The sequence below is a fragment of the Halichoerus grypus genome, chromosome 2 (assembly GCF_964656455.1).
Source record: "Halichoerus grypus chromosome 2, mHalGry1.hap1.1, whole genome shotgun sequence".
NCBI lineage: Eukaryota > Metazoa > Chordata > Mammalia > Carnivora > Phocidae > Halichoerus > Halichoerus grypus.
In genome coordinates, this window is record NC_135713.1 from 100064011 (window position 1) to 100352368 (window position 288358).

Consider the following 288358-nt stretch of genomic DNA (forward strand, 5'->3'; position numbering starts at 1 on the left):
ACAATGTAACATACTGGAAGGATGTACACAGATCAGTGGAACAGAATGAGATCAGTGGAACAGAATGAGAGAGTCGAGAAAGAAACCCATGCCAATATAGGCAATTTTTGATGGAGGTACAAAAGGCAAATCAATGGGGAAAATAATTTTTTAACAAATGATGGACATGCATATCAAAAAGTGAACCTCAGAGCAATGGCTGGCTCAGTCAGTGGAGCATGAGACTCTTGATCTTGAAGTTGTGAGTTGCAGCGCCACACTGGATGTAGAGATTACTTAAAAATAAACTTTAAGGGGCACTTGGGCAGCTCAGTTGGTTAAGCGTCTGCCTTTGGCTCAGGTTATGATCTTGGGGTCCTGGGATAGACACCTGCATCGAGCCCCAAACCAGGCTACCAGCTCAGTGGGGAGTCTGCTTCTTCCTCTCCCTCTGCCCCTTCCCCCCACTCGTGATCTCCCTCCCTCTCTCTCTCTCAAATAAATAAAGTCTTTTTTTTTTTTTTTTTTAAAGATTTTATTTATTTATTTGAGAGAGAGAATGAGATAGAGCATGAGAGGGTCAGAGGGAGAAGCAGACTCCCTGCCGAGCAGGGAGCCCGATGTGGGACTCGATCCCGGGACTCCAGGATCATGACCTGAGCCGAAGGCAGTCGCTTAACCAACTGAGCCACCCAGGCGCCCTCAAATAAATAAAGTCTTAAAAAAATTTTTTTTTAAAAAAGTGAACCTCAAACTTAACTACATACCATATTAATGCAAAATGTTTCAGAGACCCAAATGTAAAACCTAAAATATATAAAAATTCTAGTTGAAAACTAAGTAAAAAATTTTAGTGTTCTTTGATTAGGCAAAGATTTCTCTGATAGAACATAAAAAACACAAGCCAAAGAAAAAAGAATCGATAAATTTGACTTCATCAAAATTTAAAGCTCTTCCTCTCTTCAAAAGACACTATTAAGGGACACCAGGCTGGCTCAGTTGGTAGGGCATGCGACTCTTGATCTCAGGGTCATGAGTTCGAGCCCCACATTGGGTGTGGAGCCTACTTAAAAAAAAAAAAAAATAGATACTGTTAAGCAGAAGCCACTGATTGGGAGAAATGTAAAACAAATATATGAAACAGATTTGTCTTGAAAATATACAACGTACTCTCAAAACAATAAGAAAATGAAAAACTTGATATAAAATATCAACAAAATTAGCAAACCTTTATCTAGATTGACCAAGAAAAAAGAGAAGACTGAAATTACTACAATCAAGAATGAAAGAGGCAATATTACTACTGATTTAACAAATCAGATTATAAAGGAATACTATGAACAACTATATGCCTAAAAAGTAATTCCGATGAAATGGGCAAATTCCTAGAACTTCACAAGTATTGAAACTTACTCAAGAAGAAATACAAAATATGAATAGACCTATAACAAGTAAAGAGAATGAATTAGTAGTTTTTTAACTATTTAAGAGAAATGACAGGGGTGCCTGGATGGCTCAGTTGGTTAAGCATCTGCCTTTGGCTCAGGTATCGATCCCAGGATCTTGGGATCGAGCCCCACATCGGGCTCCCTGCTCAGTGGAGAGCCTGCTTCTCCCTCTCCCTCTGACCCCACCCTCGCTTGTGCTCTTTCTCTCACTTGCTCTATCTCAAATAAATAAAATCTTGAAAAAAAACTTTTTTTTAATGTATTAATCTTGAATCGATTTGTTTAGTAGTATAATAAGTTTTTAAAAAGTATATTTCAGGGGCACCTGGGTGGCACAGTCAGTTAAGCATCCAATTCTTGGTTTCAGCTCAGGTCATGATCCCAGAGTCCCGGGATGGAGCCCCACATTGGGCTCTCTGCTCAGCAGGGAGCCTCCTTCACCCTCTCCCTCTGCCTGTCGCTCCCCCTGCTTGTGCTCTCTGTCAAATAAATAAATAAAATCTTTAAAAATAAACAAATAAATAAAATCTTAAAAAACAAAAATAAAGACATTAAGAAGACATAAGTAAATGGAAAGACATCCCATGTTCATGGATCATAAGACTTACTGTTAAGATAGTAATACTTGCCCACTGATCTACAGATTTAACCCAATCTATATCACAATCCTTGCTGGTTTCTTTGCAGAAATTGATAAGCTGATCCTAAAAATCATATAGAAATTCAAGGGACTCAGAATGTCAATACAAAGTTGGAGAAGTCACATTTGCTGATTTACAAACTTACTACAAAGTGACATTAATCAAGACAGTGTAATCAAGATCTGCAACATATATATATGCCACACAGTGTAGCCTAAGAATAGATCTGAAGGATCAATAGAGTAGAACTGAAAGACCAGAAATAAATCTTCACATTTATGGACAGTTCATTTTCTTCTACATGGTTGCTAAGAAAACTGAAGGTGGAAAGAACAATCCTTTTCACAAATGGTGCTGGCACACCTGGAAAACTACACACAAAAGAATGAAGATGGATCCCTTTCTTACACATATGTGAAAATTAACTCTTAAGAATCATAGACCTAAATGTAAGCGCTAAAACAATATAAAAGAAAACAGGAGTAAACCTTTGACCTTGGGCTATGCAAAGCCTTCTTAGGTAAAATAATAAAAGAAGTAACAAAAGAAAAAATAAATTGGACTTCATCAAAAGTTTTTAAATTGTGTACTTCAAAAGACACCCTCAAATCTCAGTGTAGCTTCATCAATCATAACAAATATGTAACTTTTGTGAGATGCTGATAATGGGGGAGGCTGTCCATGTGTGCGTGCAGGAAGCATATAGGGAATCTTTGTACCTTTCCTCTACTGTACTGTGAACCAAAAACTGCTCTAAAAAATAAAGTCTTTAAAAAAAAGATACCATCAGGGGCACCTGGCTGGCTCAGTCTGTAGAGCCTGTGACTCCTGATCTCAGAGTTGTGAGGTCAAGCCCCATGTCGGGCATAGAGTTTATGTTCAAAAAAAAAAAAAAATACACCATCAAGAAAGTGAAAAGATAGGGCGCCTGGGTGGCTCAGTCATTAAGCGTCTGCCTTCGGCTCAGGTCATGGTCCCAGGGTCCTGGGATCGAGCCCCACATTGGGCTCCCTGCTCAGCGGGAAGCCTGCTTCTCCCTCTCCCACTCCCCCTGCTTGTGTTCCCTCTCTTGCTGTGTCTCTCTCTGTCAAATAAATAAAATCTTAAAAAAAAAAAAAAAAAAAAAAAGAAAGTGAAAAGATAATCCACAGAATGGTAGAAAATACTTGCAAATCATAAATCTGATAACGGTCAAGTATCCAAAATATATAAATAATTCTCACAATTCAATCTTTTTTTTTTTTTTAAGATTTTATTTATTTATTTGACAGAGACAGAGAAAGCGAGAGCAGGAACACAAGTAGTGGGAGTGGGAGAGGGAGAGCAGGCTTCCCGCCGAGCAGGGAGCCTGATGTGGGGCTCGATCCCAGGACCCCGGGATCATGACCTGAGCCCAAGGCAGATGCTTAACGACTGAGCCACTCAGGCACCCTCACAATTCAAACTTAAAAAGATATATAACCCAACTGAAAAATGGGACAGTAGATTTGAAGATATTTCTTCAAAGAAAATATATAAATGGCCAGTAAACACATGAAAAGAAGCACATCATTAGTCATTAGAGAAATGCAAATTAAAACCACCATGAGATACCACTTCACACCCATTAAGATAGCTATTATTAAAAACAAACAAAACCCCAGAAAGTAACAAGTGTTGGTGAGGATGTGAAGCTGGAACTAGCTAGTGTTAATGTGAAATGGTGCAACTGCCTTCAAAAACCTTCTGGCAGTTCCTCCAAGTGTTAATCATACAGTATTATATGGCCCAGCAACTCCATTCCTAGGAATATACCCGAGAGGAATAAAAACACACATCTGTCCACACAAAAACTTACTGATGAATGTTCACAGCAGCATGATTCATAATAGCCCCAAACTGGAAAAAAACCCAATCCAATGTCCATCAACAGATGAATGGGTAAATAAAAGTGATACACCCATAAAATTGAATATGATTTGGCCATAAAAACAATGAAGTACTGATACATGCTACAGTTTCACGGTGTATCTTGAAAACATAATGCTAAGTGAAAGAAGCCAGTCACGAAAGACTATATATTGTACGATTCCATTTATAAGAAATGTCCAGAACAAGCAAATATTTAAAGACAGTAGAGTAGTGGTTTTCCCAGGGCTGGGGCAGTTGAAGGAAAATGACAAGTGATTACTAATGGATAAGGGGTTTCTTTTTGGAGTGATGAAAATATTCTAAAATTGGTTGTGCTGGGGCACCTGGGTGGCTGTCAGTTAAGCATCTGACTTCAGCTCGGGTCATGATCTCTGGGTTATGAGACTGAGCCCCCAGATGGGCTTCCTGCTCAGTGGGGAGTCTGCTTGTCCCTCCCTACTCTCCCCTTCCCCTGCTGGAGCTCTCTCAAATAAATAAAATCTTAAATAAATAAAATTGGGACACCTGGGTGGCTCAGTCAGTTAAGTGTCTGCCTTTGGCTCAGGTCATGGTCTCAGGGTCCTGGGATCGAGTCCCACCTCAGGCTCCCTGCTCAGTGGGAAGCCTGATTCTCCCTCTGCCTGCTGCTCCTCCTGCTTGTGCTTTCTCTCTCTGACAAATAAATAAAATCTTTAAAAAAATAAAAATAAAAATAACTGGTTGTGCTGATTACATAACTCTGTGAATTACTAAAAAATCACTGAGTTGTATACTTTAAATTGTATGCTATGTGGATAAGAGCTAAATAAAGCTGTTAAATAATACACATCAGATTTGAAATGTACTCAAACTGGTAGATACGTTTTTAAAGACATTCAGCACACATTTGTTATGCAATAGTTTACCAGCATAGCACATAGTGATGAAAACCAACTTTAGACTCATGTCTTATTTTAAAGATTTTATTTATTTATTTGACAGAAGAGAGAGTGAGCACAAGCAAGCGGAGCAGGAGAAGCAGGCTCCCCACTGAGCAGGGAGCCCAACGTGGGGCTCGATGCCAGGACCCTGGTACCACGACCTGAACTGAAGGCAAACACTTAACCGACTGAGTCACCCAGGCGCCGGGACTCGTCTTTTTTAAATAAAAATTTTATATGCATGCATTTAAAGTTCTGCTTTCTGGAAAAGTCTGACAAAGAAAATAGAGTTAAAGTTTTTCTGGGGGTAAAGTTTTGAAATATTTTTAGGGTAAAGAAGGCTATTTTAAATAGTTCAAAGTTTAAAAAAAAAACTATTTTTGGTTTCCAAAGCTACTGAATATGCTAGATAGTAGGCAAACTGACTTTAAAGCTATAAATATATTAATCTCTTATGATAATCTTAAATCCCCCGAGGATCTAACATGCACACAGCATTGATCTTGTTCTATAATTGATCTTGTTCTAAGTCTGGTTTTCCATTTGTGTAGGTTATGCTTCCTTGGGGAAGTGGGCGGTTAAGGGAAATGTGGGCTGGATCTGGAGAAAAGGAAGAATAAAGGAAGTCTGTTACTGTGAAGAAAGGGTTCATTAGCTTGTTTCTAATCCAGAGTAATCTTTAAATCCTGCCAAGTTTCTGGACCACCACGAAGTCCCTTCAGTTACTTCACGGACGTCGGATATTAGAAAATACTATCAAAATCATTTCACCCAGGTAAGGAAGCTATTGACTTGGCACGTTCTGGTGGGGCTGGAGGGAGCTAGGGTCCGTCTCCGGAAATCCACGGGGCTCGTTCCCAGCAGCAGCTCTCCAGGCCCCCTCCTGTTCCTTCCCACTGCCACGCCTTTGCCCGAGCAGTTCGTCTCGCCCGCAAAGCCCTCCTCATTTCTTGCACGGAAAGCCTGCTTTCCCGGTCCACCTACACCGCAGACCTTCAGCTCGCATCCAGCTTCCTCTTACGGGACCCCTGGACACTTCATGCTTCAGCCATCTCATTTTTACCTTTACTGACGCATACACGGGCTTGTCCTAAATCTCGCGCTACCATTTCTAATTCGGTCACTCGTAGTGGGCAAATCTTGGGACCTGCAGCTGGACGGAGCCTGCGGCGGGCGCGGGGGGGCCGCGGAGGCGTCCCAGACGACACCGGGGGCCACGGCGGCCTCGCCCCTTCTTCCGGTCCGGGCGGCGCGCGCGGTCACGTGGCTGGAGGGCGGCGGCGCGCGCGGCGTAGACGCTCGGCGCCAGGTGAGCGCGCTTGGTGGGGTGCGGGGGCGGCGGGGGTTCTACGCGCCGGGTCGGAGTCTGGGATCCCGTCCCCGCGATCGACGCTGCGGAGGTGCGGGGCCAGGCCCGGCAGGTGGGGACGGCCGGGGGGGCGGGGGGGCGGGGAGGACCACGGGCCCGGGCTGCGCGGATTCGTGGAAACTCGGCAGGTTGTGGACAAGCTGGCACACCGGCTACTTTTCCCCTAAATGCTAGTTTAATGGCCTTTTCTCACGTTGAAAAAATAAGGAATAGATTTGAAAGATTCTGTTTCTGCTTTCCGCCCCCCTCCTCCTTTATTTTATTTTATTTTATTTTATTTTTCCTATTAGTGTTGAGCCTTAAAATTACAGCGCATTAAATGCAGTGTAGTGTCCTGCAACAGAAAAAGGACATCAGTAGAAAAACTGGGGAAATCCTAATAAAGTTTGTGGTTTGGTTAATAGCATGTATCAATATTAACTTATTAATTATGATAAATGTACCCTAATAACAGAGGAGTCTCAGCAAAGGATATACAGGAACTCTCTGCACTGTCTTTGCAACGTAATGTAAATCTAAAATTATTTTCACAGAAAGTTGAAAAATAAAATGCCAGAGAGTGGTGTAACAAGCCATTGTTCACCAGGGAGGGCCCACATTAGTTCCTCTTTGTGGAACCTGCCAGGAATTAGGTATCTGTTTGACCAACCTGTTTGCTAGGGCAAGAGTTGTCAGGCTAGTGGGTGTGGATGCTTCTACTCCAAGTTTTCTGGGCAGGAGTCTTTTTTCTTTCAGTTCCGTCTATCACATTTCTGTGGATACTCCTTGCAGAAGGGGCATGTGCGATAAAAATGTCAGGAAGGACTATTAAAAAGGTACAGAGAAGCCTGGCTGGCTCAGTCAGAAGAGCATGTGACATTGCATCTTGGGGTCGTGAGTTCGAGCCCCAGGTTGGGTGTAGAGATTACTTAAATAAAAACTTAAAAAAATGGGGCGCCTGGGTGGCTCAGTCATTAAGCGTCTGCCTTCAGCTCAGGTCATGTTCCTGGGGTCCTGGGATCAAGTCCCACGTCGCGCTCCCTGCTCAGCGGGGAGCCTGCTTCTCCCTCTCCCACTCCCCCTGCTTGTGTTCCCTCTCTCGCTGTGTCTCTCTCTGTCAAAATAAATAAAATCTTTAAAAAAAAAAATTTTTTTTTTTAAATGGGAGGCATGCGTGGCTCAGTCAGCTAAGCATCTTACTCTTGGTTTCTGTTCAGGTCATGATCTCATGGATCATGAGATCGAGCCCTGTGTTGGGCTCCACACTCAGCGGGAGTCTGCTTGAAGATTCTCTCCCTCTGCCCCTCCTCCCACTTGCTCTCTGTCTCTCAATAAATCTTTTTTTTAATTTAAGATTTTATTTATTTATTTGACAAGGAGACACAGCGAGAGAGGGAACACAAGCAGGGGGATGGGAGAGGGAGAAACAGGCTTCCCGCGGAGCAGGGAGCCCGATGCGGGGCTCGATCCCAGGACCCAGGGATCATGACCTGAGCCGAAGGCAGACGCTTAACGACTGAGCCACCCAGGTGCCCCAACTCTCAATAAATCTTAAAAAAATAAAAAGGTACAATACAGAGCTGGGAAGCTCAGAGGTAGGAGAAATCACGTCTGGCTCAGGGGCGTCAGGAGGGCTGCTGGAGGGAGTGGCTGTCATGAGCTGATGGGGACTTAGAGGAGAGAGCATTCATGGGGTGGAGAAGAGCGCCGGCAGCGGCTTGAAGGTGACTGCACGGAGAAGGCCCGGGTGCAGGTGCAGTCCTTCTTAATGGAAGCACAGAGCCTGTCCAGGGAGCAGTGACAGCTGAAATGGGAAGTAAAAACTGGAGTCTCATTGTAGATAACAGGGTGACACTTGAATTATATATGCCATGGGAGCCATGGAATGTCTTAGGGTAAGAGAGGGTTATCACTAGATCTGGGCTTGGAGCAGCAGTGTATAGGATGGCTTGGAGTAGAACAACTAGGGAACTATTGGTTTGGCCCAGGAGAGGTAATAAATTCAGCCAGGGCTGCAAAGTTAATATCCAAAGAAAGATATGGTTTGGGGAGATTTTGTGGGCCTAGAGGACTTGGTAACTGAAGGGATCAAGGAAAAGAGAACTTCCAAAGTTTTGGATCCGGGTGTTTTGGAGCATGAATGATACATATGCAGAAACAGAGGACTCAGGATGAGATCTAGGGTGGGGCGGGAGGACATTGATTTCTTTTTTGAACAGCTGTGTTTGAATTGCTGGCAGGACATCCAGCTGGAAATGTGTTGTAATTGTGTTTAACAGTTGAAGCCAAATGTACACAGCAGGGACGGAAAGAGGAAAAGGAGCCTGAGCAGGCCGACAGGAGGCAGTCAGTCATTCCTGTGGGGCTGAAGGGCTAAGGTCACTGGGGGCCTGCTCGTAGCAAATCGGTAGTGTCACAGCACAGTCCCACAGCACAGGTGGGAGAGGCTGCGGAGCAAGCCTAGATCTCGGATTTAGCAATTAGGAAGTCAGTGGCCACTTTTCAGAGAGTTGTTTTAGTGCAGATGTAAGAAGACTGCTCATTGCCATCTGTTCATCCTATGGCCTTTCCCAAGTGACCAGAACACTGGGCCAGGAGCCAGAGATATGGCTTCTAGATATGGCCACTACCTGTGTAATTTTGGGAAAGTCATGTATAGCTTGTACTAGCAAAGAAAAATAAAACTGGAAGAACCCTTTTATTCCTAGCAACAACAGTCCATTGAACTAGTGTTCCACAGGGCACACTGGGAAATGCTGATACAGAACCAGAATCTTAGAGCCTTAAAGAAACAAAAAACCATCTTATCCAATCCTCCCATTTCACAAAAAAACTGATATGCAAATTCTAAATCAATAAACATTGATTTCAAATACATCGATGGTACCCAAAACAACCCTATAAAGTAGTAATGCTTTTTGGCCCATTTTGGAGATTGGAAAACATGCTCCGAGAAGTTAAAGGACTTGCCCAAGATGATAGAGCAGCAAGTGGTGGAGTGAAATTTGAACTCAGACCTCCTGAGTCAGGGCCTTCTCTGTCACATATCCTGCTGCCTGCCTGGTTTTCAACTGGCTACTGGAACATTAGTAACTTAGAACATTTTCCCTTTTTTAGAAGGCATGTGTTATAAAAGTCGTTTAGTTTGACTTCATTACATATGAATATTAGTATATAAAACATGAGAGAGTACACAGCTGGCCGTTCCCAAGTTATATTTTTAAAAACGGTAGAGTACTGGATCATGGGAAAGCTCATTATGTTCAGCTGTGAACAGTGGAAAGACAGAACGATGATACCTGATTTTATGTGGCACATTAAAAAATATTCTTAGCTAATCCTGCGGTTGCTCTTTCCTCATGCTACTTTTTTCCTTTGTGTTGACCAATTCCATTTTCTCCACTGCTGGCTGCCCAGTCCTGATCACACCCACCTTAACAGAGGTGTGAGATTGCATTTATAAGCAGGAATTTGCGATAGAGGTAAAACACAGCTTCTTAGGGAGTAATTTCCTGTCTATCTTGACAAGTAAAAATAGATAAACTTACTTATTTCAGAAAGGAGCCAAGATGATTTTATAAAAATTTGGGGGGAAAAATGACTTTTACTTTCAGTTCTGTTTGATGTCATAAATAATAGAAATGTGGTTTATTCTGATGTTAATTTCATTCACGTTCCCAGAAAGCAGTGGCTAAGAGTGTCACAGTGTCTCTGACATGAGGGATCAGGATTCAGAATCTGGTTCTATCTCTTGTTAGCTATGTTACTTAACCTCTCTGTGCTTAAGTTTAATTATCTAGACTTAAACAATAACAGGAGTGTCTTGCAAAGTAAAGATTAAATAGAATAAGTAAAACACTTAAATAGTGCCTAGCACATAGAAATAAGCAACAAGTACTATTATTACATCACTGAAAAAGAACTAGAGCTGATTTAAAGCATCTAGTTTAATAATTTGCTTATCTAGGAGGGTTACAACTGATGAACACATTTCTCATCTTGTTCCCTAATCCAGTTAAAGATCCCTTATTCTTTTTTGTTTAAAAATTTTTTCACATTCTTAAGGTATAATTTACATACAATAAAATGCACCATTGTAAGGATGATGAGTTTTGACAAACCATCACTCTGGTCAAGATAGAAGACTTTTCGGGGCGCCTGGGTGGCTCAGTCGGTTAAGCGGCTGCCTTCAGCTCGGGTCATGATCCCAGGGTCCTGGGATCGAGTCCCGCATCGGGCTCCCTGCTCTGCGGGGAGCCTGCTTCTCCCTCTCCCTCTGCCTGCTTCTCTGCCTACTTGTGTTCTCTCTCTATCTCTCTGTCAAATAAATAAATGAAAAATCTTTAAAAAAAAAAAAAGATAGAAGACTTTTCTATCACCCCCAAAAAGTTTGTTCATGCTCTCTGAAGGCAGCCTTTCACCCTAGGCAACCACTGATCTGTGTCTGTTATGTATATTAATTTGGCCAGGATTTCACACAGCATGTCTTCCTCTGTTTGCATAATGTCTCTAAGATACATCCACGTTGTCACATACATTAGAAATTCATTATTTATTGCTGAATATATTCTGTTGTATGGACTTAACCACAGTTTGTTTTTCTGTTGATGGACATTTGGGTTGTTTCCAGTTTGGGGCCAATTTGAGTAATGCTATGACCATTCATGCACACACCTTTGTCTGAGCATATGTTTTCATTTCCCTTGGGTAAATATCAAAAATGCAATTGCTGGATCACCTGTTTAAAAGAAACCGTCAAACTTTTCCATAGGGGTTGTACCATTTTATACCTCCGCCAACTGTGTATGTCCCCATCCACAGCAACACAGAATTGACAGTGGTATGTAACAGAATCTCATTAGAGTTTAAATCTACAATTCCCTGACAACTAATGATGAGCGTCTTTCTGTCCGTGTACCTTCTTTTATGATGTTATCTTTTCAAATCTGTAAGGGATTTTGCTTTCAAATATTGAAAATATATGGTACTGGGGCGCCTGGGTGGCTCAGTTCATTAGGCGTCTGCCTTCGGCTCAGGTCATGATCACCGGTCCCGGGTCCGGCTCCCTCTTCTGCAGGGAGTCTGCTTCTCCCTCTGCCTGCTGCTCCCCCTGCTTGTGCACTCACTCTCTGTCTCTCAAATAAATAAAATCTTAAAAAAAAAAAAAAAAGTATAAAACAACAGAAACCCCTTCAAACATGGTCAGATTTATCTGGCATCTATGTGTGGTTTTCTTTCTTACTTTTTTTTTTTTTTCTTCAAGATTTTATTTATTTGAGAGAGAGAACACAGAGGGAGAGTGAGAGGAAGAAGCAGACTCCCCGCTGAGCAGGGAGCCCGATGTGGGACTCAATCCCGGGAGCCTGGGACCATGACCTGAGCTGAAAGCAGACGCTTAACCGACTGAGCCACCCAGGCGCCCTATGTGTGGTTTTAATAGTGGAAGAATAAGAGAAACATCTCACTAAAAAAATGCAACACTTAGATTTAATTATTTTTTAAAGTCCTGGTAAGCAATTATGTAAACAGCAGGATATTTAGAAAAGATGTCAGATGTATTTTTTTTTTTTTAATGAGTCTTGAGAAAAGGATGAGATGTTTCTAAACAACTGCATCAAAACAGCGCTTTTGAAATGCCTGGTGGCCAGAGTCCTTCTCAACCGTCCTCTGTGCAGGAGGAACAAGGCTGAGCAGTTAAGGTGCTCTCCAGCCACCAGGTAGGTGCTACAGTGGTCAGTGGTCTCCCCACAGGGAGGGCTCAGTGGTGGGCCCTGTACGGCATTTTATCTGGAGTGTTTTCTTCTGGGAAGAAGGGCAGGCACTTAGCTCCACAGTATGCAGGGTGGAGCCTTGCGGAGGTGACTGTTTTTCTGCCGGACAGGCGAGTATTTCAGTTTGTTTGTTTATTCCTTCCTTCATTCACTTATTTAAGAAGTATTTCTTGAGTACCAGTTATGTCCCAGATACTGTCTTAGGCATTGGGAACGCAGTGATGATCCAAACAGACAAAATTTTCTATTCCGCTTAGGGCCATCTGGAGCAGGTCTGGACTCCGGCAGAGGAAAAGTTTCAGGTTGCCCTACTTTTGAGAGGCATCACAGGCCGGTCAGAACCAACTCCTACTTTCCTAGGCTCCCACTTTTGTACTCCCTTCCCCCTTTCGGTGGCACGATTAGAAAAATGAGTAAAATAGGGAGGGGTATGTTAGAAGGTCCTAAGTACTAAGGGGCAAAATAAAGCAGAGAAGTGGGAGGAGGAGTTGGCAATTTCAGACCCGGTGTCAGTCACGGGAGCTGCCACTGAAGGAAAGACCCAAAGGAGGTGAAGAACCAGTTGAGCAACTGTTTGGGGAATAGCATCCCAGGAGAACTGTGTCTTCACAGAAACAGAAGATGAACCAAGTAGAGCTAGAGGAGAGGCTCTAAGAGCACCGAGCCCCTGAAGTGCATGAAGGGCCATGAAGGGACAGAGGCGGGGTGGTCTCCGTAGTCACTGCAAGTCCCCGTTTTCAGAGACTTCTTGAATTCTATATGGTTCTTCCGCTTGTGAAAGCCATACCCTTTCTTCTCTTTCCTTGGCAAAAGCTGATCTGCTTTCTCCTGATCAGGAGATGATTAGATTCAGTTAAAAGGTTTTCCTGCTTCCTTACAATTCACTGCAATCTTTGAAATAAGAGGTTGGATCTTCTCCTACCTAAAAGGCCCTTAAATGTTCAAGAACTTGGACTGGATTGTAAGGGCCATGTGTGTGCCGATGCGTCGCTGGGATAGCCATGCCTGTATAATAGAGAAAGAAACTTTTCTCCCCACCAAAACCCAACTTTATTATACTGATGGTTTTTAAACTATTTCTCTTAATCACAGATAACAACCTGGTTTTCCTTATGTTAAATACGGCATCTGGCTGATGAGCAGGGTGGTGAGGCCGCCGAGTGAGGCAGAGGTGTGGACCTGGGAAACGGAGGACGATGACATGGCAGAAGGCGACTTAGGGTATGGCCTCGGAAGAAGGCCCGGCGGTATTTACGAAGTGCAAGTTTCACACCTATCGACATCAAGAAAAAGATCTGATGGCAAGAACTTCAGCCCGCCCCCACTTCCAGGAAAGGGGGAAGAAAGAAGTGGCGCCATTTTTCAGTATTCCAGGCATAAGAGCTTGCAAGATACATACCCTGCAGAGCCCAGAACTGCCCACTACGCACGACAGAGTAGCAGTGGTAAGAATGCTTAGTGCCCTCCCCTTTCTCCTCCTCTCCTGTGAATTTCATCAATGCTTTCACCCTTCCAACACCAGACAATAGGTCACTGTCGTGTGTGGAAATTCATCTTTATTCACCTGGTGGGATTGGTGATAGTATAAAAGTAACCCATGTTTCTATTTCCAACTATTGTATGGAGGAGTGTAGCAGTTAGTCTGCATTAATACACATATGTTAGTGATATCGGTGATTACCTACCTTGCTTTTGTGTGTGTGTGATTTAGTGGTATGCGTCATCCATGTTTTTTTTTTAATTCAACTATTTATTGGGTACCTATTAGGTGCCAGGGGCTGTTCTAGGCTCTGGGAACATTAGTGAACAAAATAGTCTCCATGTCATGCAGTTCACATTCTAGTAGAGGAGAGAAAAAATTAATCTACCAGTCAACAGCTATGTAACATCAGGCAGTAGTAAGTGCAGGAACAGTGAGTATTTGGAGGGGTTGGCGCATGCTTTTTCAGGCAAGGGTCGGGGTACCTATCTAAGGAGGTGGCTTTTGAGCACCAGAATGAAATGATGTCCAGGCCTGGTACTTATCTGGGGAAGGTGTGTTCCAGGCAAAACATGTATGCTTCCAGTTATTTTACAAATGTCATGAAATCCTCCCCCTAAAAATTAATCTTTTTTAAAAAAGTAATCTCTACACTCAGTGTGGGTAGTGCAACCCAGAGATCAAGAGTCGCACGTTCCACCGACTGAGGCAGCCAGGTGCCCCTCAAAAAATTCATCTTAATTTATCAGAAAAAAAAAAAAAATTATGCCATATATTAAAAAAAGAATAAAATTCAGAATCACGTTGTGATAGAATGTTACAACTCCAAAATGGTTGGGAACCCAGGGGTGACTCCATGCCTACCTGGTGGCACAGCTCTTGTCTGGCTGAATCTTCTATAATCCATGTGGTAAAACTTCCCCCACGCAAGTGGAACAAACACAAATTAGAACAACATGAGAATAATTTAAGAAACATGGTTTTTAGATTTACAAAAAACATGCTGCAGATGCGGATCTTATCCCCCATCTTTCAAAATCCTTCTTGAAATTAGGACAGGATTATTTATATATTTTTCTTTCAGTTCCTATCATGCATAGAGGTTGGGTTCTGTTTTGCAAGCAAGATGTTGAAAACCGCACATATTGCTAAAATGCCTTTGTAAGAACATGAGGAAACCACTGGGATATAAACAAAATGTAACAGTAAAAGTATGAGCTCCTGTCTTGTTGGGTTATGGACTTTTAAGTTAGCTTGATCCTACCTAAGGATATTGTATTGGTTTCTTGTCGCTAATAGGTAATTTCCAAATTACCACAAATTTAATGCCTTAAGATAACACAAATTTATTATCTTACAGTTCTGCAGGTCAGAAATCCAAAACAGGTTTTACTGGGCTAAAATCCAGATGTCGGCAGGGCCGCGTTCCTTCTGGAGACTCTATTCCTGAGAATAGTATCCATTCCTGAGCCTTTTTCAGCTTCTAGAGCCCACCTACATTCCTTGGCTCGTGGCCACCTTCCTCCATCTTCAAAGCCAGCAATGGCTGGTCAAGTCTTTCTCATGCTGTTTTACCCTGACACTGACTTTCCTGCCTCCCTCTTTCATTCATAAGGACCCTTTGTGAGTACAGTGGGGTCACCTAGATAATCCAGGATAATCTCCTAGTCCTTAACTTAATCAAACTGACAAAGTCCCTTTTGCCGTGTATTCACAGGTTCTGGGGATTAAGATGTGGTCATCTTTAGGACCATTATTCTGCCTAGCACAAGTATTACTACAACAGAACTTTTCATTGCCAACCCAGTGTCACTTGTCTCTCCTTGGAGCCTTGTGCCATCAGAATAAAAACAAGATTTAGTTTTTGCCTCGGATACTGTCATACTGAAAGTTCAGAACAGCAAAGAAGAAATTGTTTTGAGAAGTTTTTAATGTCCCTCAAAATACTCTTTCTAAAAAATCTTTTCTTCCTTTTACTTCTTCTTAGTCTTCTTGCTTGTAATTTACCACTTTCATGTTTTTCTATTGCCAGTGAGACCACAATGAAAAGGAAGCTCCTGGGAAGCTCAGTTTAATGTCTCAATTGATCACAGTAAGGAGAGAATAATTGAAGTTACAGGAGACTTCTAGTCATTCTCCTTGGAAAGAAATTAAATTCAGGTTATTTCTTAGATATTTCGTATCACTATATTGATCAAACTTAAGCCAAACCACCAAAGTTTATTTCACTGACCAACATTCATGTTTTTAAATACTGTTTTGTATGTAGTAAATAACCAGTTCATTAACAACAGTTTTATTAGAGAGTCCCTTTTTAAGGAGTATTTTTATTCAAAAGTATGTATCTTTTCATTTGTGCAATGTTTTAAGCTACCTATTTTTATCATTATGTGGTTTATTACAATTCTTTCCTCTTGACAAAAAATTGTATTTGATATTTTGTAAACAGATGTCCTGTATTCAACTGGTTAAAAAAAAGTATTTGTTTTGTTTTGTTTTTTTCCTAATAGATTCTAATTCAGAATTGTCAAATGTAGAATTAAAGCGACGTCTTCAGGATACTTTAGAGGTAAGTACTCCGGCTAATATAAAAATTCTCCTGTGAACAAAGCCCACTGATATTTTAAATAATGCTGGCTTTCCAGATATGCTCAGTGAGCCACAGTGTAAAGCTCCTAACTTTCAACTGTGCTCCTCTGTCTCTTATCTTCTTCATCTCTCAAGAAAGCTATTTACGTAAACAGGCCCTCCAGCTCACCTTTCGCCCGGAACCTTTCACAAGAGAGTTACAAACTTCCCTCTATCTGTCTTCCCTGTGTGTGTGGCTTGAAATAAACTGACTTAATTTAACCTCTTTGAAGTCAGAGGACAGCAGGCTTCCCAGGTGCTCTGAGTCCAGTCTGCTGCTGGGAGTAGGAGTAGGTGTGCAGGGTCCCTATCTTTCCGGGAACCAGAAGACCGAATGTGAATTTGTAACTCTTCTGGTGAAAGCTACCGAGCTACCGTTTTGTTTTCTAGGGCTGCTGTAGCAAAGCACCACCAACAGGTGGTTTGAAACTACAGAGATTTATTCTCTCGCAGTTCTGGAGGCTAGAAATCTGAAATCAAGATGTCAGTTGGCCATGTTCCCTCTGGAAGGTCGAGGAGAATCCTTCTTTGCCTTGTCCTAGCTTCTGGTGGTTGCCCCTGACATTCTTGGCATTCCTTGGCTTATAGCCACATCACTGCAGTCTCTGCCTCTCTTGTCACATGGCCTTCTCCCCTTTGTGTCTGTGTCCAAACTTCCCTTGTCTTAGGACATAAGTCATTGCATGAGGCCTACCCTAATCCAGTATGACCTCATCTTAATCTGATTATATCTGCAAAGACCCTGTCTCCAAATAAGGTCACATTCTTAGTACCAGGAGTTAGGATTTGGACAAAACTTTCCTTGGTGGGAAGGACATAATTCAACTGATGATAGCCACTAGCTCTGTGGGTGAGCACGTGCTTATTGTTGGTGCTGTAAAGATTATTTTCAGATTATTAGCTGTGTGGTCTGGAAGGGTAAAAGCAGAAGGTCTGGGCTTTTAGTTACAATGGGTACCTGATGGTGAGAGTTTCAGTCTAAAGCCTGCCTGGGCCACTTAGGAAGCCTGGAGGAATTCCCAGCCTCTTTTGTAAGGTCAGAGCGCTTAGGTTCAGAGCGCTTGCTGAGTGTCAGAATGTTGAGCTTACATGTAAACTATCCAAACTGATCATTTTGGGGGTTGCATATCTTACAGATATGTAGACTAATTTTACTTCTCCCCTCAGGAGGTAGAAATTTTAAAAACTGAACTTGAGGCATCTCAAAGACAACTAGAAGGTAAAGAGGAAGCACTAAAAATTCTTCAAAGCATGGTAAGAAGTTATTTTTAAATTTTGGTCACTTACACATTCCAATCATAGTTAGTATGGTTTTATCTTTTAAAACAAAAGCGTCAGTGCTTAATATAAGGTGGTTTTTTTTTTGAGGTGCAGATTTTTAAAACAGTTTTATTGAGGTAAAATTTATATGCCATGGATTTCACTCGTTTTCAATGTACAATTTATTTTTGCTAACCTTAGAGTTGCATAACCATCACCATAATCTAATTTTAGAATATTTTCAATATTCCCCAAAAGGAAGCGCTAACCCATTAGCAGTCATTCCCCATTCACATCCCCAACCCCAGACAACCACTAATCTCCTTACTGTCTTTTGGATTTGTCTTTTCTATTTCATGTAAATGGAATGATATAGTATGTGTCTGGATTCCTTTAATTAACATGTTTTTGAGCCTCATGCATGGTGTGGCATGTGTCAGTACTTTCTTCCTTTTTATTGCCTAATATTCTATTGTATGGCTATGCCGTATTTTGTTTATCCATTCACCATTTGATGGGCACTTACACTGTTTCCTCTTTGGGGCTCTTATGAATAACACTGCTTTATTTGTTCATGTGCCAGTCTTTGTGTGGAAAGTTCATTCATTCATTCTCATATTCATCAGGAGAGTCAAACCAAGATCTTTTGACGTGTGAACTATCAAATTCTCTATAAAAGGTGGTCTCTATGGAAATTCTCTGGTTTTCTATCGTCTTAAAATAAAAATGTGAACCTTACTGTGCATATAGGAGTAATGAGAAATTTAATTTATACTGATAGGCTTCTTATTCTTCTTAGGCAATTTTTGGCAAAGCCACAAGTCACACCCAAATGATGCTGCAAAAAACTGTGGAACAAAAGAGATCCTTGGAGAAGGTATTTGCCACTTTTAGTGTAGACTTGTTCAGTCCACTAAGCTTTCAAATAGAATTTCCTTTAAAAATCACCATACTAGATGGGTATGTCATTTGTGCATACCCTCTTTTAGTTGGGCTTCTATTTTATACAGTCCCTTCCCTTTTGGAGCTTACAATCCAAAACATACTATTACACGGGCAAAGAATTAAGATTTCTTTTATTGCCTCATTTTAAGGTAGTAGGAGGCTTGCCAAGTTGACACTTTCTATTTTTCTTCTTTTTCCTTTTTTCTTTCTCCTCTTGCCTGGCAGAGCCTGCCTCTTTCTGACCATCTCATCGTCACTAAACGGTAGTTAGGAATCACCTTGGAAGGTCTTGTTCCTGTGCCTGTTGTAGCCTCTCTTTTTTTTTTTTTAAAGATTTTATTTATTTATTTGACAGAGAGAGAGACAGCGAGAGAGGGAACACAAGCAGGGGGAGTGGGAGAGGGAGAAGCAGGCTTCCCGTGGAGCAGGGAGCCCGATGCGGGGCTCGATCCCAGGACGCTGGGACCATGACCTGAGCCGAAGGCAGATGCTTAACGACTGAGCCACCCAGGTGCCCCTGTTGTATAGCCTCTCTTGATGGCAGTGTCCTGGGCTCAAACTCCCGGGCACGTGTTTTGCTTGTGGTCTGTATGGGTTGGGGGTGGGGCAATGAGAAATCTGGGTTCCGAGCAGCAAAATTTGAAGCTGTTTCTTATAATAAGCAAGCTTTGGCAAAGCTTTTCTTGAGTACTAAAAAGGCATGTTACATGTGTTTACAAATGTCACAGACTCTTTTTGAACAATAATTAGTTTCTCTTTAACCTATCCTTTTAAGTGATTGATGATTTATTTCAGCTATTCACAATGTCCTGAAGTGATCCGTAGTAATTTTCCATGAAAAGTGCTATTTTCTTTCTACAGGAAATAAATGCCTTGCAGTGGGAAATAGAGTTTGATCAGAATAGATTTAAAAATATAGAGGAATCATGGACCCAAAAATATGACAGGTTTGTATATTCTTATTCTGTAGTTTTTCTTTGGAAATCTTTTTTTTTTTATTAAAGATTATTTATTTATTTATTTGAGAGAGAGAGAGAGAGAGAGAGAGCACATGAGAGGGGGGAGGGTCAGAGGGAGAAGCAGACTCCCTGCTGAGCAGGGAGCCCGATGTGGGATTCGATCCTGGGACTCCAGGATCATGACCTGAGCCAAAGGCAGTCGCTTAGCCAACTGAGCCACCCAGGTGCCCCTCTTTGGAAATCTTTAAAGTGTGTATAAGTTATCTATATTTTTATTATTTTTAATATTTATTTATTTGAGTAATCTCTACTCCGAACATGAGGCTTGAACTCATGACCACGAGATCAGGAGTCACAGGCTCTTCCAACTGAGCCAGCCAGGCGCCCCATAAAGTGTATATAATTCAAATATAGCTTAGGTGTTCTTCTGTGGGCTGTGAATATTATGAAATTCTTACTGCTTATCCACTTACACCAGTTTCATATTTTATTTATTTATTTTTTAAGTAGGCTTTATGTCCACAATGGGGTTTGAACTCACAACCCCAAGATCAGGAGTCACATGCATTACTAACTGAGCCAGCCAGGCGCCCCTATAAACTGTATTTTAAAAAGCAGTGTGGGCGCCTGGGTGGCTCAGTCAGTTAACATCTGCCTTCGGATCAGGACATGATCCCAGGGTCCTGGGATCGAGCCCCACATCGGGCTCCCTCCCCGCTCAGTGGGGAGCCTGCTCCCTCTCCCACTCCCCCTGCTTGTGTTCCCTCTCTCGCTCTGTCTCTCTGTCAAATAAATAAATAAATAAAATCTTTTAAAAAATAATAAATAAAAAGCAGTGTAAGCGCCATGTTTTCCAAGTTATTTTAGCACTGGCATTTGTTTTTCAAACAAAATCTTTTGGGCAATTTTTACTAGTGAATTTATTCAGTAACTTTAAATTATAACATACATATTATAAAGTCAATTGAGAAATTGATTTGATATCTGGGGTTATAGATGGTTTTAGTACCTAATTTTTAATTTATTACTAACTTTTAATATAACAACATGTACAGAAAAGTTGCAAGAATAATACAAAGCATTCCTGTATATCTTTCTCCAAGATTCTCCAAAGTAGAACTCTTTACCACACTTGCTTTATCATTCTGTTTCTTTCTTTGTAGTTAAATACATATAGATATCTGAGCCATTTAAGAGTAAGTTGCTTATATGGGCGCCTGGGTGGCTCAGTTGGTTAAGCGACTGCCTTCGGCTCAGGTCATGATCCTGGAGTCCCGGGATCGAGTTCCGCATCAGGCTCCCTGCTCGGCAGGGAGTCTGCTTCTCCCTCTGACCCTCCCCCTCTCATGCTCTCTCTCTCTCTCTCATTCTCTCTCTCAAATAAATAAATAAAACCTTAAAAAAAAAAAAAAGTTGCTTATATATAGGGCCTCATTACTCTAAATGTTTCACTCTGTGTTTATAAAAAGGGACTTTCATAACCACAGTAATATTATCAAAATTAAGACATTAATCTAATACTCTTTTATTTAGTTTTGCTAATTATTCTAGTAATAACACCCCTTTAGCAAAAGAGAAGAAAAAAATTCCTGTGTTCTGGGAGCCAGTCCAGAATCATGCATTGCGTTTGCTTGTCCCTTCTAAACCTTAGAACCCTTTAATCGGAAACACTTAGGAGGGAGGGAGGCCGAAGTGAGGGGCAGGGGAAAAAAACATCTGAAACAGTTATTCAGTGTTTGTTCTTGACATTTTTTGAGGACAGGCCGGTTATGTAATGTCCCACATTGGAGACGTCTGATGCGTCTGAACTTAATTTGGGCTATGCATTTGGGCATATTACCACTGAAGCAGTGTTGTGTTCTTAGCGGATTACATCCGGAGGCCTGTGAAGTTGATTTGTCCCATTCCTAGCCTGTGAATCTTGACTACTAGGGTTAAGGTGGGTTGTGTGCCCTCACTCTCCACTATAAAGGCACTATTTTTTCCCCTTGTGATTAATAAGCATCTTGTGGGGGAGATGCTTTGAGATTATGTGATTTTATCAGATTTTCACCCACTAGTTTTTACATCCACAGATTATTCTGCCTGAAGCAATCATTACTGTGATGGTTGCCAAATGGTAATTTGCTAATTCTGTTACTTCTTCTGCATTTATTTGCTGGCATTTTACTGTAGTAAAGAGCTTTTTTTCTCCATTTGTTTATACCAAAATGGATTCATGAATTCTTGCATTATTCAACTGGTTAAAAGCCATTACTATCGTAATTTCTTTTGTTGCTTAAAATTTTCCAATTTTGGGAGCGCCTGGTGGTGCAGTGGGTTAAACATCTGACTCTTTTTAGTTTCAGCTCAAGTCATAATCTCAGGGTTGTGAGACTGAGTCCTGCATCAGGCTCTGCACTCAGTGGGGAGTCTGCTTCAGATTCTTTCTCTCCCTCTCCTCCTGCCCTTCCCTCCTCCCCTGGGTGTGCGTGTGCTTTTGCTCTCTCTCTAAAAAAAAATATATAAATCTTAAAAAAAATTTCCAACTTTGGTCAGTGGGAGCCCCTTCAAGCTGGCTCCTGTGGCTTTCTGACACCTCCCTATTATTGTTTGAGCACTTTGCTTTCTGGTATAAGATATTCTAGGCCGTTATGCATAAAATATTAAGCATTTCTTCAGGGATCCCTGGTTCCTTTTAGTGGGGAATGGTGTTTAGAAATCAGGATCTTGGGACGCCTGGGTGGCTCAGTCGTTAAGCGTCTGCCTTTGGCTCAGGTCATGATCCCAGGATCCTGGGATCGAGCCCCGCATCGGGGTCCCTGCTCGGTGGGAAGCCTGCTTCTCCCTCTCCCGCTACCCCTGCTCGTGCTCCCTCTCTCGCTGTGTCTCTCTCTGTCAAATAAATAAATAAAAATAAAATCTTAAAAAAAAAAAATCAAGGTCTTAGTGCTAAGTGGGCTCATTGCTACTGGAAGTCATTGCTAAAAGGTCTCAGAGGACAGAGCTGGAAATACACACCCACACTGACACAAACCTAAACCTCTCTCTCTCTCTCTCTTCAAAACCCTGAGTTCAGACCCCTATCTCCAATTGCAGACCACCACCACAGGGTTAATTTTAGCCTTGCTCCTTTCCACATTTGTAACTTCCACAGTGAGAAACGTGGCTCTTTTTACCCAATGTTTACTTATTCGTTCTGTCATACAATATGCAGAAAGTAGCTTTAGAATTGCTAATATACACCACTGCAGAATCAAACCTAGAGTTCAGTATTTGTTTATAGTTTTTTTTCTAGCCTGAGGGGATCCAGTCAATACACCGTGTTCAAAACTTGTTTAGTTTCTTGGGGCACCTGGATGGCTAAGTTGGTTGAGTGTCTGACTCCTGATTTCAGCTCAGGTCATGATCTCAGGGTCGTGAGATTAAGCCCTGTGCCGGGCTCCATGCTCAGCGAGGAGTCTGCTTGAGTTTCTGTCCCTCTCCCTCTGCCCGGCCCCACCCCCTGTGCTTACTTGCGCTCTTTCAAATAAATAAATCTTTAAAAAAAATAAAACTTGTTTACTTTTTTCTCTTCAGTATGGTTATACTGTTCACTTAAGTTCATTTGTTTCTATCTGTATTCTATCTTAGGTTTTTTTCACCATCCTTGTTGATTTAGTTATTCGTCTTTATTTTTGACTTTGTAAAACATTCCCATGCTTCCAAAAGTCAGAACTATTCTGAGAGGTATACTCAGAAATGTCATTTTCCCCCCATTCCCAACCTCCTGTCATCCTTCCTTTTCCTCACCATCTGTAGATAACCAGTCTATTTTCTGATTTATCCTTCGTTTCCTTTTGCACAAATGGGCATATATGTCTGTTCTCTTAATTCTCCTTCTTTCTTACACCAAAGAACAGTTGACTGTAGATAGTCTTTTAAACTGTTTTTTCTGTTTAACAATATATCCTGGAAAACATTGTGTGGATGTGCCATAGTGTACTCAACCATTCTCCTTGATAGGCACTTAGATTGTTTCCAGTATTTTGCAGTATAAACTATGTATCTTTTTATGCAAGTTCTTGGAGGTGGCCTAAGTTTATAGGTGGTGGTTAAGATGATTAAAACTTTAGTAAAGAAAATGAATATTCAAAAGGATGCCTCAGAGATACTTCTGATTCTCTTTTATTATTTTTATTTTTTTAAATCTTATAGCATGATGAGCAGGGGCAAGAGGAGAGGGAGAAGCAGGCTCCCCACTGAGCAGGGAGCCCAATGCAGGGCTTGATCCCAGAACTGAGAGATCATGACCTGAGCCGAAGGCAGATGCTCAACTGAGCCACCCAGGCGCCCCATTTTTTTTTTTTTTTAAGATTTTACTTGTTTGAGAGAGTGTGTGTGTGTACGTAAGCAGGGAGAGGGGGAGGGATAGAGGGAAAAGCAGACTCCCCACTAAGTGCCGAGCCCGACTCCGGTCTTGGTCCCAGGACCCTGAGATCATGACCTGAAGTCAAGATGCTTAACTGACTGAGCCACCCAGGTGCCCCTGATTCTCTTTTTTTTTTTAATTTTAATTAATTAAAGGGAGAGGGAGAAAGAGAATCTTAAGCAGGCTCCATGCCCAGCGTGGAGCCTGACATGGGGTTTGATCTAACAACACTGAGGCTCATGACCTGAGCTGAAATCAAGGGTCGGACAGATGCTTAACCACTGAGCTGCCCAGGCACCCCTATTAATTTTTATTTTAAGTAGGCTCCACACCCAGTATGGGGCTTGAACTCATGACCCTGAGATCAAGAGTCACATGCTCTACCCACTGAACCAGCCAGGCCCCCCCACACTTTTTATTATTTTATTATTTTTTAATTTGAGATACTTCTGATTCTTTCTCAGCTAAATACACAGACGAATTAAGAGTATGTTCAAAATCTTACCACACTTTTTTTTTAAAGATATTTATTTATTTGACAGAAGGAGAGACAGCAAAAGCAGGAACACAAGCAGGGGGAGTGGGAGAGGGAGAAGCAGGCTTCCCGCCGAACAGGGAGCCCGATGTGGGGCTCGATCCAAGGACCCCGGGATCATGACCTGAGCCAAAGGCAGACGCTTAACCATCTGAGCCACCCAGGCGCCCCATTACCACACTCTTTTAAATTGCTTTTGTTTTGTGACACATATATGTTCTAGACTGTTTTGAAGTAGGAAAAATTTTATTTGGGTTTTTGTGTTCTAATTATGGGATAAAAATATTCTCATTCAACCATGAAGTGTTAATGTTTTAGTTATTTGGAGGGTACTTTTTTCCAGGCTAAACTGTGAAAATGCAGTCCTCCAAGAAACTTTAAATGTAAAAACAGAAGAAATTAAAATGCTCAAGTCGGAAAATGCACGTAAGTGAAGAGTGGTATTTTGATGATTCTTTAAAAATACTGTTACAAGATCGTTTTTAAATAGAGTATCCTACGTTAAGAACATACATATTGATAGACAAAGTACTATTATTTCAAAGTAATATGCTTTAAGGATAATAGAAGATATCCATCTTTTAGGGTTTTTGCAATTTAAAAACATTTTTAGGTGAAATTCAATTAACAAAATTAACCAACCATTCAAAAGTAAATAATTCATAACACCCACAATGTTTGCAACCATCTCATTCCAAAAGATTTTCATCACTCCAAAATAAAACCCTATATCCATTAAGTATTTCTCCCCATTCTCCCTTTATCCTTTAGTTTTTATACTCATTGTAAAACAAGATTGTAGAGCACCTGATGTTGAGGAACCTTAGTAGGTATATGTTTTATTGGAATACTAGTAGGAAAAGTATGTAACTGTGTAATTATTCAACATTACTTTCTCTCAAAAATATCTTCTGTGACTTTATTGCTAAGATTAATATTCTTAATTTTTCAAGATGACTCATTAAAAACTTGAAATTTTTTACATATATGTGTATACATATATACCCTTTATGTAATGAGCCATCTTATGACAAAAGTTAGTAAAAGAATAGTAAGGTGTTTTAAGAATATTAAGATGGCATCAACTTTTTATAAAATTTTAAGAGATGTTGGTTCTTCCTTCTTAGCAGAAACTGTTTTAAAGTAGTGGTTTGAAGGGGACAAAGTTCTAAATCAGGTCATGGACCTGAGAGGGGCACTTTCTGTAGTTTAGTAAGTGTACTGTGGCAGAGTCCCTGGGTGAGAACTGCACACAGAAAGTGGTGCTTCTCAACAACAGTGATTCGAGCAGATGGGAGATCTCTCCTGTGTTAGGTTAGTTCAGGACAGAAGTTGCCCATAGCCACATCCCCTCCCCCTCTACCACCTCACCCTGCAACAAGAGAGGGAAAGTTACTATTTTCTGCTCAGTAGATCGCAGGACCCTTCTTGTTCTAAATGTTTGGTTGAGAGCCTCTTGTGAAAACTCTTAACAAAAGTCCGATAAAGTTTGTATAGCTGGTAACATTTGACGTTAAGGTAGGAGATCTCATCATCTGGTTGTCTTACTATCCAGCAAGTGCAAATAATTTGCATTTGTATGTTCTCTTTGAAAATCCTGCAAATTTTCTGAGCAAATGAAGACCAGACTTTGTTTGCAAAATTAAAATACTTCAACGTTAAAAATAGTCCTATTTAATCTAGTGTTATATATGTATTATCTCACTTGATACCTTTTTTCGGGATGGGGCCAGATGTAGTAGGTAATGTCTGTGTATATGCATTGCTTATAAGAAATGAGTGTATGATGTTGGTATAACTCAATTAGGTGAGGCTGGAGTTAAATTTCATAACTAACACTCTGTTCTTTGGCCCTTCCTAGTTTTAAATCAACAGTATTTAGAGGCCCTCGCAATGCTTGATGTCAAACAGCAGATGGTGGCTCCGGAAAACGTGTGCCACGATAAAAGTGGTTTTACAGAGGTTTCAGGTCTTGAGGTAGGTAAGCAGGTAAGAAAATTGAACAAGAGGGAAATTTTCTACTTTCCTTTTCCCCATCACCTGCTCCATGTTCTAGAATAGCATTATACTTAGCAGTTTGAGAGTGAGGGTAAGGAGAGGCCCATTGGTTTCCCCAGGGCAGTTCTTCAGCCTTACTGGCACCATGCCCGTCCATGCACTATATTCTTGGACACTAGAAGATGTGCGGGCCACCTCCTGCCCCTTTTATTTCTTATTTTTATAGTTTTAGCAGAAGCTGTGTTAGCTGTGTCTCACATTACATGATGACAGGTATTTTTTAGAAGTGGAAGGATGATGATTCTCCTGATGTATTAGAAGTCATTCTTCATTTCTGAGCATGCACCTCTCCCTGGTGGGAACTGGAAGGAGTAAATGCTGGGCAGCAGGACCAAGCTCAGTCACAAGAAGTAACAGTGGGTGTTAATATTTACTTCATTAGGTCAAGTTGCTGCCAGGGATACAGAACTATACAAAACTAGTGTCCACTTAAAAGGTTTTGGAGAAGGAAAAGCAAGGTAGAATTCCTTTAAGGTTTTGTTCCAAGTAGTAACATTGTTTCCTCATTTGTAATTTCCACTTGGATCTTGAAATCCTCCTTGCAGCTTTCTTTTAGTTTTTTCTTCTTTCTTTCCAGGCTCTTTGAATGATGCTTGAATAGAAATGTGTATGTGTGTGCGCGCCCTTATGTTTGTGTGCAGCTAGGCAATACGGCACTTAGTAATGGGAGTAATTTTGGATTTGAAGCTTGCTGTCCTCGGAGCCTGCCTTTGCCATGGCCCTAGAGGGAGGCCCTGTGATTGTGCCAAAATGGCAGCGTCTGCTCGCAGAATGCTTCTTAAGCTCAAACAGGAGGTATTGTATTATCAAAACACTGAAGCTTTGGTTTTGTTTCTCTAGTAATAGAATAAAGGAAAATATCTGCAATAATTAGCTTCATTTTAGTAGTCATTGGCTATGGAACTTATTCGTAGTTTTATGTGATAGAATTAACTTATAAATTTAATTTTATTTTTATTTACATGGTTCCAAAATACAAATAGTACCTGGCACAATATGGTGGCAACATGAAGTTGTTTGCCTCAGCTTGTACTTAACATTGCCTAAATTTTTCTTTTCTCTATAAATGGCCCTCAAAATTACTATATTGCACACTCATGCTTAAAATCACTAGGATCCATAACTCTGATAAATGGGGAGATAAACACGAAGCTTATTAGAAAAGCAGCAAGGTACAGTGGAAAGAACCTTTGTACCAGCCAGACCTAAGTTTAAGTCTTAGCTCTAGTATTTTCTAGCTGTGTGGGTTTGGATACACATTAGAGAGTAATAACTAGTTATTGGGCTGTTGCGATGATACAGAGGAAGCAGACATTTAATGTTTAGCACAGCGCCATGCAGATGCCTGGCATTTAATCAAATAGCGTTTGCCATTATCGTTAGTTTTAATAACAGATATGGAACATGGACCATAATTTTAAAAATATTTTACCTTTATTGAAGAATGGAATTCTAAGTCTTCAGATATAGGAAAAATAACATAAACATTGGCAATTCATTAAGAAAAGCCTAAGATTACACAGATCAGAGTCAGGGTCAGCCATGGCGGACATGTAAAAAGTGATACTCGTAATTATTTTCAGTGATATTGCCTGGAATGGCCCAAGGCGGAACTGAAATGCAGCCTTTGGCGTCCTCCTTTCTTACTCTCTGGGCAGGACACACACAGGGCCTGCCTAGGGTAATGTGGTGAGGTCCAAGAAATGGATTAACAAGGAATGGTCAGGCATCACGAAGGAAACGTCTGGTAATTTAGCTCAGAGTGGGCAGCTACTATAGAGGGTAATTAGCAAGTACTAATTAGTTTAAGCAGATGGACTAGATCAGACACTAGAACCATGCTTAGGCAGGGAGACTACATTTGCTAATCTGATTCAGTATTCAGGCAAGAATTGTTATGTTTTGCCTCTGACACCTCTCAAACTTTCTTTCAAAACTAGTTGGGACTTTTGCAGAAGAGTAAAGAAGAAGCTTACATAATGGCAGATGCATTCAGAATTGCATTTGAGCAACAATTAATGAGGAAAAATGACCAGGCACTGAGATTGACACAAATGGATAAAATGTATACAAAAGCAACAAAATGGATAAATTGGAAGCACCTTAAGGAGGATGGTAAATATGAATTATAATGGCAATAATCAGGTGTAATTTTAGTTGTTTTTGGTAATAATCAAAGTTGATTAAGCATAGTTAATGTAATGGAGAGTATAACTGAAATATCAAAGATGGTTGTGATTTATTACAGAATTTAGTAACTATGGTTAAAAATGGGGTCACTGGATGTTACATATGCAGATGAGGTAATAGGATCACCAAAACCTTAAAATAACAATCTCTTTTTTACTATTCATCTGTCTCATTTAAACAAGACTACGTTTCGTGGGAAAACTTTGTAAAAATGCCAGATGAGTAAAGGGAAATTGCCTAGGAAGTAATAATGAAAATAGTGAAACCCAACATTAAATGTATCTAATTAAACTTTGTTGAAATATGTAAAGAGATATTGAGGGGTAGAGGAAAAATTTTAAGTTGGAAATATATTAATATTCATGGGGTGCCTGGGTGGCTCAGTTGGTTAAGTGACTGCTTTCGGCTCAGGTCATGATCCTGGAGTCCCAGGGTCGAGTCCCGCATCAGGCTCCCCTCTGACCCTACCCCCTCTCATGCACTTTCTCTCTCAAATAAATAAAATCTTAAAAAAAAAAAAAAAAAAGAAATATTAATACTCATAAAAATTTAACAGAAGTTAAGGTTTAGGTTTTGGTTCACAAACCTATCAAAGTTCATGGCCATGGCCATTTTTTTAGTACTGTTGTACTAGTGGAAAACAAAATATATAAAAATGTCATCAAAGAATAAAATTACAGTTAAGTATATCATCCAATATAATCAAAGTACCTGTTATTTTTTAGAAATGTTAGTTTCTCTAAATGGTCAGTATCAGTTTTTATTTATTAGTATTATTCAGTGCAACTCCTAGTGCTTCAATTTAAAATTCCAATTTGAAACCTTTTCTTAGTCAAGAAAGATTACAGTGAAGTTTATAAATGTTTTAATATTAAAATTCTCAGATGACTATATTTCTAAATATTTTTTAGTATGTCAAAATCCATAATCCTAATTCCAGTATCTCTCATTCTCAGATGGATTTGGGTTAATAAGAATCTTCTTATATTAAAAATTAAACTTTTAATAATAGATACCTATTTTGCTTTAAATATTTTTTTTTCAATAGTACATACTCCTAATAGCATACATGTTACGTGTTGTGAAATTTTAGCTTCATTAACTAAACTTTACCTGTCTCTTTGCTGAAATGGTAAAAAGTGCTAAGCTTACAGGGATAATAAAAATAGAAGCAGTAAACAAGAAGTATGAAACTAGACAGAAGCAGATCATAAGAGTTACATATTTAGACTTTTCATCTGGGAGAAGTCAGGGAAACACAGGAAAACGTATTTCTCAACATTCATTCTTAAAGAGGCATTCCACACTGTCCTGAAATTAACTTTTAATAAGTTTTCGGACATGAGACTTATAAAAGAAATCACTGAGCTGGCTAATATAATGTCTAAGTCCTTAACTATCATTTATGATAAATACAAAATGAGTATTTATACGACTGTTACTTATAATAATCCCTTGGTAAAAGCTGAAGGTATAACCTTAATGTCCAGCTCAAGGTAGGTGATTCTGCCAGGGAAATAAGCACAGTCCATATGCTTAGGCTTTTAGGAATCGATGGAAAATCTTTAGAGTATCTATCAAGGACAACAAATGTGTAGGTGATCTTCAGGCACCTCTTCTAAATTAGTCCCCTGATAGGAGTTGGGACTGCTCAATTTTCAAAGGTACTGTCTTTGAGGATAGGCTTGGTGTTCTGTGACATAAACTAAAGGCAAATCCCTTTGGAAATCTGATCTTAACTGCTTGTTTTTACAGAAGGTAAGGAGAAAAGTTAGGGGAGAAAGAAAAGGGAAAGGCCTGGTTAATCCTAGGAAAGCAGCCACGTTCTTTCACCTGGCATAGTAGACCCAAGTGTGTGCATGGAAGTAGGCCACAAGGGTAGTGGTAGGTAGAAAAGGCTGGGTTTTTCCTAAGAGGTAGATTTGTATACATTCAGCACTTGAGTATGTATTCATTTCATATACCAGAACTCCTGCCTTTCTTAGCTAATAAGGAACCTCAAGAACTTCTCCATAAAAAATATGATTTGATATGTATAGCTCCTGATCTGTTTTCCATTAAGACCCTGAAGAGACTGGAAGCAGTAAAATAACTGATTCATCTCGGAAAGGCCTTTAAAGTCCATACAAGTGTCAGTAGCTCTTTGTCAGTTTTTCAGTGACGAGACTGATTTTATTCATGTATTTCAATAATCTAAAGGTACAGGATGACTGTCACAGGTCATTTTCTTATATGTGGTTAACACGTTAAGAAGACATCAACTTTTGTCATTAATACGCAGCTTAGACGAGTTCTGAAAGATAGGTTATAAGCATATTTCTTTTTTTTAGACTGCCAAATAGACATTCATCCACTTGTCTGGCCTTTCTCCTTTTGTCACAGTTGCTGGAGGAAGAGGTCATGAGTGAGCTCATCACTGCAGTTTATCAGGATTGGGTGTAAAAGGAAATGTCTCTTATCTGTTCTCAGTTTTCCATTAGACCATTTACAGAGCATTCCGAAGGCATTCTTGATGTTTTCTTTGTATAAATCCGCAATTTTTGTACCGTCTGCTATAGAACTGCATTCTTTCTATGAAGAACATCATCAGTGTACACATTTCAGGATGTGGCCTCTTAAACATTATGTCCATACCTGGGCTAGTTTTCACAACTGTGCTATGTTATTTTTTAATTGTGATAAAATATATACATAAAATTTACCATTTTAACCATTTTTAAATATTCATTGTTTTGTAACCATCACGACCATTCATCTCTACAACTTTTTCTTTTCATCTTCCCAAACAGAAACTTTACCCATTAAACACTAACTGCCCACTCACTTCTCCCAGCATCCCCCCTGCTCTATTATTTAATGGCACCGCAATCCTGAGGCATAGGTACTATTATTCTTATTCTAGGGGTGAGGAAACAAAGCTCAGAGACCTTGTCCAAGGTCATTTAGTAAGTGGTTAAATGAGGATTCAAGTCCAGGTCTTTCTGCTCTAAAACAGAATTTGCATGGTTCAGAGCCAGGTTTTGTTGGGTGTGCACAGTGTTCTCAAATAACAGGGGTGCGTAAGTGGCTGACATTCAACATTGGGAGATTTCACATACAAAACTGGATTGCTGCCTCCTCTGGAAAGCTGCTGATAATGTGGGCTGCATGCTGTCCCCAGGAGCAGCTGTACGATGCGACAGAGCGGCAGGCAGGGCATTGCACTGGGTCTTATACTGTGGCCCTCTCAACCTCCGTTTGCCATCCTGGCTCTAAAGTCTGTGTTCTCCCAGTACACACTGTGATGCCTGACTCACTAGAGGTCTCCTGAAGAGAACCACCTCCTGGCTGATTTACAAATGAATTATCCCTGGTTCATACTTACCTCTATTCCTGGAACTACATTAGTGAGTGTGTTTTTATGTCTCAGTTGGATTTGCATGTTCAATTTTAGGGTTACCATCACAAGGAAGTAAGAAGACCTTAGGGCAGAAACTGCTGGGGATGCTCCCTTCAGAAAACAGTTCTAAGAAGACCGATGACCAGAATAACCCTCAGGAGGTCTTTAAGATGCTAACAGAGTTGGTTAGTATCTTTGCTTTCCTTTTGTTAGAGGTTGTGGTTAAGTTAATCTTTCTGCTTCCTATTAATTCAACTCTTTTTTTTTTTTTAATTCTTTAGCACTCTATACTTGCCTTTTATGCCCTTTTCCCAGCTGAGGTACCATCCTCCAGTTTTGATCTTCATCTCTTTAAATTCCCTGCATGCTCTTCCCACTTCTCCCATCCATGTTCTTCCTGTACAAGTTTAAAGCTTCACTTCTGAAAAGAGGGGGCTCCCCTGTAATTAACTGCAGGTACCTCTGTCATCTGCATGTATGCATACAATCCATGCCACTCAGGAATTTTTAAGGTGTACAAGGCAACTTTCTCACACATTATATCCTTTAATCATCACTACAACCCTGAAAATCAGTCCTATTATCCCCATTTCATATATTACTAAACTAAAAGACCCATGCTATATGAACATACTTATCTATAGAAGTGTTCAAGTTATTCTCATATAAATATATAAAAACAATTTCACATATAAATAACTTCGACATTCTCTTGCAGAGGTAAGTACATGCTAATATTATATACACATATACACACACACACACCATGTATATGTTTTTCCCCTTTCTTCAGATGATCTACAAAAATTTCAGCAGAAGGAATGCTGCTTCCTGTTCTTCCTTTAAAAAAAAAGCCTCAGTAATGTGTACCGTATTATTTGGGAATCAGTAAACAATTATTTACATTGACTGACTTGACAGACTGAAGACAGAACATTTATTGACTAACTGGCATATTTTTATTTAATCTTTTTTTAAAAAAGATTTATATATTTATTTTAGAGAGAGCACGTACAGGTTGGGGGAGGGGTAGAGGGCGAGAGAATCTCCAGCAGACTCTCCAGTGAGCGTGATGAGCACTGAACGTGGGGCTCGGCCTGATCTCATGACCCAAGCTGAAACCAAGACTCAGATGCTTAAATGACTGAGCCACCCAGGTACCCATAACTGCTATAATTTTAAATTTTTGTATATGCAGTTGAATGATAAAGAAGAAGCTCTGGCTCATCAAAGAAAAGTTAGTTACATGCTTGCTCGGGCACTGGAAGAGAGAGACACCACCTCAAATGAGAATAAAGAAAAAAGTCCCATGAAAGACAATTTTCCATTAAAAAACCTCTGGGGGAAATCTTCAGAATTCCCTGAACTGCATGATCCTGTATATTCAAGTGTTCAAATTTTAAATTCTGCGGGGTGCATTTGTTCAATCCAACACCTTCACAGAGATCAAAACTGCACAAGAACTCTCAAAAGATCCTGTTCTTTGCCATCAAATATCATGTTTTGAAAATAAACCAGTTGAAATCAGAACCAAGAGCTGTTTCTATCAAGAGACTTTAAAAAAGGACTTAACAAATGTTGCTACATCATTAGAAGTTGTGCAGCTTAAATACTCAAACATTTTCTACAAGAAATTTATTAGTATTATGTTGACATATTTTATAAATTACATTACCATACCTTATTATATTTTCAGTACTTGCCAACATCTTAAAAACAACAAAATGATTTTTGAGAAAAATAGTTACTTACTTAGATTGACTAAAGGGATCTTTGACTGGCTTAAGTAACAATATAAATTAATGCTCTAAGAAGTAACAATGCCTAGGAGTGACTGAATGTTAATTTTTAGATTACATATATTTTGTTTTATTGTATTTTTCAGGATTTTTCATTTGCCACAGAAAGTTTAATAATTTCCTTAACTTCAATTAAAAAGTTATTATGGTGGGACTTTGGCAGAAGTATATTCAAAACATTGTTAGTTACCTTTATAGCTTCTTTTTTTGTTGGTGTGGTGACACTTTGTAGCCAGACCTACACATAATTCTAGCACTCACACCATTCTGATTTACCTTCTTGGTTTTGATGCTGAATTTTAAGCCATTTAATTTTTTCTTTCTTTCTATAAATGTTACATAGTAAAGATCTTTAATAACTTCTGGGAATGTTGCTATATTAATAACATCACAGTTATGTCAAAGGAACTGTATTACATTATCAGAAATTTTAATAAAACTTTTATCTAGTTATGATCTCTAGTAAAAAAGATACATACATGGCTTGGCTACATTACTACTTAAATAGATGAGGTAACAACAGGGTAAAATAGGGTAACAACAAAGTATAAACTATTGTGTTAAAGCAACACCATTTAGTTGGAATTAATAAATATTAATAAAAGATGAAAACTTGGCAAATAAATTTTGCAAAAAGGAGTAATGATGAGGAACTACTGTTACTAGATATTAAAAAATGCATTGTCCTGATAGTAATATAAAGCTACATTATTTAAAACAATGTGGTACCAGTAGGTCAATGGAACAGGATAAAGACCACACACAGATTTAATACATGTAATGATTTAATATGTGTAATGATTTAATATGAAATAAAAGGTAAGAAAAGGAAAGATTTGGTAATGCTCAACAATAACAAACCTGGAAGTGTAAAAAAAAAAAAAAATCAAATAAAAAAGGTTCTTTTTTAATGTGTGTGTGTATAATATGTGTATATATATAAAATGCAAATTCATATAAATTGATAAAATTTGGAACACTCTAACTGAAAAAGAATCTAAATCAACAGTTCACAAGAGGGATTATATATGGTTAGCAAATGTGAGGAGCTATTCAACCACAGTAGAAATTTTAAAAATGTAAATTAGAATGAGATACCAAATTAGCAAAGATCACAAAGATCATGTGAGTACTAGAAATGATGAGGTGAAACAGATCCTTTCATACAGTGTTGATGGGACTGTGTATATTTGAGACCCTGCATTCAATCTTGGGGGGTATACACTCAGAAGTGAAACTGCTAGATCATATGAAAATGCTCTTTAAAAATTTTTAAGGAAAGGCCAAAGTTTTCCACAGCAGTGACACCATTTTACATTCCAACCGATAATGCACAAGGGTCCCAACTTCTCCACATCCTCATCAACACTTGTTATTTTCTGGGATTTTTTTTTTTTTTTTTTTTTTTGATAGTAAAGATCCTAACTGGTATGAAGTGATATCTCATTGTGGTTTTGACTTGCATTTCCCTAATGATTAGTGATGTTGAGCATCTTTTCATGTGCTTATTGGCCATTTCTATATCATCTTTGGTGAAATGTCTATTCAAGTCCTTTGCCCATTTTTTAATATTTTTTTATTGTTGAGCTATCTTATCAGATATATGATTTGCATCTTTTCACTCTGTGCTTATCACTCCTTTGATACATACAAGTTTTAAATCTTGATGTAGTCTATTTTGTCTTTTTAAAGAAAGCAGAGTTTTCTCTCTTGGTAGCAAAGAAACCAGATTCTAAGCACACCTGTTGGCTTATAGATGGAGAATACCATGTGACAAGGCATGTGGACTGCCTTAAGAAGCTGGGAAAGGCCTCTGGCTGACAGCTACCAGGACAGGAAGCAGGTGCATTAAAATTGCATGAAATGAATGAGTTTGGAAGCCAATTCTTCCCTAGAAACTCAGATCAACTGACATCTTGATTTTGACCTATGCAAAAAACACAGCTGGGCCAGGTCAGACATCTGGCTTACAGAACTGTGAGCTAGTAAAGTTGTGTTACTTTAAGCTGCTATATTTATGGTAATTTTTATACAGCACAAGAAAAATAACAGTCCATAAAGCATGAGTATGTAGTGTTATATACATAATATATATTTTTATATATTAAATGGATATTAAATAAACTAGATTTATATGTATTAACATGGAAGGAATTAAAGTTTTGAGTAAAAAAAATTATGAGATGTACAGCCTATCACTCATAAAATTTTGAGACCCAAAACAATACGGTGTATTATTACACGTATTTTTATAAAATAGCAGTATAAAATCATGGAAGGACACACTCATTTCCTGAGAGTCACTCTCCTTTCGGGAAGGTGAAAAGGAAAAGAATGGAATGACATATTAAAGGGACCTCAATTTCACTTGTAATTTTTTCTTTTTTTCCTATTTAGTATATTAACATTTGTTCACTCTAGGTAGGAGGTATATGCTACATTTCTATTACTGCTTCAATTTTTGAATACTACCCCTGCTACTACAAATCTGTGATGCTATGTGGGCCAGATCACCAAAGTAACTGATGATTATTTTTATTAAGGTTTCCTTAATGCATTTTCAATTCTACATTTCAGAGAATTGAACTTAATCTTACTTTTGTACTCTCATCAAAAAAATCAGAATTAAGTTTGTTTTAAAATACATTTAATAAAAATAATCCAGTTTTACATATTTTACATGTGTGGAATATTTACAAATTCCTTCTACAGCATTTACTAAACGTTTACTATTTCTCCATTATTTGCCTTGACTATTTCCTTCAGTAGTAAAATACTGTCCAGTGATCTCTGTAACTAAAAAATTAGCTTCTTGGGTAATCCTCCTAGGTGAAAAAAAAATGAGGTTGTTCACATTTAATCTTACAGCAATTCTAACCAGTCACTGCATTCCAACTACATTCATTTTACTTGCTTTGATTTGCTAATAAGACTTATTTAACATTAAGCATACAGTATACCAGTAAAAATTTATGAAGAAAATAAGGTACATATTGATAAGTTCTCGCAACTCTGAGGTATACTCAGAAGTGTCCATATCCTTTTAAAAAGCTTGATTTAATTATTTTCAATGGAAACAAATAACACTAAAATACCACATTCTGTACCACACTTCCGAAACAGCTCACAATCTACATTTCTTAGCTGCCCCTCGGTCACTAGCTATATATTACCTACTCGGAGTTTTCTGAATTCATTTCTTATGAAAATGAAAGTTTTACCTTGTTCCAAGGCCTGTGTTCTCTTCCGTTTTGTTGCTACAGCTGGATTTGACTGCTCCTTTAGAGTTTCCAATGGACAGTTTGGTCTTGGCAGCTGACATCCAGGTGTTGGCCCTGGCCGATTACTGAAATATTTAGTTTTCAATGCCTTGAAAAAGGAAACATACCAAGGAAAGTAGCATTTTAAGTGAGTATCTGAACTGTGTTTAAGGAAATCTAACCTCCAGGGGCGCCTGGGTGGCTCAGTCGTTAAGAGTCTGCCTTCCGCTCGGGTCATGATATCGAGCCCCGCATCGGGCTCCCTGCTTGGCTGGAAGCCTGCTTCTCCCTCTCCCACTCCCCCTGCTTGTGTTCCCTCTCTCACTAGGTCTCCCTCTGTTCAAAAAAAATCTTAAAAGAAAATCTAACCCCCAGAATTGTTGGGAATATTAAAAACACTACGTGAATACCCCACTTCCAAAACGAAATTAATTTCAAGAATTTAGATGAGCACATTACTACAAATAGACATATAAGAGCTTAAGATCAGCTGATAATTCCATTACCATAAGAAAAAGACACTACTTTAAAGATTTTATTTGACAAAGCCAGAACACATTTTAAAAAATGTACTCTATCAAAATACAACCCACATAAATTGTCACAACTAGTATTTTTCTATAAATTTCGAGTTTTACTATTAATGAAAACAACTTTCTAGATAATCTGACCTAGTCTCAAGTTTCTTATGATGGAGGTAATAAATATATGTGTATGGATGGAAAGGTAACGAGGTATTCTAATGGTAAAATATCTAGCATGTATGTATTAATGTAGCATCATGTACTGCCAAAAAGAGATGGCCTATAGAAATAAATGTAGTAAACAATGATTTGGTAGTCTGTAATAAACTTAAGTGAAAAAAAATCTACTTTGTATTCTTGGTATATTGTACATTAACATCATTTGTTAGATATGAAAACTTGTGACATTTCATTTTAATCAGAGTCTTACTTTATGAAGCCAAATCATTGTACTGTGATGCATTCCTTCATTTCCCTGCTCCAATTTTAAGTGTTTGTGACATTATCCTTTTTTGTTTTGTGCTTGTTTTTAAAACAAAGAAATTGGATTTTGCCCCCCAATCCACAGGGCTTTTATTTTTTTGTTTGGTAACATTCTCCCTTCTTTTATAAGAGCAGATATTCTTGGTCTTCCTAATGTTTTTTGAGTTTGATTCTTATTTCCCTTAAACAAGGGTATCAATGTTTGTTCTATTTACAGTATCTTTCAATCTCTTGTAAGCATAAGTTGTATTAAGAACTATACGGGGTGCCTGGGTTGCTCAGTCGGTTGAGTGTCTGCCTTCAGCTCAGGTCATGATCCCGGGGTCCTGGGATCAGGCTGCATGTTGGGCTCTCTGCTCAGCAGGGAGCCTACTTCTCCCTCTCCCTCTGTCTACCGCTCTGCCTGCTTGTGCTCTGTCAAATAAATAAATAAAACCTTAAAACAAAAAACAAAACGAAAAGAACTATATGATTTTTGGGGTGCCTGGCTCGTTCAGTCACAAGAGCACACAGCTCTTGATCTCGGGGATTTGAGTTCGAGCCCCACGTAGGGTGTAGAGATTACTTAAAAATAAAATCTTTAGGGCACCTGGGTGGCTCAGTCGTTAAGGGTCTGCCTTCGGCTCAGGTCATGATCCCAGAGTCCTGGGATCGCGTCCCGCATCGGGCTCCCTGCTGTGGGGAGCCTGCTTCTCCCTCTCCTCCCCACTTGTCCTCTCTATCTCACTATCTCTGTCTCTCTCTCTCAAATAAATAAAATCTAAAAAAAAAAATAAAATAAAAAAAAATAAAATCTTTAAAAAAAGAAAAGAACTGTATTATTTTCTTCCCCATTATCACTTTCTGACTATGACAATGATCAGGATGCATACTGGGACTGTATTTCATGGGGAAAAAAACCAAAACACTTTTGGCATTAGGCTAGCACAAACCTAATTGAAATAACCATTATCTTAACAAGTACAGAACCCTTATTTTTTCTTCTCTAGGTAAACTACTTGAAAGCCAATTAATTATGAAATAAATATATATTTATATGTTCCTTAACAAAAGTAAATTCTCCTGTTGTTATGTGTGCTTGATGTAATTTAGTATCAGACTGAACAGCTTGTAGCCTGGGGACAAGATAAAATTTGTTATTCCTTAAAACAAAAACACATCTTTACAGTACTTAAAGAATGTTAGAAAATCTTAAGAAATTCTACTTTTATCTATGCCAGAATTAAGATTATCCTCGTATTTCCTAATATAAGAAAGATATGCTAAAATACCTGTGTTGCTGTAATTCGAGTACATGGGTTAAATAAGAATAAGCCTTGTATGAGATCTAGCAAGTCGTCTCCTGCTGCAATGAAGATGTGTTGTAACGGGATTCCAGGAAAACTCTTAAATGTCACGAAATCTGGAAGACTACACATGTCCTGTAAAAATATTTATAATTCAAACTTAAGGATTGAAAGGCATATAGTTCTGAAATGAAGAACTAAAACTGTCAAATGGAGAATGTAATGATTTCCACTGAATTGCTCTGCACCACTGTCAGGAATCATTTGGTCAGATTCAGTGGCCATCCGGGCGCTGGACTTTCCATCCTGGAACCATGGCCCAGTTTGTTCATAATCTTGTGGAGAAGACCTGGTGCTGTGAACGCTGCTATGACTTACTTCAAAACCTTGATTGACCACATTTTGGCACTATGGCAAGGTTGAACTGGTTCCTCTAACACCTGCTGAGATTCCTATAGCTATTCAGAGCTTGAAAAAAATTTTACCGCAGTTTCAATCAGAAGGTAGAGTCTGATTAAAATTTCTCTTTTCTAGTATTTATTCTCAGGAGATGGGCTGTAATAGGGTTAGGAAAATCTAAAGGTTTACAATTTTAATTTAAGAATAAACAAGTGAGGGGTGCCTGAGTGGCTCAGTCAGTTAGGTGTCTGCCCTTGGCTCAGGTCATGATCTCAGGGTCCTGGGATGGAGTCCTGCATCAGGCTCCCTGCTCAGTGGGGAGTCTGCTTCTCCCTCTCTCTCTGTCCCTACCCCCGACCCCCGACCCCCTTCCTCGTGCTCTTTTTCTCAAATAAATAAATAAAAATTTTAAGAATAAACAAGTGAGATTATCTTACTGAACTGTAATATATAAAATTTAGCAACTTAAATTGGTGTAAATTTTACCCAAAATTTTTCTTTTTTGTAGACAAGGTAATGGGTTAAAAATATTCATGGTACTGAGACATCTTAACTGTTGGTGAAAATTCAATAAATATACCCTAAATCCACCGAGATGTTGATAAACATGAAATACCCATCAAATGAATTATCATGCAGCTGTTAAAAAGAAAAAGGTCAGTAATAAATATTAAGTAAAAAGAGCAAGTTGGTTGCAAAACAATTATATGGTATGATCCCATTTTTATTAAGAAAAGACAGAAAATGCAACTCTATGTTTATGTGCTTGTATATGTATCCTCATAGCGAGACTTTCCACCAAATTGACAGTGATTAACCCTGGAATGGGAACTACTGGGATGGAGAAAGGGCAACATGTACAAAGAAGGCTGGACAGTATACCACAATTTTAACTTTCTATTTGATATAAATTTTTCAGAGTATATATTACTAGTAAATTAAGACAATGAATACACTTAAGTAATATCTACATGACATCAACATGAAGAATCCTAACTAAATTTCAAAGAACATGTAGGAAGGCTTACAGGCCACTGTTCCTCAGTTGGTGTGCCCAAAGTTTCAAATATTCTTGTTAGTTGATCAAGGTCTGAATCTCCTGGCAAAAAAGGAACCTGAAAGAGTGAGATGCAGGTATTTCAAGGTGGTTTATAATAGTTATACAAATACTACTATAAATTTAATAAAAAACCTAAACTATGGGGCGCCTGGGTGGCTCAGTCGGTTAAGCGTCTGCCTTCGGCTTAGGTCATGATCCCAGGGTCCTGGGATTGAGCCCTGCATCGGGCTCCCTGCTCAGCAGGAAGCCTGCTTCTCCCTCTCCCACTCCCCCTACTTGTGTTCCCTCTCTCGCTATGTCTCACTCTGGCAATTAAATAAATAAAATCTTTAAAAAAATACAAAACTAAACTTTAACAAAAATCAAAATGTAGTCTGAGGTATACTAGATGTGGCACTGGATCCTACCACTGCTAACCAAATAAAGAGCATCATGTTTCCCATTTTATTCACTCCAGAGATCTTTAATAAACACCATGTAATAGGTACTGTGCTAACTAATTAAACCCTAGGCATTTAAAGAGGGAACAAGACAAGGACACTTGGGCGGCTCAGTCAGGTGAGTGTCCAACTTTTGATCTCAGCGCAGGTCTTGATCTCAGGGTTGCAAGTTCAAGCCCCACACTGGGCTCCACATTGGGCATGGAGCATACTTAAAAAAAAGTGAACAAGACAGTCCTTGCTCTCCCATAGGGTGCATGTAGGGAATGCTGGTAATACAACTAAAGGGGCATCTGCCAGATGATGTTTTCAGTGAGAGCAGGATACTAGCATACACAGAACAGCACCTAGCCCACTCTAATAGGTCAAGGAAGGCTTCCTAGAGGAAGGAGCAGAGAAAGCTGAAAGATAAGAGTTAGCCAGAGGAAAAGTGTTAAGACGGAGGAAAACTATTCTAGCTAAAGTACAGGAGCAATGGTTGCCAGGCAGAAGAACATCTATATTACAATCTTATTTAAATAATATCTTGGCATACTATTTCTCTGAAGAGGTATAATGCAAACTTTAAAAGGAAAAGTGATTACAAGTTAAAAATTAGAAACTAATAAATAATTAAAATCCTTGCTATACACAGACATTATTTTCCAATTCATTCTCAAACATCTATGTAAATACATAGGAGAGTAAAAAAGAGTTTGCTCTGTGAATAACAAGAGGCCTTCCATACTGTTAGAGGCCTTGAGAAAGTTTATCAACTCAATGAGAAGATGAGATCAAGTACCAGCTTTCCAACATTTCTATTACTGTGGACCACTACCACCACCTCCACCAACCCCTGTCAAAAAAGCATTTAACTCTACCAGTTATCAATTTATTCCAAGCTCACCCTTTTTGCCTTTTCTGAGAAAATAGATGTGGACCTTTAAATGTGTTTCTTCTGGCAGCTGAAGCTCTGTCAGTAGAGGCTGCTGGAGAAACATTGTAGGAAGACTTCTGCTTCCTGGTTCTAGCTTATATGCCCAGCCGACTCCTGGGGCACTCTCAGCTTCTCTAGCAACAGGTTCCCATAACGGTGGGCACCTTCTTCAGTGCCCAGTGCACAGAACCGCTTCCCTCTACAGAGGGTTGTGTAGCAGAGTGCCTCCAGAAAACCATCTCTCCCAGAATAGCTTTCCTCTGCATGTAAGAGGACAGATTTTCAACAAGTTCTGCCAACACAGCTCTACAGCAACTTCTCTATCATCCAGTGTGCCACACTGTGCCCTTTCCAAGGTCTCAGTCCCAGCGTCCTCTTCCTTGGGTGCTCTGTCTCAGTCCTAGGGTGGCTGCTCCTGTTGACTATTCGTATATTCTTTAAAATATTCTCTTTGCTTGCTTGCTTTTTTTTTTTAAGATTTATTTATTTTAGCAAGACAGAACTTGCACTCGTGGGGGCGGGCGGGTAGGCAGAGGGAGAGAGAGTCTTAAGCAAACTCAGTGCTGAGCACAGAGCCCAATACCTGAGATTGCAACCTGGCAGAAACCAGGAGTCAGACACTTAACCAAACGCACCACCCAAGAACCCCTCTCTTTACTTTTTATTAGTCAATCTGTCATTATTCCAACAGCTAATCATAGTTAACTCTTAATATTAAACTTCCCTCTTTAATATGTGGTTTCTATTTTCTGACTGGATCCAGATTTAATACAATCCCTATGTATAACACTGGACTATTATGTATATATGAAATGTGCACCCAAAAAAAGAAACCTGAAATTATATTAACACTGCATGACTATTTTTAGGCATGCTAATATTTTCTTCTCATACTTCAAAAGATAATCTCCTACTTTGCAGACTACTAAAGTAAATTGTACTATAAGATCTGAAGAGGGGGGCCTGGGTGGCTCAATCGGTTAAGCATCTGCCTTCAGCTCAGGTCACGATTCCAGGGTCCTGGGATCGAGCCCCATGTTGAGCTCCCTTTCCTTTTGCTCCCCTCTCCACTTGTGCTCTCTCAAATAAATAAATAAAATCTTAAAAAAAAAAAAGATCTGAATAAAGGGACACTCATCATCATAGCCTTATAATTTTGTGGGCAAGCTGGCAATTTAATCAGATTTTAAGGATGGGTGTTTTGGTATGATGTAAAAAAAAATTTTTTTAGTATTTATTTACGTAATCTCTATACCCAATGTGGGGCTCAAACTCATGATCCTGAGATCAAGAGTCACACGCTCCAAGGTGCCTGTGTGGCAGTCAGTTAAGTGTCCGACTCTTGGTTTCAGCTCAGGTTGTGATCTCAGGTTTGTGAGATCAAGCCCTGCATCGGGCTCTGCACTCAGCATGGAGTCTGCATGAGATTCTCTCTTTTCCTCTGCCCCTCCTGCTCACGCTGTCTGTCTCTCTAGATAAATCTTAAAAAAAAAAAAAAAAGTCACACACTCCTCCAACTGAGCCAGTGAGGCGTCCCATGATGTAAAATTTTTAAGTTATAATGAGCTGCCTAATGTGTGGACTTTGGATCTCAACTTGAATAAACCAACTATAAAAGACATTTATGAGAAAAAGTGGGAAATCTGAACACGGACTGGTATTGATTTATCCTTCCTTTTCTTGAGATGATAATGGTATTGTAGTCATAATAAAAAAAATTCTAATCTTTTAGAGACATAGTAGTATGAAGAAAATAGCATGATATCTGGGATTTGTGGCAAAAAAAAAAAAATGTGGTGTGAGAGAATTATAAAATAAAGCTGGTCATGTGTTAAAAACTGTTGAAGCTTGTTGGTGGGCACACTGAGGCTCATTTTTCTCCCCAGAGACTCCCCTGCTGAAACTCTCATCCCTTCTGCTTCAATCTGGACTAGTTGCTTTCTGGGCCTGATGTACACCTGCTTCCTCAGAACTTCCTTTCACTATTAAATGAGGAATTCTATTCACCCCTTTTCTGTACTCAATCTCATGTTCTCCGGATCCTACATCTTTTTTTTTTTTTTTAAAGATTTTATTTATTGGAGAGAGAGGGACAGTGACAGAGAGCACACAGGTGGGGAGGAGAGGGAGAAGCAGGTTCCGCACCGAGCAGGGAGCCCAACGTGGGGCTCAATCCCAGGACTCTGGGATCGTGACCTGAGCCGAAGGCAGACGGTTAACCTACTGAGCCACTCAGGCACCCCTCGGGATCCCACATCTTTCTCTTGATTTACTCTCATGTAATAGCACAGCTTCCAATAAATTCCTAAGAAAGGAAGCAGATGTAAAATTTTTAGTGTTATAAATTGTATTTATTCTCAAAGCTAACTGAAAATACAAAAGGGCACAAAATTCTAGGTTGAAAATTATTTTCCTCCACAATGTGTTCTATTGTCTTCCAGATTTCATTGCTACTATTGAGAAGTCAGACGCCATTCTTTTCCCTAATCCTTCATTATGGTTTCTATGTAAGCTCTCCGTTTTTCCTCTCTGTGGAAATAAAGTATTTTTCTTATACTCTGGTACTCTGAAATTTCACAATATGCCTTGGCATGGGTATTTTTTCATTCACCGTGCAGAGTCTTTTTGGCACTTTAAGTCAATTCATATCCACCAATGCTGGGCTATTGTCTTGTGAATTTCCTATCTTATATTTTCTTTGTTCTTTTTTGTTATATTCTAGGATCAATCCTGGATCAATCTGCTAGTTTTATTTTTTGGTCCTACTTGATGAAAGAATTCTTTAGCTAACTTTTCCAATCTTTCCACTGTTTCTATTTGCTTTTAGTTACCCTATGTGGAAATTTTCAAGTATCCCTTATTCTTTGACTGTTCCTTTAGTAATAGAGCATCATGTTCTTGTTTTACAGATGCAGTATATTCTCTTAGTTCTCTGAAGGTGTGGTAGGGGTGGAGGGTTAATTTTCTTCTGCTACCTATTTTCCCAAGTTTCTTTTTTATTTATTTTTTAAAAGATTTTATTTATTTGAAAGAGAGTGAGAGAGAGAGCATGAGCAGGGAGAGGGGCAGAGGGAGAGGGAAAAGCAGACTCCCTGCTGACCAGGGAGCCGGAGCGGGACCCTGGGATCATGACCTGCGCTGAAGGCAGACACTTAACCGACTGAGCCACCCAGGCATCCCATATCTAATGATCCTTGCCAATTACCTTATAATTCCTACATGCTGGAAGCCTTCATTAAATATCTGGAAATCCTTGATAACTATGTGGTAATCACTGACTAACCATTCAAGGGTAAGGTATTAAAAACATTGATTAGAACTCAAAGGCTTTCTCTAGAAAGACTGGGTGGGGAGTTTAATGCCAGTTATCTGTGGATCTATTCTATGGGGCCACTCAGTTCTTCCAGTAAAAGATCCTCTAATCTTTTGCCTGGGTTAAAGAGTTACTACAGCTTATTACAAAGGCTACCAGCGTTCTGGGAGCTGAGCAGGGACCTACATTGAAGGTTTTACTGTTCAGTGTACAGACTTTTATGTAATTTGCATGTTTTCACCCACATCCTCCACTGTGTCTAAGAATGGCTATGTCTGGAGATTTGTGTTTCAATTTCTTTAGAAAATAAACCTGTCTCTAGTGGAGATATAAATAAGGTGGAAGTACAGTTGAACAAAGGGACATGACCTAGCTGTGTAGAGGGACCCTGGTATTAACTGCCCATATACAATTTTTTTTGACCAACCCAGTTTTTAGTCTTATACCTCATTATTGTCATCAATGATCACAGGTGCTTCTCAATAACTAAGCAACTTTAGCATTCTGTGTGCCAAGCCAAAACTGCCTCTAGTTGGCCTCTTTTTCTGTAAAATTTAAGCCGCCTTCATTTCTGGTTTTACATCTTCTGGCATAGTATTATGGGCATCTCCTAGTTTCAAACATGGCCTTTATATACCTTTTTCGAGATAATTTATTAAGGGTGGGGGGGGAGTTTTTGCCCTGCCATATTGAAAATCTTTAAGATATAATTATCACTTGGGCGCCTGGGTGGCTCAGTCGGTTAAGCAGCTGCCTTCAGCTCATGATCCCGGGGTCCTGGCATCGAGTCCCACATTAGGCTCCCTGCTCAGCAGGGAATCTGTTTTTCCTCTCCCTCTGCCCCTCACCCCTGCTAGTACTCTCTCTCTCAAATAAATAAAATCTTAAAAAAAAAAAAAGAATGAAAGAGAGTGTGAACAGTGGGACAAGGGTGGGGAGGGGTAGAGAGAGAAAGAGAATCCCAAGCAGGCTCCACACGACCCTAAGATAATGAACTGAACTGAAATCAAGAGTCGGACACTTAACTGAGACACTAAGGCGCCCCTCCAACCTGTTTTTTTTTTTTTAAAGATTTTATTTATTTATTTATTTGACAGAGAGGGAGGGAGGGAGAGAGAGAGGGAGAGAGACAGCAAGAGAGGGAACAAGCAGGAGGAGTGGGAGAGGGAGAAGCAGACTCCCTGCCGAGCAAGGAGCCCGATGTGGGGCTCGATCCCAGGACCCTGGGATCATGACCTGAGCCGAAGGCAAACGCTTAATGACTGAGCCACCCAGGCGCCCCTGTTCATTTTTAACTTGTCTCTCTCCACTTATTTTCTCAATGGAATGATAATTCATAACATTAGGGGCTATTTTTTTTTTTTAAAGATTTTATTTATTTGACAGAGAGAGACACAGCAAGAGAGGGAACACAATCAAGGGCAGACGGAGAGGGAGAAGCAGGCTTCCCGCCGAGCAGGGACCCTGATGTGGGGCTCGATCCCAGGACCCTGGGATCATGACCTGAGCCGAAGGCAGACACCCAACGACTGAGCCATCCAGGCGCCCCAGGGGCTATGGTTATATCTTGGTAATGAATGAACTGTGTTTGGGGGAGCTGACAGATTCTCAAATGTAAACTCTGTGTTTTCGTGAGTAGCAGAGCTGTCACACAGCTCATCCACAGGACCCATCACTAGCACAGGGATTACTATTCATCTTCAAATCTAAATGTGTGTTTCTTCTGCAAGCACCCAGAGGAGCGAGCTTCTCCAAATGATGCAGAGAACTCACACCAAACTAAAAAAGATGTTTGAGAAGGTAACTTTTCTTTGTGGCATATAGAAGCTATTTTCTGTGTTCAAGGAACTAAAAACCTGTATTTTTATGTCTCTGATTCACATTTCTTTAAATACATATCACTTGAGGAGAAGAGTAGGGGTTGGAAACTGGAAGGCAGGGAGGAAAACACTCTCAGCTTCAGAAGGATTCCCCAATATTCCTTTGCCTTCATCATTCAGAAAGGCTAAACTAAACTTTATAGCTCAAGAAAAGTCTCTAAGGCACCATCTTTCTCTCCAGTGCGGGTAGTGAGACGATGTTTTATTTTAAGATGGTTCTAGTCCAGAGAAATGCTACGGGACCACCACATCTACTTAGTTTGAACAGAACTAAAATAATCTTACCCACACTCTGCTGAGAATGCAGCTGTGGTGGCTGGTGTTACAAATCTCCTAAAGTGTAATTTTTAACAGCCCCAAACAAAAAAAGTCCCAGGACTACAAAAGTGCATCCTAACACTTTTAGTTACAGCAGAGATGTTACAATATTACAGCCTGATGAGTTTTATTATAATTTTATTTTAGATTATAGAAATGAGCTATAATAAAATCTTTACTGTCCTCAATGAGAGGTCTTCTCATCTCACATTAACATTAACAAAAAGGTTTGCTTTGGAGGAGGTGGCTTTTTTTTAAAATGGTCTGTTTTTTGGCCATTTTTGGAAGAATGGTGCTCCTCTCTGAGAATTATCTATGGGAAGATAATTCTTACACAAGTTATACAAATAGGTATTACAATATTGTAGTGTATACATCAATCCTAGACTTACCCTTAGAAGCAGCTCTGCTAATATACAGCCAACAGCCCACATGTCCACACCTACACCATACATTCTAGCTCCAAAGAGTAACTCAGGGGCCCGATACCACCTGAAGAACAAAAAGAAATAATGTAATCTTAAAATGGAATTATTAAAGTATTTCTTGGAGAAAACTCCTCAGCAAAACATCATCCCACTGATGAAATTCACTTTTATGGATATATTAACTCAAGAAAAACTGGCTATAAAACCAAGCAGTTCCAGGGCTCCTGGGTGGTTCAGTTAGTTAAGCGTCTGCCTTTGGCTCGGGTCATGATCCCAGGTCCTGGGCTCAAGTCCTGCATCGGGCGCCCTGCTCAATGGGGAGCCTGCTTTTCCCTCTGCCTCTGCCTCTCTTCTCTGATGAATAAATAAATAAAAAATCTTAAAAAAAACAAAAACAAGCAGTTCTATACTGAAAATTATACACGTCCTTGGTCCATTTACTCTCCCAATCATAGATGATTAACACCTTCTCTCTCCTGAAACTCTCAACACCATCCTTCCTTTCTAAGCCAATGACCTTACTTCTGACTTCACTGAAAAAAATCCAAGTAATGGGGGGAAAAAAAAAGGGAAAAAGAAAAAAAATTCCCATGGACTCACCTATGGTCATTTATAATTCACACAATCTGCCTTTCCCAACTACAGATGAACTGTCCTGAACTGTTTTAATGCTAATATGTCAACTTGGGGAACCAGGTAGCATGGTACCATTTTCAAAGATACTGAAATTCTGTGTCTCCTACATCAATGTTTTCTTCTTCACTAGACTTTTCCCACTAACATTCGAACATACCATAATTTCTTCAGCCTTAAAAAATAAACTAAAAAACAAAGTAACAAACAAGAAAAACTTCTTTAGGCCCAACTTCCTCTAACAGCTACCTCCACATTCTCTGGTTATTCTGAAAAGCTGTCTGTTCTTACTGTCTCCAATTCCTATTTTCTTATCCTTTTAAACCCTTTCAGGGGGTGCCTGGCTGGCTCAGTTGGTACAGCATGTGACTCTTGATCTCAGGGTCCTGAGTTCAAACTCCACGTTAGGCCTACATAGAGCTTACTTAAAACAAAAAAAAACAAAACAGGGATGGCTGGGTGGCTCAGTCGGGTTAAACGTCTGTCTTCAGCTCAGGTCATGATCTCAGGGTCCTGGGATCAAGCCCACATCAGGCTCCCTGCTCAGCAGGGAGTCTGCATCTCCCTCTCCCTCTGCCTCTTCCCCCCTGCTCATGCTCTGTCTCTCAAATAAATAAATAAAATCTTTAAAAAATTAAAAAACAAATTAATCCTGCACAATATAAACTTTCAGTTTTTTAAGTGATTCTTACCTGGTTACAACCTGATGTGTATAAGCTCTATTGGGGCTCCCAAATGATTTGGCCAGGCCAAAATCTGCCAGTTTTAGAACTCCATTTTCATCTAGCAACAAGTTGTTTGGTTTTAGATCCTGTATCATTGAGGTTTTAAATAAACAAGTAAGCAGGTGGGAGAGAATACCATAATGATATATTTAGTTGGCTTCACTTTAAACTTTGCAAAAAATAGGGTAAAACCCTAAATTTAAACAATAATCAGTACTTTTTTCATTGACGTTAAAATCTTACCAAAGCAAAATAAGATTGGTTATATTACTTAGTGAGACCTTGGATCAAGATCTTGGGTCACTGAGCTTCAATTTACCTACTTCATAGGTTTGCTGTGAGAATTAAATTTAACATTTTTCTATAAAGAGCCTACTGTAGTGACTAAGAACTCAATAAACAGTTGCTGCTATTTATTAAGAGTAATACATATTAACTTCAGTAAATAAAAATATTATGCACTTAGAGAGAATGAGGAATATATTCCTCAAAATCTATACTAAAAAGATACTAACAATAACCTAAAAGGGATTCCAAGTTTAAGGTCTGAGAATTATGGACTATAAATTATATATTCTTAGCGATTTATCTAAATAGAGTGCCTAAGAACATCTACCTATTGAGATTTTCAGCCTTGTTTCAATAGCTGAATGTTTCTAACATTGACTCAACCATTTCAGAAACTTTCATTACTTCATAAAATTTTAGAGTTACTAGAAATATTTTTTTTCTAAAAATATTTTAGCATTGTATAATTTAATCCAGACTCTCACTATATTTTTTTTCTGTCACAACAGTATAAGTATAGCACAAGAGCACCAGACTTAAAGCCAAAAATGTAGATTCCAATACTCTGTCAGTTACCAGCTACTGACCTTGAAAAAATATATGTAACCTTGGTCAGGTGATGTAGCAACTTAGCTCTTCACCTATGAAAAAAATGAAGAACTGGGTCTCTTCCATTTCTAAATTTTACATAGTATTTTAGAGTCTTCATGTCACCACCTGGTGGAACAACTGAAGGGAACACCCAGAGGAAGGTGGGAAAAAATGGCCTGGCTCTATTTTTATTTTAACAATATACATATTTAGACCATTTATGTAATAATTGACTATATAAAACTTGACTAAAACATAAAGAATCAATCATACTTGGTTAAAAACCTTACCCTATGTAGAATCCAATGTTGATGTAAATATTCTAACCCTTGAAGAGTCATCAGCATGTAGGCTTTGATGTGTGATGGTGTCAGCACAAGACTATTATCCTTTATTATAACCTGTAAATCCAGTACATAATATACAACTATTCCAAATAAATCACACCATATAAAATCACATACAGACATAAAATGAATTTATCCACCATACAGGAGAATCTCAAGAAACACTGCCTAACTCTCCCCTTAGGAGGCACTGTCAGAATTTCCAGTTATATGGTTAGGGAAAGTATCTCTGCTGGTGCTTTCTCTCTTACTTCTTTGTAAAAGGCACTAACATAGTGAACATCTGTTGTTTTGCTTGCCCGACGATGTACAGCCCCTTCTGATAATAGCATTCAGCATTCCTCTGGGAAACCACCTGGTTAAAATAGGACTGACCATGACCTGTGGCCTCTAGAGGCAGATACATGACTCCCGCATAGCCAACCACCACACTGAAGCCTACTGTCCAGAAGACTGGTTTAGGGATGGACATGTGATCCAAGCCGAGCTAATCAAACAGGCCAAATACTTCTGCTAGAATCAAAGCGAACAAATCGCCTTCTTTCCTTACAGATCATTAAACTCTTAAGGATATAAGCCTGAGGTGCCTGAGCCACTATACTGAGAAATTATGCCCATGAAGGAAGGGGAAACAAAGAAGAAAACAGAGCTCAGTTAAAGTGCAAGACTGAGTTCTCATGGCATTATCTGAGAACTGTGCTTAAAGCCAGTTTATTCCTAAACTTACAAGTTATATTAGCTAAAAGCTCCCATTTTCTTTTAGAAATCAGATTTAGATAAAAGGTATCCAAATTGTAAAGAAGTAAAACTATTTGCAGATGACAATGATTTATATAGAAAACCCTAAAAACTCCACCAAAAAAACCACTAGAACTGATCAATGAATTCAGTAAGGTTGCAAGATACAAAATCAATATACAGAAATCTGTTGCATTTCTATATACTAATAATGAAGTAACAGTAAGAGAAATTAAAAGAGGGGCGCCTGGGTGGCTCAGTCGTTAAGCATCTGCCTTCGGCTCAGGTCATGATCCCAGGGTCCTGGGATCAAGCCCCACATCGGGCTCCCTGCTCAGCGGGAAGCCTGCTTCTCCCTCTCCCCACTCCCCCTGCTTGTGTTCCCTCTCTCGCTATGTCTCTATCTGTCAAATAAACAAAATCTTTAAAAAAAAAAAAAAAAGAGAGAGAGAGAGAGAGAAATTAAGAGAACAATCCCATTTACAAAAAAAAAGAAAAGAAAGAAATCAGATTTAGGCAAAATATGCCCTTTTCAGTGCAGAGTTCCATGAGTTTTAACAAAGACATCCAGTTGTGTAACCACTACCATAATCAAGATAGAGTTCTATAACTCCCACTCCCACCCCAATCGCCTCAGGCCCCTCTATACCCAATACTTTCTTCTACTCCCAACCCTGGCCACCACTGATCTGATCTGTCTCTTTAGCTTCACCTTTTCCAGAACATCATATAAATGGAATCATACAATATACAGCCTTTTGAGCCTGAGTTCTTTCATTTAGCACAATACATTTGAGATTCCTCTATACTATTTTATGTATGGGCAGTTCATTTCTTTTTATCCCCAAACAGTATTCCATTTTATAGCTATACCACAGTTTGTTTATATATTCACTAGATGAAAGGTATTTGAATTGTTTCCAGTTTGGGCAATAATGAATAAAGCTGAACATCTATGTACCAACTGATTCCTGTGTAGACACATTTTGGTTTCTCTTAGATAAACACCTGGCAGTGGTATCGCCAGATCATTCTTTAGCTGTGTATTTAACTGTTTAAGAAACTGCCAAACTATTTTCCAAACTGGCTGCACCATTTTGCATTCTCACCAGCACTGTATGAGAATTTCAGTTGTTCAACATCCTTGAATTGTCAGTTTTTGAGATTCAATTAGTATTAAGGAAAAGCATAAGATCTTATTTTCTCAAAAATAAAACAAAAACTTGGTTTTCAAAAGGAGGATATTCTGTGATAATATGGAAAAGGAACTCTAAATTCTCAAAGGCCTAATATTCATTTCTTTAAAAATAATGTCAATAAAGGTATAGGGAACTAGGGAACAGAAATGCTTTGAAATCCCAATCTCTATATTTAACACTGGGCTAAATGATTCAGAAGAGAAAAGGAAATAAACATTTAGGTTCTCTTTTGATAAAAAGAGAAAAGAAAGTCCTCTGGGAATCTTAATCTTACCTCTAGATCAGTTTCCATAAAATCAAAGACAAGGCTAATATTAGATTTATGTCCAAAAGCATCAAGGAGCTGCAAAGCAAAAATAAATAAATAAATAAATAAATAAATAAATAAATAAATAAAATGTGATTTTTCCATAAAATACTCAAAAATATTATACCAACTAATCTTTAAAAATTTAAACAAGCATGTGGCCTGCTGATAATTCCCTGCTAAATTTGAATTATTTTATTAAATTTGACATTTATCCTTTTTCTTGCTAGGAATTAGTAATTTGAAGTACAAAAATACTAAACTTTGTTTTTTTTTAAAGATTTTATTTATTTATTTGAGAGAGCGAGACAGAGAGCACAAGCAGGGGGAGGGGCAGAGGGAGAGGGAGAAGCTGACTCCCCACTGAGCCGGGAGCCTGATGCCGGGCTCCATTCTAGGACTCAAAGATCATGACCTGAGCCAAAGTCAGACACCTAATAACCAACTGAGCCACCTAGGTGCACCTAAACGTTACTATTTTTAAAAAGTCGGGGCACCTGGGTGGCTCAGTCATTAAACGTCTGCCTTCAGCTCAGGTCATGATCCCAGGGTCCTGGGATCGAGCCCCGCATCAGCAGGGAGCCTGCTTCTCCCTCTCCTACTCCCTCTGCTTGTGTTCCCTCTCTCGCTGTGTTTCTGTCAAATAAATAAATAAAATCTTTAAAAATAAATAAATAAAAATAAAAAGTCACTAAATACTTAAGCTCTCCTCCAAAATTTTGAGTTATAATTAAGAAGTAAATTAATGAAAACCTCATCTCAGTCTCCAATTCTGTGCTCAGTATTTAAGAAAATCCTATAAACAGCAGTGGCAGCTATCATTCATTGTATGCACCCTCTATGCCAGGCTCTATTTCCAGGTACTTTACATGCATTCAATCAATTAAGTAGTCTCACCACAACCCTCTGAGGTGGAATTATGGCACCAAGTTGTAGGGGAGCTTACTCAAGATCTTATGCATTCTAGGGCTCTCTACGCTTCAAAATGATTTTTGACAAAATTAGGCCGTACGCCAATACTAAATTTATTTCATCAGCTGTATAGCTTTAAAGACACTGCCTAGGGACGCCTGGGTGACTCAGTCGGTTAAGTGTCTGCCTTTGGTTCAGGTCATGACCCCAGGATCCTGGGATGGAGTTCCACGTCGGGTTCCCTGCTCAGCCCCTGCTCAGCGGGAGTCTGCTTCTCCCTCTGCCCCTCCCCCCTGCTTGTGCAGGCTCTCTCCCTCTCTCTCTCAAAATAAATAAAATCTTAAAAAATAAGAAGAATAAATAAAGACACTGCCTACGGTATCAATTAGAATAGAAAATACATATTAGCCTGATAAACTTTTAAGCTTTTTTGAAAGGTTCACCTAGAATAATTCATCTTGCTGAGCTTTCAATCAACATCTACCACATTCAGAAATGACAGGGTCCCAAATCCCAGAAACAACTTAGATCATACTCACACCAATTATATTTGGATGACTTAGCTCCTGTAATAATTTTATCTCTCTTAAGGCTGTTCTATTTATACCTACATGAAAAGGCAAAGCACAATGTGAAAAATAATTCTGACATCTCAAATCTTACAAACATATTTTTGGGGATAGGTTAGTCTTTCAGGAAATAGCAGTGAATATAAGAAAAATAAGGACTATTTTGACAATTTTTTTTGATATCTGGTTTTCTTTTATATTACTTCATTTTCAAAATAGCTTAACAATGTCAATGATAAATGGTGATAAAAAGTATTCACTTTATACCATATCACTTGAGAAGACTGCTGGAATAACAATGTGATAGTGTGTAACATGAAAGCAATAAGTCAACAGCTTCCTCTTTCTCGCATTATGTTAGAAACAGATTCTTTTTTTTTTAGAAACAGATTCTTGATGCTAACAACAAAGTAGTGGTAAGACAATATCTTTCCCAATACAAAGGACAGAACTCAAAATTAAAAATAAGATGTGGTACTGTTAAATAGAAGAAGCGTCCTTTTTATAAAAACTAGTTCTTGATGACTAAACAAGACTTAGCATACTAGTACAAAATGCTATGGAGGAAGGGTAAAACCATGTTTTCTTCCATTCATCTATTTCAGTGTGAGCTTTCTGTACTTCCATGAAGTTGTATCCTGAATTTTCAAAGTAATTAGAAGCTCAGAAAAAGAATAAACAACTGCTTGCAACACCTTAAAGAGTAACGAAGACAGCAAAACAAGCCACTAATAACCTTGTTGCCTTACATTTACTCAGATGACTTGGATGACTTACATGACTCTCAACATCCAAATGGTAGATATCACAAATATCCTATCTCTATCGAGTTTACTCTTCTATCACCCTGCAATAACTCTATCTAGAACCACTCATAACTCTAATACATTGCTAACTTCCTTAGTGAGAATAAAAACTTTTCCTGTTCTGTCAGATTATATGGAGTACTCACCATCTTTAGCTTCTGATCTATGTCCAAGTTTAATCTGGGGGGGGGGAACCCAAATACATTAAAAATGTTAAATTATTTATAGTTAATTCATAACATATAAACACTTCAGAAACTTAGCCACAGTAAAAACACGTAGCAACTTATATGCAAGAAGGGAGTGGAAATCATGAATTTGAAAGGCAAAATTAACAATATAAGAAAGGACCAAGTACCTATCATTCCTTGCCCCTTAGTTTTTGAATTACATTCAAGTAATGGAATTAAGAAAATAAATGTCTCCTTTATCTTTGCAAGATTAAATGTACAAAAGTAACTAAGGGCATACTGACTAATAAACAACAACAAAAAATCACTTCAAGTTAGCCTACTTGGGAGGAAATATATGACATATAAACATAACATGTTTAATATGCCCAATAACATGTTCTTAGGGAACACATTTTCCAAAAACCAAAATTACAAATTAGGATCGATATGGTTAAACTGTTGTTACTATTAATACACATAACAAAACAAAACAAAAAAAGCACAACAAATTGCATTAATAGGTTCAGGCTTACACCAGTCTCCTACTCACTGCTTTATATAATGACTACATGTAACCAAAAATACAAAAAAAAAAAAAAATTACTTCTGGAAAAACACAGCTATTCTACCTTTAAAAATATCTCCCAGGGGCACCTGGGTGGCTCAGTCGTTAAGCGTCTGCCTTCGGCTCAGGTCATGAATCCAGGGTCCTGGGATAAAGCCCCAGGTCATGAATCCAGGGTCCTGGGATAAAGCCCCGCATCTGGCTCCCTGCTCCGCGGGAGGCCTGCTTCTCCCTCTCCCACTCCCCCTGCTTGTGTTCCCTCTCTCTCTGTGTCTCTGTCAAATAAATAAATAAAATCTTTAAAAAAAATAAAAATATCTCCCAGCTAAATGCAAACTGGTACAGCCACAGTGGAAAACAGTATGGAGATTCTTAAAAAATTAAAAATGTAATTACCATATGATCCAGTAATTCCCCTACTGGGTATATAACCAAAGAATATGAAAACACTAATTCAAAAAGATATATGCACCCTATGTTTATTGTAGCATTATTTACAATAGCCAAACTACGAAAGCAACCCAAATGTCCATCTTTATCCATTCATCTCTTGATGGACATTTGGGTTGCTTTCGTAGTTTGGCTATATATATATATACACACACACACACAATGAAATATTACTCAGCATACACACAATGGAATATCACTCAGCCACAAAAAAGAACGAAATCTTGCCATTTGTGACACGAATGGATCTAGAGGGTATAACACTAAGTGAAATAAGAGAAAGACAAATACCATATGATTTCATTCATATGTGGAATTTAAGAAACAAAACTAACAAAGAAAAGAGACAAACCAAGAAACAGTTAACTACAGAGAACAGATGGCTATCAGAGGGGAGGTGCGTGGGGGGATGGGGGAAATAGGTGAAGGGGATTAAGACTACACATCATGATGGACACTGACTAATGTAGAGAATTGCTGAATCACTGTACTGTACACCTGAAACTAACGTAACACTTTATGTTAACTATGCTGGAATTAAAATTAAAAAAATAAGATTCTTGGTAATGATAAAAATAGATTAAAAGATATAAATAAATATATACATATCTCCCAGCGATATACTACAAACACAACTTTTTACTTAAAGGTAAACTACTATAACACCAAAAAAATAAGGCACTCAGCAATAAATCTGACAAAAGATTTGCAAAGCTTTCCAAAACTAAATAATAAAACAATATGAAAACATGCTTAAAAATGAGACTAAAATAAACAACACATTCATGGATAGCAAGACTCAGTAATCATAAATATGTCAATTTTTTTTTAAGTTCAACCAAATCTAAAGCTCAACAGCATTTTTTAAAGAACACTGACAAATCAATTCTAAACTTTATATGGAAAAGTAAGGATCTAAGAACAATTTTAAAAATTTTTACATTTTATAAACACAATAAAAATACATTGTTTTCACGAAGCCATCTACTTCCTCACCCAGATTAAACAACTATCAATATTTTGCCACACTTACTTCATTATTCATCCTCCCCTTTCTGCTGGCTAAAATGTTTTATAACAAACCTGAGATTTCATGTCATTTCATCCCCATGTACTTAGGTAAGCATCTCTAAAACACGGGACATTTTCTTACATATTCAAAATGCCATTTTCATACTTAATAACAATGCCACAGCAGTAGGTAATACCTAGTTCATATCAAATTCTCCTGATTGTTTGAAATTTCCCAACTAGCAGATAAAATAGCCAAGATAATTTTGAAGAAAAACAGGTATGTTTATCTTATCAGATTTCAAGGCTTTTGAAAGACAGTAGTAATTAAATACACTATAGTATCTGAGCAGGGATGGAAAAAAAAAATCAATCAATGGAAAAAAAATAGTGTGCCCAGAAATGGCTCCAAGTATATACTGGAACTCGGCATTACAACTAATGCAGAACTTTGTGTTACAACTCACCAGGAAAAGGACAGACTATCAATAATGCTAGGACAGCGAGGAAGAAATATTGGATCGCCATATTACACAAAGTAGAAAAATTAATTCCAGATGGAATAAAGACCTAAATGTGAACAGCAATACTTAAAAATTTTTAGAATATAGAATCCTTAATAAACGAGGTGGCAAGCAGACAAAAAAGAAAACCATAAAGCAAAAAAATGGATAAACTCAACCAGAACAGAATTATAAATTTCTGTGCCCCAGAAGATACTATATATAAACTAAAAGTCTAGGCAAAGACTGGGAGAAGATATCTGAAGTACAGATTTCTGACAAAGGATCAATGTCCAGAATATAATAAAAAATTCCACTAATCAACAGGAAGAAAAAAATTTAAGCACCCTAACAGAAAAACCGGTAGGAGAAAGTCTAAAAAGCCAATAGATCTAAGAAAAGATGATCAATCTAACTGGTATTCAGAGAAATATTAATTGAAACAATCATATGCCAATTTTGATCCAGGTAACTGACAAATGTAAAATCTGACAATACAAACATGGTAAGAATGTGGAAGGAGGTTAAACTAGTCCAAGCACTTTGAAGAGCAATCTGACAATATGTGGTGAGGCTGATGCTGTATATTCCCTAAAATAGGCATGTCTTTAGGGCTGTATAAAGGGAAAACATAAAAAATAACAAAATAGCTTAAGTGTGTGCATCAAGAATTTGGACAGGCAAATTTTAGTGTAGTTATATGATGGAATCTAATTACCAATGATCATATATAAACCACATCTACATGTATCCATGTAGAAGATTTCAGAAATAACGCGGATTCAGAAAAACAAACTGCAAAAGAATATTTACATATGGGGGGTGGGCAGGCAGGCGGGCAGGCAGCCAGCCATTGAAAGAAATAACCTAGAAGGCCACCAATAGAGGACTGGTTAAATAAATGGGGAAACATAAATTGAGTATGATCTTTTTAAAAAGATGAGGTAGAGATCAATGATTTTTTTTATAAATTTCAAAAGAAATGAAATTTTACACTTACCTCTAAACATACTTTAAAAGTCTAAGATACAATAGGTGAAAGAATATTGAATATTCATTTTTTGTAAAATTAAACATAAATGTTAGTAAATGAACAAGTGTAATACTTTATAGCAGAAAGACTAGATAATGTCTAAAATGAGGTAGGGGCAAGCACTCAAGAAATAACGATATAAGTACATTATTTAATGAAATAGAAGTAAATACCAGAGGAAAACTATAGGAGTTGTGATTGCTCTAAAGAGTGAAAAACAGGGCTAGAGGAACCAAGCACCTTAAAAAGCCTGGGCCTTTTAACTGATTTTTAAAACCACAAAGCAGCATTATTTGAAATAAAAATTAAACGTAAAAGAAGATTCCATTGTGAGTAACCTTCAAGGGGTAAAAGTCTATCAAAGAGAAACAGGAGGGGCACCTGCATGGCTCAGTGGGTTAAGCGTCTGCCTTGGGCTCAGGTCATGATCTCTGGGTGCTGGGATGGGCCAGAGTAGGGCTTCCTGCTCAGCAGGGAGGCTTCTCCCTCTGCCCCTCCCCCCACTCTCAAATAAAAATCTTAAAAAAAAAAAAAGAGAAAGGATGGATTCTAAATCCTAACTTATGTTAAAAAAAAGCAACCCCCCCCCCCGCCCCAAACAAAACAAATCCCACTAGGACTTTCAAACAACTACATTAACTCAGTATGCCAACAATGAAGATTATATCAGTCGGGTTAATACGTTTTTTTTTAGGTTAATACATTTTTAATGAATGTCTACAAATGTACTGGACAGGATCCTAAGTATAATTTGAGTGGAAGTAAATAGACAATAAGCTCACAGATAAGAGGATTTCAGATTTTGATAAATGTTATGAAGATAATGGAGAAATATGGCAAGGAACAATAGGGAAGTAGGGAGGCACACCTATTTTAACTAAAGTGACCACTGAAGGCCTCTATGTGGGGGAGACATTTGAGTGAAATCTAAAACTTGCCAAGTTTTAGAGAAAAATATATTAGCCAGAAGGCAGGCAAATCCAACGATCCTGGGAATGCACTGAACTTAATGTGTTCAAAGGACAGAAAGGTCAGTGTGACCAGAATATAATGAACCACGGGTAGAATAAAAAAGGTAACTTTAGAAAGGGTCAGAATAGATAAGAATTTTTACACAGGAGTAGCTACAATGCTGGATTATAGAATTTAAGTTGGAAAACAGAGATGAGAGAAATCAGAAAAAGTAAAAAGATAACAGCAGCAGGAATAATTGTGGAGGGTGACAGGGAGTGGGTGTAAGTGAATCAGCGGACTAGGCTTCAAAGGAGTTAGGAATTTTGAAGGAGAAATAAATTCAAATAGCAACAGGAACAATAAGGAGGTGAGGACACCTGGGTGGCCCAGAGTCCTGGGATCCAGCCCCATGTGGGGGCTCCCTGCTTTAGCGGGGAGCCTGCTTCTCCCCCTACTTGTGCAGTGCGCGCTCTCTCTCTGACAAATAAATAAATAAAATAAGGAGGTGGAGGTCACCTACCCCACCAAGAGACCTTGAGATATGACAAAAACCTCTCTTTGAGAGGATTACTGATTTCAGTAGCATGGGAAAGAACAAGCAACCTGGCAGCAAAAAACCTGGATTTAAATCCTAGTTTTAGTATTAGTATCTGTGTCATTTTGACAAGTTACTCAATCTCTCTTGGTCTCAGGTACCTCAAGTGTAAAATAAGGATACTTCCCCTACTTCACATGGCTATATTGAAGGCTAAGTGAAAAGAATGTAAGTGAAAGTGCCTGACATGTAGAAAATTAGCTACATATGACCCAAGTTTCTTTAATGAATGCAAGTAAAAAAGCTACTAAAAAGGCACATCAGTGTTAATGCTCACGAAAGCCTTTCATGGAAAATCTGTACACAGAAAACACAGAGGATACACATGACGGATGCAGGTGTGGCAGAAACCGTGACCTGGGAATATCACGGCACTAAATAGTTCTGAGGACCCAACAGATGGGTACTTGGTCCCCTTGCCTACGTCTGAGTTTATAAAGCAAACGTAATATATAGCTTCCTCTTCATTTCAATTCCAATTAATGGGACAACAACAAAACTAGTTCAACCCGAGTTCCATCCTGAACACAAGCACTAATAAATTGTTTTCTCTGAAAACGACATAAATATCTCATTAGCAGAGCACTGTTGAGAGTAGTAAAAAGCCCAGGCATCAGCTCATACATACAAACATCTTCAGAGGCTCAAGGAAAAATAACAGTAACTCACTTTCTTAATGGCGACAATTTGGTTGGTGTTCTTGTCTCTGGCCTTGTAAACCGTGGCAAACTAGAGAGAAAAACAGAAATAATCTAAGTTTGTGGGAGCTTTTTGTTTGTGTTTGCCTTTTTACTTATTTAGTTTGGAGAAGCAAAGAGCCCGGGATTCCTGGATCGGATTCGTGGCGGCGTGGAACGTGGTGAGGCAGGCCACTTCCCGTTCCAGTCTATCCTTCAGAAAGGACAGGGCCCCGAGGGGCCTGGGTGACTCAGTCATTAAGCGTCTGCCTTCGGCTCAGGTCATGATCCCAGGGTCCTGGGATCGAGCCCCGCATCGGGCTCCCTGCTCAGCAGGAGGCCTGCTTCTCCCTCTCCCACTCCCCCTGCTTGTGTTCCCTCTCTCGCTATCTCTCTGTCAAATAAATAAATAAAATCTTAAAAAAAAAAAAAGGACAGGGCCGCTTAGGGGTTCCCCTCGAGGGTACACACAAGGGGCAGCAGGTGCGTCTGGGCAGCCTCGCCCAAAAAGGAGTAGCCAGGTCAGTCCTCTCAATTGCACCAGAAAATCTGTGAGGGTGTGAGGCGGCTCCGCGTTCTCTGTTCAGAGACCTCCGAATCCCGCCGAGAGCCTCACCTGTCCCTCCCCGAGGAAGTCCAGTTTTTCATAACGCTTTGCTCGCGACTTCACGTCCACCGCCATCCGTCGCACGAAACTCGACTCCAACAGAAAGGGGCGAACTCCCGAGACACCAGGAATTTAAAGCTACCTTAAAGCCTCCAACAGCCGCTTCCGTTGAGAGGGCGCCGACGCTTTATTAGCTCCGCCCCGACTTCCGGTTTGGGCTTGGGCGCTGCTAAATAAGTCCGGCTAGAGCCCGCCCTACGGAAGCTGAGCGAGGCAGGGTTCGTTGGCTTTTTTGCGCAGTCCCCGCCCTGTCACTCCGTAGCCTGTTGGTGCCGGAAGCGGAGTGTTTTCGCAGGTGACTCTGTCACCCTGTTACCGTTTTAACTTCGATATTCCCTTCACTACTGGGGACAGGTCAGCGTTCTGATATGATATTCTGAGTTCGGGATTTAATGGGTGTGTATGAGTGTGGAAGGCTTGACCTCATCCCTAATCTCGCTTTCTGGTTCTTGCTCAAGGGCGTCCGTCGCCAAGGTTGCTATGGACGCTTGGCGTCGCAATCTCAGGTTACTTGGAAGAGAGCCCAGTTCTTAAGGGCTGGTCTAGAGGCTCTCTTAATTCAGTCCTTTGTGAAGTACTCCTGGGGAAACAAAATCCAAGTCCACTGAAGAATTTCGTGCTGTGGAACAGACTTCTGGTCATCAGTTTTCTATTCTGTAAAATGGTAATAATAGGCGACATCATAACTGATTGTGAAGACTAAATGAAACACCCAGAAAGTTTAGACATAGTAAGTGCTCAATTAAGTGTTAATTGTGAGTACTCAACCTTGATTCTCATAAGTTTTCATGCAAATCAACACGTTAAACACATTAATTCACTTATTCATCGAATATGTATATAGAGCGCTTACTATGTGCCAGGCTCTGTTGCAGACTGAGAAATCAGCAGGGAAAAAGACAAAGATCCATGCTTTCCAATGGAAGGAAATAAAATATGTTATGATACATACTGTTAAGTTCTACAGAGATAAAGCAGGGAAAGGGTAGGGCTTGCAGTTTAAAACAGGGTGTTAAAAGACGTCACTGAAAAGCCACTGCAAAAAAAAAAAAAAAAAAAAAGGCCACTGCAGTTTTCTGCAAAGTGGTATGATCTGACTTAATGTTTTAGAAAGTTCACTAATGGCTGTTTTGAGAGACCACAATATAGACTTAGAAAGCAAAAAAAGCAAGGCCAGTGAGAGAATTATTGCAGTTATCCCGATGGCTATATAAGATTTTATCAATTTGACTTCTAGCCAATAGGATTTGCTGACAGACTGGATCTGGGTTGTGGCGGAAAAAAAACCCTGATAATTCCAAGGTTTTGAACTGAAGCATTTGATGTTTCTAAGAGTTGAGAATATTCATCTTCAGAGGTGTTGAAGAAGGCAGCAGAATACTAAGGTTCATAATTAAGTCACGGTAACACAGAGTCAGGGTTGAGTTCTTGCTCTGGATCTAGACTACTTGCATTTGAATACTGACCTCACAAGTGTTCAGTCACTAGATTTATTACTTGGGCAAAATATTTAACCTTTTCGTTCCTAGTTTTCTAATTTATAATAGGACTACTCATTGGGTTGCTGCAAGGCTTAAATGTTTTACATTTCCAAAACCCTTAGAAAAGTGTCTGACAGTGCTCAGTTTGTTAGCTATCATGTAACTATTACTGGTCACCTTCCAGCTCTTTGTCACTTGGGTTTTTATTGAGTTTTGATATGTTCATAGACAAAATTCTCATACATTACACAAAACACCATCTTTACTATTTTTCTCTTATGTCAAGATATACCTAATGATACATGGTATCATAGAACTTAGGTCGAAGTTCCTTCTGAAAGTTATTACTTTAACAGTAATCTAACCTCACTTGTAGTAGAAATAAGTAGTGAGCTAAATGTGATGGTACACTTGTGAGGCTAGAGGTTCCAAAGTGTATCATGGCATATGAATTGATAATAACTGCATTATACTATGATGCTAAGTAAATTCTGATTTGGGGACATTTTAAGTATGGTAAAAAAGGCAGTTATTTAGGTAATATTCTGGGTTTACTGGGTCACTGTATGTATAAAATGCCATTCAGCATCTGTATAGCATTGTCCAGTTTACAAAGCACTTGCACGTATTAGCTATAGCCAGCTTTCAAGGTGGTCCCAATGAATCTTTCCTTCTGGTATCAATGCACTTGTGTAGTCTACTCCCACAGTGAAACAAACTGTTCTGTGTGACCTGTAGAATATGGCAGAATTCAGTACGTGTAACTTTTAAGTAGATCATAAAAGGCATTGCTTCTTTTGCTTTGCATGCTTAGATCATTTGCTCTGAGGGAAGTCATCCATCATGTCAAGAATTCAATCAGGTAGCCGTGTAAAGAGGCCTATGTGAGGAGCACCTGGGACCTCCTGCCAACAGCCAGCATCAACTTGCCAATCATATGAGTGAGCCACCCTGGAGGTAGATCATATAGCTCCAGTCAAGCCTTCAATAACTGCAGCCCCAGCTGGCATCTGATTACAACCTCCTGAAAGACCGGGAGCAGAACTGCACAGCCAAACTGCTCCAGAATTCCAGACCCAGAGAAACAATGAGCTATTAAGTGATTATTGTTGTTTTTAGCCACATTTTGGGCTTTCAGTCATTAAGTTTTGATTTGCTACAAAGTAATACACAATAGGGACACCTGGGGGGCTCAGTTGGTTAAGCGTCTACCTTCAGCTCAGGTCATGATCCCAGGGTCCTGGGATCGAGCCCTGCATCGGGCTCCCTGCTCCGCAGAGAGCCTGCTGCTTCTCCCTCTGCCTGCCACTCCCGGGGTTGTGCTCTCTCTGACAAATAAATAAAAATTAAAAAGAAAAGTAATACACAATTCACTAATGGATCCTATCATATTGTACAGTATTAGGGAGGAAAACTGAAGCTTGAACAAATTCAGCACTTGGCAGGTGATTATATATATATTTAAGTGCTTATCTCCTAAATGAAAATACAGCCTATTTATTTAAAGCTAGGCCAGAATTCCTCCTATACCATCTCTTTGGGAGCTCATCCTACGACACCAATTCCCACTGAACATGCCTTTTTGCCATACTTATGCTCACTAATTCTGTAAAAGTGGTAATTTTTTTCATTGCGACATTCACGGTAGGAGCTGTAGTAAAGATGGCCTTCAGACGGTTCTAGTATTGGGGCTTCTGACTGCTGGCCCACAGTAACACAGAAGTCACTCTTCATTACCTGAACCCACTCTGTTTCGGAAAGCAAAAATATTGGCTTCCTTTTACTGAAATGAAAAAATTAGGGAGAAAAAATAGAATAGTGCTAACTTTTATGAATATTTTCCAATTAAGTTTTTAAAATGATAACAGAAAAATCATGAATCACATTGTTTTTCTGAGTCACCAGAACAGCTTACTGCTAGTACCAAACACCTGTCTCATATTCGACTTGGGCAACATCTATACTAGGCCACAACAGAGAATTTATAAGAGAAGCAGATCAACTACAGAATAGCAAAAAAAGAAAAAAAGCATGGGGCGCCTGGGTGGCTCAGTCATTAAGCAACTGCCTTCGGCTCAGGTCATGGTCCCGGGGTCCTGGGATCGAGTCCCGCATCGGGCTCCCTGCTCCGCGGGAGGCCTGCTTCTCCCTCTCTCACTCCCCCGCTTGTGTTCTCTCTGTCAAATAAATAAATAAAATCTTAAAAAAAAAAAAAAGCAAAGCTTAGTTCACAGGCAAATGAGCAATACTCAACAATTCGACTTTTTTTTTTTCAAAGATTTTAAATTTAGGGGCGCCTGGGTGGCTCAGTCGTCAAGCGTCTGCCTTTGGCTCAGGTCATGATCCCAGGGTCGTGGGATCGAGCCCCGCATTGGGCTCCCTGCTGGGCAGGAAGCCTGCTTCTCCCTCTCCCACTCCCCCTGCTTGTGTTCCCTCTCTCGCTGTCTCTCTGTCAAATAAATAAATAAAATCTTTAAAAAAAAAAAAGATTTTAAATTTACTTCAGAGACAGACAGAGATAGTAACAGAGATCAAGAGTGAGTGGGGAGGGGCGCCTGGACAGCTCAGTTGGTTAAGCGACTGCCTTCGGCTCAGGTCATGATCCTGGAGTCCCTGGATCCAGTCCGCATCGGGCTCCCTGCTCGGCAGGGAGTCTGCTTCTCCCTCTGACCCTCCCCCCTCTCATGTGCTCTCTCTCATTCTCTCTCTCTCAAATAAATAAATAAATAAAATCTTTAAAAAAAAAAAAGAGTGAGTGGGGAGGAGAGGGAGAAGCAGGCTCCCCACTGAGCAGGGAGCCCAACACGGGGCTCTATCCCAGGACCCCGGGATCACGACCCGAACCGAAGGCAGACGCTCGACCAAGCGAGCCACCCAGGCGCCCCTCGACTCTGTCTAATGCCCAAAAGCTACCCTTACTATTAGGGATGACTTCTTTAAAGCATATTCTAGAAATCATTCAAGGTATGGAAGAAAATTTATTTAGCTTTGTGAGGCTTTACTTTCACAATAATACATACCCTTGGCACTGTAAGACCCTATTAAAGTTTCATAAATTGCCTTAGTAAGGTAAATATTTAGGTTGATTTTATGAGACTTTCAGACATTAAGTTTGAGAAAGTTAGTGGTTTCCAGAATTTGCACAGATGATAATTAAAACAGTAAAATAAAGAATAAGACTTTCTTAACACCCCTAATAACATAGTAAGTTGCAATTTCTAATCAAACACCTATTTCTAGGTTATATTCATTTTGATCTCTTATTTTCCATTTTAAACTCTGGTATTTTCTTCTGAATATAGGTTACAAATAATCTTTTGTATTAACTCCCAGTTTTAATACCACAAAGTCACCTATTTTACCTTGACTATATTTTTATCGTTTAGGGTAGGATACACTTTTTAAACTAGTTATACTCCAGTAACTTTGTGAATGAAAAAAAGGGGAGGAAAACTAAGAACAAATAATGGAGTCATTCTTTCACTGATCCTCATCCAATTTCAGGAAAATCACTTCCCAAAAGCAGCAATTCTAATAAATCTTTCCATGTCTAAAAAGAAACTGAAACAAAAGGGAAATCATGGAAAACCTGTGATAGTTTACTAGATATTGTGTGCTTTTAGTAGCTCAACACTGGTAATACTTGATAATCGAGAGTAAATTAATAGGCTAACATTTAAAAATGTATACTTTAATAAGCATATAAACAATTAGGTAAGCTTGTGGAGAAGCTGACCAAGATACATATATTAGGAGATACAATTGTCCATCTAAATTTTCTAGATTTCTTTTTTTTTGCAGAGTATTTATTCAAGTTGTTTACTATATAATTTCTCGTGTGCCATTTTGGAAGTCCTTTATTGTAAAGACTAGTCTTTTGTCTGATGACAAACAGCAGCCACACTGTCAGTGATTATTCTGGACCTCCACGCTGAAAAGGAAAAAACAAAGCAAAAAGATTAGGTGTTAAATTTACAGAAGAAATGTTCTCATGGCCACTATATGAATTTACACTATTTTAAGCAAATGATCTTTAGGTGTTTAAAAAAAAACAGTTTTGGTTTTCCTCTTAGGCACTCCTATCAATGTTATGAACAATTTCTGATCTGGAAAGGACTCAAGGTTGACCCTGATTGGTGGTCCTCAAATTTCATGGTCTCAGCAGCCCTTCACACTGAAAAATTACCAAGGATTCTACCGAGCTTTTTTCATGTGGTTATAGCTATTGCTACTTCCCATATTCTACTTCCACACATATATTCCTTCATGTACTTTTACTGAGGGCTTGTACATGGTTTATTTCTCATAGTCCTGGTCTACCTGACTGTTTTGGTCTTAGCGACTGACCCACCATGACAAGGTGATGGAAAGAGCAAGTAAATCAGCCTATGAAATTCCAAAAGCCAAAAATGTTCATGTGTTTTGCACAGTACTAAGATAAAGAGCAATGACATACTTGGATAAATTCAATTTCTTCTTGAGATACAAGTTTCCTTCTGTATTTCTGAGGTAATGTTTTTATTATTTCTGCAGTGTCTGGTGGACCCTGATGCACCAGCAAATCTGGGGATTTACTTCCCTTATAATGCTGTGAAATTGAAGAAGAGTGAGACGGTAGTCCTGCTGATCTCAAAACTTCTGATACTGAAAAAAAAAAAAATGTAATTAGAGAAATAAATTGTTCAGGTGTCTTAAAATACTATTTTGAGTTATCTATTATTGAGTAAGCAAGTCATTCTTCAAATGCTAAGTGTAATTCTGAGAGGTATTATTGAGTAACTTAGTTGAGTACCTATATTTAATTTCATAAAGTTCTTTTTAAATAAGGAAGTAGCTGGGGCGCCTGGATGGCTCAGTCAGTTGAGCGTCTGCCTTTGACTCAGGTCATGATCCCGGGGTCCTGTGATCGAGTCCCGCACTGGGCTCCCTGCTCAGCGGGAAGCCTGCTTCTCCCTCTCCTCCCCGCTCGTGCTCTATCTTTGTCTCTCTCAAATAAATAACTGAAATATTTAAAAAAAAAGGAGGTAGCTTTAAGTGAATGAATTACTAAATCAAACAAGTTTGTAAAATAATAAAATTTCTAGGTAGTGGAGTTCAACCCATATGGATAATCTACCTGACTTAAGTTTTGTCAAATGGGGGCACCTGGGTGGCTCAGTCGGTTATGCATCTGCCTTCAGCTCGGGTCATGATCCCGGGGTCCTGGGATCGAGCCCCGCATCAGGCTCTCTGCTAGGCGGGAAGCCTGCTTCTCCCTCTCCCTCTCCCTCTGCCCCTCCTCCAGCTTGTGCTCTCTCTCTCTTGCTCACTCTCTGTCTCTCAAATAAATAAATAAAAAAATCTTTAAAAAAAAAAAAGTTTCGTCAAATGGTGGCATTTACAGTTAAAAATATCCCTATAAGGGGCACCTGGCTGGCTCAGTCGGTTAAGCGATTGCCTTTGGCTCAGGTCATGATCCCAAGGTCCTGGGATGGAGCCCCGAATTGGGCACCCTTGCTCAGCAGGAAGCATGCTTCTCCCTCTCCCGCTCCCCGTTTGTGCTCTCTCTCTGTCAAATAAATAAATAAAATCTTAAAAAAAAAGATATATATATATATATATATATATCCCTACAAAATTTGATAAACTCCTCCCTGAATTAAAGATCAAATATCTTATAATAAAGACAGGGACAATCATAATGATCACTGAGTAATGTATAGAATTGTTGAATCACTATACTGGACACTGTAAGTTAACTATACTGGAATTAAAAAAAAAACAGGGACAAAGGATCAGGTAAAAAGGAGGGGCAAAAGGAAAACAGGACTTGTTCAGAATCTTCAGTTACTTTATAGGAAATGATTGCTCAGGGCTAAGGCAGTCTTTATCTATTGAGTGAATGAATAAATGAGTGAAAGAAAAGAAGGACAGCTGGGAGAAAAATATAGGAATGGCCACTGTTCCTCACAATCTCTCCAATGTAAGCATAGGAGAGTCTTTTAAAGGACAGAAGAAAGGAAAGAAAAAAAATTTCCCTATATAAAATCGTTATCATTAAAAAATCAGAGATATGTTCTGTTGAGTCACTACCTTTTTAAATGGAGGTAATAAGTTAATTTCTACTTGCATGAAACCTAGCAGACCATTGTGATCTAAGCTACAATGGTCTCGCTGATTTTAAAATGAGAAATAATGCCTATAATAGAATATTCATATATACATATGCCTGTACATATATTTTTTTAAAAATCTGAAGTACAACTTACCGTTAGGTTTAGGATTGTCTCTTCTGTCAGGGAACCTTATTAACGGAGTATGTGGCTTGACTACCTAAAAGAAAAATAAAATCCATGGAAAAAAAAAGATGAAGCACTAAAATAAACTCGTTAACTATAAAAGAAACAACCTACTGGGCTTCATAGATACTTTTGTTAAAATAAACTAACTTAGTATTTGACAGCAACTTTAAATCTTCCTATTTTACTCTTCCCCAACCAGGAAAGCTGGTCTATGAACTATTAAGTTGTTTATCTGTTCTTCATAATAACTTTGGACTTTTCACATGATAAGACATTTTACTATACTACCAACTGACCTCAAAAACAACCCTATGAAAAAGATGACACAGATTTTATGTTGCATGATATATATTGCCCTGCTGCCTGGTAAGAATTCAAAGTTTCCTGACTTGTATTGAGTGTTGTTTTCCTACTATCAATATCTAGCAGTGTAAAACAGGGTAAGAAGCATACTGAAATTTAGGTCATTAAGAAAATACTTTTCCTGGGAGGCTCAGTTGGTTAACCGTCTGCCTTCAACTGAGGTCATGGTCCCAGGGTGAGAGACTGAGTTCCCCATCAGCGAGGAGCCTGCTTCTCCCTATGCCCCCCGCTCCGCCTGCTTGTGTGGGCTCTCACTCACTGACAAATTTTTAAAGGAAAATACTTTTTCTGACTACAAAAGTAACACATGTTCTGTGTAAAAAATTCGGAAGAAATCGAAAAAAGCACAAATAAGAAAATACTATCTATAATCCCCAACCCCCATAAAACAGACTTAAACATTTGTTAGCACATTTGGTCTGAGGACTATACCCACAGAAATATGTATTTTTAGAATATTGTTTTTATAACAGATATTTGCAGAGTATTAATGTTTTATCCCTAAAATTCCATAGAAGAACTTAAATGGACATTTCAATATGAAATTATCTGAATACACAATGCTAAGACTCTAATGAACAGTACTATTTGCATCTAATCTCTGAGTTGCTCTGTAACTAATGATATTGAGATGTGTGTTTATCTGCAAAATATCTGTATATATGTACTATATATTATATATTTTATATGACTACAGAAGTAAATAGGCTTGTTGGGACTCGCCTGAAACCACCACAATTGTGCTGCTGAGAGAAAATGCTGGAATAGAGTTGTCTTCCTCAGCATAAGGGCACACACAAGTCTTTCATGGTAAAAAAAACAAAACTCTAGGGCGCCTGGGGGGCTCAGTCGTTAAGCGTCTGCCTTCGGCTCAGGTCGTGATCCCAGGATCCTGGGATAGAGCCTCATATCGGGCTCCCTTCTCAACGGGGAGCCTGCTTCTCCCTCTGCCTGCCCCTCCCTCTGCTTGTGCGCTCTCTCTGTCCTCATGAATAAATAAATAAAAATCTTTAAAAAAAACAACAAAACTCTAATGTAATATTGTGTGTCAACTATACTTAAATAAAAATTTTTAAAAAACCAATTCTCCCTCTAGTGACTTTTTCCCTTTTCATAGCCAAGGTTCTTGAAAGAATGTTCTTCTAGCCATCCACTCTCAATACCCCATTTAAAAGTTTTTAAAATGTTCAACAGCTTTCAAAATAAACTTCAAACTCCACATCTGTCCTTCACAAGGCCCATCCTGATCTGGCATTTCCTTACCTCTCAAGCCTCATTCCCCACCACTGTCTTATAGACCTTTTATTCCAGGTATTCTTTTTTTTTTTTAATTTTATTCCAGGTATTCTGAAGTACTTTTCTGTTCCCTATTCATCATGCCATTCAATCTACAGCTTGTGTTCTCTGCCAGGAAATCTATCCTCAGTCCCGCCCCACTTCCATGCCTCATGCTTTCATCTGGTTTTGTTTTGTTTTGTTCTTAAGATTTCATTTATTTATTTGAGAGAGAGCAAAGGGGGGCAAGAGAGAGAGCACGAACAGGGAAAGGGGCAGAGGGAGAAGCAGACTCCCCGCTGAGCAGGACACCCGAAGCGGGGCTCAATGCAAACACCCTAGTATCATGACCTGAGCTGAAGGCAGACACCTAACAGACTGAGCCATCCAGGTGCCCCTCATCTGTTTATCTTTTAAAACAATCAAATATCACTCCCCTCTAAAAAGCTTTCCTGATTTCAAAGTCTGATTTTAAAACTCCTCCTTTGTGTTTCCATGGCATCCTGAACATTTTAAGAATATTATGGAGAGGACAGATCAATGAACCAATGATTACAGGACAGCTAAGCTCCTGAAAAGGCAGAGTCAGAGAAATTGGCATTTCTGCAGTAGTTCCTGGTACATACTAAATGCTCAGGAAACATTTGCCAAGTGAGTGAATAGAGACCATTTGTAAGTTAGGACTAACTATGTATGTATACACACACTTACACAACCGTACGTACACAGAGAATCCATTTTAGCATTACTTTTGCACACTTAAAAATATGATGTGATATGCCCTTATAGATTAAATTTCCAGTATCATGTCCTTTTTTTTTTTTAAGATTTTTTTAAATTTATTTATTTGACAGAGAGATAGCATAAGTAGGCAGAGCGGCAGGCAGAGGGAAAGGGAGAAGCAGTCTCTCTGCTGAGCAGGGAGCCCGATGCGGGGCTCGATCCCAGGACCCTGGGATCATGACCTGAGCCGAAGGCAGCCACTTAACCGACTGAGCCACCCAGGTGCCCTTCGTGTCCACCTTTTAAAAGATTTTATTTATTTATTTGAGAGAAGGAGAGAGAGAGAGAGAGAATGAGCAGGGGGAGGGGCAGAGGGAAACAGACAAGCAGACTCCCCACTGAACAGGGAGCCCAATGCAGGGCTTGATCCAGGACCCTGAGATCATGACCTGAGCTGAAATCAGATGCTTAACTGAGCCATCCAGGTGCCCCTGGTATCCCCTTAAAAGAAATTTTTCTAAATACATGAGAGTAGAGAAAGTACTATAATAAACCCTAATAAACAAAAAATAAAATAAATCCTGACAAACACATTATACAATTTCAACAGTAATATAATCTTATTTTATCACCCCTTCCCCCATTAAACAAATCCCAACCATCTCCTCTTACCTGTTAATACCTTCCATATGTATCACTAACAGAAAACAGATTTTTGTGAAATCACAACCCCAATACATTTTACCACAATTCACAAGTTAAAAATAATTCTTCAGTATCATCTAATACTTAGCTTATGCTCAAATTTTCCTCTCTCAAAATTTGCTTTTTAAACTCTAAATGTAAACACAAAGAAGCAACTCTAACTGTGTATTAGTTGGGTAACATAACTAAGAGAATAAAAAAGAGCTAATCCAAATAACTTTCATAGGGCTTAGACTATACTTCAGTCTAAAGGCGATGGTAATAATAATAATAATAAATACAAAGAAATTTTGAACTTCTTAGTTTGGTGTTGGGAGTTGTATAAATATAGCAATTTTGAAACCATTTTCTATCTACTGTAGGACTGAGCCAATGAGTACATACATTTATATTGATATTTGGGGGAGCCAGGGATTTGCCTGTGGGAGAAAGAAAATACAAGTGTGGGATTGGGGGGGAAAGAGAAGGAAGAATGCTGGGGTGTTCAGACTGGAATCTAAGGGGTCAGTATAAATTCATGATAAATGCCATGAGTTTATTCAGCCTGTCCCATTAATGGATATTTGGGTTGTTTCCAGTCTTTATTACAAATAATGCATACAGTAAATATCCTCATACTATTCTTATCTGTGCCAGTATATCTGTGGGATAGATTCCTAGGAAAGAGATTGCTGGGTCAAAAGATAAAAGACTGATTTTGAGAGATACTCCTAGATTTTCTTTCACAGAGGTTCTACTGTTTTACATTCCCATATTGGTTCCTAGAGCGACCGGTAAGTGCCTGCTTACACACAGCCTTCCCAACAGACTTATGTTATCTAACTTGTACATTTTTAATAAAATCTAAGTGAGGAAAAATGTTATCTCCATGTAGTTGTAATTCTCACTTATTGTGAGGCTGTCCAGTTTTTCATATGGTTAAGAGCCATTTTCATTTCTTCACCTGTGAAGAGTACGTTCACAGCTCTTGCCTATTTTTCTATGCTTACAAATTCTTTATATAGTATGGTTATTAACCCTTTTTCTGTTGCAAATTTTTTACCTAGTTTTTTTTTTAGTCAAATGCTTTTTAATTTTTTGAATGAGTAAAGGTGTTTTTTTCTTTCTAGTACAGCCCAAATTGTCAGTTTTTTCTCCTTACTGTATCTTGATTTTAAAGCATAGTTGGGAAAGTTTTCACTGTTCCCAGGTTATAAAGAAAGTCTTGGGGCGCCTGGGTGGCTCAGTTGGTTAAGCGACTGCCTTCGGCTCAGGTCATGATCCTGGAGTCCCGGGATAGAGTCCCGCATCGGGCTCCCTGCTCGGCAGGGAGTCTGCTTCTCCCTCTGACCCTCCCCCCTCTCATGCTCTCTGTCTCTCATTCTCTCTCTCTCTCAAATAAATAAATAAAATCTTTAAAAAAAAAAAAAAAGTCTTGTTTTCATTTGGTATTGCATGGTTTTATTTCTTTTAATTTTCAATTTTGAAATAATTATGGAGTCATAGGAAGTTGCAAGAAATGTACAGGGAAATTGCAGGTACCTTCATTCAGTTTCCTACTACAGTAATATCTTACAGAACTATAGCACAGTAACAAAACCAGGAAACTGACATTGGTACAGTCCATATAGCTTATTTAGATTTTATCAGTTTTATATGCACTCATTTGTGCATGTATAATTCTTTGCAACTTTGGCTTCATTTTTTACATTAAAATATCAGATCCATATGCAATTTATCACTTCCTCCCCAACAAACCCCTGGCAACCACTGATCTTTTTACTGTCTCCATAGTTCTGTCTTTTCCAGAATGTCATGTATTTGGAATCGTTCAGTAAGTAGTCTTTTCAGTTCGGTTTCTTTCACTTAGTAACATGCATATAAGTTTCCTCCATGTCTTTTCACGGCTTGATAGCAAATTTCTTTTTAGTGTTGGATAACAGTCCATTGTCTGGATGTACCACAGTTTATGTTATCTATTTACCTACTACTAAAGGATATCTTGGTTGCTTCCAAATTTTTACAATTATGAATAAAGCTGCTATAAATATCCATGTGCAGGTTTCTATGTAGATATAAGTTCTCAACTCATTTGGGTAAACAGCAAAGTGCAATTGTTTGATCATATAGTAAAAGTATATCAAGTTTTTAAAGAAACTGCCAAACTGCCTTCCAAAGAGGCTGTACCATATTGCATTCTCACCAGGAGTGAACGAGAGTGCCTAATGCTCCAGATCTTTGCCAGCATTTGGTGGTATCAATGTTCTTCTGGATTTTGGCCACTCTAATCGGTATGAAGTGATATTTCATTGTTGTCTTAATTTGCAAATCCATGATGACATATGATAATGAGCATCTTTTCATATGCCTGTGTGTGATCTGTCTTCTTTGATGAGGGGTCTGTTCAGGTCTTTAAGCCATTTTGTTGTTGTTGTCTTTATGTAGGCTCCACAGCCCAGCGCAGGGCTCAAACTCAAACTCAGGACCCTATCAAGACCTGAGCTGAGATCAAGGGCCAGACACTTAATGGAATGAGCCACCCAGGCACCCTGCCCATTTTTATTTTTATTTATTTATTTTTTTTAAAGATTTTATTTATTTATTTATTAGAGAGCGAGCGAGAGAGAAACAGCATGAGAGGGGAGAGGGTCAGAGGGAGAAGCAGGCTCCCCGCTGAGCTGGGAGCCCGATGTGGGACTCGATCCCAGGACCCTGGGATCATGACCTGAGCCGAAGGCAGTCGCTTAACCAACTGAGCCACCCAGGCACCCACCCTGCCCATTTTTAAATCAGGTTGTCTTGTTATTGTTAAGTTTTAAGAGTTCTTTGTATAATTTGGATAATGGTCCTTTATTAAATGTTTTTCGCATATATTTTCTCCCAGTCTGTGGCTTGTCATTTCACTATCTTAACTGTCTTTTGCAGACAAGAAGATTTTAACTTGAATAACATCCAGCTTATCAATTATTTCTTTCACATATCATGTCTTTGGTGTTGTATCTAAAAAGTCATAGCCAGGGACGCCTGGGTGGCTCAGTTGGTTGGGCGTTTCCCTTCAGCTCAGGTCATGATCCCAAGGTCCTGGGATCCAGTCCTGAATTGGGCTCCCTGCTCAGTGGGGAACCTGCTTCTCTCTCTGCCTCTGCCCCTCCCCCTACCTCTGTCCCTCCCCCTGCTTCTGCTCATCCGTGCTTGGGCATCAAGCCATGAAAAGACATGGAGGAAACTTATATGCATGTTACTCTCTCTCTCTCTCTGTCAAAATAAATAAATAAATCTTTGGGGGGGAATAAATAAATAAATAATAAAAAGTCACAGCCAAACCCAATATCATCTACATTTTTTCTTATGTTATTTTCTAGTTTTGCATTTTACATACAATTCTATGATCCATTTTGAGTCAATTTTTGTGAAGGGTATAAGGTCTATGTCTAGATTCATTTTTTTCCAAGTGGATATCCAGTTGTTCCACAACATTTATTGAAAAGACTATCTTTTCTCCATCTATTGCGTTTGCTCCTTTGTCACAGATCAGTCAAATAGCTTTTAATTTTTAATTTTACCTTTCTAAGTCTCTTAGTTTTAGGTATGCCTCATATATAGCATAGCATTGGATAGGCATTTGTTAGCCAATTTGAGAATAATAATTTGATTTAGACCATTTACATTTACAGATATAATTCACAAGTTTGGTATATTTTGTCACATCATTTTATGATTATTTAAAAATAAATTCCTTTGTCATATTACCTTTTTCTTTGCTTTCGTTTGTGGGATTTTTTTAATTTGGAAAGATTTGTAAATTGTACTTTTGTGTATTTATATTTACATTACTATCTTTACATAATTCCCTTAATGGCCACTTTCTGAGATACTACCCATTGGTTCATTATTATGAGAAAGAATGAAAGCAGGTGATCGGGATCTCTTCTCTGCTTTCCTTCCCATCTTTTACTACCAGTTAATAACCAGGGGCAGTAGCAAGTGTATTCTACCTTTTATATACTCTTCCCCCTTATTCCTCCATTTTAAAAGTTGAACTAGAGCTATACTGTCAAACAATAGTATTACCAAAAGTCTTTCCCCCGTATCTCCATTATTTAGTCTTAGTTCTTACAGCCACATACATTCAACGTTCATATCCGTTTCCCATGTTTAAACAACTCCAAGTACAACTAAATATTCCTTAGTTGTCTTTCATTCTCTGGGAGATCTAGTAGGAAGGGCTCCAGGGAACAATATTCCCTGAGTTACTGAAGATGTAGAAGGATTTGTGGCCTTTACAACTTGAAGGTCAATGTAGCTAGATATATCTCTGGTTCACATTTTCCATCTTTACCTTAAATGTTATCCACATGTCCTCCTTTATGAACTATTATTGTTGAAAACTCTTTCGTTCTCTGTTAAGTGCTTGGTCTTGTAGCCTGGATCACCCCAATTTTTTCTTTTTCTCCTTTAAAAATCTAAAGATTCTAGGGGCTCCTGGGTGGCTTAGTCAGTTGGGCATCCAACTCTTGGTTTCGGCTTAAGTCATGACCTCAGGGTCCTGGGATCCAGCCCTGTATGCGTCAGGCTCCCCGCTCGTTGGTGAGTCAGCTTGTCTCCCACTCTCTCTGCCCCCTCCTCCCCATGTGAGCACTTGCGCATACGCGTGCTCTCTAATAAATAAATAAATATTAAAAAAAATTTTCAAGATTCTACTAGAATATACCCATTACTCAAACACAGTTGGTTAATTCTCTCAAGCCTAAGGTATAGGTTTAAGTCTTCTTTTACATCAGGCAAGTTTTAGTAACTTACAGGTTTTCAGACTTGTTCTATTTGCTTTTACTTTTTCAGAGACTACTTATTATATAAAAGTTGCAGTTTCCTGTTTTTATCTACTTCTATGACTTTCTCTGAATCCTTCTAATCTTTTCCTTCATTATTCTGTGATTTTTTTCATTTTCCTCTTTTCATGCACTATTTCCTTTAACAAAACTTCTGAGTTGCCTATTTACCTTTATGTTCCTTCTACTTCAGTATTTACTTCTGAAAAGTTCTTTTAATTCTTTACTGAGTTCAGAGCTTTATTGTCCCTAAAATAACCTAAAATCTAACCTCAACTACAACTTTTAAAGTATAACTCTTCTCTGTTACTTCCCACTATAAGCTTCACCAAACCCTTCATTTCTTTGATTGTTCTTTTTTCCAGTCAACTGGTTCCACCCTGACTTGACCTCCTTTCTTATCTAGCCTAGGACACAGGGACCATTCAATATTCTATAACCAGCACTCTCAACCTCCTTCCCGGAGGTGTATCTTCACTTCACTTGTAAATCTCAAACCTTCTTCCCATGTCTCATGTCTCATGCAGTCAAAATGATTTTGTAAATGATAAATTATCATTTTTCTGCTTACATCAGTCTATATATCAAATATATATGCTTGGCATTCAGACATTTTTATGTCTTTTTGTAGATAAATGTATGTTATTTCTCCTGGGTATAAACCTATGAGTAAAATTGCTAGGTCACGGGGTACGTATGTTTAACTACCAGAGACTGACAAAACAGATTTTAAAAAGTGGCTATACGAATTATACTCCTACCAGCAACGTATGGGTTTCAGGTGCTTCACATTGTCATCTCTCTGTATTGCCAGTTTAAATAATTTTTTTTTAAGATTTTTAAAAAATTTTATTTATTTGACAGAAAGAGACACAGCGAGAGAGGGAACACAAGCAGGGGGCGTGGGAGAGGGAGAAGCAGGCTCCTCGCTGAGCAGGGAGGGGGCTCGATGCGGGGCTCGACCCCAGGACCCTGGGATCATGACCTGAACCGAAGGCAGTCGCTTAACAACTGAGCCACCCAGGCGCCCCGCCAGTTTTTAAAATTTTAATAACTTTGGTAGATGCAGTAGTACTTCCTGGCTTTAATTTGAATCGTCCTGGCAAGTAATGAAGTAGAGCATCTTTTCACAGGCTTATTGCTCATTTGTGTATCTTCTTTTGTGCAGTTTCAACTTTTTAGTCCGTTTTTAAATTGAGCTATATATTATGGATATGTATGGTTATACATTATGGATACCAGTCCTTTGTTAGAGGTTCTCCTTGTCCTCCCAGAATCTTTAATTAGTTAATGCTCAATATCTACCCACTGAATGAGTGGTAAGTAAGGATCATTCCTTGCAATGAGACCGAAGGCTGGGATCTAGGATTATCTTTCAAACCGAAACAACTTTAAGAAGTCTTTTTAAGGGGCGCCTGGGTGGCTCAGTTGGTTAAGCAACTGCCTTCGGCTCAGGTCATGATCCTGGAGTCCCGGGATCGAGTCCCACATCGGGCTCCCTGCTCAGCAGGGACTCTGCTTCTCTCTCTGACCCTCCTCCCTCTCGTGCTCTCTCTCATTCTCTCTCTCGCAAATAAATAAAATCTTAAAAAAAAAAAAAAAAAAGAAGTCTTTTTAAGAGGTGTATTTGTAACAATGAATCATGGAACACTACACCAAAAGCTAATGATGTAATGTATGGTGATTAACATAACAATAAAAATTTTTTAAATAAGAGGTGTATTTGTGCAAAGGTAAATGCACTTCTCGTATCAAAGTTAAAAATGATAGTAATATACTTTGAGAGTATATTTTACACAGACTGTGTAAAACAACCACAAATGTGGAGATTGTGTCCCTTTATATACCAACTTTACCTCTCCTATTTAAGCAATCACAGCTGGAGAAGCAAACATAAAAGCTATCAGGAGTTAGTAAATGATGTTCGGATTAACAAAGTTCCTCTAGCTACCAATCTAAACTCAAGGGAAAAAGAGCTTGGGAAACCAACATCTGCAATGTAATGTAAAAGCATTATAGATAAATAATATCTTTTCCCCCCTCCAACTCCCTCCATCCAGCCAGTAACTAGACGCCTGGACTGGTGGGGGAGAACAGGCCCGGGGTAAGGACGCAGCTCGCAGGGCCAGCTCTCCTGCCATTCCCGAGACCTTGAAGGGACACTGGGTCAGATACAAGGTTCGCTTCCTTCCACTCGCCGTTACCGCCGTCCTTACGATTGGCTGATCCGGGACATCACTGACAATGCTGAACGTCGATTGGCCAGACTATTGCCAGGGCAGCCTAGCCCGCCGACTCCTAAGAGGGCTACGGAGATCCTGGCAGAGTACAGTCCGGGAACCGCGTAGCTGCTCTGTGCCTACGTGCTGATACACTGCAGTCCTGCAGCCTGGCTGGAACCCTCAGCTACAGTCCCGGCTCACTGCCCGACCCAATGGGCTCAAGGTCCAATTTTCACACATACCTTCGGGCCGCGTCGCTGGCGCTAGCCAAGGCCGCGGTGACCGCGCAGCCTCCGCCACCGCCCTGTCTCCCCAGCGCCTTTGCTATAATCAGCACTAGCCCTACCGCCCACGGTGCGAAAAAGCGACCGAATTTCTTTACCTGAACGACCCTGCTGGCAGACGCCATCTTACTGCCCATCATGACCCCAGGATGGGGCAGCAGCTTCCGGCGCGCTCGCTAGGCGCAGAGATAACAGGAGTCCTGGGCAGCTGGGGGCGGGCCCTGCCTGTGGCGTCACGGAGGAGGGACGAGCGGGCGCTCCCGGATCCTCCTCCACTACCGAGCGAACCCACCCTCTGTGCCTGGCCCCGCCCCACCCCGCCCCACTTCCCGCCTAGCAACTGCCCCACGTGCTCCCCATTGTTCAGTTTTGCAGACGAAGGTGTGTGGTGTTGGGTTTGTTCTGCCATCAGCCGACGAGTAAACTAGGGCCATTTCTTCTCCAGATAGCCAGTTTCTAATTTGAGTCCAAAATTTAACCTGAAACCAAATAAGTAATACAAAGTCATGTGGCTTCCTAAAACGAACAATCTCGTTAAAACTTGGGAGTTAGTGGCAGGCTCAGGGAGTGGTCAATTCCAGGTCTACACTAGGCTTATTATTCCCTCACTTACTGGCATTACTTGATAGGATCTACCATTAGTCCTGGTATTAAACTGCTGTCTGCTTCAAGTATGAGAGAACTCAAAAGTCTGTTTTTCTTTTTGAAGCATAATGCTTCCATATCATTCCCCAAAAATTATACTAAATTTTGTGGCAAATATTAGTTTATGTTGTTATAAATTTTAATACACGATATGTTGCAGCCACTTAACATAATTTTGTAGGTAATGTAGCCATAAGTTGTTTTAAATAGAGTGACACATTTGTTTTGATGATCTAGATCAGTGGTTTCTAAATCTGGGAAGCTTCTTAGAAATATATTATTGTGCCCCCAAATGGGCCCTTCTGATAAAATTTAAATTACACTGAAACACTATTTTCACCCATCCAACTGGTCAACATACATAATTTGGATAACACATCCTGGGGAGGTTGTAGGAACACAGGCACTCAAACACATCTTTGGTAGGAGTAAAAGACGGTATTTGAAAAACTTACATACTGAATGACTCCAACTATATGACATTATGGAAAAGGCAAAATTATAGAGATAGTAACAAGATCAGTGATTGCCAGGGACAAATAGGCAGAGCATAATGTTTTTTAGGACAGTGCAACTACTATTCTATATGATACCATAATGGTAGATACATGTCATTATACATGTCAAAATCCATAGAATGTACCACTTTTGGGTAATAATGACATATTAATATAGGCTCAATAGTAACAAATATACCACTCTAGTAAGGAATGGTGTTAGTGGGGGAGACTGTGAATGTGTAGGAGCAGTAAGTATATGGGAACTCTTACTTTCTGCAATTTTGCTGTGAACCTAAAACTGCTCTAAAAAATAGGCTATTAAAAAAATTGTTTTAAGCCACCACTGCTGAAACCAGATAATGTGTTCTTAAAGCTCAAAAGTGGTGATGTGTTAACTCAGGTGTGGGAATCTCTTCACAATGTATATGTACACCAAATGAAGTTGTACACTTTAAATACCTTACAATTTTGTCAATGACCTCAATACAGCTAGGGAAGAAAAGCTCAAAAGCAGCAGAAGCTTAGATTTCTAGTACAAAGACTTTTCGTTTACACACAGAGAAACAGCAAGTTTCTATGTGAATAACTACAATATTAGATTCTCATTCTATTTCTTAAAAAGATTTTTTTTTTTTTTTTTTGACAGAGAGAGAGAGCACAAGCAGGGGGAGCAGCAGGCAGAGGGAGAGGGAGAAGCTCCCTGTGCTGAGCAGGGAGCCTGATGTGGGGCTTAGTCCCAGGACCCTGGGATCATGACCTGAGCCGAAGGCAGATGCTTAACCGAGCCACCCAGACATTCCCTAGATTCTCATTCTAAGGTCATTTAAAAGACATAGACTTTCTTGGTTACTTTTCTAAATAAATGTTTTTCATTTTCCTTTATGACTATATTTAAGAAATGATTATGGAAAAAGAAGTCCCATAATTTAGAGAGTTTATTAAAAAATAAACTTTCCAGGGGTACGTGGGTAGCTCAGTCAGTTAACCTTCGGACTCTTGATTTCAGCTCAGGTCATGATCTTGGCATCGTTGGATCAAGCCCCACATCTAGCTCCATATGGGCTCAACGCAGAGTCTGCTTGTCCCTCTCCCTCTCCTCCAACCCCCTGCTGGCACTGTCTCCTTCTCTAAAATAAATAAAGTCTAAAAAAAAAAAAGAAAGAAAGAAAAAGAAAAAAACAAAACTTTCCAAGTCCTCAAATACAAAGAAGTCTCCTGGGAATACCTGATAATAAATTTCAGAAAATGTCAAATGCAGTGCAAATTACTGGTCATATTGGTATGGATTTTGTTTTGGGGAATCAGCCAGGAAAATATGACTTTTCTTTACTTGTGGCTTCATTTCTAAGTGTTGATATTCATACTCCACAGAATTCTCATCCAGCTCTCATAAATTAATTCTCTCTAGGATGAAGATGATAAAAGTAGTTAAAGTGGAAGCAGCAACTTGCCTCAACCCTCAAATCATGTCTTCTTTTCCTACTGCTAATCAGTTTCTATCAGTCACCATCAGGTATGTCATCAGATCATTTGATTATTGACCCCACTCAGGTCCTGTGATTTCTGTCTACACTCTCAGTACTATTATTTGGCTATTCTCATGAACCTGGAGCACACCATCTGATTCTACTTCTTGTATTATGTATTCTTAAATGTCTCTATCTACTTGGCCTTTGACTACTTTCTTGTTCCACGTTCCCTTTTCTGACATTGGCTGTAGACCTTTAGGCAAAACTTACCATACATGTCAGCCTCCCGATGTGATGCAATATAAAGTACATATACAGGGGCGTCTGGGTGGCTCAGTCGGTTAAGCATCTGCCTTTGGCTCTGGTCATGATCCCGGAATCCTGGGATTGAGTCCCGCATCGGGCTCCTAGCTCAGCAGGGTGCCTGCTTCCCCCTCTGCCTGCCGCTCCCTGTGCTTGTGCTCACTCTCTGACAAATAAAACATAAATAAATGAATGAATGAATGAATGAATGAATGTACCGAGTACAACTCGGTGAGTTTTTTCTTGATAAAAAAAATTTTGAAACTCCTGGGGCACCTGGGTGGCTCAGTCGTTAAGCGTCTGCCTTCGACTCAGGTCATGATCCAGGGTCCTGGGATCGAGCCCCGCATTGGGCTCCCGGCTCCGCGGGAAGCCTGCTTTTCCCTCTCCCACGCCCCCTGCTTGTGTTCCCTCTCTCGCTGTGTCTCTCCCTGTCAAATAAAATCTTTTAAAAAAAAAAATTATATATATATACATACACACATATATATACACATACACTAACAAAAGCACCACAGCCCAGAATTTGAGACTGAGATGTAAAATGATGTGTCCCCAATTGAGGAAGCTGCTCAGGACATACTCTCTAATGCCCTCTTCAGATATGTCCAAGGTTAGTCATGGAAACGGGGAACTTGGGCACCTGGGTGGCTCAGTTGTTAAGCATCTGCCTTTGGCTTAGGTCATGATCCCAGGGTCCTGGGATCGAGTCCCACATCGGGCTCCTTGCTCAGTGGGGAATCCGGTTCTCCCTCTCCCGCTGCCCCTGCTTGTGTCCCCTCTCTCGCTGTGTCTCTGTCAAATAAATAAAATCTTTTTTTTTAAAAAGGGGTGGGGGAACTTAGCAAAGGGCAGAGTCGGAAATGACAAAATAACCTCTTCCAATGAGCAGCATAAGAGCCTAATCATAAGGTGTTCCCTCTCCTTAGGAAGGGGCACCTCCTATCATTTGCCAAGCAGTATTTCAGAATTCCTAACCTTGTCCACTGTTGTATGCTGGCTACGTGAAGCAACAGAATTTGTCTTTTCAGTTCATTAATCTCCAGATCATGAAGAGCCACATCTGGATCTGATGTGAAAGACTATCATGAGATCCCGAACTTTGAAACTGTTATGATTGGATGACACTGTTAACTTACTTTCCTTGGGGAAGGGTGTATCTTTTATGTGCAAAAGGGAAGTTAATATTTAAGACCAAGACTGCATACTGTAGTGGACTGTATTCTTTTCAGCAGATACCCATTTTCTTCCCCCTTTCTGAAACCTAGCACTCCCCTAGCACTGTGGGAGTATACTTTCCTGTCCCAGTGATGTTTGGCTTGGTGAATGGAGCCTTGGTGGAAACAATGTACACCTCTTCCAAGTAGAAACTTTATTTGAAAAAAAAAGACTTTATGTCAGAGAGAGAGAGAGCTCAAGCAGGGGGAGCGGCAGGCAGAGCAGGCAGAGAAGCAGGCTCCCCACTGAGCAAGGAGCCCAATGTGGGGCTCGATCCCAGGACCCTGTGATCATGACCTGAGCCGAAGGCAGATGCTTAACCAACTAAGCCACCCAGGTGTCCCCCAACTAGAAACTTTAAATGTGCTTGTGTAATTTGACTTCGCCACATAAACCATGAGAATGTTTCAGACAGTGGATGGTCCTCAGCTCCTCCAATGATCAGCCACACTATGGATCCAACAGAGATATGTTTGTTGTTAAGCCAGGGAGTTGTTATTCAGCACTTGAGGAAAAACTGACTAATGAAATTTCTGTCTCAGATTTGGGCTTTAGAAGGGAATACAGAGGATAAGAAAATCCTAGGAAAATGCAAAAAGATTTTTAGAGGATTCTGAATCTTTACATCAGGAAGGTATTTTCCAGAATAATGCTTTCCTGTAAGAAAAATAAAACTTGGGAGCGCCTGGGTGGCTCAGTCGTTAAGCATCTGCCTTCTGCTCAGGTCATGATCCCAGGGTCCTGGGATCGAGCCCTGCATCTGGCTCCCTGCTCCGTGGGAAGCCTGCTTCTCCCTCTCCCCCTGCTTGTGTTCCCTCTCTCGCTGTGTCTCTATCAAATAAATAAGATCTTTTCAAAAAATAATTAAAAAATTAAAATAGAAATAAAACTTGTTGGGGCGCCTGGGTGGCTCGTCCAGCTCTTGGTTTCGGCTCCAGTCATGATCTCATGGGTGGGGGGGAAAGAGCCCAGCTTTGTGCTCTGTGCCCAGTGAGGAGTCTGCTTGAGGTATTCTCTCCCTCTGCCCCTCCCCCTGCTTGCGTGCCTACTCTCTCTCTAGAATAAATAAATCTTAAAAGAAAAAGTATACATATATATGTACACATATATGCATATATGTATATATATGTACATATATATGTATATAAAACTTGTTTTACAATAATTTATATAGACAATTTCCAAGAATACACTATGGCAAAAAGAATAACACTACACATAAATTATAATTTATCAAAACAAATGAAGACTAAATATTTCAAAGAAAAGTATTTAGAATTCAAATTTAGACTAATCTCTGTATTTCCATTATTGGTCTAAAGAACAGATTTCAAATGCTATTATCCACTACAGTGTATCTTTTTTTTTTTTTTTAAGATTTTATTTATTTATTTGACAGAGAGAGGCACGGCGAGAGAGGGAACACAAGCAGGGGGAGTGGGAGAGGGAGAAGCAGGCTTCCCGCCGAGCAGGGAGCCCGATGTGGGGCTCGATGTGGGGCTCGATCCCAGGACCCTGAGATCATGACCTGAGCCGAAGGCAGACGCTTAACGACTGAGCCACCCAGGCGCCCCTACAGTGTATCTTTTCAAGTTTAAAGTCCTTCTTAAGAAAGTGTTGAGGGGCACCTGGGTGGCTCAGTCAGTTAAGCTTGGGTTATGATCTCAGGGTTCTGGGATCGAGCCTCAACAGGCTCCCTGCTCAGCAGGGAGTCTGCTTGGCCCTCTGCCCTTCCCCCCACTCATTCTCTCTCAAATAAATCAATAAAATCTTTAAAAAAAGAAAAAGAATATTGAAAACACTACATTGTCTATGAAAATGATTAATAGCTCCAAACTAATAAAGAACTCAAATTAGAGCTTTCTCTAAAAAGGGATGGGACACTATAAAAGATAGCAAGTTCTTTTTTTTTTTTTTGAGTTGATATATTTTTAGTAATCTCTATACCCAACATGGGGCTTGAACTCACGACCCTGAGATCAAGAGTTGCATGCTCTATCTACTGAGCCAGACAGGCGCCCCAGCAAGTTCAAGTTATTAATAAGACAGAGTAACATTTACTCTTTTTACTTTTTAACTTATAAAAGTAAAATGTGATATAGAAGTACAAAATAATAAAGTCACAATTACTCTACAATAACCACAAGTCTTAACATTTTGGAAATGTTTATCTTTTTTGTTTTTCAAGGTTGAGGTGCTTTATTTGGGTTTCTGTTTAAAGATGTGGATGGATGGGAAAATAAACAAAGATGCGGATGGGGTGTGGGGGACTTGGGGAGATGTTGGTCACGGAGTACAAAAATGCAGTTAGAAGATGAGTAAGTTTTTGGAGATTGAATGCACAGCATTGTGATTATAGTTAACATTATTATATACTTTCAAGTTACTATGATCTTAAATGTTCTCACCACGAAAAAGAAATAATTATGTGACATGATGCAGATGTGAGCTAATGCCATGGTGGTCAAATCAACCCATTGTACACCTTCAACTTACACAATGCTATGTCAATTATATCTCTGTATTAAAAAAAAAAAGGCAAAAAAAGAATTTGTGTTGAGATAAAACTAAAATGAGATTTATTTCAATAAAATACAACTGATAGTTGAAAACACATCAAGATGTGGATACCCTTTTCTAATTTTTCTAATATTTTAGTTGACTGACAAATGCACAAAAGTATTCCAAATAATGGGGGTGGAGGGATGGGTTAAATGGGTGAAGGGTATTGAGGACACTTGTGATTAGCACTGGGGTGTCATACGTAAATGATGAATCACTAAATTCTACTCCTGAAACTAATATTACACTGTATGTTAACTAACTGGAATTTAAATAAAAACTTGAAACAAGAAAGAAAAGAAAGAAAGAAAAAAAAAAAGAAAGAAAGAAAGAAAGAAAGGGAGGGAGGGAGGAAGGAGGAAAGAGAAGTGAAAAAAGAAAAGAAAAAGAAAAAAAGAAGAAGTATTCCAAATGAGAGTTGGGACTGCCAGAAATGTTGTAGAAAAAATGTCCACATTCAGTGGAAAGCTAGATTAGATGTCTTTCGGGGCCCTTGCAAGGCTAAGACTTTCAGATTCTTTTAGAGAATGCCAATCACTTTAATTAACATAGTTGAAATAACAAATTCCATGTTATAGTGTTAAGCTACAAAAACTTTGCAATATTAGTTCCAAAAACACTAAATAAAAATTTTACTTTAAATTTGCTATTTAAATGACATATTAAAGACTGAAACAAAAAATAACAAAACAGAATTCTTATTACATCATGGTGAGATTCTTCTCAAGCTGTAGAACAGTTTCCTTAAAGGCAGAATCCTCTGCCCAATTGGCTTTACTTCCTAAAATGAGGTTCTGTAATAAAAAAAGAAAAAAATTATATTAAAGTTATAAGTACGTTTAAAAATATAACAAGATTTTTAAAAAATCCTCTTTCACTAATTTTTTTTTTAAGATTTTATTTATTTATTTGAGAGAGAAAGTGAGAGAGCGCGCACGAGCAAGGGGGAGGAACAGAGGGAGAGGAAGAAGCAGGCTCCCCACTGAGCAGGGAGTCCTATATGGTGCAGACTAGATCCCAGGCATGACCTGAGCCAAATGCAGACGCTTAACCCATGGAGCCACCCGGGTGCCCCCCTCTTTCACTAATCTTATCAAATATTTACCAAACTAGGTATGGGCATCTACTCTATGAAAAAATACATTTTGGGGTGTCTGGGTGGCTGAGTCAGTTAAGAGTCCAACTCTTGGTTTTGGCTCAGGTCCTGACCTTACAGTATTGAGATCGAGCACCCCCACACACCACCCCCTCAGGGGAGCGTTTGCTGCTTCAGATTCTCTCTCCCTCTCCCTCTGCCCCCTCTTCCTACTTATGCACGCGCTCTATCTCTCAAATAAATGAATAAATAAATAAAATCTATTAAAAAAAGAAAAATACATTCTTGTATCCTCATTTCCACTTTCAGTAAGGGTTCAGCCTCAATCCCCATAATGCTAGGGACTATTTACAATGTTTACAACAATTTTTTTTTTGCTTCATCAGTTTTTGGAGACAGCTTTTACCTATTAGGGATGTTTGCAATGGTATTCTAGATTAAAGGAAAAAGACTGCAGCTGTGATTCAGTCATTTTGCACTTCTACAGTGAAAAACAATTTAAGCATAAACTGTTATGCCCTATTCATTTATTTTTTAAGATTTTATTTATTTATTTGACAGAGAGACACAGCGAGAGAGGGAACACAAGCAGAGGGAGTGGGAGAAGGAGAAGCAGGCTTCCCGCTGAGCAGGGAGCCTGATGCGGGGCTCGATCCCAGGACCCTGGGACCATGACCTGAGCCAAAGGCAGACGCCTAACGACTGAGCCACCCAGGCGCCCATGCCCTATTTATTTAAAAAAAACTATGGCTCAATGATACCAAGTGACTAATTCAAATCCTGTTCAAATAGATTTTAGAATTTAAGTGTTCTATTGTTATGTATAAAAATATTTAAAAATTTGTCCTATACACAGAACATTCTTGCTACTGGGCTGGTGTATATAAATCCAATTAAATTTACAAAGGCAAGGGGAAGTAAACATTCAAATATGACTGAACCCATTAGGGTCAGGAGCTCCAAATGCAGCCAAAGCTATGTTCTGCTTAGCAAAGCAATGATTTCATTAAATCAAAATTAACACTAAGAGGATATGAATAAAAGCTAAGAAATACAAAATAATAGAAGTCTCAAAGCAGTAGGAAGGAACAGGTGCCAAAGAAAATTAAAATGATCCTGTACTGGGGCTCCTGGGTGGCTCAGTCATTAAGCATCTGCCTTCGGCTCAGGTCATGATCCTGGGGTACTGGAATTGAGCTCCGCGTTGGGCTCCCTGCTCCGCGGGAAGCCTGCTTCTCCCTCTCCCACTCCCCCTGCTTGTGTTTCCTCTCTTGCTGTCTCTGTCAAATAAATAAAATCTTAAAAAAAAAAAAATGATCCTGTACTTATGATGCAATCCTCCACTGAAGGTTAGTCTAAGGGACTTCTTTACTCCTAATAGAGTAAAGCACTGCTACTAAAAGGTAGGTTTAAGACCTGATGAAGAGGGGTGCCTAGGTGGCTCAGATGGTTAAGCGTCTAACTCTTGGTTTTGGCTCAGGTCATGATCTCAGGGTCATGAGACTGAACCCACGACGGCTCTATGCTCAGCGTGGAGTCTGCTTCAGATTCTTTCCCCCTACTTCTCCCTCCCCACTACTTCTGTTCTCTGTCTCTTAAATAAACAAATAAACAGAATCTTAAAAAAAGACCCGAGGAAGAATTTCTTACGATCAGATATAAGAACTCACATTCTACAAGGATATGCTTTACACATGATAATAAATATTTGCTTTACACATAATGGGCAGGTTTAAAAAATTTTTTTATTGTTATGTTAATCACCATACATTACATCATTAGTTTTTTTTTTTTTTAAGATTTTATTTATTTATTTGACAGAGAGAGCGAGAGCAGGAACACAAGCAGGGGGAGTGGGAGAGGGAGAAGCAGGCTTCCCGTGGAGCAGGGAGCCCGATGCGGGGCTCGATCCCAGGACCCTGGGATCATGACCTGAGCCGAAGGCAGACGCTTAATGACTGAGCCACCCAGGCGCCCCTACATCATTAGTTTTTCATGTAGTGTTCCATGATTCATTGTTTGCGTATAACACCCAGTGCTCCATGCAGTACGTGCCCTCTTTAATACCCATCACCAGGCTAACCCATCCTCCCACCTCCCTCCCCTCTAGAACCCTCAGTTTGTTTTTCAGAGTCCATCATCTCTCATGGTTCATCTCCCCCTCCGATTTCCCCCCACCTTCATTCTTCCCCTCCTGCTTTTTTTTTTTTAAACATATATTGCATTATTTGTTTCAGAGGTACAGATCTGTGATTCAACAGTCTTGCACAATTCACAGCACTCACCATAGCACATACCCTCCCCAGTGTCTATCACCCAGCCACCCCATCCCTCCCACCCCATCCCCCACTCCAGCAATCCTCAGTTTGTTTCCTGAGATTAAGAATTCCTCATATCAGTGAGGTCATATGATACATGTCTTTCTCTGATTGACTTATTTCGCTCAGCATAACACCCTCCAGTTCCATCCACGTCGTTGCAAATGGCAAGATCTCATTCATAATGGGCAGTTTTAACTGTGTATCTTCCTAATTGAAATCTGGTAATTTAAGTATTTCACCTCAACAGGTTGAGACATTTTGTAATTCAAAAGAGAAATGAAAACCCTCCAGAATAAAGGAACACATAAAATTTAAGAGGTAATATGGTAATAACTACCGACATTTATTGAGAATTTACTTGGACCAGACATTATGCTAGACAGATTAACATGAATTATCTTCTTTATGTTTTACAACCTCTTTTTCTAAACAGGGAAACTGATGTTTAGAAAACTTAAATAATTTGCTCAAGGTTCTCAACTATTAAGTTGCAGTATGGATCGTAATTCTAGATTCCCATCACCCCATCCATGTTTTCCCCCACCTCCCAAGTTTAAGTTCTAATGCTTTCCACCATTATACCTGTCTCCACAAAGCTAAAATCATTCCACTTATAAATGCCTAAGATCTAACCATAATGAAAAGTCAAAGTCTTAAACATTAAATAGACATAAATTCCAAATATAGGTAAACAGACTAATATTTAGTATTGAATTCATGATTTTTTCAGGATCAAAGACTAACTGAAAGCAAATCTGAAAGTAACAGAACCAATCATTTTTAAAAAGTTCTTTACCTACTTTCCTTATATAAATATTACCTGAAACACATGTTGAATAACTGTCGTAATCTGTATCTCCATCTGCAGGTTTTGTTGTATGGTCTTTATCTTGTCTGAATTTTCCATATTGGCCAAATCATCTTTCTGTTTGTTCTTTTCAGTCTGTATTTCTAAAAGCTTACCTTCTGAAGCTTGTTTTAATTCTATTAGGTTAAAAAAATACTATATTTAACAATTCCTACAAACAAGAATCTGGAAAAACTGTGAAGCAGAACAGTTCCTTAGATTATATCAGTCAAGAGAAAATATTTAATAAGCATCATTTTAAGTTGCAGTTCCATTTTGATCTAAAATACTGGTGAAAAATACCAGTATTTTAACTTTATCCTTAGCAATGTCCTGCATGAAATATATTCAGGGTATGTACGTATGATAATGACAGCTGTCTACTTATGTTTGAAGTGTTAAAGAGGACTTACTCAGGGTTGCCAAAAGGAAGGCAAAAGATACATGTAAGGAAATACCTTTTCCTCCTTTATTTACAAAAATGACACATCAACAAGATAAATTTTCAATAAGAGATTCTCTTCTCCAGGGATAAACACATCATCAACCATTTCCTATAGTTCCTGAAATGTTCTAAGAATTAAACTATTTGAAAACATAAATGGGTGTGTCCCAGGAGCTTGGTTCCTTGATATAAATGGATCAAAACAGGTTGGAATGCGATGGAAAACATTAAACATCCAAAGAGTGATTAGATCAGATGACCGGAACTACTTCTGACCCTGAGATTACTTACAAACAGGCAAATCTGTGTAATATTTAAAAATAATAAATCATGCCTATACTATTAAATGAAAAAGGCAGTTTACAACATAGAATAAAATGAGGCCAATTTTATTAGATAAGAAATAAGCACCGAAGCCCTGAAAGGCTCAGTCAGGTAAAGGTCTGACCTGATTTCCACTCAGGTCATGATCTCATTGTTGTGAGATCAAACCCTGTGCCTGGCTCCACACTCAGCATGGAATCTGCTTGAGATTCTCTCTCTCCCTCTCCCTCTGCCCCTTCCCCTGCTCACGCTCACTCCTTCTCCCCCTCAAATAAAGAAAATAAATAAAATCTTTAAAAAAAAAAAAAGGTGGGGGCGGCTGGGTGGCTCAGTCGGTTAGATGGCTGCCTTCGGCTCTGGTCATGATCCCGGAGTGCCAGGATTGAACCCCACACTGGGCTCCCTGCTCAGCGAAGAGCCTGCTTCTCCCTTTGCCCCTCACCCCACTTGTGCTCTCTCACTCTCAAATAAAATAAAAATCTTAAAAAGAAAAAAAGCACTGAAGAGTGATTATCTCTTCATAGTAAATTAAAAAATTTTACTTTCCCTAAGTATATTTTTGTTTCCAAATTCTACTGAAAATGTGTATTACTTTAAAAAAAAATTCAATAATTTCAATGCAAAAAGCTATCTCATGTTCATTAAGTTAAAAAGCTGTAGAATCATATGTATCAAATGATAACTTAAAATTATGTATATATAAATATATTTATATGGACATGGAAAAAGTACTGGAATGATTATGCCTAAGTGTGGTCACACAGGAAGGAGGTAAGGCTTTCACATTATACTTTTCTGTATCATTTGATTTTTTCTCCCTGAGAATATATATATATATATATATATTTTAAGATTTTACTTATTTATTTGACAGAAAGAGACACAGCGAGAGAGGGAACACAAGCAGGGGGAGTGGGAGAGGGAGAAGCAGGCTTCCCGCAGAGCAGGGAGCCTGATGTGGGGCTCGATCCCAGGACCCTGAGATCATGACCTGAGCCGAAGGCAGACGCTTAATGACTGAGCCACCCAGGCGCCCTCCCTGAGAATGTATTAATTTTGTGATTTAAAGTCCTAAAACAACAGAAATGAATCAAGCGAAAAACATTTTACATACTAATTTTAAAAATGCCATGTGCAAAATTTTAAGAAAATCTGAAAATTAAGAAATTTCTCAATGATTGTGGTAACTGGCAATCTCCACTGTAAGTGAAAATGTTTTCTACAAAAAAAACAAAAACAAAAAAACTGTTCTACATACGTAATCTCTTCTTTCTAACATCAAGTAGTTTTTCCTCCAAATCCCAAGATTCCTGTTATTAAAAATAAAAAGATTAAGGCACATTCTCTAAGAACACACCTCTAACACTTAACATCAGTGAATTTTATCTATTAGCCCATGTTTTCCAAACCTGCAGTTTTCAATCCCTTTATTTCCATACCAAAAAAGAAAAAGGACAGTAGCTTAAATTTTAGTAAATAATTAGCCACAATAGTCAGAAATAACTGAGTTATGAGAAAAAGAAAACTTAAGAACAGTGAATTCCAATCATACCAGTAACCTTTTGGTAATCCTATATAATCATACACAATACAGTTGCCAGCAACAAGTTACTGAAATTATGAGAATGCATAAGCAGCCCAATGTGCAGTTACCTGTTGTGATTTCATTATTAATTTGTTTAGCTTTAATACGTGTTTCATGTTATCCATGAGCACACTGAAAAGGAATAAAAAAAATGATTTGTTAACCTTAATTAAAAATAATATCATTAATGAACAAATCAATTACTATGTATTTCCTTTCATGAAATTTACTTATACTTCAATAGAAAGTCCATTTTTTTTTTTTTTTAAGATTTTATTTATTTATTTGACAGAGAGAGACACAGCGAGAGAGGGAACACAAGCAGGGGGAGTGGGAGAAGGAGCGGCAGGCTTCCCGCTGAGCGGGGAGCCCGATGCGGGGCTCGATCCCAGGACCCTGGGATCATGACCTGAGCCGAAGGCAGACGCTTAACCAGCTGAGCCACCCAGGCACCCCTAGAAAGTCAACTTTTAACAAAATAAACCTGGAAAAGTTTGATGTAAACTAAACTGTTTAAAATTAGAGGTGCAGGGGCGCCTGGATGGCTCAGTCGTTAAGCGTCTGCCTTTAGCTCAGGTCGTGATCCCAGGGTCCTGGGATCGAGTCCTGCATCGGGCTCCCTGCTCAGCGGGGGGGGCTTGCTTCTCCCTTTCCCACCCCCCCTGCTTGTGTTCCCTCTCTTGCTGTCTCTCTCTCTGTCAAATAAATAAATAAAATCTTTTTTTAAAAATTAAAAAAAAAAAATTAGAGATGCATTTCCCTAAAACAATCTGTAATCACAAACAATAAAAAATATGAAATTCAAGCATGTAGGAACATTTCTAAAAATCTACTATTTTGGAGAAAAAGCCCTAATAGCATGCTAATAAGTTGCTTTTTTAAAAAATAGACTTTTTTAGAGCAGTTTTAGGCTCATAGCAAAACTGAACAGAAAGTAAGCCCATATGCCCCTGTCCCCCACCACACATGGCCTCCTCAACTATCAACATCCCCCACCAGAAAGGTCCATTCATCACAAATGATGAATCTACATTTAACATATCATTATCATCCAAAGCCCATAATTCACATTAGGGTTCACTCTTGGTGGTGTACATTCTATGGGTTTGACAAATGTATAAAGACATGTATTCACCATTATAGCATCATAGAGAATAGTTTCAATGAATATTCAAGCTGCTTCTTACCCTCATGTCTTCAACAAATATTTCTGATTACCTACTATATGCTAAGACCTGTGCAGGCACCAGGAATATAAAGCAAAGTAAAACACCAAGAGGAAAGAATCTGCTGAAAGAGAAAAATGGAACCACAACTATAGTATGGTTTCATTACAACCAGTAATGAAACAGCTGTGCACAGAGTAGAACAAGGGAAACTCTTGAATCTTAAAGGACATGAAGTAATTACCTAGATTACCTAGTTTGGTATAGCTGGAGCCAAAGTGTAAAATAAGACTAGGTAAGAACAATGGTTCTTATACTTCAAAGTGCCACAATCCTTTGGGAGGATATTTAATGTGGATCACCACAGGACCCCCATCATGCCCATTTGGACTCAGAGATTGAGTCAGTAGTTTTGGGATGGGACCAGCAATGTGATCACTGTGATAATACTAATTATTCTGATACCGGCCAGGCATGAGAAACATTGCATGCAGAAGGAGTTTGTTGAGGAGGCTGAAAATGTAAATCTTTGCATAGACCTGTGAAAGCTAAACTCATTTTCCACTAGTTACAGCTATACTGGTTTGAAAACTTTAAAACTTGCTAAAGGCACTACTACCTCAGCCTATTTGGCCTTTCTGTCTCTTTGGAGCTCAATTTGTCCTGTACCTCTTTAACTCAAGAATGTTTAAAGCTCACCTTTAATGGAAGAGCAATCGTTAAGAGGGCCCAAATTCATATTTTAGGATTTATGTAATCCTGGAGTTATATGGAATATGGGGAGAATACATTATCAGTCTGAACTAAGACACCCAGAAAGGGGAAGTGCCCAGATGCATCTTAACACTTTTCCGGTGTTAATGGGAGGGAATCTTTTATCACAAGATTTTTTTAGAGCTTTGATAGATAAGAGCACAGGTAAGGCCCCTGAGGCCATACACAAAGGATCAGATTATAAAAAACCTTGACTGCCAGAGTTTTAATTTTATAATCCTTGGCAAATAGTTTAACATATACAAGCTCATTTCTGCCAGTGAAAAATGAGGCATATACTTCCTGTCTCATTCATGTCTCATTCCTATCTCAATAACCCAATTTCTGGGTTATTGGATAAATAAGAGCCCTATCCCTGTTTTACAGTAAATACTGAACAAAACTAAACTTTTAAAATCTTCCTTCAAAGTTTTCAGACTGTCTGCCTAAAAATCTCCATTGCTTCTTAGTGTTGCAATCCAAACAAAATGTCAGTAGGATTAAAAATTATAATGCTGAAGAGGGCCCACAAAAATTCCATCACTTTTCTTATTCCCCAGATAAAGGTGGTTGGCACTGACAGCTAATTAAAAAAAATTCAGAAACCTAAAGTCATTATGCAGATCTCCCTTCTTACTCTAAGCCTTAACAAATTCAGAAAAAAAGAAAAAAGAAAAAAAACAAACGTACCTAGTCTTGGGGTTAATCTTCTCCAGGTTTTTTTTAAGTGCAGTCGAAAGTTGCATCCTACAATGCAAGGAAAAAAGCTGGCATTATAAAACATGGATAACATTTGTGGTACATTGAAAAGAAAAAATGTATATATATACAAGTTAAAGATGGATTTCCCTTTAAATGTAACCTAAACCATAAGTACGTTTATAAACACTATTGTATGGGAAATACTTTGATAAATAAGTCACAGAAATGGAAAATAACAAGATGGAAAGGGCTGCTGCATGTGGTTGTGCACTGCCAGGCTGAGGGACCAATGAGACTTGAAATCAGCCTGAGCTTTGCTCTCCAAGCCATCTACCTTGGTGCAGGGCTAGGAGGAAGCATTAAGGCCCTACAGAGATCAGCACAGGCCTGACATGGAGTTAGGGCATACAAAGTCATACCTGAATGTAAACTTTAAAATACGCCTACATACAAACTACATAAATTACTTTTAAATCCAAATAGCTAATAAATAAGTAATAATGAAAAGGCAATCAACTTAGCAATATCAGAGTCATTTCTTCCTTTCTGTCACACACGAAAAAATTCAATTCATTAAAACGAGATCTCTTAATAGCTCTGAAGTCATCTTAAAAAATATGATCTAGGGACCTCACTGATATGAGGAATTCTTTTTTTTTTTTTTTTCAAAGATTTTATTTATTTATTTGAGAGAGAGAGAGAGCACAAGAGGGGGGAGTGGGAGAGGGAGAAGCAGACTCCCTGCCAAGCAGGGAGCCTGATGCGGGACTCGATCCCGGGACTCCAGGATCATGACCTGAGCCGAAGGCAGTCGCTTAACCAACTGAGCCACCCAGGCGCCCCGATATGAGGAATTCTTAATCTCAGGAAACAAACTGAGGGTTGCTGGAGTGGTGGGGGGTGGGAGGGATGGGGTGGCTGGGTGATAGACATTGGGGAGGGTATGTGCTATGGTGAGTGCTGTGAATTGTGCAAGACTGTTGAATCACAGATCTGTACCTCCGAAACAAATAATACATTGTATGTTAAAAAAAAAAAAGAAGAAGATAGCAGGAGGGGAAGAATGAAGGGGGGAAAATCAGAGGGGGAGACGAATCATGAGAGACGATGGACTCTGAAAAACAAACTGAGGGTTCTAGAGGGGAGGGGGGTGGGAGGATGGGTTAGCCTGGTGATGGGTATTAAAGAGGGCACGTTCTGCAAGGAGCACGGGGTGTTATACGCAAACAATGAATCATGGAACACTACATCAAAAACTAATGATGTAATGTATGGTGATTAACATAACATACTAAAAAAAATATATATGATCTAGGGCACCTGGCTGGCTCGGTGTGTAAAGCATGCAACACTTGATCTCAGGGTCATGAGTTCAAGCTCCATGTAGGGCAAAGAGCTTACTTAAAATGAATTAATAAAAACTACATATAATCTATATAATGAGCCAACTTATGAGAACAGGGAAAAATGTTCACTACTAGAAGCAATTAAGAGGACTTTAACTACTTTTCAATTAAATGTGTAAGAAATTCATCTGGGAAGGCCAGAAACACAAGGAAGTAATTTTAAAAATCATTCACTTAATTGAGATTATTAATTCAGATCACATAAGAGATCCTGTTTGTCTTATTAACAACAGTATACCAACACCTACCACAATGCTTTCTAGACATAGTAAGCATTCAAATATTTGTTCAATGAATTTTAAAATACGGATGCAAAACCTATATTAAAAATATATTTAGGGGCACCTGGCTGGCTCAATCAGTAGAGCATGAGACTCTTTTTTTTTTTTAAAGATTTTTTATTTATTTATTTGACAGAGACACAGCGAGAGAGGGAACAGAAGCAGGGGGAGTGGGAGAGGGAGAAGCAGGCTCCCCACGGAGCAGGGAGCCCAATGTGGGGCTCGATCCCAGGACCCTGGGATCATGACCTGAGCCGAAGGCAGACGCTTAACGACGGAGCCACCCAGGCGCCCCGAGCATGAGACTCTTGATCTCAGGGTTGTGAGTTCGGGTTCTGAGTTCAAGCTCCATATTGGTGTTTTACTTAAAAACAAAATCTTTAAAAATCAGGAAACAAACTGAGGGTTGCTGGAGTGGTGGGGGGTGGGAGGGATGGGGTGGCTGGGTGATAGACATTGGGGAGGGTATGTACTATGGTGAGCACTGTGAATTGTGTTAAGACTGATGAATCACAGACCTGTACCTCTGAAACAAATAATACATTATACGTTAAAAAAAAAAAGAAGATAGTAGGAAGGGAAAAATGAAAGGGGCGAAATCGGAGGGGGAGACGAACCATGAGAGACTATGGACTCTGAGAAACAAACTGAGGGTTTTAGAGGGGAGGGGGTGGGGGGATGGGTTAGCCTGGTGATGGATATTAAAGAGGGCACATATTGAATGGAGCACTGGGTGTTATACGAAAACAATGAATCATGGAACACTACATCAAAAACTAATGATGTAATGTATGGTGATTAACATAATAAAATAAAATTAAAAAAATAAAAATATATACATACATATTTAAACTTGATGACAATTCTTTTACTTGATTAATAGTTACTGTAGTAATCGAATCCATGTAATCCTTTGAAACACTGGATGGGATTTAAGCTCACCCTTCTATTTCCTTGATTGACATTTTCTTATTAAGTCAATCTTATGTAACTACTTCAAATGAAGGTATTAATGAATGACATAACTTTTCTCTCAGAACTCAAAATCTGTGTAACCATTATCTAATGATCATATCACTTGATTAATCATTTAGACTAATTAAAATATTCCCTCCACCTCAAAACATACCCATTTTTCATTCAGTTCACAATGCTTATACCTAGATTGTAAAAATTACCTGTCTAATGCAAGCTTTTTTATTTCAAAAGCAATTTTCACATCTTCAATTTCATTTTCCAGGTCTTCAATTTTACTATCAAAGAAGCATGAACAAAAAAATTTCAGCAATATCAATATCAAAAAAATTCACTGAATATCAAAAAACATATAAAGTAAACCTCTGAAAAAAGTAAAATGACCCTATCTACATAAAATTATTCTACAGGCTCCCCACACTGATGCATTTATAGATTTGGTAAACAGATGCCTCCGAGATATTCAACTAATTATCTGGTGAAGGGGAATGCCAAAAGCGCTAATGTAATCACTCAGGTACATGTTAAGTCCATCTCCCGTATCAACAACTTCTCAGTACATGCATGAAAAATTACTTGGAAAAATAAAGAAAAGGAAAACGAAGATAATGGTGTAAGATGGGTAATTATATCAAATCTTAGTAAAAAACACAAAATTTAAAATATGACATACGCTTCAATTTGCTTATCTTGCATGATTTGTTCTGGAGTTTTTTCTTCATCTACAAATAAATAATTTTTTGAAGTTAGTAACAGTTTTAGAAGAGTGTGGTCCAACAGAAATATAAGCCACAAATGCAAACCAAAAATTTAATTTTTAATTTTTAGTTTCCATATTATAAAGCAAGTGAAAATATTTCAGTATAACTTATTTTAACCCAATAGGTCTAAAATATTATCATTTCAACATGTAATTAATCTAAAATTACTAATGAAATATTTTATAATCTTTTCTTCTGTATTTTTCATTTATACTCTCTCAAAGACTAACCACATTTCAAGTTTTCAATTGTCACATGGAGCTAGTGGCTACCATACTAGACAGAGCAGTTTGAGAATAATGGAAAATAAAAAAGGAGTAAAATATTAACATGAGCAATGTCAAAAAGATCACCTGTATGTCTATATGTTAGAAAAAAAACAGTCGGGGGTGCCTGGGTGGCTCAGTCTGTTAAGTGTCTGCCTTCGGCTCAGGTCATGATCCCAGAGTCGTGGGATCGAGTTCCACATAGGGCTCCCTGCTTCTCCCTCTGCACCACCCCCATTCATGTGCTTGCATTCTCTCTCTCTCTCTCTCTCTCACACACAGAAATAAATAAATTTAAAAAAAAAGAAAAAACAATTGGAAATTAAAAGGTAAAATTACAATATACAGTTTCTTTCAAAAACATGAACTACTTAAGGATAAATTTAACAAGATATGCATATGACCTCTACACTGAATATGTTCGATTACTGAAAAGATATATCATCTATAGGTATTAGAAGAATCAATATGGCTAATACAACAATTTCCCCCATATTGATCTATAGATCCCAATCAAATCCCAATCAAAATTCTAAGACTTTTTTTTTTCTGTAGAAACTGACAGGCTGATTTTAAAATGCATATAAAAACACAAAGGACCCAGAACAGTCAAAACAATTTTGATAAAGAAGAACAAAACTGGAAGACTTACAAGAGTTGATATCAAGATTTACTATAAAGCTACAATAATCAAGATAGTGTGGCACTATTGTAAGCATAGACAAATACCTCAAGGGAACAGAGCAAAAAGCCCAGAAATAGACCCACACATATACAATGGAGAAAGGAAAGTCTTTCGAACACACAGTGCTAGAAAAATTAGATTTCCATAGAGGGAAAAAATGAACCTTGATCTTTAGCTCACACCATACACAAAAATTAACTCAAAAAGGATCACAGAACTGAATGTTAAACCTAAAACCGTAAACCTTGTAAAACAAAACAAAGGAGAAAATCTTTGTGACCTTGGAGTGGTCACAGACTTCTTAGGACTTAAAAGCATACACCACAAAAGAAAAAACCTGATAAAAATCACTTCTTCATATTAATGCCTTCGGTTCCTCAAAAGATAGTTAAAAAACAAAGGCAAGTTGGGCACCTGGCTGGCTCTGTCAGTAGAGCATACAACTCTTGTTATCAGGGTGGTGACTTTGAGCCCCATGTTGGATGTAACGATTACTTAAAAAGATCTTAAAAAAACAAAAAAACAAAAAACAAAGGCAAGCAACAAACTGGGAGAAAATACCTGCTGAATATATAAGTAGATACACAGATACCTACATATCTATAGATACATACTTAACATCTATATATATACCTGTAACCTATATATATAGATACCTGAAAAGAATAACTACATTTATAAAAAGAACTCAAATTCAGTAATAACAACAATCCAATTAAAAAAATAGGCAAAGATTTTAACACTTCATAAAAGTAGATTTACAGATCTACTTCATAAATGTAGATATATTAATTGCCAATAACCACATGAAAAGATACTCAACATCATTAGTTATCAGGGAAATGTACACTAAAACCACATGAGATACCACTACAAACTTATTACAATGGCTAAAATTTAGTAAGACTGACAGTATCAAATTTTATTTATTTTTATTTTTTTATGTTACTTTTCTGTTTGTTTTTTTTTTTTTTTAAGATTTTTTATGTATTTGAGAGAGAGGGGATGAGAGACAGAGAACATGAGAGCGAGGAGGGTCAGAGTGAGAAGCAGACTCCCCACCGAGCAGGGAGCCCGATGTGGGACTCGATCCAGGGACTCCAGGATCATGACCTGAGCCGAAGGCAGTCACTTAACCAACTGAGCCACCCAGGCACCCTTACTTTCCTGCTTTTTAATTAAAAAAAAAAAAAGCCTTAACAGTTGATGGGAGGTGAGGATGTTGCAGCCACCAACACAGCCCATTCTTGGAAGAACCTCTGTTACCTACCGTAGGAGGAACCTGGAGCTGCAATTACAAGGGGACACAAGAGGAAAGGGGATTTTTCCTTCGGAGGGGAGGAAACTTGCTTCGTTCACCGCCGAATCTCGGGGGCCTAGCACAATGCTGGCCACTCCACTGGCGTTCGAGAAAGCCTCGAGCTGGCCGGTGCCGGACTCGCAGGACGCTGTGGAACACGGACGGGCGCAGGAGCCTTTCCTTTCAGATCAGGCAGCGACAACCAACGCTCCGCCGGTCCCTGACAGCGTAGCGCCCTCGCCCTAAGCTCACCCACCTTGGGCCACGGGGAAACCACAAGCCGGGAGCACGGACCAGAGACGATGGGGAGGTTTGCGGGAGCAAAGCTACGCCCGCTGACAGGCTTTAAACTCCAGTCAACAGTATCAAATTTTAAAGACCATGCTGAGTAAATGGAAATCTCATGCTTCTAGGAAGAATGTACCAGAATGGTATAATCATTTTTCTCATTTTTTTTTTTAAAGATTTTATTTATTTATTTGAGAGAGAGAGAATGAGAGAGAGCACATGAGAGGGGGGAGGGTCAGAGGGAGAAGCAGACTCCCTGCCGAGCAGGGAGCCCGATGCGGGACTCGATCCTGGGACTCCAGGATCATGACCTGAGCCGAAGGCAGTCGCTTAATCAACTGAGCCACCCAGGCGCCCTCATTTTTTTTTTAAAGATTATTCATTTATTTGAGACAGAGAGAGAGAAAGAAAATGCGCACAAGCCAGGGGGGAGGAGCAGAAGGAAAGGGAGAAGCAGACTCTCTGCCGAGCAGGGAGCCCGATGTGGGGCTCAATCCCAGGATTTCTAGATCATGACCTGAATGAGGCAGATGCTTACCTGACTGAGCCACCCAGGCACCCCGGTGTAAACATTTTAGATGTCTGGCAGTTTCTTAAAATGTTAAACATATAGAGGTACCTGGGTGGCTCAGTCGGTTGGGCATCCGACTGTTGATTTCAACTCAGGTCTTGATCTCAGGGTTGTGAGTTCAAGCCCTGCATTGGGCTCCACACTGGGCATGATATTTAAAAAAAAAAAAAAGTTAAACATGGTTACCACATGAGCACACAATCTCACTTTTAGGTATTTAACCAAAAGAAATGAAAAGAAGTGTCTACAAAAAGACAGGTAGAAATGACAAATGTCCATAGCAGCTTTATTCATAATGGGAAAAAACTGCAAACAATTCAAATGGCCATCAACAGGTGAATGGATAAACAAAATTTGGTAGAGTCATCATGAAATATACTCTACAATAAAAGAGAAAAATTTACTGAAACAAACAACATGGATGAATCATAAAATTATGCTGTGCAAAAGCAGCCATACATATTGGGAGTGACTACTATCAGGTACTGGGTTTCTCTTTAGGGTGATGAAAATGTTCTGGAATTGGATATTGGTAATGATTACACAATATTGTGAATATAATAAAACCTACCTAACTGCACATTTTAAAATGAATTTTATGTTATATGAATTAAATCTCCATTAAAAGAAAGTTGTCAGATACACACACATAAATACATATCATATAATGCTGTTTACATCACATTGTAGAACAGTCCTGTCCAAGAGAAATTTCTGTGATGGTAGAAATGTTTAATATCTCTGCTGTCCAAAAGGGTAGTCACTAGACACATGTGGCTACTGAGCATTTGATATGTAACTAGTGCAACTAAAGAACTGAATTTTAAATATAATTTTAATTAATTTAACTTTACAAGGCCACATGTAGCTAATGGCTACAGCACTGGACAGCCCAACTCTAGAAGGCAAATCTATAATGGTGGGTGCTGGGGTAAGTATAGGGACTGACTGTGAAGTAGAACAGGGGAGGTATAACAGAAATATTCTATCTTGACTGTGGTGGTGGTTACACTGATATATATATATTTGTCAAAACTCAACAAACCGTACGCTGAAAATGGATGTACTTACTGTTAAAAAAAATCCTTCAAGCAATAAAGTAACACATTCTTTTAATGGTAAAATAATTAATTTTAGATAAATATTTTTTCAAAGATTACAACCTCACTTCCTGCCCTAAAGCTGTAATCTCCTTTAGTTGTAGAAACTCTACAGTGTGCACTATCAAGCCTACTCAAGTGTTCAGAAGTCATAATCCCTTAAAAGAAAAATTATATATAGACGGAAAACAAGGACTCTATTGAGAAGCTGGACTACTTCTTAACACTTGGACTTTACTCTCATGTCATCTTCTCGAAGACACCATCTTTGATCACAGTATCTAGAGTAGCCCCTCCTTATGACACCATTATTTCCTTCATCACACTTAACCATACTTCGTAGTTATCTTGCAATGTTTCTTTCCTTACCTGTTTTGCTACACAGAATTTAAGCTCTACTAGGGCAAATTCTGCTTCTTCAACACTATGTCTCCATGCCTAGTTATATGTCCCTAGTGGGGACATATTGAATACTTAAAAATGATTTGAATGAATGCAGGAATACACAGAGATAATTTCTCAATGGCCCAAATTCTGAATAGCTTTCCCCCTACAGCCTGTCCTCTAAGAAGATACATTATCTTTTTTTATTACGTGGGGTCTCATGGCAGCAAAAGAATTTAGCCATATCCTACCTTTATTAAACATCACTAGTTTAATACAAGGAGCATGGGCTTCAGAAATGAGGAGATCATTAATGCCTCCAGGGGAAGGAAAATGACTTACCGGTAATTTTTTTTTTTAGTTTTAATTTATTTGAGAAAGAAAGAGAGAACACAAGCAGGAGGAGGGGCAAAGGGAGAGGGAGAAGCAGGCTCCCCGTGGAGCAGGGAGCCCAATGTGGGGCTTGATCCCAGGGCCCTGGGATCATGACCTGAGCCAAAGGCAGAGGCTCAACTGACTGAGCTACCCAGGCGCCCCCATATTGATCATTTTTGATGGTAACATTATTGATATAATGGAAGGTCATGGCTTTGGAGGCAAGAAGACCTGTTTCATATCCCAGTTTCAAAAATTACTAGTTATGGGGTGCCTGAGTGGCTCAGTTAGTTAAGCGTCTGCCTTCGGCTCAGGTCATGATCCCAGGGTCCTGGGATCGAGTCCCGCATCGGGCTCCTTGCTCAGCAGGGAGCCTGCTTCTCCCTCTGCCTCTCTCTCTGTCTCTCATGAATAAATAAACAAAATCTTAAAAAAAAAAAATTACTAGTTATACCAAGCAGAAAAGCAGCCAGGGGGCCCATTTCATAGTCCTATTTTTTTGTTATTGTTGTTTTGCATAAAAAGACTTTAGAAAGCCTGGACTATCAGATGGACAACATACTAGAACTGCCTTTGGATCTATGGCCTTATAAAAGAATCTGAGCAGAGTCTGAAAAGTTCCTAAGTTAAACATGTATTCAGGTGAAGTGACTAAGTCATCTCTGTGGCCCCTCAGGTTTTCCACAATTCTTGATTCAATCTAAAGTATTACTTGGTATTATTCTTTAAGCCTATTTGACAGAGAAAGAAAGACTCACCAAAACCTATCTTTGTAATCCAAAGGCTTACAAATTAGGTTGTAATAATGGTTATTACTTTAGGAGAGCTAAACCATTATTTTAGTACTCTCTTGCTCAAGACGTCTAGATTTTAAAAGATAAATTTACATTTTTTCAGGGGTGACTGGGTGGCTCAGTCCGTTAAGCATCTGCCTTCAGCTCAGGTTATGATCCCAGGGTCCTGGATTGAGCCCTGCATCAGGCTCCTTGCTCGGTGGGGAGTCTGCTTGTCCCTCTCCCTCTGCCCCTACCCCTCCCCGTGCTTGTGGATTCTGTCTCTCACTCTAATAAATAAAATCTTTTTTTTTAAAGATTATTTATTTGAGAGAAAGAGGGAACGAGAGAGAGAGCATGAGCTGGGGGAGGGGCAGAGGGAGAGGGAGAGGCAAACTCCCCACCGAGCAAGGAGCCTGACTCGGGGCTCAATTCCAGGACCCTGGGATCATGACCCAAGCTGAAGGCAGACACTTAACCGACTGAGCCACCCAGGTGTCCCAAATCTTTTTTTTTTTTTAAGATTTTATTCATTTATTTGAGAGACAGACAGAGATAGTGAGAGAAAGCACGAGTGGGGAGGAGAGGGAGAAGCAGACTCCCGCTGAGAAGGGAGCCTGACATGGGGCTTGATCCCAGGACCCTGAGATCATGACACGAGCTGAAGGCAGATGTTTAACCAACTGAGCCACCCAGGTGATGCTCAAAAAAAATAAGATCTTTTAAAAAAAGGTAAATTTTTTCAGTGTTTAAAATCAAAATTATCGGGCGCCTGGGTGGCTCAGTTGGTTAAGCGACTGCCTTCGGCTCAGGTCATGATCCCGGAGTCCCGGGATCGAGTCCCGCATCGGGCTCCCTGCTCAGCAGGGAGTCTGCTCCTCCCTCTCCCACTCCCCTCTCTTGTGCTCTCTCTCTCTCTCTCACTCTCTCTCTCAAATAAATAAAATCTTTAAAAAAAAAATTATTAAAATCGAAATTATCATTCATATCTTTAAGCTGATCTCCCTTCTGCCTCTCATTCCTATCTTCCACTGTTTCTCAGAGTATAGATCTTAGATTACTTGCTTAACAATCATCTGATCCACTAATTTAATCTCCAAGTTGTTCATGATCAAGTTCTATGATTCCTTCCCACAGAAATTTCCCAATTCTCTGATCAACAGAACTTAACTTCTTGCATTATTATTTAGTTTTGTTAATCTGTTTCCTGAATTCCTAACAAGTTCCTGAGGGACAGGGCAATTGTGTTTTTTGCCTTCTTATATAGTACAGTACCACATTATGCTGACACTTCCATTCCCTAAATAAATAACTTTTTGTAAAGTTGATTTTCTTTTCTCTAGAATACTGTTCATCACCAAGCTCACAAAATCTTATTTGAAAATGAAAATACTTACTTGCATCAACTACTGATTTATATTCCAAGAGTTGTTGTTTTGTCTGTGCTCTCAGCCTGAAAGCATAAAGAAAAGAGAAAGTCTTTTTTATAAATTAAGTAAACTCTACCACCAACATGGGGCTCAAACTCAAAACCCCGAGATCAAGAGTTGCATGCTCTGCTGACTGAGCCAGCCAGGTGCCCCAGAAAGTCATATATTTATAGAGGTTTGACTCATTACCAACTCAACTTTTTCAGAAGTTTATGCAATAAAATGAGTGTAAGTAAACTCAGCAATAAGTCTTCTAGTTTGGCCTGATTTATTTAAAGCGGGTGTAAAGAGAGTTCTAGTTGAAGATGGGGTTGTAGAAAAAACTATGTCCTCCTCCATGGAACACACCAAATTACATCTATTAATTGAACAATTCCTCCTGAAAAACTAAGGGCTGACTGAACAGCTACTGAATAACCAAAGATAGAACAAAAAGAGAACAGGAAGAGAGATGGAGACATGCCACAGTTTAAAAGAGTAACTAGCATATACAGCCACAGCTCCAGTCAGCCAGCTAAAGTCACCAACCACACACAGTCTGCACAGAGGACACCATACACAAGATCACCCCTTCAAGTTTAGGAGAAGTAGCTCTTTACCTTTCTATAGAAACAAACACAAAAACTCAAGCAAAATGGGGAGACAGAGGGTGCCTGGGTGGCTCAGATGGTTAAGCGTCTGCCTTCGGCTCAGGTCATGATCCCGGGGTCCTGGGATCGAGTCCCGCATCGGGCTCCCTGCTCCTTGGGAGCCTGCTTCTCCCTCTGCCTGTCTCTCTCTCTGTCTCTCATGAATAAATAAATAAAATCTTAAAAAAAAAAAGGGGGGGAGACAGAGGATTATGCTCTGTCTCCTTGTTCTTTCTGGTCATCTAAGTTCAGTAAAAGAAAAAATCTTTTCCCCCTTCTCTCAGGTCATGGTCCCAGGGTCCTGGGACCTGAGCCCCATGGTCCCAGGGTCCTGGGATTGAGCTCCAAAGTAAACTGTGGAGAAGTCAGTAAAAAGGGAAGAGAAGGGGGAAAAGATTTTTTCTTTTACTGTTTTTGTTTTGCTTTTTTTAAAAAGTGTTTGAACTTAGATGACCAGAAAGGTAATATGGACTGTTACTCATTTGGATATTATATATGAACCTCATGGTAACCACAAACCGAAAACCTATGGGAGATACATAAAAAATAGAAAGAAGCCAAACAAAACACTATATTCACTGGTCACAAAGAAAGAGAGCAAGAAAGGTGTTTCATAGAAGAACTAAGTAACACAACCAGAAAATAAATTTTAAAAATGGCACTAGGTACACACTTATCAATAATTACTTTAAATGTAAATGGCCTAAATACTCCTATCAAAAGACACAGAATAACAGAATGGATAAAAAAAACAAGACCCATCTATATGCTGCCTACAATAGACTCACCTCAGACAAAAAGACACGTACAGACTGAAAGTGAAGGGATGGAAAAACATTCACCATGAAAATGGAAGCCCCCCCCACCAAAAAAAGAAGCCTAGGTAGCAATACTTATATCAGACAAAAGAGACTTTAAAATAAAGACTATAACAAGAGACAAAGAAAGGCATTACATAATGAGAAAGTAATCAATCCAACAAAAGAATATAACAATTGTAATTATCTATGCACCCAACATTGGAGCACCTAAATACATAAAGCCACTGTTAACAGACAAAATGAGAGAAACTGATGCTAATATAATAATAGTAAGGGGACTTTAACAATACACTTACATCAGTGGATAGATCATCCTGACAGAAAATCAATAAGGAAACGTCTTTGAAAGACACATTGGACTAGATGGACATAACAACATACACAGAACATTCCATCCAAAAACAATAGAATAAACATTCTTTTTTTTTTTTTTTTTTTAAGATTTTATTTATTTATTTGACAGAGAGAGACACAGCGAGAGAGGGAACACAAGCAGGGGGAGTGGGAGAGGGAGAAGCAGGCTTCCCGCTGAGCAGGGAGCCCGATGCGGGGCTCAATCCCAGGACCCTGGGACCATGACCTGAGCCGAAGGCAGACGCTTAATGACTGAGCCACCCAGGCGCCCCATAAACATTCTTTTTCAAGTGCATGGGTAACATACTCCATAATAGATCACATATTAGGTCATAAAACAAGTCTCAATAAATTTAAGAAGAGTCAAATCATATGAATTTTTTTTTTTTTTACTACAATGGTATGAAACTAGAAACAAATCACAAGAAAAAAAAAAACTGGAGGGGCGCTTGGGTGGCTCACTTGGTTAAGCGACTACCTTCGGCTCAGGTCATGATCCCAGCATCCCGGGATCAAGCCCCGCATTGGGCTCCCCTCTTGGCAGGAAGCCTGCTTCTCCCTCTCCCACTTCTCCTGCTTGTGTTCCCTCTCTCGCTGTCTCTCTCTCTGTCAATTAAATAAATAAATAAAATCTTAAAAATTTTTTTAAGAAAAAAAAACTGGAGAAAATACAAACACATAGACATTAAACAACATGATACTAAACAGCCAATGGGTCCATGAAGCAATCAAAGAAGAAATGAAAAAACGGGGTGCCTGGGTGGCTCAGTCGGCTAAGTGTCTGCCTTCAGCTTAGGTCATGATCCCTGAGTCCCAGGATCAAGACCCGCACTGGGCTCCCTGCTCAGCGGGGAGTCTGCTTCTCCCTCTGCTTGTGCTCTCTCTCTCTTACTCTCTCTCTCAAATAAATAAATAAAATCTTTAAAAAATATATTAAAATTAAAAAGAAAAGGAATAAAAAAATACATGGAGACAAATGAAAACAAAAACACAATGGTCCAAAATCTTCGGGATACAGCAAAAGCAGTTCTAAGAGGGAAGTATAGAGTAATACAGACCTACCTGAAGAAGCAAGAAAAAAATCAAACAATCTAAACTTACACCTAAAAGGAACTACAAAAAGAATAACAAAATCCAAGGTGAATAGAAGAAAGGAAGTAATACAGATCAAAGCAGAAATAAATGACATACAGACTGAAAAAAGAAAAAAAAGGAAAAAATATCAGTGAAACCAAGAACTGGTTCTTTGAAAAGATAAACAAAATTGATAAACCCTTAGCCAGACTCATCAAGAAAAAAAGAGAAAGGACCCAAATAAATAAAATCAGAATCAAGAGAAGTAACAACTGACATCAAGAAATACAAAGGATTATAAGAGCATACTATGAAAAATTATATACCAACAAACTGGACAACCTAACAGAAATAGCTAATTCCTCAAAACACACAATCTTACAAAACTGAACCAGGAAGAAATAAAAAAGTCTTAATAGACCAATTACAATAAGAAAATTGAATTGGTAATCAAAAAACTACCAAAAAGGGATGCCTGGGTTGTGAGTTGGTTAAGTGTCCAACTCTTGGTTCCAGCTCCAGTCCTGATCTCAGGGTTGTGAGATCAAGCCCCATGTCAGGCTCTGCTCTCAGCATGGAGTCAGCTTGAGATCCTCTCTCCCTCTGCCCCTCCCATTCATGCTCTCTCTCTTTCTCAAATAAATAAATAAATCTTAAAAAAAAACCTACCAAAAGTTCCAGGACCAGATGGATTCACAGATGAATTCTACCAGACATTTAAAGAAGAGTTAATACCTGTTCTCAAAGTAGTCAAAAAAAAAAAAAACAAAAAAAAAAAACCCAGAAGAGAAAGGAAAACTTCCAAATACATTCTACGAGGCCAGCACTACCCAGATACCAAAACCAGACAAAGACACAACAAAAAAAGAAAATTACAGGCCAATATATCCCTGGTGAATATAGATGCAAAAATCCTCAACAAAATATTAGCAAACTGTATACAACACATTAAAAAAATCATTCACCATGATCAGATGGGATTTATTCTAGGGATGCAAGGGTAGTTCAATATTTGTGAATCAATCAACATCATATACCACATCTACAAAACAAAAGACAAAAATCATATGATCATCTCAATAGAAGCAAAAAAAGCACTTAAAAAGATTCAACATTCATTCACAATAAAAACTCTCAACAAAATGGGGTTAGAGAGAATATACCTCAACATAATAAAGGCCTTCTACAAAAAACCCACAGCTAACATCACACTCAATGTTGAAAAACTGAGAGCTTTCCCTCCCAGTCAGCAACAAGACAAGGATGTCCATTCTCACCACCTTTTTAAAAATTAATTAATTAATTTGAGAGAGAGAGAGAACAAGAATGAGCTGGAGCGGCAGATGGAGAGGGAGAGAGAATCTCAAGCAGATTCTGGACCCAGTGTGGAGCTGACGCAAGACTCAATCTCATGACCCTGAGATCATGACCTGAGCCCAAACCAAGGGTTGAATGCTTAACCAACTGAGCCACCCAGGCACCCCCACCCTCACCACTTTTATTCAACATAGTACTGAAAGTCCTCTCCACAGCAATCAGACAAGAAAAAGAAAAAAGAGGCATCCATTTTGGTAGGGAAGTTAAATTGTCACTATTCGCAGAGAGCATGATACTATACGCAGAAAATCCTGAAGACTCAACCAAAAAACATACTAGAATAAATGAATTCAGTAAAGTGGCAGTATACAGAAAACACAGAAATCAGTAGCATTTCTATATACTAACAACAAAGTCACAGAGAAATTTTAAAACAACACCATTTATAATTGCACCAAAAACAATAAAATACCTAGGAATAAACTTGACCAAAGAGGTGAAAAACCTGTACTCTGAAAACTATAAAACACTGATGAAAGAAATTGAAGATGACACTAACAAATGGAAAGATACTGCATGTTCATGGATTAAAAGAATATTGCCAAAACGTCCGTATTACCCAAAGCAATGGTTTCAAAGCAATCCCTACCAAAATACCAACATCATTTTTCACTAAACTACAACAATCAATACTAATATTTGTATGGGGGGGCGGTGCCTGGGTGGCTCAGTTAGTTAAGCATCTGCCTTCGGCTCAGGTCATGATCCCAGAGTCCTGGGATGGAGCCCTGCTTCGGGCTCCGTGCTCAGCAGGGAGTCGGCTTCTCCCGCTCCCTGTCTCCCTCTTCCCTCCCCACTTGTACTCTCTCACGCTCCCTCTCTCTGTCAAATAAATAAAATTTTAAAATAAAATAAAACTTTTATGGAACCACAGAAGATCCCAAATAGCCAAAGCAATCCTGAGAATGAAGAATGAACCTGGAACTATCATGATTCCATATTTCAAGATATACTACAAACCTGTAGAGATCAAAACAGTATGGTACTGGCACAAAAACAGACAAATGGATTAATGGAACAGAATAGAGACCCCAGAAATAAACCCACATTTATATGGTCAATTAATCTATGATAAAGGAAGCAAGAATATACAATGAGGAAGAGACAGTCTTTTCAATAAATGGTGCTGGGAAAAACTGAATAGCCACATGTAGAAGAATGAAATTGGACTACTTTCTAACAACATACATAAAACTAAACTCAAAATGGATTAAAGACCTAAACAGGAGACGAAACCATAAAAATTCTAGAAGAGAAGATAGGCAGTAATTTCTCTGATATTGGCCATAGCAACATTTTTCTAGATATGTCTCCTGAGGCAAGGAAAACAAAAGCAAAAATAAACTATTGGGACTACATCAAAATAAAAAGTTTTTGCATAGCAAAGGAAACCATCAACAAAATGAAAAGACAACCTACTGAATGGGAGAAGATATCTGCAAATCATTTATTTTATAAGGGGTTAATATCAAAAATATATAAAGAACTTAAACAACTCAACACCAAAAGAAAAAACAAACAGTCTGATTAAGAAATGGGCAGGTGACCTGAATAGACATTTTCCCAAAGAAGACATACAGATGGGGCGCCTGGGTGGCTCAGTCGTTAAACGTCTGCCTTCGGCTCAGGTCATGATCCCAGGGTCCTGGGATCGAGCCCCACATCGGGCTCCCTGCTCTGCGGGAAGCCTGCTTCTCCCTCTCCCACTCCCCCTGCTTGTGTTCCCTCTCTCGCTGTCTCTCTCTGTCAAATAAATAAATAAAATGTTAAAAATAAATAAATAAAAAATAAAAAAGAAGACATACAGATGGCCAACAGACACATGAAAAGATGCAGCTCAACATGACCAATGATCAGGGAAATGCAAATCATAACCACAATGAGATATCACTCACATCTGTCAGAATGGCTAAAATAAAAAAGACAAAAACACAAGTGCTGGCAAGGATGTGGAGAAAAAGGGAACCCTCTTGCACTGTTGGTGGGAATATAAATTAGTACAGCCACTGCGGAAAACACTATGGAGATTCCTCAGAAAATCAGAAGTAGAAATACCATATGATCCAATAATTTCACTATTTGATATTTACCCAGGGAACGCAAAAACACTAAGTCGAAAAGATATATGTATCCCTGTTTACCACAGCATTACTTACAATAACCAAGACATGCAACCTAAATATCCATCAATAGATGAATGGATAAGGAAAATGTGGCATATACACTATGGAATATTACACAGCCATAAAATATGAGATTGTGGCATTTGAGACAACACAATGGACCTAGAAGGTATTATGTTAAGTGAAATAAATCAGACTGAGAGACAAATACCATATGATTTCACACATAAATGGAATCTTAAAAAAATGAATAAACAAAAAGCATAATCAAAACTATAAATACAGAGAACAAACTGATGCTTGTCAGAGAGGGGGTTTGGGCAAAACCGGTGAAGGCGAGAGGGAGGTACAGGCTTCCAGTTATGGAACGACTAAGTCACTGGAATAAAAAGCAGAGCATAAGGAATACAGTCAGTGATACTGTAATATTGATGTAATGAGAGAGACGGTAAGCTATACTTGTGGGGAACATAGCATAATATATAAACTTTCCCTTTTTTTTTTTTTAAGATTTTATTTATTTGTTTGACAGACAGCAAGCACAAGCAAGGGGAGCAGCAGGCAGAGGGAGAAGCAGATTCCCTGCTGAGCAAGGAGCCCGAAGCAGGACTTGATCCCAGGACCCTGGAATCATGACCTGAGCTGAAGGAAGATGCTTAACCGACTGAGCCACCCATGCGCCCCTAAACTTTTCAAGTCAGTAAGTTGTACACCTGAAACTAATGTAACATTGTGTCAACTATGCCCAAATCTTACGGGGTGCTTGGCTGGCTCAGTTCAGGTTGTGAGTTGGAGCCTCACACTGGGTGTAGAAATTGCTTAAAAATAAAAATCTCTTGGGGCGCCTGGGTGGCTCAGTGGTTAAGCATCTGCCTTCCGCTCGGGTCATGATCTCAGGGTCCTGGGATTGAGCCCCCGCATCGGGCTCCTTGCTCCGAGGGAAGCCTGCTTCTCCCTCTCCCACTCCCCCTGCTTGTGTTCCCTCTCTCACTGTGTCTCTCTCTGTCAAATAAATAAAATCTTAAAAAAAAAAACCATAAAATAAAATAAAAATATCTTTAAAAAGGGGGGGGGGGCTCAGAGAAAGATGCAAAATGGACTCCAGTGGGAAAATAGCAACTATTGGGAGAAGTTAAAATTCTGATTTTTAAATTTATTATATGCCACACTCAAGAAATATGGGCTACACAAAGAAGAAATCCATCAAAATGGTGAAAAGAGTTTAAAAACAGTTTGTAACATTCCTAGGAGACACAGAAAAATAACAAATATACTAACTCTTGTATAGATAATTCATATGGTTTCTTGGTTGTCCTAAGATTGTACTTAATTGAAAATCATATATAAAATAAGTAGAAAAGCTATGGGTAAAATGCTAACTTACAAGATGTTGGACATTTACATGGTAGTTTCATAATTCTGAAACTGCTCTGTGATTTTGAGACCAATATAAGTAGCTAAGGGACATTAGAAGGATTTTTAAACCTCCATGGTTTAAGTTCCTTATGTTTGAAATTCCAAATGAAAAGAATTTCTTACAGATTAAGAAGTTAGGCTAGCATTTTAAAACACACTGTAAGGGATGCCTGGGTGGCTCAGGTCATGATCCCAGCGTCCTGGGATTGAGCCCTACATCCGGCTCCCTGCTCAGTGGGTAGTCTGCTTCTCCCTCTGCCTGCCACTCCCCTTGCTTGTGTGCTTTCTTTCTCTCTCCGTCAAATAAATAAATAAAAAATAAATAAAACACACCACATTGTAAGAACAGTTCTCTTTTAGCTGAGATAAAAAAGGTGATCCCATATCTTTATTATTTCAGAATTTTATGTTATAGGTAGGAGGGAATTTTTAAAGTGAGACTGTGAGACTTACTAGCCAAAACCTTTCAAAGTAGTGGTAAAGCTAAAATACAGGGGAGGGAGAAAAAAAATCCCCTTACTATGATTTAGAATAGTTTTTTTTCCCCCCCTGTACAGGACCAAACAAGTATTTTAGGCTTTGTGATTCATACGGTCTCTACTGTAGCTACTCAACACAGACCCTGTAGCAGGAAAGTTGTGTTTCAATAAACCTTTCCTTAAGGGCACTGAAATTTGAATTTCATATAATTTTCACGTGTTACTAAATATCCCTCCAGGAATTTTTTTTGTCCCAACCAATTAAAGACATAAAAACTATTCTTAGCTTGAGAGGCCACACCAAAAGCCACACAAGGCTTAGTGGAAAAGTATAAACATAACCCTCTTCGTAGGAAATATAACAAATGAAGCTTCTGGATTGAAAAGGGTCGTAACCATAAAATAAAGAGGCAGGACGTTTTTTTATGTAGCTAAGGCCTTCGATGCACCTCACAACCCGTTTGAATACCGGGGCCGCAGGGCTTGAGGAGATGAGAAAAGGAGGGGAAATGACAGCTCCGAAGGGCCCGGGGCACTGTGCTAACCGCTGGCCTCTGACTATCACATTTAACCCCCACTGCAACTCTATTAAGAAGATGCAACCCTCCTCTTTTTCGAAGATGAAGGGGCTTAAGGAGCTCAACTGATTGACGCAGTGACGCAGCTATTAGGCGACCAAGTCAAAATTCGAAGTCTGCGGGACCCTGAGAACAAAGGGCGGGGCTCTGGGCCACGGCGCCCGTTTGGATCCGGCCGAGCCGGCCAGAGGGAACAACCTGAGCAGCAGGGTCAAGCGGTCCTCGGGACGCGCCGTCTGGGCGCCGGCGACCTGTGGTGACCCGCCTTCCCCGCCTCCCGCTCCGGAGTCCGCGGGCTCGGTGACCGCTTGCTCTCTGGGTTGCTTCTCCATTCTCCAATTCCTCCGGCGCGAAGAGGAATTGTCTGGGGCGGAAAGATGCAGCCTCAGGACCCGATTTTCCCGCCACGAAATTGACGCCCGGAAAGGGCCGGAGAACCGCCGCACTCCGGCCCGCCCCTTCCGCCCTACGGTCCCACCCCTTCCGCCCTACGGTCCCACCCCTTCCGTCCCGTTCTCTGGGTGCCGTGGTTACTCCTTTCACTCTTATCCTGGCGACTAGTGTAAGACCACTAGTAAGAAAAAGTGAAACTTTAGGCATCAGCTTTGTCGAGTGCTGGGCTAGGGGTTGGGTTACAGCCGTTTGGGACACACCCCGGCTCCCGGGAACCGCCTGGAAACCTGGAAGGGAAAACCCTGACACATATGGTCAATCATCCTTGGCGCTGGGACCGCGGATCTTCGGCACAGCGGTTATTGGACCCATCTTAGCACTCCGTTAACCTTCACAGCCTTGGAAAATGGGTGCACCCGGGCAGGCCAAGAAAGGGAAACAATGGAGGGTTGTTTTGTTTAAGTAGACTTTCGATCTGAGTTCTTAACGTCCAGACACCCCTCGTTTGACGAAGTTCAGGGATACCTAAAGCCCCTACGAGGCAGTGCATATACTTGAACCCCAGACTTGCAGCGTGAAATTTCACTATCAGTAAGATTCGCACTCTGTTAACAGAGTTCTGTGCCCCGACGTGTTAGCTTGTCGACTTACTAGGTTGCAGTTAAGCTTTTCAGCTGGGCGGTGAGCGGGTAATGGAGAAAATGCAGGACGGATAAATCCCTGATTGTAGTTTTTCATTAAGGGCTGTCGCTCTAGCTTTGTAGCAAAAGCACAGGAACTCACACCTCTGAACAAGAAAGCCGAGCATTCCCCTTAAGTAACTAGTTTCCCCTGTGTTACACTTGGTCATACAGTGCGCGCTCTCCCTTCTTCCTCTTCATTATCAAATTAACAACTCCCGGTATAATTTTGATTCAAAAGGATGTAAGTAAGACCGTAGATTCGCCACTCCTACCCTCAAACTCCTGGAAAAGCATGGTTTCCTTTCATTTTTTATTTTACACAAAAAGGGCAATGTTACTGTTTTTTAGGTTTACCCTGGATGTCTTCCAATATCTCACATCAATCGCATACTTTTAAGCAGTTGCCTATCTGGTGTCCCAGGCCAAATTTGGGACAAAGACAATGCAGTAATTCCTTTCAGCAGGAATCAGAATCATGGGGAGGACTAGTTAAAACCGACTGCTAGGTGGGTGGGAGGATGAGTGAAATAGGTGAAGGGGCTTAAGAGCAGACTTAATGTGATGAGCACAGAGTAATGTAGAGAACTGTTGAATGGCTATGTTGTGCACCTGAAATTAATATAACACTGTATGTTAATTTTACTGGCATTTAAATTGGCATTAAATAAAAACTCCCAAGTTTTTATTCTGATTTTCATTTCTAACAAATGCCCAGGTGATATTCATGATGCTGGATTGGGATGACACTTTGAGAACCACTGGGGGTAATGGATTATAACTGATTTTTAAAAATCCAGAGTAAAACAAAAAGGGAATATGTAGGTGTGGAGCTATTATTTAGAGAATGTCCAATAATATAGAAGGGATAATACAATTAGCTAACTACCATCATGTAACTCCTAGTGAGGTAAATGATTCAAAGTTAATATCATTAATGGATAATAAAACTAAAGATTACAGCACCTTTACAGCAAAGCTGTATTAGATGGTTACCATCTTAACCAGATGATCAAACTCAGTATCATCAGTAGCTTAACAACTAATATGTGACTCCAAAATGATGCATAACTTGTACAAATCACCTATATTCTTGCTAGAATGCATAACCTGAACTTAACTATGAAGAACCAATCAGACAAGAAATCTAGAATGATGGGGTGCCTGGGTGGCTCAGTCGTTAAGCATCTGCCTTCGGCTCAGGTCATGATCCCAGGGTCCTGGGATTGATTCCCGCATCCGGCTCCCTGCTCTGCGGGAAGCCTGCTTCTCCCTCTCCCCCTGCTTGTGTTCCCTCTTTCATTGTGTCTCTCTCTATCAAATAAATAAATAAAATCTTAAAAAAAAAAAAGAAATCTAGAATGACGGACATTCTATAAGGCAAACAGACTGGACAATTCATGTCCATGCCTTGAAAAACAAAAAGCAGGACAACTACTGTATATGGGAAACAAATTTTGATTGGAACCTGTTTTGGAAAAAAACTTGTAAAACATCTTTGAAACAATGGAGGAAATCTGAATATGCACTGCATATTACATATGGAGTTGTTAATTGTCTTAATGTGATAAAGATTATGGTTATTTAGGAAACTGAATTATTAGATGCATGATGAAATATTTTAAGGTGACATATTGAAATCTAAAATTTACTTTGAAATGACTCTGAAAAAGAAAAATAGATGCACACACATATAGATATGCTCCCAACATACATACTTTTCTTTCTTTATACCTGTAATTTAATATTTGCCTACAAAAGTACCTAGAACTTTGTCCCCTAACAGGAAAAAAAATCTTTTTTATATCTTTGGAATATTTACAGAAGTCATTCAAATACTTATCTACAGAGAAAACATTAAGTTTCAAAAAGGCTTTTTAAAGACCCCCATTTCCAACAAAATTAAAAAATCACCAACACGAAGATGTTCGACAAAAAACTTTAAAAGAAACCGACTACTTAGAAAATTAGCAGTTAAATAATCTCCAGATCACAAAGAACCACAAAAGAAATTATAATGACCAGAAATAGATAAGAAGGAGCGCTTCAGAAACAAGCTATCTCAAAGAAAATGTATAAATGCTTTTATCACCAAAATACATTGAGTATTTAACTTAAACTAGAAAATAACAAAAGAAAAAGATGGTGAGAATAGTGTAAAAGCTAAAACTACAAAATAAAGGTCATAGAAATGTAACACCAAAACGGATTCTTTCAAAATACACCCCCAAAAAACAAAACCTCCATGCAAGCCTGGTTAGAAAATAAAATATTTAAGATCAGGAACAAGAAACAAGATATAATTACATACACAGCTATAATTTTAAAAACCTAGAATAGAGTATTTCCTATTAATGGGGGGGGGATAATTCCTAAAAAACACCAAATGACAATGGAAAACATATCATTTTAAGCAGATCCAGGCCAAATGATTGTAAAAGTTTAATTAAGCTAGTTTCAAATGAATGAATAAGGATTTCAAAGTATGTGATATAAAAATGAAAACCTCTTTAATCCACCTTAAACCTGGTAAAATACAGGAAAAACTAGAAAACCATACCAACAACAAAAACTGGGCCAATTTCCCAAACAAGATGCAAAATTTTCTAGAAGAAACAGATTAAATCTATGTAAGATGAGCAAGAATTCATTCCACTTTAATAAACCTCTAATGTGGAATATTATACCATATTAATAACCCTAATAACATCATAAGCTGAAAAAGTAAATGAATTTCCACAGCCTTGCCAATTAACAACTCTAAACAAAAACAGAAAAATACCTAAAATATAAAGACTACTTAAAGCCTAACAACAAAAATATTAAATGATAAAAACACTTGAGATGTCTAACCCAGAAACAACACAGGGATTTGCCTATTATGATTATGTTGGAGACTTTTTTTTTTTAAGATTTTATTCATTTATTTGACAGAGAGCTAGCACAAGTAGGCAGAGCGGCAGGCAGAGGGAGAGGGAGAAGCAGCAGGCTCTCTGCTGAGCCGGGAACCCCACCCGGGGCTCGATCGGGGCTCCATCCCAGGACCCTGGGATCATGACCTGAGCCAAAGGCAGACGCTTTAACGGACTGAGCCACCCAGGCGCCCCAATGTTGGAGATTCTAATACAGTAAATATCATAAACATTGAAAAAATAAAATTTTTAATTTTAAGGCCTAGGTTTAAGGTTTTCTACTCCATTAAAAACAAATTGAATAAAAAAAAATTAAGAATACTGGTATCAGCTGGGTAAGAAAACTACAACTAGCAATAAAAAGATAGGTGGGAAATAGATCCCATTCACAATAGTGACAAAAAACCACAAACCCAACAATAAACTTCAGTTATATAATTAAAATTCTAATATTCTATTGGAGGGCATGCAACAAGCCTTGGAGAAAAGTGCTTCTGGATGAGAAGACAGGTCTACTCAAAACCTCCGAGTTTTTCTGTTAACTGGACATAACTTTATAAGTTTCTTATGTTTGAAATTGCCCCCAAATATCTGAAAAATAGTGCTAGCTTCATCTTATCAGATAATGTTAATAGTTTTACATTGTTTATCACAGGAAAAAACAAGTAGAAATATTTAGATCAGGAAATGATAGATGGGTGGGACACCTGAGGGGTCAGATGGTTAAGTTCTGCCTTTGGCTCAGGTCATGATCCCAGGGTCCTGGGATCAAGACCCACATCCAGCTCCCTGCTTAGCGGGGAGTCTGCCTCTCCCCCTGCTCATGCTCTGTCTCAAATGAATAAATAAAATTTTTCTAAAAAAAAAAAGGAAATGATAGATGGGCATTGTTTCAATTCAGGTTGACAAGGATAATTTTGATCATGTGGTATGAGCATAAATGGGCACCTATCTGTCAGAGTCCTACCTTATCCCATATACAAAAAGTTTGAGGGATTATAAATATAATGGGTAAATTTTAGAATTTTAGAAGATGTTTACAGTTTGGGGATAGAGTTGACCTTAGGACTGAAAATCCAGGGGCACCTGGGTGGCTCAGTCAGTTAAGCGTCTGCCTTCCGCTCGGGTCATGATCCCAGGGTCCTGGGACTGAGCCCCACGTTGGTCTTCCTGCTCAGCGGAGAGCCTGCTTTTCCCTCTCCCTCTCCCTCTGTTTGACAGAGACAGCGAGAGGGAACACAAGCAGGGGAAGTGGGAGAGGGAGAAGCAGGCTTCCCATGAGCAGGGAGCCCGATGCGGGGCTCGATCCCAGGACCCTGAGATTATGACCTGAGCCGAAGGTAGACGCTTAACCGACTGAGCCACCCAGGCGCCCCTAAAATCTTTAGATCTTTAAAAAAAAAAAAAGGACTGAAAATCCAAAAGCAACTACAGGAAAAAAAGTAGATTTGATAATACACAAACTTTAAAGTGTCTGCATGACAAAAGAGCATAGACAGTCAAAAGGCAAAAGACAAAATGGGAAAACCTCACATATTGATAAGTAGTCAACAAAAATTTATTCAACTAGCCATCAAAACTATAAATTACAACAGCAAACAAGATAGATTTTTTGCCAAATTCACAGAAATTGGAGAATCATTGCCTTCAGTTCTGGCACGGACACAGAGGAATCCAGCACTTTTGTACACTGCTGATGACACTGAAAGTCATCTTTCGTTAAGTACCTGCCAAAACTTAGTACATATTCTGGAGAACCCAGTGTACAAAAAGGAAAGTGTTATTTAATGATAATAAAGACATTTGTCTGTAGGAGCAAAGAGGAAAAGCAATGTGAAGGTCAAGAGCAGAATGGTTGAACACACTGTAGTGTATCGTACTATGGAATGTAATGACCAAATACAGGCAAGGCCTATACATGTTCAAAGGAATTGCTTATATAGAGAATGATCCCATTTCTTAGAAATCCCTGAAACAATTTATATGCATGTCTGTGTTTATAGAAGAAGTATCGAAGGATCTATCCCAAACTGTTGATACCTTCAGATGGATGGGATTGAGCTGTAGGAGTGGGGGGTAAAGAGTAAATTAACTTTTCTAGATACTTTTGTAGGTTTTGAGGATCCACTTTTATTTGATCAATAAACAATAAAAAGGTAAAGTAGGTTTAAAATATAAAGTTCGTATTTTTGCAAGTGAAAAAATGATACTAGCTGAGGTTGATAAGAAATAGTGGTAGAAGTAAAAACTACTTAGAATTATAGCAGCAACCACCAGAAGAAACAGAAAATGGGGAGCGGGGGCGTCCTAAGGATGAGATGGCAGGCTTTTAAGCAGAACAAGGCTGCATATTCTCCAAGACAATTGGGCTTATGTGAAGTATGCCCTACAGAAGGGCTTTAAATGCCTTCATGACCACAGTAATCCATATTAAGAAAGCGAAAGCCAAATACATAAAACAAGAACCACACAAGTAACAATTATGTATGTAAGTTGGGTCCCAATAAACTGAAAGCACTTTTTATACTCCCCATCATACCTTTAACACAACTTTTAGGTTATCCTCAAGTAGGAAAGTAGTGACATTCAAATGAGTTAAGGTATAAGAAGTAAAAAGGACCACAAACTTTATTAAAAGTAGAGGTAACATATAATATGTACAGATGGCACATGGTGCCAATTTTATTTGCAGTTATAGTACTCCAACTCATGTTTACAAGTTACACCTTTGCCACAGCCTTGGCTAAATCTTGAACTAGTGCAGAATTTAGCTGTGCCAGAGTGCTGATCTTAGCATGCTTAGATGTGGCATACTTGTTCTTGATAGTCTAGAAGAGAAAAGCATAGTAGTTAATGAAGGCAAAGAGGAAAACATTGTTAAGATCCCATGGTGCAGATATTCACTTAAAACATCAAATACTTAAAAATAAGGTATGCATCGGGGTGTCTGGGTGGCTCGGTAGGTTAAGCATCGAACTCTTGATTTCGGTTCTGGTCATGATCTCAAGGTTGAGCTCAAGCCCTGCACCGGGTTATGCACTGGGCGTGGAGTCTGCTTAAGATTCTCTCCCATAAAGGGGCGCCTGGGTGGCTCAGTCGTTAAGCGTCTGCCTTCGGCTCAGGTCCTGATCCCGGGGTTCTGGGATCGAGCCCCGCATCGGGCTCCCTGCTCATGGGAAGCCTGCTTCTCCCTCTCCCACTCCCCCTGCTTGTGTTCCCTCTCTCGCTGTGTCTCTCTCTGTCAAATAAATAAATAAAATCTTTAAAAAAAAAAAAAAAAAGATTCTCTCCCATAAAATAAGACGAAATCAGAGATGGAGACAAACTATAAGAGACTCTGAATTTTAGGAAACAAACTGGGGGGTGCTGGAGGGGAGGTAGGTGGGGGGATGGCGTAACTGGGTGATGGGCATTAAGAAGGGCATGTGATGTAATGAGCCCTGAGTGTTATATGCAACTGATGAATCACTGAACTCTACCTCTGAAACTAATAATACAGTATATGTAAATTAATTGAATTTAAATAAAATTTAAAAAAATCTCTCTCCTTCTGTACCCACCTCCTCCCACCTCTAACTCCCCCCCCAAAAAAAGATTAAAAAAAGGAAAAATAAGTCATGCATTTGCAGTCATGAAATCTTAAGTATTTTCACTCTGCACCCTCCCACATCCCCCCCAACATCTACAGTACCCCTGACTTACCATGTGCTTTGTAAGCCCACGATTCACCATGACTATATTCTTAGCGAGGTGTTGCATAACATTTAGAAGGGATTCTTCAGTGTATGAGAGATAATGCTGTAGAGTTGGTGTCTATGGCAACAAAAGTTAATGTTAGAAATGCTCATCAACAATGCTTTTCATAAAATTTCTGTATCTTAGTCAAGAGTAGGGTAGGAAGAGATTCCATAGGACTGATTATAACTGAAATTTAAGATAAATTTAAGATGCTTTCTTCCCCAGGTACTCTTCTTTCATGCTTCTCTAGGACCCTGTATTTAAAAATCTATTATACACGTGCTCAAATTCTTTGACACCAACATTCTCATGCATAGTTCTACTCCAAGGGCGCAGAGTAGCACATGGCAAACAGGAGAAATACTTGGTGAATCAAAGGAGTATGAATGAACTTCTAGCATGTCATTTGACCTGAGTGTCTTCTTCTATATAGAAAGATGAAATTAGGTAATGAAGTGGGAGTATCCGATGAACACACAAATAAGATAATCATTTTTAATCATTCTCTCAGTAGATGCTATATTTTTAGAAACCATTAGAATTGTCCTTTAATGTAAAAAGTCCAGTATTCATGCAAACATCACTTACAATTTAAAAGCTTAGGGTAACCTAAGTCTATGGGACAGAGCTTACCCATTCACCGTTATCAAGAATTTTCAGTGCTAAGCAAAAAGCTCCTGCTGCAATCTGAGAAGGAGGAAAGTGCACCATATCGTAGTCCAACATAGTTAGTTCCATCAGGTATTTGGCCAAAGTATGTTGTTCAACATCAACCTGAAACAAAACCCACAGGTGTCAACTTCAGTCAGAGAATTCTGTATTGGCAATAAGCAGTACGCCCGTAACTATAATTACAAATGTTTGTCTATTGACTCTCAAATGCAATTGCCCATAGAAGGCCTTAATGAAAATATTAATATACAGCCTGATTGGAAATAAAGAACATTTTTATGTCTTCCTCATGCAGATTTATAAGTCAGCTGAATTAGATCTGCTTGATTAGCAGTATTTCATCATGTACCATACTAAAGGTTACCAAAGAAATCTGTACCTCTCCAATCTTAGATGCTCTCCGAAGGAAATGCAGGGGTAGAGGGCGGCCCAAACCAAAATTTAAAGATCTTAGAATCTTCATTTCCATCTGTCTGATTTGGTGTTTAGTGTAAGTGTTGTCAGTCACAAAGGCAAAGTCACCAATTTCTGGAGGGTACATTTCTTCATATTTGCTTGCAATAAACATGGCAGTGACACCAACCAGCTGCAGCATCTTCTTGGGCACACAATTATTCTGCAATGGGAATTCCAACTGGATGAACAACTAATATGTACTTGAAAAAGGAGACAACAGAGCTATGAAGGGGACATGGGAAAAACACTCTCACAGCAAAATCTTGACACTACCCCAAGACAGATGTTAGCTGGAAAAAGTCTTTTCTTTTTTTTTAAGATTTTATTTATTTATTTGAGAGAAAGAGAGCATGAGCAGGAGGGAGGGTTAGAGGGAGAGGAATAAACAAACAGACTCCCCACTGAGCAGAGAGCCCCATGCGGGGCTTGATCCCAAGACTCAGATCATGACCTGAGCGGAAGGCAGATGCTTAACAGACTGAGCCACCCAGGTGCCCCTGAAAAAGTCTGTTTATGACTCTGCTAGGATCCTGGAAGGGAGAACCCTCAATTACTGAATTATGCTCACCTGCATGAACCGATCAATAATAGAAACAGTCATGTACATGGTCTCCTGCAGTAACCTGAATTTCATTTGAACCTGTACTAGCCAGTCAATAAGGATGGCTCTCATGTTTCCAGTGACTTCACGACCCAGTAGGTATTTTGGTCTGACTGCTTGCTCTTCCTGCAAAAGAATGCTGATTATCCTTTAGAGGCAAGACTCCATGTGACATTTCTGTCCACAAATATTAGTCACCACAGAATAGTAATGCAGAGTTCAGAATCTCTAACAGTGCTCAACTTAATTACTCATACAGTCATGACATATAGCTGTCACTGAGGAAGAAAGCAAACCTTAAATAGGACAGTTTGACAGGTTTTTCGTTATGCACAGATCTCATTATGTTCAACCTCCCATCACTGCTACTTGCCCACACTCTGTACCCACTTCATCCCAGACAAAGCTATCATGCCATCATCTTAAATCTTTTCACTTATGATTCTAAACCCAGAACCTGAGCTGTATGAAGTAGGGAAAGCTAGCAGCAGCTACTTCCCAGGTCAGCTGGAACCTGTGTGCTACCCACTCTCCTGCTCTAGGATTTGAACCCCCAAAACACTACAGAGAGAAAGAATGAACCATCAAGGACCAGCACATATGCCTGCTAAACCCACTTGGCCAAGTTGTAATTTTATTAAAAAGAGGGGAGAAAAAAACCAAAGTGGAAGGCTGGTCCTGGCAAGGAAGTTTCTGTAGGACAATCCTATAGAAAATGGATGCCCAAAGAAGAGAATGCATTATTAACAAACAGTTGGGCAAATTTGGTAGTGTGCAGCTTATTAGCATACAGAATGCTTCCTTGTCTTGGGGTGGGGGACAAATGCCACTAATAGGAAGTTTCAGAAGTGATATGAAATGAAAGAAAACCAAAAACTTTTTTTGAGCGTACTCCACTTGGACACAAAGAACAATTTCCCCGGTATCACATGCACATCAGCCACAATGAGCCAAAATGCCTTGTGTTCCTGCTGGTTATTTTTCAGCATATTCTCCATTACCATCTCTCTCCTGCCTCTAATCCTCCAACTCAGAGCCTGGGACTTGCCCACTCTTAACTGTGATAGACATAAGTATATCATTCAACCTATGGACATTTGTTAGCGTTATAGTATTCACTGTCACTTTGAACTTCACCTGTTCAAAATGGCAAATACAGATGTCCTTAGTTTGATTAGTGACTTTTGATTTTTGGTACTCTGTGAATGAGAATTTGAAAGTGGAATCTACTGTTAAGAAATACTGTTCACATCCTGCTTGAATTATTATAAACTGTCAGTGGAAAATGTCTTTTTTTTTTTTTAAAGATCTTATTTATTTATTTGACAGAGAGAGACACAGCTAGAGAGGGAACACAAGCAGGGGGAGTGGGAGAGAGAGAAGCAGGCTTCCTGCTGAGCAGGGAGCCCGATGCGGGGCTCGATCCCAGGACCCTGGGACCATGACCTGAGCCGAAGGCAGACGCTTAACGACTGAGCCACCCAGGCACCCCAGAAAATGTCTTTAAATAAAGTTAAATGCAGTTTAAAAAAACAAAGATTCTAAAAATAATACAGACCTCAAGTTGTCTCAGATAAGCATAAATATCTTTCACATATTCACTGCAAAGGTTTGGATCAGCTCCATCTTCTGCATCCACATCATTCACTGCAAGAATTACATCAGAGAATGCCTGACACAGATATTCTTCTGCAGGGGCACATCCAGATGTTTCCATTGGGCTTGGAGAGGGAGTATCAACCTTGAAAGAGAGAGATCTTTTGAAATAATAGCAAAGAGGAGCATACAATCTAGGAATGAAGGCCCAATTATTGGTACTAACTCAACAGACCAACTGCTAAATAGACATACAATTCATAATTCATTTCCTTAAAGGAAAAGTATCTTTCTTTTCAAATTTATTCAATTTCTCCTTAGGACATGATTAATACAAAAAGCGAAAAGCCAAAACAGACTGAGCAGATTTTAAGTTAGCAGAACCTAAACACCAATGGGTAAAACAGAGGAAAAGCAAACGAAATCACATTCTAGACTTTCCTCCAAAGGAAATGAGTAAACAATCTGTTTATCAGCATCATGTTAAGTCAATCCAAATGAATGACAGTCTTTAGTCTTTATATCAAAACATGGACTGCTTCTCACTGCCCAGGAAAACGCAAGTTCGGTCCTGACTACTAAGGATTAACAAAGCTTGTTTTTTTTTTTTAAGATCTTATTTATTTGTCAGAGAGAGAGAACACAAGCAGGGGGAGCAGCAGGCAGAGGGAGAAGCAGGCTCCCCGCTCAGCGGGGAGCTCCTTGTGGAACTCGCTCTCAAGACCCAGGAATCATGACCTGAGCTGAAGGCAGACGCTTAACCACCCAGGCGTTCCCCAGTTTGTTATTATTATTAGCCATTTCCTTCAAACTCCAGTTATCCCTTTGTTCAAACATTTATTGGCATTTTCTTCTAGTCAAGCTCTGTGCTAGACACTGCCTTTATAGTGTCCTCAAAGGGCTTTGAATTTAGAAGAGAGAAGTAAATGAAATGAGACTGATTCTAGTAACAAGGGTGAGGGTAAGTTAGGCAAAGTTCCCGGAGTTGATGCTTGAGCTGCTTTGAAGGATGAAAGGTTACTGTCTGAAAGAATGAGAGAGGGGCGCCTGAGTGGCTCAGTCGTTAAGCGTCTGCCTTCGGCTCAGGTCATGATCCCACGGTCCTGGGATCGAGCCCCGCATTGGGCTCCCTGCTGGGCGGGAGGCCTGCTTCTCCCTCTCCCATTCCCCCTCTGCTTGTGTTTCCTCTCTCGCTGTCTCTCTCTCTCTGTCAAATAAATAAATAAATAAAATCTTTAAAAAAATAAAACAATGAGAGTGAGAAAGGCCTTTTTTAGTAAGTTGGAGAGCAAAGTCAAGAATCAGTATGGGACTTTCAAGGAAACCTCACGTAGTTTGGTATGGCCAGTTGAGAGACTGTGCATGCTCTAGGTTTCATGTGTTATATCCAGAATGTCAATACTAAAGCAATAGCCTCAAATCTCCTATCCTTAGATATAAGGAGCTGGGCTGAATGACTTTACAGATCATTTTCTCAACTGGTTTTAACTATTATTTGTTTCTTAATTTAAAGATGTAATTGTCTTGGGCGCCTGGGTGGCTCAGTTGGTTAAGCGACTGCCTTCGGCTCAGGTCATGATCCTGGAGTCCCGGGATCGAGTCCCGCATCGGGCTCCTTGCTCTGCAGGGAGTCTGCTCCTCCCTCTGACCCTCCCCCCTCTCATGTGCTCTCTCTCTCAAATAAATAAATAAAATCTTTAAAAAAAAAAAAAAATAAATAAAGATGTAATTGTCTTATTAAGTGATTCATGAAGTGAGCATCATCCCATCTAGCAAGTAGAGATGCTCCTTAACTATGTTTTACTTTATTTTTTTTTAAAGATTTTATTTATTTATTTGAGAGAGAGTGAGAGTGAGAGAGCACAAGCAGCGGGGAAGCCGCAAAGGGAGAGGGAGCAGACTCCTTCGCTGAGCAGGGAGCCTGACGTGGGGCTTGATCCCAGGACCCTGGGATCATGACCTGAGCTGAAGGTAGATGCTTAACCGACTGAGCCACCCAGGCACCCCCTTAACTACGTTTTAAAAATTAGAGCTTCATTAAATGCAGTTCATTGTAATTTCAGCAAAGGAGCCCCTTCTACGAGCAGTGTTTCTCCTTCACAGGAGTGGATACATTTATGTAACTGATATTTAATAAGTTCTTAGTCTTAGTTTTTGAGGCTGTTAACTCATCTACTCTCTGAAAAGCTACATTTTCTTTCTGCTTTACACCTTTGTTCCAATGTTACAGGATTATTAAATACTCAGTGGCCACATTAGGGATTAAAAGGATTCAAGATAATCTGTTTCAGTCAATAAATTCTGGTCAGATGGCTTGTGCCAAAGACCGCAAAATCTTTGGTCCATGCAGCTCTCACCCAATACCTCAATACCATTCACCGGGGGAGGGGGGGGTGGGGGGGTGGGGGGGGAGGGGTGGGAGGGGTGGGTGCAGTATAAGAAAATGATGAAGAGCCTAGCTTCTGAAGCCAGATGGCCTGGGTTTACATCCATAGGTGCCACTGATTAGATGTGTGACTCTAGAAAAATTACTTAATACTTCTCTAAGCCATTATCTAAAAGGTAAAGGTAATAATACAAGTAAGAGAGTCCATGTAAAGCTTATGCCAGTTAAAAGCACTTCAAGTGCAGAGCAGAGAGTACCTCCTGCTAAGTACTCTATAAAGGTTACTAGTATTACTATTTGTTCAAATGCTATTCCATGTATTATAAAACGAGGGGAAAGAAACACCCAACAGACTGGATGGAGAAAAGCAGAGTAAATTTACCAAAATAGGCTCAGGCGAGAGTTTCTCTTCTTTGATGGGCGCAGGTTCTGGCTCTGGTTCTGGCACAGGCTCAGGCACGGGCTCGGGTGCCTTTTCCAGAGGTTTAGGTATTTTTTTAGCAATAACTTTTCCAGGAACCAGAGTTTTTGCTTCCTGTGGATGAAAGGACGAAAATGAAATGTTTCCCCACCAAGGGTCACAGCTGTAGGGTGAACTCTTAAGACAGAGCAGTTGGCTCAGGAAGATAGTTACCTTTTTCAGAGGCAGTTTGGCCTGTGGTTGTTCGCTGACTTTGTTACCAATGTCTCCGAGAGCCGTTCTTGGCCTCAGCCCGGGTTTGCAGGCCGCAGTCGTGGCCAGAGGCACGCGCTTTGCGCCTGCCATACTGATCTTCGCCTTATTTTCAACATTAACTTTCGTGTTCTGAAAGAAACAAGACCACTTTGAGGGCCGGCCCAACCAGCCACGTTAGAGTTAAGTCAAGGGTCAGTGAAGGTGGGGCAAGAGAGAAGCTCTCAGAAGAAAAGCTGGCTGTAAAAACTGGGTTCCGAAGGGAAACCGGGGTTCCAGGATCTACGCTTCGGCTGTGACAAGCCCACTTCTTCCAGAACCTCTTCCCTCACCTATCGAGGGGCTGCCTGCTTAACCCCCGGCGACTCTGAACTCTAATTTACATTTGAAAGGAAATCGGAAAAGCCTCCAAAGGCAGCACCTTCTCCCCGGGAAAGGGGATACGCGGTTGGTGGGAGCTCACTCAGGGGGCCTCTACCACATTTTAAAAGAGGGTTCCTGTCGACCCTCCACCGCCCTCCCCCCTCGCGCCAAACATTCATCCACCGACGGCCCCGTCCTCTTCCTTTCTCCGCCAGCCCCCCAAACGCCCCCACCGTGCCAGGGGCCCACCGATCCCCCCATCCTCCTCCCCAAATCGCTGCCTTAGTCCACTCGGGGAATGGTGGGGGGGGGGGGTGCTCCGGCAAGGGACCGAGGACGAGAGGACACGCAGCGAGCGAGGAAGGCCGCGCTGGCTCACCCTGGTGACCCGGAGCGCCATGGCCTCGTCTTCACCAGGCAGCTGCTCAGTGGGGAGAAGCAGAGCGCGGGAGCCACCAACGAGCCGGGGACCTGAAGCCACCGCAGATCAACAGCCGTTCCTCCGCAGCACGCCGGGAGGAGCCGGGCCGGGCCTCGGGTTTAAACCCCGCACTGCTCCCTCCTTATTGGTCAGTTCGTGGCACTCGCTCCCTTCCCATTGGCGGCTGCCTGTTCCTCCGAGAATGCGTTTCCTGGGCGACCCCGCGGAGACGTTCGGGGGCGGGCGGGGCCAGGCCTTCGCTCCCCGGGCAGCTGTGCGGCCAGCTGGGGAGGCGAGCCGGAGGTGCGCGACCCACCTGCGGGGAGCGGGGTGTGCTGGTGCGCCGCGGGAGCCAGCCGGGGGCACGGCTGGTATCCCTGCGGCGGGGGACAGTGGAGCCGCCTGACTTTGAGAACCTGAGCAGCAGTTACGGCTCTGGTCCCACTTACTGTTACACAGTTTCCTCTTTGCTTTGGCATGTAGCAGGAAAGGCTTTTATATACATTCTTTCCTTTGACTATTCAGCAGCCCTCTGGGTGAAGGGCCTGAAGCTCAGAGACGCTTTGAGTGACTTTCCCAGAGTCACAAATTCGTAACATGGGAAATAAACTTCCCTGATGTTTCCACAACACTAATGGTCTGTTAAAAACATTGTCAGCTTCTTAATCTGCCCGATTACTTTAATCGAATTGCTTCCCAGAGCCAATCTTTTGTTTTAGCTGTTTATTTGAAAATAATTTTAAACTTAGAGAAGTTGCAAACAAAACTATTACAAGGAACACATGTATACCTTTTGCCCAGATTCAAGTATCCTTAACATATTACCTCATTTGCTTTACCATTAGATCTATGTCTAACTGTATATAAAAATTTTCTTCCTGAAACATTGAAGGGGAAGTTATATATATTTATGGCCCTTGATCCCTTAATTCTTTGGTGTGTATTTCCTAAGAAAAAAGGTATATTCTCCTACATAACCGGAATAGTTATTAACTTCATAAGTTTACATTATTACAATATTTCATGCAGTCTAGTTTATATTCCAGTTTTGTTAGTTGATCTGATAGGGTCCCTTATAGTATTTTCTCTCCCCAGGACGGGATGCCGTCTAGGGCCAGATGTTACATTTAGCTTCCTTTAATCTGGAATAGTTCCCACAGCTTTTCCTACAATGCATAGGATAGCTCCCACCCTCCCAAGTACACACAAATAATTATCCAGCCCAAAATGTCAATAGTCTGGACATGCCAAACTTGAGAAATCTTGCCAACTGTGTACATACCTATAGACTCATTTCTATTCAGTATGCTAGTTTTTTATGCTTAATTAGCATAAGTATCATGGATCACCTCCTTTCTTTATGATACTTAAAAATTTGGGGTGCCTGGGTGGCTCAGTCAGTTAAGCACCTTTGGCTCAGGTCATGATCCCAGGGTTCAGGGATTGAGCTCCACGCCGGGCACCCTGCTCAGTGGAGAGCCTGCTTTTCTCTCTCCCACTGCTGCTCCCCCTGCTTGTGCTCTCTCTCTGTCAAATAAATAAATAAATAAATAAATAATCTCTAAAAAACAAAAACTTATGTGACTTTCTCCTCAGTGAACTACTCAATGTTCACTCCTCTGGCCAAATTAATAGGGCTAACTACATGCCAGGCCCTGTTCTAAGTGCTAGGAATCTAGCTCTGAATGAAAACAGAGAAAATCCTCACTTTCACAAACCCTATATTCCAGTAGGAGAAAAGAGAAACAAAACAGGTAAACAAGTAAGTGAAGTAAAAAGAAAAAAGAAAAAAAAAAAAAAAGAAGCCAGATACTACTAAGGGCTAGGCAGAGAATGAAAAGAAGTGATGTAGAGAGTAACTTGGTGGCTACCTTAGACTTGGTGGTCAGGGATAGTCTGAGAAGGTGATGTAACTCCTAGGTTAAGCCGGGGCTTAAATGACAAGAAAGAGAACATTCCCGATAGAGGAAATAGCCTGTGAAAATCCCGTGATAGGAATGAGTTTGTCATGTTCAGAAAAGCCAATATGGCTACAGTATAGAGGACAGAGTAGAAGTGAGATTGAAGAAATTGGAAAGAATAAATTTATACAAGTCCTTGTAAACCAAGGGGTTTGAGTCTGGGCTATGTAAGTGCGTCAGAAGCCTTTGGAGGGTTTCAAGGTGTGGCATAATCCATCTTTCAAAAAGATGACCTTAGTTACTCTGGAGAGAATGTATGTAGGTGGGGAGGAGGAGGAGGAAGAAGGAGGAAGGAGAAGAGCAGCCGGAGGAGACTTCAAGAGGCTATGGTAGTTGGCTAGGCAAAAGGATGATGTCTTGGATGATACTAGCAGCACTAAACAGAAACGGATGGCTTCTGGATACATTTTGGAGGTAGATTTGCTGGGTCTTGATGGGTTGCATACTTGGGAGTGAGAGAAAATGGAATCAAGGGTAACTCCCAGGTTTTGGTCTGAGTAACTGAAACAGAAAGACTTAACAGATGAGCAGCTTTTAGTGGGTAGCAGGTTGTGGATAGGAGATTAAGAATTCTGCTATATTTGGAATGCTTAAAGATATGCAGGAGAAGAGGTCCACTAGGCAGACTCAGGGTGGGAGCTAGATGGCTGTAGATGGTATTTAAATCCTGACAAGGAGGAGATCATCTAGAGAAGGAATGTAAAGAAGCCTACATGCCAGGAGCAAGCCCTGGGGCCCTCCATATTTAAAGATTGAACGAAATGGGAGAAGCCAGTTAAGAAAATTGGTCAATAAGATCAGAGAGGTAGGAGATCAAACAGTGGTGTCTCAGAAAAGAGAAGGTGATGTTTCACTGAGGGAACAGCGGTTTACCATGACAGACTAAAAATACATATTGTCTCTGTTTCTCCTTGAAGACAGTAAAGGGATTTTAAAAAATGCATAACTCTCAAAGATAGGTGAGGAGACACTAAAGACAACATTTTGGAAGCAGGAAAGCCAATCGAAAAGTGGTGATAAAAGGAGCAGACAGCCCAAGAAAGTTGAAATCTAAGCTGGCAGTGGAAAACCAGAAAGCAAACCGATTCTGGCTTTAGACTCCAGCACGTTTCAGCAATTGGAGGTACCAGGAGCCTATAAAATTGATGGTGTAGGTGGAGCTGAAAACAGAATTCGTTGCTTCTCTTCTGCACATCTGAGTGCAGTGAGGGTGCAGCCTCTTTCTGGTCCCAGCTGACACCTGGAGGTTTATGTTCAGGGATGCTGAACTAAAGGAACTCTGGATTCAGATACCAGGCAAGCTGAGAGAGGAGGAAATAAAATTCTTCGATACCAAATGGTGAGTCCTTCAGTTCCTTTCTTCCACTCAGTCCCCTAAATGCAGGTAGCTGAACTTATACCTTCCAAAATAAGATAAGAACATGCTTCTCGGGGCACCTGGGTGGCTCAGTTGTTAAGTGTCTGCCTTCGGCTCAGGTCAAGATCCCGGGGTCCTGGGATTGAGCCCCACATCGGGCTCCCTGCTCCTTGGAAAGCCTGCTTCTCCCTCTCCCACTCCCCCTGCTTGTGTTCCCTTTCTCACTGTGTCTCTCTCTGTCAAGTAAATAAATAAAATCTTTAAAAAAAAAAAAAAAGAACATGCTTCTCTGGCAATGGACCAGCCCCAGAGAAAAGTCTCAAAAACATTGATGGTTAGGGTATCCAAAGAAATGGTTGGGTCAACCTGAAAGCAATGCTCACTACTTGACCAACTTGCACACTGACTCTGAACTTTTTTTTAAAGATTTTATTTATTTATTTGCGAGAGAGGGAACACAGGAGAGGAAGTGGGAGGGGGAGAAGTAGACTCCCCGCTGAGCAGGAACCCGACGTGGGACTCGATTCTAGGACCCTGGGATCATGACCTGAGCCAAAGGCAGATGATTAACTGACAGAGCCACCAGGCATCCCCTGACCCTGAACTTCTAATCAATATTTTAGTGTCTAATTTTTAACTATTAATAGCCAGCCACTGAGCACCAGACATTCGAAGAAATGCTCCAACTTGAAAGAGACCAAAACAAAGAAAAAGAAATTCTAAGTGAACAAGCAATTTGAGGAGTAAAAAGCTAAAAAATGGAAAATAACTTACCACCCATATCATCAGAAAAATAAAAATAATGCATCCACAAGCAACTTTACAAAAGAGCGCTGGGAACTTAAAAATATGACAGGAAAAATAAAAAATGCAATAGGTTTGAAAGAAAAAGTCATGGAACTTTCCCAGAAAAAAGGATAAAAAGACAAAGAGGTAGACTATAGAAAAGCTTAGAAAATTAGAGATCATTCCACAAGGTCTAACACACAACTAATAGTTCCAGAAAAATAGACCAGAGAAAATTCAGAGGATACTGTTAAATATATAATACTAGAAAACTGCCCAGAACCAAAGAACATGAGTTTCATGCATTCACGTCTGGGCAGTCTGCAAAATAAATGAAGAAAAGATGGATCCCATGACATATTGTGCTGACATAAAACATTAAGAATAAAGGAAACAAAATCAGCACATACAAAGGATCCAGAATCAGAATGGAATTAGACTTTCAATAGCAATGTTGAAAGCTAGAAGATTCTGAGGGAAAATGATTTTCAATTTATAAATCTGTACCCAGCCAAACCATCAAACAACCATGACGTTGAATAAAGGCATTTTCAAATTTACATCTAAAAAATTATCTCGCATGTACCCTTTCTTAAGAAATTATTGGTATGCAGTCTTCCAAAACAAGGATGAAAATAAAAAGAGTTAGGGGCACCTGGGTGGCTCAGTCGTTAAGCGTCTGCCTTTGGCTCAGGTCATGATCCCAGGGTCCTGGGGATCGAGCCCCGCATCGGGCTCCCTGCTCAGCGGGAAGCCTGCTTCTCCCTCTCCCTCTCCCCCTGCTTGTGTTCCCTCTCTCACTGTGTCTCTCTCTGTCAAATAAAGAAATAAAATCTTTAAAAAAAAAAAAAAGGAAGAAATTATGATTCGACTATGCTGGGAAGGTGGGGGAGGAGAGAGAGGGATGTATTTTAAGTGTGCATGCGTGCTGGTGATGGTATTAAAAAACCCGCATCTTCCACTGCAAGGAGCTAGTGGGCAATTTTTAAAACTGTATCTCAGGGGCACCTGGGTGGCTCAACCAGCTGCTTTCTGCTCAGGTCATGATCTCAGGGTCCTGAGATAGAGCTCCACCGAGTCAGGCTCCCTGCTCAGCAGGGACTCTGCTCCTCTGCTCCTCCCCTCCTCCTCTGTGTTCTCTCTCTAATAAATAAAATCTTTAAAAAACAAAACAAAACTGTATATCCCAAAAATAGCATTATAAAGACATTATCGAAATTATGACTGTAAATGAAATTGCACAGTTAAGAACAGAAAATGGTTCCTTTTAGAGAGCAGGAATGGGGGACAAGGGTGTGCCGATTTTGTTTTAAATTTTAAAGAACAATTTGACTTTTTAAAACTATGCATAACAGAACATACACTTTGATTAAATCTTAATTGGCACAAAAGACTATATAAGAGAAATTTGTGGATGAATTTTGAAATGATTGGGAAAATTTGAAACTTGACTAGATAAAAATGTTATTAATGAATTCTTGTTAATTTACCCAGGTATAATAAATATAATAAATATTAATAAATTTAATATCATAATAATATGATTATAAATGTAAGCTTACTCTAGGGTGTTTATATATATACAAATGTAGCTAAAATTTGCCATATTTGCTTTAATATTGGTTAGATCTAGATAATGCACAGAGGATATAGAGGGGATGATTATACTGTTCTTTCCATTTGGTGTGTATTTGAAATTTTATTTTTTAAAATATTTATTTATTTATTTATTTGAGAGAGAAGGAGTAAGCAAGAGCAGGGAGAGGAGGAGCAGAGGGAGCCCGATGCGGGGCTCGATCCCAGGACCCTGGGATCATGACCTGAGCCGAAGGCAGATGCTTAACGACTGAGCCACCCAGGCGCCCCTGAAATTTTAAATATTATAATTTCAGAAAAAAAAAACATGCGTAGCAGACAGTCTCTCCTCTGCTGTCCTACCTGCTGCTCCCTTGGGGTGTATTCAATAGACTTCTAATTCCTTTAAAAATAGATAAATAAATAAATAAAAGCATGCACATTTCTTTTTTTTTTTTTTAAGATTTTATTTATTTATTTGACAGAGAGAGACATAGCGAGAGAGGGAACACAAGCAGGGGGAGTGGGAGAGGGAGAAGCAGGCTCCCCGCAGAGCAGGGAGCCCGATGTGGGACTCGATTCCAGGACCCTGGGATCATGACCTGAACCGAAGGCAGTCGCTTAACCAACTGAGCCACCCAGGCGCCCAAGCATGCACATTTCTAACTGAAAGAAGATTAAGTTAAAGACAAGGAGTAGTTATGTTGACTGAAAATGAGATAAGACAGAGCTGGAAATAGGAGTGAAAAAGGACACTGAGGATACATAGAAACATCATGAAGTAACTTCTTCAGTGGGACACTGTTCCCAGTGGTAGAGCTAGGGTATACTCACCTTATTTTTTTAAAAATTTATTTATTTATTTATTTATTTTAAGATTTTATTTATGTATTTGACAGAGAGAGACACAGCAAGAGAGGGAACACAAGCGGGGGGAGTGGGAGAGGGAGAAGCAGGCTCCCTACTGAGCAAGGAGCCCAACGTGGGGCTCGATTCCGGGACCCTTGGATCATGACCCGAGCCGAAGGCAGACGCTTGACGACTGAGACACCCAGGCGCCCCTTAAATTTATTTATTTGACAGTGAGCACAAGTAGGGGCGGCAGCAGGCGGAGGCAGAGGGAGAAGCAGGCTCCCCACGGAGAAGGGAGCCCGATGCAGGACTTGATCCTGGGACTCCATCATGGGACTCCAGGATCATGACCTGAGCCGAAGACAGACGCTTTACCGACTGAGCCACCCAGGCGCCCACGTCTTTTTCTTTCTTTCTTTCTTTTTTAAGTAAACTCCACACCCAACATGGGGCTTGAACTCACCACCCTGAGATGAAGAGTCCCACGCTCTACCGACTGAGCCAGCCAGACGCCCTAGAGCTAGTGTACACTTTAACAAACACTTAACCACTGTCCCTTGAATTGTTCATAGCAGTTTTGCCTTTTTTTTTTTTAAGGTTTTAGATGCTACATGTAACAACAGTTAAGGAGGTTATACAATAGAGTAAGTAGTCCTCCACAGAGGAAAATGTATTAAAAGGTTCTTGGGTATCCTTTAAAAATATTCTGTGCACATATAAGAGTACAAAGATTTTTTTTTAAGGTTCTATTTATTAGAGAGAGAGAGAGAGAGAGAAAGCACAAATGGGAGGAGGGGCAGAGAGAGAAGCAGACTCCCCGCTGAGCATGACTTGAGCTGAAACCAAGAATCAGACACTTAACTGACTGAGCTACCCAGACGCCCCAAGAGTACAAAGACTTTAAAATAATTTTTAAATCTTTTTTTTCAAAATATGAATAAATCAAGATTGTTCAACCAATAAATACTTTCTTAGCTTCAATTATGTTTTGTACACTGTGCTAGATTCTAGGGATACCTGCTGTTAAGGTACACATTCTTACAGATGTGAAGATAAAGTATTACAATATGTTTGTATTAGATAAGATTTCTTTCTCTCATCAGCCTCTTTTCTTCCCTTTTTCATCTGTCATGGGCGGGAGTGGGGGGAACAGGGGGACTTTGGTTTAAAAGACCAAGAGTGCATTTGCATCAAAATTCTATTATAAGGACTTTTTGTTGCAGGTGATAAGAACCCAGCTGCAACTGGCTTAAATAACAAAGGAAAATTATTGGCTCTCTAAAGTGGAAAGTCCAGGGAATACCTAGCTTCAGGCATGGTTGATTTCAGGTCTCAAGCAAAAGAGGATGCTTATCTATATCTTGAGCTTTCCTCTCTTTGAACTTTAAGAATCTTTCAATCTTTACAGAAAAAAAAAAAAATAACAGAATGCCGTATTGTGAGAGCAAGAAGCTTCAAGATAATCTCTGCTTCTACTCCCACCCTACTGTGTGTATGTGGATGGGTGTGGGGAATGTGCGGATTTGTTTATAGAAGTAAGAGTGTTAAAGAATTGGTACCTGAGAAGGTAGTGAAAAATTGTTTTTGGTATATTTAAAATGTGGCTATATGTATTTAAATATTTCTTGAACTGGCTCTCATGTAAAATACTTCTCAGCACTGAAGCTCTTTTTGTAGAGATTAACCACAGCAGTCTACCAAGGGAACTTGATTTTTTTTTTTTTAAGGTTTTATTTATTTGAGAGAGAGAGAGAGAGTGCCCACCTGCGTGAGCACAAGCAGAGAGGGGCAGAGGAAGAGGGAGAAACAGACTCACTGCTGAGCAGGGAGCCCAAGGTGGGTCTTAATCCTAGGACCCTGGAATCATGACCTGAGCCAAAGGCAGATGCTTAACCAACTGAGCCACCCAGGTGCCCCAAGCGAACTTGGTTGTTTTTGTTGTGGTGGTGGTTTTTGTTTTGTTTTCAGACACTGCTCTGGGAATAAGCTATGCCCCGAGGTGAAGTATTTCACAACTGAATATCGCACTCATTGAGAAATCTTCAGTTATAAACCCTAATTTATTTTTTTTTTAATTAAAAAAAAATTATTTGACAGAGAGAGAGAGCACAAGCAGGGGGAGTGGGAGAGGGAGAAGCAGGCTCTCTGCTGAGCAGGGAGCCTGATACGGGGCTCGATCCCAGGACCCTGGGATCATGACCTGAGCCAAAGGCACACACTTAACCGACTGAGCCACCCAGGCCCCCCTAGTTCTTATTTTTAAAGTTTATTATTATTATTATTTTTTTAGTAATCTCTACACCCAATGTGGGGCTCAAACTCATGACCCTGAGATGAGTCGCACGCTCCTCCGACTGAGCCAGCCAGATGCCCAAACCCTAACTTTAATCCTTGTAGTAACAAGGATTGTAGTAACAAGGATTGTAGCAATACACATCCTATGTGCTAAGTGATGGCAAGAACACAGAAGCAGATAAAAGGGAATGAAGAAGAGGAAGGGCAAAACAGGGGTGATGGAGAGCGAGAGGGCTCATGCTAGTCCTGGAAATTGAAGTAAGGATTCAGCTGTTTGGTGGAGTCAAGAGGTGGGAGTAGATGAAAGGTCATGGATCCTCCAAAAACTCTGTGATGCTCCTGAGGAAGCTGAAGCTCAGTTTAAGCCGATTTGTCATGTGGTCAGGATGTGGACAAGTCAAGCTCAAAATCATAGCTAATTCCACTGATTTTTCCTGATTAACAGTGTATGCCCTCTCCTCCATAAAGTTTTCTCTAGTGTTCCTGGGAGAGTTTTCTTCCTCCTCTGAACTCAGAGTGTTCTTTCATTCATCTCTGTCAGCATGTATCTCTTCATTCTTTTACATATTTTTATATGCTCAGTAACTATTGCTTTCCTGTAAGGACAGAGGCCGTATCAGACCTTTTTGTGTCATCTACCCTGCTTTATACATACTAGGCCATTAATGCCTCTCTTGTCTAAATAGGTAGGTGCCTTTAACAAAACAGTTTCCATACATTAATTTAGGACTACTGCCTTGATTTCATAAGACTGAAAGGGATCATCTTATATTCACTGGATCCAAACACCGTCATTTTATGTCAGAGAACGGGTGACTGGCCCTTAGATCACAGCTATGGTGGAAAGCCTGATTCCTAGGCCAGTGTGAGCCCCCATATCAACCTGCAGTCTTTCAGATTAGACATTCGTATCTTGCTCCTATGGAAAATCTAAGCAACTTCAAAATGGGACACCCCACTTGAAAAGTATGTCAGCGCAATTTAGCTAATGCTTTTCAGAGGGCTGGACAATTAACCCCCAGATGATGATCTACAGGTCTATGGTTAACTTGTAACCTGGTATTCAAGTACCCCGAGCGCTCTGCTTTTAACTAATTCCATATTCAAAAGCCATGATTATGCAAAACTAAACTACTAATGAGTTTACACAGTTCACTGTGATGGAATTAAGCCCCTTGCCATCTTATTTCCACCAGTCCTATAGGTCTGTCAAATGCCACCTCCTTTGTGAGGCTACACCTTTTTTCCTTCAGCTAAAAGTAATCTCTCCATAATTGGAAATTTGCCCTCCCACATGGCACCAAATCTCTCCAAATCTTGAATTATAGTTATTTTCATCCTATCTTCTCCGCTGTAATAAGTGTATTGAAGAAAGGGTTTTTTTTTTTTTTTTTTTTTTTTTAACCTTAAATAGCAAACTTACAAATAAGAGGCAATGGACATGTTACATTGTCCAAGTCACCATCCTCTCTCACTCACTTGGATTTTGGCAAAAGCTTTCTAACTCTTCCCTAGATTGCACTGTCACTCTCCTACCTTGATCCTTTTGAAACCTATCAACTCCAGTCCCTTCCTCAAAGCCCTCCACAGGTTTTCCATGTCCTCACACCACCTGCCTGATTTTGCTATCACACTGGTTTTCTTGCTGTCCTAGCATGTTAAGCACTTCCTGCCTCAGATGCCTTTGCATTTGATGCTTTGTCTAGAATAGTGGATATTTGTAGAATATGGTCTAGGACACTAGATACTGTTTACCTCCTTACTTAAAACAGGTTCTCACATCTTCCATAGAGATCCTCTTTGGCCAATCTCTAGCACCCTGTTACTCTCTCTCCTTGTATTCTGTTTCAGTTGAGTGTCAGTCCTGAAAACAGAGAGCCTGGTTTGGAAAGTTGGCTTTACCACTTAGCAGGTGTAAGATTTGGGGCAAATTAATTTAACTTTTTTCTTTTTTTTTTTTTAAAGATTTTTATTTATTTATTTGAGTGAGCAAGTGAAAGAGAACACAAATGGAGGTGGGGTGATGAAGGGTAGAGGAGAGAAGCAGACTGCCCACTGAGCAGGGAGCCTGACAGGGGACTCGATCCCAGGACTCCAGGATCATGACTGAGCCGAAGGCAAACGCTTAACCGACTGAGCCACCCAGGCGCCCCTAATTAACCTTTCTCTGCCTTAGTTTCCTTATTAATAAAATGGGATCATTATATATTTATTGCTTAGGACATTGCCAATCTGATACATGGTAAGGAGTCAGTAATTTATTGCTTTTCTTCAGTATTTATCACGAACTGTTTTTCACATATTAGTCTGTCTCCTCCATTAGGGCAGGACTTTGTTTCATTGATGACTTTAGCCCTATAGCAGAGTCTTGGTATAAAGGATTTCAGTAAATTTTTGTTGAGTATGAATGAACTTATTGAATGCTTAAAAAACCATAAACAATTGAATTTTATTATTTTCTTAGACAGGTTTTCCCTAACTATGTGAATATTAATATTGGCAGATCTATGTACTATACTTTGTTGCAGGGGGAAACCTCCTTGGTCTTTAAATTCAAATGGAAAATAGCAATTAGGTGGAATAATGTGTACTTGAAAAAATCTGCTCCACCATACTGCATTATTGAACTAGAGCAGTTAATGCAAACTTAGTATGTGATAATGCCAGAGTACTAGGAGAAAAAAATGCATGAGATGATCATGTAAACTGCTTATATGGGGCCTAGCATATGGTAGCTTCTAAATTAATCATCACTAACCAATTATAAGAACACTTAAAAAAGAAAATGCAATAATATAGAAGTTAAATTGTAAGTTAGATTTTGACAAAGAGGGGCGCCTGGGTGGCTCAGTCGTCAGGTGTCTGCCTTCGGCTCAGCTCGTGATCCCAGGGTTCTGGGATCGAGCCCCGCATCGGGCTCCCTGCTCAGCGGGAAGCCTGCTTCTTCCTCCCCCACTCCCCCTGCTTGTGTTCCCTCTCTCACTGTGTCTCTCTGTCAAATAAACAAATAAAATCTTTTAAAAATAAAAAAAAAAAGATTTTGACAATGATATATACCTATGCTGGATGCAGATACAGAACATTCCCATCACTCAAAACTATGCCCCTGGGGAGACAAATTCCATCTCCCCAAGGCAACCATGTAGTAGGCAGAATAATGAGCCTCTCCCCCTCAAGATGTCCTTGCCAGAATGCCTACAACCTGAGAATATGAATATACCTTTGAATATGTTACATGGCAAAAGGGACTTTGAAGACCTCGAGATAGGGAGATTATTTTGGATTACCTGGATGGGCCTGGTGTAACCCCATGAGTCCTTAAAAGTAGAAGAGGAGAGCAGAAAAGTAGGTCAGAAGAAGATATAACAGTGGGGAAAGAAACAGGACAGATTTGAGGTGTGAGGAGCACATGACCCACTGTTGCTGGCTGTGAAGATGGAGGAAGCCAAGGAACACAGGTGGCCTCTAGAAGCTGGGAACATGAACAATGAAACAGGGACCTCAGTCCTACAACCACAAACACTTAATTCGGCCACCCACCTGAATTAGCAAGGAAATCGATTCTCTCCCAGAGCTTCTGGAAGAAACAGTCCTGCAGCACCTTGATTTTAGCCCAGTGAGACCCGTATCAGACTGCTGATGTCAGACTGTAAGACAGTTAGTGTTAAACATCTAAGTTCGTGGTAATTTGTTATGACAGCAATAGAAAATATAAACCATTTCCTGTGCTCTATCACTATTGTCTTTGTTTTTGCATTTCAAGTACATGTAATCATAAAGTATGAACTCTTTTGAGTCTGGCTGCTTTCACTTGACATAGTATTTTTGAGATTTACCTCTATTTTTGAAACAGTAATTTTTTCTTAAACTGCTGAGTACTGTTTCATAATGAATACACTATAATTTATTTATCCATCTTCTTGTTGATGGGTATTTGGGTTGTTTCTGGTTTTTGGTTATCATGATTATGTACATTCTTGTACAAGTTTTTTTGTGACACACCTTTCCATTCCTTGGCTAAACTTGGGTAAATACCTAGCAGCAGAACTGCTGGGTCACAGGGTAGATGTATGTTTAACTTTCAAAGAAATGCAAACAGTTCTCCGAAGTGGCTGTATCATTTCATTCTCCCACTTGCACTGAGTTCCAGTTGCTCCATATCCTCACTTCACTGAACTGAGCACTTAAAATGTATTTCATTGTGTACCTAAGTGTACCTCAACAAAATAGCAGAGAATAAGAAAATGTAACAGAATACCATATTTGTATATGCAGAAAATATTCATCATCTGTCTCAGAAACTGTACTGTGGATAGACAAAGCATAGAAAAATTTTTGATTAAAAAATCTAATTTTACCATTTTAATTGTATTATAAACATTATTTACTAGAAAATTTTCCTTCTGAAAATCACTCTAAAAATGAAATGAACATTAGTGGTTTTATAACTGAACTCAGTTTAGCACCTATGTATAATCTCTGCATATTTAACTTGCATATGAATTAAGGCTATAAAGAAATGTTTGCCTTAAAATTCTTAAATTTTAAGAATTTAATTGTCTTAAAAATTAAAAAAATTCTGATAGAATTTTTATTATGTGAGGGGTGCCTGGGTGGCTCAGTAGGTTAAGTGGTTGCCTTTGGCTCAGGTCATGATCCTGGGATGGAGCCCCACATTGGTCTCCCTGCTCAGCAGGGAACCTGCTTCTCCCTCTCCCTCTGCCTGCCGCTACCCCTGCTTGTGCTCACTCTAATAAATAATAAAATCTTTAAAGAATTTTTATTATGTGAGCTTTACTTATCTATTTTTCTATATATTTAAGTAATCTCTATGCCCAACATGGGGCTTGAATTCACCACCCTGAGATCAAGAGTTACATGCCCTACTGAATAAGTCAGCCAAGCGCCATCTTAAAATATTTTAAGACATCTAACATTGCTGAGGGGAGGTAAACTGTTACAATCTCTATACAGTACAATTTAGTGTATTTTTCAAATTTATAAATGCCCTAAATCCTTTGATTTTAAAATCCTGCATGCTGGAATATATTCTACATATTTATTTGCACATATGCAAAATAGTATTTGTGCAAAGCTGTTCGTATCAGCAGTCTATAACAGCAAGACATTGGAACCAACCTAAAAACTGCATCAATAGGGTTACTTTGCAGCTAAGGAAGAAAAATGGGCTACTTTTTAATGTTTGGAATAATTTCTAAGTGAAAAATCATACATGTATTTGTATATTCATAAGATATCTGTAAGGATATACTATAAACTGACAAGTGTGGTAATTTCTAGAGAGGAGAGCTGTGTATCTGAGTGACAGGGGAGTAAAGCTTTTTGCCATTTATTCTTAAGATTTTCTTTAATTTATTTATTTGACAGAGAGAGAGACAGACAGTGAGAGAGGGAACACAAGCAGGGGGAGTGGGACAGGGAGAAGCAGGCTTCCCGCAGAGCAGGAAGCCTGATGCGGGGCTCGATCCCAGGACCCCGGGATCATGACCTGAGCCGAAGGCAGATGCTTAACAACTGAGCCACCCAGGCGCCCCACCATTTATTCTTAAATTCTGAACCATGTGACCATTAACTAGTAAAAACAAATATCTTTGCATTGATATAATAAATATCTTACGGGAGAATCATAATCTAAATTTAAAGGAAAACCAGAACCCTTAGAGATATCTAATTATAACTAGCTTCATTATTCTTTTTTTTTTTTTTAAAGATTTTATTTATTTGTCTGTCAGAGAGAGAGAGAGACCTCAAGCAGGGGGAGCAGCAGGCAGAGGGAGAAGCAGGCTTCCCACAGAGCAGGGAGCCTGATGTGGGACTTGATCCCAGGACCCTGGAATCACGACCTGAGCCGAAGGCAGATGCTTAACCGACTGAGCCACCCAGGCATCCCTAGCTTCATTATTCTATTGAAATTAGGAAAGTTTAAAGTCTGATAAATTATTATGTAAAAAGAATAATAAATCTATATTATAACAGATGTAAAGTTAATTCTTTTTTTAAGATTTTATTTATTTGAGAGAGAGTGAAAGCAAGAGAGATCACAGAGGGAGAGGGAGAAGCAGACTCGCTGCTGAGCGGAGAGCCCGATGCAGGGCTCGATCCCAGGACCCTGAGATCATGACCTGAGCCAAAGGCAGCCGCTTAACTGACTGAGGCACCCCTAAAGTTAATTCTAAGTGGAAATCACGTGCTTTCCTAAATTGGTAATATGGGAAAAACAATGGCTGGAGAAAAAAAGGAAGAGGAGAGAAATTAATAGGTGTGGTAAACAACCACCACCACCCTTCTTGGGGTAAATGAACTTAAACAGGCCACTGTCTGTGGTATTATTTTGAACTTTAAAATATAGTTTATATCTTGGGATGCTGATTTTAATAGAAAAAAAATAGACAAATTAATGAAAGCTACCTTTGCAGGCAGGTTTAGAATAACAATTCCTTAACTTTATTGAGTCCTTTTCAACTTTCAATTCATTAAGAAAATTTTTTTTCAATTCATTTCACATACATTATTCCTTTTGCTCCTCATAACCCTATGAATTTGAGCAAATTTTATCCTGGTTTTATGTACAAGGGAAAAAAAAAGATACCCAGAGAACATGATTTGCCTAAAGTCACAATGTTTGTATGAGCTAGAAACCATACCCTGGTGCTTTTTTTTTTTTTTAAGATTTTTTAAAATTTATTTATTTGACAGAGAGAGAGATAGCGAGAGAGGGAACACAAGCAGGGGGAATGGGAGAGGGAGAAGCAGCCTTCCCGCTGAGCAGGGAGCCTGACTGGGACTCGATCCCAGGACTCCAGGATCATGACCTGAGCTGAAGGCAGATGCCCAACGACTGAGCCACCCAGGCGCCCCATACCCTGGTGCTTTTAATACTGGTTTCCCTACTTCCGATCTGCATCCCCTTCAGCCCCTGCCCTATGTCTCACCTTATCTCTCATTACAGTAATTTAATTTTTCTGCTGTTGTATGCCTCCTAGGAAATGACAATTTTAATAATGATGCAATATTTATTGTACCTATCTACTTAAAAATTTTTTTAACATACCAAAATTGCATTCAAACATCAATATGCAATTATTTTCCCACCACTCAAAAATTTTAATTATGTATTGAAGATTCTGGACCAGAAAATGTGTAAAGATAAGACAAAGAATATCAAAATAACTTATAACAAATTTCTAAAACCTCTCACATATTGTAATTAAGATAAAAATATGATTTACAATACATGTTTGCCGTTATGGTATAGTTAAAAAAAATAGTACCCATACTAAAATTAATTCATCCTGCTTATCAAAATTCCTATTGTAAGAATGAAAATATTCAAATGCTTATAAATAGGTATTCAAAAATTTCTTTTGAACAACATTCTTTGGTGTTCATAAAGCTGCATATATTATTATAGATCTATTTATCATACAGTTTTTTCAGACTATACATTCAGTTTAAATTGGAAATGAAAAAATATAAATTAGATATTGCTATAGAAAGTAGTTACAGAGTAGATATTTTGATTTCATGGTGCCCAAGTACTTACGGACAAGATTTACTTACTAAACTTTAAAATAACTACCTATTCTTTGATACTTCTTATAGATGTACATGTTCCAGAAACTTAAAAAAAAAGTTATGTTTAAAGGCAGAAAATTCAAATGTGAGTTGACATTATTTATGATTCTCTCAACTGGTTGTTCCACAAAATATGGAGCTAAATGAAAAGATGAGAACCCTCGCACTGTTTGGATACCAGCCTCACAAGCAACTTGGAATGGCAGATTCATAACAAGAAATGGAATATTCTACTTCAGAGGAAGAAGACAAGTGATTGAACAACATGCACACAACTTATAGTATAAGTTCTTTACCCTAATAAAGTAATTATTCATTTGCAAATATTACCAAAAGTAAAAAAATTTATTTTACAGAGTGGTTGGTTTTTGTAATACATCAATAATGTTAAACTTCCCTATTCTCACTGCTTATCTCATTTCAGTGGTTGTTTTTTCCCAAATAATTTAGTTTACATTTAAAGTGGCAATACAGCTTTTACTTAATGGATTTAAGTTATAATTAGAAACCAGTTTTATATACAGAAAATCCATAAATATAGAACTTTAATTCCTATTTTATCCTAGGGCTATGCAAAAAATTGACTAAAAATTTTTCACTTGGGTCTTTGTAATAAACACGTAAATACATTATTTACAATGGCGATGCTTTCTGACAGAAAGTAAACACACAGAAGTAATTTTGGTCTTCACTAGAATCCATCATTATATGTTCATTTTCGAAGATGATGTGATACATCATGTTCACTCAAATTTTAAGATTCCTGTTATACACATAATTCAAGTAATTATTTTACTTGTACAATTAATGCTTCATTCTGTATTTAAATATCCTTTAAGAAAGATTCCTTGATCCAATAGTAGGGAACTTCAGAATTTTTTTCAAATACAGCAAATGTTTCTGTACAATTATGTGCAATTTTCTTCCTTCTGGCAATATTATAAATACCAAGTAATTTAGTCTTCATTGTTCATATCCCAGAGGTAATTCTTGAGTTATCTCACATGATGTAAGTACCATCTTTGTAGTATTTCATGGACTCCATTTGTTTTGTGATAGCTAGAACATCATGAAATCCAGTACTTAGGCCGGACATATGTTGAAAGTATGCCTCTTTTTCCACTTGAATTGTTAAATTGTTTACTCCAGCATCTTTAAGTATTCCTGTAACCTGTTATCAAAACCCATACATTTTAAAGCATTTAGATTAATACATTTAGTGTATGTCTTAAATAACTGGTATTACCTATCAGGTGTTTCATAGCCACAGACAGTCAAAGATAATCCTCAAAGTAATATTTATTATTTATTTACTTGGTCAAATATTAGCTATAATCCTTTAGATGGCCAGTAAATTACTGACCTGACATTCAAAGTTGAAAAGGGAAACAGCTTTTGTTTCCAATATGGTAGGTTTAGAATAGGAATATAGGAACTGCTTTGATCCTTGCCTCCACTCACAGTGTTATACGCTGCCAGCTTGACTGTGATTATTATTAATCTAGATCTGTATTTATAATAATTTATTTCTGGATAATCAATTGGGAGCCAAGGTGGATCATAAGTAAACTTTATTACATTCACTTAAACCTGTCATCTAAATACTAAAACTTAATTTTATTTTAACCATTTTGGGGTAGAAAACAAATCTAGATATAAAAAATAAGTTATATTATCCTTGGACAGCTAAAAGATTGATATTTTTGAATAAATGATTACTCAACCGTATGATTTATAATATGTCCCAGTTTATACATGAATTAACTCAAATGAAATTACTTTAAAAACAAAAGATTATCACCTGCTGTACTATTCTTTGTTCCAGCACATCAGATGTCACCTGTATATGAATTGTTCCTGCCACAACACTGGCTGAATGACGCCAAAAATGAGGGTCTCGGTATGATATTAATCCTTCTATTTTCTGTATCTGTCAAATAAAAGGAGAGGTGATGTAAATGGACTTAAAAGGCTAATTTACTTAACACAAAGCAATCTTTTTGGTCCAGAAACCACTATTAAGCTGATTTTTAAAAAAGATAATAAGGAGGGCAAAGAAGTAAGAAAAGAAAGGGACAACTCGTTTGAAGTAAAGTTGCCTAAAATATTTTGAACTGGGAGTGATGTCAGGGAAGACAGCTCTGAAGAGGAAATGAATGGGGGTTACAGGTGTCTTTACACTCAATAGTTGCGTACCCATTTTCACCTCTTTAAGAGGTACTTTGCCTTTTCTAAACATTGGATACTTTCAATGGACTACTTGGTTTCCTCACATTCATACACAATTCACATATTAATGTTTATATAAACATGTTCAAAAGATATCTTCTATGCTTTAAATGATTTTTTTTTAAAGGTTTTATTTATTTGAGAGAGAGAGAATGAGAGAGAGCACATGAGAGGGGGGAGGGTCAGAGGGAGAAGCACACTTCCTGCCGAGCAGGGAGCCCGATGTGGGACTCGATCCAGGGACTCCAGGATTATGACCTGAGCCAAAGGCAGTCGCTTAACCAACTGAGCCACCCAGGCGCCCTATCCTCTATGTTTTAACAATGAACTGATTAAGTAAGTAATAGATAATGCATACAATGTAACACTACACTCATTAAAAAGGTATGAAGAGTGTTTATCAACATGACATAACTAAATGGGGAAAAATTAACAAAGCAGTACAAAACAGTTTTCATCATTTTTATTTTCAAATCTTTTTAAAATTTTTCTAAAGATTTTATTTATTATTTTTTTGAGAGATAGAGTCTCCTCTGAGCAGGCAGCCCCGAGCTGGGGCTGGATCCCAGTGCGCTGGGATCATGATCTGAGCTGAAGGCAGACATCTAACCAACTGAGCCACCCAGGCACCCCTATTTTCAAAATATCTTAATATAGAAAAGCACATTTTAAAAGTGCTTCTTTCCACAGGCACCTCATCGGCTCAGCTGGTAGAACATGTGAGTTCAAGCTCCACATTGGTGGCAGACATTACTTAAATAAAAACAAAAAAAATAAAAAATATATTTTGGAAGTTTTCCAGAATGGGCATAATTTATTTTTGAAATAAAACTTTTTTTTCCTTTTAGTAGGATGTAGGATGTAGTATTCACTAATAAGAAGGTAAGAAAACTTTACTAATTTTATTTATGAAAACAATGGGTTAAGATGTTATTCCTTAAATAGTCAAGATACCAACTTTTCATCAGTAGATCCTAATTTAATATGATATGGCAAGGGCACCTGGCTGGCTTAGTTGGTAGAACATACAACTCTTGGGGCGCCTGGGTGGCTCAGTTGGTTGAGTCTGCCTTTGGCTCAGGTCATGATCCCGGGGTCCTGGGATTGAGCTCTGTGTGGGGCTCCTTGCTCAGCAGGATCCTGCTTCTCCCTCTCCCTACTTCTCCCCCTGCTTGTACTCTCTTTAAAAAAAAAAAAAAAGGGTGCCTGGGTGGCTCAGTCGTTAAGCGTCTGCCTTTGGCTCAGGTCATGATCCCAGGGTCCTGGGATCGAGTCCCACATGGGGTTCCCTGCTCCGCTGGAAACCTGCTTCTCCCTCTCCTACTCCCCCTGCTTGTGTTCCTGCTCTCACTATGTCTCTCTCTGTCAAATAAATAAATAAAATCTTAAAAAAAAAAAAAAGAACATGTGACTCTTGATCTTGGGGTTGTGAGTTTGAGGCCCATGTTGAGGGTAGATTATTTAAAAAGAAAAAAAAAAAGGAATCAAATTCTCTTTCTCAGGGTCATGAGTTCAAGCCCCATGTTGGGGGTAAAGCTTACTTAAAAAAAATGAGGGGTGCTTGCCTGGCTCAGTCAGTAAAACTTGTGACTCTTGATCTCAGGGTTGTGGGTTTGAGCCCCACGCTGGGTGTAGAGATTACTTAAAAATAAAATTTAAAAAAAATTTATTTTTGGGCATCTGGGTGGCTTAGTTGGTTGGGTGTCTGCCTTTGGCTCGGGTCATGATCCCGGGGTCCTGGGATCGAGTCCCACACTGGGCTCCCTGCTCACTGGGGTGTCTGCTCCTCCTTCTCCCTCTGCCCACCTCCCCCCACCCCTGCTTGTGTTCTCTCTCTCAAATAAATAAATAAAATCTAAAAAAATTTTATTTTAGAGAGCAAGACAACAAGAGAGTGGACACACTAGTGCGGGGAGGGGCAGAAGAGGCAGAGAGAATCTTAAGCAGATTCCCCACTGAGTGCAGAGACTGATGCGGGACTCAATCCCAGGAACCTGAGATTATGACCTGACTGAAATCAAGAGTCGGAGGCTTAACCAACTGAGCCACCCAGGTGCCCCTTAAATATAAAATCTTTTTTACAAAAATATTATTTGAGAGAGCAAGCGAGTGAGAGAGACGAGTAGGGAGGAGAGGGAGAAGCAGACTCCCTGCTGAGCAAGGAGCCTGATGTGGGACTCGATCTCAGGACCCTGAGATCATGACCTGAGCTGAAGGCAGGCACTTAACCAACTGAGCCACCCAGGCGCCCCTTACATATAAAATCTTAAGAAAAAAAAAAAAAAAGATATGGCAGACCACAAGCTGAAAAACATTTATTTTGTATTTGTTTTTTCTATGAATTGCCGGTTTATATTCTTAGTCCATATTCCTACAAGACTTTTTTTTTTTTAAGATTTTACTTATTTAGGGGCACCTGGGTGGCTCGGTTGGTTGGGCGACTGCCTTCGGCTCAGGTCATGATCCTGGAGTCCCAGGATCGAGTCCCACATCCGGCTCCCTGCTCGGCAGGGAGTCTGCTTCTCCCTCTGACCCTCTCTCCTCTCGTGCTCTCTCTCACTCTCTCTCTCTTAAATAAATAAAAATCTTAAAAAAAAAACTATAAAAAAAAAGATTTTATTTATTTGAGAGAGAGAGACACAGCAAGAGAGGAAACACAAGCAGGGGGAGTGGGAAAGGGAGAAGCAGGCTTCCCGCTAAGCAGGAAGTCCGATGCGGGGCTCAATCCCAGGACCCTGGGATCATGACCTGAGCCGAAGGCATATGCTTAACGACTTAGCCACCCAGGTGCCCCAAGACTCTTTTTCTTAATTAAAAAAAATTATTTTGGATAGTAAGTCTCTGCCTGTTTATATGTGCTGCAAATATTTTCCCCTTGTCTGCCTTTTCTTTTTCTCCCGAGTTCTATTTCTATTCCTGTGTTCAAATATTTTCCCCCATTTATGTTCAAAAGCTACTACAAGAGTTTTGAAAATTACATTTAATGTTTCAGAAGAAACTTGCTCAGGTTTGCAGGTTCTTTATCTTTCCATTAAAAGATGGAAAAAAGGCATCCTTGCCATGCTTCACATTTGATTAGTTGCTTCTATATTAATGCATAAAAGCTTTGGAACAAATTGGTCTCAAACAGGAGCAGTTCATGTCAGAAAAAATTAGAATATGAACTAATACTCAATTTTCTACATTCACAATGCCTGAGAAAGCATTCTGATTATTGCAAAAGTTTACTTAACAAAAAAGTTCAATATGAAAATGCACATGACCTGATTTTTATATTGTAGTAAAACAGGTGCTTTGGAGAGAGGACATGTGGAAGCAGTTGATTTCTTCCAGAGTACACACCCATTGTTTATACTCGTTCCAAGACTTCTAACATGATGATACCATTTCCTCATATTACAACCATTCCAATCTTGTTCTGTGGCCCACTAGTTGCCATTTCCACACATTCATCGTGTATCACAAGATTGACAAAGGGACTGAACCCCTGCAATATTCCTTGGATGTGTCTGCCACCATTTAATTTCAGTGATAATTTCTGGTCCATAAATTGTTTCAACTTGGGAGTGGGTGAGCTTTGCTCATGGTGTCTACTCTGCAAGCTCAAAGATCTGGTTTTTTGTTTTTTTTTTTTAAAGATTTTATTTATTTATTTGACAGAGAGAGACACAGCGAGAGAGGAAACGCAAGCAGGGGGAGTGGGAGAGGGAGGAACAGCCTTCCCACTGAGCAGGGAGCCTGATGTGGGGCTCGATCCCAGGACCCTGGGATCATGACCTGAGCCGAAGGCAGCCGCTTAACTGACTGAGCCACCCAGGCGCCCCGATCTGTATTTATTTGTTAATGGAGTCTTCTGCTGATGGATAATTTTCAATTGCTCTTATTTCTAGATTTTCTTCCTTCCTTTTTGGTTTCCAGGTGTTTTTTTTGGTTTTGTTTGTTTGTTTTTTAAGATTTTATTTATTTGAGAGAGAGAGAGACAGAGGGAGAAGCAGGCCCCTCACTGAGCAGGGAGCACGACGTGGGGCTTGAGCCCAAGACTCTGGGATCGTGACCTGAACCGAAGGCAGATGCTTAACCGACTGAGCCACCCACGTGCTGCACCCCCTTCCTTCCCCCGCCCCTGCTGTTTTTTCTTTAAAAATATTTTATTTTTTTTTGAGAAAGAGAGCATGCGCATGAGTGGGGGTGGGGTGGCACAGAGGGAGAGGCAGACTCTCTCCTGAGCAGGGAGCCTGACAAGGGGCTTGATCCCAGGACCCTGAAATCACCACCCAAGCTGAAGACAGATGCTTAACCAACTGAGCCACCCAGGTGCCCTTTGGCTTCTAGTTTCAATTCAAGCTTTATTATAAAAGGCTTTCTCTACCTCTGTAGAGAAATATACTAAAAATATTCTTCTATTTTATTTTAGTAGTTTTGTTATTTTTTATCATTTACATATTTAGTCCACTGGAAATATGTTTTGATATTTGATGGTAAAGAGATATAGCTTTTCTTTTCCACCAAGTGGAAATATTAATTAGGCCCACCCTTTCTCCCCACTGACCTGAAATGCCATCTTTGCTACATACTGAATTCCATAAATTCCTGGGTCTGTTTCTGCACAACCAATTTTCTAAAAATTGATTTTTGTGTTTACTGTTGTGCAAGAATAAAACTGTTAGTTGTGTTAGTTAATTCTGTAACTTTATAATCATGGAATGGGATCCTATTAGTTAATTCTGTAATTTTTGCAATTTTTTTTTTTTTTAAAGATTTTATTTATTTATTTGAGAGAGAGAGAGAGAGCACAAGAGGGGGGAGCGGGAGAGGGAGAAGCAGACTCCCTGCTGAGCAGGGAGCCCGATGCGGGACTCGATCCCGGGACTCCAGGATCATGACCTGAGCCGAAGGCAGTCGCTTAACCAACTGAGCCACCCAGGCGCCCTGCAATTTTTGTTGTTTATTCTCAAGCATTAACTTTTCCAAATAAGTTTCTAAGTAATACTGGATTACCTAATCTCCCCCAAAACAAAAACAACCAAAAGAAAAGAATCCCAGGAGAGGCAACTGCACTGAGATTTAAATGAAAGAAATACAACTTCACAATACAGTTTCCCATCCAAGAAAAATCTCTTCATTTATTCACTCCCTATTTTATATGTTATTTATTTATTTTTGAAAAAGTGTGTGTGCGCACACACAAGTTGGGGGGGGGCGTGGGCAGAGGGAGAGGGACCGAGAATGTTAGGCAGGCTCCATGCAGATGCAGGGCTTGATCTCACGACCCTGAGACCATGACCTGAGCTGAAATCAAGAGTCAGATGCTTAACCGACTGAGCCACCGAGGTGCCCCTTTTTATGTCCTAAAACTGTATTTTTTTTTTTTAAAGATTTTATTTATTTATTTGACAGAGAGAGAGACAGCAAGAGAGGGAACACAAGCATGGGGAGTGGGAGAGGGAGAAGCAGGCTTCCCGCTGAGCAGGGAGCCCGACGCGGGGCTCGATCCCAGGACCCTGGGACCACGACCTGAGCCGAAGGCAGACGCTTAACGACTGAGCCACCCAGGCGCCCCCTAAAACTGTATTTTATTAATTCATATTTTGCACATTTCTAGTTGGGTCAACTTACTCAATTTCAAATGCTATTTTATTTATTATTTTTTTAAATTCTATTTTAAAAGGAAAAAATACAGTGAAGAAATTACACACAGTACCTTTTCTAAAGCAACATGTAGTTCTTTTTCATATTCTGGTGGCAGTCTCAAAAGTAGAACCTGACAGGCATCTTTAATCAGTGGAACAACACTGAGAAATATTAATACAGCAATAAAGAGAGAACAGAGGGGATCAGCAATGAACCATCCAAACTGCTCTATAAGAACTGTGGATACGATCACACCAATACTGCCAAGTGTGTCCGCCAAAACATGTAGAAATACACCTACAAGTAAAATATGAAAACATTAAAAATTAAAGCACATCTAATTTAGTTCTTTTATCCATTTTATAAATATTACTGGGTACCTACTATGCACCTGATTCTGCTAGGGGATAGTACTTAAAAAAACCATGGTCACTGCTCTCAAAGAATTCACAGCACAGTGGTAAAAAGGGAAAGATATAGGCAACTATAGCACAGAGTGGTGAGTTATATGATGCTGTGGTTTTCCTAGAAATCACACGAGCCAAGTTTTGACATTATCCAAATTAAGCAATCACAATAAATAATTCAACACAATAAGTGATAAATAATTCCCCTATATATTTTACAGTACAATAAAAATTTCCTGGTTCTTTTGTAGTGAAAGTTCATAATGACACAGTATTTCCCTTCCACATAATACTCATGCAAATGTTACTATGAAAAAGACTCTATAATACAATAATCTGTTTAAAAATTGACATTTATGAACAAATGTGAGCATTTTCTACAGCAGATGACTTCAGACATTTTTTTAGCAGCAGACTGTTTTTCAAAAATACAACTGTACCAGAAGCCTAATATTTAATACAAATAAGACAGTGTCAATTCAGAACACAGTTGAAAAGTAGGGCAATATTTGGCAAGGACTCACCCCTCATGTTAGCATTCATGCCTCTGCCTGCAGATCCGTGGCTGTGACCATGCCCATGGTCACTGTGTCCATGCGTATGGTGGGAATGACTGTGATCAGATGAATGACAGCTTCCCTGAGAAGCTCCATGGTTATGGTTATGGGCATGGCTAAAGGCACAGATACCAATAAGGTTTACTATCAGCCCTCCAACTGAGACTGGCTAGTAAAAGGAGAAAAGAAAACCTTTAAATTTGTAATTTTAAAAGTATATTTGTTATTTAAAAGTTACTATATATCTAAATATGTTTTTCTGTTTACAGTTTTCAAAGTATTTTTGTAAAACCTAAGTTCAATAAGGAAATCCAAAATTTTTTTTTTTTTTTTTTAAGATTTTATTTATTTATTTGACAGAGAGAGACACAGCGAGAGAGGGAACACAAGCAGGGTGAGTGGGAGAGGGAGAGAAGCAGGCCTCCCGAGGAGCAGGGAGCCCGATGTGGGGCTCGATCCCAGGACCCTGGGATCATGACCTGAGCCGAAGGCAGACGCTTAATGACTGAGCCACCCAGGCGCCCCGGAAATCCAAAATTTTTAAAAAGATTTTAGAATATTTTAGAAGAAACATTTTAACTTTCAAATAGCAAAGTTTTGACAAGTAGAGGAATTTGGGCTTGCTTTAATCAAGTGAAGAACAAGTACTTGGTTCATGGTTTATGAATAAGTTATGCTAGAGTTTTGTTTTATTTAAATAAAGTTTGAAAGTACTGCTTACTAGAGCAAGTATGCACTGTAGCTGAAATCTCATTTATATTTCGGTTTGTAAGGCAATGATTATAATTTACTAACTAGTGGATTACAAATACATATAATCTTATTGCGTTTCTTAAAATATAGTAAAATTTTCCAAAGTAAAAAAAGTGTAATGGAAAAACATATAATAGTAATCTTTCACCTTTTTTCTTTTTTTAAACAAAGTGAATGGAATTATCTTGATTTAATTAACACCCCAAAGGATAAACAAAGTTACTTACCCTTGATTATCCTCTCTTACAAAATGATTTTGGATGGTTCAGGGTGTTACTTAATTTACATATATTAAAATTTCTCCTTTAGAGAAATCCACTTGATTTATAAAAATAATATATAAAAATAATGGGGACAGATAATTCTAATTGATTTCCAAATGTTTATTTTTTTATTTTTTTAAAGATTTTATTTATTTATTTGACAGAGAGAGAGATAGCAAGAGAGGGAACACAAGCAGGGGGAGTGGGAGAGGGAGAAGCAGGCCTCCCGCAGAGCAGGGAGCCCGATGCGGGGCTCGATCCCAGGACCCTGGGATCATGACCTGAGCCGAAGGCAGACGCTTAACGACTGAGCCACTCAGGTGCCCCTGATTTCCAAAGTTTGCAAGACAAGAGATTTACTTTAGTAAACATGTATTATACACTTCTTACTGAGGCTCAGACCATTTATCTGTCAGATTTTAAAATTTTAGTTAGCTTTATGAAGAACTTGAAAATGGTTACTGAATTTTGAATTAAATCAAATACTGCATACAGAGACCCCATCATCTCAAGTATTTCTCCTCTAATGATAAATACTTCATTTGTATAGATTTCATCAGAAAAAAGTAACGTAGAAAGTGCAAGCTCCCTGTAATCTAACCCCCAAAAATTAGTCACTAAGAGAATGGTGTACTTTCTATGCACATACTAAAATACATACATAAACACCTTTTTAAACCAATAATAGCATCATATTATAATGCTGCTTTGGAATTTTTTTTTTAACTTAGTACAGTTTATAAGTATTTTTCATGCCAGTGTATATAGATATGCCTCATTCTCTTTATTGGCTGTATAGTATCCTACAAATGACAGCTTTATTTCTTTATTTAACCGGTCTTTTCCTTGGTGGACATTTTTTCACCATTATGAGCAATGGCACAAGGAATCATGTACCTTTACACACCTGTGCAAATATTTTTTGCAAGTATTTCTGTAATAAATATTAAAGATCAAAAGATAAAAGCATTTAAAATTTAAAATATATTTCTAAACTGTAATCCAAAGCATTTTACTAATATAAGCTTCCAGCAACCAGATTTATAACTTATAGTCATTCAACAATTAATTGCTGATTTCCTACTAACAAGCCAGGTCCTAGAGTTTAAGAGTTAATGACAGACAATTCAGGTCCTGAAGATACTTCACTTACATCTTTAATTGTGGAAGAAAGACAAAGGAGTTATAACTTAATACTGCTAAAAAAAAAAAAAAAGGCAAGATACAACAGGAATACTGAGAAAGGGAAATCTACCAAACTTTGAGAAGGGAAGAGAGGGATTAAGGGAAAGTATCTCACTGGAAGAGACATATAAGCAAAGTCCTGACAAAGGCTGAAAGGCAGATGTGAGGGAAGGGCATGCCAACTACAAGAAACAGCACATGCAAAGGTCTGGAGGTAAAGGAAGAACATTATAAACTACTACAGCAGTAGTACAATCAACAAAGTAAAGCCTTTAAAATGATAATATTTTTCTGATTCTTTCCCTATCATTTTGCAAATTTCCTCAGGTAGTTATTTATTTATTTTTTAAAGATTTTATTTGACAGAGAGAGACACAGCGAGAGAGGGAACACAAGCAGGGGGAGGGGGGAGAGGGAGAAGCAGGCTTCCCTCCGAGCAGGGAGCCCGATGCGGGGCTTGATCCTAGGACCCTGGGATCACGACCTGAGCCTAAGGCAGACTCTGCTTAACAACTGAGCCACCCAGGTGCCCCTTCCTCAGGTATTTAAAAAGTGTATCTTCACACAAAAACATTTAATAAGTCAGAAAGAAATCTGTATGTTTTAGACTGTCACCTAAGGGCGCCTGGGTGGCTCAGTTGGTTGGGCAACTGCCTTCAGCTCAGGTCATGATCCTGGAGTCCCAGGATTGAGTCCCACATCAGGCTCCCCACTCAGTGGGGAGTCTGCTTCTCCCTCTGACCCTCTCCCCTCTCATGCTCTCTCTCACTCTCTCTCAAATAAATAAAATCTTTAAAAAAAAAATAGACTGTCACCTAATATTCTGACTAAAATATTAGAGAAAAGGATTAATTTCTAAGAGCATAAATATAATTACAAGATAAGAAATTATGTTAATTTAAATTAAAAAACAAAACCTTCCTAGATCAGTAACTACGAGTAGTTAAACTTTAGCATGGAAAATGCTGTAGGGGGTATGAATAGAAATTCAAACAGGAAAATACTTACTGTTAACATGTGTGTGTCTAATTCCGGAGGATCAATTAATCTAGCCACTGACTCCATAAACACAAAAAAAGCTATTACCATTAGAAAAAGTCCATTAATAAATCCAGAGAGAATTTCTATTCGGCCATACCTAAAAATGTAGAATGTATTTTTAGAAAAGGAAAATAACAAGTATTTTTAAAGTAAAAAGAGGATATAAGTCCAGATTTTCAACTACATATATAAATGATACGATCAGAAAATTACCAAGATTTTAAACACCATACTAATGCTGGAAGAGTCTTTCTGTACTTAAGTTTGTTGCAATTACAAATATTTATCTAAGTCCTTCTTCAATGTTTCCCCTTACACAAAGCCTTTCTTAGCAAGAAGTTCCTTCTTTCCCTTTAATGGGCTCTCCTTTGATGGACTCTGTACCTCTGTCACAGCCCAGAGATTTTGCTTTGTACCAAAATTATTTGTATTTTTGGCTCACCTATCTTTCAAAATATTAACAGCTGAAAAGAGCTGAATTTATCAATCCATTCAGGGTAGGTCTTATCAAAATTTTTTGTACAAATCAAGGATTCTAACATTTGTTGAATTGAATTATTCAGTTGATGAAAGGATATTTCATGTTCATGCATAGTCCCTTCAAATTTTGAATACTCTTTCTAACAGCAAAGATGCAAATGACCATGCACATTCCATTGTCTCAAATAAACTGTTAGGCAAAGAGCTCAAAATCTAACTGATTTTTGCTCTCTCCATACAAGAGGAATTAGTCAGGGAATATAATCTTGAGCTTACCGCAATTTATTATTTATCATATGCTTGGTTTATTTCCTTGTATCTACTTCAATTTAAAGAAAACTAAGGCTCTGAAAAATTATTTGTATTAAAAGGAATAAAATTTTATTCCCTAAGATGGAATTTGCCCCTAGGATTTTTTCATTGTGTTATATCACCTTGATGGTCAGTGTACCTACCCATAGGAGAAAATCCGAGTGGCTTTCCATCTACTCATCAGGGCCGCAAAAAGCCCCATGACCAAAGCAGAGCAATCAAACAGCATGTGAAATCCATCTGAGATCAGACCCAAACTATTGGTCAACACGCCATAGAATAATTCCACAAAGGTAAAAAGCTAAAAAAAATTTAAAGAAAAATGGGAGGAATATGTTAGGAGATTTCAAGAGATTTATCAGAACTTAATCATGAGAATTTTAACCTTTTAGTTAAAAAAATTTTTTTTAAAAAGATTTTTTATTTACTTGACAGAGAGAGAAAGAGAGAGAGAAAGGCAGCAAGCGAGCACGAGCAGGGGAATGACAGGCATAGGGAGAGGGAGAAGTAGGCTCCCCGCCGAGCAGGGAGACTGATGTGGGGCTCGATCCCAGGACCCTGAGATCATGACCTGAACCGAAGGCAGGCACTTAACCAACTGAGCCACCCAGGCGCCCCTTAACCTTTTATTATGCAAATCTTACTTGAAGATATACTGCCACTTTATTTCAATTCATATAAACTGTAAGATAAGGACACCTGGGTGTCTCAGTTGGTTATGCATCTGCCTTTGGCTCATGTCATGATTCCAGGGTACTGGGATCAAGTCCCGCATCGGGCTCCTTGCTCAGCTGGGAGCCTGCTTCTCCCCTGCCTGCTCTGCCTGCCACTCCCCCAGCTTGTGCTCTCTGACAAATAAATAAATAAAATCTTAAAAACAACAACAACAACAAAACTGTAAGATACTACACTGAATCAGATACGTGCATCTTATAAATTATTTAAAAGGAAATAGTTTCATTTATGTCTGTAGAACTCAATAAACTAGGCTATAAAATGTTAGCAATCTGGTCTATGGTGAGATCCTATAAGAAGTAGATAAAAATCTAAAATGCCTCAAAAATTGTTTGCTTAAGTAGTCTGAATATGATCCTGTAATCCTCCTATCACTGAGAGAAAATATAATTTTAGCCCCTCTCTAAGTATCAGAAATTTGGGAATTACGAAAATTATACCAGACTGTCAAAATTAAAAGATTAAGCTTTTAAGATATGCCACAAATACATAAAAATCTTACCAGATTCAAGCACAAGAAGTAAAAGATCTGCCTGGAGTCATTCTCCTCAAGAATCTGTTTTAGTGATTCCTTAATAAACCTGGGGATTGACTGAGAGCTATGCTGGAAAGCATCACCCATGAAGTTATAAAGAGGTGTTCCTTCAGGAGAATATCCAATTAGGGTGCCTTTCTGTCCTCTCTTGGAAGGAGATGACAAGATGTTGGCAGCTTTTAAAAAAGAGAAAACAACAACAACATTACAAGTTTTAAAAGCTTAAGCTACCAAAATCAACACGGTATCTCTCAGCACTAAATGCAAGCACTAAACAAATTCCCAAATTAAGTAAATGATTTCAACATCAGAATCCATGAGATGAAATTTCCTGAGGGGAAAAATGCTCACACAAAATGAAGAATATAGCGCTCACTACCACTCCTCCAGACAGGACATGTTCAGTGCTTTCCTGGTGTGCTGCTTTGTTCATAGCTCGAAGCTGGTCTGTTATTGGATGTGTCCAAAAATTTCCAAAAAGTAGAGCACTAATAAAAATGGGAAAGGATCCATAGCGGGCACATTTGGAAACTTCCATTTTGACTGAACAAATGGAATCGACATAGAAATCCAGAATCATGACAAAAAAGATAACTGTTGTGAAAGGCATAATGAGAGAAAACCAAGACTCGACTTTACTCTAGAAATTAAAAAAAGAAAAAAAATAAATTGTTAGTACTACACTGGAATAAAGTTCACATCTTATGTTTTAGTTAATCCCTTTATATGTAAACAAATATTCTAACTCAATGATTCATAAAATGCCAAGATATAAGAGCTGCAAAATATTAGTACATTTCCCAGTAATCCCCAAAGTACTGAAAGCAAAAGCACTATGGTTTAATAATTATATAAATACTAGGTGACCCACAATCCTTGTAACACACAATAACTATAAAACGGGTTCTTTAGGAGTGTCTGGGTGGCTAGTTGGTTAGGCATCCGACTCATGATCTCAGGGTTGTGGGATCAAGCCCTGCAATGGGCTCAGCACGGAGTCGGCTAGTCTCTTTCCCTCCGCCCCTTCCCCAGCTCACTCTTTCTCTCTCTCTCTAAAATTAATAAATATTTCTTTAATTGATTCCTTTGGGCCACAGGAATAGGATGAATATACAAATGTAATAGTACCTGATTTGTATTTTCTATAAACAATAAATTTACTCCAAAAATGTTCAAAAATGATAAAAAAAAGCAATGATAATTTAAGATACTTGCAAGCTCAAAGTGAAATAAAATACAATGTACTGAACTAAAATTTTTTAGTAAGAGAAATTCATTTTACTTATTACCAATAAATTCCTACTCTTACCTCAGTTGTCATAGAAAGAACAATGACCCATGGGCACAAGAGAAGCACAGAAACAAGATGGGATAAAGCTTGAAGACGTTTGGCTCCACCAACATCTATAGAGAGTTTTCTGGAAGCTGTATGAAAACCAACTTTACAACACAAAGCCAGTACTAGCAACAATACTCCACCCTATGAGTAAAATTAGATAAGTTTCATTAGAAACACACAGTCCAATACCCAATCCTTAAATACATAATATTTGAAGAAATGGAGCTATTATGTTTCTTCCATATCCCAAATTACTGAACTACTTAAATGTCAGGCAGTACTGTAAATTACTGGTAACTTATTTTAAGTGCACTTTTAAAGTTACAGTTGCTGTAACTTTTCACAGTCTCTCGATCTCGTCAGGAATAAAGAAAAGAACATACCTTGTGATCTGCCACACCTAAGAAGGCAATGGCTGTGTAAAGCATGTGAGTTAGAGCACTGTCATGATGTCCTTCAGCTAAGTGAATTGCAGTAAAGGAAAAAAAAAAATCCCAAATATTAACTCTTTGGATCCCGAAGTCCTCCTAAAATTTTAGCTACATTATTTTAGGCTGACTATAGACTAGTTTGGGGGCCCCAAACCTGACTACTTGCAACAGTTTATTGCCCTTAAAAACAAAACAATTAAAAATTTAATTTTGGGACATGATTTACAAATTGGAATGGCCTGTATTTCTTTTGTTGTCTCCAAAACAATTATAATAGTGCTTGAGATATAGTTGTTAAATATTGGTAGTGAACCTCCAAAAGTATATGCATGCACATTGTAAGTAGGGGAAAGGGACAAGAGCAAGGACCTTCTTGGACCACTACTGTCATGGAATTAAGGTTGCTCTTTCAGAACATGTCAAATCAGTCCTAAATCTGTTTCTAAATCACTGACCACATAAGCCTCAGTAAAGCAAGTAGCAAGGAGAAAGGGGCAGGGGTGGCATATCACAAGCAACCTGGAATTTTGCAAAGTCACACTACTCTCTTTCACTATAACAAAGTAAACTATTAATTAGTTAACTGACAGGCTTTAGGACAGTATAAGTAACCAGAAGAATCAAAACTGGTGTTCTAAGGTCAGCTAAATGGAGTGGGCAAAGGTGTATGGACAGGAAAGAACAAGGTATGTCTGTAGAGGAAAAGGAGTATACATATTTGACTGGAAAGTTGGGGTTATAGAATAGTGGAAGCTCAACTAGAAATAACAGTTTATAGAGCAAGAGAGTGATTACCAGGTGAAGGAATTTCAGCTTTTTCTTTCGGGCAAGAAGATGCCAAAGATTTTTCATTAAATTTCAAAGAAGTTTGTATTTAATAATTGCAACTGACTTCTAAATTGAGCATTTAAATCGTTGAACTTATTACAAGGGAGCCAAAAGAGTGATTTTGTTGACTGGCAAATAAAAAAAAATTTTTTTTAAGCACCAGGACATTCTGAAATATTCTTTCACTGTCCCTGTAGAAGATATTGATGGAGATGCTATAAAATATTTAGTTTAGAATAAATTTATTCATTATTTGAATACCTACATTAATTCATGGAAGTTTCATTCATGACTGATTTTAATTCAATCCTCCTTCTCGTCCCATTCTGCCAGTCTTCTATTTTTCTGCAAGACTAAATTACTCCAATCTATTGCAAAAGGATACGGTGTTCAGCCATTTTAGCCATGAGATCATCATTGTCGAAAAGCAATAGGCAGATCACAGCAATAATGAAAAAAGCAGCCCCTCTTGTCTGAAAATGAAGAAAATATTACCAAGGATGGCTATTTCAAGAGCTGACTTTTAAGACCATGACTATACAAATGCTAAAGAAAAATGTTTTTCATATAAATATTTAAAGAAAAAATAACATCTCACATTAAAGCCCTTTTACTATACAATATAAATTTGCAGTATTTTTTTTTTTTTAAGATTTTATTTATCACAAGCAGGGGAAGCAGCAGAGGAAAAGAGAGAGGCAGGCTCACCACTGAGCAGGGAGCCCTATGTGGGGCTCGATCCAGGACCCCTGGATCATGACCTGAGCTCAAGGCAGACGCTTAACTAAGACTGAGCCACCCAGGCGCCCCTCTTCCTTTTTTTTTTTAAAGATTTTATTTATTTATTTGAGAGAGAGAGAGACAGCGAGAGAGGGAACACAAGCAGGGGAGAGTGGGAGATGGAGAAGCAGGCTTCCCGCTGAGCAGGGAACCTGACAGGGGGCTCAATCCCAGGACTCTAGGATCACGAACCAAGCCTAACGACTGAGCCACCCAGGCGCCCCCAAAGTCATTTCTCATATCCAGTAAAAGTGTAGAGCATTTAAAAGCTGATGAATTTTTTTATAAGTTTATATTCTCATCCCAGGAAAGGATTTTGACAAAAGAAAATCAGGAAGAACATACTGCCTAGTTTATGCAAATACTTCAGAATTTTGGGTATAAAAGCCATCTAAATAGCATTATTATACATTCTGTATTTATAAATTTACAGGTATACTGCCACATACTTTCATTAAGTAAAAGTTAAAATTAAAGTGAGAGTCCTATTCTATTCATTAACATGATTACCACTACACTTGATAAATTCTCTTAGTGTGGTAGATGGATATCTTGACAAAAGCCAGTATACATAAACCACACGATTTTAAATTTCATAATTTTCATTATATTAGAATATGACAGTATCAACAATATCCAGATATGGAGAATAGAATTTAATCTTTTGTTAAAGAGGGCAACTGAGAATTCTGTAGTGCTTCAGTCATAACCAAGAAAAAAAACATGCTGTGTCCTGAACAGATGCCCAGATTCATTACAGACACTAAGGGCATGATATGTACGATTTATATTCTAACTTCTGAGTATTAGTGCAGCAAAATTTTTATTTATTTTAAATTATATTCTTAAAAGATTTATTTATTTGAGAGAAAGGGGGGAAGGGCAGAGGGAGTCTCCAGCAGACTCCACACTGAACAAGGAGCCGACACGGGGCTCAATCTCATGACCCTGAGATCATGACCTGAGTTGAAACCAAGAGTCAAGGCTTAACTGACTATGCCACCCAAGGGCTCCCCAATTTTTTTTTTTAATGTTTTAAAAACATTTGTATTTCTTTTGTGAGTTGTCTTTCGCTGCCCTTGGCTCATTTTTATTGAGAATCTTATGCATTTTTCTTAACTGACCTTACTAATTTATATTTTGAAAGAAATGTAAAACTTTTACTTGTAATTTTCTGTTGTTGGTTGTTGTCTGCACAACGATTTCTGTTACACAGAAACTTATAATCATTATGAAGTCAAATGTACTGAGTTTTCCCATTGTGATTTTTTCCCACTGCTTTTATGCTCAGAGTGTTCTTTGCTTGTAGTTAATTATCCATCTATATTTTATATTATATATATTGATGTTTTTTATATTATCACACATTTATAGCTCTATTTATATTATTTTACATATTATAGTATATCACATTTATATATATTACTTTATACATATATTTGTATTGCATGTTGCATATTTACATACATTTACATACATTTTACATATTGTTATACTATATTGAGACTATTTTATATTATATATTTATTTTTATCCACAAAACGCTTCAATCTAGTTGATATTTATTTTGGAGTACTCTATGAGTGAGATGAAAGAAACAGTGGCATATGCTTTAATATTAATTATCCCATTTGAAATCTATGGGTTGGGTAGTCTCTCTGCTCTACTTGGCATGTTATTTTGTTCACTTAATTTTATTCATCTGCCTCCATTACTTGGGAGCAACAGCTCCTTTTAGAACAGGGACTACTACATCTTATTTGTCTTTATTTTTCCTTTCCCCTATAACTGGGACAATGCATCATACACAGCAAACAATTTGGTAAAAAGGAAATACTGTAGGTATAAAAATTTGGAATTGCAGATTCTTGACTCATTTTTACCAAAAAAGGATAATACTTAAGTTACTTAAGATAAATAAGGCCTAGTTGGCAAAATGTTGGATATTCATCAGACTTTATAACAAGTTCTTAGGTGTTTTCCAAAAATGACGAATAAAGGTAAAGAATGAGGTGGGCAGGGGCGCCTGGGTGGCTCAGTCGTTAGGCATCTGCCTTCGGCTCAGGTCACGGTCCCAGAGTCCTGGGATCGAGCCCCGCGTCAGGCTCCCTGCTCTGCGGGAGGCCTGCTTCTCCCTCTTCCACTCCCCCTGCTTGTGTTCCTTCTCTCGCTGTGTTTCTCTCTGTCAAATAAATAAATAAAATCTTAAAAAAAAAAAAAAAAAAAGAATGAGGTGGGCAAGAGGCCTGGGTACAGCACGATGGAGATCTTTGTGGTGATCAATCTGTTCTGTGTCTTGATAAGGTCTATGGATTACACCAATGTCAATTTCTTAGTTTTGTTTTTAAGATTTTATTTATTTATTTATTTGACAGAGAGACACAGCAAGAGAGGGAACACACGCAGGGGGAGTGGGAGAGGGAGAAGTAGGCTTCCCACTGAGCAGGGAGCCCAATGTGAGGCTCGATCCCAGGACCCTGGGATCATGACCTGAGCTGAAGGCAGATGCTTAACGACTGAGCCACCCACGTGCCCCAACTTCTTGGTTTTGATAATTTACTTGAGTTGGGTAAGAAATTACCATTGAAATTGAGTGAAGGGCACTCTTGGTGCTATTTTTGCAACCTCCTATGAATATCTGATGATTTCAGAATAAAAAGTAAAAAAAAAAGTTTGTAAGAAAAAGTTAAAATTAACAGAAAAAGCCCCTACATTCTTTTAAATGGTAAAGATTTTATTTAATTGGTTTGGATAATATTTTACATGTATAACTTCCAATTTTCAAGTGTCTAATAACAGAAAATTGTACCTTTGCTGGTCCTCCTCCAGAACTGGTGAATAAAACACTGAGTAGTGAGATGACAACAATATCACTGTGTTCAAATAGCAGCAAAGTCCTATAAAAATACAATATTATCATTCATAAAATATATCTGATCTTCACCAAGAAGCATGAATTCAACTACAGTAAGAGAAAATAAATATTTCCCCTTGATTTCATAAAACACTGAGAAAAATAAATAGGGACAACTGCTTTGGAATAATCTATCTTCTGGCCTTATCTACCCTAGAAAGGCTGAGACTAGGGGCACTTGGCTGGCTCAGTTGGTAGAGCACCCCACTCCTGATCTCGATGGTGAGTTCAAGCCCCATGTTGGGCGTGGAGCTTATTTAATTAAAAGAAAAAAAAGAGGAGGAAAAAAAGAAGCTGAAATGGTACAACTTGTAGGATTATATCAATCAATTTCTTGTGTATGTGTACGAGGAAACACTTAGAAGGTTGCTCCTATCAGCTATGTTTGCAGTATCCCCAACCTAAATGTCACTGGTAAGGGAATAAATAATATAGAATATATCCATTCAATAGACTATTGTACAACAATAGAAATGAATGATATTCTATGAATATATTAAGAAATGCTGAATTGTACACTTTTTATTTTTTAAGAGAATGGTTTTATTTATTTTTAAAGATTTTATTTATTTGACAGAGAGACACAGAGAGCGAGCACAAGCAGGGGAAGCAGCAGGCAGAGGGAGAGGGAGAAGCAGGCTTCCCGTTGAGCAAGGAGCCCATGCAGGACTTGATCCCAGGACCCTGGGATCATGTCCTGAGCCAAAGGCAGACACTTAACCAACTGAGCCACCTAGGTGCCCCTGAATTGTACACTTTAAATCTGGTACAGACTGCATGTTTGAGTCCCCTCTAAATTCATATGTTAAATCCAATCCCCAGTGTGATGGTGTTTGGAAATTGGGGCCTTTGGGGTACATAGGTCATGAGGGTGGAACCCTCCTTCATGAGTGAGATTAGAGTCCTCATAAAAAAAGACTACAAGAGTATTCTCTTTGCACGTTCTGCTCTGTGAGGTTATTGAGGAAAGATAGCTGTCTATGAACCAGGAAGCAGTCCCTCACCAGACAGTCTGCCTCACCTTGATATTAGACTTCCCAGTCTCCAGAACTAAGAAATAAATTTGTGTTGCTTAAAAGCCACCCAGTCTATGGGGCACCTGGGTGGCTCAGTTGGTTAAGCTTCCAATTCTTTTTTTTTTTTTTTTAAGATTTTATTTATTTATTTGACAGAGAGAGCGAGAGAGCACAAGCAGGGGGAGCAGGAGAAGGAAAGGGAGAAGCAGGCTCCCCGCTGAGTAGCGAGCCTGATGCGGGGCTCGATCCCAGGACTCTGGGATCATGACCTGAGCCGAAGGCAGACGCTTAACCATCTGAGCCACCCAGGCGCCCCTAAGCTTCCAATTCTTGATTTTGGCTCAGGTCATGATCTCAGGGTCCTGGAATTGAGCCCCATGTCAGGCTCCACACTCAGTGGGGACTCTGCTTCTCTCTTTCTCTCTCCGTTCCTCCCCCTGCTCATGCAAGCTCTCTTTCTAAAATAAATAAATCTTAAAAAAGAAAAAAAATAGTGCCACCCAATCGATACAGTATTTGTTATAGCAGCCCAAATAGACTAACATAAAAAGAATGAATGTTATGGTATATGAATCATATTTCAAAAAACTGCCATCAAAATGAATGAACTATATATATCTTATATGCATCAATATGGGCAAGTCTCAAACATAACATTAAATGGAAAAAGTATGCTGTAGAACATGCGTGCAATGTAATTCTATCCATACAAAGTAAAAAACTTGCAAAGTTAAACATTAAAAAAACAAACATAAAAGACATAGATACATATGTGAAAATACTATAAAAAAACCCAAGAAAATGAAAAACAAACCTTAAGATGCAGATTATACCCAAGGGTAGGGGGAGATGGGGACACAGTCAGGAGTGGCACACAGGGCTTCAAAGGTATGGGTAAGGTTTTATTTTGGGGGTTGGGTGTTAGATACATGAAGGTTCACTTTATTATTACTTTTTTTTGAAGATTTATTTATTTAACTGAGAGAGAGACAGAAAAGAGAGTGGGGGGGAGGGACAGAGGGAAACTCAAGCAGACACCCCGCTTTTTTTTTTTTTTTAGAGAGGAAGAGGGAGGGGCAGAGGGAGCCCAATGTGGGGCTCAATCCCACGACCCATGAGATCATGACCTATGCCGAAACAGAGTCAGACGCTTAACTGTCTGAGCCACCCAAGTGCCCCCACTTTATTATTATTTAAACATTCTTATTCATATTTACTCTTTTATATGTATGAAATATTAAAAAAAAAACTGGGACGCCTGGGTGGCTCAGTCGGCTAAGTATCGGCATTTGGCTCAGGTCATGATCCCAGGGTCCTGGGATCAAGTCCCGCATTGGGCTCCCCACCCTGCTTCCCCCCTGCCTGCTGCCTCCCCTGCCTATGCTTTCTCTCTCTCTCTCTCTCTGTGACAAATAAATAAAATCTTAAAAACCAAAAAAAACTGAAAAACATTATCACCAGCCAAAACAGGGCTTATAGGATCTAAATATTAAGATTTTTAGCTGCTCTTTTAAAAAATTTTCATTTTTCCTCTTTACTCAAAAATCTGTAAGAGAACACAGCAGTGCTAACTTTAATTCTATTAATAACTGCGAGATACAATTTAAGAAAATAAATATATCAGCAAAGTAATACCAACCTAAAATAAGACAGGCTATGGAACACCGAAGGAGTCTTTCTAATCAAGAAATTGCATGGGGCGTCTGGGTGGCTCAGTTGGTTAGGTGTCCGACTCTTGATTTTGGCTCAGGTCATGGTCTCCGGGTTGTGAGATGGAGCCCAGCATGGAGTTCCAACCTGGGTGGGGAGCCTACTTAAGATTCTCTCTCTCCCTCTGCCCCTCCCTCAAAAAGAAAATCACGCAATTCCTTTTTTCTTTTTTGAGAGAAAGCAAGCACACACTTGTGCAAATGGGGATGGGGGGCAGAGGGAGGACAGAGAGACAATCCCAAGCAGGTTCCACACCCAGCACAGAGCCTGATGAGGGCTCGATCTCATAACCCTGACATCAAGACTTGAGCCGAAATCAAGAGTTAGATACTTAACTGACTGAGCCACCTAGGCACCCCTGCATGATGGCTTTTTTTTTTAAAGATTTCATTTATTTGACACAGAGAGAGAGAGCACAAGTAGGCAGAGCAGCTAGCAGAGGGAGAGGGAGAAGCAGGCTCTCCACTGAGCAGGGAGCCGGATGTGGGGCTTGATCCCAGGACCCTGAGATCATGACCTGAGCCGAAGGCAGCCGCTTAACCGACTGAGCCACCCAGGCGCCCGTTTTTGTTTCTTAAATTTAATTAATTTATTTAAGAGAGAGAGTGCACAAGAGGGGGAAGGAGCAGAGGGAGAGGTACAAGCAGACTCCATGCTGAGCACGGAGCCCAATGCAGTGCTTGATCTCAGGAGCCTGAGATCATGGCCTGAGCTGAAATCAAGAGTTGAAGACTTAACCAACTGAGCCACCCAGGGGCTCCTGATCAGAGTTTTAATAAAAGAATGAGAGGGGCAGTGTTGGCAGAGGAGCTGGTGGTAGTGACAGGTTGTAAGATGGGAAATGTAAGACTAAATAAGGAGTCAAGTATGAATTTAACAATTTTCCGCCTTTCTTCTCTAACACATTGGGACAGTGATTTAATAACATACAGAACAAAATACAATCTCACAGGAAAGAAATTCTTTAAAAAAAGATTTTATTTATTTATTTGAGTGAGAAAGAGAGAGAGAGAAAGAGAGTGTGAGATCACGAGCAGGGGGAAAGGGTAGAGGGAGAAGCAAACTCTCCGCTGAGTCAGGAGCCCGATGTGGGACTTGATCCCAGGACCCTGAGATCATGACCTGAGCCGAAGGAAGATACTTAACCAATTGAGCCACCCAGGTGTCCCAAGATTTTATTTATTTATTTGAGAGAGAGAGAGCATGCGCATAAGCAGGCAGAGTGGCAGGCAGAGGGAGTTGGAGAAGCAGGCTCCCCAGTAAGTAGAGAGCCCAACTTGGGGGTCGATCCCAGGACCCTGGGATCATGACCTGAGACGAAGGCAGACACTTAATTGACTGAGCCACCCAGGTGCCCCCCGAATTTTGCTTTCCTACTGGTTTTTATTTACCATTTCAGACCTTTTAGTTTCTAAAATCAGTTGCTAAAAGGGATCACCAATGGATGATAAAAAAACCACCTATGTTAAAAATTTTCTGAAACTGTTTGGACTCTTAACTAGTAAAATATCACAACAGATCATGAACAATGCATTTACAGTGTTCACCAAAAGACAGTCCACAAATTAAAGAGGTTTTGTCAGCCCCCCCATATAAATAAATACTGAGTTATATCCAATGCTATAGGAGTGAAAGAAGCATTTGTATATAACTTAACATAAATACTTGACATAAAATATAATGGAATAAAACTAATATTCAAAATTAAGAAATATAAGTAAACATTCAAAATATGCATTTTTATTTACCTTAGTGGTCCACAAAGAGTGAGGCCAAAAAACCACAAGAGTGAAATGATACACCCAGCAACTGCATGTTTAAATATTTTGATCCACTATGAATGGAAACAAAAAATTAAAAATTTTAGTCGTATGTTTTGCTAGTATCTTAAAATCTTAAATAAAATATACAGGGAAAGAAAATAATGGTAGCACTTAGATATTTTAAAGGCTAAATAATTACATTTTTAAAAATAATCACATATTTTGAACTTAAATAGAAAATGTGCAGATCCCTTGACTAAATCTAGATTTGTAAGACAGTATTGTTTTCCATTTTCTATATTCTTGTCTGTTGTTAGATCTTGAAATCTTTTTCTATAAAATACAAATTTGTGGGTTTTTTTTCAATAGTTTCTCACTAGTTTGCTAGAACACGTGATGTTTTAGTCTTTAAATTCTTTTCCATCAGATATTCAGAGCTTCAATTACTTGAAAAGAGAGAAAAAAAGCTGTGATGGGGATTAAAATATTAATCCTATTTTTAAAACATGCATGGTCTCTAAAACAGAGGTACATAAATTTGTCATTCTAATAAAAAGTCATGGCACAGTTTTCTAAGTTGTTGCACAAAGCAAACACATAGTAGAGTCTAACGACTGTCCAAAGAGGTAGTAATGTGAGATGACAATACAGAATGCAGGACATTTCTGTATGCATCCTGAACCTCAGGTGCCTAAAGAAAATGATGATGATGATGAGGGTGACAGCTAATACGTATTGTTTGCTGACAATATGCTGGGCACTATTTCAAGAACTTTATATGTATTAATTCATTCATTCCTCACAGCTCCATTACAAAGGTATTATTAACTCCATTTTACAGGTGAGAAAATTGAGGTAGAGAAAAATTAGTAACTTGCTCAAAGTAAGACTTCATAAGGAGGACAAACAGAATCTGAATTTGTCTGACTCCAGAGTCCTCAGTCTTAACCCCTATGCTTTATCTGCCTCCTAATGACATTTGTCCTAGGCTTTTGGGTGTGTCTCCGCGTCACATTTAGAAATCTTTAGAATAGAGTCCTGCATTAAAAAAAAAATTACTTTATACCTTAAAACTTTTCTACTCTCTTCTCCATTTTTAAACATTCTGTTATCTTAATACTTTATAGTTTATTCTTGAAGCCTCGATACTGAAAAGCAAGTCAAGAGCAACTTAACTATGGAAATGTTCTGCTGTGTACTTAAATCATTTAAGTAACTCTGATCAACACTTCTCCTGGCCTAATGACTAGGAAGCTGCTAGGAAAAAAGGACTGTGGAAAAAACTCACCTGGTGTTTGGTAATACTTTTCCCAGAAGAAAATGGCTTTTGAAACAAAACCATAAAAAATGCAGTCCTGTGAATAAGGAAACATTAATATTAATCTATCTTATATACAAAGTGTGATGTTAAGTAAAGATACTTTAAATGAACATACTACAACTCGAAAGGTATGTTACCATCTAAAAAAATTATACTGGAGAACAATATTTATTCTACTAAGGCTTCTACTGGAACATATGGGGAACTCTTATTTTGTAACGCCTTCAGAACCAGTTCACAAGCCACAAAAGAAAGGGGTCTCAATATTTTTTCATACTTTGAAATACAAAAAAAAAAAAAAAAAAAAAAATCCTATCTTCTCCAGAACTTAGTAATAAATCTTGAAATAACAGAAATTAAGAATGTCCTTACCTTTCACATTCCCAAAATGGTTATATAAAAATGAATACAACTGATTACTTAAAATTTCCTAGTCAAGAATCACTTTCCATAATTACTAAAATTAACTCCCTGGAGTCTTTAACAGAGAGTGGTCACTATCAATCTCAAGTCCAAAGAAACTTTATTCAGAGAGAATTTCTTACTATGTGCAGAATAATATAAAATTTATTTTATATGAGGACCCTGTACTGTGAAGGGAGCACATCGTGAACAAAGCCCAGCACAGTTTAACTTAGAAAATAAGGAACATCTGTGCCAAGACAAGTCTCAGGTTACATTGTATGCCTGCTGGAAGGCTGAACTACACCAGTGGTATGGTTTGGGAATTCCTAGGGCCTGGAGACTCTTTTAGGGAGACTGTGGGGTCAAAACTATTCTTATGAAAATACTAAGAAATTATCTGCCCTTTCCACTCTTACTCTTTCAGGGGTGTATACAGTGGAGCTCTTCAGAGGCTAACTGATAGGAGATCCTGCACAGACTTAATGTTGAAACGGACGTGAAAATTCAGCAATCCTCTATTAAGCTGAACATTAAAAGAAATGTGCAAAAACCTCCTTAACACAAACTATAGTACAAGTCTAGTTTTGGCACGCTATTATAGTATAAGGAGGAATAAATAGCACAAAATATTTTATCTAAAAGTTCCTAAAGATAATCAGTTAAAACAGAAGTTTCAAATAAATAACACATTAAGGAAAAAAGAACCACAGACACTCACCCAAGTTTTAATATAAAAATGAACTGAACAATGTGAACTGCTTTTAGGAGATCATATGATTCAAAAAGTCCCACAGCCTTCAAAAATTTAGTGAAACATAGTAACACAATATATTTTGTTAATCTGAAAAATAAGAGCAGAAACAAGTTTCAGTATCATTAAAATCACAAGGAACTCTGTAATATGTTTTTTTCTTATTATACAATAGGGATTATTATAAAAACCACAGATACTCATTACAAAAAATGAAACAAACAAAAAAACCAAACAACTCACCAACCACATAACTACTATTAATATCTTGGTATATAAACTTCTAGATTCTTTTTAATGTACGTTCTATATATATACATATATATATACATTCTATATATATATACACACACACACACATATATATACACATACATATATAGACGCAGTCTGTTAAAAAAACAAAAAAAAAGAGGCCAAACTAAAAATAAATATGTTCGGGGCGCCTGGGTGGCTCAGCCATTAAGCGTCTGCCTTCGGCTCATGTCATGATCCCAGGGTCCTGGAATCGAGCCCCGCATCGGGCTCCCTGCTCGGCGGGGAGTCTGCTTCTCCCTCTCCCACGCCCACCCCCCCCCCCCCCCCGCGGCTTGTGTTCCTGCTCTCGCTAACTCTGTCAAATAAATAAATAAAATCTTTAAAAAAAAAAAAAGTATGTTCTTGGTTAACTGAGTTGTCCAGATTATTTTGTAATCTGCTTTTTAAACCTAACAGTTACTTCAAACAAAGAGAATAAAAACAGACACCAAACTCTACCTGCGATGAAACTAGAAGAGCATAATGTAAGAAGGAACAGAGGAATGGTAAATGCCTTAGGTTTGCCCCTCCTCTGCTTTGCTATGTGACGGCAGTTTAGAGTCATGGTTGAAAAGTCAAGCAACCTGCCCTACAGAGTCCTGTGAAGGCTCAGGAATCTGAAGCACCTCAGAAAAGGCTGGGGAGCTGAAAAGAGGAGCAGCATCAACAACTCTCTCCTTAATCATGACAGGACACATGAGGCTTAGTCTCTGGAGAGGTCTAGACATAAGGCAAAGCAGAGAGGAGGGGTGAGGTGCTAGAATAAAATCATGGAAATTAAGAGTAAGTTTCCTTCTTAACCCCACCCCACCTCCTTTTCTTTTACCTCCAATATCCTAACAGCCAGGCTGCAATCTCTCAGCAGAACCCTTATAGGGATCCACTAGGAACAAGTCCTACACAGGTGTTCTAATTAGCTTTTTAGGGCTCATTCAAACATGAATGGCAAACATGGATAATCAGTCCTTTAAGATAAGCTTATGAGAGACCAAACAAAAACAACAAATCTAAAAGATAAAGGGATCATAGGCAACAGCAGCAAAAAACAACAAAGAACTATAAATAACATTCTCTGAGACATAAGAATACTGCATGCATGAAAAAATTAGGCTACCATAAAAAGAAAGAAAAAAGGAGCTCCTGAAAAATAAACTGAAATTAGGAAAGAAATTACTTCAGTTTTCTAGCCTAGGTGTCTTCTTTGACCATATACTCTCTAGCAGTAAAAAAAAAAATTTTGCACATGAAACCGACTATTTATCTGTATGTTGTAAAAGTGTATTACTGTACTGATGTTATATTATATACATTATAAAACATACACAGGGACGCCTGGGTGGCTCAGTCGTTAAGCGTCTGCCTTCGGCTCAGGTCATGATCCCAGGGTCCTGGGATCAAGTCCCACATCGGGCTCCTTGCTCAGTGAGGAGCCTGCTTCTCCCTCTCCCTCTGCTGCTCCCCCTGCTTGTGCTCTCTCTCTGACAAATAAATAAAAATCTTAAAAAAAAAAAAATAAATAAAACATACACAAATTAGAAATTAGAAAGAATGAGATAAAAAGTTATGGAATTCTTAGTATTTTTTTCCTCTCACACTAATAGGACATCTTGTGCAAGCCACTCAGTAGATGACTTTTTAAGTTTATATCAAATAGGTGTTACTACATTAAAAAGGAGGTGCAAGGAAAAAAGACAAAAACCAAAACCAAAGACGATGTGTGAGGGATGCCCATGGCCAGCATACTGACAGGGTAAGAAGTCTCTATCAATGGGAGAAAAAATACAAAAAGCAAAACCAGAAGTTTAAAAGAAACCCAAGTCATTCAAATAGAATTAAAACAATCTGACATACAATGGGGATATCAACGTATAATATAAAAACTGATGAGTATGAATAATCCAGTGCAATGGTGCTGAATTAACAAGAGCTAAACTATATTAAACAAACAGTAATCTGATTAAGAGGCATGAAAAAATATATTTTAGGAAGATTTTGATGCAATTATTAAAGTAAATTTCAGTCCTTGAAAGAATGAATCTCAGCATCTTCACCATCCAAGATGGCTCATTTTGTTTTAGTCCAGATAATATCACACTAAATTAAAAAAAGATTTGACCAGGGACGCCTGGGTGGCTCAGTCGTTAAGCGTCTGCCTTCGGCTCAGGTCATGATCCCAGGGTCCTGGGATCGAGCCCCGCATCGGGCTCCCTGCTCCGCGAGAAACCTCCTTCTCCCTCTCCCACTCCCCTTGCTTGGGTTCCCTCTCTCGCTGTGTCTCTCTCTGTCAAATAAATAAAATCTTAAAAAAAAAAAAAAAAGATTTGACCAAAGTGTTTTTTCTTATCATGAACACAATCTCGGGGGCCTTTTATAGTGCAATCTGGGGGGCCTTTTATAGTGCAGTCTGGGGATTCCCCTCCCCCCGGGGGATTTTAACTATGTGATAATTAATCACCCAAAAGCTAATAAAAATGTTACTGTGGAATAATGTAAGTCACATCCTAAAGAACCCTAAAGAAGTTCCTATTTAACCCACTTGTTGAACAATATAAACTTCATTAAAATTTCTGTTTCAAAGATCAAACATATTTTCTGGGATGACAAAAACGTTCTATAGCTTGGGGCACCTGGGTGGCTCAGTCGGTTAAGTGTCTGACTCTTGATTTTGGCTGGGGTCATGATCTTAGGGTCATGGGATCAAGCCCCGTGTTGGGCATCGGGTTCCGTGCTCAGCAGGCAATCTGCTCAAGATTCTCTCCCTCCCTATCTGGCCCTGCGCATGCTCGGTCTCTCTCTAAATACATAAATCTTAAAAAAAAAAAAAAAGTTCAATAGCTTGATTATGCTGAAAATTACATAGGTATAGAAAGAATGAAATCAAGTAGAGAGCAACACTCAAAACCGCATGGGCTTTACTCCTTAAGCTCTTAATCAGGTGTAATAATAAAGCAGCAGGATACAAGCAAGGACACAAAGAATAATAATGTCAAGATAAGGAGGGAAAAAATAAAGACCAGGAAAAACAGAAGTACATTAAAAATCACAGCAGTCTGGGAATTCTCAATGTCAGCAAAGAGCCTTGTATATCCTCCATGGGGCTAGTTAGGCATTCTTCAAATATTCTTTGCACACTTACTATGTGCCAGATGCTATACACAGCCAGTAAGACCTAGGGGTGGCTTCAAGCATAGCTTCCCTCTTCCTGATCAAAAGGGAAGGTGCAGTTGGAAATACTTTCTGCCTTCAAGGGAGGACCTTTATCTAAAAAATGTTATCAAAATGTTAACATTATCTAAAAGTGTTATCCATCTTATAAACAAGCCTGAATATGAAAGCCAATACACTTAGGATGGCAGAGAGCAAAGACAAGGAATCTGGGTCCTAGATGGTATCACTGAGGTGCTGAGCAAATACCTACAACGTCTGGTTTCTTTCATGTGAGAAGAATATCTCCTCATTTGTTTAAAGTTCTCTTCATTGGGTTACCTACAACTGAATATATTTCTAGGTGCTATCTGTGACACTTAATGTGTAATAGAGACCCTGCCCATAAGGAGTCTGAGGCCTAAGGAAGACAGGCAAGCAAACAAATATTTATGTGACCCAATAAGTAATGGAGTTTTAAAAGAATAGTGGAAGCAACTAACTGTAACTTGGTAAGCAGGGGTCTGTCGTTAGAGTTCGAGACGTCTAAGTGTGTATTAAAGACTAAGTAGGAATTTGGGGCGCCTGGGCGGCTCAGTCGGTTAAGCATCTGACACTTGATCTCAGCTCAGGTCTCGACCTCAGGGTCATGAGTTCAAGTCACACACTGGGCTCCATGCTGGGTGTGGAGCGTACTTAAAAAAATAAAAATAAAGACTAAGCAGGAATCACAAAGTAAGAAACCCGAAAGGGTATTTCAAAGCAGAGAGCAGCATATGCAAAATACTAGTACTAGGAACAAGCCTTTGAATAAATGACCGTATTTAAGCTCAGTTATCCAGACGACAGAATGATGAGAGGTCATCAAGGAAAAGGTAAATTATATATATATATTTTTTGTTCTTTTTTTTGTTATGTTAATCACCATACATTACATCATTAGTTTTTGATGTAGTGTTCCATGATTCATTGTTTGTGTATAACACCCAGTGCTCCATGCAGAATGTGCCCTCTTTAATACCCATCACCAGACTAACCCATTGGTAAATTATATTTAATATACTTGTTTTAACAAGATTGGACAATATGTGAAATTCTTTTTTTTTTAAAGATTTTATTTATTTATTTGACAGAGAGAGAGAGAGTGCACACAAGCAGGAAGAGAAGCAGGCTCCCCGCTGAGCTGGGAGCCCGATGCGGGGCTCGATCCCAGGACCCTGGGATCGTGACCAGAGCCGAAGGCAGACGCTTAACGACTGAGCCACCCAGGCGCCCAATTTCTAAGTACTTTCCGTTTGAAGTATTAATAAAACTTGAAAAATTTGGCACTTCAAAGGCAAGATTTAGTCATAAGGAACATTAATTTAAGTAAAATACTTATCTTTTTAAAAAAAGATTTATTCACTTTAGAGAGAGAGCACACAAGCGGGAGAGGCAGAGGGAGACTCTCAGACACCACACTGCGCCCGGAGCCCGACATGCTGAGCGATCTCACGACCCTGAGATCACTACCTGAGCTGAAACCAAGAGTCGGACACTCAACTGATGGTGCCACCCCGGCACCCCTAAGTAAAATATTTCTTGATAACATATTACTATTATGATCTTTCCGACACTAATTTTCTGTATTCCTTTTTTAATTTTTAAAATACAGAGATTATAAAAGTAATTCCTGAATAGCTGCTTGTTATTAAAGTTTTAGAGAAAATCATTTCTAAGTTCCTCAGAGGCGACCAAGTGGTCATCCTTTCAAATCTTTTCCTTTGCATCTTCATGTAAGGACACATGCATATTTCATATATTCACATATTTACAATTATACACATATTTTGATAGTGACTTTTCATGTAATATATGTTCAAGATTTTTGCTACCATTATTAAATCAGGAAAATTATTTTAACATTTAGTTAAAAGTTGGACTCTGATTTTTTTTTATTTATAAAACATTAATCTTTCTTTTTTAAAGATATTATTTATTTGAGAGACAGACACAGAGAAAGAGAGAGCACAAGCACGGGGAGCAGCACTGGGAGAGGGAGAAGCAGGCTCTCAGCTGAGCAGGGAGCCTGATGCGGGCTCAATCCCAGGACCCTGAGATCATGACCTGAGCCAAAGGCAGACTCGCTTAACCAACTGAGCCAACCAGGCATTCCTGGACTCTGATTTTTAAAGCCTCATTAGTGAAGTCTTCCTCTTGGCCTACAGATGAAACACTAACTAAGGCTAAATAACCATATAAGTAGATATTTGTAGTTCATATTGTGCAGGGAAACTGAACAGCTTCATTTACTAAGAAGGAAAGGGGGGGGTTAGGAGAGAAAGGCTCTTCAACAGGGGCAGTGGCCCCTGAGTCACTCACTGACTCTGGGAGACTCAGGAGGATATATTCCACCTACCCAACTGATAAATCATTATTTGCCATCAACTAGTTTCATCAAACGTTATCACTGGTCTTTTATGTAAAAATCTCTGGTTCTCTAAACTTGGAATTACCAAAATTTCGGTTTGGGTTTAAATGTGCTTCTTAGCTTTGCCCACTGCAGCAGTTCATGGTTCTCCAGTAAACAAAAAACACAATCAGTGTGTGAAATCCATGTGGTTTAGGATAACTGACTCTCAGTTCAGTTATTAGTTGGGAAAATAAACTTTTTTCTTTTTCTTTTTTTTTAAAAGATTTTATTTATTTATTTGACAGAGAGACAGCGAGAGAGGGAACACAAGCAGGGGGAGTGGGATAAGGAGATCAGGCCTCCTGCTGAGCAGGGAGCCCAATGTGGGGCTCAATCCCACGACTCTGGGATCATGACCTGAGCCGAAGGCAGACACTTAACGACTGAGCCACTCAGGTGCCCCTAAACTTTTTTCTATGTCTCAGTTTCTTGATCTGTGAAACAAGGATGTAGTCTATAGCACTGTTGTAGGGATTAAGTGAGATGCTATACTCAAAGGACATGGAACACAGGTATTCAACAAATGCTGACTGTCACCCTCCTTCTTGCAAAGAGGCCTTACAGAAGACAGAAACATTTAAAACAATTCCTTTTTTGTGAATTCAGCCACAAAAATATCCACAATTAAAGGATTTTTGAACTAGTTTTTGTTGCAGATTATAACTAGTATTTGATTATTAGTCTACAAAGGAAAATTCTTGCAACTTGGAATCTATTAAAAATTCAACCACTCCTGAGTTGAATTTGATTTTGCAATGAACTACAATAGAAGGGCAGTTCTGCTAAGCAAATACTACAACAGGATAGCAAAAGACTGTCTGCCACATCTACCTTGAATAAATAGTAACTTTAAACTATTTGTTTAAAAATAATTTCCAGTTTACATAAAAGTGGCAAGAATAGTATACCCTTTACCTGGATTCCCTCATTGTTAAATGTCCCATTTGCTTTATTATCTCTCTCTCTCTAAATACAGGCCTTTTTTTCTCACCTAGGAATAAATTACTTATATCACACTTCTAAATACTTGATTTCCTAAGAATATGTACATTTTCTTATAAAAGCAGGTAAGTTATCAACTTCAGAAAATTTAACATGGTTATACTTTATCACCCATAGTCCAGTTTTGTTAACAGACCTATTATTGTCCTTTATAGCATTTTTCCCCCTCTACTACCAAAATCTAGACCAGAATCCCCTATTGCATTTACTTGTCATAGCTCAGTAAATAATATCTGATATGCTGTTATTTCAAAGAGATTAGAAAATTAAACTTAAACTACAAAAATGCAGCTGACTTAAGTTCTGTTCCAGCATTTTAAATGTCCTTTCCTTTTATATCAGCAACGCTATTTCTACAGTTCCAAATAATTTATCAAAACAATCTTTAAATCTCAAAAAAAGTATTGAAGAACGAAAAAACTGAACCTCATTAAAAATGAAGACAATACCAAATTCCAACAAAATTGTTGGGCCATATTTTATGCATCTTTGACACTACCTCAGAACTTAAGGTAGATCAAGGACACACTCGAGAGTGGTTACTACACTTACCTCTTGGGAGGTTAGTGGGAACATGGGGGGGGGGTGGGTAAAGAGGAATTTTCGCTTTTTATTCTCTGAATTTTTGTAGTATTTGAGTTTTTTTTTAAAACGAGCACACATTTCTCATTTAATAATAAAATAAAATAAGCCAAGGAAAATAAAGAAAGCTAGATGACGGGCTGATTTTTTTTTTTTTTGACGGGCTGAATTTTTGATGTGCGGGGTTAACCTGCATGTCGAAGTTCATCCGTTTGTACTTTGGTTTGTTCCCTGAAGATGGTGACACCTTCCCCTAACTTACGCAGCGAGACGTCAGAAAGGTTTAGTAGTCACTAAACTACTATTTCAGGGAGAAAGAGCCAACAGAAATGGTTGTCACAGACCAGAAAAACCCCTCCCGCGAACCGGCTGGCAGAGGGAAGGTTAACGGTATGCCTCGAACGCCAGAAACTCAAGCAGAACCGCCCTGGGCTTCAGAGCATTCATTCTGCAGCGGGCAACAGGGGAGCCAATGAAAGCCACAGGCGCAGGAGGCACAGGGACAGCACGGACCGCTGTGGGACGCGGGCTGGGCTAAGGGCGTTTCAGGCTGTCAGCGGGACGGGAGGGACGCCGGTGCCCGCGCGCGTCCGGGGGGCAGCTGCCGTCCGGGTCCGCGAGTGAGCGAGCCGGCGAGCGCAAGCGCGGGAGAGAGGCGCTCCGGCGGCGCGAGCCGCGTCCGTCACTTACCGAGCGCTGGGCACGTCCACCGGCCCGAGGCCGCCGCCGCCGCCGCCGCCGGGGCCGGCTAGCACGTCCCCGCCGTATTTCTCCTCCATTCCGGGGCTCACGAGCCGCAGCCGCTGCCCCCGCCGCGGGGTTTCCTCATGTCTCGCTGCTGCCGCGGAACAGCGGGCGCAGGCGCGTCACTCCCCCATGGCAGCGGCCCCGTCGGGTCCCCGCAGGCTCGGCCGCCGCCGCTGTCCCCGGCTCCTGCTCACAAGCACACGCGCGTCGGGACTAGGCCGCGGGCAGTTCCAGCGGTGCCGGGGTCCCTAGAGGCGCACCGGAGCAGACGTTGCCAGGCCACGTCATCGGGCCCAGCAGCCCTCACTCCCGGGGGAGTGCCCAGCCCTGCGCCTGCGCACAACAGAACGCTCGCTTTCTTTTGCCCTTCCCTAGGTTCCGCCTACCACGGGGTGACGGATCGCATCCTCGCTCCGGATCGGCCCCTCCCAGTGACGCTGCCTGTGCCCTTACCTGTCCCTGCAGCGCCACCTCTGGGCCGTCAGGAATACAGCGGGTTCTTGTAGCACCGCGGAAGAGGGTATAGAAAATGGACAACGTGTGATTCGATGGAATAGAATACCTTTAAAAAAATCCGGCTGCTAACTATGCTACTTAATCCTGGTACATCAGTAAAACTTGGCCAGGTAGGACCAGGCCTTATTGGAGTTATTTTTCTGTTGCTAAAAATTTAGGAACGTGGGCTCTCTTGTCTGTATTTGTGTGAATCCCAACTCTGTTACTTAATGATTGTGTCACTTGGACTTTCTGTACCTCAATTTTTTTATTGGTAAAATGGGAATAGAAATATGTATATTACAGGGTTGTTGGGAGGATTATTTGTGTTATGTGAAAAATGTCTAGAATAGTGAATGGCATACAGTAATCAATGAATGTTAGCTATTATTACTTATAGGGAAATTGAAGACTGAGAGATGGAAATGGGGTTTGGAGCACTTTACAATACTCTACTTAATTTGATATACATAAAATCTTAGTAACATATAAAAGATTGAGAAATCACTGTGTCTGATGGAGCTTCATAGTCTATTGTGAAAATATTTATTAATTTGAGAGCAAGGCCTGGTTGGCAACATTATAGGTTAAAGGCACAAATGCTAAGGTTTTCCAAATAAGGTGTGATATGACTCACTGATAGACCCCGATCTGAAATTTGGATAAGGTTTTGGATATGGGAGAAAAGCATTGTGAGACAACACATCCTATGTGTAGAACACAGAGGAAGGCATGACCTTTGAAGGGTAAGGTGACTCTGAGTGACTTTTTTGTAGTAATTTTTTTTGGGGGGGTAGAATTCTTATTTTCAAATCAGAATGGTAGTGGTAATGAGTAACTATTGTGTGTTGTGTTTTCTAGAGCAAGTTCCATTCTTTTGGAGCCCAGAAGACTAGGTAGCGTGACACGTGTAAATTGAAATTCATCCCAAATGGAGCTTGAACTCACTTGATATTTCTGATTTGGTTAGAATTATGGTGCTTTTCTTTTAGGCCAATGTAAGTACATTTCCTGCAACTGTTTTTGTAGTGGAAGGAGAAGAGCCTCTATATTCTTTTCACCTACTCACTTCTCAACCCATTCCAGCCTTGGCTTCTCCATCCATCTGTCCTCTGAAGCAGCTCTCTCATGGATATTTTTCAGCCATTTACTACCTCATCTCTCTAAAGCTTTCAACATAGTTGATCTTTCTCCTCCTCCTCCTCCTCTTCCTCCTCCTCCTCCTTCGAGAGTGTGCAGGAAGGGGAGAAGGAGAGTGAGAATCTCAAGCAGACTCCCTGCTCCACGCGAAGCCCGACACTGGGCTTCATCCCATGACCCTGAGATCATGACCTGAGCAGAAATCAACAGTTGGACACCTAACCGACTGACCCACCCAGGAGCCCCTCTCTCTCTTTCTTGAAACATTCCCTTTCCTTGGTTTCCAGAACTCGACATTTTGTTGTCTCAAAGGAAGCTCAAGTTCTTTATGTTTAAAAGTCAATGCATGATCTTTCCCTTAAACCTAATTCTCTTCTAATGTTTCCTACCTCAGTGGATGACACCATTTGTTAGCAAACCAAAAACCTAGCTATCATCTTATACACCTCCCCATCACCAAATCATGTCATTTTTTACCTTCTCAATATTTCTTCAGTCAATCCAAATTTTTCCATCTCTATCACCATCATCAAGTCTAGGCTACCATCAACTTTTGCTTTAGCCACTAACCCCTTACTAGTTTTGCAAGTTTGCTCTTTCCATTCTCCAGTCTGTTTTCCACATTTTGCCACATAATCGTAACATTTTCCAAATGCAATTTTTTTTTTAAAGTAAGCTCCATGCCCAGTGTGGAGCCCAATGTGGGGCTTAAATTTACGATCCTGAGGTCAAGACCTGAGCTGAGATCAAGCGTTGGAGCTTCACCAGCTGAGCCACCCAGGGACCCCTCTAAATGCACATCTTATAATGAACTGCTTACCTCACTGTACTTCACCCTGCAGTCTCCCAGTGGCTTTCTATTACTCTTAAGACAAACTGGAATCAACCAGGAATTCACACTGATATCTCCAATTACAATTCAACCTTAGATGTTTTATCTAGACTTTCCCCCTTCTATATTTGTACCTCTCTTCCCTGGGAATGAGAAACATGGCTCCCATTATTCTCAATATATTGACTTATTTTCTCAGTCTTTTTGTATGTAACCAATCTCCTGACCATGTAGGCCGTCTCTTCTTCATCAGGAAGGCTCATGCTAGCCTGGGCTGGCTGAGACTTCTCCTCCATCCCAGTTTTTTTTTTTTTTTTTTTAAGATTTTATTTATTTCTTTATTTAGAGAGAGAGTGTGATTAGCTGGGAGGGGCAGAGGAAGAGGGAGAGAGAGAGAATTCAAGCAGACTCCGCACTGAGCACAGAACTCGATGTGGGGCTCAATTCCATAACCTTGAGATCAGTACCTGAGTCAAAATCAAGAGTTGGACACTCAACTGACTGAGCCATCCAGGTGCCCCTCCATCCCAGGTTTTTAAAATCAATTAATTAATTAATTTTAAAGATTTATTTATTTATTTGAGAGAGAGAGAGAGAGCATGAGAAGGGGGAGGGTCAGAGGGAGAAGCAGACTCCCTGCTGAGCAGGGAGCCCGGTGCGGGACTTGATCCTGGGACTCCAGGATTGTGACCTGAACCGAAGGCAGTCGCTTAACCAACTGAGCCACCCAGGCACCCCCAGTGTTTATTTTTTAATCTGGATTTGACTCATTCGCACAGAGTGACAAATATGGAAATGAAACATTTTCTCTCAATTTAACTTTCAGTCAGCTGGAAGGAGCAAGAAAGGGAAATACCTTTTTGGAGGGGCTCTACTAAGTACCAGGACATCTCTTATTTCTTTTCTTTTTTTTTTTTTAAGATTTTATTTATTTGACAGAGAGAGACACAGCGAGAGAGGGAACACAAGCAGGGGGAGTGGGAGAGGGAAGAAGCAGGCTTCCCATGGTGCAGGGAGCCCGATGTGGGGCTCGATCCCAGGACCCTGGGACCATGACCTAAGCCGAAGGCAGACGCTTAATGACTGAGCCACCCAGGCGCCCCTCTTATTTCATTTAATTTTTAGAAGACCTTTCAAGGTTGGCATTATTTTCTGTGACAGAGTTTAACCCCAAAAAAGGTTAAGTAAATTGTCCATTATATAATAATGGGCAAAGTGCACGTCATTGTCAGCTGTTTTGCCACTTTCTTCCTGAGTGCATGAGTGACAACTGACTCCAGTGTTCTAAGAGAACCAGGATTGTAACCAGTGTTGTAAATGTTCCCAGGAAAAACAGGAGAGTGGGAAGTAGAACAGGAAAGAAGGACAAGCAAGGATGTGATATCCGGCAAAGTCCCACTGGGGAGCTCAGATACTGTGAGGATCACAGCTCCCCGAGGGTCCTGATTGGGGGGTGAGCTGTCTTAGCGCATTTGGGCTGCTATAACAAAAATAACATAAAATGGGTGGCTTATAAACAACACACATTTATTTCTCCCAGTTCTGGAGGCGGAGAAGTCCAAGATCAAGGTGCTGGTAGAGTTAGTACCTAGTGAAGACCCACTTCCTGGTGTTACCTTTTGCTGTTTCCTTACTTGGGGGAAGAGGTGAGCTAGCTCTGTCTTGTCTTTTTTTGTAGAGGCACTAATCTGAATCATGAGGGCAGAGCCTAGTAACCTAATAACCTTCCTAAGACCCACCTCTTAAGATCATCACCTTGGGGGTTAGCATTTCAACCTATGAATCTTGGGGGAACACAAACATTCGGGCCATAACACAAAGGAATTGGGATATTTTGGGAGCAGTTCTCTGACCAAAGAGAGGAAGGTGCTGGTTATTAGGAATGCTGCTGACATGTGTAAAAATGGCAAAGGGATCCAAGGCCATATGAGCAGAAGCCTTACTGACAGTATCCACTACAAGGCTACATATATTTTGGTCATTTTCCACATGCTGTGTTCTCCCTTCCCAAGGTTGAAACCAGAAAACTCCCGTTCCTAGACTTCCTTGCAGCTAGGGTTCTGGCATAGGACCTGGGTTTCACCAGTCAGACATCTCCAGGTGTGACTTGACTTCAGCTGAGAAAGCAGCAAGCGGGGATGCTCCTTTTCCTCTCCGGAGGAGGCATCCGGCACTTTGGAAGTAGCAACAGCAGAGCTTCTGGTGTCCATTCCTAAAGGTCACTGGTGCCTAGCGACAGTGGCGGTGGTGCTGTTGGCGGAGTGGCCTTCGTGGTGTGGCTGGGCCTTGCTCCCGGTTGCCATAGAGGCAGAGCCTGGCTCTCTGGTCCTCCGAGAGGTTCTGTGAATTACCCGATGTTCCTTAATAAATTCCTGCATGAACTAGTCAGAGCAGAGGCGGTTGTTTGCAATTAAGAACACCGAATGGTACCAGTGATATGGTATCAAACCTCGACTAACAATAAGCTGCACATAGATTTTGTAAGTGCATTTTATTTCAGACCAAGGAACAGTACAATGCTCTTCGAAACCAACACATAATATGTTGCGCCTTAGTGGAGAAAGCAACCCCAAACTCATAAGATGACCTCATCTGATGCCAGACATTCTCGTATCTTCTATTTGAAATCAGAAAAGGAAAGTGAGGCAATGTTCAATAATTCCTTATCTGTCCTGACCAGGCAGGAAGAAGATTGGGGGTTTGAGTGCTCTGGAATTCTCAGAGATCTTGGGCTTCATATGACAACTGCAAAGCTCTACAGGGAAGCAGTTGGGAGTTTTAAGGATTTGAGTTCTTTGCAGTTAGGGACTCTGTGTCATGTTTTTAGCAGTCATTAAATGTGAGCAGTTAAAAATTAAAAACACTATGTACAGGTACGATGAGGAGGATGCAGATGAGGAGATGAAGAGATATAGTTCACATTTACACATTTTCAACTAGCAGATCAGAATTTTATTGTGGATCTTGAAGTTTCATTGTAATTATGCCTCAAGTGTTTCAGGAATCGATCCTTCCATTTATCCATTCATCCACTCAGTAGTCAAAAAGAAGTATTTATTGAATGCCTATCATGTGTCAGTACCAATTATATTCTAGAGTGGAGGAAAATACGGTATTATCCTTCTTCTCAAACTGATTAGAAACTGAACTGGTAGCAACACCCTTTGGGGAAAACAAACTGAAAAGAATCTTGTTTAGAGACAGATTTCGGTAGGTCTTTTCTGTTTCTGCATGTCTTCCCAGCAGAGACATCGACAGCCTTTGTTACAGACTGTATTTTCAAGGCTGTTTGTATAGCAAACAGCCTAGGAAATTAGAGGTGTTATCTCCTTTTGGGGCAGGGGGAAGATTTGTTTGCTGATCAGGATAATAAGGATAATGTCCCACTCTAAGACAAAGGTTGGGGAGGTTTGCTAGCAGACTCTTTAAAAAAGAGTGGCGTTTCCTACACTCTCAGTTGCATGCTTAGCATCTACCTAGGCTGTCCGGCATCACTCCCATGGGATTTGGAGGTGGAGGTGGCAAGACGAAGTGATGCAAACATGAAGTTTATGCAGCCTGCGTGATTAACAAAGTCCTTTGTCTCTGACCCAGGAGTCTTGGTTAGACTTCTGCCAGCTTCCAGGAAACTGTGGCAGGCTAATTGTGAGTTTGCAAGCAGGGTATAATCTTAGTCCCTTCATAATTCCTGCCACATCTTCCCATGAAGATAATATTATTGGGACTCCTGGGTGGCTCAGTTGGTTAAGCGTCTGCCTTCGGTCCCAGGGTCTTGGGATTGAGTCCTGCATCAGGCTCCTTGCTCAGTGAGGAACCTGCTTCTCCCTCTGCCTGGTGCTCCCCCTGCTTGTGCTCTCTCTCTCTGACAAATAAATAAATAAAATCTTAAAAAAAGAATTCCTTACAAAAAAAGGAAAATAATATTATTTAGCAGTTAATTAGAAAAATTCATAGCACACTATCATCAAGGGTATGGAAAAACAGGTATTCAGATTGGAAAGAAAGAAGTAAAACTACCTCTATTTGCGGATGACATGATCTTATATACAGAAAATATGAGGAATCTACTAAAAAAATTGGTAGAAATAAACAAATTGAGCAAGGCTACAGGATACTAGATCAATATACAAAAATAAATTTCATTTCTATGATATATATATTTATATATATGTTTTTAAAGTGTGCTCGAGTGGGGGAGGGGCAGAGGGAAAGGGAGAGAGAGAATCTTAAGCAGGGGATTGAGCCCACTTGGGGCTCAATCTCACGATCCTGAGATCGTGACCAGAGCTGAAATCAAGAGTCCAGCTCTCAACTGACTGGGCCACCCAGGTGCTCCGTTCCATTATATTTTTTGATGCATTTCAAAGTCAACTGTGGTTACTAATACACTTCCTCTAAATATACTTCAGCATGTATATTATTATTATATATAGTTCAGTATTTGTTTACAATACTGAGCACTATATTATAGTTCAGTATTTGTGTACAGATTTTTTCTTTGATTTAAAATTTTTGTATAATGAAATACACACATTTTAAGTATACATTTGCTGAGTTTTGACAAACACATCTATTTTTGTAACCCAAACCCCTGTTCAAGATGTGGAATATTACCATTACCCCACAAAATTCCTTCATATCCTTCTCAATCTATCTCCATCTCCACCCAACAGGAAACATCTATTTTTATTTTTATTCCACCATAGATTAGATCTGCCTGTTCTAGAACTTCATATAAATGGAATCCTACAATGAGTTCTTTTTTTGAGTAAGACTTCTGCTCAACATAATATTTTTGAGATTCATCCATGTTGCTGTATATAGCAGTGATTTATAATTTTTTGTGGTTGTGTGTTTTGTTACTGTGTGTTCAGTGTAAGAAATAACACAGTTTATTTGTTTTCTTACTGATGGACACCTGGGTTGTTCCAGTTTTGGGGTATTATGAATTAAGCTGCTATAAATATTTTTGGGCAAGTCTTTGTGTAGACAGGTGTTTTCTTTTTTTCTCAGGTAAATATCTAGGAGTAGGTATATGTTTTAAGTTTATAAAAACATGCCAAACTTTGTTCCAAAGTAGTTGTTTTATTTTACAAGCCTACCAACCTTGTATGAGAGTTTTGATTGCTCTTCCTACACCACATTTGGTGTTGGGCCATTCTGATAGGTGTTTGGTGATATTTCATTTAATTTACATTTCCCTGATGACTAATAAAAAGTTGAGCACTTTTTTCACATGCTTATTGGCTATTCTCTGTCTTCTTTTGAGAAGTGTCTGAGTATTTCACCCAATTTTTGGTTGGGTGATTTGTATTTTTAAACTGGATTGTAGGAGTTGTTTATGTTTTGCAAATACCATTCCTTTGTCAACAAATGTTTTCCAATATTTTCTTCCAGCAAAAAAAGAGATAAAAAAAATCCCATAAACCCAGTACTAACACCCAGGTATTTAAAAATTATTTTTATTTATTTATTTATTTAAAAACTATTTTATTTATTTATTTGACAGAGAGAGAGCACAAGCAGGGGAAGTGGCAGGCAGAGGGAGAGGGAGAAGCAGATTCCCGGCTGAGCAGGGAGCCAGACATGGGGCTCGATCCCAGGACCCCGGGGTCATGACCTGAGCCGAAGGCAGACACTTAACCCACTGAGCCACTTAGGTGCCCCTATAAATTATTTTAATAAAACTTCAAAAAATAGCTCAGCTTAAATTGGAGGGTTGTTCACAAGTTCTCAGTTCTGATACATTGCATGATTGCTAATTTTAAGCAACTTTCCCCCACTATATGATATATCCTTTCTGGTCAGGGTCAATATCTTATTTTTTTCTTTCCCTATACCTGGTAAGGTATCTTAGAGCCAATATTTACTGAGTGAATATTTTTTTCTGAGTTGAAATCCAGTAGTATTTTCATTATATGAAGAACAGGAATGGGGCATTTGTCCTTAGTTACAGTTTCATTCTAGATAGATGGTATCAGCTCTTAGTCATTGTTAATTCTCTGTGGTTTGTTTGCTGTTGAATGGTCTTCAATCAGGAATGACAGGTGCCATACATTCAAAGAAAATTATTTCAGACAGGACCTCTTCCTTCTTTGAACTCCTTAAAACTACTTTTCCATCACTCTCTTGGGGAATTTTTTTTTTTTTTAAGATTTTATTTATTTTTAAGTAATCTCTACACCCAACGTGGGGCCCAAACTCACAACCCCAAGATCAAGAGTTGCATGCTCTACCGACTGAACCAGCCAGGCTCCCCTCTCTTGGGTCACTTTGAAACACTGCTGGTATAGAATCTGCGTGAATTCTGGTTTCTCTCCACACTGTAAGCACTTTGAAGACAAGGGTATGTCCCGTTGGCACTCCCGCCCTCTACCACGCCCCCAGAATGATCATCAGGGTGCCTTACACATAAGAGAAGCAATAAACACTTGTTCAATGGCTACATAAGGGAAAAATAAAAAATTCAAAACCCAAACACACAATATACCAAGCCGAGGCAAAAGAAAGATTAATGATCCATAAGCTTACCTAGTTTCCTTATTTAGTAAGTGAGCTGCTCACATTTCAGACATGACTGAGATGTGAAGGCTCACTTGAAATGCTTTTGCAGTCACCATGTTCTGGAACAGAGACCAACGTCAACACTTCAACTCTCTGTATTTGTTCTTATCAATAGAGAACTTGTAGTTCTCATTTTTGGAATTTTTGCTTTCTCAGGCTATACTACACAAAAAGGTTACACTGGACTTCCTTTAGCCTGTAGGAGAGGCAAAAGGCAAACTACATTGCATTATCCACTTTCAAGGAAAGTCGAAGATGGCGGAAGTAACCTGAGCCTAAAATACCTGAGTACCCATTCTCTCATGGCAGCTGAAATAGGTTTTCTAGATATTTGCAAATGACATATCAGATAAAGGGCTAGTATCCAAAATCTATAAAGAACTCATCAAACTCAACACCAAAAGAACAAAGAATCCAATCAAGAAATGGGCAGAAGACATGAACAGACATTTTTCCAAAGAAGACATGCAAACGGCCAACAGACACATGAAAAAGTGTTCAATATCGCTCGGCATCAGGGAAATCCAAATCAAAACCTCAGTGAGATACCACCTCACACCAGTCAGAATGGCTAAAATTAACAAGTCAGGAAATGACAGATGTTGGCGGGGATGCGGAGAAAGGGGAACCCTCCTACACTGTTGGTGGGAATGCAAGCTGGTGCAGCCACTCTGGAAAACAGTATGGAGGTTCCTCAAAAAGTTGAAAATAGAGCTACCACATGATCCAGCAATTGCACTACTGGGTATTTACCCCAAAGATACAAAAGTAGGGACCCGAAAGGGTACGTGCACCCCGATGTTTATAGCAGCAATGTCCACAATAGCCAAACTGTGGAAAGAGCCAAGATGTCCATCAACAGATGAATGGATAAAGAAGAGGTGGTATATATATACAATGGAATATTATGCAGCCATCAAAAGGAATGAGATCTTGCCATTTGCAACGACGTGGATGGAACTGGAGGGTATTATGCTGAGCGAAATAAGTCAATCAGAGAAAGACATGTATCATATGACCTCACTGATATGAGGAATTCTTAATCTCAGGAAACAAACTGAGGGTTGCTGGAGTGGGGGGTAGGGTGGGAGGGATGGGGTGACTGGGTGATGGACACTGGGGAGGGTATGTGTTCTGGTAAGCGCTGTGAATTGTGCAAGACTGTTGAATCTCAGATCTGTACCTCTGAAACAAATAATGCAATATATGTTAAGGAAGAAAAAAAGAAGAAGAAGAATGTAGCAGGAGGGGAAGAATGAAGGGGGGGAAATCGGAGGGGGAGAAGAACCATGAGAGACAATGGACTCTGAAAAACAAACTGAGGGTTCTAGAGGGGAGGGGGGTGGGAGGATGGGTTAGCCTGGTGATGGGTATTGAGGAGGGCACGTTCTGCATGGAGCACTGGGTGTTATGCACAAACAATGAATCATGGAACACTATATCTAAAACTAATGATGTAATGTATGGGGATTAACATAACAATAAAAAAATTAAAAAAAAAAAAAAAGAAATAGGTTTTCTAGTCATGGTCGTCCTAGGGTCTCTGCCATTCATTCCAGTCCATTTAACAGACATTTGTTAAACACCATATGTCTGGGTGGCCCTGTGATAAATACTGCCCTTAAAAAAGGGAGATGAGGGGCGCCTGGGTGGCTCAGTCATTAAGTGTCTGCCTTCGGCTCAGGTCACGATCCCAGGGTTCTGAGATCGAGCCCCACATCGGGCTCCCTGCTCTGCGGGAAGCCTGCTTCTCCCTCTTCCACTCCCCCTGCTTGTGTTCCCTCTCTTGCTGTCTCTCTCTCTCTGTCAAATAAATAAATAAAATCTTAAAAAAATAAAAATAAAAAAATAAAAAAAGGGAGATGAGCTGGAGCGCCTGGGTGGCTCAGTCGGTTAAGTGTCTGACTCTTGACTTCGGCTCAGGTCATGATTTCAGGGTTGTGAGATCGACCCCCGTGACGGGCTCTGTGCTGGGCGTGAAACCTGCTTGAGATTCTCTCTCTTCCTCTCCCTCTGCCCTCCTCTCTTTCTCTCTCTAAAAAAAAAAAGAAAAAAAGGGAGCTGAGAACTATTTGAAGCCACTAGAGGACAGTGTAATACAACAGAATCCTCCGTGAATTTAGGGAGTACTTGCTGCAGAAAGCCAGAATAGGGAGAGGAGCGCAGCAACCTGGAATGACTAGGGAAGGAAGCAGGTTTGTAGCCTGATCTGTCAAGATTCTACACTCTCCAGAAAAAAAAAAAAATTGTGCTTACTCTTCCACCTGAAACGCATTTCACAGGCTGGTTCTATAGGACCTTTCCTAAAACCAGTATATATTCGGCTTTTTCCTGCCTCTAGCACATCTGCTGAACACCTCTTTTCATAGGTGATTACATTACTCCTTTGCATGCATCTGGGTTTTGAGAGCTCAGAGCCTGCTTTGTTTTCATCATAATATACTTCGGTTTATGCAGAGTGAGAACTTCTGAGTACTGCATAACTAATGATTTTTCTTCATTATTTTGTTGGAACGTGCTTTTCCTGCTTATGCACCTCTCACCCTTCTGTTTACGTTACAATAGGATTGGAGAATTTCTGCAGTTTTCTTTTCTTTTTTAAAGATTTTATTTATTTATTTGACAGAGAGACACACAGCGAGAGAGGGAACACAAGCAGGCAGAGGGAGAGGGAGAAGCAGGCCTCCCGCTGAGCAGGGAGCCCGATGTGGGGCTCAATCCCAGGACTCTGGGATCATGACCTGAGCTGAAGGCAGATCCTCAATGACTGAGCCACCCAGGCGCCCCTGCAGTTTTCTTTTGATGTGTCTTTATACTCAGAAGGGAACCAAAACATTTATCTTGACTTTTTAGAGCTTATTGACATGATTTAGCTGCGTCCTTGGTAATTGCAAGTTCAAGTTACCTTGAACTCCACTAACTTAGCATATTGAAGGCTTGGCACATGGTAGTGCTCAACGATCGATGCTGGGCCTCACTTAAGAGCACAGGGGACAGTGTTGGACCGGGGCTTGCCTGTTCATAGTCCATACTCAAAGGTTCATGTCCAGGGCCTCTTGCTGAGGGAAGTGGCACTTGTCAGCTCCTTATTCATAGTCGGCAACATTCAAAACCATTCAAGATATGCCCCTGCCGGCTGCTGATGGAAGTCTTATCCAAGGCCCATCAACCTGTAGCTCAGCAGCGGTTTTCAAAGTGTGGTCTCAAGGTCAAAAGCATCAGGATCACCTGGAGATTTGTCAGGAAGGCAAATTACTGGACTCCCTTGGAGATCTACTGAATCACAAACTCTGGGGGTGGCATGCAGCCATCTGTGTTTTAATAAACCTGACCAGTGATTCCAGAACCAAGTTTGAGAACCGTTGGGCTGGGGCCTGTGAGGCGGCCTAAGCAACTAGCTAAATCAATCAAGTTTTCTCTCTCAAGAATTTGTACTGGGGTTGGCTCAGTCAGCATGCGACTCTTGATCTTGTGTTGATTCAAACCCCACATTGGGTGTAGAGCTTACTTATAAAAAAAAGTGATATTATACTATTTGTTAACTAACTGGAATTTACATGAAAAAAAAAGAATTTGTACTGGTGATGGAGGGAAAGAGACAAGCAATTGGTAATGGAAGCAGATCTGGGTTCCCCAGATGGAGGGCAGGACAGGGGAGCCAAGAGAATGTAGAACCCTTAAACTCAGAGCAGAAGCTATGAGTAAAGTAAGTCATGATGTAGAAAAAGATATTCAGAGTGAAGTGGTTGGTTGATAGGAGTTGAGCTGGAGAAACAAAGAGAGCTGCTGAGTCTCCATAATGATGGGGAGTCAATGAACACAGCTACTGAGGCAATTTGGGGTCCTTTGCGGCTGCTGCGTTGGTGCCTTCCAGTTGGGAGAACTGTACCCCGGGCTCTGCTGTGCCTTCTGTCCAGCTGGGTCCCATGATGCCTGGCTATGTAGTTGAGAGTCCTATTTTTTTTTTTTTTAAAGTAGGCTCCACATCCAACATGAGGCTTGAACTCATGACTCTGAGATCAAGAGTTGCATGCTCCACTGTCTGAGCCAGCCAGTCATCCCCCCCATTTTTCTTAATTCCACACGTAATGTACAGTAAATCCCCAAGTGCCTGAGGTAACTTGAAGTTCCCTCGACACCAAACTACCTAACACACGCAGAGATTCTTGTATACTTTGCATTGTGTTTTAACTTCACGTACAATACGAAGTTAAATCCTTGTCGTTTCTTTAAGTTGATGTACGTCAAGCTGAATCTTGGTTTCTCATGGAAACAAAAGTAATAAAGGGAGGTGTTATCCTTGTTTGGTGCTTGATTTCTTTTCCTTTTTCTTTTCTTTTTTTTTAAATTTAAATTCAAGTTAGTTAACATATAGTGGCTTATTAGTTTCAGGGTAGAGTTTAGCGATCCATCAGTTATATATAACACCCAGTGCTTATTAGGGGCTTGATTTCTTTTTATTTTTTAAAGATTTTATTTATTTATTTGACAGAGAGAGAGACAGTGAGGGAGGGAACACAAGCAGGGGGAGTGGGAGAGGGAGAAGCAGGCTTCCCGCAGAGCAGGGAGCCTGATGTGGGGCTCGATCCCAGGACCCTGGGATCATGACCTGAGCCGAAGGCAGACGCTTAATGACTGAGCCACCCAGGCACCCCAGGGGCTTGATTTCTTTTTAAAGGAGTCATCCCCCAAAACTATATTTGTACAGTATTAAGCTTTCCAAATTGTTTACATTGACCAAGCAGGCCACAATAAAATACTATATAAAATTACACTTCATATGCTATAATTGTACAGAAACCTAGTCAAAGTTGTTATTGAAGGAGAGCTGAATAAGCCACCCCAAAATGTGCCATGTTGGCATGTAGATTCTTTTTTTTTTTAAAAAGATTTATTTATTTATTTATTTGACAGAGAGAGAGACAGAGAGAGAGGGAACACAAGCAGGGGGAGTGGGAGAGGGAGAAGCAGGCTTCCCGCCGAGCAGGGAGCCCGATGTGGGGCTTGATCCCAGGACCCTGGGATTATGACCTGAGCTGAAGGCAGATGCTTAACCAACTGAGCCACCCAGGCGCCCCGGCATGTAGATTCTTTTGAGCTGAAAGTGATCAAGACCCAACAGACTCAGGAAAAACTTTTTACGTCTCTCTTATCTGCAGGGAGCTTGTACCAGGAAGAGAGCTATAACCAGAGATAACTTTTTACATCAGAGAGACTTATCTACACGGCCTGGCAAACATTTATTGACTGAACATTTGCTCTTCTGTATTCCTGTTACTTGTCTTCCTCCCTTTGAAGTCCCAGGCCTGTACCCCTTTCTCCTTAGCTCACGATGGTTTATAAGCCTCAACTGTCTGACTGCCTTTTAGTCTTGCATCATTGTGGGGCTCCAGTATGGATGTAATTAAATTTGTTTTTCTCCTGTGAATCTCTTTTATGTCTGTTTAATTATTAGGCCAGCCAAAGAACCTAGAAGGGAAGAAGGGAAATTTTTTCTCCTCAACATTATCTTCGTAATTCTGGTTTTAGTTTTACTAGAAACACCAGAAGATGAACATCATTAATGGTCATAAATTGGGGAAATCTTTAGAGGCCTTTTGAGTAGACATTTGCAGAGAACTAGCACCCCTCAATGTGCCCTAATGAGAAACTAATTCTGGAGCAACTGTTAAGTTGTTTTTGCTTAATGTTTGTTTTAAATCTCATTGCAAATTTTTTTGAAGTATCGGCTCACGTTGATTTTTTTTTTTGGGGGGGGGTGACCTTAGAAACAAACACTTTTATTCTTTCTTGAGAAGCTCTTTTATCAGCTATTGAAGCTTCTCCCTCATCCTGGTCTGATGCCAATGTCCGGGAGCAAGAATCCCTGTCCTCTTCAATATCCTTCTAGTTGGACTAAAAATAAAATTGACACAAGACAGGAAGAAATCAAATTTAATGGTGTATGTACGGGGAATCCACACAGACATGGGAATTTCAAAGACAGTCAGGCAAAATGAGGTCTATATGTCATCCTGAAAAGGGGATAGGGGTCTGGGCCTTTAGAAGGAAGGAATGCAATTCACAGGACAATAAGAAGAAGAGCAGGTGTTTGGTAATTAGAGGCTTGCCCTGCCAGACAGATGGGTCACTCAGATGAAATTCATCTCTGTTAATAACCCTTATTCTGGGAATCATTTAGACTCTTCTATGTGGTTAAGGGAGAGGCACAAGTTTGTCTTGAGCCTGTAGGGTCTCAATTGCTTTCAGCTCAGAATAATCTTCATGCCCGAGTGGCCCATCTTGGGGTGTCCTGCCTTGGTCCCTACACCAGCCACATCTATATTCAAAATGCATGAAATGCAGACAGAGACCCTGGTTTGTTTCATCCTGAGGGTCACCCAGCACATAGTTCTATCACAGCACTAGTGAATTTGGCTTGTATGGGGGCTTGAATGCTGAATTTGAATCTGAATCCTCAAAGTTTAAATTCTTCCATTTTTGACAAGCTCTGCAATTTGCTTGATAGCAGTAGATCACAAGGATCACTAGAGTACTCTCCTGTTTTATAAGCTGCTTAAGGACTTAAGTACATTCTATGAATATGATTAGAAACAAAATAAACCTATTAGAATCTGTATGGCCAAATGCATAGTATTCCTTCGAGAGTTTTCCATTTTGTAATATGAAGGTGGAATGAGTGTTCACTTACACAGATAATGTTGGAAATGCTGAGAACATTTTTGAAACCATAGAGATAATTAAGTTGGAGGACTACCTAACCAGGTGCTACCCTTCTTTACGGGAGACAATTCAAAGGTGTTTCTGTAAACACCTATTAACTGCTCTAAATATAAAATAAATTATTTCTGTTCTCTCCAAAGAAGGACGGAAAGACCAAGTCTAGAAAGTTGGTATATGAATTAGGACAGATGACAAATGTTAGCTATGACAGCATATTCTTCAGATCAAGTTAGTAAAGAGGACGCTACAGAAAAAAAACACAAATAAAACAACCAGACTCAATCAGATATTGGTAGGCCTGTGCCTATAGGGGACCAAGGTAGTTAGGACACTTACTTGAAATAAGGTGCAAGGGTGCCATTTCTTCTCTTTCTTTCCTTTTTAAGTGATCTCTACACCCAACATGGGTCTCGAACTTACAACCTCGCTCTACTAACTGAGCCAGGCAGGTGCCCCAAAGGTACCATTTCTATTGAAAATCTAATCACTGAAAGAATGAATGTGGAATTTCTTTACTCCTCAACTTCTAATTTTTTGTCAGGTACACTAGACCCAACATAAAAAAAGGCAGTCTGGGTTTTGGGGTTTACTAATGGCATTTAGGGAAAAAAAATCGATGGTTTGAAAAGCCCAGAAGTAAGTTATGCCAAAAATGATTGTATTTGACAGTTTTATAGATTCCTTTTTTTTTTTTTTTTAAAGATTTTATTTATTTGACAGAGAGAGACACAGCGAGAGAGGGAACACAAGTAAGGGGAGTGGGAGAGGGAGAGGGAGAAGCAGGCTTCCCGCTGAGCAGGGAGCCCGATGCGGGGCTGGATCCCAGGACCCTGGGATCATGACCGGAGCTGAAGGCAGACGCTTAACAACTGAGCCACCCAGGTGCCCCCAGTTTTATAGATTCCTAATGTGGGGCACCTGGGTGGCTCAGTCGGTTAAGCTGCCGACTCTTGGTCAGCTGGGGTCATGATCTTGGGGTTGTGGGATCGAGCCCCAAGTCAGGCTCCACGCGCAGCATGGAGTCTGCTTGGAATTCTTTCTCTGCCCCTCCCCCTGCTCTTGCACACTCGCACACTCTCTCTTAAAAAAAAAAGATTCCTAACGTTAGGAAGTTTTCATGGAATTGAGACCTGAATGTAGGAGCAGAATAATCTGAATCTATGGAATTGATGAGACATTCCTTGATGAGGAGCAGATATTCCCCATGGACCTTGTAAATCTGAAACAGATAAGAGAAATAAAGAAACCAAATTTACAGCTTTGATGAATAGCAAAATTTGTCAGGGAGAGCTAGATATTAAGTAATTAGTTTGTAAGAAGCAAAGCATAAATCTTTAGCTGTGGAAAGGGAAGAGAGCCAGACAATCATATTTGGGGCACTGGTCTGAACTTGTGCTGGAAAAATAGTTTTTTGTTTTGTTATTTATTATTACTGATGTAGGAAACAAAGACAAAAGAAAATTTTCCTTACTACCTACAGCCCACTGTCAAGTCCTTGAAACAGGTAGAGTGATATTCCTCTAGGGACTCAGCTGCCTCGATGTTAATTCTTTGCTAAGGGCAAAAGGTGATCTTAGCCCAACTGCCAGGATCCTGTAAGTCTACTTGAACATATAAAAATTCCTTTGGAAACTTCCTTTATCTCTATCCCCCAAGATACATGTTGGCAATCATCCCCCAAGCATATGGCCCACCGATATATATCTGCAGGGTCTCACGACTAAGGTTTTATTAGGCGGTAATAAATTACCTTTTCCTAACAATGGCTAGCCCCCTCAAGATCCTGGAAACCTTGCTTCCAAAATTCCTTAGAGATTTATGCTATCCCTACCCCCCCTCCCAATGTGAAAGTATATAATGGGCCACTCCTCGGGACCCCAGCGCAGCTCCTTCTGCCTATGGATCCTGCCCCTGTGCTTTAATAAAATCACCTTTTTGCACCAAAGGCATCTCAAGAATTCTTCCTTGGCCATAGGCTCAGAACCCCAGCATCTTTCCTACATCATTATTATTATTTAAATCAAGGGGGATAAAACTTGTAGGGCCCCACACTCCCAGGACCTCTGAGGTAAAAGGTGCACTTAATGAAGCAGGACACTTGGGATGTGAAGGAACAGTTGCTTTGCATTATCACTTATTTTGCTGTCCAACAGCGACAAGTAGATTGAAGAGAAATGTCACAGCTGAGATAAGAAATAAGGCAGATGGCCAGAGCTGAGAAGGATGACAAACTAATGCACACAAAGGCTCATGAGTCACTAGGACTTTTGTGCCTAGGTGTTCTGAATCTATGGGTTCAGGTTTCTGATTTTTTTTTTTTAAAGATTTTATTTATTTATTTGACAGAGAGAGAGACAGCGAGAGAGGGAACACAAGCAGGGGGAGTGGGAAAGGGAGAAGCAGGCTTCCCGCCGAGCCAGGAGCCCGATGTGGGACTCGATCCTGGGACTCCAGGATCATGACCTGAGCCGAAGGCAGTTGCTTAACCAACTGAGCCACCCAGGCGCCCTGATTTTTTTTTTTTAATTGCGAAACATTCTGGGTATTATGTATTACCATATATACTCTACCATAGCCTCGAAGAATCCGGCAGGAGGTGCTGTTTGCTGTCTTATCTTATACCACAGTGCCACCTATAGGAAACTCATGTGAACTACATGCAGAAGTTATTAAAACGTATTGGAGGCCTGTCTACACGATTATTAGAATCACAGGATTTCAGAGGCGATGGGACTTTAAAGATTTTTTATTTATTTATTTGAGACAGAGAGAATGAGAGAGAGAGAGCACATGAGAGGGGGGAGGGTCAGAGGGAGAAGCAGGCTCCTTGCTGAGCAGGGAGCCCGATGCGGGACTCGATCCAGGGACTCCAGGATCATGACCTGAGCCGAAGGCAGTCGCTTAACCAACTGAGCCACCCAGGCGCCCTGTTTTTTTTTTTTTAAAGATTTTTTATTTATTTATTTGAGACAGAGAGAATGAGAGAGAGAGAGCACATGAGAGGGGGGAGGGTCAGAGGGAGAAGCAGGCTCCTTGCTGAGCAGGGAGCCCGATGCGGGACTCGATCCAGGGACTCCAGGATCATGACCTGAGCCGAAGCGATGGGACTTTAAAGGTCATTGGAGCCAAATTTCTACCAAGAGCTTGAATTATTTTTATAAAATATTTAATTAGTGGTTGTCCAACTTCTGCTTAAACTTAGTGAATGGAAACGCACTTTCACTAAGCAGCTCATTCCTTTTTTTTTGTTAAAGATTTTATTTATTTATTTGTCAGAGAGAGAGAGAGTGAGAGCGCATAAGCAGAGGAGCGGCAGGCAGAGGAAGAGGGAGAAGCAGGCTCCCCGCTGAGCTAGGAGCCCGACGCGGTCTCCATCCCAGGACCCTGGGATCATGACCTGAGCCGAAGGCAGATGCTTAACCAACTGAGCCACCCAGGTGCCCCTAAACAGCTCATTCTATTCATATTTTCACATACTTCTACTTTTGACTCTGCGCTTCACCACTCCCTTGTGCAGTAGCTGGGCCCCCTAGTTCTAGGCCTTTCCAGGGTTCTTTGAGGTGAATTTGCTTCATTCTCAGTGGTATCCCTGTTTGCATATACTTCAGGGGTGGGTTCTGCCAATTCAGTTACCACACTTTCCATCTTTCAAATTATCGTCTACATCTCCTGTCCTCTTTTCCTCCTCTCTCCTTCTCTTTGTTCCTGTGGATTTACGCTTTTGTTAGGAAACATTCATCTACTGTAGTGTTGGTCGGTTTTGGAAGAGGGGAGAAATAAAAGCAAGAGATGAAATTCTTCATGTTTAGTTTGAAGCATTGGCATGTTTTTCTGATTCTGTTCTTATGCATTAAAGAATATAGGTATAGTGGTTTATGTTTATTTCAATTAGAATTTTTATTGTGAAATCTAGCTCATTATTATGGCATTTGAATCTTCACTCTGCCATTCAATATATTGGCTACCTCACCCAGTCCTCAAGGAAGAGGAAAAGCAAGCTGGCTGTACACTCAGCTATCTACTCAATGAACAGGACAAGGCTGGAGACAGAATCCCATGGCACTAGAGACCGGGGTGACATGGATTCATAATTAGCATCTATCTTCGTGATTATCTGGATCAACTACTCCATCTTGCTCACAAGGTGCGCGTCTCTGTCAAACACCGAGCTAAAATGCTGAAGCACAGTGTTGACTGCTTTCTCTAATTTACCAGTCTGGCAGAGTTAAAAAAAAAAAAAAAAAAAGGAAAGGAAATTCTATTAATTCATTAAATTACGACTTGTCCTTCCTGACTCCTAGGCATGTTTAAGTGCTTCCCATCCTCTCGGTGTTCAAAGTGATGTTTGATAACCTGTCTGAGAATTGCATTGTTCATCCCTGCCCCATTTCCCAAGATTCTTCAAAGATAATGAATAGCGGCTCCTTTTATCATCACGTTCTTCCTACTGGAAGCAGGCTGGGATGTAGTTCGTTGAGGCCAGGAGGTTTGTACTGATGTTGTGAACCCAGGTGCTCTCTTATAGTCCCTCCACCAGTTTCGATTTTTAGGTCTCTCGTCTGAATGCTTGTTCAACTATTTCCTGTCTGATAAATCCTTCTCCTTGTTGGAGATGAAAGATGGAAAACAGGAGACGAAGCGTTCCACAAACTACGTATCTGGCCCTATGGTTGATTTGTCCTTGCCTTGTTCTAATTTCTCCTATATAATTTCAAAAAGTCATCCTTAACATTTAAAAGTTTATAGTAGACCCCTTGGGTTTACAAGGAATTGAGAATTATTCAACACTTCTGATCTTCAGTAAATCCCTTTATATGAGGCTGGTGTGGTGTGGTCTATGCTTTGTAGGGTTCAGACTGAAGCTCTTGGCTTAGCAACTCATGATTTAATTCAGATTCAGAAAAAAAGAAAAATGTTGCAAAATTCTTTATAACTTCATTAAGTTATCTGCCTTTCCTACACATGGGATAGAACCTGAAATGATTTGGCTACACAGGGTGTTGAATTTCTTCAGTATGCCTCTCTAGATTCATTCTCTGCCTTTCCCCCTACCATTCTCCAACCTGCCCGGCTGTCTTGCGTGGATTACATCAAATCTCTGGCTTTCTGCAGAGATGAAAGGGAAGGAGAGAGGAATATGAGGTCAGGGCCTTTATTTCCCTGATTCCTTCCTGTGAGGTTGCCACGGGCCACTGTGTCCCTCAGCAGAAGGTTGCTGCTCTTGTCTAGATGGCCCACTCCCTACCCTCCCTCTCCCGTTCGAAGTTATGGCAAGCTCGCCTTCTCTTTTTCCTTTTGGGGATGGTGACAGTCCCACTACCATGACCTCTCATGGGTCCCTTATACCCACTCACCCCTTTGGAACTAATTCCTCTGTTGGTAAAACCTCTTCAAAGTTTCCTGGTTTGAGTATATCATCCGTTTCTCTTTTGGGGGACAGGAGGACCTTGACTGATAACAGAAAGTTTAAAACAAGTCTGAGGGAAGATGCTTCCACTGTGTCAAGTTCTATTGGACCTTATATTGTAATATTCTTAGGCACTCTAGGAACTGGCCATTTGTAGAAGTTTCAGTGCATCAGAGTCAAAGATAGAAATATTTTAGAAATTATTTATTTATTTTTAGAGAGAGAGGGAGAGAGAGAATCTTAAGCAGACTCTATGCCCAGCATGGAGCCCGACACGGGGCTTGATCTCAAGACCCTGAGACCATGACCTGAGCTGAAATCAAGAGTCAAACACTTAACTGACTGAACCACCCAGGTGCCCCAGGAATTTTTTAGATCAGAAAATCAAGTGGCTTTTTTTTTCTTATAAGAATACCCGTATAACTTGAATTTTATAATACAGAATGGATTACCACTATTTTGGTTTCCAATCTGCTAGGTGAAAAATTAAAAAATCAGCTCAGATATATCAAATAAATTACTGGTTTCCAGAATGTATAAGAAACTCCTACAGATCAATATGAAACAGACAGAATTATAGAAAAATTATCTAAGTTACAGATTGGAAATGCATATGAAAAGATGCTCAACCTCACTAGTAATCAGGAAAACGCAAACTAAAACAAGAAAGCACTTCACATGCATTAGAATGTCAAATGTAAAAAAAGTCAAATAATGTCCTCTGGGAAGTGGGTTTGAGTGTAAGTTGGTACAACCACTTTAGAAATAATTTAACACTATTTTGTAAAGTTTAAGGGAGACATACTATGAAAACAACAGTTCTATTTGTACACACACATTAGTTGAAAGAAATTTTTGCATATTTATACCAGGAGACATGTATAAGGATGTATATTGCAGTATTTTTGCAAAATAGTAAAAGTGGAAATAAGGTGCTGTGAGGTAATAGAAAACATATATTGGTCTCTGCCCCTGGTTCCTGGACCAGAGCTCCTAAAACCCTCATAATTTCCTAAGTGGTAAGAGTGTTAGCAGCATCTCTTATTCTAGTATTTGTCTTTGATCCCAGTTCCTGAAACAGGGTACTAAATCCCTTGGAATTTCCTGGGTGACAGGACTGTCTTTTGTTCTAACAAGGCTCCTAGATGGATCCTGGATGAGAGCTGGTCACTGGAAAGACCAACCCAAGATTAGAAGCTTGGAATTTTCAGCTGTATCTCCTACCCCTGAGGTGGGAAAGGGACTAGAAAATGGAGTTAATAATTGATCATGTTTGTGGGACTGAGCCCACGGATGAACCGTGGGATCTGATGCAATTTTCAGGTAGGTAGTGTCATAATTAAGTTAAATTATAGGACACCCTTGGGTTCTGGTCCTTCTGAATGTTCTCTCTCAGCCCCATACCCCCATCAGGGTTTGCCTATTCTTCTCTAGCACAAAGCCCCCCATCAGGAGCTTTCTCCTTATTAGGCAACCCCCAAAGAGAGTACACAGCAAATTCTTCTTTTTAAAAAATTATCATTTTTGAAATATAGTTGACATACAATGTTATATTAGTTCCAGGTGTAAAACAGTGATTCGACAATTCTATATATTACGTAATGTTCACCATAGTAAGTGTAGTCCCCATCTCTCACCACACAAAGTTATTTTCATCCCCGTGACTTTTTCATACCTGGAATTTTTTTAATTTTTGTTTTATTTTTATTATTATTTTCATTATTTATTTATTTATTTATTTAAAAGGTTTTATTTATTTATTTGACAGAAAGACAGCGGGAGAGGGAACACAAGCAGGCCTCCTGCCGAGCAGGGAGCCCAATGTGGGGCTCGATCCCAGGACCCTGAGATCATGACCTGAGCTGAAATCAGACGCTTAACCAACTGAGCCACCCAGGAACCCCCATACCTGGAAGTTTGTACCTCTTAATCCCCTTCACCAATTTTGCTCATCCCGCCAACAGCTTGTTCCCTGTGTTTGTGAGTCTTTCTGGTTTGTTGGTTTTGTTTTTTAGATTCCACAAATAAATGCAATCATATGGTTTTTGTCTTTCTCACAGCAAATTCTTATACTGAATTCACTCTCTTTTTCTTTCTTTTCTCTTTTCTATCCTTTCTAGTTGCCCCATAATCTACCAAAATTTTTACCAAACCCTGATGTCCTGTGACTTATATTTAATGAATATTTCCTCCCATCTCTCAAAGAGAAAGCGCAATTCTGTAATTCACATTTGAAATCTCACCTTCCTTTGCTTCTGCTGCCTTAAGGCCCCCCATTCCTTCCGCCCTCTCCCAGCCTGTCATTTCTGGGGACATGTCCCCACTGTACACTCTGCATTTCCAGATAGAGTCTGTGATTTGTTAAAATCTCTTAGATTTGACTGGCTGCTTTGGTTCTTTTTTATATGTTTTTTTTTTTTAAGATTTTATTTATTTTATTTCGGAGAGAGAGAGTGAGAGAGAGAAAGCATGGGGGGGGGGAAGTGGGAGAGGGAGAAGCAGACTCCCCGTTGAGCAGGGAGCCCGATGTGGGACCTGATCCCAGGACCCTGGGATCATGACCTGAGCCGAAGGCAGATGCTTAACGACTGAGCCACCCAGGCTTCCCTGGCTGCTTTGGTTCTAAAGTTGGGAGGCCAACACGGTTTATTCAAGAATAAAAGTTTCTTTGAAGTCAGGGACACAAAGAATCTTTGCAACATGCTTTTCAAAGCAACTGTGTGTATACTCCTGAGCTCATGGAAATGAGGAAGGAAAAGAGATAGATTTCCACCAGCTGAGATGGTCTTAAGAGTTCTGCTCCTTATCACATCAGCACACTCTCTCTTAGCTGGCCTTTTCTGAAAAAGGATTTCACAACATTTGCCACCTTATAACTCAACAAGCGTGTTATTTCCTGTCAGTTTAACTTCTCCAAACTTTTGCTTAACAATAGCCAGAAATTCTCAGAAACAGGAGGATAGTGCAACCCTGCTCTTCCTCATCACCATCTGTTATCTCCCTGGAGTTCCTGAAACAATACAGATGGTGAGCTCTTAGCAGAGGCCAGAAGTGGGGACAAGGCACGGCCTTCCCTACATGGCCCTGCCGAACAGGGTCCCTCCATTTCTTTGTCCTGCCAGCACTCATGAGTCTATTATTTGATACTATTAGTGTATTTCTCTTTGTGACTGACATTTCCTAAATTTTTTCCAACAGGATGTCTTCTGTACCCAGTGGCTGCTAAAAAAAAAGAAAAAAAAATTTGCCTGGCTGTGACAACTGCTGGGTGGACCAGGCCAAGGAAAGAGAGGTGGTGTCCTTGGAAGAAGGCAGACCTTTCCCACCTCCAGGTTGGACTGGATTTCTAAGTGCAAACAGATATCTTATTTTCTATTTTGGATTTGGTAGTCATCTCTTGAGATAAGCAAGAAGAGATCCTTCCTAGCTTGCCAACTTGGTGATTCTGCCTGAATTCTTGTAAATGACAACTTTGTTTATTAATGGAATTGTGCATTTGAGAGTGAAAAGCCTTATTTTGTCCAACTTTCTGATTTTGCAGGTGAGGAAAGCAGCCCAGAGACGTTAAAAGATATCCCCAATAATAGTAGTAGTATTTAAATTACATAGCTCAAAAGCGCTATCACCTGCATTGTACAGAAGAGGAAAGGGACGATCAGAGTGATGAGATTGACTGGCTCAGGACAGCACAGAGTCAGTAACAGAGGCTGGACTTGAGGCCAGGTCCCCTGATTCCCACTATGATGCTCTTTGACAGTCACCATAGCCTCTGGGCACGGGAGGGGACTTCGGAAATAGAGACGTCTGCTGCCCAGAGCCCCACTTTACTTTTTTGTCTATACTTGGTGATTCATAACAGTACTAGAAGTGCACATGCAATTAAAAAATTCAATTATATTTATTTGCTCTTCATTAGTGAAGCACATGGTATGCAATTCACAGGGCACAAAGGAGCAGACAGTGAAAAAAATCTCCCTCATGCGCCTGTCTCCCATCTGGTTTCCCTCCCCAACTTCTTGGGTGTCCTTTCAGATATGTGTAATGCTTAGATAAGCAAATACATACAAATGCATTTATGCATTTTTAATAAAAAAATGGAAGCATACTGTACTCTGTTCTCCACCTTGCATTTTAAAACATTTGATATGTTTTGGGTATCACCCTTATCAGTGCAGATAGAGCTGCCTCCTTTTTACCGGCTGCAAGTATTCTACCGAAAGGAGGTACTAGAATTTGCTTATATCCAGTCCACTCTTGATGGACATCAAGGTGGTTTCCCTTCTTAGGCTGTTGTTAAGAAGAATATACTATACATGTTTTTGTATACATTTGCTATAATACCTAGCAGAGGTTGGCAATCTACAGCCTGTGGGCCAATTTCAAGCTGCCATTTGTTTTTGTAAATAAAGTTTTATTGCGTGGCAGCCACGCCTGTTTGTTTACATATTGTCTGTGGTTGCTTTCATGCTACAACAGCAGAGGTGAGTAGTTGCAACAGAAATACGTGGCCTGAAAAGAAAATGGGACACCTCGCTGGCTCAGCAGGTTAAGCGTCTGCCTTCGGCTCGGGTCATAATCCCAGGGTCCTGGGATCGAGTCCCGCATCGGGCTCCCTGCTCAGCGGGAAGCCTGCTTCCCCTTCTGCCTGCAGCTCCCCCTGCTTGTGCTCTATCCCTCTCTCTCTCTGACAGATAAATAAAAAAAAAAAAAAGAAAGAAAGAAAGAAAAAAAAAATACATGGCTTAGAAGCCCAAAATATTTACTACCTGGCCCTTAAAAAAAAAAGATTTTATTTATTTATTTGAGAGAGAGAGAGAGTGCTCTCCTTATCACATCAGCACACTCTCTCTTAGCTGGCCTTTTCTGAAAAAGGATTTTTTCAGCGGCAGCCCTGCATCCCAGGACCCTGAGACCATGACCTGAGCCGAAGGCAGACGCTTAACCGACTGAGCCACCCAGGAGCCCCACTACCTGGCCCTTTAAAGAAAAGGTTTGCTGGACTCCGATCTATAGGACAAATTCCTATCAGTGAAATTGCTGGGTTAGGAGTTTCGCATTTCGCACTTGACAGTTAGTGGCCCCATTCTCTTCATAGAGGTTGGACTTGTTCATTCTCCCACTGGCAGCGTGTTTTTCCATGTTCACACCAATGTAGTTCATTGGACATTTTCACCTTTGCCCGTCTGATAGGTAGAAAAAAATATTTCTCTGGATCTGTTTTGCCTTTGTCTGACTTGGAGTGAAATCAGGCATTTTTTCTGGTTGGAGAAGGGTGATGCCTGTGAGGGAGAGAGAAACAAATGCGAAGGAAATTATCGGTCTCCATTGCTTGCTGTAACTGAACTCATATCACGAAACAAACCCAGCAGAGACCCTACCGCCGCGGAAGCGCGGGGGTCTGCAGACCCCGCCGCCAGTCTCCTCCCTCCTACCCAGAAAATGGATTCTGAACAGCACCTGCTTCCTCCGGCGGCTCCGCTCTGGGTTTAATCACCGCGCACGCTGTGAGCAGCTGCTAGGTGGGAAAAGTGAGTTCTGGTTTCAATCTCGGCAAAGTGGAACTGAGACCGTGGGAAATTCCTGCACCCGGGGAGGCTCTTCAGAAGGTGCGGTTCAGCCTCAAAGAAATGCCAAGACAAGCGCTACCCGGGGTGGGAGTGGGGAAGCAAATCCACCCCCTCCTTTTTTTTTTTTTTTAAAGTAGGCTCCCTGCCCAACGTGGGCCTTGAACTCACGATCCTGAGATTATGAGTCATGTACTCCACTGCCTGAGCCAGCCAGGGGCCCAGATCCACCTTTCGATTGGGGACGCAGAGAGGGAAGTGCTTCTTGCCCTCTTGTGGGTTTAGACTGTGCTGTTGGGAATGGGGGTTTGCTGTTGGGAGTCATGTGTGAGACACAGCGAGGGGCTCCGGGGTCCCTACCAGACTCAAGAGGCGTCTGCTCCTCTCGCTGGACAGGAGGAAGGCAGTGAGGCCCAGCGTTCCAGGGTCCAAGTTCGTTTGGACATTTGTTCATTAGGCGAGCATTTGCAGTTCCTACTTTTTCGGCTGTTTAGCTTGGAGAAAGGTCCTTGATCGGGTGCTAAGGTGTTCTGGTTGTGGGGACTGACAGATGCCAGGGCCGGGGGCCAGCTGAGTCTTTACAGCTTGTCAAATTTGGAGATAAGTTGCTTTGAGAATAAAGCTTTATTCCAAAAAGATAGCAAAGGACTAAAGTTTTATAGGTGGTGAAGCTGAAGAAAAGGCTCCTCAGCAACTAACTAGATCCTTAAAATATGGCAAGGCCGTCATCACATTTCAATGTGTAAAAATTAGATTCTTAAGTTCCCGGAGAGGAACTTTTGGAAATGACTGTGCTGGAAATGTGCTAAATCAATGATGGTAAATCTATTTAATGGAAGAGTATGTGGCTGTTAAAAGAATGCGGCAGATCCGTATGTACAGATATGGAATCTTTTCCAAGAAATCAATAAATGGAAACGTCAAGGTAAGGGGCGGTAACTAAGTGTCTGGCATCAGGATTTCTAGAAGCAAAGAGTGAGACAGGGATTCTTGTGCTTTGAGGAGGGGTTGCTCCCAGGAGAAGGGGGGCTGGGGAGTGGGGCAGGGCAAGGGAAAAAGCTAAGCAAGGCCTCGGTGCACATCAGCTTTCGCCTGATCCCGCAGGGAGCACAGGGGCCCGAATTGTACCACAGGGTTGTCCAAGGTCTTACCCCCGTGTTGGCTGCAGTGCGTCCCGGGCTGGGGGGTGGGTGGAGGATTCTCTGCGGAAGAGGGCAAGTGTGAACCGCAGGTAGCCCTCGCTCACGGCAGCCAGGCGATGGGTGCGCTGGCTCTCCAGGACATCTGAGTAGAGCTCCAGCAGTACCTGCTGTGGAAGAGGTGCTGCCATTTGTGGGACAGGGTAGAAATGCATATAAATAGGCTTGTGCATATGGGGACTAAGAGCGGAGGCTCTTATCCTGGACCCCATGGAACCCTAAGTGCTTCAGAGATAGAACCATATTTCAATATAATTGGTTTCTTTTTAATCCTCTGTATTTTATTTTACGTATTTTCAGACATTATCCCTAGGCTCCATCAGACAGCTAATGAGCGCGTGGTGCACGCCCAAGGATAAAGAGATGCAAGAAGGCAGTAACAGTGCTCATTTTTGCTGGGTGAGGCCGAGGTGTTTACTTAGGGGGCGGGGCTCAGGAGTGGGAGGGAGACTTCTCATTCTTTGTACACGCTTTTGTACTATTGGAATTTTCACTCTGTGCATTAATTATATTTTAAAAAGATAAGAGAAAAAAGAAAGAAAATGTATTTTAAAAAATTACCTACTTCTCTGAAGAACTAGGAGGAACGAAGGAGGAAGAGCAGATATGAGGGGAAGTATCCCTCAAACGAACCTGATTGTTCCTGGGTTTTCTTTTCACTCTCATTTCCTGGGGTGCCTTTTCTGTTTTATACTCCGATTGCTTGCTTTCCTCTCCAAAAAGTCCAAATCTGTCTCTCTAATGCTTGTATGCGATTTTGAAGCTGTTTTTGCACACTTGGATGGAACCTACATAATTATCTTTTACTAATTTTTGCTCAACTCCTAATCAAATGATAACTAAAGTGTGATGTCATTTCTTAGCATATATACCTATACTTGCCAAACAAACCACTTTAGTCTGCACGATTTTTGTGGGTCAAAAGCATGCCTTTAAATGGAGAGCGTATTTCCGTGATGAGAATAAATTTGGGGGAGGGGATTGTTTCATGCTCAAGATGGAGGTTTTTAATCAGACCACATTTGAGGACATTAGATGTCTCCTTTATTCACAATATACTTCCAAAGAGTCAAGATTTACTAAATTCCACCTCTCAGTATTTTAAAATGAATGTGCACTCTCCACCATTTTTGTTGCCAAGGGAGCTCACATCTGCCCTGGAAAATCTTCCCGTGGAGCGATGTCAGCAGAGATAAATGAATGAGAGTACATGCGGTTCTATAATAATAGTGCAATTTGGCTAAGGGGTGACATCATCTTTTCACTGTTGTATCTGCCAGTCTAAGTAGCAATAAGTCCAGCTGAGCTAGAGAATGAATTACAGGGAGAGTACACGGGCAAGGCGGGATGAAACATAAAAAATGGAATGGAAAATTAAATTTAAAAAGAAGGTAGCTTTGAATAGATCCAGCCCACAATATATTTTTTCTTATGTATGGTTCTGATTTAATTACCACGTCAAAATTTGCCATCATTTCGGATTATGTGGAAAGATGCAAAGCTTCTTTCCTAATGGCTGTTTTGCTATATATACACATGGGTACCACCAGTGTATAAATAGGGACGTTGGAATTGATTTTAGTCTTTAAAGGGCACATTTAAATGCTGGCAGATAAAATGCCTTTATCAGTTCAATCCACTCACTGTGATCCCACATGGTTCACTGGTAACACTTGAAGGAGGGTTTGCTGGGTTTTATTTGGATATTGAGAGAACAATATCACCATCCTACATGCTGATGAACCCCGGACATGGTTTGTTTCTGGGGAGGAGCAGGATATGACTCTCTATTGGTTCTTGGAGGGCTGGATCAGTATTTACTCATTGCCTTTTTTTTCTTTTTAGGTAACAGCTTTATTGAGATAGAATTCACATACCGAAATATTGGTCCTGTTTGCTAATTTTTTATATTCCTGTCCTCTAATGTCCACTGGCGTTGGATGATGAATTTCTGCAAAGGCATTGATAGAGGCTATGAGGAATAAACCCTGCAGATGGATCAAATAAAAACATCAGGTTTCCAGGCTGGATAAAGGAGTCATGAAAAGGAGGGAGAAGCAGAAATGAAGGACAGAGAGACTTCTAGAAGTAAAATGAGCAGTTGGTTATTGAAAAGAAAGTCTTCTGCTGTTTGAATAAAGACTGAAGAGCTTTCATCGTTGGCTCCCCACATGGTTGTGTCTTTTTTGAGCAGCAAGTCGCAAGAAGAAGAAGGAACTCAGAGTTGAACTAATTAGTAGTAATGAAAATGTAGCAAACATCAACAACGAATTTCCTAGGCAATTTCATTTCCAAAGCACATTCGCATGTATCACAGGTAAAATGTTTTCCACAAACACCATTTTTAACATAGGATTTTATTTGCAGAAGCTATTTTTTGTGGCCTAAGGAAGAAATGGCTCATTGAAACAGAACTTTGCTGATTTGGTTTCAAAGAATTCTAGGATATGAAGAATTCTGTGGAACACAGGGGTTCAGAAGTCCCTGAACACAGAACAGGCATGTCTGGTAATGAAAATGTTCTTTTGGTCTAGCGTTATGTTTATGCTTTAAAAGCATGATTATGCTAGGAATAGGCAGAAGCAGAAAAGAGGAAGTAAGTAGGAAAATACTTGATATTTGAATAGGCTTTATACTTTCCAAAATACTCAGCCCCCACCAAAGCCTGGTAGCAGTATTATCCTCATTTTACTGATGAGAAACATGCTTCTAAGAAAGTTGTTTTACAAGTGACAGAAAATTCAACTCAAACTGGCCTAAGCAATAAAAGGTATGTGTCTTTCCGTGTGTGTGTGTGTGTGTGTGTGTGTGTGTGTGTGTGTATGTTTGGCTCACAGAATTGAAAAGCCCAGAGCAGGAACCAGCTTTCAGTGGTTCAGTGATACCATCAGGGGCCAATTTCTCTAGACGGCTCCCAGTTCTGTTTTCCTAAAATATAGTTTTCTTCTAAGACAGGCTTTCCTCTTGAGGTGGCAAGATGGTTGTTAATAGCTCTAAATCAAGTTGGGAAAAAAAAAGAAGAAGAAAAAGAGTACCTCTTTCTCACAGTCCCAGCAAAAGTCTAGTGATTGTGTCTCATTGGCTGTGATTGGGTCACATGTTCATCCCTGAACCTATCACTGTCGCCAGAAGGATGCTGTCCTCTGATTCACCAGACTGTAGATAATAACTCCCAGCCTGAATGTATGGAGAGGGGGCTGGATGGCTTTCCACAGGTGAAGAGAGGCACTCACCCAAGTTTTATTGAGATATAATTGATAGATAACATTGTATAAGTTAAAATTACCTAATTTTGCATCTCTAGTGTAGGTTGATTGAATGTTAATCCAATATTGATATGAGATATATATATATATATATATATATATATATATATATATATATATATTAGCAACTGGATTCTAAACTTTTTGAGGGTAAGGGTTATATTTTGATAGTTTTTGGGTCTTTGTGCACAGTGTTTAGCATGCTCATTTTCCTTTAATCAAAATTCAAGAGATACTTAATTGAGTTATTGAAATAGTTTTCCTGGTGAGATTATTAAATTAACTTGTACATTGCTCTGGAGCAGCTGCATACTGATTCCTTATCCATTACGGTGAAGGAGGGGAAGGGAGGATGGAGAATCCATTTTTATAAAGCTTTCCAGGTGATTCTCTTCAGAGCATTTAAAAAATTGGCCTCAAGATTTCAGCATATAAATATCAGAAAGCCGGTTGACTGACATATAACTCTTCAGTGTATCACAAACAGCCAAGGAAGTGATGTTGAAGTCAACACCCATTAGAAATCTCTTGTAAGGGAAGACATACAACTGTAAGAACTCAAAAAGAACAAATCAACAAGAATTAAAATGGAAGAGGAAGACTGGTTAAATTGTGATGTTTTGGTTGCCTATTGCTACATAACAAATTGCTCCAAAACAGAATGGCTTAAAACAACAGTCATTTATTATTTCTCTTTTTTTTTTTTTTTATTTATTTATTTGAGACAGAGAGAATGAGAGAGAGAGAGAGCACATGAGAGGGGGGAGGGTCAGAGGGAGAAGCAGGCTCCCTGCCGAGCAGGGATCCCGATGCGGGACTCGATCCAGGGACTCCAGGATCATGACCTGAGCCGAAGGCAGTCGCTTAACCAACTGAGCCACCCAGGCGCCCCTATTATTTCTCATTACACGGGTGGCCTGGGCTAAGCTGGCTGGTTTCTCAGCTCCATTTGGTGTAACTGCAGTCACTCACAGAGCTGCATTCAGCTGGGAGCTCAACTGGGGCTGGAACGCCTGAGAAGGCCTCTTACGGTTGAAAGTTTCTCTCCTTGTGATGTCTCATCGACCAGTAGTCTGGCCGTCACTCCTTTGCAGGATGATGGCTGGCTTCCAAGAGGAGAAGCAGAAGCTGTCAGTTCTCTTAAGTGAGCTCAGAAGTGTCAGAACATCAGTGTGGCTACCTCTATTGGATAAGCCAAGGGATAGGGCCAGTCCAGATTCTAGAGCGAAGGAAGGAAAGTAGACTCCACCTCTCAGTGTCAGGAGTGTGCAGAGGGAAGGGAAGAATTGCTGGAGGCCATATTTGGGTACTTTCTACCATACTTACTTATAGTTATATCTGGCACACAGTAAGAAGTGGCGATGCCTTTGGGTCTTCTAAATTTAAGCCTAAAAACAACTACAGGATCCATGCAATGGAATACCATTCAGAAATAAAGAGGAATGAAATACTGATACGTGCTACACCACAGATCTACTCAAAAACATTATGCCAAGTAGAAGAAGCCAGACACAAAAGCCCACGTATTGTATGATTCCATTTGTATGAAATATCCAGAAAAGGCACCTCTAAGGAAATGAAAAGTAGATTAGTGGGATCCTGGAGGTGGGAATGGGGATTAATTGTAAATGGGCATGAGAAATCCTACTGGGGTGATAAAAATGCCCTGAAACTAGATTATGGTGATGGCTACATAATTCAGGAAATTTATTGAAAATAACTGAATTGTACACTTAGGAGGAGTGAATCTCATGATCTATAAATTATAAGTCAATGAAATTGTTAAGAAAATGCAGAAGGGTGGTCTTTAATTCAAGCAACATGTTCCTGGAGGCTTTGCATAATTAAAATGTTGACAGTTGAAGGGTAGTGGAGGGGATGTATTCACAAAGTGTAAGACCCCACACCTATTTTGGCTATTTTTGCTTGAAGTGCTTTTGTTTTCTTAGCCTTGTAAGAGATACTCTCTCCTAATTTAACAATAAGGTATGTCGAGGTTGGTATCTGGACTTCTTCCCTAGTTTTTTGGACTGGAAGTTAGTGTAATTTCAGTGACCGATTTTCCAGTGAGTTTTTCAGTCCTAGGGTCATCACTTAGGTAAACACCTGTGTGGCACCGTTAAAGACTATTCAAAAGATTTTAATTCTTTTTTAAAAAAGATTTATTTATTTATTTTGAGAGAGAGAGAAAGAAAGCACGCAAGCAGGAGGAGGGACAGAGGGAGATGGAGAGAGAGAAATCTCTAGTAGACTCCCCACTGAGTGCGGAGCCCAACTTGGGGCTCCATCTCAGGACCCTGAAATCAAGACCTGAGCCGAAATCAAGAGTTGGACCCTTAACCAACCAAGCCTCCCAGGCGCCCCAAAAGATTTTAATTCTTTTTTTTTTAATTTATTTTTTGACAGACAGCGAGAGAGGGAACACAAGCAGTGGGAGTGGGAGAGGGAGAAAACGGCTTCCCACTGAGCAGGGAGCCCGATGCGGGGCTCGATCCCAGGACACTGGGATCATGACCTGAGCTGAAGGCAGATGCTTAATGACTGAGCCACCCAGGCGCCCCCGAAAGATTATAATTCTTAACAACTGTCACATTTAAAGTGAGAGCACAACGGCTACTGAAATCACTGGTGGATGTTTGGATGTACATAAGTGATAGTTTCTGCTGATCAAAGATTGCAGGTGTTTCTGTTAACCAGTTCAAGTGACACCTTCCTATGACATTAACCGATACATAGTTTGCAAGTCACTCAGCCTGCCCATCTTGAAATTTTGCAAGCTTTGACAAATTTTTACATTTAAGGAGAGTTCATATTGTTTAAAATTTTGCTCACAAAGTGAGACTTTATTATTATCTGTGTGTTGCACTATTTGAAATCATTCAAATTCACATGAAATTCAAATACACTAGGTCATAGGGTTGGTGATGGTGAGAACTTGCCGGCCCTGCCTTCCCCTCCCCACCGTGTTTTCCCCTCCCCACCGTGTTATTGTGATGGGAAAACCTCAACATTCAGCATGTGCATTCCAGATGGTTCGTGAGCCCTTAGTATTTGCTTCTATTCAGTTTGTAAGGAGTTTGTGTTCCATGAATTTGCATTAAGTTTCAGGTTAGATTCAATAATCCTAAATACCAAATGAAATTCTATCTGATCCATTCAGCCTCTGAATCTTGTTGGAAACTCCAAAATTGGCTTGGGTTTTCTTCAAGGATTTATGAATCTGGGCTGAATTTGAGGTTCAAAAAGGACTCAGCCAGAGTTGCTTTAGTCTGGAATTTTCAAAAGAAGTGTTTTGTACATTTCTTTCAATACACATCAAACAAGTTGTCAACGTCTGCTGGATTTATGTCCTGCTCTTCCTAAATACTGGACTACCCATTTTAGGTCTTCGTTTCTTCAGCAGTGTTATGGGTTGAATTGTGTCACCACCCCCCTCCACTTATATGTTGAAGTCCTGACCCCCACGACCTCAGAATGTGACCTTGTTTGGAGATAGGATTTTACAGAGGTAATCAAGTTAAAATGAGTTCTTTAGGGTGGGTCCCACCCCAGTATGACTGGTGTTTTTGTAAAAAGGGGGAATTTGGGTACAGAGATATGCACATAGGGAGAACATATATGAACATCAAGGCAGAGATAAGGTGGATGTGTCTATAAGCCAAGGAATGCCAAAGATTGCCTGCAAACTACCAGAAGCCAGGGGAGGGGACTGGAACAGATTTTTCCTCACAGTTGGAACCAACCCTGCTGACACCTAGACCTAGGACTTCTAGCCTCCAAAACTGTGTGATGATAAACTTCTGTTGTCTAAGTCACTCAGTATGTAGTACTTGGTTATAACAGCCCTAGCAAACTAATAACATTGGTAAAATAAGAAGATAGAGAAATGGCATTTGTTTTGGGCCTTGGTCAAATCCTTTCAGTGCACTATGTCAGTTGATTTTCAATAGAAAACCCAGAAAGGTAGGCATCCACTTCATCGTCCCCACGAGGAAATGAAGGCTAAGCAGCTTGGCCAAGATCACATAGCTCATTTCCTTCGCCGATGCTGGAACACAGATGGCCTCGTTCCTAGTTCAGTCCTCTGGTGCTTGTGAGGGGCAGAGTTTGGGAATTAAAGGCAGGATTAACAGAGATGATCTTCATCTACAACATTAGGAGTTGGATGAGATAATAGCATATGTTACTCTCTATGTGTCAAGCACTGTCTAAGGCCTTACCAAATTAACTCACTCATTTACTTCTCATAACAACCCTATGAAATAAGTGTTATTATTCCCATTTCGTAGGAAAGAAAAGTGAGACACAGAGAGATTATGTAATGAAGGAAATGTTGCCATTCATATGAGTGAGCTCCTAGGAGGGGAGTGGAAATTTGCCTAATTTCTTTCTCTGATGATTTTATTTTATTTTTATCTGTATATCATATCTCAAGCATGTATCATATCATATATCATTTACACATCATGTATCAATTGTGAAAAAAAATTCAAGAGACTTTACCAAAATACCAGGTCAATTATTTTAATATTTCCAGAGTGCCTTCTAGACGTTTTTCCATTTGCGTGAAGAATCTTTACACAGGGTACTCATAACATATATAAAAATTGGTATTCTGCTTTCTTTCCATTTAATATCATACTAGAAGCCTTTCCTTGTTTTAATGCAGTACATATCTGCTGTGATCATTTTAATTTTATTTTTTAAGTTTTTATTTATTTACTAATCTCCACCCCCAACATGGGGTTCGAACATATCACCCTGAGATTTAGAGTCAAATGCTCTTCCAACTGAGCCAGTCAGGTGCCTTTGCTGTGATCTTTTTTTTTTTTAATTTTAAAGATTTTATTTATTTATTTATTTACTAGAGAGAGAGAGAGAGTGAGAGAGTGTGAGTGTGAGCACAAGTCGGGGAGGGGGAGGGAGAAGCAGACTCCCTGCTGAGCATGGAGCCTGATGCGGGGCTTCATCCCAGGACCCCAAGATCATTACCTGAGCCAAAGGCTGACACTTAACTGACTGAACTACCCAGGCGCCCCAGGGCCATGAACTTTTTAACGAATACTTCAGAAATCCTCTGTTAAGCTATGGAGGTTCTTCTTTTTGGAAGAATTGAAGAATAACCCGACTAAAGTTGAGGAAAAGGTCAACATGCGATTTGACCAGGTTACCTGCAATTTTATGTTTCTGTGCTTTGGTGCTTAATTAGCAAAAACTACTGATGTTTGTTGAAAGCTGTTCCAGTTGCTATTGCTGCATAATTGATCATCCCAAACTTGCTGCAAAGCAGCGGCCATTTTATTATGTTCAGGGACCTGTGGGTCCAGAATTCAGAATGCATATGATCAGCACGATGGGCCAGCTTATTCTGCTCCATGATGTCTGGGGCCTCAGCTGGGAATGCTGGGAGAATAGGGGCCAATTTGATGATGGTCTGAAATCATCCAAAGGTTTTTTCACTCGTGTGTCTACAGGGTGATGTTCACTATTAGCCGAGGCCTCGGCTGGAAACTCGGCTGGAATATCTAGAGCTTTCTTCTTTGTACTTGGATCTTCCCCTAGCATGGCAGGTGGGTTCCAAAAGCAAGCATTCCAACAGAGCCAGGCAGAAGCTGTGAACTTCCTATGAACTTGTTTTGGAAGTACATAGTGTCGCTTCCACTGTTAGTCATAAACCCTCCTGATGTTCAAGGAGGGAACCTTGATTCCCTTATCTTGATGTGAGGAAAGTTAAAATCACATCGAGGACACGTTGGATGGGAGTTATTGTTGGGGCTAGTTTTGAAAAATGAAACCTGCAACAAAGTCCTTGAAGTAAAACTCTCTATTTGTGATTTGTGTTTGCTTTTACGGCTCTTGTGAATAAATATACTTAAAAAACAACAGTGCCTCTCTTTTCTTTAATCTAGATTTACAAAATGTGGTTTATTTGATATATTTTACCCCTAACGGATAGCTGCTGAAAGAATGAACTAATCCTGGTTTCCCTACCAACTTTTATGACCTTGGACAAGTGACCTGTCTCTTTCCCTCTGTTTTAAAATTCCAGTATAGTTAACATACAGTATTATATTAGTTTCAGGTGTACAATGTAGTGATTCAGTCCTTCTATATAGTTCTTAGTGCTCATCAAGTTAAGTCTACACTTAATCCCCTTCACCTATTTCACCCATCCCCCCACCCACCTCCCCTCTGACAAGTGGCTTCTCTTGACTTCGGGTTTCTCATCTGTAATAATTGAACCTACTTCACTGGGCTGTTGTACGGGTTAAATACATTAATGCCAGTAAAGCAATTAGTATGATACCTGGTTTGGTTTATAGTGAGCACTCCATAAACAAACAATAACTGTTACTGTTGTCATTATTGTTGTCCAGGTACAGAAGGCTTATATAATTTTTTTCCACAGCAGCTACAGGAGTGTTTTTGACCTGGTGCTTTGATTAAAAAAAATCTTAGTTTCACATTTTTGTAAAATTTCAAACAACCTTAAAGGAAGATGTGGGATAATAAAAAGCCGATTAAAAAAGGTAGCAGAATGAATTTAACTGGAACCTGATATACTGAATTGGTGTCCTGAGGTTCTCGAAAAACTCAATGGAAAGGAAGTCCACTGAATCTTAAATTGAGGAAATGGGGTCTTTGAAGAGTTGACTTTATATTGAAATCCCCAGTGGTGTCACCTGGGACCTCCATTTCCATTCCTCCACCTCCCACCTCTTGGAGATTCAAGTAAACTAGGCTCAGGCCCAACCAACACCCTTCCTATAATTCTTCGCTTGTCCTTGTTGTTATAAGGCTGGGCTCCCTAGTCTTCACCTGTATGTCTTTCCAGGGCCATCTATGTTTTACCTTCTACATTCTCTTGGAGAAAAGCATTGCCTTTTCCAGCTTTTACAAGAAATTGAATCCCACAGAGGACATTTATCATGATTTTTATAGGTCTATTAAAGACTGGAGCTGTGGGGGGAAAGGTTCACATGGTAGAGCATTTAAGAGCCTGTTCTCTCTTGCCTCCTCTTCACCCCTCAGTCTTTACCTCTTGCAAGACTGAACTCCAGATACCAGACCCTCCCAGACTTGATTAGCCCCCTAGGAGGCATATTCCCATTGACCAGCTAGAGAAGATAAGTAATGGAAAAAATTTAAACCGAGAAATCACTGAAGAGAATCAGAGCAACATCTTCACATATATGAAGTTTAATGCCGTTTTTAACCATGGAAATGCAGTCTGACTGGAATATGCTGAAATATGCTTTATACACAGTATCTCATTTCATCCTGTGACCAGGACAATGAAATGAGTACTATTATTATGCCCCCATTTTACAGATGAAGAGACTGAGGCACAAAGAAGTGAAGTAGACAAAGTTATCTGAAGCTATGATGTTTAACTGCAGAACCTTCACTTTTAACTATTATTCTGTTCTATGTTATTGATAATTCTATATAATCTTTCCTGCTACTGGGCTAAGAATTTTTCGGATGTGAATGGTTTTAAGGAAGAGTTGCATCTACTGTATGATCTTCAGGAGTCTTTTTCACTTTTTAGGGGGAGGTGTCTATGATCCCCTTTACTGATAAATTGGTGCTTTTCTGATTTTGCCTTTTCAGAGTGCTTTTCCTATACTTACTGAAAAATATTTTAATGGAGAAATCACCAATGTGTAAGGTTATAAATGAATCAATATACCATAAAAGATGTTCATTAGGAAGATAAGACCTCCCTAGTTTTTTGGTAATTATTTTATGATATTTCTGATTAATGATTTCATTTGGGCCATTTCAGTGTTCAGTGGTCTTCATTTGTAGTGTTGATTATAGGATGCAGATGCCATGCCTCGTTGGAATCTGACTCTTTTTGACCAACAAATGTGAATTAAAATCAATAGAAATGTCATTAGCATCCCAATATCATGAAAGATAATATAACCATTTCTCATGCGGTTTATTAAAATTTGCTAAAGTGTGAAATATGTAGGACAAGTAATGATGTTTTAATCTTTCACCAAGGTAACAATTGAAAGCTGATTGATTCCATTCAGTAATTATAAAATCAGAATGATGGAAGATTGTAATCAAGTAGGATTCATTCTCCTACTTTGTCACTCCTGCATGCAAGATAAAATTCTCATTTGCATCATCTCTTTTATCTGAAATGAAATCAAACTTCTGTTTGGTTCACTAAATCCAAGAGATAGATAATAGCCTTTCCTGACTCTGGAGGGGATGGTGAGGCAGCCCCTGCCTACTAATAAAGAAGTGGGGACAGTCCTTCTTTAAGACTAGATCATCTCTGTGAGAAGGGCCAACTCTGCGGGGATCTAAATATTCAAACTATAACATTCTTCCAACTTTTGCATGACCTACTGAGTGAGGTAGGGGCTTGTCTATTACGGCCCTGCTCTTCCTGGTTTCCTTAAGACAGCCTTGGGTGAAATGTAACTGACCAAATATTATAGGCTCTCAGTCAATTCAGTTAGCTAGTAGGGTGCTGGGGGGATCTTTCTTGGTTCTAAAAAGCCTGGCAGGAATCCTAATTTCCTTGTCTTTGAAGATAGGGGAGAATTACCATCATCCCATGGATATACAATTGTTAGGTCGGGAGTAAAGAGTGGGGAAGAGAAGAACAGAAGGGTCAGGGAAAGGGAGGCAATTGGGTCTATGCTGGCAAACCTAAAACCTAGAAATTCAAACCCTGGAAGGACAGGGGACCAAGAAAACTGGCAAGTGCCAACATCCATCACCTCATGGGCTTGGTTGGTGGCTTTGAAATGGAGGTTGGAGAGGAGACCATACCTAGCTGTCTTCGTTGCATAAAACAGAGTGTGCCATCAGCTCACTTGGGAACAATGAACCTCACTGGGAAAATAGAAAGTCCTCAGGGAAGTCTTTCTTACTCTACATGGCTCCTTCCTGCCCCCAATTAGATCAGGTCCCCTGATCTATGTGCTGTCAAAGAACTCCATGCTTTTCCTTCATGGTACTTTACACATGATGGTGTTGGTGGGATTATTTGATTAATACCTGTCTCCCCACCATTAGACTGAAAGCTTCGTGAGGGTAGGGACTGAGTGCATGTGTGCTTTTTCTTCACCATTGGGCTTTGAATGTGGTTGAGTCAATGTTCCCTGCATCTACACAAAGAAGCCCGACTAGCATAAGAACTCGGATGCCTTGTTAGGAAAGTGTTTCTCCTTGTTGACTCAAAAAGCTGTCCATCTGTCTCTTGGACCTCTGGTTCCTACTCTGCTAACCATACTGATTAATCATCTACGGGACCTGATTATATATCATTTAGAAGTGACTTTATAACACATCACACAAGTTAATCAGAAAGTATTTCCATTCTCAAAGGACTGGAATCTCTAAAAACTTTTCTTTACTGTAGTCGAGGATGTGGAAGCTATGACCTAGGAATGCCTTCCCATGGCTCAGGGAGTTAGGAGAAAACATTTGCTATACAAATATCTACTTTTATTGTTTTGTTACAGTTACTGACCTTCCCACAGATTTTCTGTGGGCAATAGAGCATTGTGAAAAGATTGTTATTTTTGGAGCCAGACAGACCTGAATCTGAATCCCAGCTCGAACAGTCACTAGCTATGAAGTCTCTCATCTGTAAACTTGGACAAATAGTGCTTGTTTCGCATGGCTGTCCTGTGGATTAGAGATACTGTATTTTAGTGCCTGATATGGTGACTGATATTTTAAGGACTGAATATATGGCAGGTTATAGGGAGGATTATTATCGCCAAATTTCCAAATGTGATAGAAGTCCACGGAAACCAGATAATTCTCTTTAAGAGTCCACAACAAACTGTATGATAGTGCCCAGGAGAAATGGGTATAGTTCTTTTAAAGTCCATGGAGAGACAGACTTTTCATAATGCTGGAGAAAGTTTAATATTCAGGAACATATGGGCATTGACTCTACCTTCTCCACCACCCAAGATATGGCTTTGTTGATGAGTTTATCACAGAGCTACAAGGACTTGGCATTGGAACACATTCCCTTAGATGGAGATACTAGATTATCAGCGTGAATTCTGAAATTGCAGTGTAAGCCCCAAGTTTAAAAGCTTGGCAGAAAATCTGGTGGTTTTCTTACCCTTGGTAGGACCTTTGCTTGCTTGGGGAATGTCTATACCAGCTGCAAGCTCTATAGGGGAAAGAGAAAAGCTAGACCAAAATACACAGCATCTAGTGCTGTTCTGGGCAGAACTTCTCTTCTGTTAAGAATTCTTGGCCAAAAACACTGGGAACATAAAGTACGTGTGTCAGAGGTGTTCCCGGCTGCTCTGAGCCCTCTGGAAACACTGCAGTCCCTCAGCCTAGTGGTTCTTATCCTGGCCTCACAGTAGAATCGCCTGGGGAGCGGTTAAAAAGAGACTGATGCTTGGGTCTCCTCACTGGACCAATTAAATGAAAAGTTTTAGGAAAGAGGCCCATACATCCATATTAAAAAAAAAAAAAAGTTCTCTAGGTGATTTAATGTCCCCGGGTTGAAGATCACTGCTGGCCCAAACTTCTCAATACGAATCACTCTATAAAATCTCATATCCTTACATGTGTAGGGCAGCTACAAGTAGAAGGGTGAATAAAACATAAAAGAATCTATATTTGCTTTGGTCATTTGGTTGAGGGCATTGATCTGGGAAATAGGTCTTTTGCTAATATCACCTGGAATAGAGAGCTCATTGTTTTTTCAACCATTAAAACCGCATAGGAGGCGAGATGATAGTTCTGGGAATGGCACGTCAGGATGTGTCCTTTTAAATGCCGAGTTTTTAGGAAATGATCTGCTTAGAGCACCTCCCTTGGGCCTGATGGTTTGGCAGCTTTATATCCAGCACTTTGCCGCCCATCCCACTGGGATCCTCCCTCTGATCTCAGAATTCTGAAGATGGCTATATTGGCAAAGGCAGCATTTAAATGTAGTTCCTGCAGTGAGCTCCTTGACTGTCATTCCCTCACAAGGGAGGCGCCCATCAGGTGAGTGTTGACTGTGTGGGTGGTACCCATGGAGGAATCATGATGACAGTGTTCTAGAACTGGAGAGACCCAAGAGATGTGTTGGGTCACTCCTCTCAGGGGCTAGGCTGAGGCCCAGAGGCGTAAACCTAGAGAGGTGACAGGGTAGGCAGTGAGTTAGGAAGCACCTGAGTCTATGGTGCAGGTCCCCTCATACCCAAGTTAGGGCTTTTCCTATCTTATATAGTTTCTCCGTTTTCTCACTCTTTTCCTGGATTTCTCTCTCTCTTCCTTTTTTTCCTAGCTCCCCTCTAACTCCATCTGTATCAGGGTTCTCCAGGGAACAGAACTCATAGTATATGCATATATACATGTATATATATGTGTATACATATATATAAAAAAAGGTTTGTTATAAGGTATTGGGTCACGTGACACGGAGGCCGCGCAGTCTCCCGATCCCGCCATCTGCAAGCTGGAGGCACAGGTCCGCCAGAGATGTAGTTTGAAGCTCTGAGAGCTGGAGATTTCAGTCTGGGTCTGAAGGCCTGAGAACCGGGAGTGCCAAGGGAGGAGAAGATCGATGTCCCACTTCAAGCAGTCAGGCAGAAAGGACTCAACTTTCTCTGCCATTTTGTTCTCTTTATGCCCTCAAAGGATTGGATGAGGCCCACCTACACTGGGGAGGGCAATCTGCTTTATTCAATCCACCAATTCAAATGCTAATCTCTTTTTGAAACACCCTCACAGACATACCCAGAAAGGTCTAACCAGCTATCTGGGCATCCCATGGCCCAGTCAGACTGACACATCAATTTAATGACCATACCATCTTCTCCTATATCCCTAGTTTTTCTTTTTGATTTTGTTGTCTTAGGTCTTACAGTCTTTAAGATTTTGTTTGCCTTGACAGAGCTGCTCATGCTGGAAGACTGTTAATTCTTAGGCTCCAATATTTAGTTTCAGTGAAGAAAGTGACTGTTAAAGTTTGTGATCTGTAGTTCAAAACTATAAAAGATTCAGTCAAAAGTAGAAAAAATTAATAGGGGAACCAATGAAAAGGAAACCTAAAGTTAAATATTTTCTGCTCCTTCACAGAAGCAGATGCTGTGAGGGGGGGTGGGGAACGAAGCTGTTGTTCTCTTCCTCGTAGATGGGAAGAGATGATGTTGGACAACTGGAGTGTGGTGTGAAAACTCATTTGAAGAAAACTTCTGTGGCATCTCAGCAGGAGAACATTTTTATCAACAGGATGGTTATTGCCTGCCTGGTTGGAATTTTTTATTTTTTGCATCATTCTATTTGAAATCATAGGGATTGACCACAGGATATTTCCTTCCATTTGTAGGACGTTTTGTATGTGAGATAATACCTTCTCCCCACACATTTTAGGACGTAAAAATGTATTAAAGTGACAAGTATTTTTCCGTTAGATATTACCAAACGAATCCCTATAATATCAGAAAAAGGATAAAGTGTGGATCTAAATGTATTTTTGTTCAATTCCTTTTCTGTTTTCTTAACCTTCCCAGAGTGGATTATCATAAAATTCTCTAGCTGGCCAAAATCCGTGTTCTGGCCTTGGGGGAAAATGACCTCTCTTAAAGTGCTTGTTAACAAGCTATAGTGGACATTTAGTTATTTTTGGTGCTCAACATCTATTCACCCTTTGTGTAATCTCCTATTCCCCATGCTCCCATCAGGTAGTTAAATGAAGCTGCCCCACTCCCAGCTCCAGGAATGGAGTGTATGACCCAGGCCTAAGCCAATGAGCTCACGGTATTCTCCTGCCTGGAACTGTGAGATTGGTCTGTGACCCTCTCCAGCCAATGGGACTGTTGAGAAAGAAACATTCACTGTGTCTGCCCTTGAACCTGAAGGTACATGGGCTGCAGCTGCAGCCAATCATAAAGGAAAAGTCCATCTGAATGTAAACCAACACAGGAGCTGAAACCTAATGGGAAACAGAAAATGTTTCAGTATACTCAGAGGAGATTTAGATAATTGGACAGAGTTTGAGATAAATTAGTGAAGATAAATGTTCTGGGTAGAAGAGTGAGCCCCAAAAGATACGTTGAAGTCCTAACTCTTGGTACCTGAGAATGTGACCTTATTCGGAAATAAGGTCTTTGCAGATGTAATTAAGATGTAAGTTAAGGGGAGGTCGTAAGGAGTAGGGCAGGCCCTTAATTTCAGAAGACTGATGTCCTGATAACAAGAGGAGAAACGATACAGAGAGACATACCAGGTGAGAAGAATGCCACATGAAGACACAGATATACACAGGGAAAAGGGCCATGTGACTATCAGAGCAGAGATCTTCCCTGGAGCTAGAGAGGGACAAAGAAGGATCCTTCTCTATAGACTTCAGAGAGAGCACGGTCTTGCGGACACCTTGATTTCAGACTTCTAGCTTCCAGAACAGTGAGATAATAATATTCTGTTGTTTAAAGCCACACCAGGTTGTTACAGCAGCCCTACAAGACTAATATAATGAGTATCTAAAAAACCTAGCATATGAGAAAAAAACTTTCTTTCTTTCTTTCTTAGTAGGCTCCATGCCCAGCATGGATCCCAGTGCGGGACTTGAACTCACAACCCTGAGATCAAGACCTGAGCTGAGATCAAGAGTCCGACACTTAACCGACTGAGCCACCCAGGCGCCCCAAAAGGATTTTATTTTTTAACTCCAAGGAAAATTAAAAACTTGTTCAGGCAAGAAAGGGTAAATATGGTATACTGCATGACTTAGTTGTCAAGACTTTACTACTCATAGTATTATAAATATTGATTATTAGCATTATCCAAATTATATATACTGGGAAGTATGTATGTGTGGTGGAGCTGTGTGTGTGTGTGTGTGTGTGTGTGTGTGTGTGTATGAAATCATCTTCCTATACTGCAAAGTCAATATAAGGTGCCTACACTCAAATATCTAGAAGCAGCAACATAAATAGGTTATTTAGAAATATGGACATACATAGCAAGTGATTCAGCTAAAAACAGAAGGTGAGGATGGCTGGGACTGCCTTGTTTTTGGAATGAAATTTGTAGAATTATTTGACTCTTTACACTATGTGCACGAAAACCTTCATATAAAGAAAAACTACTTAAGAAAGGAAAAGGATTTTTGAACGTATGAAGGAAATTACTTGTAGAACTAAGGAATGTGCTGCCCTTGGACACAAAAAGGAAATAGAATAAATTCATTTTGGGGGCTAGTTATCCACAGATCTGTAGTTGGGGAGGAGGGTACAGGGGAGGGTCAGAGTTCTATAAAGCCTTCATATCTCCCTTTGTCCCACCTTCACATCCTGCTCTTGTAGAAGGAGGACCTCTGTTACCCTAAGTTCGTTATTATACTTTAAAACCATAAAGTTCATTTTAATAGGGGTTTTTCCTTAAAGCTTAAGGAGGTTCTCAAGATGAATGGCATATATGTTTCCTTGGGGTGGTAGTTGCAGGGTACTTTCTTTTCCCCACTGGAATTCTAAGTCAGATAGGTTCATCTCTGTTAAGTAGCTAATTGCTGAGTGTACCTGGCCTCTTACATTAATCTTATAGCAGATGCTCTCCCAGCCGTTCCCTCCATCCCTCCTCCTTCTGGAGGAATATACTTCCAGCCTGCACTGCTGCTTTTCACCATCAGAGGGCAGTGGGGCCGCAAGTGTCTGGGAAGGAGGGGGAAAGCTGCTTAGCACCTGGGGAGTGGGAGGAAGTGTCTCGCGGTGTTTGCGCAGAAAGCATCTCAGGAGCTTAGACATCGCATTGGTACAAATGGTGCGTTGTCTTCTAAATTTTGTGCCAATCCCAAAAGGCAGGAAGTTTGATCTTAATGTATTTGCCATGGCTATCTATTTCACTATGAGCCAGGAATTTATTAGGAAAACAAAGAGAATCATGGGAATAAGTTTAGATTGGCATTTCCCCGTTTTCCGACTTGTGGAATAGATTTGGTGCATGTTCTGAAAGAGCATGGTGTCAGCCGGAATGGAGCTCTGCTTTCTTCCCTATTATTCTAAAATAGATGTGCTTCTCACATGCACGGTTAGACCGCTTACCCGTGATTTGTATCTCAGGGACAAATCTGGCTTATGAGCACCGTTATTTGTAAACTGCTAACCAGGTTCCCTGAACTGCTGCAATGCTATCCTGACGGGTTGCTGTGAAAATGTGAAGATGTCTGTCAGGCAGGAAAAATTATGTAAAAATGATGTGGGTATAGAAAATGGGATCGACAAAATGTAATAAACTCCTCCTGGGCTGAAGAGCAGAGCTGCATATGTAATGAAGTAGTTTAGGATTACGTCACCTTTTATATAACATCTGGCAGTGACTTTTATTTCAGAGCTAATTTGAAGAAGCCAGGCGCTTTTCTTTTCCTTTCCCCAAGACTGCTTTTATCTGAAAGAAGAAAGAAAGAACTGTTACATTTTGCATGCAAAGAAAGCCAGAGTGTCTAGATTACTCCCTTAAGGTAATGGAAAAAAGAAAAAGAAATTGAAAATGGTCAGGTGAACACGGCAGAAGGAATGAAGAGGTTTGTGTGATTCTTAGTGAAATTGGACCAGTCTAAGCAACCAGACAGGTAATCTGGGTGGCTCTACCCTTCCCTCTTGTCTTCTCTGCTTCTGTAAGACGTGACCCAAGAATGCTCTGGAAATAGTTTTTCCTTAAATATTTTGTCTGAAGTGAGAGATTGAGAAAATTGTTGAGATAATTCGGGAAGATTCTAAAATTTCTTCCTTTGACTTGTGAGAAAAAGCTTTCTCTCAAACCAACACCTTTTTCCCCTGATAATATCCAGACTCTTCCGATCTATCAAAATAGATCGGACGGTCAACCCACCTCTCTAGTTTGTCTATATGGACCATGGAGAAAGGCCTTCAGTAACCCTGAATGGGACTTCACTCCTTGGAAGCCAGGAAGCAGGAGAGGAGAGACCGGCTTTGCTCCTCCTCTTTGTCCTCCCGCAGTTTCTCTGCTCATGCGCACCTCGGTACAACCTGGGCCTTGCTAAACCTGTCTGCCAGTCTCATTGTCCTCCTTCATTGTGTGATTTCTAAATCTTCCATCTTTGTCCAACCGTGAAAATGCCCTTTTCTGAATTTCAAGGCCACGTCTACAATTCAGAAGAGGCAATGTCTTACTTTTGTACTTAGTGAGTTCCCAACAATGTGTTTGAAAGTTAGTGGGATGTTTGAAAGTTGAACAATAGATTTGCATGCTGTAAGGAAGAATGTGTTCTCAGGGAGCTAAAGTAGATGATGAAAACCCTAATTATGGTTTCTGACAGTGCCATCTCTCTGAGGCCTTGGTAACCCTGTGGGTGGGTGAGAACGGGCACATGGGCTGGACTGGGTGGCAACTGCTAGTCATGGTGGCCCAGGGAAGTTGATCCAGAAATCTCTCCTTCCAAGTCTCAGCTTTCCTTCTCTCAGTCCAGCCTGAAAGGGCGAGAGCTGGAGTAAGAGGGTCTGGTTCTTACCTCATATCCAAGAATAAACACACGTGACCCCCATGAGGTGGTAGACGGGGGTTGGTGGACATGGGTTTGGTGGAGCATTGGAGTGGTTGGGGCTGGTCAAAGGACATCCAAAGGGATGGGGGTCCCATAGGAACTGGCAAACTCCAAGTTCTGTGGCCCATGATCTCTGGAGTCCTTAGTGGCAGGGATGGTGCTTCAACTTGGCCAGGTAGACTCATCTCCAGCACTGTGGAGACTAGGTGTTGGGGGGAGGAGATTCTTTTGTTGTTTCAGCTTGGAGCTGGCCCCTTCTCCCAGGAGCTATGGCTGCCTGGCATGAGATCCTTCTCTCATGACTCTAAAGCAAATTAGGAAAGACTGAATTCTGAGTATGAAAGGTTTGAAGATGTCAGTGTTTCATAGGGATGGTGTGGCATCCTGAGTATCTATTTCTGCATAAGATACTACCCCCCAAACTTAGTGTCTTAAAACAGCATTTAATTATATCCCATAATTTTGTGGGTCAGGAATTTGGGCTGTGCTTGGCTGGGTGATTCTTCTGTTCCACATGGCATTGACTGGATCACTTGGTGCTCTTAAGCGGGTGGCTGGTATGGGCTGAAGTGTCCAAGATGGTTCCACCCACAGTCTGATGTCTGATAGGAGTGACTTGAGGCCCCTTTCCATCTCCATGTCATCCTAGGACATCTCCACATGCTCTTTCTAGGAGAGCAATTGGACTTTTATACAGTGCCTTGCTTAGGGCTCTAAGAAAACAAGGAGGAAGCTGCCAGTTCTTTTCAAAACTGCTCTTGGAATTGGCATTGCACCAATTCTGCCCTATTCCATTGGTCAAAGCAGTCACAGGGCAGCCCAGAACCAAGGAGAATGGAAACAGACCTCACTTTCCAAGAAGAGGAGTGTCAAAGACTTCGTGGCCATCTTTGATCCACCACATGTGGGTTGTATATATGTAGGCTGTGTGGAAGTGGACCTGCAAAGAGCATATGAGGGGGAAAAACATGCCCTTGTGTTTGCTTCCTAACTAAGAACCCCAGTTTTCCCAAGGGAAGTGGCTTTATCGAGAGGACTAAGCTCAGCTCTTCTGCTCTCATCTGAGGAAAATGTGCTTCTGCTAAAACCACGGCAGTATTGAGGTTTCAGTCCCCCTTTGTGCTTTTGGTTCAAAATAAAACTCTTGTTAAGGTGTGTCGGAACCTGGATGGTGGGTGCACTGAGAACATATAAGCGGATAACGTCCGAAGGACCCTTTCGAGATGATGTTGGCCAGTTTCCAAAGGAAGATTGGGAGCATTCCTCCTTTTCTCCACTGTGTTGCAGTCGTGCCAATGACTAAACAAGTAATGGATTATACAGGTTTTGAAATTGTTTCAGATTTTTCTTTTTATGCAGAGCAGAGGAGGCGAAGGAGAGAGAATTGTTTTTCAGACTAATTTGACTACGTATAATTTCCTTTGTCTGCAAGTTCAATACAAGAGCCGAGAAAAAGGCTTAGTAAAAATGATAGCAAGAGTATGTTTTTCATTGTGGTAGGTGTGGTACAATAGTGGTGGTGTCATGGGGTCCTTCTTCAGACACTCATTTAGTTTAACTAATTAGTTTTTGAAAACATAGTATGTGCACATAGTACAATTTTAAGGGAACAAAGGGCAGAGAATAAAAATCTCCCCCACATTCCTATCCCTGAGTCCCCTGTGTCCCTTGCTCAGAGGCAGTCATTCTTTTTTTGTATATGTTCCAGACAAACTCCATGCATATACAAATCCCTCCAACACGTGTCTATGTGTAACTACAGGATATATAATAAAATAACTTTCCCCCCACAAAAAGAAGCATGTTGTATACTGTTTTGTACCTTGCTTTTCATGAAATAATATTTTGGCCTTGTTCTATATTAGTAGATACAGATTAGCTTCTTCTTTCCTAAGAGCTACATAATATCCTGTTGCATGAATGTAGTATCATCTTTTTTTTTTTTTTTTCCAACCAGTCTCCTGTTGATGGATATTTAGGTTGTTTCCAATCTTTTGCTATTATAATCAACACTGCAATGAGTAGTCTCGGCATGCTGTAGTCCTTGTGCATATGTGAGACTATGAGTAGAAATGGAATTGCTGGGTTGAAGGGTTTGAACAGTGTAATTTTGAGATCTATTACCAAATGATCCTCCACAGAGTTTTTGTTAGACCACCCAGGTTTCGTTTTGGATTTTGGGGATTCTCAGTGGAATTTGTTCTGAGGAGGTCATAGGTGAAGAAATAAACTGTAAGACTGAACAAGGAAAGATTGACATTTATGTTTTTACATCAGCCTCATTTTATGAGAATTCTAAGTAGCTTACCAAATATTTTGGCAAAATAGATTAAGTGTCAGGCAGTCCTCTCTGCTGGGAAGCCCGCCACAGGGAGGAATGAAAAGATTGGACGCAGAGTGATAAGAATCTGTTTCCAGTCTGACATTGTCAGTACTCACTGTGGGATCTTGATTAAGCCAATTATCCTTTCTTTGACCTGGGTTTTCTTATCTGTCAAATGAGTATTTGGAGTAAATGATCTCAGAAGAACCCTTGGATCCAAAATTATTTGATTCTATGAAACTCCCTTCACTTTTTATAATAAAAACTCCTATTAGGAAGAGCTAAATAATTTGCAAGACCCCATGCAAAATGAAAATGTAGGGCCCTCGCTAAAAAATTATTAAGAATGTCGAGATGACTGGGTATTTACGCCAAAGATACAAATGTAGTGATCTGAAGGGGTATGTGCACCCCGATGTTTATAGCAGCAATGTCCACGATAGCCAAACTATGGAAAGAGCCAAGATGTCCATCAACAGATGAATGGATAAAGAAGATGTGGTATATATACACAATGGAATATTATGCAGCCATCAAAAAATGAAATCTTGCCATTTGCAACGACGTGGATGGTACTAGAGGGTATTATGCTAAGCGAAATAAGTCGATCAGAGAAAGATATGTATCATATGATTTCACTGATATGAGGAATTCTTAATCTCAGGAAACAAACTGAGGGTTGCTGGAGTGGTGGGGGGTGGGAGGGATGGGGTGGCTGGGTGATAGACATTGGGGAGGGTATGTGCTATGGTGAGTGCTGTGAATTGTGCAAGACTGTTGAATCACAGACCTGTATCTCTGAAACAAATAATACATTATATGTTAAAATAAAAAAGAAGAAGATAGTAGGAAGGGAAAAAGGAAGGGGGGGAATTGGAGGGAGAGACGAACCATGAGAGACTATGGACTCTGAGAAACAAACTGAGGGTTCTAGAGGGGAGGGGGGTGGGGGGATGGGTTAGCCTGGTGATGGGTATTAAAGAGGGCATGTACTGAATGGAGCACTGGGTGTTATGCACAAACAATGAATCACGGAACACTACATCAAAAACTAATAATGTAATGTATGGTGATTAACATAACATAAAAAAAAAAAAAAGGAATGTCGAGATGGCCACAGTGGAGCATTAAGCTGAGTGTGGGTCCTTCTAAGCCCAGGGATCCTGTGCAATTGCACAGATCATAAGCTCATGAAGACCGTCCTGCTCCTATAAATATTCTTGCCTCCAAATGAATGGTTTATTTCTACTTAAGTATTCGGTGGCAGTTTGACATAGACATGCGCTTGAGACACTCACCATCTTTTCTAAGGAAAGCTACTTTTATTCCCAACCTCTTGCTAAAGAAACCTCCCACCTTGTTCAGTGGGTATTTGTTTGGACCGGAAGTAGACACCTGACCCCAGGGGAAGCCAGCTCATAGGCTGGTAGGTAGCTTGTAGCATGGACTAACAGGAAAAGCTCTGACCAGTGAGAGTAATTACATTGGTAAACAGACACTCTCTGGAATTTGAAGTGAAAATATGGAGAGGATCAGCTAGCTGGATTGGGATCAGGGGGCTTAGGAAATGGGGAGAGTCGGTGTGGACAGGTAGAGAAAGGAGAAGCCACACGCATTAATTACCCCGTATAACTGAACAGTGAACCCTCGTTACCTGAGGTAGCCTAAGTGAAAGTATTTCTGTCCTTTGCAACCCAAAGAGGATAATTAACCCAGTGTTATGCTAGAGCATAGCTTCAGCCTATTAATGCTTAAGCCATCTAGGGAGTGTGGATTAAGAACAATTAGAAGCATGGAGATAAAAAAAAAAAGTATAGCTCCCAAACCCTGTTTTCTCCTTCGTCTGCCAGCCGCTGCGTTGGAATCAGCTGGTGAGTAGCCTGTATCCACCAGGTGAGGGGTGATCTGAGCTCATTGAATGCTGCCCTTCCGTCTTTTTCCTGCTTCATTTATTCCTGTCAGAGGCAACTTTCTTACATATCCCTAGGACTTTTTTTTTTTTAACTTCTCCTAAGTTATTCTTGACATCTTGTTCTACTTCCAGTGGAGTAGCCCTAGGAAAAATGTAGCTGTCAAATGTGCAACAAGACGCTCATTTTCTTGGTCTATATCTTTTCCTTTCTGTTGGACTATGCTAATGGATCCCTGGAGTCCGCAGCAGGCTGAGGCAGGAGCTAATTGACCTCTCCAGACCTGTTGCAGTTTACCCATGCTCAGGCAAGGATTCCAATGGAGTCATGTCCCAACCCCTAATTATAGAATGTCTATATAATCATTTGACGCTTTTCCCCTTCCTTCACAGTTCAATGGAGGCTGAGTTTGTTGGTCTTCAGATGAATAACCAACTAATTTGGTCAGGAATGTCATATAACTTATCACTGACAGTAATTTGCTTTCTAGGATGCATTAAAATCCGTGGTGTGTGGGAGCATTACTTATAATAACATATACTGCCCAGACTGGCCTGTTTAAATGAGGCACGCATGAAGCTGCACTCTGCAAAATGGATCCCAATTCATAGAAATCGCTCTGTAGTCTGAGCACCGTGGATGAACATGAGCTAGGATGAGATAGATGATGCAGAGAGTGCATCTTCCTCACACATGCCTCTTGGCAGGGCACATTTTAGCTACGTTTGTGGGGTAGCCTAGGAAAGCGAATCATCCAACTGGCATTAAATATGGAGAAAGGAATATTTCTGTTTGCTTTATGTTAATGCACTGCCTCCAGTGTCCCGCCCTGAAAAGGCTCAGGTCCAGGAGGAGAATCAAAGGTGAAAGGCCTGGAGTTCTATGTTCATCCTTCCCGGGGCCGTCAGCTGTACTTGGCCAGAACACAGAGGCTATTTCAATGAGCACCTGAGCCCCAGTGCAGGGACTGCCTTGAGACTGTGGGCTGTCTGGGGTGATTACTATGGGAATATGCTAGAGCCATGTATGGGCATTAGTTTTGTACATAAGAAAGGAAAAAATGAACCTGGTAATATTTCCAGGTTCAGATTTTGCTGTGAATTCCAGGAACTTAAGCCTTTCCATGTTTCTGTCCTCTCCTCATAAATGGAAATGCTAATACTGACATTCCCTTTAATGCTGAGACATAACCCCCACATATATTATTGTAATACTTCTTGTTTACATGAAATAGATCTAGTTTTTGAAAATAATAAAGATTTAAATCAGATTTCCTTAGTGGAAGAATATGATATTTGGGGAAATCTGATTGAAAAGTAGCTTTGGAACACTTACCTGTATATATTTAAATTTATTAAGAGACCACAGTTTTAACAGAATAGTGGGTGGGGTGGACCAGTGTGGGGGGTGGAGGTAAAATCTATCTCAAGAGTCACAAACTCAATCTGGCAATTGGAGGTGAGAGGTGAAAGAACTCTTATGGATTAGAACATGATTATCTTGAGGAAATCCAGAGGGGAAATGAATACTTAATTCCTGGGATGAAGAGGGATTAATAGCAGATTACCACGGTGATCTCTACTAGAAGCAATTTGGTTTATCTTTTCTATTTCCCATTTGGTTATGAGAACATTTTCATAAACTTACATATTTCACAGCCCACATGCTAAATTCTGAAAGCAATGTCATTTAACTTACAACCAAATATAGACCTGTCATTGAACACTACCCATTTATACAGAATCATGATTTTGTCTGCAAAATTCTCGAAGAGAACAGAATAAATGGCATAACAGAACACAAGGTCAACATCTCCAGTTTCTTTCTTTTTTTTTTTTTTTAAAGATTTTATTTATTTATTTGAGAGAGAATGAGAGAGAGAGAAAGCACATGAGAGGGGGGAGGGTCAGAGGGAGAAGCAGACCCCCCGCTGAGCAGGGAGCCCAATGTGGGACTCGATCCCGGGACTCCAGGATCATGACCTGAGCTGAAGGCAGTCGCTTAACCACCTGAGCCACCCAGGCACCCACATCTCCAGTTTCTATATGATGTTGTCATGAATTTGCAGTTGGTGAGTAATGTGGCTCCCCACCCCCCTTAAGGAGAGGCTGGTGACAGCCACCCACAGGAACCAGGTCCTGGTGTGTACTAGGAGAGAGCATACAATTTGTGGATTAAATGAAATGTCAGTGAACAACAGAAAGGAGGCAAAATTGTGATATGTTCCAGAGGCCAGAAAGAACAAAGGACGTGGGCAATATGACAGAATGTCTCTCTAAAAAATTTGCCCTGTTCCCATTTGTCCTGGTTGCAAAATGGTCAGACAATCTGAGAATACAGAATAAAGAGTAAGCATACTGTCTTCTCATCCCTCTTGAATTTCACTACCTTCCCCAGAGATAATAACTGTTTGGTGTTTTCTTTACATGCAGACCTTTCACACCCAACTATATGTATATTCAAGTGTGCAGGTTTTAAAAAATGCAATGGGATGGCATTGTACACATACACATTTTCTTGTCATTTATCAATGTCTTAGAGAGTATAGATAGGTCAACTGCATTCTTTTAAATTGTAGTTTGGCTCTCCTCTAGGTGGACATTAAGCTTTCTATACTATAAACAACACTGCAGTGAATATCCTTATTTAATGCTTCTTTATGCTCAAGTGCAAACATTTCTCTAGAATAGAGCCTTTGCTGGTGCAATTTCTGGGTAAAACTGTATGGGTATTTACAATATTGACAGATGTTGCCAAATTGTCTTTCTAAAAGAATACTGATTTTCATTCCCACCATCGGTGTATGTGATAGTACCCATTTTTTTCCCTATCCTTGACAACTCTGGATATTATCAGTCTTGTTAATTTTTGCCAAAATTGTGGATGAAAAAGAATGATTTAGTTGTTTTAATTTGTATTCTGTTGATTGATAAAAGTTGAGCATTTCCAAAAGTTGGTGATTTCATTTTTCTTCTGTGGAATATCTATTCTTGTCCATTGTCCATTTTTTTTCTATTGTGGTATTTGTTATTTTATTGCCATGGAGTCACTCCTTATGTATTTTCTGGACATACTTATATATACTTATTTTGTATATTTCACATACTTTATATATTTTGACATTTGTCTTTTTTCTTCACCCATGGTGCCTTATTTTGTTCAGAAGTTTATGTAGTCAAATCTGTCAGTCCTTTCCCCTATGGCTTAATAATTTTGTACCTGCTTCGGGATTATAAAAATATTTTCCCTAATATCTTGTAGTTAAAAAATTATTTGGCCCTTTAATGAATCTGATATATAGTTTTGTGCAATGTGTGAGGTAGGGAAAGTTTTCTTACTTCCTGGAACAAATTCTCATTCCGTTTGCACCCACCTGAACTGTCCCACATGTTTTCCTATGACACCTCGGATTTATGGATCCTTAGGACATCTGTAGAGAGAATCCCTGAAGTTGTATGCAGAATTTTGTATATGTGTATAGGCATTTTTTTTTCCTGTAGAGTGAGCCCTTAATTTTCAAAAGGATGCATAGTCCAGCAAAGGTTAAGAAGCCCTGTGTTAGTTATATTCTCTGTTTTTCCTTCCATCAGGAAATCCTAGAGAGGCAACCTTGTTTCCATACCCCTTTCCAAACTTAACCCTTTCATTTCTTAAATTCTCTTTATGGAGTATCAGTAGGGTTTTCCAGTTCATTCTTTCAACAACCATTAATTGAGCACCTACTGTATTAGGCATGGTATCAGCAAATCTCACTAAGACTTAGAAGCTGCCCTCAACTGGCTGATAGTCTAGTTGGAAAACAGACAGATAACTCTCAATATATTAGAGTATAGTATGATAGTGTTAGCATAATGCTATGCACAGAGAGCTATGAACGTTTATAAATGAAAGCAAATCCTTATATGTACGTATGTGTGTGTGTAGTCATTTCTGAACGAGGATTCTGGCATCAGTTTGGAGACTAAAGAGGAAACAAAGAGACCAGTTAGGAAGCCAATCTGTGTTTCTATGGTGGAGAAATGGGAGAAGTATGAGGGGTTGAAATGAAGTTGTGTTAGTGGAGAGAGGATAGGTGTGCAAGATTCAGGATATACTAAGAAGGGAAAATAGATTGGAATTACTGGCTGAGTTATTGAATATGGGGATTAGAGGGGAATTAGAAGTCAGGAATAATGGCCAGGCTTTTGTTTTGGGTGACTGGTTGATTGGGGGAGTCCTTGCTGAACTAGGAGATGTAGGCTGAGTACCAGATTTAAAGGAAAAGTTGAGTTCAGTCTTGTACATTTACAATAATGCATATTGATAGAGAGGCAGAAATGAATGTGATCACAAGTGAGGGTGTAGACAGAGCAAAGATCTGGGGAATGTCAGTGCTTTAGGGGTTTGTGGAGAAAGGGGAAGGTTATAAGGCCGAGAAACAGAGATATGAGAAAGATCAAGAGAAAATTTCGTAGCAGACAGGGAGGAGGGAGTTTCAGGAAGGAGGAAGGAGTCAACAGGGGAAATACTGCAGGGAAATCAACTGAGATCAAGACAGAAAAGACCCACTGAGTGAGCAATGTGGAGCTTATGGGCAGCCTCCCCGAGAGCGCTTTCAGGCCTGCAGTGGGAGGAGATGCTAGTGGGAGACGAGATGCCGTGGTGGGGGATTTGATTGGAAGATGGAATGGAAGGTGAGGTGGTAAAGGTAGTACCTGTAGACAAGTCTTGCCCAAAGCTTTGCTGTGAGGTTTTGATGGGAAAACCACCATTCATTTCTTAAGTAGAGGAGTTAGGTTGTCAGACTATTAAGGAAGCTCCATTGAAGTTAACCCGGAGCTAATGAATTCGGTTATCTGGTTGGTATGTTTTATTCTTGAAGGATTTCAAAGCCGAATTTGATCAAGATTTTCTTTGACTCCTATTCAGGGTGTTAATATTTAGCAGCTGAGATGGCTCGGTCACTGACCAGCCAGCAGAGAAGCTGTAACCTCTCAGAACAGTTGCTGACTGGAAACAACTGGTAGGGCCTGGCCAATGAATAAAATCCTGTTTCCTATGGCCAAGGACTATCTGGCTGTATGTATGGATGCCTTTCTCAGAAATACTTTGGTCAAGGAGACTGATTTTCCAGATTAGATTAGTGGGATTGCAGGGCTCTAAAAGGACCAGATCACAGAAGTTATAACTAGTGGGGCACCTGGCTGGCTCAGTCAGTGGAGCATGTGACTCTTGATCTCAGGGTTGTGAGTTCAAACCCCATGTTGGGCGTGGAGCCTACTTAAAAAAATTGTAAAAAAAAAAAAAAGTTGTAGCTAGTATTGAAAAATGTTTGCAAACTCTTCTGCTAAATTAGACTGAAGGCCACATTTGTAATCAAGAGCCTTGGGGGCAAAAAGGACAGAAAAGCAAACAGGGACACCAAAAAGTTTTGTTTTTCCCCCACTGAAAACTAAGATAAACAGTATGTGACCAGCTGGGGAGGAAGTTCAAAGGGAATGTTAACACATTCTAAGAATGATAAGGGCAAAAAGTCTTTAGTTTCAAATGGTCATTTCATTCTGAGCTATAAGGTTAGAAACAGAATGGATTGTTTTTTATTCATTTATTATTATTATTTTTAAAGATTTTATTTATTTGACAAAGAGAGAGACAGCGAGAGAGGGAACACAAGCAGGGGGAGTGGGAGAGGGAGAAGCAGGCTTCCCACCGAGCAGGGAGCCCAATGTGGAGCTCAATCCCAGAACCCCGGGATCACGACCCTAGCTGAAGGCAGACGCTTAACCAACTGAGCCACCCAGGTGCCCCTGGATTGTTTTTTTATATCAGAGCACATATGATAGGGAAATTTCCTGTTTCCACTGATGTTCCCTCAGTGACCCGTGCTAGGGTTGGAATTAAGAAGATAAGAACTAGCACCCTTTTGCATGTGCTCTGTTTTTATGACAGGACGGGTCAGGGGGCAGGTGCAGAGGCCTACAGCTAAAAGTAGATGCACGTTATCATTCTAGCTCAAGACTCCTCCTCATTTTCCCCTTTGGTAAGTGTACAATCTTGCATTATGCCAGGAAATAATTTTTTTCAAATAGGAATTGCAGCATATTTTTTTTCTTTTGACAAATGCCATACAGATAAACCTCTCAGCATAATTGGCCCTCTTTCAAAGATTTTCATGTGGAATATTTATAGTGAAATGTAAGTCTGTCTGGTATATAAACAGAGTTAATTGCAGCTATTATACTCTCCTTTACACTTCTCAGTGATTGCTTAGAATGTCACGTCTCGATATACTTTCAAGAAAATTGGAATTTAAAAGTTAGTTTTGAAAAGAAGGCAGAAAAAAATGAGAGTCTTGTGGGATGGATAAAGTGCTTAATGTTCTTTTGGTAGGTAGAGCCAATAATGTTACCTTTCTTGAGTTAAGAGAAAGAAAGACTATGTTTGTTTACCTGAATTTCTTGTCTGTTGTCATTATTATTATTATTATTGGTTGAGTTCTTCTCTTTTCGTTGTGTGTTGGAGTTGACTAGAGAACATACAGGCATACCCTGGAGATACTGTGGGTTGTGTTCCAGACCACCGCAATAAAGCAAATATGGCAATGAACTGAGTCAAATGAATTCTTTGGTTTCCCAGTACATGTGAAAGTTATGTTTACACTATATTGTAGTCTATAAACTGTGCAATAGCATTATGTCTAAAAACAAAATGTACATACCTTAATTAAAAAAACCATCCTTTGGGACACTGGGATGGCTCAGTTGGTTAAGCACATTTGACTTCAGCTCAAGTCATGATCGCAGGGTCCTGGATTGAGCCCTGCAATGGGCTCTGCTTCTCCCTCTCCTTCTGCCCCTTCCCCTGCTCGTGCTCTCTCTCTCTCATATAAATAAATAAAATCTTAAAAAAATAAAAAAAAAATCCTCTGATGTAGTATATATATGTATATATATATGATGGAACTGCAGCATATTTGGAATATGCTGGAATATTACTCAGCCATAAAAAAGAATGGAATCTTCCCATTTGCAATGATGTGGATGGAACTAGAGTGTATTATTCTAAATGAAATAAGTCAATCAGAGAAAGACAAATACCATATGATTTCATTCATATGTGGAATTTAAGAAACAAAACAGATGAACATAGGGTAAATAAAATAGAATAAAAACAGAGAAAGAGGCAAACCATAAGAGATTCTTGACTATAGGGAACAAACTGAGGGTTGCTGGAGGGGAGGTTGGTGGGGGGATGGGGTAACTGAGTGATGGGCACTAAGGAAGGCACTTGATGTAATGAGTACTGGGTGTTATATGCAACTAATGAATTACTAAATTCTACCCTGAAACTAGTAATATACTATATGTTAACTAACTTGAATTTAAATTAAAAAAAAACCATTCTCTGAGCTTTCAGTGAGTCATAATCTTTTTTAAAAAAGATTTTATTTATTTATTTGAGAGAGAGAGAGAGAGAGAGAACCAGTGGGAAGAAGAGGGAGAAGCAGACTCCCTGCTGAGCGGAGAGCCAGATGTGGGGCTCAATTCCAGGACCCTGAGATCATGACCTGAGCTGAAGGCAGACACTTAACTGACTGAGCCACCCAGGCGCCCCTGTGAGTCGTAATCTTTTTTGCCGGTGGAAGGTCTTGCCTTGATGTTGATAGCTGCTGACTGATCAGGGCCGTGATCACTGAAGGCTATGGCAATTTCTTAAAATGAGACAACAATGAAGTTTGCACATGGATGGTCTCTTCCTTTCACGAACAATTAATCTGTAGCATGAGAAGTTGTTCAGTAGCACTTTACCCACAATAGAACTTCTGTCAAAATTGGGGTCAATCCTCTCACACTTGAGGCTTAATCAATTAAATTTGTATGATATTCTAAATCCTTTGCTGTCATTTCAACAGTCTTCACAACATCTTTATCTGGAGTAGTTTCCATCTCATGAAACCACTTTCTTTGCTCATCCATATGAAACAGTTCCTCATCTATTCAAATTTTACCATGAGATTGCAGCAATTCAGTCCCATCTTCAGGCTCACTTCTAATTCTAGTTCCCTTGCTGTTTCTACCACATCGGCAGTTACTTACTCCACTGAAGTCTTGAATCCCTCCAAGTCATCTGTGAAGGCTGGAATCAACTCCTTTCAAACTCTTGTTAATGTTGATATTTTGACCTCTTCCCATGAATCACGAAGGTTCATAATGCCATCTAGAATGGTGAATCCTTTCCAGAAGGTTTTTGGCTGACTGCCCAGATCCATCACAGGAATCACTGTCCATGGCAACTATAGCCTTACAAAATGTATTTCTTAAATAGTAAGACTTGAAAGTAAAAGTGACTTCTTGATCCATGGGCTGCAGAATGGCTGTTGTGTTAGCAGGCATAAAAACGACATTCATCTCATTGTCCATCTCCATCAGAGCTCTTGGGTGACAAGGTATATTGTCAATGAGCAGTCATATTTTGAAAGGAATCTTTTCTTTTGAGCAATAGGTCTCAATAGGGGGGTTAAAATATTCAGTACACTGGGGTGCCTGGGTGGTTCAGTCAGTTAAGCATCCGACTCTTGGTTCTGGCTCAGGTTATGATCTCATGGGTCATGAGATCGAGCCCCGCATCAGGCTCTACGCTCAGCGGGAGTCTGCTTGGACATTCTCTCCCTCTGCCCTTCCCCCCTTCAAATAAATAAATAAATCTATAAAAAAAATTCAGTAAACCTGTAAACTAGTAAACACATGGGCTATCATCCAGGTTTTGTTGTTCCATGTATAGAGCATAGGCAGAGTAGATTTAGCATAGTTCTTAAGGGCCCTAGGATTTTTGGAATGGTTGAGAAATGGCTTCAGCTTAAAGTCACCAGCTATATAAGCCCCTAACAGGAGAGTCAGCCTGTCCTTTGAATCTTTGAAGCTGGGCATTGACTTCTCCTCTCTAGCTATGACAGTCCTAGATGGCATCTTATTCCAATAAAAGGCTGTTTGGTCTACATTGAAAATCTGCTGTTTAGTGTAGCCATATTCATTAATTATCTTAGCTAGATCTTCTGGATAACTTGGTGCAGTGTCTACAACACCACTTGCTGCTTCACCTTGTACTTCTATTTTATGGAGATGCGTCCTTCCTTAAAACTCATGAACCAGATTCTGCTAGCTTCAAACTTTTCTTTTGTAGCTTCTTCACCTCTCTCAGCCTTTACAGAATTGAAGAGAATTAGGGCCTTCCTCTGGACGAGGGTTTGGCTAAAAGGAATGTTGTGGCTGGTTTGATCTTCTATCCAAACCGCTAAAAGTTTCTTTGTATCAGCAATAAGGCTGTTTAGCCTTCTTATCATTCATATGTTCATTGCAGTAGCACTTAATTTCCTTCAGGAACTTTTCCTTTGCATTCACAGCTTGGCTAACTGTTTCATACAAAAGGCCTAGGCCTAGCTTTCAACCTATCTTGGCTTTTGACATGCTTTCCTCACTAAGCTTAATCTTTTCTAGCTTTTGACTTAAGTGAGAGACGTGTAACACTTCTTTTCACTTGAACACTTAGAGGCCATTGTGGGGTAATTAACTGGCTTACTTTCAGTATTGTTGTATCTTTGAGAATAGGGAGCCCTGAGGAGAAGGAGAGAGATGGGAGATTGGCTGGTGGATGGAGCAGTCAGAACACACGCAACATTTATTAAGTTTGCCATCATATATGGGTGTGGTTTGTGGCACCCCAAAGCAATTACAATAGTAACATAAAAGATCACTGATCACAGATCACCGTAACAAATATAACAATAAAAATGTTTGAAATATTGTGAGAATTACCACAATGTGACACAGAAACACAAAGTGAGCAAATGGTGTTGGAGAAATGGTGCTGATAGTCTTGTTCAATACAGTGTTGCCATAAACCTTCAATTTGTAAAAAACACAATATCTGTGAAGTGCAATAAAGTGAAGCACAATAAAACAAAGTATGTCTATAAATTAGAAACAGGCTGGATTGGTGTCATCTCTTAGACAAGTTGGGAAAATGTTCTTACCATGGAAACATAAGGAAGGGAAGAAATATCCAGAATCAGTATTTCATCTGCAGATGTAGTATTATTACTTATTTCTTACTCTCTTTTTCCAAGTCATGCCACTTGGAATGAGGGTGACTGGCTTGCGAAATTAAGCTGAGGGTGATGGTCATAAGAAATTTCACCTTGAGCACTTACCAGGCAAAACCATTGGGAGGTGAACCTTTCCCTACCTTTTCCACTTACCTTCAAGCTCTCTCCCTTTTTTGACCTGGCCCTGGTTGACACACATGTTCTCCATTGAGACTCTCAACCTCTCAAACATCTATCTGTTCTGCTATTGCCAGTGCTGATCTTTGTTTTGGGGCTGGTTGGCCTCCACTGGGAGTTCCTGCCCACCACCTTGGTGACCCTGTTATTCCTGTCTACTGATGCCTCTCACTCTGTTGCCTCACCAGTGTTACATTTCTCTAAGTGGAGAACATCCCGAAGGGTAGTCTGGATCTCTTTGTGCATCTAAAACTCTTCGTTTTAAGGAGATTTAGACAACCAATCCCAAGGATGGGTTGTGGACATTTGAATCACAACACACAATGCTACAAATTTTGCCTTTGTATCTGCACCAAACCAGTGCCCCAGGAAGACATCTTGGTGCTTCATTAGCCTCCTACTTCAGCAAGGGTCTTCTATCTTCCCCAAAACAGTTCTCTTAGTGACAGGGGCTGAGCAGAATTTTAGAGATTCTGCCAATTTGGTCTTCTTGGCCAGAAAACCCATACATTCCTTAGGTACAAAAGACTCCCTGAGAGTTGATTCTGCTCTGATGTTGCTCAGGAGATGGTCATGCAAATTAAATCCTACTTCTGAAGACCTTTTGAAGCCTTTTTATTTTATTTTATTTTATTTTTAAAGATTTTATTTATTTGACAGAGAGAGACAGCCAGAGAGGGAACACAAGCAGGGGCGCGGGAGAGGGAGAAGCAGGCTTCCCACAGAGCAGGGAGCCCGACTTAGGGCCCGATCCCAGGACCCTGGGATCATGATCTGAGCCAAAGGCAGACACTTAACGACTGAGCCACCCAGGTGCCCTTGAAGCCTTTTTAAAAGGGAAATTCTTCCACAAATGTGCTGACCTGATATTTCACTTAAATACCTAGAGTCTTAATTAAAACATTTTTTCAATCATTTTCTAACGTAATTCTCTAGGGGTATCAATCGCTCTGTTTTTTCTGCAAATGATAATGAGGTCATAGAAATGAGACTTTCTGGGAAGTCTGACTGTATCTCCGTCCTTGCACCATCTTTCCCTCCCTCATCCTAACCTTTTCCTTTACACTGCTAGAATTTACATTAGGCAGTCCTAGATGGTAAGTTACTTCTTACCATGGCTTCTCAGTCAACAGCATTTACTGAATGCTGACAGGGCTGGTACTAGTACCATAAGAAATTACAAGTCTTTGCTCTTAAAACTCCTGCAGTGTGGTTGATCCTGTTGGGTCAGGTAGAGGGTAGGGTGTGGTTTCCAGGACAACAGAGGCTACATGTTTTGTCAGTCCAAGAGAAGATAGACACCTGCAAGGATAGACTTCTGACAGTATCTCTGGAAGGAAGTAGAATAGGTAATCTTGCAGAGCATGGGCTTTCAAGTCAGATAGATCTGGGTCCAAAGTTTGGCTCCACCATCCATGAGCTGTGTGCCCTTAGACAAATTTCTTAACCTCTATGCACCTTAGTTTCCTCTTCTGTAAAAGTGGAATGATAATATAATATCTACCTTATGTAGACTTGTTTCATGGATTAAAAAAAAAAAAAAAAGCTTAGCACAGAGTCTGGAACACAACTTAATAGTCTTCATATTAAGTGGCCTATTGGCTTCTTCTTGGAAACTGCTTGTCCCAAGGAGGGCCCAAAGACAGAAATAACTACAGAAATATTGAACATTTAGACTATACCCAGGGAGAGGTGCATTTTTTCTATTGAGAGCCACTGACCCCTGGTAGAGAAGGATCAATTGAAGGCCTTGTAAAAAAAACTAATTTGCTTTTTTCCCCTCAGGGAAATATAAAATATTGAATTTACCTACTTTAAAGAACAAGGAACATTAGCACTTTACTCAATAAATACCTTGAATAGATTTCTAGAACTTTAAGGGACCTCAGAGACCATCCACTATAATCTCTTTATTTAATAGATAAGACAGCTGAGGGCCAGAAATATAAACTGACTTCGTCTAATTACTTTCCTTCACCATGACAGACCACAGTAATAAAACCTTTACTTCCAACTCCTAGCATTTTCCTGCTATACTATGTGTCTAGTTGTTCAGTAAAATAATAGGGAGAGGAAGAGAGAAAGGAAATTGAGAAGAAGGAGACAGAAGGAAAAGGAGTCTGAAAGAGGGAGGGAGATACTTATTGAAAGAAGAAAGGACAGAGAAAGAACAAGAAAATAAGAAACAAAGTGGTCATTTCTAACAGCAATAGGGTTTCATCAAACGTACATCATGTCAAGCTAATGTTCTTTACTTTTTCTTTTTATGGATTTTATTTATTTATTTTAGAGAGAGAGAGAGAGAGGGAGAGAGAGCACGTGTGAGCAGGGAGAGGGACAGAGTGGAAGGGAGAGGAAAAGGGAGAGAATCTCAAGCAGACTCTGCGCTGAGCATGGAGCTTGACACAGGGCTCGATCTCATGACCCTGAGATCATGACCTGAGCTGAAACCAAGAGTTGGATGCTTAACTGACTGAGGCACCCAGGTGCCCCATAATCTTCTTTATTTTTCCATGAGGTCTGTTACTCTGAATGAATATTGGAGTAAGTGACAGGACCTCATCACGAGCTGGGAGTCTATGGCAATAATCCAGGTGAGAAATGTTAATGACTCAGACTAGGGTGGCAGCAATAGGGTGGTTCTAGAGGTTGGATTTGAGATATATTTCAGAGAGATAGAGAGATATGTTGTTGGATTGGATGTTGGGAGGCAAGTGAATTCAGAGTTCTTGACTTGAGTAATTAGATGGATGGTGATAACCATTTACTGAGATGGGGTAAGATTTTGGGCATGCTTTATATGATTTCCCAGGGAAAATTCTGAGTGTACAGTTGGATATTTGAATCGGGAACTCAGGAAGGAGCAAGGCTGAAGGTACAAATTCAGGAGTTGTTGGTATAATGATATTACGGGCCTGGATGAGATCATCTCGAGATGGAATGAAAATAGAAAGGAGAAGGATGCTGAGGGCTGAGTTCAGAGTGCTCCATTTTTTAGAAGGCTAGCAGAGGAAAGGCTGCCAGCAAAGTGAGACCTGGGAGTTATTAGTGGGGGACCTTCTGAAGACACGGGTTTCTAGAGTTTCTGCAAGTAATTTAATAGAATCATTCATAAGGGACGAATGGGATATGGAATAGTGTGGGCTGGATAGCAGTACAGGTAGGTGGGATAGGACTGTGTGCACCAAAATAGTGTCAAAAACAGATTAGTGGGAACTTGAAGGGCTGTAGGACAGTACCTCGGGTCTTGCCCCTGTCTCATGAACCTGGTTAAAAAAACCTCTTGAGTAGAAAGAATTTGGGCAGGTTTGCACGGATACAAAGATGGAGAGATAGTTACCACATCAGGTTGATTAGCAGGTTTTGAAAAACATGGGGAGCCAGAGTAGATGATCCATGCCTGTTGTGCTAAACCAAGTGTGGGGTGATGAGGGCCTGACCTGCACTGGTGGTCGTGGGAAGATTGGATTCTAGAGATATGTGAAAAGAAAGGATTGGCAGGATTTTGTGACTGACTAGATATAGATGATGAAGGAGAGAAAAGAGGCCCAAGGGATTCGAGGGTACTGGTTTTTTTTTTACATTGATAAATTACTTTTTAAAAAAATTTTATTTTATTATGTTATGTTAGTTCACCATTCATTACATCATTAGTTTTTGATGTAGTGTTCCATGATTCATTGTTTGTGTATAACACCCAGTGCTCCATGCAGAACATGCCCTCCTTAATACCCATCACCAGGCTAACCCATCTCCCCACCCCTCTCGCCTCTAGAACCCTCAGTTTGTTTCTCAGGGTCTATGGTCTCTCATGACTCATCTCCCCCTCTAATTCCCCCCCTTCATTTTTCCCTTCCTACTTTCTTCTTCTTCTTCTTCTTCTCCTCCTCCTCCTCCTCCTCCTTCTCCTCCTCCTACTTCTTCTTCTTCTTCTTTTTAACATATAATGTATTATTTGTTTCAGAGGTACAGGTCTGTGATTCATCAGTCTTACACAATTCACAGCGCTCACCATAGCACATACCCTCCCCAACGTCCATCACCCAGCCACCCCATCCCTCCCACCACCCCCCACCACTCCAGCAACCCTCAGTTTGTTTCCTGAGATTAAGAATTCCTCATATCAGTGAGATCATGATACTTGTCTTTCTCTGATTGACTTATTTCACTTAGCATAATACCCTCTAATTCCATCCACGTCGTTGCAAATGGCAACATTTCGTTTTTTTTTTTTTTAAGATTTTATTTATTTATTTGACAGAGAGAAACACAGTGAGAGAGGGAACACAAGCAGGGGGAGTGGGAGAGAGAGAAGCAGGCTTCCTGCTGACCAAGGAGCCCGATGTGGGGCTCGATCTCAGGACCCTGGGATCATGACCTGAGCTGAAAGCAGACGCTTAACGACTGAGCCACGCAGGCGCCCCAAGATTTCATTTTTTTTTGATGGCTGCATAATATTTCATTGTGTATATGTACCACATCTTCTTTATCCATTCATCTGTTGATAGACATCTACGTTCTTTCCATAGTTTGGCTATTGTGGACATTGCTGCTATAAACATTGGGGTGCACATACCCCTTCGGATCACTACATTTGTATCTTTGGGGTAACTACCCGGTAGTGCAATTGCTGGGTCGTAGGGTAGCTCTATTTTCAACTTTTTGAGGATCCTCCATACTGTTTTCCAGAGTGACTGCACCAGTTTGCATTCCCACCAACAGTGTAGGAAGGTTCCCCTTTCTGCACATCCTTGCCAACATCTTTCATTTCTTGACTTGTTAATTTTAGCCATTCTGACTGGTGTGAGGTGGTATCTCATTGAGGTTTTGATTTGGATTTCCCTGATGCTGAGTGATGTTGAGCACTTTCTCATGTGTCTGTTGGCCATTTGGATATCTTCTTTGCAGAAATGTCTGTTCATGTCTTCTGCCCTTTCTTGATTAGATTAGTTGTTCTTTGGGTGTTCAGTTTGATAAGTTCTTTATAGATTTTGGATACTAGCCCTTTATCTGATATGTCATCTGCAAATATCTTCTCTCATTCTGTTGGTTGTCTTTTGGTTTTGTTAACTGTTTCCTTTGTTGTGTACAAGCTGTTTATCTTGATGAAGTCCCAATAGTTCATTTTTGCCCTTGCTTCCCTTGCCTTTGGCGATGTTTCTAGGAAGAAGTTGCTGCAGCTGAGGTAAAAAATATTGCTGCCTGTGTTCTCCTCTAGGATTTTGATGGACTCCTGTCTCATATTTAGGTCTTTCATCCATTTTGAGTCTATTTTTGTGTGTGGTGTAAGGAAATGGTCCAGTTTCATTCTTCTGCATGTGGCTGTCCAATTCTCCCAACACCATTTGTTGAAGAGACTGTCTTTTTTCCATTGGACATTCTTTTCTGCTTTGTGGAAGATTAGTTGACCATAGAGTTGAGGGTCCATTTCTGGGCTCTCTATTCTGTTCCATGGATCTATGTGTCTGTTTTTGTGCCAGTACCATACTGTCTTGATGATGACAGCTTTGTAATAGAGCTTGAAGTCCGGAATTGTGATGTCACCGGCTTTGCTTTTCTTTTTCAGTATTCCTTTGGCTATTTGGGGTCTTTTCTGGTTCCATACAAATTTTAGTATTATTTGTTCCATTTCTTTGAAAAAAGTGGATGGTATTTTGATAAGGATTGCATTAAATGTGTAGATTGCTCTAGGTAGCATTGACATTTTCACAATATTTTTTCTTCCAATCCATGAACATGGAACATTTTTCCATTTCTTTGTGTCTTCCTCAATTTCTTTCATGAGTATTTTATAGTTTTCTGAGTACAGATTGTTTGCCTCTTTGGTTAGATTTATTCCTAGGTATCTTATGGTTTTGGGTGCAATTGTAAATGGGATCGACTCCTTAATTTCTCTTTCTTCTGTCTTGTTGTTGGTGTATAGAAATGCCACTGATTTCTGTGCATTGATTTTATATCCTGCCACTTTACTGAATTCCTGTATGAGTTCTAGCAGTTTTGGGGTGGAGTCTTTTGGGTTTTCCACATAAAGTATCATATCATCTGCAAAGAGTGAGAGTTTGACTTCTTCTTTGCCGATTTGGATGCCTTTGATTTCTTTTTGTTGTCTGATTGTGGAGGCTAGGACTTCTAGTACTATGTTGAACAGCAGTGGTGATAGTGGACATCCCTGCCGTGTTCCTGACCTTAGGGGAAAAGCTCTCAGTTTTTCCCCATTGAGAATGATATTCGCTGTGGGTTTTTCATGGATAGCTTTTATGATATTGAGGTATGTACCTCGAGGGTACTGTTTTAATGGTTTTAGTGTAGGAAGGATTAATAATAATATAAAAAAAGCCCAGCCCAACATAAGTTAGTAACTCATTTTTTACCAGGACCTTTAGTAACTCTGATAGTTTGAATTTACATAGTTGGTTCTGTATATTGAAGGGATAGTAAAAATAATTGTAGCAAATTGTCTCTCCCAACCTTAAAAGATTATGAATTAACCAATTAATGTGTTTCTGTTTGCATAAAAGCTGATAGCTGAAGCCAAATGGTCTAATAAGATCAGTTCAGACTTCACTTTTTGATGGTTTGCCAGTTGAATATTGATATGATTGCATTTATTTATGAGGTTGCTGGGTAATTTGAATTGCCCTGTGAGGGCCTGAGTTATTTTTACAGAACCATTCTCCCCTGCTTAACTAAATGACATTAATCTTACCCCTCTGAAAGCAGTGCCTTGTGGCCAAGTAGAGATTTCTGTCCTGTACCCAAAGATGCTCTTAGTGATTGGAATGTGTGAGGGCCATGCCTGAAAGATCTGCAGAACTTTCTGTACCTCAGAGGTTTTGCTACGATCCTGGATTAGTGTTCACAAGGTGGGAGGAGCCATGTTCAACTTTCTTAAGGGAAAAAGAAATCTTTTCAAGCATTTATTTATAAAAGCACTCACTTACATATTTTGAACTCAGGTATGTCCTTAAAAGGAATTAATATTATGGTTTTAAAAACTCTCTAATTTTGACTTTTCCAGTACTCCCTATGAAACTAGCCCAAGGTCATAAGTTTTACTGTGTATGTCATTTTGTGCACATTTTGCCTGATTTGCTTATATAAGAACATCAGCCACTTAAACTGAGAGAAGAGTTTCTACCTCCCCAAGTTCCGAACATGATGACATATATTTAGATTAGTGCAATAAGTATTAGAAGAGTAGGAATTTAGAACTGGAATGAAGTTAGATATTATCTAGTCTACTTCCTTTGTTTAAGATGAAGGAACAGAGTTCTAAAGAGGTGAGTCATTTGGCCAACTTTATCCACCTAGCTGATGACAGAGGTGCTGTGTTCTCACTGCGTCCTATCAGGAGGCACATGATTTTGGCTTGTCCCATTACTGGTGATGTTAACTTTGATCATTTGGTAAATGTGGTATCAAGTTTTTCCACTATAAAGTTATTCATTTTCCTTTTGTAGTTATTAAGTGTTTTGTGGGGAGGTACTTTAAGACTTTGTATATATCTCCTTCCTCATCAAATTTTACTGGCTATTATCATGGAACACTATATCTAAAACTAATAATGTAATGTATGGGGATTAACATAACAATAAAAAAAATTAAAAAAAATTTTACTGGCTATTACCCATTGATGTTTCTTGTCTGAATTAATTATTGCTATGATGGTTACAACATGGTGATTTTTCCAATTCTATCATTCCTTCTGCAAAGATTAGTTGGCATTTCGCTGTAAGGAAACGAAATGCCAACTAATTTGTTTTTTTCCCCATTTGGGCTCATATATTGGTTTGGCCTCATGGATTTCCTTTTTATTCAAAAGTGTATAATCTATTTCTATTACTACTTATTTTCATGTTCAATTTGTCCCAGATAGGCCAGTGCGAGGTGCTTCAAGTCGGTTCCTGTGCCCTTTAGACGCATCTCCATCATTTTATTTTTCTCATTTAATTTTTAAAAAATTCCAGTGCAGGGGCGCCTGGGTGGCTCAGTAGTTAAGCATCTGCCTTCGGCTCAGGTCATGATCCCAGGGTCCTGGGATCGAGCCCTGCATCGGGCTCCCTGCTCTGTGGGAAGCCTGCTTCTCCCTCTCCCACCCCCCTGCTTGTGTTCCTGCTCTTGCTATCTCTCTCTCTGTCAAATAGATAAATAAAATCTTTAAAAAAAAATAAAAAATTCCAGTGCAGTTAGCATACAGTACTATAGTAGTTTCAGGTGTACAACATAGTGATTCAACAGTTTCACACATTACTCAGGGCTCATCATAAGTGTGCTCTCAATCCCCTTCACCTATTTCTGCCATCTCCCTACATAGCTCCCCTCTGGTAACCATCAGTGCTCCGTAGTTAAGAGTCTGTTTTTTGGTCTCTGTCTCTCTCTCTCTTTTCCTTTGTTCACTTGTTTTGTTTCTTCAATTCCACATGAGTGAAATCATATGGTATCTGTCTTTCTCTGACTTATTTCACTTAGCATTATACTTTCTAGATGCATCCAAGTGGTTGCAAATGTTTTCTTATTTAATTTTTATATTGTGGCAAAGTACAGAAAGTGTAGAATTTACCATTTTAACCTTTTTGAAGTGTGTCATTCAGTGGCATTAAGTACATTCACAATGTTGTGCAACTACCACCACCACCTAGTTCCAGACATTTTTTTATCACCTGACGTGGAAACCCCATGCCCATTAGACATTTGTTCCCAATTCCCCTGTCCCTCTAGCCCTTGGTAACCACAAATCTGCTCTCTATCTCAATAGATTTGGCTATTCTGGATATTTCATAGAAATGGAATCATACAGGGGCGCCTGGGTGGCTCAGTCGTTAAGCGTCTGCCTTCGGCTCAGGTCATGATCCCAGGGTCCTGGGATCGAGCCCCGCATCGGGCTCCCTGCTCAGCGGGAAGCCTGCTTCTCCCTCTTCCACTCCCCCTGCTTGTGTTCCCTCTCTCGCTGTGTCTCTCTCTGTCAAATAAATAAATAAAATCTTTAAAAAAAAAAAAAAAAAAAAAAAAAAAAAAAAGAAATGGAATCATACAATAGCCAGTCTTTTATGTCTGTCTACTTTCACTTAGCATAATGTCTTCAAGATTCATCCATGTTGTAGCATGTATCAGTACTTCATTTTTTAGTGGTTGTGTTGTATGGATATACCACATTTTGTTTATTCATCCATCTGTTGATGAACATTCAGGTTGCTTGCACCTTTTGGCTATTATGAATAGTGCTGCTATAAAAATGCATATGCAAGTTTTTGTTTGAACACTTATTTTCAATTATTTTAGGTATATACCCACAAGTAGAATTGCTGGGTCATATGGTAATTTTATGTTTAACATGTTGAGCAACCTCCAAACTGTTTTCCACAGTGGCTGCTCCATTTTACATTTCTATCAGCAGTGTATGAGGGTTCCATTTTCTTCACATCTTCGCCAACACTCATTTTCCTTTTTCAATTATAGCCATCCTAGTAAGTGTGAAGTGGTATCTAATTGCGGTTTTTGATTTGCATTTCCCTAATGACTAATGATTGAACATCTTTTCATGTGTTTGTTTGGTCCTTTATATATCTTCTTTGGAGAAATGACTGTTAAACCCATTTTAAAAATTGGGTCGTTTGCTTTTTATTGTTAAATTGTAGGAGTTCTTTATATATTCTGAAGACTAGACCCTTACCAGATATATGACTTGCAAATATCTTGTCCCATTCTGCAAGTTGTTTTTTTAGTTTTGATAGATACTCTCTTTGATGCCCAAAATGTTTTAAATTTTGATCAAGTCTAATTTATCTGTTTTTTTTTTATTGCTGTATTTTTGGTGTCATATCTAAAAAACCATTGCCACTGTCATGAAAATTTACTCCTATGTTTTCTTCTAAGAGTTTTGTAGTTTCTGCTCTCACATTTAGTGCTATCAAATCGTTGATACATTTCAAGTTGATTTTTTATATATAGTATGATGTAGGGGTCCAATGTCATTCTTTGCCATGCAGATATCCAGGTCTCTTAGCACCATTTGTTGAAGAGACTATTTTCCTTTCCCTTCCATCATTTTTTAGTGCTTTCTTTTAGGCTTTAGTGTTTTATTTAAATTCTTTGGTGTTATAATTGCATTTATTTTTTCTTACATAGAAAGCCTTTTATAGTGATATATTTGTTTCCAAAATACCATACCTATATTTTTAGTAAAATATATAGGTAATGTTTAAGATTTCTTTGCTGGTAGTTTTGCCTTTATTTTGTTATTTTTTTCCTAGCTTTTTTTGAGGTCTAACTGACAACTAAAATTGTATATATTTAAGGTGTCCAACATTATCATTTGATATTTCCATACATTGTGAGAATTACCACAATCAAGTTAATTAAAACATCCAACACCTCACATAGCTACCATTTTTTTTTTTTTTTGGTGAGAACACTTAAGATTTAGTCTTAGTAAATTGTAGGTATAGAATGCAGTACTTTATAGTCACCATATTGTACATAAGATTCCGAGAACTTATTCCTCTTAAACTGAAATTTTGTACACTTTGACCTAGATCTCCTCATTTCTTCCACCCTGCCCACACCTTCCCTCTTCTCCCAGTCCCTGGCAAACACCATTCTACTCTCTGTTCCTATGAGTTTGATGTTTTTAGATTCCACTTATAAGTGAGACCATACTCTTTGTATTTTTCTGTCTGGCTTATTTCACTCAGCGTAATGCCCTCCAGGTTCATCCACGTTGTTGCAAATGGCAGGATTTCCTCCTTTTTAATGGCTGAATAATATTCCACTATAGATGGACATTCAGGTTGTTTCTATATTTTGGCTATTGGAAATAATGTTGCAGTGAACATGGGAGTGTAAATATCTCTTTGAGATACTGATTTCATTTCCTTTAGATATGTACCCAGAAGTGGGATTGCGGGGTCATATGGTAATTCTCTTGTTAATTTTTTGAGGAATCTCCATATTGTTTTCCATAGTGGCTATGCCAGTTTTCATTCCCACCAATATGAACACTTAACTTCTAGACTAACATAATATTTATTCTAGGCTTTCCTTGCCTTGCAGGGGGTGAGGCAGAAGGACAAGCAGACTCTGCACTGAGGGTGGAGCCTGATGTGGGGCTTGATCCCAGGACGCTGGGATCATGACTTGAGCCAAGTCAGACGCTTAACCAACTGAGCCACCCAGGTGCCCCTCTACTTCTTCTTCTTTTTTTAAGATTTTATTTATTTGTCAGAGAGAGAGAGAGAGCACAAGCAGGGGGGAGCGACAAGCAGAGGGAGAAGCAGGTTCCCTGCTGAGTAAGGAGCCCGAAGTGGGACTCGATCCCAGCACCCTGAAATCATGACCTGAGCCAAAGGCAGATGCTTAACGACTGAGCCACCCAGGTGCCCCCGCCCCTCTACTTCTATGTTTCTTAACAGCTCCTTTAAATAAACTTATCTCTCTATCTACCTATCTATCATCTATCTCTGTCTAGAAGGGAGAACAACCCAGTCCTGTTTATTGTATTTTTAAATTCAATCACTGTGCTTAATTTCTACTTGCTTCTATTAAATATCCACCTATTCTTGTTTCATTTTTGCCTGTCTTTGTTGAAAAATTTTGTATCCTTTTTAAGTGGAGGTTATACTGCATTCTCTTTTTTTGCAACTATTCCGTGTTTCTAATTTAAAGTCTTTGTTAAGCTGTTCTATAAAATTAATTTTCCAGAGTGGATGCATGATTGTTAATTTTGTTAGTTTTCTTTCTTAGCAACCAATTATTGTTTTTGGAATTTGGGTTTACCAGTAATTTTAGATAAGACTTTTTTGTTTCTTATTCCTCTTTCTTTCTCCCACTCACCCCATCTGCCTCTCTGTCCAGCATTTTTGTGGTACCCTTCCCACCAACCATTCTCCAGGTCCCTAATCTGTAATTAGACTTTAAATTGCTGTTTGGGGTTTCTGTCCTATAGTGATGGATGAGTACCAAAGAACCAGCCAAATGGCCAGTCGGCAGTTTTGGCTCAGTTCTTATCAAGGCTGTGGGTTTTAAAGAGATAGCTTACGTATTTTTAACAGGGACAGTATTGCCCCCAATAAGGTGAAAATTGATTCTTGGAAGCCTAAAAATCTTAGATATTACAGTGGCTCTTCAAAGCTCAACGTTATCCATAAAAATCTTATTCCTTAGCATTTAATTTCTCTCTTTTGGGAAAAGTTAAATTTTTCTTCTTAGGGGGATAATAATGAAAAAAGTTGAAAAACATTACTATAGCTCAAGACAGAAGTCAGCTATGTTTTGTTCAGTGTACTTCCTTAAGTAGTGAGCCTTCTTCCTCATCATCTGTGGAGCTTTTAAAACTCTTTGACTCCTGAAGAGCTGAATTTCTGGCCAGCATAGCCATAGCTTCGGCCTACCTCTCAGTTTTGCATTTCTGTTCCACGGAGATGTTTATCTTGTTTTCAAATCTAGAAACCTTTTCTCTTTTCATATTTAACCACATATTACCATATATTTGGAGCATAAAGGGGGTAATCAAAGCATGAGCTCGTTGCACCATCTTGACTGGAAGTCAATATTTATTATTTTATTTACCAACCATTCTAGTGTCTTTTTTTCCCCCAGAGCAAGAGAAAGAGGGCACGTGCTCATGTGTGCATGCGTGTGTGTGTGTGTGTGTGTGTGTGTGTAAGCGGAGTGGGAGGGGCAGAGGGCAAGGGAGAGAATCCCAAGCTGACTGTGCTAAGCGCGGAATCTGGCAGGGGGCTCGATTTCACAACCCTGAGATCATGATCCAAGCCAAATCAAGAGTCAGTCACTTAACCAACTGAGCCACACAGGTGCCCCCATTCTAATGTCTTTTTTTTTTCTTAACTTATATCCTATTTGAGACTTATAATACTTATATAAGACATAATACAGGAATATCCAGCTGATAGACGTCAATTACATTCAGTTGGGTATCTGTGCTTTACTTTCTACCTTGGCATTTCTGAGGTTTCTAAATAATGTAGATCCTTTTTAGTTAGTGCCATCTTCTCTGAGAGGTTCTGGGCTTTTGAGGTCCCATTGTTCTGCAGCTGGAAATTTATGGCCAAGTCTCTCAAGGGTACACTCAATGCGTTCATAATCTGCTCTCTAGTAGCATTTGCAATTATACTCCAAAAGCCTTTCCATTGTTTCAGTCTGGGTAGCATGACACTTCAACAGTTCATGTTTTATATGAGAGTATGCATAGAGGTTAAAGGGACAGACTGCTTGGTTTATAGGGACCTCTGTCTCTGTCTCTTGGATTTAATGCGGTTGGTTTTAGGAAGAGGTTCTTTCAAACTTTAGGAAGGTTTGTAGTGACTGACAAGACAGTTATTTCTTTTGTTCAGAGATGAGCAAAAATTGAAAGAAAATTCATTCACAATTCTATCACCTTTTTTGGTGTATATTCTTGTAGGCCTGAAAATGCATTTATATGTTTATAAATAATATCTCACTATAAAAATGATCACGCTGTAGTTGCTGGTCTGTTAAAAAATATATTTTTTTTCTCATTTATTAAAATAAACTAAATGTACTCCTGGGTCAATAACTATGGTTGCTTTTAGGAAGAGGCTCTTTCAAACTTCAGGAAGGTTTATAGTGACTGACAAGACAGTTACTTCTTTTGTTCAGAGATGAGCAAAAATTGAAAGAAAAGTCATTCACAATTCTATCACCTTTTTTGGTGTATATTCTTGTAGGCCTGAGAATGCATTTATATGTTTATAAATAATACCTCACTATAAAAATGATTAGGCTGTAGTTACTGGTCTGTTAAAAAATATATTTTTCTCATTTATTAAAATAAACTAAATATACTCCTGGGTCAGTAGCTATGGAATCCACATCGTATTTTTTTGTATCAATATTCTGTTTTAAACCATTTAGATTCTTTCCAGAGTCCTGCTATTTTAAACAATACTGAAGTGAAGAAGCTTATACATGTATTTTTTGTTCATTTGTTAGTGTTGGAGGTCATGGAGAGGACGTGACCGTGGGTTGACCCGAGACCTGGATCCAGGCAATGGGAGGCTCCTCACACCCTCCCCTGTCCTTGGAATGTATGTTCCCCACCGTTCCCACAGTGGGAGCCCTTTTCAAGGACATGGCCTTGAGAGAGGAAGGTGTTGTTGAGACCATTTGGATGATATGAAGCGACCGAACCCAGTGACGTCCTCTATGTAAACCTGAGAGCTTCTAGTGCGCAGGTGCGGAGAGCTCCTGGTCTTGCGGCGGCTTCGAACCAGCCACGGAAGTAAGCTCGCTCCGCGGGGCGACGCCGGTCACCTACCACCCTGCCGTGGTGGCCGCTCTCTTCCGTCTCTCCCCAGCCCCCGGGGCCGAGGGCCAGTTTGCGAACCTGCACTTAGGAAGAGTTGTGACAACAGAGTTCTAGAGACCCCCTGGTTATCTTTACTCGGGGGAAACAGAAAGCCCGGGGGGAGGATTGCGGTGCCCATACCCTGGGGAGAGCCAGGCACGCAGCAGGACCTGGGGAAGTGTTACCAGACGGACAAGGTGTCAGGGTTGGCGCCAGGCGTTTTGGTAGCATGATGAACACGCAGATAGCTCTGAAGAGTCTGAGGAGACAACTGAGAAACACAGCCCTGCGTCCCTCAAGAAGGGTTTTCGTGAAGCCTGAAAACCTGGAGGTATGTTTCCTAGCAACACGTCTTGCCCTTTCAGCCGGTTTAGTCCTGAAACAAAATAAAATTTTATTTTTATGATTGAATGAGTTCAGAATACATTATGCCCACTCTTACGTCTGGAGTCATCTTTATCTCCCTTTATTACATTAGCTCTAAATGAACTTTTCCAATTTTCCATCATGTACTTTGGTGGTCTTTTTTTGCCCTCCGATTGAGGTTACGGACCAGGGTTGAAGGGAGGAGGTAAATATTTCAAAATTTGGAGCAACTGGTCACCTAGGAAAGAAAAGTAAATATAAAAATCTTCCTCTTGCTCTTTTTTTTTTGTTTTTGTTTTTAAAATTTCTAGTCTTCACCTCTCAAGTCACGCTCTCATTTCTCAAGGGGTCCTGGCAGAGTTATTACTTTAAGTATAGGTCCCAGGTGTGGACCACAATGCAGTGAAAGCTTCAACTCTTGGAAATGTCTGTCTTGAATCACTTACCTAGAACGTGGTCAGAATCGGGTAGTGGCCCAAGGGCTCAGAGCAGCCAGAACAGGCAGCATCAAGTTGATGAACTGAGGTGTGGGACAGGCCCCCAGAACCCACTCTTACTATGCCCCGAAACCAACAAGCTTTGTTAGTAGATTCTGAACACATAACAGATTATTAGCTGTAGGTTAGGAAAGGGAGCTGGGAAGGCTGGAGAGAAGCAGAAACTGAGCTTCCCAAAGGAAAAGAACAGAAAAACTAAAACCTCATAAGACAGCAGTGTGGGGCTCACAAACTTATGGGTAAAGAGTCTTACCCAAAGTACAGCCTCCGTGGAGGCAGTCACTGATGTGCATGAGGATGAGCCATCAATAAGATGGTAAAAATTCAGTGTAATCTGTTTAAGAAAGCAGAGTGCGTAGACTATAGGGAGAAGGATTTCCACTGAAAACTGTGTCATAAAAATTTTGATGCTTTAAGGAGTAGGACTTGTAGTCATCTGTGAAGTTTGTCTTTTCCCAAAGGCTTCTGCGTGGCTAATGTGTTACCAGGTGACTGAGATTGGTTCTTTTCCTCCTGGTTTATAAAGCTTAAACAACTAAGTGTTTGGTGGAAAATGTGGATATTGGTCACTTACCAATGAAGTTATCTATTTGACTGGTTTGGATGGAAAGGAGATGAAGTGGGGAGGAGGGAAAGCCGTTGTAAAAATGACCCGAGTTTGAAGGAAAATGTGGAGATGCTGGGCACAGATGACGCTGGGCACAGTATAGATGCTGAATTGCATATGTGTAGAATTGAAGGGAGCTTCTTTCAAGGCTGACTCTCACCTGGTGTTTTGGCGGTCACCCCTGGAGCTGAAAATGATGGAGGATGGTTGAAAGAGGAGAGGGACGGAGAGGGATACGTCAGCCTGGGGAGCTTGGGCAGGACCAGGTTCCAAGTTAAGGGTTCCTGAAATGGAACCTGCTTGTGGTAGCCAATGCTGTGTGTGTAAGGGCTGTTTTGTGTGGCATTTGGATCCTGGAGGTGCTCCCACCAGGTAAGAAGACTGGCTGACCTTGTCGCCATGCCTGTATGGCCTACCACTACCCTGTACTAAGCCTGCTGTGGTACTTCAGCATGTTGATGCGGAATTCCTTGCCATGCCTGATCTTTCTGGGCCACAGTGACTGGGTGAATAGCAAAGTAAGAGGAGCCCTGAGGCTATTGTTCTGATAAGTCTAGTTCCTATTCACTAAAAATAAGAAAAGAAAAAGAAAAAAGAGCTGAATTATTTAGGTTATTGATGTAGATGGGTTTCTTCTTTCCTCGAGCCATCGATGGAGAATCATTTCATAATAATTCATTGAATATAAGATAAGTACAGGCTTAGTTTTAAAAGAAAGAAGAGTAGAGTTTTAGCAGATACAAATTCCACTAAAATTTCCACTCTTAGTTGACAAGGCATTATTCCCTCTGAAGTCTTTTTTATGAAAACTGCATAAAGATCACATAAGCATTTATTGCATAATTTAGTACCATTGTTATTAATTTACAAAGCACTTCTTATTGGAAAAGCTTAAACTGTTTACGAGAGCCTTGTGAGGAAAACCAATGTTGCTCCTACAATATAGATAAAAATGAAGCGCACAGGATTGAAATGAGTGGTCCCAAAGATCACCACAAAAGCTGACATTTTTGATGTATTTTCTTTAAGGTTTTTTTCTTTGCTCTTGGTGAAAAATATCATAATGTTTGGTAAATGTTTTCTTATGTTATTCAGTAGTCTCTTAAAACATGATTTTAAATAGTTGTGTGACTTTTCCTTGTGCAGATAGTTTATTTAACCACTCTTCCCTTATGAGATATTTGGGTTGCTTCCTATCTGCTCTTGTAAGGGATGCTGTGAGAAACATGTTTGTCCACACATCTTTAGAGAAAAAGAGGCCTGATTCATGCAGAGATTGTTTGGAAATCCTAGAGAGATAACAAGTCAACGAGCATCTAGAAATCACCTGAAATGTGCAAAAGACTCTTCTCAGTATGGGGGCCCAGAGATGGAAAAGCATACTCTCTGAACGTAAAGAGTTAACCATTTGGTTAATACTTAGAGTATACATGAAGTAATAACACAAGGCAAAAATAAATCCCAAAGGCATGAAATGAACAGCAGCACATAAGGTCGTGCTGTGCAGAGAGCTGATACTCCAAAATGTTGCTTGCTTTGTTTTGGTTTGCAAGAGCTGAGAGTTTGAACCACTGAGAATGGAGAACTTGAGATGGGCCCCAAAGGACAGTTAAGTGTGGTGTGGATTGGAGGAGGGGAAAGATGGCGGAGGAGTAGGGGACCCTATTTCAACTGGTCCCCGGAATTGAGCTGGATAACTACCAGACCACTCTGAGCACCCGCGAAACCAGCCTGAGATGTAAGAAAATCTGGATCTCTACAAACAGAATATTGCAAGCGGTTGGTTGTGAGGTGCGAAGCGGAGAGCCGTGATTCTGCGGGCAGATATCGGAGGATAAACGGCAGCGGGAGGGAGCCTGGCCGTGGGGATCCTACACCGCCGGTGAGCGACAGCCTCGCGCGCTGGGGATGGGCACAGACTCGCAGACCGGTAGCATCGGGAAAGAACTTTAGGGCAGTTCCCCGGGTGGAAAACCAGACCGGCGGGGTCGCGTGCACGCGAACTGCAGCTCCCCGGACAGAAACCGGAGCGACGGTCGCGCGCACGGGAACTGCAGCCTCCGAGAGGAAACCCAGTGCGCCGGGGTTGTGCCGGTGAACTGCAGCGCCTGGGGTGGAAACCCTGGCGGCGGAGTCGCGCGCACGCGAACTGCAGTCCCGGGGACAGGACAGCAAGCAGAGGAGTCGCGCGCGCTAACTGGGAGCGGCTGGCGGTTTTAGAAGCACAAAGGGCAGAGACATGCCCCGACCTGGAGGCAGGACTGGGGGCGCTGCGGAGGGGCGCACAACCCAGGACGCTGCAGTTTATAGCAGCACGGACAGAAACGGAGACAGTGTGGCCTGGAGAGCTCACTGAAGAACAGACTGCGGTCTCTCTGCTTGGAGGCAGAGGGTTGGAAACGGTCTCTTCTGCTCTGACTCGCGGAAGAGACGCAGAAAGCCGCCAGGGAAAGGCGCCAGAGAACAAAAGCCCCAAAGACTGATTCTCACTGAGCCCATCCCCCGCCACAGGGGCGCAGGGCAACTCCGCCCAAACAGGGTTGCCTGAGTAACAGCGCGGCAGGCCCCTCCCGCAGAAGACAGGCTGGGAAAACAGGAGGCCAGCAACCCTAAGGTCCCGAGGAAACAGGTGCATCTTGCTTGGGTTCTGGTCAATAATTTCGACTCTATACATTCCCTCAAACACCCATTAACAGAATGACTAGGAGGAGGAGCCCCCAAAACAGAAAAGACTCAGAGATTATGACTTATGCTGCAGATTTACAAATGGAGGCAGATATAACCAAGATGTCGGAGATGGAATTCAGGCTAGCAATTGTGAAGACAATGGCTAGAATGGAGAAATCAATTAATGGCAACATAGAGTCTCTAAGGGCAGAAATAAAAGGTGAATTGGCAGAACTTAAAAATGCTATCAATGAGATCCAATCCAATCTAGATAATCTAACAGCTAGGGTAACTGAGACAGAAGAGAGAATAAGCGATCTGGAAGACAGTATAATAGATAAAAAGGGAAAAGAGGAGGCCAGGGAAAAACAACTCAGAATCCATGAAAATAGAATCAGAGAAATAAGTGACACCATGAGGCGTTCCAATGTCAGAATAATTGGAATCCCGGAGGGAGTGGAGAGAGAGAGAGGGCTAGAAGATGTATTTGAGCAAATCGTAGTTGAGAACTTCCCTAATCTGGGGAATGAAACAAACATTCGAGTCCTAGAGGCAGAGAGGACCCCTCCTAAGATCAAGGAAAACAGGCCAACACCCCGAATGTAATTGTAAAACTTGCAAATCTTAGAACCAAGGAAACCATCTTAAGGGCAGTTAGGGGGAAGAGATTCCTTACGTACAGAGGGAGGAACATCAGAATAACGTCAGACCTATCCACAGAGACCTGGCAAGACATATTCAGAGTACTAAACGAGAAGAACATGCAGCCAAGAATACTTTATCCGGCAAGGCTTTCATTTAGAATGGATGGAGAGATGCAGAGCTTCCACGACCGGCAGAAGTTGAAAGAATATGTGACCACTAAGCCGGCCCTGCAAGAAATATTAAGGGGGGTTCTATAAAAGGAGAAAGACCCCAAGAGTGATCTACAACAGAAATTTACAGGGACAATCTATAAAAACAACGTCTTCACAGGCAACATGATGACAATTAATTCATATCTTTCAATAATCACTCTCAACGTGAATGGCCTAAATGCTCCCATAAAACGGCACAGGGTTGCAGATTGGATAAAAAGACAGGACCCATCCATATGCTGTCTATAAGAGACTCATTTTGAACCTAAAGATACATCCAGACTGAAAGTGAAGGGATGGAGATCCATCTTCCATGCCAGCGGACCTCAAAAGAAAGCTGGGGTAGCAATTCTTGTATCAGACAAATTAGATTTTAAACTAAAGTCTGTAATAAGAGACACAGAAGGACACTATATCATTCTTAAAAGATCTATCCAACAAGAAGATCTAACAATTGTAAATATCTATGCCCCCAACATGGGAGCAGCCATCTACATAAGCCAACTGTTAACCAAAATAAAGAGTCATATTGATAACAATACGTTAATTGTAGGAGACCTCAATACTCCACTCTCAGCAATGGACAGATCATCTAAGCAGAAAATCAACAAGGAAACAAGAGCTTTGAATGATACATTGGACCAGATGGACCTCATAGATGTTTACAGAACATTCCACCCTAAAACAACAGAATACTCATTCTTCTCGAGCGCACATGGAACTTTCTCCAGAATAGACCATATACTGGGTCACAAATCAGGTCTCAACCGATACCAAAAGATTGAGATTATTCCCTGCATATTCTCAGACCACAATGCTCTAAAACTGGAACTCAATCACAAGAAAAAATTTGGCAGAAATTCAAACACTTGGAAGCTAAAGACCACTCTGCTCAAGAATGTTTGGGTCAACCAGGAAATCAAAGAAGAACTTAAACAATTCATGGAAATCAATGAGAACGAAAACACATCGGTCCAAAACCTATGGGATACTGCAAAGGCGGTCCTAAGGGGGAAATACATAGCCATCCAAGCCTCACTCAAAAAAATAGAAAAATCCCGAATTCACCAACTAACTCTACACCTTAAAGAACTAGAGAAAAAGCAACAAACGACGCCTAAGCCACGCATTAGAAGAGAAATAATTAAAATTAGAGCAGAAATCAATGAATTAGAAACCAGAAACACAGTAGATCAAATCAACGAAACTAGAAGTTGGTTATTTGAAAGAATTAACAAGATTGATAAACCACTGGCCAGACTTATCCAAAAGAAGAGAGAAAGGACCCAAATTAATAAAATTATGAATGAAAGGGGAGAGATCACGACTAACACCAAGGAAATAGAAACAGTTATTAGAAATTATTATCAACAACTATATGCCAATAAACTGAGCAATCTGGATGAAATGGAGGCCTTCCTGGAAACCTATAAGCTGCCCAGACTGAAACAGGAAGAAATTGACAACCTGAATAGGCCAATAACCAGTAACGAGATTGAAGCAGTGATCAAAAACCTCCCAAAACACAAGAGTCCGGGGCCTGATGGATTCCCTGGGGAATTCTACCAAGCATTCAAAGAAGAAATAATACCTATTCTACTGAAGCTGTTTCAAAAAATAGAAACAGAAGGAAAACTTCCAAACTCATTCTATGAGGCCAGCATTACCTTAATCCCCAAACCAGGCAAAGACCCCATCAAAAAGGAGAATTTCAGACCGATATCCCTGATGAATATGGATTCCAAAATCCTCAACAAAATCCTAGCTAATAGGATCCAACAATACATTAAAAGGATCATCCACCATGACCAAGTGGGATTTATCCCCGGGGTGCAAGGGTGGTTCAACATTTGCAAATCAATCAATGTGATAGAACACATTAATAAGAGGAGGGAGAAGAACCATATGGTCCTCTCAATCGATGCAGAAAAAGCATTTGACAAAATACAACATCCTTTCCTGATTAAAACTCTCCAGAGTATATGGATAGAGGGAACATTCCTCAAGCTCATAAAATCCATCTATGAAAAACCCACAGCGAATATCATCCTCAATGGGGAAAAGCTGAGAGCCTTTCCCTTAAGATCAGGAACACGTCAAGGGTGCCCACTCTCACCACTGTTGTTCAACATAGTACTAGAAGTCCTAGCAACAGCAATCAGACAACAAAAAGAAATAAAAGGTATGCAAATTGGCAAAGAAGAAGTCAAACTCTCTCTTTTCGCAGATGACATGATACTTTATGTGGAAAACCCAAAAGACTCCACCCCCAAATTACTAGAACTCATTCAGCAATTCAGTAATGTGGCAGGATACAAAACCAATGCACAGAAATCAGTTGCTTTCTTATACACTAACAACACAACTGTAGAAAGAGAAATTAAAGAAACGATTCCATTTACAAGAGCACCAAAAACCATAAGATACCTCGGAATAAACCTAACCAAAGAGGTAAAGGATCTATACTCTAGGAACTACAAAACACTCATGAAAGAAATTGAAGAAGACACAAAAAGATGGAAAAATATTCCATGCTCATGGATCAGAAGAATAAACATTGTTAAAATGTCTGTGCTACCCAGAGCAATCTATACCTTCAATGCCATCCCGATCAAAATTCCAATGACATGTTTCAAAGTGCTGGAACAAACAATCTTAAAATTTGTATGGAATCAGAAAAGACCCCGAATCGCCAAGGAGATCTTGAAAAAGAAAAACAAAGCTGGGGGCATCACGTTGCCCGATTTCAAGCTATATTACAAATCAGTGATCACCAAGACAGCATGGTACTGGCACAAAAACAGACATACAGACCAATGGAACAGAATAGAGAACCCAGATATGGACCCTCAACTCTATGGTCAAATAATCTTTGAGAAAGCAGGAAAAAACATGCAATGGAAAAAAGACAGTCTCTTCAATAAATGGTGCTGGGAAAATTGGACAGCCACATGCAGAAGAATGAAACTTGACCATTCTCTAACACGATTCACAAAGATAAACTCAAAGTGGATGAAAGACCTCAATGTGAGACAGGAATCCATCAAAATCCTAGAGGAGAACATAGGCAGTAACCTCTTTGACATCGCCCACAGCAACTTCTTTCAAGATACATCTCCAAAAGCTAGTGAAACAAAAGCAAAAATGAACTTTTGGGACTTCATCAAGATAAAAAGCTTCTGCACAGCAAAGGAAACAGTCAACAAAACAAAGAGGCAACCCACAGAATGGGAGAAGATATTTGCAAATGACACTACAGATAAAGGGCTGGTATCCAAAATCTATAAAGAACTTCTCAAACTCAACACCCAAAAAACAAATAATCAAGTCAAAAAATGGGCAGAAGAGATGAACAGACATTTCTCTAAAGAAGACATACAAATGGCTAACAGACACATGAAAAAATGTTCATCATCATTAGCCATCAGGGAAATCCAAATCAAAACCACACTGAGATACCACCTTACACCAGTTAGAATGGCCAAAATGGACAGGGAAAGAAACAACAAATGTTGGAGAGGTTGTGGAGAAAGGGGAACCCTCTTACACTGTTGGTGGGAATGCAAGGTGGTACAGCCACTTTGGAAAACAGTGTGGAGGTGCCTCAAAAATTTAAAAATAGAGCTACCCTATGACCCAGCAATTGCACTCCTGGGTATTTACCCCAAAGACACAGATGTAGTGAAAAGAAGGGCCATATGCACCCCAATGTTCATAGCAGCAATGTCCGCAATAGCCAAACTGTGGAAAGAGCCGAGATGCCCTTCAACAGATGAAGAAGATGTGGTCCATATATACAATGGAATATTACTCACCCATCAGAAAAGATGAATACCCAACTTTTACATCAACATGGATGGGACTGGAGGAGATTATGCTAAGTGAAATAAGTCAAGCAGAGAAAGTCAATTATCATATGCTTTCACTTATTTGTGGAACATAAGGAATAACATGGAGGACATTAGGGGAAGGAAGGGAAAAATGGGGGGGGGAAATTGGAGGGAGAGATGAACCATGAGAGACTATGGACCTGAGAAACAAACAGGGTTCTAGAGGGGAGGGGGGAGGGGGGATTGGTTAGCCCAGTGATGGGTATTAAGGAGGGCACGTACTGCATGGAGCACTGGGTGTTATACGAAAACAATGGATCGTGGGTCACTACATCAAAAACTAATGATGTATGGTGACTAACATAATATAATAAATTTAAAAACTACAAAAAAAAATGTGGTGTGGATTTATAGTGAGACAAATCTGGCTTCAGCTCCTAGTTCATATTACTAATTACCAGCAATATGAACTTGGACCACTTACTTTCCCACTTGCAATCCCAGCTTTCTTATCTGCAGAGTGGGAATAATATCACTGTCACAGACGATTAAGTGGAATAATGACTGTGAAGGACTTTCTAATGTTATTAATTATTATAAAGGGAAAAATTTCAGAAGGGTGCCTGGACTTGGGCTATCATTTTAGGCACTGTATAGTAAGATGATATATCACATAGACAGAAAGTATCTTGCCCTCCAATATTTGAAACAGCAGGGTAACAAGGAGTTTTGGGGCAGCAGTAAAATGTTTAAAAACTGTTATGCTTTAAAGTGGGAGCAAACCCAAAAGGAATTAAAAGAGTACATGTCAAATGCTGTATCTCATTCTCCTTTTGAAATGGTTTTGCATCTAGAACATTTGCAGGTCAGTGCTCCAGGGACACTAAATGGCTTGTTGGCAGCACAAAATATTGGTCTTGCCGTGGCTGTGTGTCCTCCAGGGTTGGTGAAGAAATGTGCTTACGCTCGTCCTAGGAGGATGCATGCTCTCTTAAGATAGATGGAGGGTCGTACCTCTTTCTTGTCAAAAATCAAATTGCATGAAATTCTTCACTCACTGGGCAAGCAGGAGAGCTGGAAGCCTAAGTAGAATGGAAAAACAATCTTTCCTTCTTAAGGTCTTGAGGAAGAGGAAATCCTCCTTGTGGGGGGGCCTAAGTGAAAAATTGAGTTGGACAGCATGGAGCATCTTCAGGACTATAAATGGGTTGGGTGAGATAGAACAAGGGGTCCCCATATTTTATTTGGGAAAGGCTTATGCAGACAGAAGGTCCTGAGAATTGGCAAGGGAGAGGTCCAGAAAAGCCTGGACTGGAGCGTACCAGCATTCTGGGGCTGCGCCAGGCAACTGAGGAGAGGTTAGGCTGGAGCCAGGGAAGGCCATTGCTGTATGCGTGTCAGTGTGAGTGAGTGTGCAAATGTGTGAGAAAACATATGAGCTTATGAGTGTGTGAGAATGTATGCGTGGGAGTGCATTTGAGCATGTAAGAGTGTACGTGAGTGTGTGAGAATGTATGCGTGTGAGAATGGTCACACATACACATGGGAGTGACTATGGGAGTATGAGGCTGTGGTCATGGGTGTGTTAAGTGTGAGACTATATGAGTGTAGATGTGGGAGTAACGGTGTATGTGTTTGTCCAGTCAAAGGAAATCTCATATTTGAGAGCACAAGTAAAGGCCTTCTCCAAACCTTTAATGAGGTTTCCTGGATTTTTAACCAACAATGCTCCCTGCTACCAGCTTGACTGTGTTGGAGAAACTTTCCCTGGGGCAGCCGCACAGCCACTGTTGAGTGCAGGAATTCTGCAACCTGCCTGCCTGGAAGCCTTGTCTGTGTCAGCTTGGTCAAGTAACTTAGCCGCTCTGCCCCTTAGTTTCCTTGTCTCTAGAATGTGGATCACGGGAACACTTCCGATCGCAAGGAGTGGTTGGGAAGGTTAAATGAATGAGTGAGTGCATGTAAGACTTAGCACAGCGCCTGGCACCTAATAGGTGATAACTAAAAGTTAACCATTACAAAAGTGTTGAGTAAGGGAAAACCTTATGCCCGCCCAGGCTGGCATTTGAAAAACTTTTTACTTTCACATCAAAGGTCAAAATGTGTAACAAAGTGAAAGTTTCTCCTCACTCCTGTTCACCATTCCTATAGGACTCATATCCCTGCAAAATGTAACCACTGTTGTTAGTTTCTTGTTCAAACTTCTAGAAATATTTTACTTTATGCATGTGGAAGCAAATACAAATAGATACCTTTTGCACAGATGATAGCATATTATATATATTGTTTCTATGCTTTGACTTTTCTTTTTAAACTTAAAGATGTGAGAAAAAAATAAAGATACAGAAATCTTTCCATAGGGGTATAGAATGAGCTTCCTCATTTTTTTTTTTTAAGCTGCATAATATTTCATTGTTTTAATGGACAATAACCTGTCTTCTCATCTGCTCTTGGTGGCCATTTATTTATTTATTTATTTTATTTTATTTTTTTTTCTTGTGGCCATGTAGATTGTTTGCAGTCTCTTCCAAACTGTTATGATGTCTTTACAGCCCAAATACTGGGCAGAGCCATGTACCACTTCTAGAAAATTATCCATGTACCACTTCTAGAAAATTATCCATGTACCAGGAAGGAGAGGACAGAAGGTTCTTATACCTCTCTATCCCCTCTGTTTCTATGGTAAACCGTAATCAAGTTGGCTGAGAGAGTTTTACGTATGGGATTTGGGTTTTATACCGTCAGCCTTCGTTAATTCATACCTGCATCTCTTGATACCATGGATGCAAACTTAGCTATTTGCTAACTTACAGATTTGCTGACCTAAAGGGAAGAAACCACCTCTAAGGACTGACGACCGTGGACTCTCCCAGAATCAAGCCCTTTCCTAGCAGAGTGTTAACTTGCCAGTAGAGGGCTCCCTCCTGTCGGGAAAAATAAAAAGGTCTCTGGGAAAGGTTTTCAACTGAATACCCAGACACGGAGTGTGGTGTTTCCCTTCTGTGTAGTTGGGTGATGTGTCATTTCCCTGAATATTTAGGGATTAACTTAGTGCTGCCTTTGTCACTTTTTTGGGTGTGTTTAATTGTGAGGAGTTGTGGAGAGGAAGCGGGTTTCCCCAGGGGCTTTCGGGGAAGGTCTGTGATCTGACCCAGACTAGGGGATTATAGTTTTCCTCTCTAGGATGTGAGGCATCCCAGCCTTGTTCTCTATTTCTAGATGAGAAACCACTCAGTCCTATACCAGGTTCCCTGGGATATGCTTGTGAGACCTGTTAACAGGGCACTTAACCCCTGTTTAGAAAGCCCTGTTTATATAACCCGTGACTGCTCTTTGAGGCTAATGCTCCCATGGAGTCAGGTGAAAATCCACCTCAGCACTTTAAAGCAGAAGAGGAAAAGAGCCGACATTAATTTAGCATCTCCTGAGGTAGGCCTGGCAGTAGAGGCCACTATGCCCTATTTCTCTTCATTCTTGCCTGGTAGAAATTATTCCTGTTGGCCATATAATCACCCCCCCACCCCCCACAAAATAAACAAAAAAAAAGCAGTTCTGGAAACTGAGACTCCGGAAGGTGAAGTACAGGGCCACAGTCACACAGGTAGGAACGACTGCTTAGGAGCTAACAGGTTCCCCAGCTGGAATTGCACTGCCAGTCATTACAGACTCCAAACTTTGTTTTCTACCAGAACAGCTCCGTCCCTGCAGGGTATGAATGGTTTAACCCCAGTCTGAGAAGGCTGAGGTCATGGAGTCAGTCCTGGGGTGGAAATTTCCCCTCTACAGCTGACTTCTGGCCCAGTTTGAGAACAGATCCAAATAATTTCTCTTGTTCAGATATACTGATGTCCCCGCATTTCCTATTTTATTTAGGGCATAACTAGGCTAATACTGAATAAGCTCTGAGAAAACAGAAGACTCATGGGATCTGAGAAACTGAGTCTAGAACTTGCTTCCCCAAGAATGGCCTCTTCTGAGCCCCGAGTCATTAAGCGCTGGTGTGCATGGGGCACTTGCGTGCTGGGCTGTTCCTGTCCTGCTGGCAGAGGCTTTCCAGCTACAGGCAGTGGGGAGGCCTCAGACTGGCGGGCTTTCCCAGGCTGAAGCTGGCCTCTCTGTCTTATTTTGGTTTAAGAAATCAGCAGCACAGGGGCGCCTGGGTGGCTCAGTCGGTTAAGCGTCTGCCTTCGGCTTAGGTCATGATCTCAGGGTCCTGGGATCGAGCCCCACATCGGGCTCCCTGCTCAGCGGAGAGTCTGCTTCTCCCTCTGCCTGCCACTCCCCCCTGTTCGTGCTCTCTCACTCTCTCTGACAAATAAATAAATAAAATCTTAAAAAAAAAAAAAGAAATCAGCAGCACAGAATGAAAAGAAAGGGTGAGGCAAGCTGTTTATAGATGTTAGTCAAATGAACTCTAGAGGTGCTTTTCTTGGTGTTCCATGTAATTTTGTACAAGCAGGGAGCAGACTCATGGGAGCCAATTTGGTATAGCCAATTGAGATAAACCTTTCCCCCTTTCTAAATGTAAGAGTACTCTTTACACTGCTTTTAAACTCCATCTTATTAGACTACCTTATAGATTTTGAGAAACTTTTTGCATTGATTACCTCATTTCCGTTCACGGTGTTACACACCTGTCAAGCACGGGCCAATAATGTTTATTTGTTCACATCTCTCTAGAGTTACAATACAATTATGTGCACATTTCTAACAAAAAGGAATGATTCAAGGATTATATATCAAAAAGCAGTTACTGCTGACCCATTCCTCAAACTTCAAGATTCTACAGTAGTGGCTTAGTCCAGTGGTTCTCAAGCTTGAGTGTGCATCTAAATGATGTGCAAATGCTTGTTAAATTGCTGGGCCCTGCCCCCAGAGTTTCTAATTTTTTTTTTTTTTAATGTAGGCTCCACAGCCGGTGTGGAGCCCAACATGGGCCTTGAACTCACAACCCTGAGATCGAGACTTGAGTTGAGATCAAGAATCAGACACTCAACCAACTGATCCATCCTGGCGCCCTGAGTTTCTGATTCTTTAAGTCTGGAGTAGGCTCCAGATTTGGCAATTTTTAACAAGTTTCTTGGGGGATGCTGATGCTGCTGGTCTGGGGAGCATACTTTTAGAATTAATGACTCTGCCCTGCAAGATGGGAAAGCTCAAGATGGTAGAAATATTGTTGCTTCTCCCCTACCTCCTCCTTCCCATATCTGGTAGGAGAAGGTAGTGATTAAGAGGGAGAGCTTTGGCCTGGAATTGTGTTTGGATTCTTCCTCCAACACTTTCAACTATGTTATCCTGGCTAATTTATTGGACTTAGCGCCTCAGTTTTCTCATTTGAAAAAAATGGGGATAATAGCTTCTAATTCATAGGGTTGTGATGAGGAGTGAGACAATGTGTCTAATTAGTTTAGAACATATACACACAGATGTGTGGAACATATACTCTATTATACAGACATGTAGTATATGTACAGCTCTTTTTTCTAAGAGTTCTTGTATATCTCTGAAGAGGCTTATTTTGACCAAAAATAGAACAAAATAAAAACAATTAAATATAAGGCATGATTACTTTAAATAATTGGGGAGGTAGTATTTTTTTCTTCTTTTAAAGAAGTACTGAAATCCCCACTAATGAAGTACAGTCTAGGCATTACCAAACACTGTTATGATCTGAGGTCAAAAGAAAGCCTGGGGCCTCTGAACATCAATACTGAGGAGGTGGGGAAAAGTTAGAAAAAGAGTACGTGGAGCCAAGGGTTGGTAGTTTTTAAACAATGGAACTCAAAACCTTCCCAGCTGTAGGAATAGGCAAGGCTGTTTCACGTTTTTAAATTTGGTGTTCAAATTCCCAGCCCTTGCAAAATTGCCTACCTTCCTAGCCTGCCAGGGTGATGGGAATTCCCACTCCTTCAGTTTAAGGTTGTGTGTCTCCAGAATGCAAATTGTATTTTCTAGGAGTAATAGCACATTAATCCAATAATACTCACTAACTCTTTCAGATTAGATTATATTAGATTAGCTAGGTGTTACCTTGGAAAATACAGTGCTTTGCCCTGAGGGAATAGGACACAGAAGAAGGTGACTTGGAGGAAAGATCTGGAGTCTGGGGCACAGTGGGGACTTTGGGCAGCCAAGGGCACTGGGGGGCAGGAGAGAACTGCAGGTTACCAACTTAGCCAGCTGCTCATTCTGCTGGGGAGAGTTCCAGCCAGGCCTTCCAGTTCCCTGCAACCTGGAGATCCGATACAGCTTATTCTAAGGTTGTGTTCTGAAAACTACCTCTTGTTTGCGGTAAAACCAAGGAGGATGGTCTCTGCTGCTGGGCTCTCTCAGCTTCCGCGGCCCCAGCCTCTCTGGGCCTTTCTCCCCGTTTCTCGTGTGGAGAACCACTCCTCCTGAAAGGAAGAAAAACACTGTTCCAGTTGTCAGTTAAGCCCAGCCAAACAATGGCTGCTTTGGGGGCATTTAGGCAGAGATAACCCCTGAGTTTCCCCCCTTCTCCACTTTAATGACAACTAAGTCACCTGAAGCAAATGTTAACTAAGACTTATTCTAATTCTGAGATACAGAAAGAGAAAACTCACTGAGGAGCAAGCTCTGGCTTTGTTTCATTTTTTTTTTTTTCAAAGATTTTATTTATTTATGTGACAGAGAGAGACACAGTGAGAGATGGAACACAAGCAGGGGGAGTGGGAGAGGGAGAAGCAGGCCTCCCATGGAGCAGGGAGCCCGATGCGGGGCTCGATGCCAGGACCCCGGGATCATGACCTGAGCTGAAGGCAGACGCCTAATGACTGAGCCACCCAGGCGCCTGGCTTTGTTTCATTTTAATAGCTTGTGCTGACCTGGAACCTTTTTTTTTTCCTTAAAGATTTATTTATTTATTTGAGAGACAGCGAGAGTGAGCAGGGTTGGGGGGAGAGGAGCAGAGGGAGAGAGAGAATCCCAAGTGGACTCCCCGCTGAGTGTGGAGCCTGATGCGGGGCTTGAACTCACAACCCTGAGATCATGACCAGAGCAGAAATCAAGAGTCAGACGCTTAACTGACTGAGCCACCCAGGCGCCCCTGACCTGAAATGCTAAGTCAAATCTGTATGTTTTTAGTGACCTTTTCCTGGCCAACCTATGAGATGGAGTCAGAGCACATGGTCTGCTTCCCACTTTAGCAGCAGCATGGAGACCCACCTAACTCCATGACGGAAGCACCACGCATCACACAGGCAACTGCAAAGTGGGGAGGTCAAAAGTTTCATTTCGGAGCCCCTTTCAGGTTCTTGGGCTTTGCTGCAGCCTGGTTATAACTGTTGGGGTCTTCCTTTTGTCCCCAGCTGGTGGCAGCCGGGCGGCCTTCCGTTGCAAATCTAAAGTAAACTAATGCCCACTTGTTATGCCCTGTGATGGAGCAATGCTGCCAGATGGGTTTGAGGCTGACGGGCAGGGCCAGGGCTAAGTGCAGGTCTAGCTGGTCTGATTTTAGACTTCAGCCCTGCCCTGTCTTCACTTGGCAAATGGGGAGGGCCGGGAGGAGAGGTCATCTCTGTGGCCAGTGTCCTCAGCCCACACTGGGTCTGTGTGTGGAAGGTGAGCCAGTGCTGTGGCCTGTGGAGGGGGCCTGTGGGGGAGGAAGATGGAGAAGAGGATGCGCAGCCCAGTGACTATTCAGGAGGCTAAGTGGCTTGTGGTGGTGCTGGCACATGGTGTGTATAAGAACACATTATTATAAAATATGGGCATTCAAAAATAATAATAGAATAGGAGGATTAGAGAAGTTGAAGACGTTTTGCATGAGTCATTTAGTGGCTCCTGGTACTATTGAATTTATATCCAAGAGTCCTGTGGGCACTTCTTGAAATAATTTACCCAAACCCAGATCTGTATAAAGAAGTCCAGTTAGCTCTGGGAGGACACTGACCAGGGGGGTTAGAGTTGGGAGTTAGACCAGGGGCCTGCAAGGTTCTTGCTAACTCGAAGATTCTCTGAATTATCCCAGACTTGTCAGATGAAAACTTCTAAGCACCTGTGCAGGTCATTCTCCCAGTGACACTGCCCATAACTGGGCACAACTCCTCCTTGGAAATGGCTCTCTTGGCTGCCTGGAGTCACTGCAGAGATGAACGCATATGGGCCCTCTTGGGCAAATCAATTTTAGAGGGGCTTTAGGCAGTTTGGTTGAAGTCTTCATGCACTATTACTGGATGTGACCCCTTATGTGGTAATAAGGTTCAGGGAGAATGTTATTGCCCTTGATTAATTCTCCCTCCAGGAGGCATCTTCTTTGTTTAAAGCAGAATGGTTCATGGTTTGTCAGAAGAAACATGTTATGTAAGTCTTACAGAAGTAAAAGGTCACTGAAATGGCTTTCTGTGTGCTTCCTAGAATCGAAAGTCTTGCCTATGACATAGGGTGAATTCATGAGGATTGGAGAACGTAGGTTTTGAATAAAAATATCTTATGAAATGCAAAGAAGGGGATCATTCCCAATCCAAATGCTATTCTTGTCTGTTGCATTACTGTCCCCAGAGACCATCCTATCTCTCTCAACATCAAAACTTCTTTCAAATGCTTAAAAATAGCATTCAGACTTTTATAAGTGTTTAATCCTCACAGAATCACTCCATTTCACAGGTGAAAGTCAGAGAAGTATCTTGTCCAATGTGCTGCAGCAAAGAAGTGAGAGAATATTCCTTTCCACTACCCCAAGTCCCTTTTTTGTTCCTTGGGCTCTGCCTGTTTTACTTCCCTCCATTGTCCGGGGCTTTCACCGGCAGCAGACTTCTTGCCAGCTTCTGTGATCCTCCCAGACTTCTGTGTTTTCAGACATTGTCCCTTCCTCTTGGTCCTGCAGAAAAAAAGCAACTTCTCCCCAGCTTCTTTGTGACCTTTCCTCTCTGGGACTTAGTTTCCTCATCTGCAAAAGGGGGATAATTGCCAGGAGTCATCTCGCTTGTTACCCCAGCTCTCCCACCTCAGCAGGCACAGTGAGCCCAGCCTCTGATAAACCCCCAGGGTGGGAAGTACACAGAGAATCCAGGGCTCCCGAAGCCTTTGTTCCTTCTTCTTGATACTCTGATTGTTGCTGCCCTAAACATATTGCTGGTCATTCCTGGCCAGAGCAGTTGCTGTCTCCTTCTCCTGGACCCTGAACCTCATCTTCTCTGTTAGCAAATGTGGCCCCTTGGGCAAATAACATCACTGTTTTGAGCCTCAGTTTTCTCATCTGGAAAGAATGGGTTCATAATATCTATGTTGCATAGATTAGTTGTGGAGATTAAATCTATTAATATCTTATGGAAAAACACCTGGCAAATAGCAGACCCTTGGTTCTTTTTAGTTACCATCTTTCTTAATTTTGGTCTTAGAAACAGTAGTCTTTTAAACCTTGGCTGCCCAATTGGACACCTGAGCCTCTTCACATTTCTCCATGCAGGTGCCAATGTGTGTCCTCATTCTACCTGGCCCCTGGTCCCAGACTCTCAATGCTTTTGAGGCTTTTGGTTTTTGGGTTTAGCCCCTCTTCCCAGTATACCCTTTCTCGATTCCCTGTGTCTTCTCGGCTTACTCTATGCCATTTGTCTATGCCCTTGTTGCTGCCATGGCCAGGTGCTGACTATAATAATACCTGCTTTGCATACCTCAGGGATTATTGTGAGGATCAAAGGGGGTGATTTATGCCACCAAAGTGCTTTGAAAGGTAAGATGGGCCACATTCATGTGGGTTATATTAGGAGGATTATTATCACCCTGGACTATCTTCAGATGACTAAAAATATCCACCCAGTCCGGACCTTCTCAGCATATTCTTATCTCTCTTGGACGTCCCCACACTGGCTGAGAAGTCTGTTAAGCAAATGAAGAACTTGTGTTGAGGATGGAGAATGCCTGGATAATGAATTACCTTCTTTAGGGTCCCAATGGGAAATCTGGTACCCTGGAAAGTGTTAAATTTACTTCACTTGAGTGAATGCTTTAGACCCAGCAAGCATTTCATTTGCCCAGGCAGCCCATTGTGATGATGACATTAAATAATCATTATCATTACGTGGAAATCCTGTCACCTTGGGGATTTAGAAAGTGTTTCTCAAGTCACATACACATAAGCAACCAAAATGAGCAGAATGTTCATCTAGAAGAAAGTATTTGTGAAGACAACATTTGTTTGTAATTGTTAGCATTTGGCAAAGGCAGGAAATGAAAGAATGAAATGAACCACAGCTTTGGATTCCTTCCAGTGTTTTTTCCAATCCCAAATCGTCGAGACTAGGGAGGAAAGCCTTCCTGTCCTGGACCATGAGCTCTAGGGAGGAGAGTAGGAGCCTTCAACTCCCTCATGCCCTCTGTCCAGGAAGTCATTTCAAAGGGAGCTGCCTCCGGGGAAAAGCAAGAGCCCATTGGCCAATGTTTATTTATAGTCTTATACCCTGTAAACTTGTCTTCTTTTTAAAAATTAAGAGCAAAAAATATTTTGGTTCTTGTTTGTTTGGACCACCTCCAGGCGGTCATATCTGTTTTCTTTATTTCTGTGTGGGTTGCTCAACATCTTTGGTCTTGATGGAACTGGTTTCATTCCTAGGCCCTCCCTTATTATTAATGTTCTTATTATTGGTTAGTTCTTCTATGTTTGTAGTGTCCTTGACAATTTTTTTTATTAGCTGTTCTTTACAACAACGCAGTGAGGTGGATCAGCCTTACTGAATATTTGTCCAACAAATTGTCCAACATTTTCTTTTGTTGGCTCTTGTCAGGATTTATTACAACCGTTTTTTTCCCTTTCTGATAGTCGCCCTTCTGCAAGAAACTTAATGCTCATTCTTGTGGAACTACATGAGCCAGGGCCTTTGTGTCATCTGCTTTCAATTCGTGTTTGGTTTCTTCCTCCCTGCCTGCCTTTCTCACCCTCCTCAAAATTATTGTTGCCTCTCCTGTTCACACAAATGGTGCTCAACTAATCAAAAGCAGGCTTGAGTAGAGGCCTTCTTTTTTTTGCTTTCTTGACATTCAGATACATTTCTAAGTGGCCACTGGCTGTCAGTTCTTCAGCACATGACTTGTTAGCAAATAATCAGCCACTGCTAATATTTTGTGGTTGTTGTTATAGTTGGGTGTATATTGGTTCTACGGTGAACCATTGGACTATTGGGCTGTGAAGAGAGATGTTTCAGGGGATAGCTGGGAATTGGTACCATAACAGGAAAGGACATTAATTCTGACCAACCAAGAAATGCCTGAGTCTTCCAAAACCCACCATCGTCAAAAATATTATATTATGTTTCTTTTTTTTAAAGATTTTATTTATTCATTTGATTTTTTTGTGGCTTATCAAATTTTTAATTTTATCTTAATTAATTAATTAATTATTTTTATTATGTTAGTCACCATACAATAGAGAGAGAGAGTGAGTGAGAGACAGAGCACAAATGGGAAGGGGGGGCAGAGGGAGAGGGAGAAGCAGACCCCTTGTTGAGCAGAGAGCCCAACGTGGGGCTGGGTCCCAGGACGCTGAGATCATGACCTGAGCCAAAGGCAGGTGCTTAACCGACTGAGCCACCAACGTGCCCCTTATTATGTTTCTATCTATGCACACAGACCTAGATATCTCTGATATCTTTTAATTTTGAGTACTTAATGCCTGTTATCTTTCTCCTGTCACTGAACCTTTATATTTCTCTATTGGGCTTATGTCATACTGTAGTTATTGTTGACTTGTCTTTCTTACCCACTAGACTCTGGATTTCTTGAGGGCAGAGACCATGTCTTATTTTTTATCTACCAAGTATCGCGCTAGGCACCAGGGAAATCTATTCGGGGGTTAATAAGTGTTTGCTCAGTGAATGTTAAAGTGCTTTTATTAAATGAGAAAATGCTTTTGTTAACTATATGATGTTTTATAAACTACTAAGGCCTGTTCAAATACAACTTCTTTTTATTATACTTGTGTTGCCTTGTCTATATAGCAATAAAGGAGAGATTTGAATCCTGTGAAGCTAGACAAGAAAAACTTACCCACATTATGGAACAGGAATGATGGCAATTTGACTGAATTTTCAAAAGATTTAAAAAGATCAACCATATTATTTTGATGGGTTTCTGATGTTGGGTCTGCTTGGTTACCTGTGGTGATTGAGAAAGGCCAGAAATGGGTGGGAGGATAACCTTCAAGTGCCTTTAAAAGTCAGTTAAACAATTCTCTGCTGCATAGGTAGGTATTCTAGAAAATGTCTTAAGTGAGGTTGTACTTACACGCGTTCTGGATGTGGGTAGTTCGGAAAAGCTATGTGTTATCCTGTGTTGTGTCAGGTTGAAGCCAATGGAATAGGAGTTACCAAAGCAATTCAATGTAGTTAGCAGTTGGCTCAGTGCTCCAGAACTCTTCCCCCCATGGAACTTACCTTAGAGGCTGTGAAGAAGGGAGAAGAGTAGATCTTCCATCCACTATCTTGTGGCATCCTGCTTCCACAAAAGTGGACCAGTTATTTCTACATGAACGGACATGACAACTAGTGATGAAAAAATAAGTTCTACTTGTTAGTCTGGCACATTTCAGATACCTAATAAATCCCGACTGGGTGAATAAAGAAATGAATTTAACCTCCTTATCCCAGCTGTCCAAAGGGCTTAACATGTGCATGTGAAAAAGCCCAAAAATGACTTTACTGGCTTTTACCCAAGGGGACCCTGGGATCAATCAGCAACAGGGGAAGAACTCTGAGTTTGGGCCAAGTTCACTTCCAAGAAGCAGCTTTTGATAAAAGCTCAGTATTCTTATCAATAGTCCTTCACCTCTTTGTGCAGGCCCGGCAAACTCCTTTTGAAAAGCAAATGCACCGTAGGCAGAAGCTGGATGGCAAAGCCCAAATGCAAGTCTCATCCCCAGTTGGGCAGCAAGACATCTCAAATCAACCCTTTGGTACTTTTGGGAGGATGGATTTACAAGAGGCTGACAGGTCTTTTGAGTCTATGTATAGAAACATTAGACTGGTTGCTGGAGGTAAAAAATCAGTCTATTAGAATTTCTTGTGTTAAGTGAAGTTGCCAGGAGGCTACACTACAGGCTTCTGGCTTTTCATGAGTTATCCTCAATACTGGTCAGTAGTAGAAACAGAACATGTTGACTTTGGGATCTGGTAATTGTCTTAAATTAGTGGCTTAAAGGCCACAGAGCCTCTTTCTTTCCTTACTGCCAACTTTTCTTTTCCTCATTTTTACCATGGATTCTGGTTTCTTTTCTTCGTGTGCCAATCTCTTCGTTTGGCCGGAACTGGCCATCAGAAGGTTTTTATTTTTTGTCTAGTTAATTCTTTGGGTGCTGAAGACTTAGCTAATGGGGAAGTGAATGGAGAAAGAGTCAAGCAGGGAAATTTGTGCATGAAATGGGTTTTTGTTTTTGTTCCTCTGAGGATTTGCTGTAAGCAGATATAAAGTGTCTTTCTTACTCAAAGTACTCCACGGGCTTTCACAGATCAATTCGTCACTGGCAGGGCAGTGAGAGGAGAGGCCGAATGAGCCATGTGGTGACCTGGCTGCTCTCTCACTTAGGCATGCTGTCCTTGATCATTAGATAACCACAATGACACTTCACCCACCGTGTCCATTACAATCAGAACTTCAGAGCAAGGGTAGGGCTCTCTGGGTCTCACTCCATTGCATTAACAAACAAACACCCACAAGGAGAGACTGGGGAGAAGGGAAGCTGGGCCTTATTTTTGAGACACAAAGCCAAGAAAAGGAAACAAAAGGAAATCAATCTTTTATTTGCTCACTTTGACTCTGGAGCACTTATGTATTCTCTGCGATGTTTGGTCGTTGACGAATGCGGACCCCGAGTATTTCTCTCTGTTCATGAGATGAGACCAACTCAACTCCACAAGAGTCTTAATTCTAAGAAGACGAGGCTCTTGACACAGCCCTCCTAAGCTTACAAAATAGGTGTGACAGGCCTCCTGCCAGTTCCTCAGCAGGCAGCGCCTACAGCATATGCCTTCAGGGCCCGTGAGGTACAGAGCGGGGGTGGAATTGGAGAAACACCTCAAAATGTGTCCAACTGAGCTATCAGAAAAACTCTCCAGTCAGTCACTCTGCAGGAACAAATGGAGTTTCTGAAGTGCAGGTGTCATCTTAGGAACTAGTTTTGAACTTTGAGTTCCCAGCTTGTTGATATTAGGGACAGAGGAGGGGGCGGAGATCAGAGGATGGGAGAACAGGGTGACCATTGCAACAAGTTCAAGAGAGTAAAGGTGAACCCCATCTTTTATAAGATTTGGAGCCTTTCAGAGTACTCAGCAAGCTGAGGGGTTGGAAAGAAAAATGCTTCTTATATAATAGCTGAGAGCTCTTATCTCATTCTTGGGAACAAGCTGAAGGGTAGGTGGCAACTATTTTGGTCTTTCATTCCACAGTTGGCAGAGCTGAGGTACAGGGAGGGGAATTGGTCTGTCAGCCCACTTAGCCAGATGTGCATGTGAAGAGAGTTCCTTCAAGGCTCCTCCCTTGGCAGTTCCTGCAGTAGCTCCCCGTCCTCTGTCACTGCCATTCACAACCTCTGCTCAGAGGCCATTGGCAGCTCCCTGAGAATGGGAAGTTATGGCATCACTGAAGTCACCGGGCAGGCCTGGAGTCTGTGGACCTGAACTTGAATTCTGACTCCTCCTCTTGCTGGCTCTGTGGTCTTGGGCAAGTTTCTTAATCTCTCTGCGGTCTCCGTTTGCTTCTCTTTAAAACGAGGATGACAACAGCAATAGCCATGGTTGTTGTGAGAATCAGAAGTGTGTGAAAGCATTTCATCCGCCACCTCGCATAACTCAGTAAATGTTAATTGGATCTGAATTTAAGGAAGAGATAAAATGAGCCCAGCTTTCCTTCTCTGACTTCTTTTGATCCCAGAGATGCATAGGATCCACCTTACTGGATGTTCAGAGATTTCCCCACACCTGTGGTACTCAGAGTGTGGTTTCTGGACCGCCGACTTCAGAGGCACCTAGGAACCTGTGAGAAATGCAAGTGCTCAGGCCCTATCATAGACTGAATCAGAAACAGGGGGGACAGCAGCAGTCTGTGGTTTAATATCTTCCTGGTGGTTCTATGCACTCTCAAGTATGACCACCTCTGCCCTTTATTAACTTCATTACGACAGAAACAAAGCCCCCATGGTGACAGCTGACATAATCACGTTGTAGTGTGGCTGACAGCACTGCTCAGGCATACATGGGCGACACCTCTATATGTGTCCTGTCTTTGTGCATTTGTTGAGAGAGGAAAAGACAGAATTTGCTAAAGATGACCGTCCCTCTGAACTTTTAAGACATTCTGCTTTTTTTCTGGTGCGGGGTATGGAATTGACAAAAGACTATAGTGGGTCTGCATGAGCATGAAGCTGGTGGAAGAAATGGTTAAATACAGTCCCTAAACCCCACAGTCCTTGTAATGTTGGAGTGTGCAGAGGCAGAACACTCACTGAAATAAAACACCAAGAGAGGTATTGTGCTCTGACATACAAACTCTAAGAGAAGATGCTAAAATTTATTAAATATTCAGAAGGATGCTTAGAGTGTTGACAAATCTGAAATGATTTTGAAAATACACTTGACTCTTGAACAATGTGGGGGTTAGGGGTGCTGACCCCTGCACAGTCAAAAATCCATGTATAGCTTTTGACTCTTTAAAAATTTTGCTCCTAATAGTGCACAGTCAGCCAGAAGCTTTACTGATGACCTAAACAGTTGACTAACACATATTTTGTATATTGTATGAATTTTATACTGTTTTATGATAACATAAGCTAGAGAAAAGAAAATGTTATCAAAAACATCATAAGGAAGAGAAAACACTCTTACAGAACTGTGCTATATTTATCGAAAAAAATCTGCATGTAAATAGACCTGCACAGTTCAAACCTGTGTGGTTCAAGGATCATCTGTCCTTTGAAAATTGAGTATGTGATGTAAAGCTTGGATATTTTAGAGTTGTGGAGAGCATCAACTTTTCTCTTCATCTCTCCAGTAGGGGTAGGAAGTGTGTCACCTCACTTACTCCTCATTTCTTCCATGTCACTCTTCATGGTGGTTTCCAGAGAGCTATTGAGCAAGAATGCCTACTGTGCCTTTCTCCGTCCATGCCCTGCCCCTGCTCCTTCTCCATCACCATTGTTCCTTTCTGGAAAAGTTTAGAAGCCCCTCCCCTTCCTTTTAGGTAGGGAAACATTGGTTGACTTGCCTTAGCAGCATCTGACACCATAGATATTTAAATCCAAAGACTTCGTATCCCTCTGTCATTCAACACTCATTTTACAGATGACAAAATGGAGGTCTGGAGATGGAATTTCCTGGCTCCAAGTTCTGTGCTCTTTAAACTGCTCAATGGAAGCGTCTCCACACTGTCTGTGAGCTTAGTAATTGTGGGTGTGGCATGGAAAAAGGGAGTAGTGGAGTTAGCCGCTCTTTTCTCTCACTAGTTTTTCGGATATTATACCTGTTAAAAAGGTCAATCTGTATGTGGGTCAATATAGTAATTTTCCACATTTGTTTAAATAAGTGAGGAATGTGAGATTTGATTGGTCCATTTTTAATTGTGGGCATTAGGGAATGGGTGGATGTCAAAAGCACACAAGTCCCAAATTGTCTCTAATTTATCTTTTTGACGGAAGAGCTCCTCATTGACAAGCCATTAGCTTTTAATTGCTGCAAAAGTCATGCTGTTCACATAAATGGGGAAGAGTGGGTGGGATCCAATCCTCTACATCGTATTAGTAGTTTTTGCCCATAACTCTTAAATTTCCAGGCCCAATCATTATTTTATCTCTATAAAATAGCTTTAAAATAAGAACAGAGAGCTCCTATTTTGTGATATCAGGTATTTGTTTAGTATTCCTTAAATTTTGCTTGGCGTTCTTAGTGCTGACATTCTGAAGTGCCCAGGCAATAAGTCAAATGATTTCTTAGATGTTCAGGGAACAGTGAATACAGCCAATGTGTAATTTTTCAGGATAATGGGTGAAAACCTTGGCCTGGATTACTCCAAACCAGACAGATTATCAGAATAAACAAAGGTGTGTGTGTGTGTGTATGTGTGTGTGTGTGTGTGTATGTGTGTGTGTTCCAGCTTTATTTTCTTTCTGACCCCAAAATGTGACTCTGTGGTAAGGGCACTTTTGAATATTCATTGTACATTAATAATAATGATAGTAATGAACACATATTTATTGACCACTTATTATGTACCAGATACTTGAGCCTATAATATCTCACTTATTTCTCACAGCTTTCCATGGAAGAAATTTTATCCCCTTCTTAAAGACTCAGTGAAGTTAAGTAATTTGTCACAGGTCACATGGGAAGTAAGTGGGAGATCCGGGATTTGAACCCAGGCTGTCTGGCTTCATATAGCTTTGAGTGTTTTTTGAAAGTGTCTTCCTTTCCTCATGTCCTCCATTTGATGGTAGATGTTGAGTGCTGCTGGGAGGCGAGGTGGCACTTCATCCTCTTGTAAATGACAACTCATGGGTCAGTTAGGTGAGGAAGAAGCTGGGGCAATGTGTCTTTCTGAAAGAGCCTGAATCTGAATGGTCAAAGGTGAGAGGATTAAGCACCTTTGGGCAAGAAAAGGGAAGGGGGTAAAGCCTCTCTCACAAGGAAGGGATGGCTGAAAGGGTAGATAAGGTCAGCAGATGGTGGGGGTTGGCATCCATGAGAGAGGTTGGGGAGAACTATGTGACCTTGAGCTACACTGAGCTTTAGAATAAATCGCACCTCCACTGTGCTGCCATCCTGCCTCCAACCCATGTTTACCCAGTGGTAAGAACAACCATTGTAAGTTGTCAACTGGAAAGTGTTGATGGCTGGTCTACTACCCTTCAGTGGCTTCTTATGCACCTAGAATAAAATCCAAAGTCTTTACCTTTGTCTACAAGGCTATAGCAAGTGCTGCAGGTGTCCTGCCCACAAGGCCTGGGGACTCATTGTACCTGTGTCCTTGGGCAGCTTTCTACTGCAGTCACCTGCAGCTCTTGGTCTGAGGGCTCGCCAGGAAGCCCCTGGGAGTTAATGCCCCAGGAGCAGGTCTCAACCAATGATGGACAAGTGTTGGTGGATAAATGCCCCAACTCTCTTGGCTTTGGGTGGTAGACCTCGGAGGTGTGCTCTGTGCATTCGGGCAGAGGTCCCCCATGGGATGGAGCCCCAGTTGCCCACAGCTGTAAACTGCTCACGAATGATCCCTGTCCTGCCTTCCCTTCCTGTCTCACTTTTCTGCTCCCTCTCTGCTTGCTCCCAAATAAACTACTTGCTTTCCAATCTGTCCTAGTGGCCTGATTCAGGCAAAACCAGCAAGACCAGAGGTCTTGTTTGGTCTGGTCTTTGTCCACCTCTCCTAACTCATTTAGAGCTGCTGTACCCCACAAGCTGTCTTCCAGCCACATTGCTCTTCTTTACGTTTCCTAAGTATGCTAGACTTCTCGGTATGTGCCCCTCCTACACTTCCCAGCCCCGATTCCTCATTAGTTAGGCTCCCACTTTAATGTCACCCCCTCAAGAGGTCTTTCCTGGTATTTTAGAAGAGAGCTTGAAGTGCGGGAGCAAGGTATCTGACTCCCCTTGCTTTGGCCCCAAATTGCGTGAGATGAAAAGCAGCGTGAGGGCTGGATGTGACCCTTCCATTGCTCCCTGTCTGGTCTCCTGACTTCTCCATGTCCTAGTCTAAGGCGAGGCAGGCTGGGCTCGTCCACTGTGCAGTTTGGACTTCTGAGTGTGCCCCAGTCTACTGTGGCACCCGGGTTAGGAAGGAGGCTCGAAACAGGGAGAAAGAGTGATGGCAGGGCCAACGGGAAAGACTGTGGAGGCTGAGTATGCAGAAGGTCTGTCTGACACGCCTTAGAAAAACCTTTGAAATTACGGATGTATCATCTGAATCCAACTCAGTATCTTCTGAGGCCTGTTTACCAATAAACATCCTTAAAGTCCCATGTTGATTTCTCTCACAAGTCCTCTCGCAGTTCTTTCAGTTCTTTAAGGATGGCTTTGCTGTTGTTGTTGTTCAGATGAGAGAAATGAGTGAGAAGGTCACAGGTGGATCAGTGCTTTCCATTCTCTCATCAGATAGGCTAGTACCTGGAGGAACATTTTCACCCAACTCTTGCTTTTCCTTTCAAAGGGGCCCAGGAGCGCCTGGGTGGCTCAGTCGGTTAAGCATCTGCCTTCAGCTCAGGTCATGGTCCCAGGGTCCTAGGGTCGAGCCCCGCATCGGGCTTCCTGCTCGGCGGGAAGCCTGCTTCTCCCTCTCCCACTCCCCCTGCTTGTGTTCCCTCTCTTGCTGTCTCTCTCTCTGTTAAATAAATAAATAAAATCTTAAAAAAAAACAAACCCCCTTCCCCCCAAAAAAACCCAAAGGGGCGCAGACGGTTCTGGAGAGTGAGTTAAGAAGCAGCCTGGGTGGGGCTGCTCTGCCTGCGCATCCACGGCCTGGGGGCAGCTTCTGCCCTGGCTCCCTGAGCAGCACCCACCCTGTGTGGTTTAGAAGGGAACCTGAGTCTAGGGATGGAGAAATGCTGACCTTCCTCCCTCCCCCCATTGGTTCCAACTTCAGAAAAATGTGCCTTTAGACCTACTGTCAAGCCTACATGTTACAGTTGGCCATTTTCTTTTTGAGTTTGATTGGATCATGAAATATCAGCAGTAGGAGCCCCAGAGAGCACAAGTGCCAGCCTCTCCTTTTTCCCAGGAGTAGACTGAGGCTTCCAGCCCTTTAATGACTTATTCAAAGCCACACTGCTGATTCGTGGCACATTTGAGATGAAAACAGGCTGAATGTCATTGGAAAGTTCTTTTAAGCCCAGTCACTGTCTAAAAGGTTCTTGTAGTTCTCAGGAAATTCACCAAAGGGTGTGATGGGCACTCAGGATATTTTAGGGAGCAGGGGCCTTAAGGGGAGGTCCCTTTATGAAATTTCACCTTGGGCCCTCAAAATTTAAATTTTTGCCTTTGAATGTTTCTCTTACTGCAAATGCTTCCAGAATTGTGGTGATTGCTTCTAAACACAGCATAATACAATGTGTGGTAAAGATTGGGGTTGACTCTCAGATTTTATTTTGTCAAGGTAAAAATGCTTCTTTCCTAATGTTTTCAAAGCCGATGATCTTAGATTAATACTACTGAAGCTTTCAGCTCGTCATTTGAACATTCCTTCTTTTTTTGTTAGGGCCTGAAATAACTCAAAGACTAAGGAATTTCATTGAAAAAAGAAAGAAAGAAAAATGTTTTATCTTTGGCATACATTTATTTTAAAAAGATTTTATTTATTTATTTGAGAGAGAAAGTGAGAGCACAAGCCGTGGAAAGAGGCAGAGGGAGAGGGAGAAGCAGACTCTCCACTGAGCAGGGAGATCAACACCAGGCTGGATCCCAGGACCCTGGGATCATGACTTGAGCTGAAGGCCGACACTTAACTGACTGAGCCACCCAGGGGCCCCTCCTTTGGAATAAATTAATCCTCACAGAAGAGTGATAAGATAAACATGAATTTTGGTTGGTAGGACCATTGTGCAGAAGAATGAATTCACCTTCTTTGGGTTCAAGTGAAATTGGGATTAAAATCCCTTCAACAATGGCACTCCCTACCAACCAGTATCTGCTGCAAACTACTGAAACATTGTCATTCATTTAGTTAATCACCAGATACTCATTGAGCACTTATTTTGTTATGCACTGACTTATACATTCTGTAATTCCATGTAGAAGAGGCTTTAAGAGCTTGTATGCACAAACAACTTGTCTGAAGAAATGAAATCAAAAGAATTTGGCATCTCAAATGAATATGAAAATCAGCCTTTCTAGAAGATGGTGGATTATGTTTGTTGCATTGTTTCTGTAATGGGTCTGATGGTTTGTGCTGAATAATTCATGCTATTCTGCCCCTGTCCCTTGAAAGCACGGGCA

General features: G+C 40.2%; 7 protein-coding genes, 1 long non-coding RNA gene and 1 pseudogene across 34 annotated transcripts in view; 3 read left to right on the forward strand and 6 right to left on the reverse strand.

Moving 5' to 3' along the window:
* Positions 1-11930: 11930 nt before the first annotated feature.
* CDK7 (cyclin dependent kinase 7) lies at positions 11931-61801 on the reverse strand. Of its 10 annotated transcripts, none has more exons than XM_078067239.1 (13): positions 61620-61801; positions 60996-61055; positions 55189-55222; positions 54207-54274; positions 52723-52791; positions 50455-50565; positions 49253-49371; positions 47892-47991; positions 40601-40687; positions 39159-39308; positions 36842-36989; positions 14342-14393; positions 11931-12825 (listed from the first exon to the last, which is right to left on the reverse strand). In XM_078067239.1, the coding sequence occupies exons 1-12, from the start codon at positions 61683-61685 to the stop codon at positions 14374-14376; spliced, it is 1032 nt and encodes a 343-aa protein (XP_077923365.1). In that variant the 5' UTR covers positions 61686-61801; the 3' UTR covers positions 11931-12825; positions 14342-14373. The 10 variants fall into 10 exon arrangements, 9 of the variants coding, with proteins under 9 accessions (XP_077923365.1, XP_077923364.1, XP_077923367.1 ...); XM_078067238.1 differs by lacking the exon at positions 11931-12825 and adding an exon at positions 13139-13270; XR_013445759.1 differs by lacking the exons at positions 11931-12825; positions 14342-14393 and adding exons at positions 30585-31013; positions 32117-32242.
* CCDC125 (coiled-coil domain containing 125) lies at positions 13133-55140 on the forward strand. 3 transcript variants are annotated; one of them, XM_078067234.1, is made up of 11 exons: positions 13133-13442; positions 15988-16046; positions 17273-17359; positions 18165-18242; positions 19172-19257; positions 24538-24620; positions 26056-26183; positions 26940-27047; positions 28193-28367; positions 31876-32006; positions 54842-55140. In XM_078067234.1, exons 1-11 carry the CDS (start codon positions 13133-13135, stop codon positions 54863-54865), a joined length of 1269 nt encoding a protein of 422 aa, XP_077923360.1. In that variant the 3' UTR covers positions 54866-55140. The 3 variants fall into 3 exon arrangements, with proteins under 3 accessions (XP_077923360.1, XP_077923358.1, XP_077923359.1); XM_078067232.1 differs by lacking the exon at positions 54842-55140 and adding an exon at positions 33020-34531; XM_078067233.1 differs by lacking the exon at positions 54842-55140 and adding an exon at positions 33020-34531 and having other exon boundaries at positions 26056-26171.
* Positions 61802-66821: 5020 nt separating the features above from the next.
* On the reverse strand, positions 66822-80062 carry KGD4 (alpha-ketoglutarate dehydrogenase subunit 4). Its single transcript, XM_036093427.2, has 4 exons — positions 79911-80062; positions 69400-69463; positions 67608-67795; positions 66822-67082 (listed from the first exon to the last, which is right to left on the reverse strand). Exons 1-4 carry the CDS (start codon positions 79950-79952, stop codon positions 67065-67067), a joined length of 312 nt encoding a protein of 103 aa, XP_035949320.1. The 5' UTR covers positions 79953-80062; the 3' UTR covers positions 66822-67064.
* Positions 80063-86856: 6794 nt separating this feature from the next.
* On the reverse strand, positions 86857-115644 carry CENPH (centromere protein H). The gene is made up of 9 exons (XM_078067245.1): positions 115393-115644; positions 106311-106366; positions 99084-99132; positions 98614-98688; positions 95737-95793; positions 93196-93259; positions 92801-92852; positions 90747-90910; positions 86857-87303 (listed from the first exon to the last, which is right to left on the reverse strand). The coding sequence occupies exons 1-9, from the start codon at positions 115524-115526 to the stop codon at positions 87211-87213; spliced, it is 744 nt and encodes a 247-aa protein (XP_077923371.1). The 5' UTR covers positions 115527-115644; the 3' UTR covers positions 86857-87210.
* A 5075-nt stretch (positions 115645-120719) lies between these two features.
* Positions 120720-130238, reverse strand: CCNB1 (cyclin B1). Of its 2 annotated transcripts, XM_036102388.2 has the most exons (9): positions 130044-130235; positions 129263-129433; positions 129011-129163; positions 126205-126387; positions 124614-124772; positions 123969-124205; positions 123551-123691; positions 122882-122992; positions 120720-122007 (listed from the first exon to the last, which is right to left on the reverse strand). In XM_036102388.2, exons 1-9 carry the CDS (start codon positions 130062-130064, stop codon positions 121900-121902), a joined length of 1284 nt encoding a protein of 427 aa, XP_035958281.1. In that variant the 5' UTR covers positions 130065-130235; the 3' UTR covers positions 120720-121899. The 2 variants fall into 2 exon arrangements, with proteins under 2 accessions (XP_035958281.1, XP_077923372.1); XM_078067246.1 differs by lacking the exon at positions 124614-124772 and having other exon boundaries at positions 130044-130238.
* Positions 130239-146833: 16595 nt separating this feature from the next.
* SLC30A5 (solute carrier family 30 member 5) lies at positions 146834-182192 on the reverse strand. The gene is made up of 16 exons (XM_036102386.2): positions 182061-182192; positions 173861-173983; positions 172705-172771; positions 171402-171487; positions 166823-166910; positions 163619-163706; positions 162358-162434; positions 161945-162115; positions 160987-161275; positions 160603-160811; positions 159509-159666; positions 158541-158670; positions 155299-155500; positions 154438-154664; positions 148309-148437; positions 146834-147678 (listed from the first exon to the last, which is right to left on the reverse strand). Exons 1-16 carry the CDS (start codon positions 182147-182149, stop codon positions 147508-147510), a joined length of 2304 nt encoding a protein of 767 aa, XP_035958279.1. The 5' UTR covers positions 182150-182192; the 3' UTR covers positions 146834-147507.
* On the reverse strand, positions 151950-154425 carry LOC118542305 (small nuclear ribonucleoprotein G pseudogene; annotated as a pseudogene).
* A 250-nt stretch (positions 182193-182442) lies between the features above and the next one.
* Positions 182443-219173, forward strand: LOC118542308 (uncharacterized). Of its 13 annotated transcripts, none has more exons than XR_013445762.1 (8): positions 182443-182743; positions 183474-183610; positions 204416-204601; positions 205047-205258; positions 206477-206610; positions 210342-210440; positions 211887-212811; positions 218782-219173. XR_013445762.1 is itself a non-coding variant. In XM_078067247.1 (7 exons), the coding sequence occupies exons 3-6, from the start codon at positions 204529-204531 to the stop codon at positions 211905-211907; spliced, it is 327 nt and encodes a 108-aa protein (XP_077923373.1). In that variant the 5' UTR covers positions 182443-182743; positions 183474-183610; positions 204416-204528; the 3' UTR covers positions 211908-212811; positions 218782-219173. The 13 variants fall into 13 exon arrangements, 3 of the variants coding, with proteins under 3 accessions (XP_077923373.1, XP_077923374.1, XP_077923375.1); XR_013445760.1 differs by having other exon boundaries at positions 205047-205193; XR_013445764.1 differs by having other exon boundaries at positions 205047-205193; positions 211887-212549.
* A 9455-nt stretch (positions 219174-228628) lies between these two features.
* Positions 228629-288358, forward strand: part of LOC144380974 (uncharacterized) — a 330028-nt gene continuing 270298 nt past the window's right edge. For 2 of the 3 annotated variants that reach the window (XR_013445346.1, XR_013445345.1), the window contains exon 1: positions 228629-228869. This is a non-coding gene — a long non-coding RNA (uncharacterized LOC144380974). Of the gene's footprint in view, positions 228870-258271; positions 258948-288358 lie in introns of those variants that run through there. The other variant, XR_013445347.1, reaches the window with a different exon arrangement.

What these genes read in the sequence shown, in the direction of transcription:
- LOC118542308 (XM_078067247.1), top strand. Translation starts at nt 204,529, where the DNA reads ATGGAGTTAATAATTGATCATGTTTGTGGGACTGAGCCCACGGATGAA. An exon ending in GGATCTGATGCAATTTTCAG is followed by an intron (nt 204,602 to 206,476) that starts GTAGGTAGTGTC and finishes TTTTTCCAACAG; the next exon opens with GATGTCTTCTGTACCCAGTG. An exon ending in ACAGTGCTCATTTTTGCTGG is followed by an intron (nt 210,441 to 211,886) that starts GTGAGGCCGAGG and finishes TTTTCTTTTTAG; the next exon opens with GTAACAGCTTTATTGAGATA.
- CCNB1 (XM_036102388.2), bottom strand. Translation starts at nt 130,064, where the DNA reads ATGGCGCTCCGGGTCACCAGG. An exon ending in CCAAACTGCCTCTGAAAAAG is followed by an intron (nt 129,164 to 129,262) that starts GTAACTATCTTC and finishes TTTCATCCACAG; the next exon opens with GAAGCAAAAACTCTGGTTCC. An exon ending in TCTCGCCTGAGCCTATTTTG is followed by an intron (nt 126,388 to 129,010) that starts GTAAATTTACTC and finishes CTCTCTTTCAAG; the next exon opens with GTTGATACTCCCTCTCCAAG.
- CENPH (XM_078067245.1), bottom strand. Translation starts at nt 115,526, where the DNA reads ATGGAGAAGCAACCCAGAGAGCAAGCGGTCACCGAGCCCGCGGACTCC. An exon ending in AAGATTAACCCCAAGACTAG is followed by an intron (nt 93,260 to 95,736) that starts GTACGTTTGTTT and finishes ATTCCTTTTCAG; the next exon opens with TGTGCTCATGGATAACATGA. An exon ending in TTATTCAACATGTGTTTCAG is followed by an intron (nt 87,304 to 90,746) that starts GTAATATTTATA and finishes TTTTTATTACAG; the next exon opens with AACCTCATTTTAGGAAGTAA.
- SLC30A5 (XM_036102386.2), bottom strand. Translation starts at nt 182,149, where the DNA reads ATGGAGGAGAAATACGGCGGGGACGTGCTAGCCGGCCCCGGCGGCGGC. An exon ending in CTGGAGGAGGACCAGCAAAG is followed by an intron (nt 163,707 to 166,822) that starts GTACAATTTTCT and finishes CTTCATTTTCAG; the next exon opens with ACAAGAGGGGCTGCTTTTTT. An exon ending in ACTTCTTGTGCTTGAATCTG is followed by an intron (nt 159,667 to 160,602) that starts GTAAGATTTTTA and finishes AATTTTTTTTAG; the next exon opens with CTTTTTACCTTTGTGGAATT.
- CCDC125 (XM_078067232.1), top strand. Translation starts at nt 13,133, where the DNA reads ATGAGCAGGGTGGTGAGGCCGCCGAGTGAGGCAGAGGTGTGGACCTGG. An exon ending in GTCTTGAGGTAGGTAAGCAG is followed by an intron (nt 26,184 to 26,939) that starts GTAAGAAAATTG and finishes TTGGATTTGAAG; the next exon opens with CTTGCTGTCCTCGGAGCCTG. An exon ending in TTAAGATGCTAACAGAGTTG is followed by an intron (nt 32,007 to 33,019) that starts GTTAGTATCTTT and finishes TTGTATATGCAG; the next exon opens with TTGAATGATAAAGAAGAAGC.
- CDK7 (XM_078067235.1), bottom strand. Translation starts at nt 61,685, where the DNA reads ATGGCGGTGGACGTGAAGTCGCGAGCAAAGCGTTATGAAAAACTGGAC. An exon ending in TAGCAGAGCTGCTTCTAAGG is followed by an intron (nt 40,688 to 47,891) that starts GTAAGTCTAGGA and finishes TCACTCTTTCAG; the next exon opens with GTTCCTTTTTTGCCAGGAGA. An exon ending in CAACTGAGGAACAGTGGCCT is followed by an intron (nt 39,309 to 40,600) that starts GTAAGCCTTCCT and finishes ATATTTTTACAG; the next exon opens with GACATGTGTAGTCTTCCAGA.
- KGD4 (XM_036093427.2), bottom strand. Translation starts at nt 79,952, where the DNA reads ATGATGGGCAGTAAGATGGCGTCTGCCAGCAGGGTCGTTCAG. An exon ending in CTGCCAGCAGGGTCGTTCAG is followed by an intron (nt 69,464 to 79,910) that starts GTAAAGAAATTC and finishes TTTTTCTTTTAG; the next exon opens with GTAGTCAAGCCACATACTCC. An exon ending in AGACAATCCTAAACCTAACG is followed by an intron (nt 67,796 to 69,399) that starts GTAAGTTGTACT and finishes TTTTTTTTTCAG; the next exon opens with TATCAGAAGTTTTGAGATCA.